This window comes from Eleutherodactylus coqui, chromosome 13 (genome assembly GCF_035609145.1).
Source record: "Eleutherodactylus coqui strain aEleCoq1 chromosome 13, aEleCoq1.hap1, whole genome shotgun sequence".
Lineage (NCBI taxonomy): Eukaryota > Metazoa > Chordata > Amphibia > Anura > Eleutherodactylidae > Eleutherodactylus > Eleutherodactylus coqui.
In genome coordinates, this window is record NC_089849.1 from 87,210,276 (window position 1) to 87,468,573 (window position 258,298).

The window sequence follows — 258,298 nt, forward strand, 5'->3', positions numbered from 1 at the left end:
GCTATGTGAAGTAATGTCAACGGGCACAATCAGCAGTGATAAAAGGCCAACACTTCCGGGATAAACATAGGGGTAAAATATCTGTAATTTTAATAGAGCCATAGTATACATATCAGTAGTTCAATTCACGGTCTTCCAACCATTTGCTTCATGTCTGCTTACCTCTTTATGGGCACCTTTAATCATTAACATGTTTATATGCATTTTAACTGAAGGCAGTAATATTCTATTTTACCTGACTTTTGTTTCGATGTATTTTAGTATTTGGTGATGCTTTTGTCAGGTTTATGCGGGAAGTCCCTTACTCATTGGGATGTCTTGCGAGTGGTTGATTGTGGATCCAAGCAGTGGAGATTGGGACATTCTTCCTGATCGCTCTGCATTCCAGTTTATTGCTTGGTGTTGCACTAAACCAGAATGTTATACAACAGAACAAAAAGAAATACAAGAAACCCCAGGTCCGCCATACTGGTTATTTATTCCAAAAATAAGATACAAAATGTATAACTTTTTCATATATTTCCCCCAATCCTGCAGTCCGGATTCTGGACAAGTCTATATTGCCGACTACTAGCCAGCATTTGGTGATCTTTCATTTGCAGCACTAACCATCACTGTCTTCAGCAAGAACTTCTTGGTTCGTCTGCCCTGAATTTGGGATAACAGAGTCGAAGAATAAAGACCGAAACTGAAAAAGTAGGAAACAAAAAACCAAACAGTGAGTTTTATACCAGGGGCACTCTGTACAACATGAAGCTTAAAAGGGGTTTCCAAAGATTAAAAAAATAAAATAAATAAAATTAAAAATTACCTTCCACCACAAAACTTCCTCTGCAATTTGAAACCATTGGCACCAACGCAACGGGTCAGAAGTGCAGTGAGTGGTCACATGGCCTGTGACATCACTGGGTCTTTTGGCTCCAGTGTCATCCCATAAACAGGTCAATAAAGAGTTCCTGGCCTGTTTAGGTGACATCAGTGATGACGTTCTGCTCCAGGGTCTCACATTAGCTGTAGCAGTCACTGGGTAAACGTGCTGCAGCCATTGTAAACAGACGGGTCAGAGAATAGAAGAGCACCGGGTGCACAGAGGAGACCGCATCACTGTAACACTTACCAGGAGGATGTACAGTGAGGCCGCAGTGGACAGCTGACTTCTGTCGAGACCTTTACCCGTAAGCCGGCGCCCGTAACAGGACAGGTGAGTGTGCCCTTTTTTTCTTATATTTTAGGCCGGGCCCAGCGGGTGGACGGGGTTTGTTATAGTGACAAAACTCCTTTAATTAAATGTTAAGTTTTTGTAATTATTTTATACTATAATCAAATATTAAACTTCCTTTATGAGGCAAAATTATATTTCTGCGCTTGTACATTGCACCTTTCCTGGCAATCATGCTGTTGGTCCTGCAGCCAAGGATACAAGACTGTCTGCCATCTTGTAGAATGCGATACAAGTGCCACTATGTATTGCAGACATCTCCCTGCCCATGATGGTGTGGACGCTCCTGCCAGGGGAAGGCCAGCTGTAGGAAGGCAGTCATGGGGATTGAGCAAAGTTGGTAAACATCAGAAGACTCCATTATTAGAGTTTGTTTGGAAGAGAACTGGGAAGCTCATGGAGCCAGAAGCAGTTATAGAAGATGGCTCCCAGTCTTTGGCCAGACTGTTATATAGTGAACTAGGAGATGGGCAGGACTTAAAGGGGTTGCAAACTATTTTTTATGGGTATCCCTAGGATGAGGTCATCAATAGTGGATTGGCAAAAGTCTCTCTTCCAGGACCCCCACCAATCAGCTATTCTGTGGCAATGCACTGAGCTGATTTCAGCAGCAACATGACAGCACTGTTCCCACTACAGTGGCCAGGAATAGTATTACAGGCAAAGATCCCGCTCTCTTAAATGGAAACTTTGTAACACCAAGCCTGGCACTGCAGTAGGAACATATTTGTCTGCTTCCTGCAGAAATCAGCTCAGTGCAGAAACACATCGCCCCAGCGAACAGCTGATCAGGTGAGATCCACGGTGACAGACCTACACTGATGCACTATTGATGACCTGTCCTGAAGATAAACCATAAGTAGTTTACAACTGGACAACCCCTCTAATTTTACCTTCTTATTTGGTGGTGTCCCAGGGATCTCCATTTCCTGTTCTTCTTCACTTTCTGAAGTTAATGCTGGTTCTTCATGTACAGGAACTGGATGACTGAATGTTGGACTACGAGGCGGTGAGGAAGCTCCTGCAAGAGTAGTTTCCATGGCGATCATGTAGTCAAGGTCATCACCCAGAAACTCATCATCATTTGGTAAGCAAGGTCTGCCAAGAAATGAAAAAAAAAAAAAAAAAGCTCATTAGAGTTTTTCTACAACAGTCTTCAAACAACGCTAGCCATTATCTCCAATGTCCACGGGCGGATTTGATTAGTGGAACCCGCGAAGGAAATCCGCAAATCAAGCTGCCCATAGGGAAGCATCAGCATCCGCAAAACAATTTAAAGAATGCGGATGTGATTTTTTTTTCTGCCCGGCGTGAAGATCGCATGCGGGGGAAGAAGTTGCAGCATGCTTCATTTTACTGCGGATTCTGTTGAAGTCAATGGAAGCCGTCCGATACGCAGCACATTTGCAGCAGTCACTGTGGACGTGCCATGGATCTGCGGGAAAGCAGGAGATTTTTAAAAAGTTGCACTGTGCATGCGTCCGGCACGTCGGCCGGCGCATCTGCTGTGTTGAAAGAAGATCCGGACGGCAGAGAGGAGACCTGCGCTGGATCTGGACAGGTAAGAAAATGTCTGTGGGCACAGCTGGATTCCACTGCTGGATTCAGCAGATGGAATCCGTGCGTGCCCGTGTGCATGAGGCCTTAAAGTAACATTGCGAAAAATATCAGGGGCTGCAGAATTCTTTTCTACCTTGACTGCATTTTTCCCAAGCTTTCCCAAACTTTTTCCCAGAAAGTTTGCAAGAGTAGTGCTAACAGACATTGTCACTGCAGATTGCTAGCGTGGGTCATGTAGTAGCCTGAAACGCTGTTTGTATCCTGAGCAGAGACTGAGGAGTTTTGCAAAACAAGTGCAAGGGAAGGAGGTGGTCCGCAGCTACCAACCAGATCATGGCTGCTCCTTTGTAAAGGGTCCCAGAAAATAGGAGCTGCTATCTTATTAGTTACCGAGGGCAGCGGCGCTCCTTTTCCCTTGCACCATCTATAAACCAGTGGATGTGGGAAAGCGCCAAATGGATGTTATACGAAGAAAAATAATACACAAATAATGACTCACCTCGCATCGAGCGGGCCCCCCCCCCCCCCCTTTATTATCAGAGGGACTCACCGCTCGGCACCTGAAGTCCAAGATTGCTCATAGATATTAGAACTTTATCCTAGGTCCTCCGTTTCGGCAGTCCTGGGCGGCGGCAGAGAGTGATCCCCAACACTTGTAAGTGAAGGGGTTAAATCCAAGTAACCAAGATTGGGTAAAAACTCTTGCGCTCCAGGAAAGTTAATGATATCCTTAATATTTAATAACCCCAAACTTGGGGATTAAAACAAACAGACGGACAATAATCTGTGGCTAACATGCAACGCGCTTCTGCGCCTAAAGCGCCCTTATCAAGGTGCAGAAACGCATTGCATGTTAGCCACAGATTATTTCAGTCTGTTTGTTCTAATCCCCAAGGTTGGGGTTATTAAATATTAAGGATATCATTACCTTCCCTGGAGCGCAAGATAGTTTTTTTTACCCAATCTTGATTACTTGCACCATCTATGTAACTATCAGTCTCTGCCAGTGAGGACAAATTGAAAAATCTGGCAAATAGTTATGCAATAATTTGTGTATCACCTGATTCTCCAACAAGATCTTATCTTAGGACTCCTGCAAGGCGATTATGAGAGTATCCAATGAATGTGTGTAACCTGGAATTCCTCTGCATTGAATTTTCTCAACACCCGGACCCCACTGATCAAAACTTTTGACATGATGCTCAGACATGTCAAATGTTTTTAAAAAGTACTGTATATCCTTATCTACAGGGTGTCTAAACCTTCAAATGACAGAATAAGCTGTTGTGTACATGAGGTCTAACACTATTTCTGACTATTAAATTACATGGATTATGCACTTTTTCCATTAAGTAGTTTTTTTCTCTGTAAGCTCAATTTCTTACTCCATTTTCCCCTGAGCGCAGGTCTCCATAAACAGAAAAGAGAGGCTCTTGCTTGTCTCTGTAGCAGTAGTTAGAGCATGGAGGACATTATACAGCAGTACTAAATGGTGTAGCTGTGCATCTAGGACTGGTACGAGATAAAACAAGGCTGCAGTTGTATCTGTGCCTCTCGCCGGCACCTGCTTCTTACTACGCTCATATTATCTATGCATCAGGAGGGGAGAGTAAGCAGCAGCAGCTATAGAGTGTAGAAAGGCACTTTGTAAAAAAAAAAAAAAAATTAAAAAAACTATATTTTCCTCATCTTCATTTGTCCTATTGTTTTTCTTCAAAGCACTGCCCACAGGGGCATGGATATGCCTTGCACTGCAGCTTAGCTATTCTCACTGGTATGGGCTGCGATGCAACCACACTTATATGGACATCATGATGCCATTTACTGCAGTAAAACAGCCACGACTGTCATTCTGATGGATAAATCAGGAGAAGCCGTCTGATTAAGATGAAGGTTATCGGGGTTATTTCTTCTAATGTTCTAGTGCAGCCTATTTTACAGATATATTACCTGTTATTCTGGGACTGGGAGGCATCATCAGCATCCGAAAGTGTAGCAAGAACAAAATGGGCTTCCAGCACAGTATCATCTACACAGAAGACAACTGGACTAAAGAGAAGAGAAACACAAGACAAAACAGTGCTGAGTAAAAGTATCTTTAGTCATTACATCATCAAGTATTAATATTTCCATTCTTATCTCTTAATACTATTACAAACAGTAGAAACAAAAAAAAAAATTTGTACATCTAGTCCGCCCTTCTATTACGTCCTTTTATTTCTCTCTTAGGGATAAGCCGATATCTATCCTCATAGCTTGAATTCACTTTAGTGATTTTCCAACCACGTCTGCTGCAAGTTTGTTCCAAGCATCTACTATCTCAGTAAATATTTCCTGATGTTGCTTCTGGTTCCCCCTGAACTAATCTCAGCTTGTGCCCCCTTGTTCTCTCCTGAACCTAATTTATACTCTTAACATATATAAGAGTTCTGATCATGTCCCCCCCTCCCCCTTCTTTCCTCCAGGCTATACAAATAAAATCCTTTAAAGGGCCACTCTTGCTAAGAGAAATGTTCCATCCCTGCCCCCTCACCTGAATACTTATCACACTATTAGGTCTCCTTTGTGTATCCCAGCCCCGGTCTGATACTTATCAGGCACCACCTTGATGGTGAACGTTTTTGGTTTAACTTTCACATTAATTCCATGATGTGTCAGTACAGCATTAGCGAGAGATTATACCATTTCTGTCTCCTGGGGGAACAGTTTAAATCATTACCTTCTATATTTACCTAAATAAGTTTCAGACCGTAAGCATACAGTCAGGAGGAGGAGCTGTGATCTCCTCTATTATTACTGTTTGAATCCTACTCTGCCTACGGCCGAGGACACAAATTTACGTGTGTGATCTCCTGTGTCCCATCCAGATCGTCTTTCTTTTTCACTGTGGATGTGTGCGGAAGCGCCAGCCAGAGCGCCGTACAGTACTTTTTTTTTTTTAACTCCTACTTTCCCGCAGCCCATCTGCTATTGAATTGCAGATGAGCAACGATCGGACGGCTTCCATTGACTTCAATGGAAGCCATCCATGTGGGATCCGCAGCAAAATGGAGCATGCTGCGATTTGTTTTCTGGACCGCAAGGTTCGCAAAACAAATCCGTATGCTTTAATGCCCCCGTATCCTTATGGGCAACGTGTTTCGATGTAATGTTTGTCACTGTTGGCTTCATGAAGGTGCCCGCTTTGAGCACCGAAACACGTTGCCCACTGTCCTTGTCACTGGAATAAAGGATTGAACGTATATCCATACTGGACTTGGAGACTACTTTACAACATAGGAGTCGACACTTCTAGGAAGGGGCTTTTTGCCAGTCATACCCCCCTCCTTCCGAGTAACTGCCGTTCTGATCTACAATTTACCCTCTTGTATCTATGCATTTGGCTACTGCCACATATCTTTGAAGCGCAGGGGAACTTTTTATTAACAGCGCCTTGTTTCAACTTTTTGGGGGGAGACTATTTTTAGAGTATCCCCTTAATTGTTTCTGCAGCTCTCCCTGGTTCCAGAGGATTCAATATGTATAGCATGTAACCAGTAGAAGAAACCCTTTGGTGCTCTCTGAACCTTTTCTATAACGTATCCTTATGGGCAGCTTGATTTACGGATCTTCCGTGCGGATTCCGCAAATCAAATCCGCCCGTGGACATGAGGCCTGAAATAGGTCTATGGCAAGACTGGACAAATCTAAGGATCCAGTTAGCCAATGCATTTGCTGCTGCACTTATTTATTTGCGTGTTTTGTATTAATGCTTATGGAACATTTTACAGTTTACCCATTAATCCAATAACTAACGATTGCAGCACACCGCAGGTATTCTTTAGCTTCCCACTACCGATAGTCAACAGAAGCAATTACTACGCACAGTATAGTGTCCAGGGACTCACCAGCCGGCTCTGTCAAAATGTACTGAGATCGGTAAGCTAGAAGACTCTGCAAAAGCCAGGAGACCCTGAAAAGCAGAAACCAGAAGTAAAGTCAAACGAGCAATGACAAACTAAAATGTAGATTCTTATACCTGCGAAATTTGGGGAAATTTATAACCTGAAAGCCATCATTGGTAACCCACCAAATCCTGGCGATGTATTAAGAAAGAAAGTGATCTCTCTTGAATGACCAGAGGTTCTGCCATCCCAAATGTATAAGATGAGGTCCACACTGGCGACCATCATGTTTGAAGTCGCAGATCCTGAAGGTCCCGACTGATGAATATTTGAGAGAAGAAGCTTTTCCAGCACCATATAACCCCATAGGTTGCTGCTGGTACTAGTCAGCACCCATTGAAGTGAATGCATGATGCGCAACACCACAGTCTGGAGACCTTCTCTTGGATTGGGTAAACCCTAATACTATATAACAGTGCTTGAGTGTAATGGGAACCATAGTTTTACCCTGAATTCACGTAGACAAAAAGTAATTTCTCGCTGATCCTGCAGCTGGTATGCCAGGAATTCTTCTCTGCTCAGGGTTAGCTCCGTCAGCATTGCTTTACTGGCATCTAGATGAAAGGATGTATCAAAAACCATAAATCAAGAATTGGTTTAAGCAATTTCAACATTTTTGAAAAGACAAAACCATCAATTTATAAAAAGGATGTAGCAGCTGTAGAGCAGGGGTGCACAACATGCGGCCCACAATGTAGCCCCCAACCATCGGGACACAAGTTTTTGTGCATGGTGGCTGTTCACATGCATGTCCCATGTTAGAGAGAAGAGTTGTGGGCAAGTACTAATAGTGCACTGCATAGACCTCACTGGGTCCCCCATACAGCAGGAAAACTGGGTCTCTTAATCTCAGTCCAGTTTGGCACTCCAGAAAATAGGTGTTAGGCTCTTTACAAATAGCGGGTTTTTTGTGTTTGTTTTTTTTACGATCCAGCGCTGGTTCCCATCTTTTATGCAGAGGGAAAAAAATAATACATAGGGATGGGACGACAGGCTTCAGAGGACACCACAGTCCTCCGTTTCACATGGTTTCCACCCTTGTCAGTTATATTCTGTCCCAAGAGCAAAGCTTTTCTATCCAGCAAAAATATAAAATTTAAAAAAAAACCTGACAGGGGTGGAAACCATGTGAATCAGAGCAAAAGAGGTTTCCATCTGACCTAATGAAGTCTATGGTTGCCTCCGAATGCAGTTATCTGGATGGAGCAGTACTGATCACTCAGATGTGGCAGTCTATGCAAGGTTCTGAAGGCTGGATCCACAAAACTAACTACAAGTGAGAGTCACATGGATGTATGGATTCCTCCTCTCTAGAGTGCTGATTAGGGGAGACAGGGACATCAGCTCCCCCAATAGGTGGAGTCCAGGAAGTGGACCTTGCACCAGACATTTACGATATATGTTTGATATGCTATACATGCCTAGAATGTAAATACCCCTTTATGTACTGCAGCCCTCATGTCAGACATGTTTTTGTTACCCAGTTCCTCCTCCACATAATTCCTGAGTGTGACTTTTCCGCAGGGACTCGCCTTTAGCGTTACCTCCGCCAGTGTCAGTGGGAAGTGCACCACGGCATCTGAAAGCAGCCTAAGGAGATAGAATTACAATACTGTGTTAATTGCAAGAAGAATAACTTCTTTAAAATGACTCGTTAATGGCAATCTGTCACCATCTTTCTGCAGCCCTACATGAGGCACGCTGACTGCAGCGATACGTCTGCCGCATTGGTCTCTGAAATGGTTCAGGAGAAACTTGCATTTATTAGTAGCAGCCCCACTGAACTAGTCCTGGATATTCATGAGCTGCAGCTAGCCACACCCACCCTGCCCTCCAGCCAATGAGTGACTGCTGTCCCTCTATGCACAGAAATAGGCATATTACAGTGTATACAGTATACAGGCATATATAATGTATATAATGGGTATACAGCTGTCAGTCAGTGGCCAGAGGATGGATAGTTTTGGCTAGCTGCAGCTCCTGAATATGAAGGACAGCTTCCTGTAGGCATACATGTATGGGTTACTACTGATAAAACGCAAGTTTCTCCCAAACTACTGCACAGATCCACACAGCAGACAAAGCACTGCTCTTATGTTGTGCTCTTCTCAGCTGCAAAAAGATGGTGACAGATTACCTTTAAGAGGGCTGTCAGATTCTTTAAAAAGTCTGCTTTTCCAGTAACAGTGCCATTCTTGTCCATAGGCAGAGTCTGGTATTACAGCATTCAGGTGAATGGAGCCAAATTACAATACCAGACAGCCCTTGGACTACAATGGTGCCATTTCTGGGGGGGGGGGGGGGGGAGACCTTTTATCAATCTCCTACAACCCTATTCTAGTCCTTACTTTTGGAAAGCACATTACTGAAGTGTACAGTTCAGTTACTTCTATCTGGTCTATGATACAGAGTTCTTGCACTAGGACAGCCTTTCCCCATATGTCCCATTGGGGCCATCACCCATTATGAGCCAGAGAGGCAGGGCACAAACAAGCAGTGGCATTTGCTCTGATGCACCTCCTCTGTCCACATATCACATGGATGACCATAAGTTGGAATGGCCGGCATGTAATACTACATTTCCCTTGTAGTGGGCACTGCAGGGGATTTCTGGGAGCTCCTGAGATTGCTCCCTTGGCCAGGATTATTTGCAGAAGGTTTTGGCTCCAAACAACCCCGTTAAATACTTCTGGCCTCAAGGTGCCTGTTAGCTACAGAAGGCATGATGCTCTTGCTACTGTGAGAGAAGGTAAGTGTCCATACCTGGCTTGTGCCTGGAGTACATTAGGACAGCTGTCTGGGTTATACACCGCTTGGAGGGACTCGCATTCCTGATACGACAAGTTATGCGTTTTTGTAACTCCTGGAAAATAAATGACAACGTTCAATAGTAGAAGTTGCTTCAAAACCCAAAAAATAAGGCATAGAATTATGCTCTGTATTCACACATGCAGGAAATTTATGAAACTGTCTAAAAGAAACTTTGTTGCCCATAGCAACCAATCACATTTGTATATCAGGCAGATATACAAATGACTAGAGTTGTGATTAGATGAATGGTTTTGTCACCTGAGGCCCTAGAAGTGGTTCCCCCTTGTCCTATAAGAGGCTCTCAGAGGCTCCTTGTGTGTAGTGACCTCTTCTTCCGCTTGTGTAGAGCTTGTTGGCCACCAGACAGCTCTACGACGCAGAGAAGAGATTTCACCCCGTTACCAGAGTCTGAGAGGGGCGCATTATTGGGATGTGAGGGGCTGGGTGGTCGTATCAACGAATTGTCCCCACCGGACCGTTCTGCCCAGACTGTTAGGAGGTGTTGGGGCCAGTGGATGTGTGAGGGCACACAAGGTGACCGGGCTCAGGACCCCCCGACAGACCACCAGTAGAAAGGAGTGTCTGACCAGACTGTTAGGAGGTGTTTGGCCCAGTGGATGTGTGAGGGCACACAGGGCAGCCAGGCTCAGAACCCCCCGACAGACCACTAGTAGAGAGGAGCGTTTGACCAGACTGTTAGGAGGTGTTTGGCCCAGTGGATGTGTGAGGGCACACAAGGTGACCGGGCTCAGGACCCCCGACAGACCACCAGTAGAGAGGAGTGTCTGACCAGACTGTTAGGAGGTGTTTGGCCCAGTGGATGTGTGAGGGCACACAGGGCAGCCAGGCTCAGAACCCCCCGACAGACCACTAGTAGAGAGGAGCGTTTGACCAGACTGTTAGAGGGTGTCGGGACCAGTGGATGTATGAGAGCATGAGTGGAACTGGGTTGTCTTCAGTGATGATTCCAGGTTTAGTTTTAGTACCGACGATGGCCGTGTTCATGTCTGGAGACCCAGAACTGAGCGCCTCAATCCTGCCTTTGTTGTGGAGCAGCACACTGTCCCCTGCTGGTGTGATGGTCTGGGGGGCCATCGCATACAGCAGTCAGTGCCCCCTAGTAGTGGTACAAGGGACAATGACAGCTCAGCAATATGTTCAGGACATCCTGCAGCTACATGTGTTCTTCTCATGGAGGCTTCTAAGAAGCATTTTCCTCTTTTGCTCTGATATTGTAATCACTTATATCAACGTTACAGTCACACAGAGGACGTTTCATCCCCTCCGACAACTCTTTCTAAGTGCTTGAATGTTTTTATTTACTTTTGTTTTACAATCAGTGCATTTACCCAAACCTATACTCCCTAGAGACTAGCTTCATTTGTTCACTCCCGAAAACCAAAGATTTGAGTGATATATTGAAATCTGGGAGCTGTACATCAGTTATATATACCCAATCAATTGGTGATGTAATGCACTGTATGACATACTGTTATATACATCAAGCTCATATGTTCAGCCCCAGCAGTCAAGACTGCCCTGGGAGCCCTTGTCATGTTGTAGACTAAAGGCCCACTTACGCTGGATGAATGTTGGGCAAACAATGCCTGACACTCGTCCTCGCATGTACTCACTCCCATGCTGTTACACAGGACCGAGTATCACTGCCTCGCTCACAGAGCAGCCAGCAGGGGTAAGGGACGGCTGGAGGAGTATTGAACAGCCGCTGTGTTAAGTGAATGGAGAGGGACAAGGGAGAGCGAGGAGAGTAATCTCCAGTCGCCCCGCTGCGAGCCAACTATACTCACTCCTGTGCAACAGCAGGTGAGTGAGTACAGGCGGAGACGAGTGTCTGGCATCCCGTGTAAATGTCCCCCTACTAACATCAGTCATGTCAAGCTCAGAGATTAGATTAGGGCACTGAGAGTATTAACTGCCATAATTGAGGTCTACTCCAATCTCCGCAGATGAGACAGAAACATTGCTATGTATAATTTGGGCCCGCTGGAACTAGCAACAACCTAGTGAGGTGTGGAAACAACCCGTCTCCATTAGGCTGGTTTCAGACGAACGTATATGTATCTGCAGGGAAGGGGGGGGAGGCTGGAAGAGCCAGGAGCAGTGCTCTGAGCTCCCGCCCCCTCTCTGCCTCCTCTCCGCCCCTCTGCACTATTTGCAATGAGGAGAGGCGGGACGGGGGCAGAGAGGGGGTGGGAGCTCAGTTCCTGCTCCTGGCTCTTTCATCCCCCCCCCTCCCTGCAGACAAGGACACCGTATATCGGCTGGGCGTGTAAACCGAGCCGATATACGGTCGTCTGAATCCACCCTTAGGCTGTGTTCCTACTTGGCACTTTTGCTTGTGGTTTGCAACTGCAATTAAAAACTGCATGCAATTATTTTTTTTAAGAAACTACATGTAGTTTTTGTTCATAAGGTTGAAAACTGCAACCAAAAACGCCATGTGTGCACGCAGCTTTAATGTACCATTACATCAGCATGTGGAGAGGGGTAAAACATCAATATGCTACAAACAACAAGTCCATATGTGTAAGCCCTGTAATATATGACCATACAATATTCCATAAATACACATACTGACCATATTTACAGAACAGCTGGATAACTAAGCAGCTGCTGGCTGTATTCAGTTTGATGGAACATCCCTCTACGGTCTTCTCCAGAGAAGGGAGGGAGCGGAAGACGCTCATCACCGACTATCAATGGGGAGAGGGAAAAAAACTAGTGGTGACAAAAAGTCTATCAGCCGCCCATAGCAACCATTCAGCTTCCAAATTTAACTGAAAAAAAAAAGGATCTGATTGGTTGCCCAAAGGCTCTGCGTCACTTTAGTCTACGAGGGCCAGTGCAGTGCTGGAGCGTCATTACCTTCATGTAGATCTTACAATGACACGTTCCTCCAGTTGTCTCGTAGGCGTAGAAGAAGAGCGGGCTGAGAGTAAAGCAGGCGTAGGCCGACCGCGAGGAGTTCACCGAGCGCAGGCAGAGCTAGAAGTACAAGAAAGTGACACTAAGATACCTACAAAATCATCAAGTGCTGTTATGGTTCCTACTTAAAGGGGGTGTGCAGAATTAGAAAACATGGCTGCTCTCTCTCCAAAACCAGCACCCCACCTGTTACCAGGCCGTGCGTTGTTGCAGCTCATTAACTTTAACGGAGCGGAGTAGTAAAATCGGGTCCAAATTATTCTGTATAAGCCCTACTAGTAAATATTAGGAAATTATAGTACCAGTGTTTCTGGTGGTGCAATGCGCCACACAGCTCTGCTACATGCACGTCACACACACAGCAGGGATCAGAAACAGCACTGGAGATGAAGGCCCTGTGATGATGTCACCGTCATGCTCCGCCCCTGATCACATGACGGTGACGTCATCCCAAGTCCTGCATCCTTGTGCAGATTATGGGCGGACTACAAACCCCCTGCGGCCTCAGTTGCTATGGAATACTATCGGATACCTAGGCAGACCGTAGCCGTGTGTGTACAGGACGTGTGATGATGTCACGGTCATGTGATCAGGGGTGGAGCATGTAACTCCCTCACTGGAAATGGACCTTTGATGATTTCACCATCATGTGATTAGGGGCGGAGTATGTAAGTCACTCACAAACCCACCTACTCACTCACAGCTCGTCATTACTAGATTAATAAAGGCATGTGTCAACCCAGGCGACCGTTTTAACACCTTCTTGATGTGCAAAGGTGCAGCTTCTAGGGATCTGTAGTATCAGGCCAGCACATGGACATTACGTGGTGTGCGTGGTTTGTGTATTCCACTGACAGCAAACAGCCCACTAATTGCCTATGAGTCTATACCCATGCATTGCTGTCACATAGACCAAGGGTTGGAGTGTGGCGGATATAATATGCAGGGTCCATAACAATCCGGCAGCCTACGGACAGGTGTCAATGTGTCGTCTAGTGTGACTCACCCTCAAGCTTCTTGGGTAGAAAACTACTAAGAATACTGTCTGCCCATGTAATTATGGATGGCCCTAGTCTGCCAGAGCTACAGTAGCTTTGGGTGGTGGGGTCTCAGAGGGAACGTCCTTGTCACCTGAGGTGACAATTCTCTTTTTAGCCAAAACAAAAAAATAATAATGGATGAACGTTATTGGTCATTCTTTTACCCCTTCATCTAAAGGTTCAAAGTAAAGTTCTTCCCCGATCCGGGACAAGGAGTGAATGGCGCGTCCGAGAGCTGGAAGACAGAAGTGACAAGTCAGGCACAATACAAGGAATCACAGTGTAGCAGAAGGTACTGATACATTGTTACAATCTGGGGGACGTTTACAAACACAACATAGAGACTGGGAACAGCGCCAGCCCTGCCCACAGGGTGCTTGAGGGGCAGCACTAGGGGGACCACCCCTTCCTGGCAGCCAGGGAGACTGCTACAGGGATGCCAACTTCATGGAGGGAGTTAGGTTTTAGATTTAACCGGGGCAAAAAGTGAAAAAGTTAACTTTCTCACCACATTCTGACATTAGAACTTTTTTTTTAAACTCCTCCATGGACAGCCGGGTGCTTTACAGGACGGACTGTAGTGTGAGTGGCGGGATGATAACCCCCCCCCCCCCAAAAAAAAAAGTACATATTTTACCAGGTTACGTTGCACGGCGCTATAGGCGCAGGGATCGGTTATTGAAAATTAGGCTTTCAAAGTGATTTCCTTCTTCCACATAATAACCTTGTTACTGCACCCTTCTGCAGCGGTCCCAAATCATTCGTTCGCCAAAAAAGTGATTATGAGGCGCTGCGCAACTGGCACATCAACCTTACGGGCGAGCATCTTCAGCAATACTTCTGGAAATGTTCATTAATTACTACATTGGATGCCACTTATGCTGGGGGCACCTATCACAGTGCAGATTTCATTTTAGCCTAGCCGTATAGGAAATGAAAGCCGAGCTGTGATTGGTTGCTGTTGGCAATAAAAGTTACGAGGGAAGTCTGAGTTTTCGATTTTTAGTTCTGCCAGTATTGGTCGCCCGTTGCTGAAGCACGCTGATGCAGAATGTCGCTCAGATCGGACCAGAAGTGTGGATGTGTGGATGACATATATAATTCAGGTACTGCACCGCGTGCGATAGAAAAAAAAAAATTATAATTCGGTATTTCAGACTTTTATGGGAGCAGCAAAGCAGATTGTATGTAGTTAGACGGCGCATTCAGCGCGGACGGCAGCGGACGGCGACCCATCACAGCTGATCGCTGCAGGGCCCACACCATAACCACCTCGGCTGCGTGAGCCAGCAGGCATTAAGGGGTTAATAAGTCATCAGGACGCTCTAATCTAGCCGTTAGAAACGCAGAACTCTATTAAAGGGTTATTTTAAAAATGGCGCAGCTGACAGCCATGACAACCCCTTTAAGGGCTCTTTCACATGGGTGTTTCCGTATTTTGGTCTGTGAATACGTCATATACTCACAGACCGCTATACGCCAACTCTCTGCCAATTGGCAGTTTTACGTGCGCACACAGGGCTCCTAGGTATTTACACACACTTCATGACAATGTGCACCAAGATGGGACACGCTGGGTTTTTGGCGGGCGGTGGGAACCGGACTGAAGGCGCATGAGAAATCCGCAGCAGTGAATGATGCCATTGACATAATTGCATACTAAGTTTTATATTTACATGTGTTAACTCTTGCGCTTTCGTGATTTGCGAGCCCCTATAGAAAGGCAGAGCACCACATCAACAGCAGCTGAGCCAACCAGCAAACTCAGCTCTGCTACGTCAGTAATCCCGCCTCACCTTTAATGTTGGCTCCGGTGACCATACACTTCACCCCGGCACTCATGTTGCCGGCAGGAAGACTCTGGACTACACGGTCGGCAGAGACTATTCGGGTACAGCCGTATTCTCACACAGTCCCGCCCGGCCTCCTCCGCGGCCGGCAGCCGCCATCTTGTCGTAGCCCTGCCCGGCGACAGACCCTTACGGCAGCGGCGGCCGCTGGGCGGTCCGTCTATTTATAGGTTCCCGGAAACAGCGCTCTGTCTTTTTAGTTCCGGGCGCAGACGCAATGGCGGCTGTTTTTGACTTAGACCTGGAGACGGAGGAGAACACTGAGGAAAACGAGCCGGTGAGGGGCGCTGGTGGGCTGCTGAGGGAGGAATGCCGCCTGCAGCCCGGTGGGCCGTTGGTGGCCGCTGCTGCTATACTTGGCGGTTGTGTGAGGGGGTCTCACGGGCGTACAGTCGGGGAGGGTCATGCTTCTCCTCGGGGAGAGCAGCTGGAGGTGTGAGGAGACTTGTGAGGCGGCCATGCTCCTCTGGGGGACTCTGCGGCTGAGTTTTATATGCCCGGTCACTGTAGAAGGCTTGTTAACAGGTGTGACGTGGACATGCAGTGCCGCTGGCTGACAGTAGGTGGCGCTGTGGAGGTGTTGTTCCACTTGCACACAGGCAGTGAATGGGGCTCATTGACTTTAGTGCAGCCCATACAAGTCTGTAGGGCTCTCGGTACGCGGAGGAATATACAGGCTGCGACTTATTTCTCGTGCGTATCTCATTCCTCTGTTTACACAGTTACCAGGGCAACCGCACAAATATAAATGATTTCGCTTTTCAGATGTGCAGGAGCGCTTCTCGCTGTTCTGGGGCTCACTTGTATACAGGGACTGCTGCCACCTAATGGTGGGTCAGTGCGCACCACCTGATACGGCAAAATGTGGCGTAGGAAACTAGTGGTATGTTGGGCGCGTTCATCCAGGGACACAGCGACCACCTAACATATGTTGTAGTAGAGACTATGGACGTCAGAGATGGGGGCGGCAGAGGGGTCTGTGAACCAGAACGGAGTTACTCATTTGAAGGTTCGGAACGTGATTTGGGTTGTTTGTGGCTTTTTGTATGATTGTTGAACCAAAGTCAGAGCCATCTATATTATATGATGCGCTATACGTTTACTATGTCACAGGGCACCGCTGCTCCTCGCCTAGCCTGGGGCACACTGCCATGCTTCCCACGTTGATCAGCAGCGGCGCCCACGCATTGCTACTGCTTATCACACAGCCTTTTACCAATGAGCAGGGGTGCTGACCATCAAGAATCAGGAGTAAGCCTGTATACCATGGACCCCGGTCACCACGGAAAACCCTGATGGCTGCATCTTGTCTTCTTGGCCATGGGGTTTGGAGACCAGTTGCCTGACGCCATAAATGCACAGGGCTGCTTTGTTAGTTTAGTCATCAGTGTTTTGTTTTTTTTTGTCCCCAGGATGACGACTCTGAGATCGTGGGATTCTGTGATCTGTAAGTATGGCCGGCCTCGTTTCACTCCCACTCTTATACTGGTACCATGGTTCTGACTGCCTAGTCCTGACTGTAGGGTTGTCTCCTAGGTCTGACTCCTCTTGTACCGAGTATGATCTTGCAGACAGCCGGATGTGCCCGGGGCAGGAGACCCTCTCACCACAGTGCTTCCACATACTACGTGTACTGGGAAGGGGCAGCTATGGGAAGGTAACTACCCCAATTCTAATGCCTGTTGTGTATTTGTATCTTGGTTACCCCCCCCCCCCCCTGTCCTATACACTAGAGAACAGTTCTACTTCAGATTGCCCTTTAATGCTGCCGATCACCCTGCAGAGTCTTAGATGCATAATGCTGACAGCTGGTCATTATATGACTTGTGTTCTGCATGTATCACCATCTTTACCCTCTGCAGGCTCTATCTGTAATTCTCAGTTCATTCTGGGAGCAGCAAATGATGACTGGCTGTTATGATGGCTTCTATATGCTTGCACATGGGGAGCAGAACCTGCTGTTTTCTCAATCCCTCTTTGATGACTTCATGGAGGACACTAAGGAAGCACTGAGCTGTGGATGTGTGATTCCAGTATGGTTTCCCAAAAAATAAGCCCTACCCCGATTTTTGGCCATTTTCGGAGAGGCTTGAAATATAACTCCTACTCCAAAAATAAGCCCTAGCTGGACTACATAAAAAAAGTTAAGACAAATACATTACCTAGCAGGTGCAGTCCAGATCCCTCCGGCTGTACTCCGTAGCTCCACTGTACGTCTGGCACTCCTCGGCCACCGACAGATCACTTCCTGGTCGCTGAGAGCAGCGTTTGTGGAACCAATCAAAGCCATCGTTTCCTGGAGGCTGAAATAATAAATCCCGCGACCAGGAAATGATATTTTTTGGGCGGCTGAGGAGTGCAGAATGTGCAGCGGAGTAAGGGCGAGCACCCACATGCGTTTTTTTACCTGCGTTTTGCGTTTTTCCTGCACAGGCATAGAGATAACATGTGTTCCTGTCCACTGGCGTTTTTTTTGCGTTGCGTTTGCGTTTTTAACATAGGAACTGTCAGTTGCATATGTGTCCTTATTTTTCTCCTAATGCACCCATGAATGTCCATGGAAATTAACGGAAAAATTGCGGAAAACACCGCGGAAAAATCGCGGGAAACGCGGCGAAAACGCTGCGTTTTTTTCCCGCGGAAAACGCAATCGCCAGTGGGTGCTCGCCCTTACAGAACCCCGGAGACCAGTGGGAGGGACTCGGATCGCAGCTACTAGGTAAGTAAAATAAGACCTAGTGCCTCTTTTGGGGCAAAAATTAATATTAAGACACGGTCTTATTTTCGGGGAAACGCAGTAGTTGTAAATCACTCGCCCAGTTAGCTGCTGCAGACACATTTGTGTGTGTTTCTCCCTCCTACTCTCCCCTCCCCTCTGCTCTCCATATACTTCTATGTGCAACATGAGTCATCACCCTCTTTCACTTCCTGTTCTCCATGTTACTATTTCTGTTTCTAGAAACCGACTTTACTTGACAACAGGCAGTGGACAGCGAATTAGGAGGAAGGGAGACCCTAGTTACCAGAGGGATTGTTATCAGCAAATAAAACACAATTTTAGGTAAATTAAAGTAAATAGCAGTTTTGCTAGTTATTAGATCACATAAACACAAGCTGTTTGACCAGTCAGCGACCATTTAAGCCCTAAATGGAGTTTCCTAGGGAAAAACATTGATTGTCTACTCTTAGGGTAAACTGTCAATGTGTGATCAGGAAGTTGAGGAGTCGGGGGAGACCCCATAGTATGAAGGCACATTACTCTAGTGAGTGTTGGGGACCCTTCATTGCTTATCCAGGTACACATTTTTCGGACGCACCCCAGGTTTAACAACAAAATGTAGAAAAAAACCATTTCACACAAATTAAGATTTTCTTGGTGGTCTGAGGAAGTGGAGGGGTCAATACCAGTACCATTGGTGGTCTAGGGTAGCGCCGCCTTTCCTGGTATTCTAGTATGGGTGAAAGGGTTAATAGCTAAGCCTACTAGCTAAATTAGCGTGTCCTCATGTTTTGACCATTGAAGCCTGTTGTAGTGGCGCATTATATTTTACCATCCATTTAAGTGTCTGTGTGACGGGTCTGCTTATCCCACTTTATGCTTTACAGTATGTGTTTGGTTTTGTTTTTTTTTTTGTTAAATGAATTTTGCAAATACTTTTTCTTTAAATGGCGCTATCAATGTCCAAAAACAGCCTGCACTCACCTCTCCAGGGTCCCCACAGCTCTAGCACCACATCTCCGTTCACACTGCCGGAGTCTGTGAACAGACCAGTACAGACTGCTGCAGCCAATCAGTTCTCAGAGGTGGACCACTGAGGTCTGTGATTGGCTACAGCAGCTTATAACATTCTGTAAACAAACCGCCTGCAAACAGAGTTCTAGTGGGGAGAACAGAGATGCGGGGCTGAAGCTGCGGGGACTCTGCAACTTTTACAGTAAGAAGTCCTTCTGTTTCCCCTAAAATAAGCCCTGGCTACATAAAAAAATACCTTACCCAACAGTTGCTGTCCGCTCCGCCGCACTTCTCCTCCGACGCTCTGGCACACTTGTCTGCAGTCTTCAGTAGCCATCCATTCAATGCAATGGCTGTGATTCAAGCGCTGCAGTGATTGGTTCTCGAGTGCCACAGCTCAGCCAATCAGACAGCGCTGTCTGGAGGTGGAGTTTTTGAACCCCCTGACCAGGAAGTGGTGGCTGAAGACTTCAAACAAGTGCGGAGGAACTACGCACGAGAAGTGCGGCGGAGCGGACAGCGCCTGTTGGGTAATGTATTTTGTTTTTTCCTTTTATGGAGCCCCCTGCTTTCTGATGTTCTTCTGTTCCTCTTGAAAATGTTTACATGAATCAATTGACAATTGGGTAATACCAACTCTGTTAATAGGATGCAGCGCTGACACACTGATGACAGGCGATCGGTGGAATCCAGTTGTCAAAGAATTCAGTTATTTATATATTGTAAAGAATGGCATTCTTGAGGGTCTGCTGCCACCACTAGGGGTCCGCCGCCTGTACAGTACTGTGAGGGTGTCTGGCTGATGATGTGTCATTCTGTTTAGGTCTTTCAGGTGAAGAAGGTGACCGGCTCCAATTTGGGGAAAATTTTTGCTATGAAGGTTTTGCAAAAGGTGAGCTTCCTGGATGGGAGGGGGATTCTATGAATGTGGTAGCTGACCAGAGGGTCCTCCGGTGTTCCTAGGCTGTGGCCAAATAGGCCCCTTGTACAACAGAGTCCCATAGGTCTAGCAGAAGACCGCCTCATTTGGAAGGGACTTTGAAGCTAAACCCTTGTTCCCAGGACCAATTTCTTCTGGGAAGATCCACAAATGACCTATTAGACCTTATTGGAGATGTTCGGTGTGCCCAAATATTACAATGCAGTTCTAAGGGGACAGTCACACCTCCGCAGGAGGCCTGATGAGTGGGACACACCTTCTGGCACCTCAGTTCAGGCTTCATGGGACATCTGGATTTGGCTTCCTGACCAGTTGCTAATCCTTAGGGCTGAGGTTTCCCCTGTGCTTATATGTAGATTTATGGGGTTTCCTGTGGGCCTTGGCTTTTCATAGGCATTATGTTTTCTGGTGCATCGCCTCCTCTAGGACTAGGGGTTCTCAAGGAAGAACTGGAGCGCCTTTTGCGGGAAGTACTGTATCTCTGCCCACGTTGCGCGCATGTTGGGCAGATCCAGCATGCAGCCAGTTGGCTTTCAGTCCGCCGGTTCTGTCACTTCAAGGGCTTGCACCCCAGGAACAGTTGAGATGGCCCATGTGACTGGCCTTGTGTACAGGACTGTTCCGGCCCCCTGGCGATTTAAAGGGTTTCTGTCGTCGGCTTCATGTTGCATGAACCCAGGACAGGGAAGCCTGTTGCCCCCAGGGTGGTTTTATTCTGAAGCGCTGTGGAGTTTCATTAAAAATAACTTTTGAGGTTATGCCTCGGAGCTAAGCTTTGAGTCACGGTGGCTGGCCGAGGGGCCTATCCCCACCCGCTGCATGCAGAGTGACGACTCTCTCCTTATACACAAGCAGGAAGAGGAGCTGTCGGTCTTCATGCCACGGGCGGATAGGGGCCAGTGCCGCCCGCCTCCGGGATGCAGAGCTTGGCTCCGAGCCAAACGTCAAAGTGTATTTCTTCTGAAATGCCAGTAATAACAATGAAGGCAAGCGGGCAAAGCCACAATACGTAGAGTGCTGTAGGATGGATTCTGGCTTGGTATTCAATTCCAAATCATTGCTCTGCAGACCTGTCTAAAGGGTCCAGCATGGATTAGAAGGAATGCTGCCATCCAATAGGTGGCGCTGCAGAGGTATTGTTCCATCTTCCTTATTTGCATATTTCCCAGAGGAGCTTGGATGACCTTACAAGTCTCCTCACTTACCTTCTTGTTCTCCCTAAGGAGTGATGTTACCCCTCCTGACCCATCCATGCTTGTTGTTGCCAGATTGTACTTTCTTCATATGTTGGTGCTCCAGCATTGCTTTTCAGCTGCGATTTGCTTGACCCTGCACCACCTGTTTGTCAGAATGATTCTTGACCTCCTCCTCTGACCCCTTTCATCAACATCAACTTGTTTACGCCCACAGGATCCCCTTTGGCTTGTAGGTTTTTCTCACTCTACGCCATAGCATAAGAGAACCCCACAAGATTGGAAGTTTTTAAAATATTTGTTTCGGCTAGTCCTGGCCGAAACAAACCTACCTCGTTGGAATTTGCTCAGATTGCCTGATGTTTTTTTTTCTTACTCTAGGGCTTCTTCACATGGGCGAGAATCTTGTGTGTTGTGAGGTGTACAAAACTCGCACTAATATGAACTCCATTCTTTTGAATGGACTTATTTACATGAGCAGTTTTTTTTTTTCTTTTTGCCCCCTCACAGTGGACAGTTGCCTCATCCTTGTCCTCTGATGGGCCCAAAGAACTGATCCTAGTTCTAGATGTAAATGGCTGTTGTATGGGTACAGGTCCTAAGGAAGGTGCATCTCAAAAACTACCACACTGTTTTGCCATCTGTGCTGGAACCGCCCTTTGAAGGTTCTGTCGCAGGTTCGGCACAAGGTACCAGAAGAAAGAACGCTGCATACGGTGCTTTGTCTTCTGGTTAAAAGCCGGGCAGCTGAGTGGAAACCGAACGGACACCATTAGGGTCAGTGGGGTCTGTTCGGTTCCATCACAGGACGGACCATTTCAGCCAGGGGGTTTCCCTTTCCAGCTCCCCTGAATGGAGCAGGAAAACTGAACCCCCAATGCAGACATGAAAGCAGCCTTATTAATTTGTGATAATCTGATTTTTACCAAACTCTAAATTATTCTCAGGCAGCTGGACCGACTACTGGGGGTGGATCACTTTTCAGTCCATTATCTGCTTCACAAACTGAGGTGGGCCTTACTGTTAAAGCGCCCCCTAGATGCTGGTGGTGCACAACTTGGGTTCTGGGAAGCACTTTTCACAGAAGTGATCGTACGCTGCGCAGACTCTTCTATGGCTGGAACCAGCTCTGATTTAGCAACAGAATGGATTCCTTTTGTACTTATTGTGTTACATGGAGTCCAGCAGACACCTGATGTGTGAGTTTAGCAATATTCAACATTTTGACTACAGATGGTACAGCAGAGGTCTGTCTGGTGAGGCCACAGTAGGAAAAGTTTGAAGAGCACAAATACTTGTTTCAATGCGTTTGGCCGGACTATTTTGTATTGAGATGTAACTTGGCCTTCCTTCAGGCACGGCTGATCTGTCACGCTAAAGATACGGAGCATGCAACAGCCGAGCGGAGCGTCCTGGAAGCGGTCCGGCATCCCTTCATTGTAGACTTGGTATATGCATTTCAAACCCATGGGAAACTCTACCTGATCCTGGAGTGTCTGAGTGGTGAGTTCATTCAAAAGTCAAATCTTCTGATATGTCTTAGATGTGAAGTCTATGATCTCGAACGACCGCTGATTCCCATGGACTCGGAGCTCTGAAACATTCTATGCCATGTAGTTTAGCAACATTGTATCACTGAGTGTTCACTTGCCAGTAGCAGAACTCTTCAGATTATCCAATTTGCATTCAATCAGGTTAATATACTGTACTGGCCCTTTTAAAGGGGTATTCTGGCTTCACCATATAAAGGTTATTTTTTGTATAATGAAGCTATACAATTTTTCAATATACAGTATTCTGTTTCAATTCTTCATGCTTTTTAAGATCTCTGCTTGCAGTCATTCAATTGGAACGTCCTTTGTTTTCCCCTGTAAGTAAGCAGTCTGTTCTGGTCATGTGGTGGTCACATAGGTGTAACTGTACTGTAATGAGCCGTGTAGCGATGTTATCATCCCTAGAGCAGGACAGATCTTAGTTCTTTTCATTAGTGGTCATCAAAGTGCTAACGACCACTTGTGAGTGAGTGCGTTACATGTTCTGCTTCTGATCACATGACTGTGATGTCATCGCAGGTCCTAAAGCATAAAACATGTAGAGCCTGACAGCAGCCTTGTTGATGACAGGACCTATGAAGTAATCATCATGTGAGGCTCTGACCTCCGCCCCTGATCACGGTGACGTCATCACAGGTGCTTCACTTTATTAAAACCCTACAGAGCCGGACAGCAGCTGTGTGCTGAGAGGACCTATGGTGATGTCACTGTCATGTGATCAGTCATCGTCATATTATATTAGTAAGTGGTGCATTGCGCCACCAGAAACACTGGTACTATAATTTCCTAATAATTACTAGTAGCATCTAAGGGGTTATATGGGCAGGATCGGAGAGTTCTCCAATCCTGGCTGTTACACAGAGAATGCAGTTGCCAATCTCTCACAGGCACAACTGACGTGCCAAGAGGAGTATTTGGTAGTACCAGTACATTGACACATGGCCTATCTGAGAAGTTGTGGATCCCCGGGGTTATAATGGAAATGGTGGAGAGCTACCATTGGGAAATGGATTCCCAGGTTTTCACTCTGTAACCCCTATACAGAAATAAGGACTTATTTGTGGGGATTCCACGGGTCGCTACGCTCAAAGTAGTCTCAATTCGCAACGCCTGGTGTACATTAGATTCCATTGCACAGTACCAGAGCAGCGGATGGAAACGCAGGTCAGGACAGTCGGAGTTCACGCACAATGGTAGAAGAGGAGGTCAGAGCAGGCAGCAAACAGGTAGACAGTACTGATGGTTGTGGTGAAGAGTGCAGGGGTATCTGGTAAGAAATGTGTCTGTAACCCAGACACATGGATGCTGAGTCAGTATCTCAAAACAGATAATTGGATGGTGCGCAAGTGCACTGCCATCCTAGTAAGGTGGTACAGGTATATGCAGACCAAACGTACTGCAAGCTGGACTGGAGGTGAATCGGGCACCGCAGTGGCTGATGCAGCAAGCATTCCCAATGGACAGTAATGATCGGTCACCTCTTAATCCCTATACTAGGATCTGGACTTGGCGCAGGAAATACGTCCCTGCCCTCAAAGTAGTCTCTGTTGGCAACGACTCACTTATGGTAGATTGTAATGAACAGTTCCGAAGCTGCGGATGGGAATGTAGTCAGACAGGTGAGGTAGATGTAGTTGGTGCATATAAAGCGTCTACACACCCCTGATAATAGGCAGGGTTTTATCAAAAATTCCACAAAGATGAATCATTTCAGATTTATTTCCACCTTCAATGTGACCCGTTATCTGTACAATTACATGAAACACAAACTGAAATCTTATATTTGGGGATGTGGTTGTGTTGAGAATTAGCCAATCACATTTAACCTCCTGATAAGTAGTAGTCAGCACTCCGCTGCCATTATTTATAGGGATTCTGATTCCCCCCCCATATAAAGTTCAGCTCTTCTAAGGGGATTTTCCTGACCTTTTCTTAGTTTGTCCGTAAAGATCTTACAGCACATATAGGGGTCTGATTGATTAAATGTGGCACAACAGTGACATCACCAAGAACTGGACGGCCATCAAAAACTGCTGAAAACACCAGAAGGCAATTGGGCAGTTGCCAAGAGGCCGACAGCAACAGTAAAGGAGCTGCAGGAGTTTCCAGCAAGTACTGGTTGTGTATCGTATGTGACAACCATCTCCTGTATTCTTCATATGTCTGGGCTGTGGTGGAGGGGGGCAAGATGGAAGACTTTTTTTAACAAAGAAAAACATCCAAGCCCGGATATGTTTTACCAAAAACCTCAGTCTGCCAGACGTCTGTGAGAACAGGTTATGTCTGATGAGACCAGGGGGAGAACTTGTTGGCCAGAATTCCAATAGGTATGTTTGGTGTAAAGCCAACACTGCACATCACCATAAGACCACCGAACCGCAGTGAAGATGGTGAAGGGGGCATTATGAGGGGGGGCCTTCTGCTGCTGGAACTGGGGCTTTAGTCAAGGTGGAGGGAATTATGAATAGTTCCAAATAGTTCATTTTGGCACAAAACCTTCAGGCCTCTGCTAAAAAGCTGAAGATGAAGAGGAATTTCACTTTTCAGCATGACAAAGCATACCGCCAAATCACCAAAAGAATGGCTTCACCAGAAGATCAGAGTTTTGGAATGGCCCAGCCAGAGCCCAGACTTGAATCTCATTGAGGATCTGTGGGTGACCTGAAGGGGGCGCTACACACAAGATGCTCTTGTCTGACAGATTTGGAGCGCTTTTACAAGGAGATATGGTCAAAGATTGCCAAGTCACGATGTGCCACGCTGGTAGTCACCTACCTAAGAAGACTGAGTGCTCTTAAAGCCAAAGAGTACATGAACAAAATATTAGTTTTGTGTAGTTTAGTATGCAACCACTATATATATATATATATATATATATATATATATATATATATATATATATATATATATATATAATATTTTTATTTTTTTTCCTACCCTAAGTCATTTCAGTTTGTTTTTCCATGTAATTGTACAGATAACGGGTCACACTGAAGGGGGAAATAACTCTGAAATGATTCATCTGTTGTAACAGCAGTGTGTAGCCTTGTTATATCCACTGCAGATGAGCCTGGTCAGTAACCAAAGAGCCAAACCGGAAAACACCGTCCCAGCATGAGGGCAGTAGCAGCAAGTATGGCACCCCGCAGGGTGGCCTGCTACTGCTTGGCAGCAGAGAAAGATCCTGGCGGCTACAGCAAGGAGAACAAGGTCTGATAGGAAGAACTGACATAAGGATGTACCAACAAGTTACGCAATTTCAATTTCCTAATATGCAAATAAGGAAGATGGAATAATACCTCTGCAGCACCACCTATTGGATAGCAGCATTCCTTCTAATCAATGTCAGACCCTTAATACAGGTCTTTATAACAATGGTTGGGAATGGGAAACTAAGCCAGAAAACCATACAGACAGCTGTTTCAGGAGGTTTGCCCCTTATATATGGCTTTCTGGCTTGGTTTCCTATTCTTAGTCATTCTTATAAAGACCTGTATAAAGGGTCATACATTGATTTGAAGGATTGCTGTCATCCAATTGGTGGTGCTGCAGAGGAGGTATTGCTCCATCTTATTTGCATAAATTACCCAGAGGAGCATGCATGGCTGTATGTCTCCTCACTCACCACTCGGGTATCTTCTCACACCCTTTCTAGGGGCTCTCTTTGGGGAGAGACTATGCCCCCTCCCCGACCCACTCAACCCCTAGGTATTACCACACACTTTTGGGTGCTCTCTTTAAGGAGACACGACACCCCTCCTGACCAATTTCCTAATAGAGCACGTTTACCCGAAGCTTTGTTAATAACTTTCATGCGATATCTTTCTGCTACAGGTGGGGAACTGTTCCTGCACTTAGAACGGGAAGGCATCTTCATGGAGGATACGGCCTGGTACGTCCTCCTGCCTCTAAGCTGTACTGTAGTCGTGTGTCTCTATTTGCATTTGAGATCTATCATTTGTTTTGTTAAACAGCTTGTACTTGGCGGAAATCGCCCTCGCTCTTGGACACCTGCACTCTCTGGGGATCATATATAGGGATCTGAAACCAGAAAATGTCATGCTTGGTGCCAGTGGTAAGTCTGTGACGGTTGGACGGGTGTACTTTTCTGTTATTGCTATTATCTGTCTATATAAATGTGTGAAGACCCGTTATTTTAGCCATCCTTTATGTCTTTGTGGCTTTCTACCTTTTTCGCTCATTAGGTCACATCAAACTCACTGACTTTGGAATGTGTAAGGAGTCCATTCACGGAGATAGTGTGACGCACACCTTCTGCGGGACGGTGGAGTATATGTAAGTTCTGTTCCTGCCAGGACTGTTTTGTTTAAGTTGTGCACCCTTTATTAAATGATACATTCTGTGGGTTTTCTGCTTGTGATCACAGTGGAAACATCCTGTCAGTCACTATTAACACCTCGTTGAGCAGAGATCGCAGCTTCCAACAGTTTCCAGTGTTCAGATGGCAGTCTTTGTATTCTTGTTTGCACTCTTCCTGTGTGCTTCTTTCTCAGTAGAGGCTGGTTTAGACACAACGATTATCGTTCAAAAGATGTCTTTTAAACGACTTTTGAGCAATAATCGTTGTGTGCATTCAGCGCAATGTGATAGCGGAAACGTTGAGCGATCACCTTGCGCTATGAGCGGGGAATGCAGAAGACAAGCGGGGCCGCTTGTCTTCTGCATCCAGCTATTTTCTGCTCGGAGCGCCCAGCTGTATGAAGAATGCAGCTGGACCGCTCTGTTGTTCATACCCCGCCTTTCATCAGGGAGCGGGATACAGCTGAAACAGTAGTATCAGCTGTATCCCACTGTGAATCCCTGATAAGGCTCATCGTTGTCTTTCAGCATGCTGAAGACGACGATGAGCGAAAGCATAACGAAAACTGCACAATGTAACTGGAGTTAGACAACAATTATCGCTCAAAAGACAGGTTTGAATGATTTTTGAGTGAAAATTGTTGTTGAAATCAGCCTTAAAACTCTTGGGCCACCTTGAATGCACAGCATGTTTGAGTGACTCCACAGATTTAAATATTCACGTCTGGGAACCAGAGATGTCATTTTAAAACCTAAATTGTGTTACTTAAGCAGTCCAAAGCAGATTTTGACATGTTTTAACATTGGCTTCCGATTCAGTTATCTTCATTTTCACATCTTTACACTACTTTAGGACCTGCCATAGAGTAATGGTGTGTTCCAATTTGTAGAAAATTTTGTTATTGAAGGTTTTTTTTTTTTTTTCACATAAAAAAATAACACAAAATATCATTTGAGAAGCGGTGGTGGAGGGTGGCTTCACACCTGTGCTTGGTGTCTTTTTTAAGGGTGGATTCAGACGACCGTATATCGGCTCGGTTCTCACGCCAAGCCGATATACGGTGTCCTCATCTGCAGGGAGGGGGGGATGGAAGAGCCAGGAGCAGGAACTGATCACAAGTCATAGGTGATTTCTAGCTTGCTAAGTCATCGATGAACAAATGGTGCACGGTGGACGCGTGTTTAGACGCAGCAATTATTGCTCAAAAATGGCTTTTAAGCGAATCGTTGTCTAAATGGGCCTTTTAGGCTTTTCTTTCCCCTCCCCCTCCCTCTGAGGTCACCTATTGTTTTGCTTTGCAGTGTACTGATAAAAAAGAATCCATTCAACACCAAAGGCAGACAGAAGCTCTTCAGTTTGCTTACCTCTCTCATTGACTTTAATGCAAAACAGAAAGGTGCTTTACATTCGCTTTCCGTTTTTTGGGGAAATCAATGCCTCTATCTTGCTCAATGAGTATGTAAGGTAGATTGCCATGAAGCTACATTTCTCAGTTTTAAACTTGCTAATTGAACATTTAGTCACTAATACCAGAAAACATTCTGGCATGAAGATTCAGGAAGGGCTGCCCTTGTATAGTAAGTGGATTTGAGAAGAGCAAAGGGGTCTCTTCCAGGGAAGCCCAGATGGAAGGTGGACCTTCTGGGTCAGGGTTTCCCAACTCCAGTCCTCAGGGACCCCCAACAGGTCATGTTTTCAGGATTTCCTCAGTGTTGCACAGGTGATGTAATTATTGTCAGTGCCTCAGACATTGCCACAGGTGTTCTTACTATGGGATATCCTGAAAACATGACCTGTTGGGGGGGGCCTTAATGACTGGAGTTGGGAGACACTGTTCTGGGTGACAAGTTGACCAACGTGTCGCCTTATGAGAGCTGACGAGGGGGTTGTCTGACTACTCTGTCCTGTAAACTGAAGGCAGAAAATGTCTGGAACAATAACCGCATGAGACAACAGACTGCACATAAGGATTTAACATGAACCCTTTGTACATAATGAACGGTTTGTAGGCAGCGTGTTGGAAGCGGTTGAGCATGTATAGAACTTCTAGGCATCATTTACCAGATTCTTGCCTTTTCCATCTTCCAGGGCTCCGGAGATCTTGACTCACAAAGGATACAACCGGGCCGTGGACTGGTGGAGTCTTGGAATCCTGTTGTATGACATGCTGACTGGTGCAGTGAGTGTCCAGTGTTATCTCACATCCGTTATGTTCACTTTTTTTTTTTTTTTTTTTTAATCCAACTGCAAACTAGCGCCATAGTTCAGAAATAAGTCACCAGTGCCTGATCAGCATGGATCCGGTAGCGGTGACTATCACTTGAAGAAGTGGCACTAAGAAATAAAGTAGCATTCACTTTTGTAATGCATCATTTTCAAGTTCCCTGAATGTAACTAGAATGTAAACCATCTTCAGTCTGGTAGCCATGTATAGCCTGGGGTGAGTCTCAGGTTATTAGGCTTCCTACGGGGATGATTGCGTTGTCCTCTGTAAATTATTTCTAATGCAATACATCAAAAGATGCAAATAAAATATATTCATTTCCCAAAATACAACAGTTTTTTTGCATCCATAAATTAGCACAAAGCTCATTTGGAGATATACGTTGCTGGGGAAGAGGCAAAATGTATAGGATATTCGCTGCTGGATACAAAACAATTGTTGTAGTTGGGAACCCTTACACATATATGGTAGGTCTTGACTAGAGATGAGCGAGTAGTGCCTTAGCCGAGTATCTCCCCACTCGTCTCTAAAGATTCGGGGGCCGGCGCGTGTGACAGGTGAGTTGCGGGGGGGGGGGGGGGGGGGGGGGGGAGAGAGATCTCCCCTCCATTCCTCCCCGCCGGCCCCCGAATCTTTAGAGACGAGCGGGGAGATACTCGGCTAAGGCACTACTTGCTCGAGTAATGTGCCTTAGCGAGTATACTGGCTCATCTCTAATCTTGACTATTTAGTTACGATTCTTAAAGGAGTTTCGCCATTATTTAAAATTGCTCTACAAGCTCTGTCCTTCCTGGTTGCTGCTGACCAGGACATGTGACTGCTGCAGCCAATCACTGTCCACAGTAGTGACCTTCGCTAGCCAGGGATTGGCTGCAGCAGTCTCTTGTCCTAGTCAGCAGCAACCACTAAGGAGAGAGTGCTTGTGAAGACATTTTAACACATTGACTACCAGACTAGAAAAATACATTTCCTTGGTCAATGTTTTGTTGCGAAAATAGAATAACAAAATAATTCTTTCTAATTTGATGAAAAATGTTAGTTTTTGTTTTATGTCCATGCACTCCACATGAGATGCCTGACTCATGATATAATGATTTTGTTTCTGAAAATTGAGTCTCGTCATTCCACAAGTATTTAGTTGTGTCTAAAGTGGATCTTGTGTAGTCCTGGATGACGACCACTGAATTGTACTTCTGTAGGTGTGCAACAATGTCATGTACCACGCGGCTCATAAGGTATATGCATCATGAGGCCCTGGGCTCAAAACTAGAGGGAGTTAAACACAGCTCACATGACAGTTAATGTGTTGGCTGGTGGAAACCTCTTTTAAAGGGGTTCTGTCACTTAAAAAAAAAAGTCTATACTTGCTTATTCCCTTTCTCCCCCCCCCCCCCCCCCCCCCCCCCCAGGCAGTCTTCTTACCAGATCTTTAACTCGCTGATCTTCTCCTGGCTCCTCTGGGTCACCTTCCCTCCAGCCGGCCGGATCCTCTTCTTCCTGTCATGAAGCATCCATCGCCGGCTTTCTGCTTCCTGCAGGGCAATGTATGCTATGTCACTAGTGACGTAGCCTTCACCGCCTAGCAGGGAATGCTGAAACATCGTCAGCCTGCTTTAGCGTGCATGCACAATGTCTCGCTGCTAGTATTTCATATACTATATGAAACACTAGCATCGAGAGATCGCACATGCGTGCTAAAGCAGGCTGACTATGTTTTGTCATTCCCTGCTAGGCAGTGAATGCTATGTCACTCGTAGTGGTCGCTGCCCTGCAGGAAGTGAACTCTAGCTAATAGACACTCCAAGAAGAGGATCCAGCCGGCTGGAGGTGAGGTGACCCGGGTAACTGCACGAGCCAGGAGAAGATCGGTGAGAGTAGATCTGGTAAGAAGACTGCCTGGTGAGGAATAGGTAAGTATTGATTTTATTTTTTTTCCTTCTAATGACAAAACCCCTTTAACCCTTTCCAATCCACTGTCTGACGTCTTAAGACATTATGATTTAAGGCTGTACAGCTCTGATGTCGGAAGATGTCCGTCGGGGTTCTCTTACTGTATATTGCCAGCCTCTCTGCTGTCAGAGCCTATCCAACAGGTCACCTCATGTAGTACTGGCTTTTGCCAGCAGATGGCGCTGTTGTATAACAGCAGAAAGAGTAAGCCCCCTAGGAAAGCCAGGATACAAATTGGATTGGAAAGGGTTAAGGAGCGATGTGGATCCTTATGGCTACTACCAGTTTGCTGCTGCCTAGACTAGGACATGGATTCTAAGGGATTTCCTGGTTTTCACCCTGTAACCTCTATACAGGGATAGGACTTAGCTACAGAGTATCCCCAGAAAAGCCCCCATTAGGCAGCCGGATGCAGCAGCAAAAGCAGAACTGGATGAAGACGGGACCGAAGTGAGTAGCCTCTGGCTGAAAGCTGAAACTTCAGGCCGTTCACAAGACAGAAACTGGGAGTAACTTTGAATCCCACCCACATGTTTACATGGTGAAAAGACTAAATGCATCAAGCAGTGTAAATGATAGAGATTGTAGAAGTGCAAAATGGTACCAAAAAGTAACGTTGTGGTGTAGAGCTCCTTATTCATCGGCCGATATGTCTCTGTGTGATGTGGTACGGCTTTCACATGCTTTCTCCTTTCACCTGTGTAATTCCAGCCCCCCTTTACTGGAAACAATAGGAAGAAGATCACTGACAAGATTTTAAAGGGAAAACCATTTTTTCCTCCTTATCTTACACCGGATGCTTGTGATCTCTTGAGGAAGGTAACAGATCCAGTTCTCATTTGTTCTTGATTGTTTGCTTTTTGTAACCTTTTCTTAAGTCAATCATGATGACTTCTTTTCAGCTCCTGAAGAAAAACCCATCTCAAAGGCTTGGATCTGGACCAGCTGATGTGGCTGACATACAGGTACCATAATGTCACATTTAAATCTTCACCCCTCCTGTTGATTAAAGTCGAAGAAATTACTTCATGATTCTTGGCTGTCATTGGGGAACGCAGCTGTATAGTTCCTACCACTAGGAGGTGGACACTAAACAAAGGAACAGTTGACTACTCCTACCAGCTAGATGCCCCTCTTGCAGCCACTTGGCTAAATCCGTTTTAGTTGTCCATAGGAAGCAGATCTTCAAGATCCTGGAATTCCTTGGACTTTTGGGTGCACAGTGTGACAGAATCCCCCTATCACTCTACTGAGGGACATCAGGTTGCCACTAACTTCCCTGCTCTACCTGCCAAAGGCAAGGTTGCACAGAGCAGCCCTTGCTTCTCTGACTCATCAGCAAAGATCCTCTCACTTGGATCCCTGGGGTTCCCCTCCCTCTCACCAAAGAGAGACGAGGAAACAGTGGAGGATCAGGCTGTTTTTTGATGCCATGGCACCTGGCTCTTCACCCTCCAGGAAAGGCAAGTGTGAGGACCCTGTGTCCAGCCCCTTCTCATCCCCTTTCCTGGGTCCCCACTGGACACTCAGGCATTTCAGGTGGATCATCAATTGTCCGATGTCCAATCTGACCCAATCACGGCAGCTCACTTTTCCCTATTCTTCAACACAGTTCAGGCTAAGCTACAATTTCTGAGAGGGACGTTCACTCTTCTCCAGCAACACTCTGCAGTCATGCACTCCAGTCTCCATCTGCTAAGGAAAGCAGGTAGTGGGGCTTATGGTAGCACATTCGAGGCAGCCCTGTACTCGCAATTCCACACTCATCCACGTAAACGGACCATTCTAGCCAGCAGAACGGATCGCGCCTGTCCCTGGATGGGTCCGTGATTCTACCTTAGTTGGTCCATCCTTCTCCCCTTTGGTGGCTGATGTCACGCAACCTCTCCTAGGGAAGGTCCTTCCTACTCCTTCGCTGGAAAGTGATAACCACAGATGTCAGCCTCTTAGGCTGGGGGGTGGCATGCTCGGTACCGTAACAGTACAGGGACAATGGTTCAAATCTGAATCGTCCCTCCACATCAACATCCTGAAACTTGGAGCTATCCGCCTACCCCCGACTCATTGGTCTCAGATTCTGGCTGTCACCCAAGCCATGTCCAGACTGTTAACGAGATGGCTGTTGCGCACATAAAGCCTCGGTGGCACAGGAAGCATTATTGATGAGGCTGCTGAAGTCCTCCAGTGGGCAGAGACGCACTTCCCAGCCATCTGAGCCATTCACTCTCCGGCAGTGGAAACTTGCATGGTGAACTTCCTCAGCAGAGACCCAGTGGAATAGGCACTACAAGAAGAAGTCTTTGTGGACATATGCGCCAAATGGGGCATGTCAGATGTGCATCTGGTCAACAGTCAGCTCACCCTGTGTCTCAAGGACTCACAATCCTCAAACATTGGCAGTGGACGCCCTAGCAATTTCCGTGGAATTTGTTCTAGTTCCTGTATGCCTTTCCACCTACACCTTTGATCCCACGGTTACTCAAGAAACCCAAGATGGGGGGGCGTCCCAATGAGCCTCATAGCGTCAGACTGGCAACGTCATCCTTGGTACAGCAATCTCGTGTCCATACCAGTCGACACCCTATGGCCCCTGCCACTCAATTAGGATCTGCTGCGATAGGGCCCAGCTCTTAGCTTGCATTTGCATATGCTACATCTGACGGCGTGGCTATTGAACCCAGTCTTGATAGTGCTGGGACTCATGGACTCATTGTCCAGATTATGCTAAGGGCACTTAAACCTTCTTTCTCTCGCAACTACCATAGGGTGTAGAAGGCCTTTAGATAATGCAAAAAATATCATCTCCAACGCATTTTTTTCCTGTTCCTAGAATCCCTTCCTTCCTCCAATCAGGCATGGATATGGGCTTAAACCTTAGTGTCTTAAAGGGCCAAGTATCAGCCCTATTGGTCCTTTTCCAAAGCCCCCTAGCCTCCAAATCCGCGATGCATACTTTCCTTTCGGTATTGGCACACTCTGCCCCTCCTGACCATCTCAACCGTGCAGTGGGACCTCATTTTGATCTGATATGCATATTTCCCTTTGTCTATCTTGGAAGGTCACCTTCAATCCACCGCATCTGAGCCTGCCACCTTATCTTATAGATCTTCCTTTCTGATGCTTCATCAAGGCAAGGTATTCCTCCACCCTGTTCCATCTTTCCTTTCCAAAGGGGTCTCCTCCTTCCATCACAACGAGGACATCATGCTGCCCTCTTTCTGTCCGGAGCCTTCATACCCTACGGAACGTTGTCTGCACGAGCTTGATGTCATCCACGCACTAGCTTTCCTGCACTGAATCCTTCCGCTGTTCGGATTCTCTCTTCCTCATCCCTGATGGACCTTGTCTAGGCCTGGCGGCCTCAGAGTTCATCGTCGCCCGCTGAATCAGGTCAGCAATCATGGAGGCCTACCATGCCAAGCGCTCAACACTTCCCTTCCGGGTAAGAGCTCTTTCCACATGCGCGGTAGGTGCATCCCAAGCAGTGTCCCATAATACTTTTGCTGTCCAGGTTTGCAAGACTGACATTTTTTGGTGCATACTTTCACAAGGTTTTCCAGGGTGCGTACCTGTGCATCTTCTGAGGCTGCTCTGTTCTGAGATTCCTCCTTCACTGTATTGTATATGCAGTTGGCCTTTAGGCTTTTGTTCTCCTTCAGCGTGTGTACAAACGGATTTAGCAAAGTGGCTGCAGGAGGGGTATATAGCCGGTAGGTGGAGTCAACTTATTTGCTGCTTGTCCGCCGCCTAGTGGCAGGAGATATACAAAGGTCTTCAGCTGTGCCCCCAATGAACAACCGAGAGACTTTACAGTAAGTAACAAGAAATCTTGTCCTTTTGTGTTCCTTTTAATATGCAGAAACATCGGTTTTTCAGACACATCCACTGGGAAGATCTACTACTTTGTAAAATTGAACCACCTTACAAGCCTAACCTGGTGAGCATGCAGACTGAGTGCAGCATCTTGATCTGGAAGTTGGGTGCCTATTGAATACCACTCGGTTAAGAAATGTATATTCGTGCCTGGGTTATGGAGTTGCCCAATCATAAGGGACTTTTGAAACAAAATCATGGCTTTTACCACTACCCACTTTAAATGCATGGTAGAATGTCATAAACGTCTTTGTAGCCGCTGTCTGTGGGCCCCTTTTGAATTATTTCTGGATAAACTTTCATTCCCTATGCAAATGGAGTGGGTGGGCACCTCATTGCAAAATGGGTGAAACGTCTTTTTTGTTTGGGAAAGCTTGCAATATTGCCACTACATGTACGTCTGGCCGTATAGGACTGCTTTGTTTGGGCAGTATGGTTCCAGGAACATATGATGGGCGACTCATTTATAATTGGGTCCATTGGGGGTACAGTGTACCACCTAGTCTTTTCAGGGTCTTTTTTTTTTTTTTTTTTTTCCCAGGTCCCGCCATACTTCAGCATCATAAAGTAGAAACAAAAATAAATGGCACAAGGTTTAAATGTTGTTGCTCTCCCTTTGTTCTCCTCCTCATCTCTTCCCTAAGGCCTCATGTCCACGGGGAAAATCAGGCCCGCTACGGAATCTCCATGTAGAATCCGTAGCGGGTCCCTCCTGCCCCGCGGACATGAGCGCTGAATATAAAAATAAACTTACCCGCAGGGGTTCGTGCAGATCTTCTCTTCTTCGCGGCCGGATCTTCTTTCTTCGGCCGGCGGATGTGCTCGGCACAGCGGCAGCATGCTGGGCACATCCGCCGGGCCGAAGAAAGAAGATCCGGCCGCGAAGAAGGGAAGATCTGCACGGTCCGCTGCGGGTAAGTTTATTCTTATTTTAGGTCTCCCGCGGATCCGGACGGCTTCCATAGGCTTCAGTAGTAGCCTGCGGGAGCCGTCCCCGCGGGAGACACGAAAATGGAGCATGGTCCAGATTTTTTCATGCTCCATATTTTTTTTTTAATTCACTTTTATTGACCATCCGCAGGTATTTATCTAGCTGCGGGTGGTCAATGCATCCCTATGGGGTGCGGATCCGCGGGCAGGAGAAGAGTTAAAATCCGCTGCAGATTTTAACTCTTCTTTTCCCCGTGGACATGAGGCCTTAGGCCCAATGACCACGGGCAGATTTGAATCGCGGAATCCGCATGACTCACCCGCGCAGAAGATCCGCAACTCAAAGTGCTCATAGGGAAGCATTGGCATCTGCAGCTGAATTTAAGCATGCGGATTTGATTTGCAGACCGTTTTGTGCGTAAACCAAATCGCAGCACGCTCCATTCCAGTGCGGATTCCGTGAGGACGGGCTCAATAGAAGTCAATGTGTGCGGACGATCCGCAGTGCATCCACAAATACAATTGTGGACGCACTGCAGATTTGAAGGTTAAAATCAATTGGGGAGGTGGGGAAAAGGCTGGGAGGTCGGGTTGGAGATTTTTTTCCACATGGATGATCCACAGTACATCCACGCAGAAAAACCATTACATTCGCGATCTCCCGCAAATGGCTTTTGCAGGTCACTCGTGGACATGAGAGCTTATTCCCTCGGGTCATCTGACCTTTTACAGCCCTTTTTTTTTCCTTTGCCCCCGGAGCCGCACATCACAAATGACATAAAATCCTCCTCAGACCTGTAGTCTTACTACTTGGGATTTAATGTTCTGTTTTGCTGAAGCTCGATGTGGCATGTTCTGTTACTGAGAGGCCTAAGCTCCTAATGTACCGGGTTATTACAGAGGTCCCCCCCCCCGATGTGAGACCCCCAGAACTCCGTTTAATGACACTCCTGATTCAGAAATTTGATATCAATGGAAACAAACTCAAAGTTTTGTACAACATCAGCCATGTTTCCACCCCTCCCCCTCTTCCAGCGGTGATCAGTGGGACCCCCTTTGTCACTGGGCACACATGGAGCCTGCAATCACATTCCTGCCATACACTTTTTAATGGATCCAGACTGACTGACTGCAATGGCTTCTGGGATGCCGCAGATCATGGTGGGTGGATCTTCTCCAAATTTTGTTTGAAAATGACATTGGCCACTAATAACCTGCTGGTAGACATGAAAATCAAGGACCCAAAACGCTCACACAAAAATCTGTCTTCGTTGTCAGACATTTTGTCTATCTCCATAGCAACGGCTACAGCAGAATAAAACATTTGGGCCCTGTTTAGCGCAACTGTCTAACAGTAAGATGGTCCTTGTTGCCCATAGAAACCAATCACAGCGCAGCTTTCGTTTTACCTCAGCAGCTGAGAAGTGAACTGCGTTGATTGGTTGCCATGGGCAACAAGGACGTCTTAATGTTTTGCTAAATGAAAGTTCAAGTCTGTTTCTCTTGACATCAAATTGATGTGTCTGAGTGTCATTAAACAGAAGCTATGAGCATATCAGATTGTGGAGATCACTTGTGATCAGCCTGTGCTTGGAGGCTACTTTGGTGTTTTTGGAAAAAGTTCAATAAAAACATTAAGAAAAAAAAACCTATAGAGTGCGACGGAGAAGGTAACTGTTTTCTTGCCCTCCTGCAGCTGTCAGAGGATGATGCAAGTCACTTTGCTTCTCACTTCACAAGACAGACTCCTATAGACAGCCCTGATGCGATCATCAGCGAGAGCGCTAACCAGGCCTTCTTGGTAAGTGATGCGTTCTAAAGTAAATGGGGGCCCGACCCCAGAGAGGGTGTGAATGTGGCGCTCTGCCAAAGCCACGCTGGCCGTCGCTTGAAATTAACCCTTTGCAATCCACTGTCTGACCTCTGAAGACATTATGATTTAAGGCTGTACAGCTCCGATGTTGGAAGACGTCCATCGGGGTTCTCTTACTGTATATTGCCAACCTCCCTGCTGTCGGAGCCTATCCAACGTGTCACCTCATGCAGTACTGGCTTTAGCCAGCAGATAGCGCCATTGTATAACAGCAGAAAAAGAGTAAGCCCCCTAGGAAAACCAGGATACAAATTGGATTGGAAAGGGTTAAACAAGATTTAAAGCAGGCAAGCAGCCACAAAAAGTGATGTAATCAAGTACAATGTTATTTTGCAACTTCAGAAGACCATATCGGCATTTCAGGCAACAAAAAGCCCTTCATGAAGCTAAACGATGATTTTAATTGTTCCGAAAAACAGTAATGGAGGATCCAGAAGGGATAAACTGATGTCTATGTCCCCTGCTCATGCACACATCAGTTTACCTTTTTTTGATCCTGCATTACCCTTTTTTGCAAGCATTATCCCAAGCTTTTATCACTTAGCTCGGTGATGGCAAACCTTTCAGAGACGGAGTGCCCAAACTGCAACCCAAAACCCACTTATTTATCACAGTACCAATACATCAGGGGGCGGGGCGTACCCGCAGCTGATTTCATACTATGCAGCGATCCCTCTCACCTCCTCCCGCTGTCAGCGCTCCTCCGTTTCTGGTTCCCAGTGGCCTCACTCGAGCAGCAGCACCAAACCAGGTCGCTGGGAACTGGAAGCTGGATTTTTGACTGTTTTTTGGATGCGTAAATGCCACGTATCTTGCCATTCTGCAGGATTTCCGCAACATGTAAACATAGCCTAAGTCAACTTGAGATATGCTGCCACGTGCAGAGTAGCCCCAGTAGTAATAGTGTTCCCTATATCAGCCCCATAATGGCTTCAGTAGTAATAGTAGTCTCTATATTGGCCTTAGTAGTAATACTATTACTACGGAGATCAATATAGGGGACACTATTACTAATAGTGTCCCCTATGTCCACCCCAGTAGTAATTGTGACCCCCTTCACCCCTGAAACGCATATATTTACCTCCCCATTGTAGCCTAAGCGCCACTGCACCTCTTCTCTGCTGCTGGCAGAAGTGTGTGTGCCTGGACTTCTCACTTCTCTCCTCTTGTAGAACCAAGGAGGAGAGGTCAGGGTAAGAGGATCCCAGGTGCACAGACTGCCATCAGTGTGTGCACCCTTAACAGTGCTGCTGATGACCCAGCTCGGGAGCTGTGGCATCCCGGCTGGTAATACCTTTCATGGCGACCAGATGATGGCTCATGTGCCCGCAGAGGGCTCTTAGTGCCCCCTCTGGCACACATGCCATAGATTCGCCACCAGGGGCTTAGCTTGATGAAGGACTTTTTGTTGCCTGAAATATTACGATCATCTGGAGTTGCACAATAAAATTGTATTTGTTTACATCATATTTTTAGTAAGTTCTCGCTTATTGTCTTCTTGGCATGTGATGACACAGTTGGAAGGGGACAAATGTTCCTTTTTGTTTTAACTGTATTTTTATTGCTTTTTCTCTATACTCGTAAGGTGTAATGTAATAGAACAATTGCTCCAGTTGCATACGGAGAGGCCCAGCTCCATAATAGAACAGTCTGACTATGAAGAATGAAAATGTCCAGTTTGAGAACATGTTGGTGTAGAAATGTGGTCACGGAGACCCAATATAGAGCAAGAATAGGCAACAAAAATACAAATAAAGAAAACCTAAAAGACCGATAAGGGGCGTCAGGGGAGGGTAAGAGGGAGACGGATAGCAAACAGACTGCTATATTTGAAGGGATATAGTAGACAGACTGCAAAGGGACTTGGCAGTAGTGTTGATCAAAAATGTAATAACTGGGTAGGTGAGTAGGAAATGAGCCTGTCGAATCCAGTATGTCTTCAAGGGGGGGCCAGGTAGCTTTATAAGGACCATTGTATTTTGGAGGAAGGCCGCCAAGTATTCCATACTCCGTATGTCTCCTGCAAATGTTCCTTTTGTATAGGTGTTCTTCACTGTTTTTTCTGTTGCTGTAGGGCTTCACATACATAGCCCCATCTGTTTTGGACAGTCTTCGAGAGGTCTTCAGCTTCCAATCGTGGCATCAGTCATCCCTCCCTCAACAACAGAGGTAAGTAGTTGGCTGCGTATTGTTTTGGTGATTCAGTAGCATTTATTCTAATGAGTTCAGTGATGTCATTTGTTGACTAAGAAAGATTCCATCTTTGAAGTGAAACTCAACGCAGGTTATTATAATTAGAAAGCTACAAGCGTCTTGTCATATACCAGATCTAGTGATTCTTTTATCTTCATCCCTAAAATACAAGTTTCTATGCTGATCTGTGAACTTGAGGTCCATAAAAAGCGTTCCAACACTTTCAGGTAACTTTCAAATAAGTTGCCACGTGTGTATATGAGTAACCAACACTATTTGTGGCCATTATATGACTAGTATCCTGCATTTTCACCAGTTTTCCTCTTTGCAGGCTCCATCTTTAATTTTTAGTTTTCCCTGAGCTCGTGGGAGGAGACCAGTTCGTTCTCCCGTACTGCACATGGAAAAACCAGCAGATTCTGCCCTCTAATCCTCTAACACACAAATCTATAACAACATCATAGAGGACAGTGTACAGCATTACTGAGCAGTGTAGATGAATTTCAGTAGCTTTGACACAGTAAAACTTGCTATTGGCCGTGTGTCTGTAGCAGTGTCTGAGTTTCTGCCTCTCTCTCTGCAGCAGCCTCTATGGGGCAACATAAGACAACAACCACCTCCACGTCCTGTAATTGGGCTCTGTGTCACTATTAGTATTGAGGGATTTCATTTGATAAGAGGCAGTGGACAGCCAGTTAAAAGTAAGGGAGCTCCTAGTGGTCATCAGTTTAGAGTGATTTCACAGCACAAAAAAACTAATTTTAGGTAGATGACTAGCAAAAGTACAAATTACCGTGTTTCCCTGAAAATAAGACAGTGTCTTATATTAATTTTTGTTCAAAAAGGTTTAACTTTTTTACATGTATAGCTGCCTGGACACTATTTAAATTGCCTTTTTTAATTAACTGTCAGCAGGGCTTAGTTTTGGAGTAGGGCTTATATTTCAAGCATCCTCAAAAAGCCTAAAAAATCATTTTTCATCCTCGGAAAATCATGCAATGTCTTATTTTCAGGGTATGTCTTATTTTCAGGGAAACGGTATCTTATCACATTGGCTATCATATTAAGGCTAGGCTCAGATGGCTATCATTTGCTGCATGGTGTCCACAGAAGACATCGGTACACAATGACATTGCGTACTTGTTGTTTGCCGCCAAGCACTGTTTTGGTGTGTATGCACATGTAATTTTTATAAAGTACGGTGCCAATTTTAAGTGAAAGCCAAATATTCATTATTTCTGCGTACAAAGCGGTTGAATGTTATTTCCTTTCCGGAAGATCTAGCCACAGTTTAGACGGCAGCTTCAATCTATTGATTTACAGTTAGTAAGTTTCCCCTCGCCTCCTCGGTGTGAGCGCCTTGTCGGTGCGGTATCCTGTTTCCTGCGCTGCTGCTTGTTAACCCTTCCTTCAGCTGGCTGAATTATATGCATCCTATCGGCAGTGATTTTCTGACTATTAGGTTTTGGCCTTTTAACACATACATTATATGTTCGTCTCCGATGTTTGCCATTACGCACCCCGATGCAAGACTGCCTGTCTAAGAATGAAGTCCAGTCTACATGCGGATTTTGATGCAAAGTTGTCAGAATTGAGCCATTTTCAATTCCACATCAAAGTCCACACTGAGCCTTGCAGAATTTTTTACATGCCTTTGCGTCCTACCTACAGAATTTCCCTACACTTCAACAAAACGGATGCTTTTTTCCCAAGAAATCACTGATTGCTACAAATATACAAAACCTGCCTTACTGGCACTAGCTAAACAAGATCGGGTTTCCTCACCTAAACATAGACTAAATGGCGTGGCATTGTATGAGTCACCCTTCCTGTACCGGCTCTATGGCATTCCTGGCTGTGAGTCAGTCTGTACTAACTGCAGAATCTTATGAGCTCAGAAGCTTCACATGGGCTTAACTAAGGACCCTGTACTAGAGTCAATGAGTATGGCCGCCTGCAGACAGCCGGGTCGGACCCTGCTGCGAGAATTCTCACAGCGGGATGTGGACCCGTGCCCCTGCAGAGGCAGTCACACCCGCCACGAATTCTGCAGCAATGTTCATTCATAGACCTATGTTAAGATTCTTCCCTGCCCATGAGCGGAAATCAACTGCGACTTTTCCACTTGCGGGGCAGAATCACAGCATGCTCTATTTAGAAAATCGCGGAACATCGCACAGACGGATTCCATTGCAGTCAATGGAAGCCATCTGTCTCGTGGCACTACTGCAGTAAGCACTGCGGAAGCATCGTGGGAATCCACGTCACAGCCCAGCACAGGCGCATCATGCCTTGTAACATGCATGCACACCGGCTCGCCGCATGAGACACTTGCAGTGGATCCGGACAGGTGAGTATAGGGTCTCTGGGGGGCACTGGGTCTGATTCCGCTGTGAGATTTCCCAGTCTGAATCCGACCTGGCTGTGGGCAGGAGGGCGATGTAAGATGCAGCGGACATCACTCAAGAGGTAAGCTGTTTTCAGACTTTAAAGCAAACAAGATGTCACACCATTGCTGCTAGCACCCTGCCCACCGCATCCGCCACTATAATCATGACCTCATATACGCACAGGTTTGTTACTCGGTGTAGGAACTTCATATGGGGGCGAACAACTAATACATGAGGGCCTTTTAAAGGGGTTTTCCCGCGAAACAAAGTGGGTCTATACACTTCTGTATGGCCATATTAATGCACTTTGTAATGTACATCGTGCATTAATTATGAGCCATACAGAAGTTATTCACTTACCTGCTCCGTTGCTGGCGTCCTCGTCTCCATGCTGCCGTCTAATTTTCAGCGTCTAATCGCCCGATTAGACGCGCTTGCGCAGTCCGGTCTTCTCCGTGTTGAATGGGGCCGCTCGTGCCAGAGAGCTGCTCCTCGTAGCTCCGCCCCGTCACGTGTGCCGATTCCAGCCAATCAGGAGGCTGGAATCGGCAATGGACCGCACAGAAGACCTGCGGTCCACCGAGGGTGAAGATCCCGGCGGCCATCTTCGCAAGGTAAGTAAGAAGCCACCGGAGCGCAGGGATTCGGGTAAGTACTACCCGTTTGTTTTTTTTCAACACATGCATCGGGTTTGTCTCGCGCCGAACGGGGGGGCTATTGAAAAAAAACAAAAAAAAACGTTTCGGCGCGGGACAACCCCTTTAAGACCAAACATAACCAAAAGTTATATTTATAGAGAAATGGTGATAAAAGGTAACTGACCTCGTGCTTCTATGCCGTACATCCCGAAGACTAATGTGTCATGTCTTGTTTATTACAGCCCTGGAAGTCTTCCTTCCATTCCTCAGAATGAGATACCATCACAAGAATCCTCTCAGCCTCTCCCAATTTCATCACGAGGACGGAAATCTAAGGGGCGACAAGGTCTGTGAACCGGACTAATCTCCAATATGTGACCCGGAAATGAGTCAGCGGCTTCTTCATGGCGCCTCCTGGTGACCGCGGTAGCAGTTGGAGATTCCTCGGAGCTCTGTAAACGCACTCAGGGAAAGAACACTTTCAGTAAATAATGCTACAACGTAAAGGATCTGTCGCCTCTCCTGACATGACTGTCTTAGTAAATGCTGTCCATGAAATCTAGTTCTAGGATGCTGCAGCATTACTTCATTGAGACCATTTGCTCATAGAGACATGTCAGAAGGGCCTACCGGTCGTCTTCTAATGTGACCCCTGCCGGAAGATAAATTATTAACTGGAAGAATGAGCTCCCCTGTATAACCCACAGAGGTCCGTAACACAGTAACGTGAATGGCGTACATTCCAGAGCATTTTGGGTGATGATTGGTGCAGACAAGGGAATTTAGAGTGCTTTCACATCTGCGTTGGGGGATTCCATTTTTCTGGTCCGTTCGGGGAGCAGGAAAAGGGAATCCCCGCGGCCAAACTGTTCCATCTCTGGATGGAACCAAACAGCCTTAGACAGACCCATTGACTATAATGGGGCCTACCCGCTTTACACCCAGCTACCCGGCTTCTGGATGGAAGAAAAAGTGCTGCATGCAGCGGCTTTTTTTTTTTTTCCTTCCGGTATTTTCAGCCGCATCTTCGACGAAACCTTCAACCGGAGAATCCGACGCAGATGTGAAACCGGCCTTACTGGAACACAAGGCCGCCCCGCTGTGTGCATACCAAATAATACGGTAATCAAAGCAGATGCCATAATGGCCGTAGAAGAGAAGTTGCTTGATGTTAGCATAAGAGCAGCGGCTTTTGCTGTCCTCTTGTCTGTAGTTCTTGACTTCAGGGGGATTGGTGGGGGTTAAAAAAAAAAAAAAAAGTGCCAAAATGTCATTTGCCTCCCACTATATGGCAGTAACCCCGGTAGAAGAGTCGGCAAATGTGAATCTGCTGTTTGCTGCAAGCTATTATGGTCCCAATGCGACTTCCTGGGATATAACCGCTCTCATTCTTCGGGGGTATGATGTGATCTGTTGGGGGATAATACTCCGACAGCGAGCACCCAGTATTGGATGAGCAGACGGGCACGTTTCCCAGAACCAGATGCACGCAGTCACTCTTATACTTTCCATGTAATGGGAGTTGAATGTTGCCATACAAACTGATTCCGGTAGAGCTACTAACGTTCCCGTATTGCCGGGCTGCTGATTACCAAGTGATATATTTATTGTATGATCTATTATATTCTAGTGTTATATCACCCGGAGTCTTAGAACCTCCTAATATAAGGTACATACTAATGTATAGCTGAAGCTAACTTCACGGCCTAATATCGCGCTCGCCAACAAGCGAATAAGTAGCAATCCGCCACCACCATGGAGGATCGCAGAGTGTCTCCCATTGTTTTCAATGGGGCAGACCTCATTGCGTGCCCCTAGGGCGATGCAAGGGCATGGCCAAAGATGGGACCTGCCGCTCATCTTTATGACCCCATTCAAAAGAATGGGGTTCGTATTCATGCGAGATTTCTGCGTCATGCAACGCACAAATCTCACGCGATTATCTCGGAAGTATTAAAACTGCCTAAGAGTGTCCACATTGTGTTATTGGCACAGCTATTATTTACAGGGTGTTAAGTGGGGTCTGTAACGGGTGCCCAAGAGTTACCTCTGTCACCCATAGACTTTAATAGTGCCAATTTAATTGAGGCCTCCTGCACTCCAGCCTTGAGCACGAGGTGCAATTAAGAGACGTGGGGGCAATCTGCATAAGGCCACATATGGACTGGTGTCCGTGTCTTGTCCGATTTACATGGACACCGCACATTGACCTGTGTTGATATGTATGGTTTCTCTTACATGAAACGGCTGACAACAGGACAGGTCAGGAGATGTATCATCCATGTGTTTTAGCCTCATAGGCGTAAAACGGGGGCTTGTGCTGTCCGTGGATTGACGATGCATGGTTCAGTAGTGTGCACCTAGCCTTATAACAGCACAAGATTTTCAATAGCTTTTCATGACTTCTCCTTTAAATGGATGGTATTACATCTTATGGGTAAACAGATGACTAATAGTGACATCACTCCAAGTAACCAGTTTGGGGGCAGAATTCTTTCTCGGGACTGGAGGGGGTATATTACCTGCAGTTGAACGGCTCTGCTGTCACTACGATCTGCCGGTTCAGGGTCCGGTTTCCAGCTGTCCAAGGCGGCCAATCCAATTTTCAAACTAATGGACATTGCTCTCTGATTGGTTAGAACTGATCACATGAGCATCCTGGCCAATCAAAGAGCAGGAATAGTGGATTAGTGGTGTAACCACTACTAATGCGCTGTGGGGATTAGGTAGTCTGAAGTTTGCATCAGCCATCTTGAAAGGCCAAAAATAGGACCCAGAGCCAACAAATTGGAGGAACGGTAGGTAATAATCACCCCACCCTCTCTCTGATTTTAGGACAGTGTGTCCTTCATTTAGAGGTGCACTTTAATGCACCCATCACCCTTAAGTTGTAAGGGCATTCCCTTAACCGCTACGTCATGAAAAGCCCATACTTAGGCTGTAGGCTGTCATGTTCAGGAAAGAATGTGCCTACAATACTATGTCTCTTAGAGGGGATGTCCCGGTTTAGATAAAATAACACCCCCCCCCCCCCCTTCCCCCCAATCTGTTTCACTTTTGTACAGTAGGCAATGGGCTGTATCGTAAAGGAAAACTCCAACACTTGAATGGGAATGAGTTAAAATTAGAGATGAGTGAACCTACTCGGCCACGCCCCTTTTTCGCCCAAGCGCCGCGATTTTCGAGTACTTCCGTACTCGGGCGAAAAGATTCGGGGGGCGCCGTGGGTGAGTGGGGGGTTGCAGCGGGGAGTGGGGGGGGGGGGGGGAGAGGGCTCCCCTCTGTTCCCCAGCACCCCCCCGAATCTTTTCACCCGAGTACGAAAGTACTCGAAAATCGCGGCGCTCGATCGAGTAATTACTCGAAACGAGTATATTCGCTCATCTCTAGTTAAAATCCCTCCTACAGGTACAAACCATGGACAAATAAAAGAGAGCCTGTTACCTGGTCCCAGACGTCACCTGTTACCTCTAACCTGCTTCTACCTGCAGGGCTGTTCCTGTGGTCTCTTATTGGCCGATTCTAACATGTATTATGGAATCTGATGGCAGAATGAAACTCTACACTGAACCTGCGTAGTAACATATCTGAAGGGGTGGTATATAATGACTAAGGCCGGATTCACACGAGCGGATGCGTATTCGTGCCTTGCGCATTGGTCGTTGTGTATCTGTGTGCGCAGCTGTGTTTTTGCATGTGCAAAAAAAAAAACTTGCAGCCATTGAAATGGCTAATTAGCCTAATTAGTCTTCTTATGTTCTATTTCCTTGTGTGAATACATAGGAAGATAGAACATGCTGCGTCTTTTTTTTTTTTTTTTGAATGACGGAAGTGCAAACACAAAATACGCGCTTCTGAAGAAACCCATTGAAATGAATGGGTTCTTCTCACGGCGTACTGTGTGCCCAAATGCAGTCGTGTGAATCCGGCCTGACGCTGTTATATTCTGTGCAGCCGGCGTGATCATGTGTTCTGCAGAGAGGAAATAAAAACTAAATTTATTACACTTGTGTATTTATATCTTTGTGGTCTGTGAAAAAACATGATTTCACACAACATATTGCAGCAGCGGTTGCTAACGGTCATTGAGGGGTTGCACTGTTTGGACACGGGCTACGCAGCTGCCCTGCGGATGCCCATCAGATATGTATAGAAGGATTTATAGGGGTAGGTCACTTTATTTTTTACTGCTCTGTTAAAAGTAAACCAAAAAAACAAGCTGCTCTCACACCGTTGTTAGGGTCAGTTCAGGGTTTCCCTCTCTGCTCCATGGTTGGAGGAGAGAAACTGAAATGGGTTTTTTTTTCCCAATACTTTCAGTGGGGTTGCAAAAAAAAAAATAAAAAGTTTTCCATTTTATTTAGTTTTTTTTTTTGGACAGAAAAAAAATTACTCTGTAGATGGCGCTATTTTTCAGACAAACAAAACTACCGTAACAGAGGCAGGCTGAAGCCTTTCTGTTTGCTCTGTTTTTGGGGTTTAAAAATAAAAATAAAAAAAATAGAAAGCAGAGACTGAAACCCTGAACTGACCCTAACGCAGGTGTGACAGCCGCCTATACCGCGCTGGACAGTAAAAATGTGATGAGAACATAAACTTAGAGCTCTGCAGAGACCTTACTAAGGAGATGTTCACATGGAGCATATATGATAATGACTCTCCCCCACAGCCTTGTAGGCGGAAGATATACAGTGCATTACAGTACATGCAAAGTGGAAGAAGCCTAAATGTCATCCACACACTACAGGAACCATCTGCAGCAGGAAGTGGAAAGTCATTTCATTACACCAGCGAATGACCCCCATCAGTGCAGGAGCGGCTATATACTTCACTAGGCAAAAATCCTGAACACTAAAAGACTTCCAGATGAGATGACTACTCGTCCAGAAATAAGTAACACTATCCCCGTATGAAACTTACACATTTCGTACAGCATTTTTTTTTTTTTAAATCATAGCACTACTTAAGGGGGGGGGGGGGCTGTCAGATGGAACACGCCATCCATTCTGCAGGCATTGTGTTCTAGAGCCGGAGGGGTTGAGCAAACTGATAGTTTTACGGGGAAGGATTCAGTAGAACTTTAAATTCAAAATTAGGCAATTCACCCCAAACTCTTTATTTTATTTTTTACAAGAGAAGCCGTTATGTTGGCTGCTTTATGCATAAAGAGCCCTAACTGGTTCAATAAAGCCTTTCCCAGCTTTCCCCGATCATTAATCTCTCCACACGATACAAGTATATTGGATGTGTGCGGGGTTTGTATGGAGCAGGCCCTGGAGCCAAGGGTCTTTGACAACTACTGGTATTTGAGCTAAATCTGATGTCATCTGTTAATCTGTGGCATGGCTTAATAGGGTGCCTGCAGAAATCTAATGTACTGCAATACTGAGGTATTTCAGTATATTGTATAAGAGACCAAGTGATGGAAAGTTCAGGTCCCCAATGGGGCAAAAATAATCAAGCTAAGTTTTTTTTTTTTTTAAGGTTTTTCAATTATTGGAAGAAATAAAAGATATTAAAAGTTTGAAAACCCCCACTTTTCCTATTTTTATAAAAAGTGGTATATAACTCCAAAATGGTACCAATAGAGTTCACCCCACAAAAAAAGCAAGCCCTCACACAGCCCCACTGATGAAAAAATAAATTATGGTGGTCAGAAGATGGCAACTAAAGGCTTTTTTTTTTTTTTTTAAATAAGAGATTTTACTTTTTTTTAATACAATTAGTTTTTTGTTGTTGTATCACTGCAACTGTACTGACCCACAGCATAACATTATTTTTACTGCACCATGTACACTGTAAAAACAAAATTCCCAAAAAAAGCTGTTTTTGTTTTTTTTCATTTCACCCCATTTAGAATTTTTTTCCTGTTTTGCAATACATTATGATACTTTAAATGGCATTATTGAAAACTAAAATTTGTCCTGCAAAGAAAAAAAAAAAAAACACCCTCTTTGTGTGAGGGTGCATTCAGACAACCGTATATCGACTGTGTTTTCACGCCCAGCCGATATACGGCGTCTCTCTCTGCAGGGGGAGGAAGCTGGAAGAGCCAGGCGCAGTGCTCTGAGCTCACTCCCCCTCTCTGCCCCTCTGCACTATTTGCAATGAGAGGAAGCTGAACGGGGCGGGGCAAAGTTTCGGTAATTAGCTCCGCCCTGTCCCGTCTCTCCTCATTGAAAATAGTGCAGTGGGGTGGAGAGGAGGCAGCCTCCTCCCCCTGCAGAGAGAGATGCCGTATATCGGCTGGGCGTGAAAACCCAGCCGATATACGGTCATCTGAATGTACCCTTATGGTGACAGAAAAATATTATGATTTTTTTTTTTTGAAAGTGGGGAGAAAAAAAAAGCAAAAATGGCCTGGTCCTTTTAGGGGTTAAAAAGCAAATCTGGCTAATTACCTAGGAATATATGAAGTGAATGGGAGCTGTGCCTACAGTACCGCACATGGCCACTGCTTAATGCATGGCACTCTTTCCTGCTCCGTACAGTCACAGCTGGCCTGGCAATTTTTAAGACCTAGAAAACCCCTTTAACAGGGGTGTTCAAGCGAGAAACTTGAAAACCGTCTGCAGAGTCATTACACACAAAGCAACCATGCAACACTAATATTACATCCCAAGATTACCGGGTTTGTCTTGCTGTAACTCCTCAGTGCAGGAAGAGTGGATGTAGCTTGCCGCACATGTACTAACAGACCATAGCTCCCATCTTGCATTGATGCCTCTTATCGCCCTGTACCCTCCTGGCTGATGAAGAGCAAGTTTCCAGCCTCTTGTACATGTCATATTGTATTGCTCACTGCTAAACCTCTCATATTAGTACCCAGTGACCCCTCCTGGAACTCCTAGTGCTGAAATTGGGCATGCCCTAACAGAGAGATCCCCTAACTTTTGTACCTTGGGACCCATATTCAACTTGGGTGATGGTCTCAGTAAACTCAAATATGGAGGAGAGAAATTTTCAGGCCACAGCAACATGGAAACTTTGGGTGTGACGTGTTATGTAGCCATAGATTGCACCATGGCCATGCTACATCACTTTCTAATGTATGGGTGTGGTTGCGTTGTGACTCTTAAGTTGACCTGAAAATCACAAGAAAACCAAACCTACTGGAGATTGTTGGGTCAAAGCAACTCGCAGCATGACCACGGTCATTTACAATAAGGTGTGATGCAGCAGGCCTACACTGCATTTTTTGGCAAGGTGTGTCATGCCCAAAGTCACCATGTAGCCCTAACATGAATGTGGAAAAACAAAAAATTGTGAAATCCAAACATTTTCGTATGAAATGTGACACTGGCATTATGCAATTCAAATTGGCACTGTTTGGTGGTCAGGATCGGTCTACAATAATGCCAATTGCCAGTACATATGGTCATAACACAGGACTCCCATGGCAAGGGGCCACAAACCACATGTGGCTCCTAAGCCATTGCTGGAGGACCACTGCTCCATCAGCAGCGCTTAAGCTATAAACCTCACATTTTGGGCCACCAAATATGAATTATGATGTGGGAAACTACTGAAAATATTTAATTACAATATATTTTGAGGATTTTTACTTTGTACCACATGCTTTCCATTGGAGCCAAGTTTTGTACCTCTGCTTTGTTCATTTGAGAACCTACCAGACCTCATTGTCAAAATCGCGGGAGGTCCTACCAGGTGGACCCCCACCAATCAGCTAGTTATTCCTTATTCACAAGATAGGGGATCAAAATATCCCTTTAAGATCTTTGCCAAAATCTTAGTTTAATGTGTTGCTCCATTCCTCCCTGATTGACCAGTTGGGGTTTTTTCCATCAAGGGTAGCTGTTGTCGAGACGGGGGTTGGCAGACATTTGTGATTGATGAATCAATAAATATGTATAACTGTATACAGTGAAGATGGCCCCCTCCCTTTCCTTTGGGCGCAGAAGCTATGCTTATACAATTGGCTAAATATTTTTACAAATACAAAATTTTCACATGATGATTTTAATTTTCAATACATATTACAAGCCTTCAAATTTTTACTCTAAAATTTAGTAAAAACAAGATATTTGTAGCATTTGCACATCTTATTACAGAAGAATTACTGCAATGAAGCAGAGGAGGGAAGCATGTGTCAGTCAGTATGGTAACAGGAGAAAAACAAGAGTACCCACCCAGTGGACTATGCCAATTATTGATGGGCTCCACTTCACTTAGTTGACCTATAAGTTCCAGACTAGATGAAGCGTTCCCATTAATGAGCTGAACTTGACCGATTGGGAATCTACCAGTATCTTGGTCTACTTGTTTCGCACCTTGGCACTACAGCCTTGTTTACAGCCTACCAATATTCAAGATAAAGTCTATACACCTGTGGCGACCATGAGGTGCATGGGAAAACAGCAAGATGCTGCTCATCTCCCCACACAGAGCATGGTAGTGGTTGTGCATAAGTGGTCTTAAGCACCCGTAAAGGCAAGGTTTGGCTTTGGACATTTTAGAGGAAGGGTTTACCTTGGGGAAACTGAAAAATAAAACACTCATAGTTTTGTTGAAAATATTGTCTCAGTCCCCTGAAACCAACAGCCACATGACAAGACCACGTTAGCCTATTGTCCATAGGGCTGATGCTTCCAATGACCCTGGCACTGTATATAGAAATGGGCAGGATTTTAAAGGGGTTTTCAACCCCTAAAAGTTTATATGAAATGGTCCACCATGTTAGAAGATATATTCTAATATACTTAACCCATTTATCAGCAGCACAGGAACGGCACCAAGTATATTAGAAATATGGACCATTTGGGGAATTGGGAAACCCCTGTAATTTCACCAAATTTGATAAGTGTTTCATTTTCCATCTCCGACAAGTTTCCATTCAAAGAACTTGAAACCCCTCTAAGCCAAGGCAGATACCCATTCACCATATTTTGATATGAAATACTTGAATAAATTCACTGTAACAATGTGTATCTTTATCGGAACCCCATCAAATAAAACTTGACTCAACTTCATAATGGTACCTCAACAATTTCACTTGGTGGTGGGATGGATGTTCCGCACGACTATGGCTACTATAAGGCTGTAATATCTGGCTCTTCATCCTTTGGTTCTGCCTCATCTTCCTCATCTTCTTCATCTTGGTTGTCCTCTAGCGTGCTGTCTTCTTCTTGCTCTCCAGGACTCCATCTAGTCTTAGCATTTTGCACGATCTTCTGTGCTCTTCCCCACAGCTCTTGTGGATGGTAGACTTCACCTCCTCTAGTGCGAATCAGCTTTTTCCATGCCAGGATGAGCGCAACACAAAGGAAAATGAGCAGTAGCACTAGTAAGACAACAGTCAGTGTGCTGTCACTGGACTGGTTAGAGGATGACGCTAGTGTAACCTGCAGCAAGCTGAACCATGACCCTACTAACAGTGTGCCCTGGGTAGAGAAAAGAGAAAAGACACTAATAAATTTATTGTAATTATTAGGTTCATCAAATTAAGCCAATCCTAACATTGCTGCTGTTTCCTCCGCCCCATAAACATTCATTCAAGTTCTTAAGGACCATTTACACTCAACAATTATCACAAAATTTGCTCAAAAGCCATTGTTTGAGCGATATCGTTGTGTTAATGCTCCCATCTTTCACTTTTCAGCTGAACAATGATTTTTAGGTGAGCATAAAATCCATCATTCAGCTGGAGAGAAGATAGCACAGACCACATGCTGTGTTTGCTGTCCATGGTGCTGTAATCTCCAAGGGAGCTGCTGATTACATTGTATTCAGCTTGCAGCCAAGTGGCAGAACAAAGACTTGAATGCACAGAACAGACCACCTGCTGTTCTCTGTATACAGCTCATGGAGCACATTTACATGCAAATGAAGGTGCTAAGCTGCTAATGGACATTAGTGTCCATTAGTAGTTTATGCAAAACAATTGCTCAAAACCTATCTTTTGAATGATTATCTTTGCATGTAAATGGACCTTTACTCGAAATTGTACAGGAATAATGGAGGGCTCAGGACCCTCATTCTAGGGATCAGTGGGTGGCCATCGGTAGGGGCCCTGCAGTTATTGGACATTTATCACCTGCTCTGTGAATAAGTGCTAAATGTTCATTGTGCGTAAACTCATTTAATCCTTTCTGACATATTGTGAAATTAGCAGGCAACACTTTACACTCATGCAGTTTTGCATAAAAGCATAACATTTTAGGAAGAAAAAAAATTCTATTTTATTTAATAGAGAGTATGAGGGGCACTCTGTGTAGATTACAGGTACACTTTTTGTAAAGAAAAAATCCCGCCCCTAGAACAAGTTGTTTTGCTGCAAAAACTGGGCATGCAGTTCTATCTCAGGCAGATATACAAATGACGAGAGTTGTGGTGTGATTAGATTAATAGTCTTGCCACCTGAGGCCCTAAAACTGGTTCCCCCTTGGCCTATAAGAGGTTCTCTGAGGCCCCTTGTGTGTAGTGACCTCTTCTTCCACTTGTGTAGAGCTTGTTGACCGCTAGACGCCTCTACGACACAAAGAAGAGATTTCACCCCGTTACCAGAGTCTGAGAGGGGCGCATTATTGGGATGTGAGAAGCTGGAAGTATGGACGAATTGTGGTTACCTGGGGCGTTCTTACCAAACTAAAAGGAGGTGTTGGGACCAGTGGATGTGTGAGGGCACACAAGGTGACCAGGCTCAGGACGCCCCCGACAGACCACCAGTAGAGAGGATCGTCTGATCGTCTGACAAGCACGAGCAGCAATTGTATTGTTGTCCATTATCCAGAAACAAGTGGGACCATCATTTCAGGCTCCTGTGTTTGTCAGTACCATTTCCAGTCACTTGGCTGAAGGACATTTGGTCTCACAGCGCCCATTACATGTACGGCCTTTGACACCCACCGCTTGCAGTGATGTTGTGAACAATGAAACTGAATTGCTAAAGAGTGGAACCGGGTTTAGTTTGGGCACTGACAACAGCCGTGTTCGTGTCTGGAGACCTCGGGATGAGCGCCTCAATCCTGCCTTTGCTGTGGAGTGATACACTGCACCCTCTGCTGGTGTGATGGTCTGGGGGGCCATCGCATATGATAGTCAGTCACCTCTAGTAGTGGTGTTTGTCTACCCCAGTTTTATTGTCTTTGTGACTTTGTATGTATGGGGGTTTATTTATTGTGTTGACATTAGTGTCACCATTCTTGATGGTGTTGGCAGTTCTGTCTCCCTAACCGTTCCTCATAGGACATGATTTGCAGACCGCTCACCATCTTGGTAACTCTTCTCTGAACTTGCTCCAGTTTGTCTATGTCTTTTTTAAAGTGGGGTGCCCAGAACTGGACACAGTATTCCAGATGAGGTCTGACTAAGGAAGAGTAGAGGGGGATAATTAAAAGCACTTCTACCATCAGATAACTGAGCCTGATGATGACGGTACTAATGGGAGAAGAGACTCTTACTTACCAAAGTGTTGTACCTAAGACTATCTGTAATATGTTATTCTTGGAAAATCAAAGTGGGAAATTGTAAGTAAAAGTAACCCATGTGCCTCCGGTTTAAAACTACATCTTTGACTGTGAACTTATTTATTTAACTCGGATGATTAATCCCTCAGAAAAGGAACTGGCATCACGTGAACAGATAAGTACTGAGAGTTCCATAGCATGGCTGCTAATTTTATTCCCCTGTGTGTAGCCAGGTCTGTCCGTGTGTTTGGAGGTACCAAGAGGAGACGGTAGTACCATTGTGATCCCCCACCATCTTGAACCCCCGCTGTCTCCCCCAGCCAAAGATCTGGACCCGGCCGCTGCACAGCTCAGCGATATGTTTAGGACATCCTGCAGCCACATGTGTTCCTCTCATGGCGGCTTCCAAGAGGCATTTTCCAGCAGGATAATGCTCGGCCAGAAACAGGGCGTCACAGGAATGTCCCCACAACATTGTCATACTTACTTGGCTGCCTGGTCACCAAATTTATCACCAACTGAACATGTATGGGACCATTTGGGACACCAACTTTGACAGCCTACAAGTTTGCACAATCGAGAGGCTGTTACAGCATGAAAAGGGGGAGATATGCCACAGGATACCATACAAAACCTCTATGTCTCCATGTCTGCCCATATCACATCTGGTATCCAAACTACAGGCGGCGAAACAGGGTTTTGGCCACCAATTTCAGTAGCCTTCGGGTTTGCATGATCCAGAAGCTCAGTTACAGTGAATGTGGACTGATATACGGCAGAATACCATACAGAAGCTGTATGTCTCCATTCCCATCCATATCACATCTTCTATCCAAGCTAGAGGCAGTACAACAGGGTACTAAAGCCTCCATGCCCGCCTGTATCACATCTTGTATCAAAGCTAGAGGCGGAACAACAGGGTACTAGACCCGCCATGCCTGCCCGTATCATATCTTGTATCCAAGCTACAGGCAGTACAACAGGGTACTAGAGCCTCCATGCCCACCCGTATCACATCTTGTATCCAAGCTAGAGGCAGTACAACAGGATACTAGAGCCTCCATGCCCGCCCCTATCACATCTTGTATCCAAGCTAGAGACTGTACAACAGGGTATTAGAGCCTCCATGCCCGCCCGTATCACAAATTGTATCCAAGCTAGAGGTGGTACAACAGGGTACTAGAGCCTCCATGCCCACCTGTATCCCATCTTGTAGCCAAGCTAAAGGCAGTACAACAGGGTACCAGAGCCTCCATGCCCGCCCGTATCACATCTTGTATCCAAGCTAAAGACTGTACAACAGGGTATTAGAGCCTCCATGCCCGCCCGTATCACATCTTGTATCCAAGCTAGAGGTGGTACAACAGGGTACTAGAGCCTCCATGCCTGCCTGTATCACATCTTGTATCCAAGCTAGAGGCGGTACAACAGGGTACTAGAGCCTCCCTACAGGGGTCAGTTCCCCACAATAAATGACCCTCTTGCTCTGATATTGTAATCACACATAGAAAATTTCATCCCCTCCAACTACTTCTAGGAGAGGGATTATTGTGACAATGAGTGTATTTCAATGTGCTAGTTAGAAATAGCCATATAGGTTGGTCAGGACAGATTAGCTGTCGCCTTAAAGGGATTTTCCAGGGAAATTCTTTTGATGACCAATGAGTGGAACAGGTTACCACGGGAGGTGGGGAGTTCTCCTTCAATGGAAGTGTTCAAACAAAGGCTGGACAGACATCTGTCTGGGATGATTTAGTGATCCTGCACTGAGCAGGGGGTTGGACCCGATGACCCTGGAGGTCCCTTTCAACTCCACCATTCTATGATCAGGATAGGTCATCAATAGTTGATCAGTCAGGGTCCACCGCCTGGGACCCAACCGATCAGCTGAGTGGGTGCATGCTGTCAGCGCTGCAATAACACAGAGGTTGGCGTGGAAGCCTCCGCGCCGACCTCTGTGTAGTGGCCGGCGCTTGTAACTGCAGACACAGCTCACATTGAAAGCAATGCGCCTACAGTTACAAGCACCGGTCATTACATGGGAGGTCAGCGCAGAAGCTTCTGCTCCAAATACACAGAAGTCGGAGGAGAAGCCTCCGCACCAATCTCCTTATAATGGCTGGCAGTTTTAACTGCAGGCAGGGCTCCCATTGATTTCAACGAGAGCCATGCCTGCATTTACAAGCACCGGCCACTACATGGAGGTCGGCGGGGAGGCTTCTGCTCCAACTTTTGTGTTATTGCGGCGCTGACAGCATGCGCCCGTTCAGCTGATCAGTCGGGTCCTGAGCGACAGACCCCAGACAATCAACTATTGATAACCTATCCTGATGATATTTCATCATTAGTATTTTTTTATTTCAGCTGTACAAAGCTGTATTCACTTAGCTCCCCCTAGAGGTGGTTGCATGCTGCCAAAATATTCAACCTATTGCATTACAAATAATATAATTCTAAGTAAATTAATAAAGGGGACATTCTGAGTTTTGTTCTGGAGCCTAAGGCCGGGTTCTTGGCTGCACTGAAAAACTGTAAGATTTCCACAGGAGAGCCGCAGCTTCAAAACGCGCAGCATTTCGCAGCGGGTTTTGGAGCGGTTCGGCCGCTGGCATTCCGTTGCGGCTTTCTATTCCCATAGAGAGGATTGGGGCCGCAGCGGAAAAAAAAAAGAATTGACATTCCGCGGAACTGAATTCCGTGCTGCATGTCTGTTTCCACCCAGCTGTGCCACAACGGATTGGCCGCTCCGTGTGGATGAGATTTTTGCGAAATCTCATTCACATTTCTGGCTAATTCCGGTATTAGGAGCCGCGGGCATCCTAATTCCGTCCCGTGTGAACCCAGCCTTATAATTTCTGTGTACATCGCTGCTACAGGAGCATGATTCTTACCGAATTCCTGATTTTTCTTTCCATGACCAGGTCTTGCAATCTCTTCTTCTTGTTTTCTTCCTGTTTTAAAAGTATAAACTGACATTATCACACTGTATAGCAATACATAAGAACGTATAAAAGTCACCTGCAAATCTGTATGTAATGTAACAAACATAATCAAGGACACCCGGAGTAAAGACCCTTTTATATGGGAGGACTTGTTGAGCATAGGAGCCCAACATTTTCGCAGGGATAATCGTTCCTGTGTAAAACCATCGCTCAGTGAATGGAGGTTCAGTGGGCCGGGGATCATTCTGGGCTGCCCACCTCATTCACAGTAATCACATTTAAAGTGACCCTCCAGTCCCGGAAAATCCAAGATGGCAGCACCGCTTCTCGGACTACCTGATGCATGTGTGCATTGGTAGTACATTACTAGTGTAAAAGACTATACACTGCTCTGATAGGCCAGCGCTCTCCAATCAAAGCAGACTGTCTGTGACTCAGGTAGTCAGAAAAGTGATACAGCCATCTTGAATGGTCTCTTGCCATCTTGATTCTTTGAGAACTTTTTTTCCTATAGAGACACCTATGGAAAAACATCAAAAACCACCACGCACCTAAAGAACATAGCAAAAGAGAGAAAAAGGCCTTTAAAAAATACACAACAGTGATGGGCATTTTGACCTTCAGCAAAAAATCTGGATGCAATGGGGTTTTTTTGCCATAAGAAACACAAATGTGTCAACGCACCAAAAACCTTGGCTTTTTGCAAAAAAAACACAAACTGTGTGTGGAACCAGCCGAGGGTAGCTTTACACACTGCATTAGAGTTCTTGTACAGTTTTTTTAAGCCCAAATCATAAATAGATTCAAGAGATATGAGAGTCCTTCCTGCTGGATCCACTTCGGGCTTCGATTCAAAAAATACCATGAAAAACTGCCAGAAAAACCTCAGTGTCTGAAACAATCAAAACAGTATAAAAATGTCAAAAAAAGTGACTACTCTTTGACCAGCAAAAAAAAGAACATTGCAAAAATCATCTGCTCATTAAAGTGGCAGTGTGTAACGATCCGGGTCAGGGTTGGAGTCTCTTGTTGTAACCGGTGAGGATTGGTAGCGTGGTCAGGGAAGGCCAGAGGTCGGTACACGGGTCAGTATCCAGTCTCGCTCCTATACACTAGTGAAACTGCCTTAAGAATTCTAGATCTATATCCATACGGTTCAGCTTTATTTCATTACTATATTCCAATCTGCCCAATTTTATAGAAATAGTGTCTAAATGGTTCCTGATGAACTGTCAATATAGGCAGGGAAACCTCTTAGGAATATAGCATATGCTCAGTTTAAGCACCATTTTTAATCTAGTGATTTCAACTATATACCTGTCAACAAATATTTACAAAAGTCATGTTACTAAAATAAAATTAGTCATTTCAGCATGGTAGTGTCCAGCAGTAGTCAGCCAGCATGGTAGTGTCCAGCAGTAGTCAGCCAGCATGGTAGTGTCCAGCAGTAGTCAGCCAGCATGGTAGTGGAGTGTGCAGCAGTAGTCAGCCAGCATGGTAGTGGAGTGTGCAGCAGTAGTCAGCCAGCATGGTAGTGTCCAGCAGTAGTCAGCCAGCATGGTAGTGTCCAGCAGTAGTCAGCCAGCATAGTAGTGTCCAGCAGTAGTCAGCCAGCATGGTAGTGTGCAGCAGTAGTCAGCCAGCATGGTAGTGTCCAGCAGTAGTCAGCCAGCATGGTAGTGTCCAGCAGTAGTCAGCCAGCATGGTAGTGGAGTGTCCAGCAGTAGTCAGCCAGCATGGTAGTGTCCAGCAGTAGTCAGCCAGCATGGTAGTGTCCAGCAGTAGTCAGCCAGCATGGTAGTGGAGTGTGCAGCAGTAGTCAGCCAGCATGGTAGTGTGCAGCAGTAGTCAGCCAGCATGGTAGTGTCCAGCAGTAGTCAGCCAGCATGGTAGTGTCCAGCAGTAGTCAGCCAGCATGGTAGTGTCCAGCAGTAGTCAGCCAGCATGGTAGTGTGCAGCAGTAGTCAGCCAGCATGGTAGTGTCCAGCAGTAGTCAGCCAGCATGGTAGTGTGCAGCAGTAGTCAGCCAGCATGGTAGTGTCCAGCAGTAGTCAGCCAGCTGGTAGTGGACCATTTTCCCTGGTATCTTTGTTCCATTGGTGTAATATCTTGATGAAAACGTTCGCCATGTTCATCACTAACCATACCCCAGTTGTCTGGAAAGAAATCCAGATGGGAATGAAGGAAGTGGATCTTTAGAGACATATTGCAGCCAAGTTTCTGATACTGCATCACCATGTCTTGTACTTGTCCCTTGTAGTTTTCTGCCCTAACATTCCAGAGAAAGTTTGTAGACACCTGTGTAGACACATCACCCAGCAGCAAGTTGTTGAATCGGTCATCTTTGAAGAGCTCTTGAATCTGAGGACCCACAAAAACTCCCTCTTTAGGCCTCAGTCAGACGGGCGTTTTCTCGCCCGATTTGCGCGCGCGTGCGTCCGGCGATTTTTTTAAAACCATTGCTTTGCAATGGTATCGGACACATGAGTGCTTTTTATGTGCTCGTCCGATAAATTATAGAACAGAAATCGCAGATCGCACCTATCTGCGATCTGCGATTCCTGTTCTCTTCTCTATATGCGCTCAATGGGGCCGGTGGCAGCAGCGCCGACCCCATTGAGAACATATAGAAGACAAATCATTCTTCTCTGCCACAGCTGTAACAGCTGTGGCAGAGAAGAACGATGTTTGCCCATTGAATTCAATGGAGCCGGCAATACAGCCGGCTCCATTGAAAGCTTATATATTTAAGCCCTTCCCGACAATTCATCCCACACTCGCCTGCAGCGCATTGCTTTCAATGGAGCCAGCTGTATTGCCGGCTCCATTGAATGCAATGCGCTGGACAGCTCCGGCCCGTTTCTAATGAAACGCGGCTAGGAGCAGTTTTTTGGGCGATGTTCGGGCCCCGGTCATGCGATTTGTGGATGCGCATCCATCATGCGATTCGCAAATCGCGCGAAAAAACGCCCGTCTGACTAAGGCCTCAATCTTTGCCTCGCTGAGTAGAGAGAATTTTTCATGAAGGTATTGGAAAGCTAGTTTGATGTGAAGGGGTGGTAGCAGGATTTTGTGAGCCTCGACCAGAGCTGGGTGCTGGATATTCTTCTCTCCAACTACTACATTTTGTCTGTGAGTCCATTACATCTGCAAGTAGTGCAATTCCCTTGCTCGGCTCTCCCACTCACATAAGAAACACATGTATTTTGTATATCCAGCTGCAGTCCCATTAAAAGGGCAACTACCTTCAAATCACCACAGAGGTGCCAGCTGTACTTGTTATACTCAATGGAATTCAGTAGCTGCCATAAGTTATGGTAACGGTAAGGATGTTGTTACAGTCCTACGGGATACATTTACACGGTGAAACACGGAAAATAAACTATATGAAATATCGTCAAAACGAGGGCCGATTAATAATTTTCATGGTCCTATTCGTGTTCCGCACCCCAAGATCTTACAGATAAGGACCTTTTTAAGTCTAACAATTTCGGTGTTGACCATATATACTTGGTATGAATTGAACTAAGCATTTCAAAAACATCTCAGGAATCTAGAACTAAATCTGATACAGCATCCGAGCACTCTGGGCGTCTACCATCTTTTACCCACTGAGTGTTCGGGGCTTTCTGGCCTCGGGTCCTTGAGAGGTGCCGTTACTACATGCTCTCTTACTTGACCTTGGTAATTCACTGAGTGCAGGACCCAAGCAATCACTGAACCATTTAAACTCAGTGGCGATATAGGAGATAGTGACCAAGCTCCCCATGTCACGATTTCGCTGACCCCAATACTGAGGTCTGCATGTCTGTCCAAAGAGCCTACATTCGCATATTTTACATCCTTAATCATGGTTATTGGACTGGCTCTTTGTACATTGTTTGTCTTTTATGTCTGTGTGTTTCCTTATTTTTGGACTTACCATTGACTACAATGGAGTGCATTCAGTTCCTGCACCTGTGGACAGAGCCTTAGTAATGATTGAAAGCAACAAGCTGCTGGAATTTGGGCCAAATATTTGATCCATAGAAATCATATATATATTTCCATCTCACATTTCAGATGTTCACATGTCTCTAATTGCCATTTCTACTCAACACTACTTTAAAATATAAGTGCTCCAGAGGGTTGCATCTAGTGGACACACAGTGTATTATCGGGCCTTACTTCATAGTGTTGCCACCTTTTCTATCAAAAAATACCAACTGTATAAATAGGGGGTGTGATAATATCGGGGAGGGGCACTTTATATTATTTAATACCCCTAGGGTCATGAGCCTGTCTAGTGATTAGGGTAGTTATTACTTATTATTATTTTACTCCTTTATAAAGCATGCACGTTCCAGCATACATCATTTGATATTGGGTAAAGTGTTTCCCTGGTGGTCTAGGGACTTGAGGGATTAATCTCAACCTTCTTACTGGTATAACGTATTAAAGAAATCAATGCAAAAATCCCTGGTGATCTAAAGCAGGCTAAGGGTTAATGTCAGCATCATCTACTGGTCCAGTGTAGTGAACAGGTTAATGTAATCATCCCTGGTGGCCTAGAGCAGGAAGGGGATAATATCAGCATTTCTCATACAGGCGCTCTACTTTAAATAATTTAGTTTGTTATTTTAACCTAAAATGAAGAACGGGGAAAATGTTGGTACAAAGTGGACAGTAAAAAATGGCGATAGTTTTATGGGTTGTTCTTTTTCCAGAAGCAAGGAAGATTATTATCTACCTTATTATAGAGTTCTGCAGTTTTGGCTTTCTGGCCTACCGGCGGGCTTAGTGGAATAATACCTCTGCAGCGCCACCCACTGGATGGCAGCATTCCCTCAAATCAATGTCAAACCCTTTATACAGGTCTTAACAAAGATTTGGAATTGAAAACCAAGCTAGAATCCATACACAGACAGCTGTTTCGGGGTGTTTGCCCCTCATCAGTGTGCAGTAAGATTCTGGCTTGACTAGTAAGAGGCCTATTATGTGACTCAGGTGGGGTGACCTCTCTCCTAAATGAGAGCACCTAGAAGGTGAGTGAATGGGGGGCATTTACTTAAGTTGGTATCTCATACACCTGCCTAAAGAAAGTATGTGCTCACGTAAGTGGGATAAATGCATTAAGACGCTCAAACCTCTTAATATATTTGTCACATCTTGTGGCACCTCTGTGCGACTCCCTGGAACCTATAGAACTTGCGAGCTGGCATAGGTTTCAGCTATAATATATTAGGAAAAATACAGAGCTTATATGTTATATATAGTTATTAGAGCGCCCCCTTGTTACAGTCCTGGGTATAAATAGATGATGAGAGATCTCAGTATTGTCCCCCGATATATTTATACATAGTTATTAGAGCGCCCCCTTGTTACAGTCCTGGGTATAACTAGATGATGGGAGAGATCTCTGTATTGTCCCCTGATATATCTATATATAATTATTAGAGCGCCCCCTTGTTACAGTCCTGGGTATAAATAGATGATGGGAGAGATCTCTGTATTGTCTCCTGATATGTTTATACATAGTTATTAGAGCGGCCCCTTGTTATAGTCCTGGGTATAAATAGATGATGGGAGAGATCTCTGTATTGTCCCCTGATATATCTATATATAATTATTAGAGCGCCCCATTGTTACAGTCCTGGGTATAAATAGATGATTGGAGAGATCTCTGTATTGTCCCCTGATATATCTATACATAATTATTAGAGCGCCCTCTTGTTACAGTCCTGGGTATAAATAGATGATTGGAGAGATCTCTGTATTGTCCCCTGATATATCTATACATAGTTATTAGAGCGCCCCCTTGTTACAGTCCTGGGTATAAATAGATGATGGAAGAGTTCTCTGTATTGTCCCCTGATATATCTATACATAGTTATTAGAGCGCCCCCTTGTTACAGTCCTAGGTATAAATAAATGGTAGGAGAGATCTCTGTATTGACCCCTGATATATTATACATGGTTATTAGAGTGCCCCCTTGTTACAGTCCTGGGTATAAATAGATGATGGAAGAGATCTCTGTATTGTCCGCCGATATATTATACATAATTATTAGGTCGCCCCTCAGCCGTCTTTTTTCTAAACTAAATAATCCCCATTTTGACCACCTCTCTGGGTATTGTAGTCCACCCATTCTGTTTATTACTTTAGTTGCCTGCCTTTGTACCCACTCAAGCTTGACATGTCTACAGCGTCCCACAAGGAGACCCCAGACACCTGACATATGTGGGGAGCTGGGAGGGTTAAGTAATGGCTTGTCACGGCGACACTTACCAGAATCCTTTCCCTGAGGGACACACGCAGCCAAGGCCAGAGTATAACTGCAGGCCACCAAAGACACCCCTAGGATAGGGAATGCCAATAAACAGGAAAGTGGGGGTAGGAGTTGTCACAGGTGACGCCACTGTTCCAACACACCAGAATGATCCTCAGCGGAGAATAATTATAGACACAGACAGTCTCTGAGTGCCACGGTTCTCCAGGAACGGTTAAGGCCCGGTGTAAATTTTACTTTAGCAAACTTGAAAACAATTATTACAAGGCAGTTTCATTAAAGTCTTTACAGTGCTGGCAAGACAAAGCAATTTGAAGTCAGGGAGGAAACTCAGGATAACACCCGTCCTGTACTCTACGTTATCTGCCAGGAACCATTCCTGATAGGGAACACTCTGGAGGAGTAAAAGGGGTAGGGTCACCCCACAGACACTCTGACAGAACTTAGAAAGGGTGTACTTCTATGCAGTGATCCCGGCTCTGGACAGCCACGTCGGAAACTCGATGATTGATTAGTACCTCTGCACTGGCCTCGTCTGAAGAATTGCTTACAACTGCTCACTCTCTTATTGGAGCTCACTCCACTTACATACAGGATTTAATCATCACAGGGTATCTCTCCTTCGCTTCCATCTTCACCACAAGAAAGCTGAAGGTGTTTCCATGTGGCTCTGTGTTAGGTAGCAGGCAAGATGGAACTCCTCTGAACACAGATTGAAGACGAAGACCCTTTCCCGCTCTCAATCACTCCTATTTATACCCTCACTCATACCACATGACATCACAGACTGATACATTTGCATACAAGCTTGGATTTTATTGAAGTTAACCTCTCAAGCACCGCAGCTATGCAACACACACACTGGAAATGACAAGACAGGCTTGCACAGTGCATCCACATAAGACACACATGTATGACATTTATGGAGGGGACCAAGATGATGTACTGGGCCACTACATGTCCTTCTTGAGTCTATACAATAGATATGTAAAACTTGACAATTTAGATAATTTCTATAAATTTTAAATTGATTCGTCCAGATAGTAGTGAAGATACCGAGACAGCAGAGAGCGGACTGCACAATGTTTCTTGTGGCCATGAAATAGATGAGGCAAAGGCATTCAGGTTTGTGGGTGGAAAACTTTGCTATACATTCTGAAAACAGGAAGAGATATGCAGCCTACCGTGTAGAACTGTTTGTCTGTCAGGAAGCAGAAACGTGCAGTGTGAGGCCAAGCAGCAATCGTGGCGGCGTGGTGTAGTCAGTAGATACATACTGCATGTTACTATACACATACTAACAAGAATTTATTTAACATTTTGGATTGATACATAATAATAAATAATGTTTTATGAGTTGTGATAACTATACTTAACAAAACATTGATCGTGGGGGTACTAACTACTGAAAGTCTCGCTAATCCCAAAAACAAACAACACCCTACAACCGTAGCCTAAGAGTGAAGAGAACTCAAATCCTACATGACTGTGGTTATATGGCAGAACACCATAGTTTTGTAATGCAATTTTTGGTGACACAATTTTTTTAGCATGTTTTGCATGAAAAAACACAATGCCCAAGAATCCCATTGACATTGACTTGGATGTTCGGAAAGTGTTAGACAGTTATCATGCTACAAGTCCACTCTCTCAGTACTAGATTTGCAATTCTAGTGGTCTTCACCAAACTGCTGGGACGCTTGACACCTTAAAACATACCTGAGTTTTCAACAAGTTTTCTAAAATACACCAGGTTCTTCTTGCACACTCTTTTGCTGCTCTTTGCACCATGTTTCATGTCTATGTTTTGATTTTCAGGTGGTCTTCTTCATTTTTCTGTAGCAAGCCTAGCATTCTGCCAGTAGTTCACTGTCCTGCACTTCCTTGCCCTCACTTCCCCTGCTATATTGCTCTGTCTCTGGATCAATCAGCCGAGAGGAAGTATCTAAATGCTTGCCCCTCTCCTTTCCCAGGATGATTCAGGCATTGAGAGACATTCTGGCCAAATGGTTAGTAAACCCACTATAATTTCTGCAGAGACACAAGCTGTAACAGCAGGAGGGATGTTGCGACGATCGTTATCACAGTGTCTGCAGATCAGTCAGCCTGCAGCCTCAGAGTGCACAGGAAATGTTTCTGTGTCTTTGTTACTACAGCAGCTCTGTACCTAGCTACCAAGAGGGGATTGCAGAGAAGGTGAAAGGGAGAACCATGGTAGCAGCCCCTTTTAACATGATTTACAGTTGTAAAGCAACAATATTTTTAATGCAAGTATATTACAGAAATGATGAGACTAACAGATGGAAGAATTTTTTTTCCCTTAAATGGGGAAATTGGCTTCTACCTCATTGGGGATTTTTTACCTTCCTCTGGATCTAAAGTGATGGTTAATAGACTGACCTAGATGGACATAAGTCTTATTCCAGCCCTAAAGGGGGTTTTGCAATAAAAAAAAATGTGATACTCGCCTATTCCTCCCCTGTCAGTCTCCTTACCACATCTACTCGTGGTTGAGCTTCTGCAGTTCCCCCGGGGCCACCTCACCTCATGCCGGCTGACTTATTATGAAGGCTGCATTCCTCACATTCTCTTACCAGTGAAGGTCGCATCCCTGTGACATAGCGTTCACTGCCTAGGAAGGAATTCTGAGCTATGCCGAGACAGCTCGTATGAGCAGTCTCTGAAGTAGATCGGCACTCCCTCTGCTAGCCTGTGAACTGTGACATAACATACATTGGCTGGCAGGAAGAAGACTACTGGCAATGTACGTAACCTCACAGGAAGGAGAAGAATCTGCCAGCTGGAGGTGAAGTGACTGCAGGAGACAGGAGAAGATCAGTGAGGTGAAGATCTGGTAAGTAGACTGATGGAGGAGGAATAGGTAAGTATATAATTTTTCTTTTTTAATGACAGAACCCCTTTAAATACTATGTTACTAGTAGATGAGCAGAAGTTGTCAGAACAGTTACTACCCCTTTAAGCAACACAGGCATGTTCTGCAGACCACACAAATAGGCTATTTATAATAAGGGTACACGTTATACTCCCCCTGAAGATAATAATACTGTATGTTTCATTTCGATACACTACTTTACTGTCTTGTTGTTATTGCCTTGAACATATAATACATATATGTACACTATGCTGTTTTGATGTGCTGGCAGTGAGAATGAGCAGTTTCTCAGCTTTCAGCTAACAGAAGGTGCAGTGTCAGCATAAGTCCAAGAAGAAGCTAACACCATCGTGGGAGCATGCATGGTAACACCACAACACTGCACTACATCGCAGATAGGAAGGACTAACAGGAAATGACAAAAAGGAGTGGTTTCGGTGCTAAGAAGCTCAATACGGATGGTCCATGCGAGGAGCCTGAAAGACCTGCAATTGATGTGAATTGCTAGCCTTGAGCTTGTCCATCAGTGAAATGTTGGTGAGCTGGTGGTCAAAGTGACTTGTTCATCTGACGAGTATTGCTGAGCTGGACGTACCATAATGATATCATCTGGCAGGGCCTGGAGAGCATAACTGAGAGCAGATGATGAGCTGACCTGGGAGATCATTGCCATTTAAAATCTGCATCAAATCTGCAGCATTTCCACAAAAAGACCTGCTGCAGATTCTCAATCCTACGTGGTGATACATACCCTTAAAGCAACTGAAGAGGCTCCAAGGACATGCATACCATAGAGTCAGACCATGCGACTGCTATGGGGCCATTTGGGGAGAGGGACCCCAGCCAGACTTCACTGTCTGACGGAACTGTATTTGTTAGCAAACAAGGGGCAGGGAGTATGTCTATGAGTCATGGAAAGCACACGGTGAGAGAAATGGACAGCAGCTCATTCTGTTCTGGGTGGCAAAACCATAATAGGGGGCTCATTTAGATTTTTTTTCTATGGGGAACTGTGTTCTCTGTGTACAACACTAGATAGACTCTTCCTAAACTACTTAAACTGGGTCAAGTCCGAGATCTTTCAATGAGCCATGTACACAAATATTTTGACCTAGATGCACAGTAGATCAACATTTCCCCAGAGCTAATTAATCTGAAAACCACATCCCCTGCCATTAAGTAATAAGAGGTACAATGCTTCCGGGGGTAAGATAATGTGTAGATAAAGTTAATTCTATGCCCAAGTTCATGAAACTCAATGACACATTTAAAATCCTCTGGCGAGTTGTCGGAGGTTCCATCACAGATCTGGCTCAAAATACCAGAAGTAACAGCGCTGCATGAAGCACTTTTTCTTTCGTCCACAAGCCGGGCAGGTGAGCAGAAACTGGATGGACCCCTTATAGTCAATGGGGTCCATCTGACACTGTTCGGTTCTTTCTAGAGATTGAGCCGTTTAGCCATGAGGAATCTCTCCTTTCCTGCTCCCCAAATGGAGTAGGAAAATGTAACCCTAAGCGCAATTGTCAAACCACCCTCAGTCACACAAAAAAAGGGCAGATTCTAGGGCTCCCCCTAGTGGCAGCCTTGTGCTGCAAAATTGTATGCATTTAAGCATAGTGCTGGTTAACCCAACATATTATGGCGGCCTCTACGTCCCTCAACTCCATCAAATCCGGCATACCAAATTCAGCCAGGGCTGGGTGTAGAAATACACATACACATATGAATTTCTTGGCAAAGGCATCTGTACCTTACAAATTCGAATTTGTCTAAAGACTGCAAATCAAGCACAAAGGGTCACAAGTGGCCCCTGGGCTGCCGGTTGGGCATCACTACCTTAATATATACACTTTTTGTTCTTCTGAAGAGCGTTTCAGAGGGACATCTGCCAAACGACACATATTATTCTTCCCATTGTTTATAGGACACCAACCTACTCCGCAGCACTGGACAGAGATGGCTATCCTTCCCGTCTGTCCCCATCCCTAGTGGGACTCCCAATGTAATTATGTACATACTACAGCCAATTTCATATTAGTTTGTTTCTGGATTGTGGGAGAAAACCGGAGAATGGGAAAAGCATACAAGATCTATGCAGATGTTGTTCTTGGTTGGGTTTAAACCCAAGACCCGATCGCTAACCACAGTGCTGAGCTTTAGAGGTATATCCCCACCCAGAGTAAATGGGTTATTACATCATGATGGTGGCACGAGCACAAAAACCAAGCTTGCACCATTATCTTGGGGAGATGAATGTGATTGACAGCCAACATCAGAGAAAACTCGGAGCCTGGAAGTTCATGGATGAGGAGGCTCACAATATATATTTTTTTGGGGGGACCCAATGTTAATTCTTGTTACGGGGCCCCTTTATTTCTATGTACTTCCGTGTTCCAATACATTATGAGATAACATTTGAAGAGGTATTCCCGCTACCTAAGATTGTTTCACAAGCACTCTGTTCTTCCAGGTTGCTGCAGCCAATCACTGGCTATAGAAGATCCCTGCTGTGGTCACTGATTGGCTGCAGCAGTCACATTTCGAGGTCATCAGCAACCAGGAAGGACAGAGTGGCTGGGAAGGAATTTTAGGTAGAGGGAAAACCCCTTTAAAGTAATTAAGTGTTCCCTACAAGGACAAAAAAAGTTGAAAACAAAACATTCTTTTCTCATAAAAAATGCCTTTATGTAATAAAAGTAAGAAAACATTTGAAAAACATCTATGTATTTGGTATCATCGCAACCATAACAACCCATGGAAAACATCTGTAATATTATTTGTACTGCATGGCGAGCAGAAAAAAAATGATGATGGATTTCGCTTTTGTTATCGTATCCCCTGTCTCTACAGCAAATAATAAATGTTAAAGCCAACTTAGGGCTCCTGTCCACGGACGGGTTTGCACTAAGACGTACGGAGCGGGATTCAACAGCAAACCCAGCTCCATAGCATGCAATGTAAAAGCGCGATTTCCTGCCCACGAGTGGAAATTGCTTGCGATTTTCCGCTCGTGGAGAAGAAATCGCATCATGCTGCGATTTTGTGCAGGCTACTTACTGACGGCTTTCACTGAAGTCAATGGAAGCCGTGCGTCCCGCTGACATTCTGCAATCATCATTGCAGAATCACTGTGAGAGCCGCGTCATCACCATAGCAGCGGCGCGGCATCCTCTGTCCTGCGCATGTGTGCCAAAGCGCAGGCCGGCACATCCATAGTACAGAGAAGAAGACACCGAGCAAGTACGCAGGGGTCACCAACTGGGCACCGGGTCGAACTCCGCTGCGGGATTCTGCATGCGGGGTCCGACCCGCCCCATGGACAGGCGGCCTTATATTTAACACAGTACCAGCAAAACAGCCTGTTCCGCAAAGAACGAGCACTCAGACATTTACACCACCTGATTTCTAGGGTCCTAACATTACCCACAGCCAGGTCAGGGATGACGTACCAAAACTACAGCATTAGCTACAAATCTTATCTTTACAAGCGTTGACTATCTGCATTTGAGGCGTCAATACAACAAATACAAAGAAAACGTTACCTGAACCGATATATATGGTGCTACCAAAAAGTTACCAAGAACCTTAACCCATTAGTGATGGCCAATATACCTTTTTACTGACCTCACTAATAGGCTTTAAACCTCTTTTTAAGGTGGTGGCTTGGTTGACAACTGACACCCAGGCTCCTGCTCTAACAGTCAGGAATAGAGAACCCTCCTATCCTGAAAGTTTAACCCCTTACATGCTAGAATCAATAGCAACTGCAGCATGTAAGCAGATGATAGGAAGAAGGGGGCTCTTTCCGTCACCCATTGGTACCCTGCAATGAAATTACAAGGTACCAATGGTTTCCCATGGCAGCCAGAAGCCTGACAAAGGCCTCCATGTTTGCCATGTCACTCTGTCTATTAAACCCAACCTCCTGCAGAATCTATTAGGTACTAAATTTACTACCATTGAGGTGCTAAAATAGTTTCAAAGAAGCTTAATAAAGTTTAATATAAAAAAATCCAGTTTAAAAAAATACATGAATTTTTCTCAACCAGGAAAATTCTGAATGGATAAAATACCAAAAAATGTTTTTGAAGAGCAGCCCATAAAAGGTATTACTGCATCTTGTAGCGACCAAGACAATGAAAATAGTATCGCACGTGGTGAACACCGTAAAGATAATTTAAAAAAACTAACACCAGACTTCCTATTTTTCTTTTGTTCACCTCTCAAAAAATGTAATAGAAAGCAATCCAAAAGTCACCTGTATCCCCAAACTGCAACAATAAAAATGACAACTTTTCCCGCAACGACAACTTTGTCGGAAAAATAGAAATGTTCTGGGTCTTAGAATGTAGCTATGCGGTCAGTGGTTTTTCTTTAAAAATATATTTTTATTGAGCGATAGTAGGAAAAATAAAAACATCTATTTAAACTCTGTATCGCAGCAATCATACTGATGAGAGAAGAAACTTATGTCATTATTTCTGCCATATTGTGAAAACTGTAAGAAAAAAATGCAACAGCAGAATTTCGGAGACATTTTTCTGTTTCCCCTAAAAACAATTTATGTACCCAAGAGTGATGCCATTGTAAAATACAACTCATCCCAAAAAACCCCAAACACTCATACAGCTATATCAATGAGTTACGGCTCTAATGTAATGAGGAAAATCACTTAGTTCGTAAGACACAAAATAGGCCTCTCATTAAGGGGTAAGAATGTCATGGGTTGACAATGACTGGGTGTATATTTTGGGGCAAGCTCTGTAGCCCCTTAATGATCCCAAAAGGGCTACAATGTGCAGATCCATTAGTAGATTCTTGAACATCATCATGATGTCTCTGGTCTCCATGATCATATTGGGAACCTCAGAATGCCTCCATATGATATCTGAGACATTTTGTGGTCCCGTAGGACCCTGAAGAAGTTCTATACCAGTGATACAATCAGTGACTAGCACGAGATGATGGCGTTCCTGAACCACATGGACTGTCCTTCTCACATGTGATAGACCATAGGACCTGAAGATCTACTGCTGATCATCAAAGTGAGAAGAGAGGAGCTGACTGAGGACAATACACTGAAAGACGTGGAGGTAATAAGAGAGGAAAGAGCAGATACTGTAGATGCTAGGAGACACTTACTGGTGAGCGTTGAGTTGGGTTCCTCTTGTGTCTCCGTCTGCTCTGCTAATGACTTGTTTCTATTCACACTCCAGTTCATCTACTTCCTGTGGGTTCTTTCTTGATATCACAGGCAAGAGGCACAAGAAGCAAGTAGACGAGTAAAAGAAGTTGAAGAGAAAGACCTACAACTTCCAGATTCTGCAAGATGATTGTATTCAATATTAACACGGAATTTGGTATTGAACAAGTAAATTGGAAGGCCTTTAACCCCTTAGTGACACGGCCTATTTTGGCCATAAGCAAGCAACAGTTTTTTACTGGATTTTCAGCTCTATTTCCATGGACGGAGCTCTGAGGGGGTTTGTTTTTTGCGTGGTGAACTGCAGTTTTTATTGGTACCATTTTAGGGTATATACAGCTTTTTTTTTTTTATCACTTTTATTGCGTTTTTTTTCTGGAGGCAAAATGAACAAAATAGGCACTTTGCCTCCATATTTGAAAGGGTTTTTTTTCAGTTTTTGTGGTGCAGGATGATTGTACGATGATATGGATACGATGATACCAAATATGTGGATTTAAATGTTTTGTTTTTTTTTTAAATTCATATAGGGGTAAGTGCTCAAAAAGGGGTTTTTTTGTAATTTTTTTAACATGACTTTTATTTATTTTTTTATGTTCCTGTAGGGGACTTGAACCATAGCAGTTATGATCACTATGATAATGCATTGCAGGACTTCTGTACTGCAATGCCTTATCGCTTGCAATAGCGATCAGAGGCCATCGCAGGTTGGGACATCAGTGTTTGGCGTCCTGTTGCCATGGCAACACAACGGCCCTCAGTGGTTACATTGCGGAGGTCCGATGACGTCACAAAGACGAACACGTTTCCTCTGTGAACCCTTTACATGCCGTGATCTACATAGATTGCTGTATGTAGAAGGGTTAACAGCAAAGAATGATGTTCTCATTGATCTCCGGTGTTGCAGCAGGAGGCCGGCTGTCAGCAACAGCCTGCTCCCACTGCGGGATGGTGCAGGCTAAGCTTCTGATCCAGCGCAATGCACATGACATAAGTTTACTTCCTCGTACATTAGGTACCCCACAGCTAGGGTGTAAACTTACATTATATACCGTTAAGGGTTTAGCCCTAATGGCAATCCTGAGAGTTGTGTAGCCGTGCAGTAGGCGGTCCTATCAGTGATTGACAGCTATCTGTGTGTGATGGTCCATATAGAAATAGCTGTCATAGAATGATAGAGTTGGAAGGGACCTCCAGGGTCATCGGGTCCAACCCCCTGCTCAATGCAGGATTCACTAAATTATCCCAGACAGATATTTGCCCAGCCACTGTTTGAAGACTTCCATTGAAGGAAAACTCCCCACCTCCCGTGGCAACCTGTCACTCATTGATAGCTTACAGTCACAATGCGATGCGGGAAACAAATCGTGGCACGATCCTATCTTTGGGCACACCCTGGCATCGCATCTCCCAATTTTTTCAATAGTGTCGGCAGCAGCATCGACAGCCGCAGCGAGGATCACGGAGTGTCTCCCATTATTTTTAATGGGAGACCTCACATCTTACTGCGTGCATCTAGCACGTGGTGTGATGCTGCTACCGGCCCCATCGAAAACAAAGGGCGATGCAATGCGAGGGCACGCTCAAAAATAGGACATGCTGCAATTTTCTACCGCTACACGGGAAAAAATTGCTTATGTATATGAACCCATTCAAAAGAGTTGTGTTGCCAGTACAGCTTCCTATAAGGCCGCTTTAATACGGGCGCAAAATCGCATGATTTTCTTACGATGCGACAGCGCTACAAATCGCATGTATGTGAAGCCCGAGCTTTCCAATGGGATCCTTCACATGAGCGATGTTTTGTAGCCTGCGACATTGCTAAAAAAATCGCGGCATGCTCTATACAGTTGCAATGTGTGATGTTTTGTATCCCATGTATCCCTATGGATCTTCCTTTGTGTTGCATCGCATGAGGACGCGGTTTTCATGTGGTGCGATGCAACTTTTACAGAAATAAGTTCTACTGTTTGTCTCTAAAATAAGCCCTAGCTACATTGTAATGCAATAACAATACATCACCTAGCAGGCGCTGTCAGCTCCACCACACTTCTCCTCCGAAGCTCTGGCACATTTGTCTGTAGTCTTCAGCCAGCGCTTCTTGGTGAGGGAGTTCACAAATCCCGCCTACGCGAAGCACTGGCTCTGATTAGTTCTTGAGCTCCATGGCTCAGCCAATCACTGCAGCACTCAATGAACCAATCACAGCCATTGCGTTGAAAGGTATGTTTTCTTCACACTCGTGAGAATGAATTGTGATTTCTGCGAGCAGAGGAAAAAACCGCTGCTTGCTCCATTTTGCTGTGTGGAAGGCCTCCATTGAAGTCAATAGAATCCGTCTGACCCGCAGCCAATCTGCAATTGACATTGAAAAGCAAACATTAAAAAAAATCTGTACTGCGCATGACCGACGGCCAATGTCTGCGGTCATCAGCAATGCAGAAGAAAGAAGATATGTGGGGTGGCTGGCCACGGTAAGAGCCGGATTATGCTGCCAGCTGAAGTTGAGCCATTGCCACCTGTAGTGGGAGCCAGCCGTGACTGACAGTCGACCTTACGCTGCAACAATGGGAATCGGTGAGAACACCGATCTCCGCTGTTAACTCCTTACATACTGCAATTAATATTGATTGTGATCTTTATAGGGTTCACAGAAGGAGAGCGCTCCCTGTGTGACATCATCATCCCACAATGTAATCACAGACAGCCAATGTATCGCCATGGCAAACCGGATACCAAAAGACGGCGTCCGGCTCTGCCATGGCCTATGATTACTATTAATAGCGATAATGCATTGCACTATAGAAGTACTGCAAAGTTTTATCATAGCGGTCAAAGGATTACAGGTTCAAGTCCCCTACAGGGATATAAAAAAAATTAAAAAAATAGTAAGAAAAAAACCCTTTTATGGTGCAGTTTTGCATCTTTGGTTAAAAAATAACAACTAAAAACAACGTTTGGTATCATCACATCTGTAACAATCTCTACAATAAATCAAATTTTTATTCTGCACGACAAACGCTATAATTTTTTATTTTTATTTTTTAAATAGAGCCCAAATGCTTTTTGGTTCATTTCGCCTCACCCCCCAAAAAATGATCAAAAAAGCCATATGTACCCCAAAATGGTTCCAATTAAAACTACAGCTCGTCACACACACACAAAAAAGTCCCCATAGAGCTTTGCCCATGGAGAAATTTAGTGATGCAAAAAGAAAAAAAATCCAAAAAATGTTTTTATTGTACAAAAGAGGAAAAACATTAAAAATCATATATAATTTTAGTATTGTCATGATTGTACCCACCAGCAGAAAAAAATTATCATGTCATTTACGCTTCATGATTAACGCTGTAAAAAAAAAACAGAACAAACCTCCAAAACCATGGCAGGATTGATGTGTTTTTTCTCCCTGCCATGGTTTGGGGGGTTATAAATTATATGTACCCAAAAAATTGCACCAATAAAAACTACAGTTTGCCAGACAAAAAAAAAACGAGTGCTCTTACGGCCATGTCGAAGGAAAAATAAAAAAAGTTATGGCTTTTGAAAAGTAGCGATGAAAATCCTTCAAAAATCAATGCGTCCATATGGCCAAAATAGGTCAGGTCCTTACGGGGTTAAATACTGTTACTGTTAAGTGGATTTTGGTGGACTGTTACCTCACTTCACAGTCTCTGCTCAGTCAGTTCTTCTCCTGACCCTGCACTACATATACGCATAGTAAGATAACCTGTAGTACAATATTGTAATGTAATCATGTGAACGGGTTAGGAATATGTTCTGTACGTTATGCACAGGAAGAGCAAGGTGCTGGTCACATGACCCATCACTAATCCCTTTAAACTCTTTTACGTGGCTCAGAACAAGTTGATGTTATTAGATTACTGGTAATCCTTTGTCTGCTTTACTGGTCTGAACAACACTCTCACAGGAAGCTACTAACAGTCCATCTGAAACCATCTTATGTCTCACAGCACCGGAGCCAAGACATCTAGCACCCCAGAGAAAGACGTGGCAAAAGGCCACACTGGGGCAAGAAGCAAAAGTGGAGGAGAGGCTAGTGGCAAGAAGAAAGCAACAGGGGGTCACGAAGGAGACCAAAAGCCTGAAACTGGAGAAGGTCATGAGAAGAAAAGCCACCACCATGGCCACGATGACAGACACCATGCCAATGGTAGAGGTCACCACAAAGGCAAGAGAGTGAGCGATACCCACAGCATCACAACTAAGACATATTCTCCTTTTCTGAATTCACTTTTCAGCAAGGTAGGTGAACTGGATGTCTTCAGGTACTGTAGAGGAATTAGAGTCTGTCTGGTTTAACAGAGCGTTCAATAGGACGGCTTGTAGTCGCAGATCTGACTGCCAAGACTCCTGGGAAAATGCCTGATTTTCAGAGAAGTCCACCAAAGCAGCTTGCGTAAACTAGAGTGGGAATCACTGCTTGTTTGTAAGTGGCTTTTCATCCTGGCTCATAAAGGGTCCCTTCTATGACGTCTGTATACCTTAACAGAGCATATGGACAGGGGTAATCTGGATGACACAACCCCTAGAAACAATTTAGAATTTTTCTCCTTCACCCTATTAGATGTGTGGCACTAATTATGTCTGGGTAACAATGTAGACGGATTAATTTCTTATACATGTACCTGTTGCTAATGACTACTAATTACCAATTATGTATTGTTTTATAAAAGTGATGAAATAATTGCATATTCAAAGCCTATAATGATGCTAAAAAAAAGTAAAAAGGTACATCACAAGTAAAAAGAAATGTTTTTCTCTTACAAAACACTGTATTATGGGAAAAATAATACTGTATATAAGTGGTATTGCCACATCAGTAAAGACCCAAACTATAAGATGATAATATTATTTATCCCCTAGGTTGAATGAAATAAAAAAAATTTCGAGACAATTCCGGTATTTTTGCTTTTCCTAGTATTTCCTTAAATAAAACTAAATAAAAAATTGATCAAAATACCGTATATACCCCAAAATGGTGCCAATTAACTCTTCAACTCTTCAACCTTGTCTTTAAATTTTAACATAAAAAAAAAATATAAATTTGCTACCTTAGTAATCGTAATGATAAGAATACAATAAGCAGGTCACTTATACTGCACAGTGAATGCCATAAAAACAAAACACAAAAAACAATGATGGAATTCTAACAATAAATGTAATCCTAAATGGCATTAAAGAATACAACCTGCGCCCCCCCCCCCCCAAAAAAAAGCCCTTGTATGGTTACATTGATTCAAAAATTACAAGGCCATGGCCTTTGAAAGAAAAACCTATGACAATAATTGTTTTTTTATAAAAAACTTTTTGCTTTGATCTACAAATCATTTAACTTTAAAATTCAATAGCCCCATTAAAGGTTTTACTAATTGGGATGTACGACAAAATAAATAAAAAGGGCTTCAAGCTGCTTACTAAATCTGTCAACTCCACGAAGGCGTCAGGATTGATTGATTGATTGCTGCTTTATTAAGGCAGTAACTAGCGTTCTTCACTCCGTGTGGGTTGTTTGTTTTTTGAGTTTAAAAAAAAAAAAAGAGTAGGTAGGTTTAGGTGATAGGTCCTCTTTAAGCTCCAAACTATGGCACATACTTAAATACAGTAGGCAATGTCGTTTCGACAAACTTTACATATATCAATGCAAGTGAATATAATAAGCGTTAGAATTAAGAAAATGCCTCTTTCTCCACTTATTAGCCACTTCTTCTCCCCCTCCTGCACTGATCGTTCACTCTGAAATAATGCTAAGATCAGTCTTGAGACGGATCAGCTCACTGAGGGATCAGATTACATGCTGCTCCTATTTCCATGGACAGGGGATGAGGAGGAAGAAGCAGCTGTAGAGTGAATGAGTAAGCTGTAGATGTAGCTCTGGTTTAACCTTTTTGATTCCAGTACGATCGCAGCATCTAAAGAGTATGACAATGAGGTCTAATAGGCTTGTATAATACATGGCAATACTGAGGTTTTGTTGTGTATTCTATGAGCAGTCAAAGTTGATAATATTAAAAAAACATAATGGAACGAAAGTAAAAAGTGTAAAAAAGTTAAGTAAAAATGTAAAAAAAATTTTTTTTTAAAATCCAAACCATTCCCCCTTCGCCTTTTATTAACATATGAAAACAAAAATAAATGGAGACCACACAAAATTCTTGCGTTCGTATTAACATTAGCACATTTTTGTAATCTGCATGGTAAACGCTGTGAAAAAATACTAAACACTCTAGTCCAAATCTACTAATTTTGTGCATGCTGTGTCACAAAAAATGGAATAAAAATCAATCAAATAATCGCGTGAACCAAAAAAATAATACCAATTAATAGTATAGTGTATTGTAAGTGTATGTAGTATGTAGAGTTGGTAAAACTTAAAAAAACTATAAAAATTTGCTCCAATTCTGCTGATTCAGGGAATAATGTTATCATGTCATTTATACCACATGGTTTGCTCTCTAAAAAAAAACCAATGCTGGTATTTTTGGGTCTTTTCTCCCCTTCCCCCACAAAAAAGTTATAAAAGTTATACATTATATGTACCCAAAAACTATGTTAAAAAAATACTACTTCTCCGGCAAAAAAACAAGCCCCCACATAACCATGTGGACAGAAGAAAAAAAGTTATGCCTCTTGGAATGCGATGATGAAAAAAATGATTAGTAATAAAGGCCAAAAATAGGCCAGTTGTTAAGGGTGTATATAGAATAAAGGCAGGCCATGCAGCTGCTGTGGAACCCCTGAAGACAGAGGAAAGGCCCTATTTTGGTCGCATCCACTTAGCTACGGTAGCTACTAGGAAGCAAATACTTGTACAGGGCTCTTCTCTCCAGAAGCAATGCTTAATTAGTCATGAAGGGAGTTAGGAATTGGCCCAATGGTCAATCAATGGTCATATATATGTCACTAGTAACCTCTTTTGCCCCAGAATTAGTATTCTGTTTTCTCTGTCCATGAAGGTTTACTAAACCTCAATTAGCTTAACAATAAGACTTAAATGGTTTTTCCAGGATTTTCCAAGAGTGGAGCCACTCTATATCTCAGGCTGTGCTTGGTACTGCAGCTATGAGATGCCAAGAGGATACTATAAGGTGCGGTCAGGAAACTGTTTTCAACCAATGTGTTGTATAATATACATATCTACTATACCAAATGTTAGGATGTAATGTATGCTACTGTACACGGAGACAGGCAGTCACTAATGGTCTTCATTCTTTTTACTACATAGGAGAGGGATTTGGCCCCGGAAGAAATGGACGGTGAGTCTCCGGCTTTAAAGCTTATGATTAACTTGTTACGTAACCCCCAGAGGGTTCTATAGTGATTTTCAGTATATCCTTAATACTGTGATCCTGGATAAGCAGATCAGAGGTCAACACATTGTATTTTTGAATTACATTTTTTACAAGTTTTTAAATCTCTTTTCCCATTTTGATTTATGGAATTGGGAGCAAGAAAACATTACTTTTTTCCAAGGGATTAAATAAGCCTTGCAGGTTTAGTAAACTTAAAGGAGTTATCCAGAATTACAAAAAAGGTCTGTTTTGTTTTCTCAGAAACTGTGACACTCCTGTTCATAGGCGGTGACTTTTGCAGAAAAAACTGTGAATCCTGGACAAGTCCTTTAAACTTACTTAGGGCACTTACAATGATTCGGAAAGTCTTCAGACCCCGTTACTTTTTCCCAATTTTGTTCTGTTGTGCAAATTAAAATCACTCTGTGCTCAATACCCCAAAGCGATAAAGTAAAAACAGACTGTTAGAAATCTCTGTACATTTTTTAACTAACATTTTGCATTGACTTAAGTATTTACACTCTTTGGTATAACACTTGACACTTAGCTCTGGAGGCCTCCCATTCCTCTCGATCATCTTTAAGATGTTTCTACACCTTGATTGGAGTCACTGTCCTAACTTCAGCTGATTGGACATCATTTTAAAAAACAACTCCCCTGTTTATATAAGGTCTCAGAACTCACAATGCATATCGAAACCAAAACCAAGCCATGAGGAGGAAAGAACTGCCTGTAGAGCTCAGAGATGGGATTGTGTGAAGGCATAGATCTGGAGAAGGCTACAAAAAATGTTTGCCGCGCTGAAGGTTCCCAGGAGCCCAGCAGCCTCCATGATTCTTAAATGGAAGAGTTTGGAACAACCAGGACTCTTCCTAGAACTGGCTGACGCATCAAACTACTTAGTCAGGGGAGAAGGGCCTTGGCAAGTGAGGTGACTATGTACCCTGCGTGCAGATGGAAGAATATTCCAGAAGGTCAACCATTACTGTGGCATTCCACCAATCTGGGCTTTGTCGCAGAAAAAAGCCTCTCCTTAGTAAAAGACACATGAAAGCCACGTGGAGTTTGCCACAAAGCACCTAAAGGACTCTCAGGCTGTGAAAAACAAGATTCTCTGGTCTGATGAAACCAAGATTGAACTTTTTGGCCTGTTTTAAGCGTTATGTCTGGAGAAAACCAGCTGCTGCTCATCACCTGCCCAATACTATCCCTACAGTGAAGCCTGGTGGCAACATCATGCTGCGGGTATTTTTCAACAGTTGGGACAGGAAGACCGGTCAGGGCTGATGGAAAGCTAAATGGAGCAAAGTATAGCGATATTCTTAAGCAAAGCCTGATCCAGCGCGCAAGAGACCTTAGACTGAGCAGAAGGTTTACTTTCTAGAAAGACAATCACCCTAAGCACACAGCCAAGACTACATATATAAGTAGCTGAGGAACAACTCTGTGAATGTTCTTGAGTGGCCCAGCCAGAGCCTTGAGTTGAACCCAATCGAACATCTCTGGAGAGACCTGAAAATGGCTCCACAGACGACCCCCATCCAACCTGACAGAGAATTTGCAGAGAAGAATAGCAGAAAATCCCCTAATTCAGATGTGCAAGCCTTGTGGCATCATACCCAAAAACACTGGAGGCTGTAATCGCTCACAAAGGTGCTTCACCTAAGTACTAAGTACAGGGCGTGAATACTTATGTCAATGCAAAATGTTAGTTTCTCTTTTTTTTTAAATTTACGAAACTTTCTAATATTCTGTTATCACTTTGTCATTATGGGGTACTGAGTGCAGAATGGTGGGGAAAAGATTGACATTTCTTTTTAATTTGCACAAGGCCACAACATAGCAAAATATAAAAAAATGTGAGAGGGTCTGAAGACTTTCCGAATTTATTGTATTTTGGATGCGTTCTTCAGAATACTTTGTTTGTACCATCATTTTATTTAAATAGGGTTTTTATTCTACACATAGATTTTTAATTGTTGGTGATTTTATATTTTTACTCTAAGTATCTACACCACAAAATTGCAGTTTTCCCACTGAACTCTAGGCATATGGATGTCATGGAGAGGGAGGTCACTCGCTTGCAACCCCATCTAAGAGGCACAACAGACAGCCATTAATTAAGAGTGACTCCCAGACATTCTTTTGTATGTGTGGGATGCAGTTCCACATTTTAGTGTGAGCAGTGGGTGACTACAGTCCAGTGATTCTGACATCCCTAGTTCCAAGAGACGAGTTGTCTTTGTATTTCTTTTGTATTTAGTTCATGAATTTAATGTTAGCTCTTGTTCTCAACTAGGATGGTTTTTCTAATGTTTTCTACAGAGTTACATGCTGCCTTTTTGGAGTTTGATGCTGATCAAGATGGATACATTGGGTACAAGGAACTGGGCGAGTGTATGAGAACAATGGGATATATGCCAACCGAAATGGAATTGATTGAGATCTCCCAGCATATAAAAATGAGAAGTGAGTGATCTACTTTCCTATTTCTGCTACTTTCAGGGCAGTGAGGGTGAAATTGTAGTCAGAGGACCATAATAACCTGTCAGCTCCAGTTGTCCAAAACCTGAAAAACCCACCACGTATATCCTATGGGTCTGAGATGTTTAAATTAATGCTATGGTTATGCCTAGGCAAGACCTGTGTGGTCTCCACCCACCTTAGACCCTGCAGTAGGCATAATACAGTGCATTACTATTACCGGAGTGTTCCTTTAAATGAATTGTTCCATTTCTAAAACCTGTTTTTAAATACTGTATTATAACATTCTGAACCCCTTATTTGCAACATATATTAGTTAGCCAAACTTGGAGAGGCTACAAAGAGCAGGGGAAGCCCATCATATCCATGTATGACACGGACAGACAATTAATTCCAATGGCCACAGTGTAATGCTTCATCTCCCCTGTAGTGGCACTGCAGGATAAATGAACACATGTTGCTGGATTTCCTCATAGATTACACCTCATTGCTGGGGATCCAAATAGTGGTACAAACTGGGATCAACTTATTTTATGGGGGATTCTTCCAACAAAAGAGGATTTAAAAAGCAGACAACCTCCTGTGGATTACAAACTTCTGTCATCTTTTCCTCCCAAGTGGACCCATAGTACTCATAACTTTTACCATCTTCATGCTTCATAAAGACCATGGTGGTTTTTTGGCTGGGGATTAAGGTGAAATAGGGGAGTGAAATCCTATCTTAGCTCTCTTGCCCGCCAAATTTACATAATGGGTTAGCAGATGAAGGATAGGACCCTCGGGTCAAATACATTTGTGGAAACAACTTTTCTTTTTTGGAAAGAGCAGCATTCTTGTCCATGGACAGTATGCAGTATTGCGGCTCAGCCTCATTGACTTGAATAGGACTAATTTTGAAAAAAAAAGTTGACTCTTTTCTATTCCTGGAGAACTCCTGTAATGATGATTGACAAGTCACATGTACAGCAACCTGCAAGAGAAAACGTGGAATCCCTGATCAATTAGCAATTACTGTAGATTAAAAGCTTTAGCAGTAGGCTTACTGGAATCATCAGACTTAGCTGTTCATTGGGGACAAGTACAAATAAGTCAATCTTATTCACTGGGATAGGTCTTTGGGAAAAATAGGACATGTGGCTACATTAGTTACGAATTAGCTACAGCAATCACCTCTGATGAGGCACACCAGTGCAGACGTATATCAGGTATTTGTTGTTCAAATATAGTTTTGGGCTATTATATAGCTTTGCACACTGTTTGACAGCGATTTTCATCTATTTCCTTCTGGACGATTTACTTCAGGTTGTTTTGGTTGCTTGGATGAGGCTTGGATATGGACACAGATTCTAGACTGGACTGAGATCTGGACTTTGACTTGGACGTTCTCTTATGTTACTCTGACCTTGTGCTTGGGATCATTGTCCTTCTGAAATATTAACTTTCTGCCAAACTTTAGATTGAGTGGTCTGGTTGACTGATGTACTTTCACTCCAGTCTCAGCCATTGAACTCTGTAGCACATTCAAGTAATTGTTCCTGTGGTTTCCCTGATAAGTCATCTTGCTATGATGCTGAGTTTCGAGGGAAAGCCTTGTCTAGACAGTGCCTGGGTGTTATGATTCAGCTTCTATTTCCAACAACGGATTCAACTGTGTCCACTGGTATATCCAAACTCTCAACCCAGCTCATCTTGCTCTACACAAAAGAGATTTAGGACAGCACTCCAAGAATGTGGGTGTATTTCAATTGGGGAGATACAAAAGATTAAGACTCACCTGGTGCGGACCACCTGTCGTAAGACAGGCCTCCACACCGCTGGTCCTAGTTCTCCTTTAATGTTATGTGGCACTCGTCCACTCTGTCACCTAATCCCTGTGGTGGTCCAAGTGGGCAGGGAGAGTGCAAAGGAATAGCCCAGGGTATGTCGGTACCTCAGTTGCAAACAGAGGAAGAAATAAATAACAAAAGAACCCAGCACTCCGGCTGTATGAGAAATAGAGGATGCACTTACGTGAATGAGGAGTTCGCAGGCACCAGCAAGCCTCCTCAATTATCTAGGTTCACAAGCAATCTGGAAGTGGTGGATCATGTGCGACCACAAGTTCATGCTCATGTTCTGTTGCCCATGCACACTAGATGGCCATGGCATGCATGCCTTTCTATTGAACCAGAACCAATAATACATAAGGCTTGATTCATTTGTAATGTTAGAACTTTTGAACGGCAAACAATAATGGTACGATATGTGAACACATCTATCTAGTTTTGAATCACTCAAGTTTTTAAAAACATGTCAAGAAAAGATTTTTGGGGGGTGACCATCAGTGTGGTACATCGCATAAAAATAGTTGTAATACTTAAAGTTCAAAAATATTAAAAAATAGATAAAAAAATTAAAATATGTTGGAAGATCAGATAAAATAATTGCATAAAACATAAGAAAATATATGTACATATAAAATAAATAGAAATATAAAATATATATGAAACATTAAAGCGCACAAAGAATATTATATAAATTACAGATTTTAAATAAAAAATAAAAAATTTTCATAAATATTTTGACAAAACTAAATTGAAAAAGAATTTTAAAAAATTTAAAGTAAAAATGGTCATGGAAATTAAGTTACATATATTATTTAGGGTTGCAACAGTATGCTAAAAAGCTGTTATAAGAATGAACTTGAATTTCATCATAAAATATGGGAGTTAGGAATATATATATAAGTCTTGTAGCAAAACATGATAATGTGGAAAATTAAATCCAAGGGATCAAAAAAAGAGGGGTTTCAGGAGAGAAGCAGGAGAATTTCTTCAAAATTATTTAGACGTGCTCAAGTGCTTCATTCAGTCCCTTGGGTGACAAGGTGTCTAAGCGAAAGATCCAAAACATCTCCTTGTGTAATTTCATAAATTCTCTGTAAAGGGATCTTTTCCATTGGGGTTATAGACAACAATTGAAAAAAGCCTCCTGGTGCTCCAGCAGTAAGGATATGATAGATAACTAACTTCGTAGGGGTGCCAGGTCCGCGGCACCCCTCAATCCCAGAAGGCGTGTAGTAAATCAGATTTGGATGGTGTTTTCAAAGTTTCAGTAGGTTTATTATACAACGCGTTTCGGCCTCCTAAGAAGCCTTTATCAAGTATATAATTCTTCCATTCGGGTTAAGCGCATAAGTGGGGTGTCTCTGTTATAATGAGATAGATACTGTGGTTTAAAAAGCCATTTGTGCTGTTTGAGCGGTGTTTGTTGCCTCATGTTCTTCGGGCATTTATCATATGGTCAACTATTTTCAAACTGCATGGACATTCGAGCACATAAACAACAGAACCGGACCCACAGTTCAGAAAATATCATAGTATAGTTTTTGTTTTCATTTTGTATGAAGATCTCTTTTCTGTTGTGGAAGATGTTTAGGCAACATTTGCAGTTACGTACATTGCATCTAAAGGCACCATGACTGTATGTCCACCCCACATGGAGTTTGCAGAAGTACAATTTGGGATCTTTTGCTTGTGAGGGTGAGAAGGTGCTGATATGTTTTTGAGGGTCCTGTTTCTTCAGAATACCACTTGAAGTTGACTAGGAATATTGTCTGAGGAAAAGGGGTACCCTGTCTGATTCCCTAGTGTGTTGATATGATACTCTTTAGATGAGAATGTTGAGTATTAAAACGAGTCACAGCAGTATTTTTGAGTTGTGGTCCTTGGTTTTCTCAGACTTCTGTTGGTCCTTTGGCTGATCTCGCTGTTATAGTATTGACTTGGCCAAATTTACTAGCTGCCCTGGGTACCCCTTGTTTTTGAAGCATTTTTTAAGAATGTTTGATTGTGCTTTAAAATACGAGTCTGCGGTGCGATTTCTCCCGATTCCCCTAAATTGTCCATAGGGGATATTTAATTTCCATTGTTTTGCACGACAGCTTGTGAAATCTAAATAGCTATTTGCATCAATGGTTTTGAAATGGGTTTTGGTGTGGGTTTGGCCCCCGGATGTGTTGTAAATCTAAAAAGACCATTTGGTTGACACTAATATTGCCTAAAAACTCCAGAAGCCACGTGTTAGTGTTAAGATCTAGGATAAAACTATGAAGGTCCGTCTCTGGGCCATCCCATATGATTAGAATGTCATCAATGAACTGTTTTGTACAAAATTACACGTGGGTTACTCATTTTGTCTTCTTAAAATGCACCCATATAAAGATTTGCATAATTGAGCGCAAATTTTGTCCCCATCGTGGTCACTTTCGTCTGTAAGTAGAATCTATTATTATAGGTAAAATAGTTGTTAGTGAGGATAAAATGGATGGCATCTCAGTTAAAACTTTTTTGATGGATAGGCACTAGAGGGTCCTGGTCTAAAAAGTGTTGGATTGCCAGGATCACCTTGTCATGTGGAATATTGGTGTATAGAGATTTCAAGTCTAAGGAGGCCCATATATAAGAATCCTTCCATGAAATGTCTGGCTTAATAAGACTTAAAAGGTGTCCAGTATTCTTTAGGTAGGCCGGTAAGTATTTGACAAAATGTTGTCATTGGTAACATAACATAGTAACATAGTATGTAAGGCTGAATGAAGACAATGTCCATCTGGTTCAGCCTGTTTCAACCTCCTTGTTGATCCAGAGGAAGGCAAAAAACCCCAAGAGGCAGAAGACAATTAGCCCCATCGGGGGAAAAATTCCTTCCCAACTCCATAATGGCAGTCAGAATAATCCCTGGATCAACCTCTGATAGTTCCTACCTGACTGTGAGACCCGGGACAACAACCCGCTGGTCACCTAATCTCTATATCCTGTAATATCGTAGCGCTCTAGAAAGACATCTAGTCCCCTCTTAAACTCCTCTATGGATTTTGCTATCACCACGTCCTCAGGCAGAGGGTTCCAGTTTCACTGCTCTTACAGTAAAGAACTCCCTTCTGTGTTGGCGATGAAACCTGCTTTCTTCTGGACGTAGCGGATGCCCTCGTTACCGACGCAATCCTGGGTATAAACAGATCATGGGAGAGATCCTTGTATTGTCCCCTCATGTATTTATACATAGTTATTTGGTCGCCGCTTAGCTGTCTTATTTCCAGGGTGAATAATCCTAATTTTGATAGCCTCTCTGGGTATTCCAGTCCCCTCATTCCATTTATTAATTTAGTTGCCTTTTTTTGAACCCCCTCAAGCATTGCTACATCTTTCCTGAGCACCGGTGTCAAGAACTGTACACAGTATTCCATGTGAGGCCTGACAGGTGACTTATATACTGGTAGAATAATGTTCTCGTCCCTTGACCCTATGCCTCTTTTAATGCACCCTAAGACCTTATTAGCTTTTGTAGCAGCTGACTGGCATTGGTTGCTCCAGTTAAATTTACAATCCACTAGAACCCCCAGGTCTTTTTCCATATCACTTTTCCCTAGCTGTACACCATTTAGTGTATATTGGTGACATCCGTTTCTCCTGCCCATGTGTATAACCTTACATTTGTCAACATTCATTTGCCATTTTTCAGCCCAAACTCCCAGCTTATCTAGGTCCTTTTGTAGCTGCACATTGTCCTCCGTTGTATTAATTGTCTTATATAATTTTGTATCACCTGCAAATATTGATATTTTACTGTGCAGCCCCTCTATCAGGTCGTTGATAAATATATTGAACAGAATGGGGCCTAATACTGAGCCCTGTGGCACCCTGCTAACAACGGTGGCCCATTCAGAGTACAAACTATTTATTACTATCCTCTGCTTTCTATCTCTGAGCCAATTCTTTACCCAGCTACACACATTCTCGCCCAGACTGAGCTGTCTCATTTTATATATCAACCTATTATGCGGCACAGTATCAAATGCTTTAGAGAAATCCAGATATATAAGAGCAATAGACTCTCCCAGATCCAGCCTAGAGCTTTCTTCATCGTAGAAGCTGATCAGATTGGTCTGACATGATCAACCCCTCATGAACCCATGCTGGTGAGGAGTTATTCCATTGTTCTCCTTGAGGTCTTCTTCTATGTGTCTTTCAGAAGCCCCTCGAATATTATTCCAGTTACTGAAGTGAGACTTACCGGCCTGTAGTTTCCAGGCTCTGTTTTGGACCCCTTTTTGTATATTGGAACTACATTGGCAATACGCCAATCCAATGGTACAACCCCGGTCTTGATAGTTTCCATAAATATTAGAAATAGCGGCCTAGCTATCACATCACTTAGTTCCCGTAAAAACCTTGGGTGTATTTCATCTGGGCCCGGTAATTCGTCGATTTTAATCCTCTTTAACGGGCTCAGCACTTCCTCCTGTGTTAGGCATGCAGTATTTTGCGGGGGGTTCGTTTTATTCCCCTGCATCTCATGTGACATTTCCTTTTCATTCGTGAATACATTTGAAAAGAAACTATTTAATAGATTTGCCTTTCCCCCATTGTTTTCTATGATCTCTTCTGTATTATTTGTTAAAGGGCCAGTGCTCTCAGTGCAAATCCTTTTGCTGTTAATATAGTTGAAGAATAGTTTCGGGTTGTTTTTGCTCTCTTTGGCGATCAGTCTTTCTGCCTCCTCCTAAGCACTTTTGATCTTTCCTTTACATGTTTTGTTTTTTTCCCTGTATGATTTTAGCACTTCTTCGCTGCCTTCTTGCTTTAGTAGTTTGAACGCTTTCTTTTTTTTTCGTTTATTGCCCCCCTTACTGTCTTGTTGAACCACATTGGTTTCCTTTTATTTGAAGTCCTTTTATTTTTAAAGGGTATGAACTGCTCACATGAGGTGATTAGGATTAGAGATGAGCGAGCGTACTCGTCCGAGCTTGATGCCCGTTCGAGTATTAGGGTGTTCGAGATGCTCGTTACTCGAGACGAGCACCACGCGATGTTCGAGTTACTTTCACTTTCATCTCTGAGACATTTGCGCGCTTTTCTGGCCAATAGAAAGACAGGGAAGGCATTACAACTTCCTCCTGTGATGTTCCAGCCCTATACCACCCCCCTGCAGTGAGTGGCTGGGGAGATCAGGTGTCACCCGAGTATTAAAATCTGCCCCGCCCGCGGCTCGCCACAGATGCATTCTGACAGAGATCAGGGACAGTGCTGCTGATGCTGCTGCTGCTGCTATAGGGAGAGTGTTAGGTGTTATTTTAGGCTTGAAGAACCCCAGCGGTCCTTCTTAGGGCCACATATGACCATGTGCAGTACTGTTGAGGCTGCTTTTAGCAGTGTTGCACTTTTTTTTTTGTATATCGGGCGTGCAGAGCATTGCGTCCTCAGTCTGCAGTCATTGTACATAGTATAGGGGCAGTACTGGTGAGGCAGGGAAAGAGATATACTGTCTATATAGGCAGTGGGCTTTTTCAAACAAATTTGGGAAAAATACTATCTTTGGGCTGCCTGTGACCGTCTTGAGTGTACTGCGTCTCTGCTGGGGGTAGTAGTCCTAATTAATACGCAGCTAAGTGTTACAGCAGGCTTGCGCAAAATTCTTTCCTGGCTCTGCGTTGCCCGTTACATCATCGTCGTCATCCCGTCCAGAGGGAAACAGTATACATATATACGCTGCCTACAGTATCTGTCTGCTGTCTCAGCTCAGCCTTTAAAAAAATAGAAGCAAAATACTTAAGGCCTACTAGTGGCCTTTGGACACTTGACTGCTTCTGCGCTGTGAATTTCACTAGCTCAGTCATACGCACCTACGTATCACTACAGGCTTGCGCAAAATTCTTTCCTGGCTCTGCTGTGCATTCCGTAAGCGAAGTCAGCCTCCAACCACAGGCCAGTAAGCGGCACATTTAATTACAGCGTTCTGTTTATGCACTACGGGTAATACACCATGCTGAGGGGTAGGCCTAGAGGACGTGGATGCGGGCGAGGACGCGGAGGCCCAAGTCAGGGTGTGGGCACAGGCCGAGCTCCTGATCCAGGTGTATCGCAGCCGACTGCTGCGGGATTAGGAGAGAGGCACGTTTCTGGCGTCCCCAGATTAATCTCACAATTAATGGGTCCATGAGGTAGACCTTTATTAGAAAATGAGCAGTGTGAGCAGGTCCTGTCGTGGATGGCAGAAAGTGCATCCAGCAATCTATCAACCACCCAGAGTTCTACGCCGTCCACTGCTGCAACTCTGAATCCTCTGGCTGCTGCTCCTCCTTCCTCCCAGCCTCCTCACTCCATTACAATGACACATTCTGAGGAGCAGGCAGACTCCCAGGAACTGTTCTAGGGCCCCTGCCCAGAATGGGCAGCAATGGTTCCTCTCCCACCGGAGAAGTTTGTCGTGACCGATGCCCAACCTTTGGAAAGTTCCCGGGGTCCGGGGGATGAGGCTGGGGACTTCCGGCAATTGTCTCAAGAGCTTTCAGTGGGTGAGGAGGAGGACGACGATGAGACACAGTTGTCTATCACTCAGGTAGTAGTAATTGCAGTAAGTCCGAGGGAGGAGCGCACAGAGGATTCGGAGGAAGAGCAGCAGGACGATGAGGTGACTGACCCCACCTGGTTTGCTAAGCCTACTGAGGACAGGTCTTCAGAGGGGGAGGCAAGTGCAGCAGCAGGGCAGGTTGGAAGAGGCAGTGCGGTCGCCAGGGGTAGAGGCAGGGCCAGACCAAATAATCCACCAACTGTTTCCCAAAGCACCCCCTCGCGCCATGCCACCCTGCAGAGGCCGAGGTGCTCAAAGGTGTGGCAGTTTTTCACTGAGAGTGCAGACGACCGACGAACTGTGGTGTGCAAGGTTTGTCACGCCAAGATCATCCGTGGAGCCACCACCACCAGCCTCACCACCACCAGCATGCGCAGGCATATGATGGCCAAGCACCCCACAAGGTGGGACGAAGGCCGTTCACTGCCTCCGGTTTGCACCACTGACTCTCCCCCTGTGCCCCAACCTGCCACTGAGATCCAACCCCCCTCTCAGGACACAGGCACGACCGTCTCAGGCCTGCACCCACACCCTCACCTCCGCTGTCCTCGGCCCCATCCAGCAATGTCTCTCAGCGCACCGTCCAGCCGTCGCTAGCGCAAGTGTTTGAGCGCAAGCGCAAGTACGCAGCCACGCGCCCGCACGCTCAAGCGTTAAACGTACACATAGCCAAATTGATCAGCCTGGAGATGCTGCCGTAAAGGCTTGTGGAAACGGAGGCTTTCAAAAACATGATGGCGGCGACGGCCCCGCACTACTCGGTTCCCAGTCGCCACTACTTTTCCCGATGTGCCGTCCCAGCCCTGCACGACCACGTCTCCCGCAACATTGTACGCGCCCTCACCAACGCGGTTACTGCCAAGGTCCACTTAACAACGGACACGTGGACAAGCACAGGCGGGCAGGGCCACTATATCTCCCTGATGGCACATTGGGTGAATTTAGTGGAGGCTGGGACCGAGTCAGAGCCTAGGACCGCTCACGTCCTACCCACCCCCAGAATTGCGGGCCCCAGCTCGGTGCTGGTATCTGCGGCGGTGTATGCTTCCTCCACTAATCCACCCTCTCCCTCCTTCTCCTCCTCCTATGCAACCTCTGTCTTGCAATCAAGATGTGTCAGCAGCAGCACGTCGCCAGCAGTCGGTGTCGCGCGGCGTGGCAGCACAGCGGTGGCCAAGCGTCAGCAGGCCGTGCTGAAACTACTCAGCTTAGGAGAGAAGAGTCAGACAGCCCACGAACTGCTGCAGGGTCTGACAGAGCAGACCGACCGCTGGCTTTCGCCGCTGAGCCTCCAACCGGGCATGGTCGTGTGTGACAACGGCCATAACCTGGTGGCGGCTCTGCAGCTCGGCAGCCTCACGCACGTGCCATGCCTGGCCCACGTCTTTAATTTGGTGGTTCAGCGGTTTCTGAAAAGCTACCCACGCTCAGCGCACATTTCCGCAAGTCCAAGACGGACGCTGCCACCCTGCGCACCCTGCAACATCGGTTTAATCTGCCAGTGCACCGACTGCTGTGCGACGTGCCCACACGGTGGAACTCTACGCTCCACATGTTGGCCAGGCTCTATGAGCAGCGTAGAGCTATAGTGGAATACCAACTCCAACATGGGCGGCATAGTGGGAGTCAGCCTCCTCAATTCTTTACAGAATAGTGGGCCTGGTTGGCAGACATCTGCCAGGTCCTTGGAAACTTTGAGGAGTCTGCCCAGATGGTGAGCGGCGATGCTGCAATCATTAGCGTCACCATTCCTCTGCTATGCCTCTTGAGAAGTTCCCTGCAAAGCATAAAGGCAGACGCTTTGCGCTCGGAAACGGAGGCGGGGAAAGACAGTATGTCGCTGGATAGTCAGAGCACCCTCATGTCTATATCTCAGCGCGTTGAGGAGGAGGGGGAGGAGCATGAGGAGGAGGGGGAAGAGACAGCTTGGCCCACTGCTGAGGGTACCCATGCTGCTTGCCTGTCATCCTTTCAGCGTGTATGGCCTGAGGAGGAGTAGGAGGAGGAGGATCCTGAAAGTGATCTTCCGAGTGAGGACAGCCATGTGTTGCGTACAGGTACCCTGGCACACATGGCTGACTTCATGTTAGGATGCCTTTCCCGTGACCCTCGCGTTACACGCATTCTGGCCACTACGGATTACTGGGTGTACACACTGCTCGACCCACAGTATAAGGAGAACCTTTCCACTCTATTACCCGAAGAGGAAAGGGGTTCGAGAGTGATGCTATACCACAGGACCCTGGCGGACAAACTGATGGTAAAATTCCCATCTGACAGTGCTAGTGGCAGAAGGCGCAGTTCCGAGGGCCAGGTAGCAGGGGAGGCACGGAGATCAGGCAGCATGTACAGCACAGGCAGGGGAACACTGTCCAAGGCCTTTGACAGCTTTCCGGCTCCCCAGCAAGACTGTGTCTCCGCTCCCCAGTCAAGGCTGAGTCGGCGGGAGCACTGTAAAAGGATGGTGAGGGAGTACGTAGCCGATCGCACGACCGTCCTCCGTGACGCCTCTGCCCCCTACAACTACTGGGTGTCGAAGCTGGACACGTGGCCTGAACTCGCGCTCTATGTGCTGCGGCTAGCGTCTTGTCAGAGAGGGTGTTTAGTGCGGCTGGGGGAATCATCACAGATAAGCGTACCCGCCTGTCAACCGACAGTGCCGACAGGCTAACACTCATAAAGATGAACAAAGCCTGGATTTCCCCAGAGTTCTCTTCTCCATCAGCGGACAGCAGCGATACCTAAACAATACGTAGTCTGCACCCACGGATGGAAGCATCGTTCTCTATCACCATCAAAAACGAGGACCTTTTAGCTTCATCAATCTGTGTATTATATTCATCCTCCTCCTCCTGCTCCTCCTCCTGAAACCTCACGTAATCACGCCGAACGGGCAATTTTTCTTAGGCCCACAAGGCTCAGTCATATAACTTTTGTAAACTATGTTTATACGTTTCAATTCTCAATTCAATAAAGCGTTGAAACTTGCACCTGAACCAATTTTTATTTTAACTGGGCTGCCTACAGGCCTAGTTACAAATTAAGCCACATTAACCAAAACGATTAATGGGATTCACCCGCCCTCTTGGTTGGGCATGAGCAATTTTTCTGAGGTACATTAGTACTGTTGGTACACCAATTTTTTGGGCCCTCGCCTACAGTGTAATCCTAGTAATTTTTAGCCCACCTGCATTAAAGCTGACATTACCTCAGCTGTGCTGGGCACTGCAATGGGATATATTTATGTACCGCCGGTGGGTTCCAGGGAGCCACCCATGCTGTGGGTCCACAGGGACTTCACATTAGGGATTTGTACCTGCCAGTGTCTATGTATTAAAAACCCCGGTCAGACTGGGGCATGCAGTGTGGGCCGAAGCCCACCTGTATTAAACCTGACGTTACCTCAGCTGTGATGGGCACTGCAATGGGATATATTTATGTACTGCCGGTGGCTTCCTGGGACCCACCCATGCTTTCGGTCCACACGGAGTTGTAACTGCATGTGTCCACTTCTAAAGAACCCCAGTCTGACTGGGGCATGCAGTGTGGGCCGAAGCCCACCTGCATTAAATCTGACGTTACCTCAGCTGTGATGGGCACTACAATGGGATATATTTATGTACCGCCGGTGGCTTCCTGGGACCCACCCATGCTGTCGGTCCACACGGAGTTGTAACTCCATGTGTCCACTTCTAAAGAACCCCAGTCTGACTGGGGCATGCAGTGTGGGCCGAAGACCACCTGCATTTAATCGGACGTTACCTCAACTGTGATGGGCACTGCAATGGGATACATTTATGTACAGCCGGTGGGTTCCAGGGAGCCACCCATGCTGTGGGTGCACATGGAATTCCCATTGCGGAGTTGTACCTGCCTGTGACTATTTATAAAAAACCGCTGTCTGACTGGGGCATGCAGACACCTTGACAGAATGAATAGTGTGTGGCACATGGGTTCCCCATTGCTATGCCCACGTTTGCAGCTCCTGATGGAGGTGGCACAGGATTGGATTTCTCATTGCTTCTGTACAGCATTATGAGCTATCGCCCCGCCCCTTTTAAAGAGGGTCGCTGCCTGGCCGTGCCAACCCTCTGCAGTGTGTGCCTGCGGTTCCTCCTCATGGCAGACGCACTTATAAATAGACATGAGGGTGGTGTGGCTATGAGGCCAGCGTGTGGCATGAGGGCAGCTGAAGGCTGCGCAGGGACACTTTGGTGTGCGCTGTGGACACTGGGTCGTGCGGGGGGGTTGGGCAGCATGTAACCTAGGAGAAGTGGCAGCGGAGTGTCATGCAGGCAGTGATTGTGCTTTGTTGGAGGTAGTGTGGTGCTTAGCTAAGGTATGCATTGCTAATGAGGGTTTTTCAGAAGTAAAAATTGTTGGGGGGGGGGCCCACTCTTGCCGCTATTGTGGCTTAATAGTGGGACCTGGGAACTTGAGATGCAGCCCAACATGTAGCCCCTCGCCTGCCCTATCCGTTGCTGTGTCGTTCCCATCACTTTCTTGAATTGCCCAGATTTTCACAAATGGAAACCTTAGCGAGCATCGGCAAAATACAAAAATGCTCGAGTCGCCCATTGACTTCAATGGGGTTCGTTACTTGAAACGAACCCTCGAGCATCGCGAAAATTTTGTCTCGAGTAACGAGCACCCGAGCATTTTGGTGCTCACTCATCTCTAATTAGGATCCTTTTAAACTTTTCCCATTTGTCCTCTGTACTGATATTTTTGAGGATGTTGTCCCATTTAATGTTACCGATAGTAATTCTAAGCTAATCAAATTTTGTTTTACTAAAGTTTAGTTTATTTGTCGCTCTCTGATAAGGTTTCTTATTGAATGACAGCTGGAAGTTGATTATATTGTGGTCACTGTTCCCCAAGTGTCCCTTAACCTCTACCAGCTCATTATTCAGTCCGGTTTGTTAGTTAGTTCTAAGTCCAGAATGGCCCTCCCTCTAGTTGGCTCCCGCACAAGTTGGGTAAGGTAGTTATCTTTAATTGTTCTCAAGAACTTATCACGCTTGTTAGATTTGCAGGTTTCGTTTTCCCATATTATATCTGGATAATTAAAGTTCCCCATAATAATTACTTCATTGCGGTTTGACACCTCTTTTATCTGCCTTAATAATAAGATTTCCATTTCTTCTGTTGCTTTTGGTGGCCTATAGAAAACCGCTATCAGGATTTTGTTATTTTTTTCTCCCTGTATTTCCACCCACAGAGATTCCACGTGTTTGTCACCTGCCCCTATATCCTCCCGTAGCCTCGACATTAAGTAGGATTTAACGTACAGACATACCCTTCCCCCTTTCTGGTTTCCACTGTCCCTTCTGAAGAGATTGTAACTCTGTAAATTCACCGCCCAATCGCACTTATCATCAAGCCATGTTTCCGTTATTCCCACTATATCATAATTTTCATCAGACATTCTCGCTTCAAGCTTACCCACTTTGCCGATCAGACTTCTTGCATTCGTTGCCATACAATTTATATGGTTATTTTTGTTCCTTCATTTCATTTTGCTACTAATAGTACAACTGGCTGTTCTGTTAGTTCTAACTGTACTAACCCTACCCCATCCTTGACCCCCATTCCCATTACTTAGCCCCAGGTCGCTAACTACACTGACTACCCCCCTGTTTCTCTTTTTGCCCTCCCACCCAGTCCCCTAGTTTAAACATTCCTCCAGCCTTCTAGCCATCTTCTCCTCCAGCACAGCTGCACCCTCCCCAATAAAATGCAGCCCGTCCCTACTGAAGAGCCTGTAGCTGACAGCAAAGTCAGCGCAGTTCTCCAGAAACCCAAACCCCTCCTTCCTACACCAAATCCGGAGCCAATTGTTTACCTCCCTAAGATCCTGCTGCCTTTCTAGTGTGGCTTTAGGTGCAAGTAGTATTTCTGAGAAAACTACCCTAGAAGTCCTCACCCTAAGTGTGGATCCTAGGTCCCTGAAATCATTTTTGAGGGCCTTCCATTGACCTCTTATTTGTTCATGAGTGCCAATGTGCACCATGACTGCTGGATCCTCACCAGCCTCTCCCAGTAATCTGTCAATCTGATTCACGATGTGTCGAACTCGAGCGCCAGGAAGACAAAACACTGTTCGACCATCCCGGTCTTTATGGCAGATTGCCCTATCTGTCCCCCTTATAACTGAGTCCACCACCACTAGGACCTGTCTGGCCTGCACCTCGCTCCCTGCCCCCTTCTCACTAGAGCAGACATACCCCTGGTGGTCAGAGGGCATGTTGTGCTGCAGTGGTGCTGGCTCTGTAATGGCATCCCCCTCATTTGCCAACTTTGCAAACTTGTTGGGTTGTGCCAGTTCAGGACTAGCCTCCGTGTTTCTCTTCCCTCTACCCCTCCTTATATCTGTCACCCAGCTGGCTGCCTGCTCCCCCTGCTCTTCCGTACAACCATCCTCTCCCAGCTCTACCGCAGCGAGCGCCTGCTCAGTGAGCAGCAAACTCCTTTCCATGCTGTCAATGGTGATCTATATACTCCGATAGATTATGTGTAATCGAGCCAACCGCAGCTTTAATAGGATGCCCTGGGGGATTACTAAGGGATTTGTGGATTTAGGGTAAAAAGTAAAAATATGGGATTTCTGGAGTATTTACAGAAATAAAATCCTTTTCAGTTTAGGTTAAACAATTCGTGCTCAACACATAAGCAATAAAATTAAGCAATAACTTTTTTATGTCCAAAGTTTCATATAATAATTCTTCATTTCCCAATATCCTTTGGGCTTCCCAATCATAAAAGCCACTGTCCATAATCACCCCAGCTCCAGTTTTTCATAACTATTTCTCTATTGTTGCACAGGTTTTTTGGGGGTCGTTATCTGATTTCTGTTTAAGTTGTGAGATGATACATGTTTCTCTTTGTTAAAATTTTAAAATTATTCATGACTTTGCCATAAAACGTCTGAATGTATGGTCCTTCATGTTCTATAGGTGGCTTCAAATTTGAGACGAGGAGAGGGTTCACATCCTGCACCTCAGAGTAGGGCATAGTGGGTTTGCCCATGGGGTTGTTGGGATGTGGCAAAATGTCTGTACAAAGTGAGTTATTAAATAAAACAATTTAGGCCCACAAGAAATTCAAAAATCAGGGCCACTAGAGGGGCTAAAAGACAAACCTTTACTCAACATTTCAACTTACTTTCTGTTGAAAATGTGTTAAGATAGACTGAAGATACCATGTTTTATGGCATCCACATTGGTTATTGTTTCTGGGGCAGCTTTGATTTTACGGCGTTTCTTATCACTTTCCATGTTTGGTCTTTTCTTGGTGGTGGGTAGCATAGATTTGTAGAGCTGTGTAATTTTGGTTTGTAGTAGTGTAGGTGTTTTTGTTGCTGAGTGGTTCTTTAAGAAGGGTTTCAACGGAAGTACAGATGAAAGGGATGGTCAGGATTTTTGTCCTAAATAAGAAATGGGCTCATAGGTGGTGATTGAAGATACAGACTGAAGGGTGTCCTCCATGGTTTCAGATGAATTGTTCGGGTATTGGAAGAGGACTAGAAGTATTATGAGTAGGTGTTCCATCAGTTGGGGTGATATTGGGTGGGGGTTGGGGGAGTTAGGAGTTGTTTTTGGAATATATATTGATATTTCTCAAGACAGGTGGGACTCCGGAGTCTCTGGGGTGATATTGGGGTTGGTAGGGATGTTTCATTGGGGATTTCCAAAGATTGAGATGGAAGGTTTTGCTGGATCTATTAGTGGGGTAGGTTTATGAAGTCCACTGTTTAAAAAGGTTCTGTTTTTTCCTGTTCTTAGTAAGTGATTTACACAAATATATTGTGGTTATTTGGTGCTGGTGTGATTGGAAGATGTTGAAGGAGGGCTAACGTTACATCTGACCCTTTTATAAGCCCAAGAAAATTTTAGTTGGTTTTTGTAAACCCCCATGTTTTGCTGAATCATCTAATTCTAGATGATTGGTACGGTTTTAAACGATTGTTAAAATGTCGATGTCACAATTTGCAGAATACTCTATCAGTTTGGATAAATACGTTTTATGTTTCTCGCGTTTGTCAAGTATTAAGTTCGAGAAAGTCTGTTACCCTTCTCCTGTAAAGGAGGGATCACAGAGGAATGCTGACCAGATTGGGATCCTTAGGCTTCGCAGTGCCAAATGTTTATCTTTGTAAACATGAACACCAAAACCAAATTATGACACCATAAAAAATGTAAAAATCTGTTTAAAATAAGTTTTAATTATTTGAAAAAATAAAATGTATTTTAAAGTTTTTTAACCCATTTAGGAACAGGCACTGTAAATTTACGGCGCCTGGTCCTGGGCTTAAAGCACCGCCGTATGTAAAATTACGGCGGCGCTTCAAGCCTCCTGCCTCTGCAATCAATCAGGAACAGGTTATCAGCTGTTAGTGACAGCTGATAACCCGGAGGTATTTAACCCTTTCTGCCTTCTGCTTCCCCGTGTACACAGTGCTTAATGAGCACTGTGTACTAGAAAGTGAAATTAAGTGTGTAACTTTCACTCCGGGAGCTGGCGGGTCATGTGACCCCCAGGGCTCCCTGCTACAGCAGAGCTGGAGGGTCATACTAGGCCCTGGACAGCTCTGCCAGTGACTAACGTCATTACAGGGGTCCGATCTATCAAAGGAACGCTTTATTTACCCCTCACAGTAAATGTCGTACAGAAAAAAAATACACAATGTCAGAATCGAACTATTTACTGTTCACCCCGTCTCCAAGGAAAAAAATGGTAGAAAAAGCGATGAAAACGTTGTATGCACTCCAAAATAGTTTCAATAGAAACTACAGGACGTCCCGCAAAAAATGGAGCCCTCACACAACTATGTCGACAGAAAAAATAAGTTATGGCTGTTGGAAAATAGCGGCCGAATTTTTAAACGTAGCACAACCCCCCCCCCCCAAAAAAAATCGGTATAAACTTAGTATCATCACCATCGTAGGAACCCACAGAATAAAGTTATTTGTGTCATTTTTGCTGCAGTGTGTATGCCATAAAAACAAGATGCCCCCACCCAAAAAATGGTTGAATTTCCTTTTTTTTCCTATTGTACTCCACTTACAAATTTTTTAATGTTTTTGGGTACATTATATGATACATTAAATAGTACCATTGATAAATACAACAAGCCCTTGGATATCTACGGCGATGATAAATAAAAGTTTTATCACTTTTTGGAAAGTGGGGAGGAAAATAAAGGGCTGCATCCTTCAGGGGTTAAAATAGCACAGTAGTTTATCGGCTGGGGTCTGTCGCTCTGGACCCAGACCGATCAGCTAAGTGGGCGCAAGGATCCGCGACGACTTCCGTACTGGCCAGCGCTTTTAACTGCAGGGATGGCTCGCGGTGATATCAATGGGAGCTGTGCCTGTAGTCACAAGCGCTGGCCACTCTGACCTCTGTGTATTTGCAGCGCTGACAGCTTGCGCCCACTCAGCTGATCGGTCGGGGTACAGAGGAGTAGAGCTGAGTGAGCGTACTCGCTAAGGGCAAATACTCTAGCGAGTATTGCTTTTGTGAGTACCTGCCCGCTCGTCTCAAAAGATTCGGGTGCCGGCGGGGAGGAAATCTCTCTCTCCCCCCCCCCCCCCCCTCACTCCCGCAACTCACCGCTCACCGCCGCCCGAATCTTTTGAGACGAGCGGGCAGGTACTCGCAAAAGCAATACTCGCTCGAGTATTTGCCCTTAGCGAATAGGCTCGCTCATCTCTAGTCATCAGTAGTATTCTCCCTTGAAAACCCCTTTAAGTACTACTACATAAAAAAGACCTCCGTAATGCTACAGACATACAGATAAAAGATGACAGTTTTACTGCACGATGAAGGCCGCAAAAACATCCGCCACCCCTAAAAAAAATTGCGTAATTGCGTCTTTTTTCCAAATTTGCCCCACTTCGAAATTTTTTACAGTTTTGCCACACATTATATGATCTATTAAATGGTACATTTAATGAGGAATTATAGTTTTTGCTTTTTCGCAACACAAACGTTTATGGCGTATTAACCCTTTCCAATCCACTGACATCTGAAGACATTCTGATTGAAGGCTGTACAGCTCTGATGTCAGAAGATGTCCGGCAGGGTATTCTTACTGTATATTACTGGACGCTCTGTTGTCGGGGGCCTCTCCAGCATGTCATATACCGCAGTACTGGCTCTAGCCAGCAGACAGCGCCATTGTATAATGGCAGAAAGAGAAAGCCCCCTAGGAAACCCTAAATCCAAAATTGGATTGCAAAGGGTTAATACTGAGAGCTCATCTGTTTCCATGTCACCAATATGCGATAATCTAGATTTCCTCTCCGCAGCCCGCCGTGTATACAGGCAGATTTTGGTGCAGCCTTTCCCACGTCTTCAGGTGCATCTTGCAGAAATATTCCCCATATCTGCTGTTTTTCATCGCTCCATGTGATTGCTTACAGTGGGCGGTCGTGTGGACTTTGAAGATTTTGTGGAACTGATTGGACCGAAGATGCTGGCAGAAACAGAAAACATGGTGGGAGTTCGAGAGCTGAAGATCGCATTTAGAGAAGTGAGAACTTTATGATCTTATTACCAGCTAATTGCTTACAAATACAATGACGACCACATTATCTGCACCTACAAGAAAGGGTCCTAAACTTTATGGAACTCCAAAACAAAGGGTTCAGTTTGTGGTGATTTTCGCACAGTATGTAGAGTATGGGGGAACCGAACTCGTGTGAAACCAGGCAATTCTTGCAGCATGCACATAGGGAGTGGCAGCCGCGAACCATGCCCAAGTGCAGTGGGCCCAGTTTACAGATTGATAGTTAACGGTCACATCATTGTGCAGGTAAGTACAACCTGCGCAATCACAAAGCCATTACCAGGCAATGCCAACGGCCAGACGTTTGTGGGTAAAACTTTGGCTTTATCTGCAAAATTGTGCAGCGATTAACTAGATCGATGTGTAAACTGCATCCACTTCATGCAAGTGTGATGGTCAGCCGAAGCTCTGGGCGCACCTACCTCTTCAATGAAATATCACTGGCAGCGCCACTAATGAAAGCTTAGGGATGTACATTGCTCACATTCACTTCTCCATTCATGTTGCCACCTGGTGGCAGCTGTAGAATTTTATTGCAGCTTCTTCTGACTGCATGAAGGCGCTTGGCTTGCAGTATTAGGGATTTGGATTGCATTGGTGGGTATCGGGGGCAGCCGGTTGGCACTGTGCTAGGAGTATGGTTTACTGGGGGCGGTCGATTGGCACTGTGCTATAAGTATGGTTTATTGGGGCAGCCGATTGGCACTGTGCTACGTGTATGGTTTATTGGGGGTTACATTTCTGGCAGTATGATTTATGGGGTCACTATGTGCTGTAGTTTACTGGCGCACTTTCCTACCAGTAATCTTTACAGGGGGACTGCTGGCACAGTTTCTGGGTTCACATGAAACTATAAAAACATGACTGCTTCCATCAGAAAGACGCTCTTGTTTATTGGCTGCATCTGGTAGGTATTGATCCTCCTCAGCGCATGCTGCAATACCAGACATAACCAGTGGACAAGTGTGGCGCTGTTTCTAGGAGGAAATAGCCATGTTCTTCTGATCTCAAGCACTGTGTTTCGGTGAAGAGCTGCCGTTTTGTTCTAACACCTGATGGACCTTTTTTCTCTTCCATGTGTCTTCCAGTTTGATGTGAATGGGGATGGCCATATTAGTGGGCTAGAACTGCGAGACGCTGCGCAGAGTTTCTTAGGAGAACCGCTGAATCCGAGTGAAGTCCAGGAGATTATTCATGATGTAGACTTGAATGGCGATGGAAGAGTTGACTTTGATGGTAATTATTCTATATCCTACAGAAGGTCTTGTCATAACTGTTACACAAAGTTAGGTTTCCTTTAATCCCCTCCCTCCCACCCCCACCCCCCCCATTGAAAAGTAATGACGGAAGATGCAGCACTCGGGGTAAGTCCCTACGTAGCAAACTTGCAAATTTTGCACTGAGGAAACATCTGTAGCGAGTCTGCATTGTTTGGTGTGGATGTAGATGCAGATCTCACTTCTTCCATTCAACTGGTGAAATCTGCTGCGGCTCTGCACCGAAGGCTGAAGATGTTACCACTGTGGAAAATCCGCCATATGAGAAGATCCCCTAGCGTTTAGGCCCCAAACCCTACTGATCGATTGTAATTTACGGTTTGGATCAGTCAGGAGCGGGGTACGTTCACATATGCTGTGGCTTTGTGTGTGGAAGGTCTGCAGTGTATTACAATGCCAGCAAAGTGGAGGAGATCTAAGAGGCAAAAAAAAAATTAAAAAAAATGGGCTTGCAAGTGAATTTTAAATCCCCATCACGTCAATTTCTGCTGCGGATTTCCCCCATTTCAATGTGTAAGGTGAATTCCACAGTTAATCTACTACAGATTTACAACACGTGATGATTTTGCATGTGGAGTTCCAGCCATCTTCTCCCCTAGCAGAGCTTTCCCCTCCCCATTGAGATGCAGCCCGTCCCTACGGTAGAGCTTGTTACCAACAGTCAGCCCAGTTCTCCAGGAACCCGAACCCCTCCTGGGTCATTATGCTGTAATCACCCATCCTATAAACTTGGTTTACCACACCCACGGCAAATGCCAAAATAAAAAAAATTAAAAGCAAAAAACCAATGCCAGAATAACTGGTTTTGTTTATCCTGCCTTTCAAGGACTAAAAAGTTGTATGTACCCCAAAACGGCACCAATGAAGACATCAACTCATCTTACAAAAAGCAAGCCCTGTCGCAACTCGGGCAAAATTAAAGGAAAAAAAAAAAGTTCTGGCTTTTGGAATATTGCCGCACAAAAAACATGCTTTTTAAAAAGGTTTTTATTGTGCCATAGTAGTAAAACATAGAAGAAAAAAAAAAAAAAAAACTATATAAAAACCCCAAACAAATCGATGTCTCCGTAGTCTTGCTGACCCGCAGAATAAAGTTTTTATACCACACAGTGAACATAAAAATGAAAAACAAAATGTTACAGAATTGCTGTATTTTTTCACCCCCTCAATTTTTAAAAAAATACATAATAAATTTCCCAAAATGGTGCCATTAAAATTACAACTTGTTCAGAAAAACAAAACAAACAAGAAACACGCCCTCATACACTTATGTTGATATAAAGGATTTCCTTCAACCTCCCCCAGGGGGCACCAGATCTAGTTACAGCAGGCCATCACTAATCATCCCGGAGCCAACTGCAGCTTCCCTGCAAGAAGAGTGGTGATTGGCCAGTCCATCCAGACTGAACAAACTAAACTAGTTTGTGATAAAACTTTACAATTTGACATAAGTGATGATCAGAGCCGTGACCTGTGCAAGAAAACAGCTGCATTAATAGAAACACATCTCATTTTTGTTTTTTTTTAATAAAAAAAAAATTAAAAATAAGTCACAAGTATGACATTTAGTAAATCAGGACTCATGGCTCCTAGAATCCAAAACAGGTCCAGTAGTAGAGGGGACTTGTGTGCACCTACAGTGCCGTCTCTGGACCACGGCACGCTATTAGCGGATGAATCCATCATCTCTCTAAATGTTCCAGTTTCCATACTTTTACCACAGCTGGAGAGTTAGCTTTGAAGGGCTTGTCCGCCCAAAGAGCGCCATTTTTGCCCGTGGGCTGTGCCGGTCACAGGTGATAAATGGGAGTGGCATCATTTTTGGAAAAAGCAGCCAATTCCTTTTTCCGACTCCTGGAGGCCCCTTTTCCGGTTCGTCCGCACATAGCATGTATGTGACGAATTTTCTGTTGATCTGATTTAAAGAAATCTCATCCACATACATGCTGTGAAAAAAGTGTTGTAAACGGTCGTGGATTTTCACCCCCTTCGAATGAGCAGGGGGAAATCCACATGTAACAGGCAAACTTTACTGAGGACTTTCCGAGTCAGACAACACATGGCCGATGGAGATACCCATAATGCTCTGCACCCTGAGAATTGCTGATTTCTCCAATACTGCTGACAATGTCCGTCCTTCTTTCCTGCTTTTCAGAGTTTGTCATGATGCTGTCATCTAGATAAGATTCCCATCTGAACCTCGTGACTTCAGACCTGGACATTCTTCTTCCTGCAGCGACTGTGCGTTCTGAGTACTACTAATAAAGTGCATACAATTTTTGTAGCTAAGTCTTTCTACGTCTTTATAAACCCATTAAACAATGTAAAAATATGCATTTCATTAAATTAAAAAAAAGCTGAATTCTCAACTGTATCACAGAAATTTTGGCTACGTAGGTTAGAGATACCCTCAGGCCTTCCATGGTGGAAAGTGATGGAGAGAGGCACTGCCCTCTAGTGGTCCATTCCCATTGCCCTGGAAGTCTTTAGTGGTTTCCATAGTGTTTTTGGCATTCAGTGTGTTGAAGGTCAGAAGTTTTTGCTTGAGTCACTTGTCAAAATACGGGAGGTAGAAAAACTGGAATCCGTGTCGGCCCCTCACAGCGCAGTATATAAATATTACATGGTAGACTGCAAACAAAGGGGAAAACAACTCGTTAGTAGACGGTCCAAAAGCAGGTCATTACTTCACGGCCTTCGGTAAAATATGAGAGAGAACCCTGTCCACAGGGGCTTGCATGCAATAAAGGGGAGGAAAGGAGACCGTAGGGTAGCGGCGGTCAGAAAGTGGTGGCAGTAGGTTTATTGTAGGGTTTTCAGGTTGCTTTTGAAGGTTTCAGAAGCGGGGAGTACAGAGTCTCGGATTATGGAGAACGCACGGGGACGATTGCAAGAGGAGGAGGTCTTGAAGGATTGCAGATTACACGTAGAGAGGTATTGGGGTACTAGGTTAGGGGACAGCCTTGTAGGTCACCAATAACATCTTGAACTGGGTTCTCTGGATGGTAGGTAGCCAGTGAAGGGAGAAGCAGGGGAATAGCCGCACAGAAGAGGGAAGGGTGGATGGGAGACCACGGAGAAGGACACTGTAGTAGTCATCCAGGCACAAGATGTTGGGGGCATACACAAGTTGTGTAATATTAGGAGGCAAAAATCAGGGAGGTACCTATTAATTACGATACCTAGGTATCTATAAGAGCTCATGGGGAGGAAAGAGTCAAGGAGCATGACAATGGACTTCATCCCACTGGTCTTAAGGCCGAATACGCTTCCAAACTGTTCTATTAAGTAACATGCCACTTCCAGTGAGGGCATGGGATCAGCAAGGTCGAGTAGCACATCGTCCACATATAAGCCCACTCACTCCTCCATGTTTATGTGGGCCTATAATGTAGTGGTCACAACATAGGCACTCACCTAATGGCCCACTGACCATATACAGGAGGGAAGATAGGAGACATCTCTGATCAGTGCCCGGAAACAGGAAGGGAACTGAAAACCAACTACTAGCACATATCTGAGAGGTAGGTGCACAACATAGAGATCATACACACTTTTTCAAGCTGAGCCCAAAGTCAAAGGCCTTCAAAATTGCTCCCATATATGGCCATTTGCTTGTATGTTGGAATATAGAGGTCCAATACTATAAAAGGGCATAAAGACTATTCCACTATGCAGAGTATAACCTTTTGAAGCCTACTGGCCAGATCTTTGTGCTGTGTCGGTAGCAGGGCTATAGGCCGATGATTCGCATTGGTTTAGTTACACCCGGTCTTACACTCCAGAGCTGCACTATTTGGCTGGTGGAGTCACTGAGTAAATAGATTACATTGTTTTATCCTGTGTTTTAGCATGTAGTATACTCCAGAGCTGCAATCACGATTTAATAGGCTTCAGAGCTGGCATCTCCCAGTATTCCCTGCATACAGCTAGCCCTTATCTAAAAGCCGCCTTTACATCAGGCATCGAACAGTAATGCGATATAGGAAGACCAACGCATTATAGAGGCTCAGCTGATCTGTTGCTGGAAACCACAAGGCTGTTGAGACCCCCCTGAAACCGGCAGAATTGTGACTGCAGCTGTAATATACAGGCATCATGTACAAGAGAAGTGACATATATTTACAGAGTGACTCGTGTAAATCACAGACTATGAATTGGTGTGCAAATAGGAATGTGCACTTTAATGCAGTAGCTCCAGTTACATGGGCCGACAGTTCGTTAACAACTACATGAGCGCTGACATTACCGCTAAGCTCGTTAGCGCTGGTGAGGAGCATGTGCACAGGCAGAGTTCACCGCCGGATCGCGGGTTTCTCGCTTCATTTACACGGGACGAGAAGCCAGAGCTCCAGCAATGTTTTTAGGCTGGCTGAAAGTCATTGATAACGAACTGCAAACGAACATTATACACTACACAATTATCGCCCAAAACGCGTTAGTTTGAATGCATTCTAAGTGATAATCACCCCCTGTAAATGGCCATTAAAGTAAATGCTGCCATTCAACCATTTGTATAAGGACTACTAAAGAGCATGCCTCACCTCCTGGAATCAGCAGCAGTAGACCAGGCACAAAGAAGATGGCACTGGAGACGGCTGTGGACAAAAGGGGAAATCCTGATTGGTCAGTCATTCTGAAAGAGTTTAGGCGCACAGACCCGAAACAAGAAAATGCTGCATACCTGGCGTTGGGCTGACTTGTAGTCCCACCCCGACGAACACAAATACTGGAGAGGGGAAAAAAAGGGGTTAGCAGCCCGGCCATCTACAGGAAGACAAGGGGCAAGAAAAATAATAAGGCTCACCCAAGCCGAGAAGGAGGAGGAGAAAAGAAGAGAGAACGACCTTCTTATTCTTCTGTACAAGAGGATGCCTCGTCCAACTGAAAGAGAAACAAGACAGCAAACATGAGAGCAGCACCTTGTGAGACCGTCCAACCGAAAGAGAAACAAGACAGCAAACATGAGAGCAGCACCTTGTGAGACCGTCCAACCAAAAGAGAAACAAGACAGCAAACATGAGAGCAGCACCTTGTGAGACCGTCCAACCAGCCAACAGCCAAAGAGTAATGTACACGTGTGCCTTTAAGATACCACAACATGTGTTCTTATAGTGCGGGTATATAACGGTGCGGTACACTTATATAACTTACACCCATTACGCAGAGGATGTAAGGAACATACAGAGAAGCGCCAGCAGCCGTGAATTACATTGAAGTGCCGCTGATATTCACACAACACACGAGCCATGTTCTAATTTATATTAATGGTTAACACTACTGGCTTTGGAGAGAGAATACCTATATAAATCACGCCAGTGTGTGATTACTACTAGCGCAGTGTGCGAGGGGTGGACCAGCACCTGTAGGTCACATTCAACCAACCAGGCTTGTTTTCAGACACTTAAAGTCTGTCATTAGACAAACCCAGCAAATAGGGGAGACGGAACAATACCCTCTGCAGCGCCACCTATTGGACGGCAGCATTACTTTACATTGATTTGCAGGAATGCTGCCATCCAATAGGTGGCGCTGCAGAGGTATTGTTCCATCTCCCTTATTTGCATAAATTACTCAGAGGAATGTGCATGGCCTTATAAGGCTTCTAACTCACTTTTTTGGTGTATTCTCACACCCTTTCTGGGTGCGCTCCTTGGGGAGAGACGATGCCATCCCCGACCCACTCACCCCCTAGGTGTCTCCACACACTTTTTGGGTGCTGTCCTTAAGGAGAGAGGACACCCCTCTTGACCCTAGACAAACCTTTTACCTGTCATGCAGACACGCCAGCAGCGGATCGGCTCAGGATGACTGCTGGCAGGTGGCCGCACAGGCACACAACTACGCCATTCACTTCAATGGGTCCCGCTGAAGAGAATGAAGCGATGGTGCACATGCACAACCAGCTGCTGCCATCTGCTGCCAGGGGTGTCGGCATGAAAAGTAAAGCCTCTCGTTGTTCAGTTTCCACTGGTTTTTATTTAATTATAGAATAGGAAACCTTATAATTTTCCAATATACAACTTATATATATTGAACTTTCTGCTCCCCTACTTTTAAGGGTAGAGTCCACAGTAATGGAGGTCAGTCATTTGACCCCATCAAACATGCCATATGACCCCTGGTATTCAATGGACCCTGATCAGGCATCTAATAGGGAAATAGTAGTTTTATTGTAAGCCGACGACATACAGCATTACCTGCAGATGTGATGCTACAGTGTGAGGCCTCCCTCACACAGGCGTTGCGGTAAGCGCCGCGATTTATACCGCGACCTGTGCGTCGCTAATTGCGGTAAAAAAAACCTCTGTGTGCGGGAGGCTTTACATTGTTACCTGCAGCATCACATCGGTCAGAGTGTGTGGAGAAGCAGCTCGTATATTCTCCTCCTTGCCTCTTCTATGTGGTGTTTTGGAGGGGGATCTCCCTTCTCCAACGGCTTACATGCTGCAGGCCTCCGGGGACTGACAGCAAATGTAAGCTGTCAAACTGCTCCAAAACTGGCTGATTGTGGCATGTGTCAGCTGTTCCCAGCATGCAGCATGTTCTACTCCCCAGCCTTCTTCATACCCAACCAGCAACTGTGATGTTTATGTACGGACAAGTTAAAAAGTGGATGACGAGACCATTCTGGAACATAGTGTTCTCCACCTACTCAAGTTACCAGACGATCCATTACAGCGTCCCTCAGATTGCCCCGCTCTCCATCCTCCCAGGATCCAGCTCATCAATAAAGAAAGATCTTACGCCATTTCTTAATCCCAGCACGTGCCATTATCCCCAGACAGTGGAAAACTCCACAAACACCGACCACCCCTGAGTGGATGCAGGAACTGAATGAGATCATGTCAATGGAGGAGATGCTATCTGAGGAGTCAGACCTCCCAGACAACTTTATAGCTATGTGGAGCCCTTGGCGAGAGTTTCAAAACACCTCCGATTTTCAGGCCTTGTTAACCTAAACCTCATGCCATTAGTCATACCTCAGGGCACACCCCCACCCCCCAATTTACTCCTTTGGTATGTATCTGTGAACCCCCCCCCCCCTTCTTTTTTCTTTTCCCTTCTCTTCTCTGTTAAATTCCCTTCTACTACGCTATCAATATTAACCCTATATAGGGTTCAGTTTGGTTGTGTTAAAAGTTGTAACTAAGATATTACCTCCTTTTGGTTTGACAACATGGATGTAGAGTTATGTATTTCATGATAATAACCTTAGTAAGCCAGATCCATAGATTAGGCAATTGGTTAAATGTTTCATACAATGTATACGGTCCTGCGAGATCTACTTGCTATGATTTAGTTTATTTTGCTATATACGCAAACTTTAATAAAAACCGATTAAACATAAAAAGTGGACAACCCTTTTAATCTCAGAATAGCAGCGGGGCCCTCGGCTGTCTCATCTAATCATTAAACTGGGGCCGATGAACAGACAGGCAGCTCTTCTCCTCCTTTTACGGATACAGCAATCACCATTGATTGCGACATCTCATGTGTTTTCTCCAGTTTTGGCCACTTCCACAAAGCAGTGGCCATCAATCATAGGACTATCACTGCAGATGGTCATGTGGGAAGGGGTAAAATGACCATCCACAAACCCCATCATCATCCTTAATGCAGCCGGGGAAGAGAACTCATTACAGGGAATAGGAACAGGGCTGTGGAGTCAGTAAGCAAATCCATTTCCTCTGACTCCATAATTTTCCTCGATGCCTTCATATATGACTCATGGTGATAAAATGGTAACCTCCAGCTTTTCATGACCAATTATAAACTAATCAAGCCATTAAGATAGAGCAAAATATATTTATTGGAAAACAATTTCACAGGACACAAACATTACTGAAGTGTAAGTCTGCAGGGCACTGCGCCAAATTTGTTGCATATTTCCTATTATAAGAATTTGAGAAAGTTTTGAAGTTTTCTATAAAATATATCTTCTATGGAAATTGAATTGAACATATATTTATAGGACATTTTAAAACCACGCAACATTTTGATCACTTTCCATTCCGCTTTTTTGCAAGGCAAGATTAGCTATTTTGGACATGGGTGACAGAGGGAGCCCCCTCCGTCAGCCTTGGGAATCGAAGATTTCTTTGGTTCCCGCTATTAGAGCAAGTGCCCGGCTGTCATCCAACAGCTCAGCATGGAAGACCCGCGTACAGTCTTTTGATGGCCCTGAAGATTAAAGCCCCTTAACGGCCGCCGTCAAGACGTATAGAGTGGTCGCTAAGGGGTTAAGAAAGAAATCCCATCCCGCTAGGAACTCCCTTCTATAAACCAAAGCAGAGAGCAGCTCGGTATCAGCAGGTTCTGCTCTGGAGGACAAAGTCCATTTATTCATAATCTGGCCTTAATTTGTACAATTACATTTGCAATGGCTGCAGCAGGGAAATTCTATGTCTGGTCGCAGCGTCCCTAGTTGTCCATCTGTGCACTATTAAAGGCGTACCCTCAGGATAGGCCAGTTATAGCAGATCCATGGGGTCCACCGCTTGGGACCTCAGCTATCAGCTGTGTGCTATTGACTGGAGTGGAAGCAGGCAGCTTCAGTCCCACTGCAGTGACCCGGCTTTGTATTGCACACATCATTATCATTGAAGTGAATGGGACCTCGCTGATCTGTAGGTTGCCGGGCCGACTTTATTACAAAAAGGGTCCATTTTCATTGGACAATCCCCTTGTATTAGAAGGGCCCCTCAACATCCTAATGATGAACTAATCCGTGAAGGAATCTGACAGCAATTTCCCTGCATGGCCAACACAAAAGTGAAACATTAAACGGTTCCCATTGGGCTATGTAAGGGTGGTTTTACACGGCCGAGAAACTCGCATAAGAATTGTGCGTTGCGTACGAGTAGGAACCCCATTCTTTTAAATGGAGTCATATATATATATATAAGCTACATGCGTCGCCCCCTGTTTTCAATTGGACAGTAAAACACATTGTAGGGCGTGCGAGTTGCACGTGCGTGCGATGCGATGTTTCCCTTTAAAAACAATGGAAACACTTGCCGATCATCCAACGCGGCTGAAAGCTGCACCGGAGGATCGCTACTTTACTGAAGTGATGGGAGGCGTTTCTGCCCGAACAACTCCTCACAAGTTGTGAAAACGCACGTTGGCGAGCGCGATATGGGGTTTCTCGGCCTGCTATCTCGCTCACCCATGTGTAAGCACCCTAATATAGACACATGGGTTCCTCCAGAGACACTCTTTATTTGACCTTCATTAACTATGGCTAATAGATGGGGGCCTTCAACTGTGGACAGTCCTCTCAATTCGCATAGAATTCCCTAAGGGCATTTAGAAATGGGTTTTCCTAACCAGACAATCTGGGTAACTTTTCAAACCAGCCTGAAGAACCAATGGCATGAAAAGTTGTACAGCAATATCTGATAGGAATTTCTATGACAACGATTGTTGGTGGAGGGAGAAAACCTCAAGCAGCAGCTTTTACTAGAGCCACGCGCCAACAACAATCATACGTGCCCCTTTATGTGGCATTTACCTTCACTGATGAGGCTCCCAACAGCATTACGTTTTAGGATGGCACAAGCCAACCACAACGATAAGTGGCAGTAGCATGGAGAAGGTAAGTGGTGTGAAGTAGGGCTGGCGTTGTTCCATTGTAAGAGGGCTGACATGCCTGGTGTCATTAATGGAGTCCGGTATAAGGCAATGATTTGACTTCATACCACTTGTGATACCGCAGATCATCTGGTGGCATTACATTATTGTTTGGTATTCTACTACAAGGTACCACTTATTTAATGGCTCCTTTCCTTATATATTGGGCCACTGCTATACGTAAGGACATGTAGATGTGAGAGGCTTCTAAGTGGTTGTCTCATGGGGGAAAAAAAAAAAAAATGTATCTTTAAACAGATTGCAAGTCTGGCCTATGATGGGAACAGCTGCCCATACATTATACTTACCTTACACGGGAGGGTCAGCCAGAGGGAAAGATACCCCTTTCAGTGGTTCACCTCCCTGGTTAATAAAGCACGTCCTAGAAGGGCAGGCGGATGGAATAGAGCTATCCTCTTGGGAGAACTGCTTTCAGAGCAGATAACACTGTGTGTATGGATGACCCCGCACTTACCTGAAGCATTCGTGTGTGGACAACTGGGTGCTGTTGCTAATGGTGCTGAAGGAACACTGGGAGCTGCGAGAGGAGAGCGGCGGAAGATTCCTACAAGTAGAAGGGATAAGTGTCATTGTACAGAGGCGGCACAACTGCGCCAACCTACGAGGATGCCCTCTATAAGTCACAGGGGGCACACAAACTATCAAGGCATCATCTTCTTGGGGGTTTTCCATTCAGAGTTCTTAAGGAATGAGGATTCAGACTCCTTGGGAGCCAAATGAAGAACTCTCTTCTATTAATTCAGAAAACCTTAAAGGGGTGTTCAGGTTCCAAAACTATCAATGACCTACGGGGATAGATAATCCACAGCAGACTGGCAGAGACCTTAGCACTCCCGCCAATCGACTAATGTGAAAGGGCTACAGCTGGACAGAAGATCCAAAACACTGTCACTCCCCGTAGTGGTCCAGTGTGGTACTGCAGCTCCTCCTGTTCTTCACATCACCGATCAGAGGGGGTGCCACCAACAGTACTCGGTCAGAAACCCTCTAAGCTTGGGTTTCCACACAGCGGAATCCCGGCGGAAATCTTGCGGTTTGGCCGCAGCGAAAACCCGCAAGATTTCCGCCGGGACTGCGGGTTTTGAAGCGGCCCAGCCGCTCACTCTTCTGCTGCGGCCGACGCTCCCATAGAGGAGAGCGCGGCCGCAGCAGAGGAAGAAAAAGAATGAGCATGCTGTGGCCGGCTGATCCACGCAGCAGTGCCGGCTTCTGCCTGCTTTGCTGTGGCGGATTTGCCATCCCGTGTGGACGAGATTTCTCAGAAATCTCGTCCACATGGCTGGCTAATCCCGGGATTAGAGGCCGCAGGCGGATTTGCCGCGGCAAAATTCCGGACGGAATGTCTGCGGCAAATGCGCCCCGTGTGAACCCAGCCTTAGGGTGCATTCACATTGTGGAAATACTGCAGATGTGTTATGGAATGTCTGCAGGTTAGACTTACCGTACGGTTACAGCAGAAAATCTGCGGCCGTTTTTCCTCTCTATATGTGAACAGGATCTCTTTACTTTAACAGGAAACATTTCTGCTGCGGAAACATTTACCATTCAAGTGATTGGCATTAAAGCAAATCCTGCTCACCTGTAGAGGAAACGGCTGTGGATTTTCTGCTGTACCTGTACTGTAAGACCTCCCTCACGCAGACGCTTTCAGCACCGCACTAATCACAGTATAACCCTCCTATTGTTTTCAATAAGAGCCGCCCCGATCGCAGCGCTGATATCGGTGTCTCTTCTATTTTTGAGCGTTTAGTGCTAAAAGCCGGCATCGCTGAGGCCGAAAACGAAAGCAAAATGCGGCAAAGCGTCACGATTTAAATTGCAGCGCTTACCACAACGCATGTGTGAGGGAGGCCCAACTCTAACCCGAATTCCTGTTGTGGATCCACTGCGGAAATTCCACAATAAATTTGCATAACGTGTGAACACGCCCCGATAAAGGAGCAGATTACTTAACACTAAGATTTGATGCAATTTTGTCCCTAAAGAACTAATTTTTTTTTTTTTACAGGACAAGACTTTTTGGGGGGCAAGTGAGGAGTACACAATGTTTGGGTCAATTTATGGTACTTTTTATCAATGTAAACTAATAGCAGCAGTACAATTATGTAGCATCCCTTTTTCCAACACAGTTGTTGCTATGATTGAGGCTATAAGCACACCTGAGTATCTGAACTTTGAAAATGTCCCATGTAGCATGCATCTCCACTAGCTGCGCAAATAGCCGGAAGGCCCACCCCGCCAGTCTCCTGTTGATGGGGACGACGCAGGTGAAATCCCGTGCCTGCGATGCGAGGTCAGATATTGGCGCGGATGATCTGTGCTGTTTGTGGGCAGACCAGCAGAGGTTCTCCGCACATGCGCCAGTATCCTCAGGGGTGCTTTTAGCCGTGGTCACAGCAAAACAGTGAGGGAAAGAGTGATGCTACATAACTGTACTGCTGGTATTAGCCACACTGATAAAAGGCTGGCAGGCTCCCTTTAACTTTTCCCAGCCCCCATGAACATTGCTGCCGTCTGCAGGCATCTGTGAGGGAATACTTAAAACTATGCTCAAAACTGTGTCTTAGTAATAGGGTTACTTCGGTTGACATTTATGCATGACTGCATTTAGATAAGGCTCCGCCCACTGGACTCTTCAGCTCAGAATAAGCAGATCTATATAAATGAATAAGTTCTACTGACTCTTTCCCCATAAACTATATATGTATCCGCTCGGCTCCTCCGGCTCTATAACATCATGCCGGCAGAATGGACGGTGAGTTCCAGCTGACAGACTCCCTGTAAAGGCTTTTCACTACATGAGGAAATGTTCCATACCTTTCTACATCTTTAATTTTCACATCTTCAGTTTCTTCATCATTCTCCAAGTTCTAGGAAAAAGGTCAATATAGTTCAAACAACGCGAGAGAATTTGTGAAGTACGACACATTTCATCCTCAAAATACTTACTATTGAAATATACCGTTAATAGACTCTAGGCAACAAGCATACGGTTTGATTGAGGGCAGTAAGCTTAAAGCAGTAATCCGGTTGGAAGTAAATTTTCAAAAATTTGCGCCGCAGCCGGTTATGGGTAGAAATCGGGCAGCCCTTACCTTCTTATCTTGCCCTGAGTTTCTGATTTACTTGCAGCACTATTTTCCAAGATGGCCTCTACATCCCTGCTGATATGCAGCCTGAAACAACATCTTGCACAATTTCCTACTCTGTTTCTTTTCCTGTGCGTGTACCCGCTAAGTGCTGCCCTCGTATTGGTCAGCAATCTGGTCCCGGGAGTGGAAGGGGAAAGCTGTCCCTGTTTTTTTCCTACTAAGCAAGTCAGACCCTTAGAGCTGGAATGTCTACAGGACGTAACCAGGGCAACCGGGGAATAAACACTTCTGAAGTGCCGGAGAAGGCGATGATTTATAGAGCTGCAGGCAGAAAATCCAAAGCTGGACCACAGTGCAGACTTAAATAACTTTTGATTCATTTAACAGCAACTTTATGTAACCGGAATACCCCTTTAAGGTGGAGCGAACGTTCACCGATGCAGCCTTTAATGTATGTACTTTACCAGCGTGTTACATGGGCACAACGTCAAGGGGTTAATATATGCCTGCACTCTTGCACTTACCTGCTCCACTGGTTGCAAAGTGAACATAAACCCCACCCCAACAGTCCATACGCCCCCACATACATGCTGAACCAGGCAAGGCGTCCCAGCCCCACCGCCCTTCAGCGGGCCAAGCCCAGGAGATCTTTACAGCATACAAAGACCAGGTTTATAGGAAACTGTGGGGTACTGTATGGCTCCCTTTGGGGGCAGCGTAAGTTAGCGACAGGCACCGAGGTCAGGGGTCATCACTTATTGGGGAATTTCAGTTAGTTTTCTTGCGTCTCCCTGCACACCCGACTTCAGAAACACCCAGCTGGAGGGGTTACGAAGGGTGGGCCGGGCAAGCGATGCCTCATGAATAATCCGGACCTTGCAGAAACTGCAGCTCTGACTTATATAGAAATGGCGCAGGGCCATACCGCTGAATAAAGTAACTGACCGGATCGCGTTATTAACGTTTAGAGAAGGGCAGCCTAGGAGCTTGCTTATTTTTATGTGTGTAATATGCAGTGAATAGAACCCACGTGCGTATTATGTCATGATGTTCAACTGTGCAAAAAATAAAAATAAATACACACCAAAAAAGGACACGTCACGTATTACAATAGGCCATTGATGGCCCGATGCAAAGATGCAGTAAATACATAGAAGAATCTGCATATCTGCACAGCAAATCAACGAATCCTTTTACGTATTTTTTTGGCGTGCACACAAACGCAGTGTATTTATGCATGCTAAAATCCGCAGGCGAAGTGAGGGCTTAAAGGGATATCCTACGGCGTAAAACACTGGATACTCCCCGCCAGCGACTCCAGTCTCCGCTGTGTTGTTGTATGTATACAGGCTGTAGTCAGTAAACCTCCATCCAATGACAGCTCTTAGGGATAATCGTTGAGTGCTGTCATTGGCTGCAACCGCTTGTTTGTAAACAGCAGCCCCCGAAGTAAACGTCAGCAGGGAGGCCGGAGCCAGTGGACAAGCAGGGAGCAGCGAGTATCGGCCGTTTTCTTATTTTACACCCTTAGGCCTCATGTCCACGGGGAAAATCGGGCCCGCTACGGATTCTCCATGTAGAATCTGCAGCGGGTCCCTCCTGCCCCGCGGACATGAGCGCTGAAAATAAGAATAAATGAGAATAAACTCACCTCCCATCCGCTCCGTTTCTTCTCTGCGTCGCAGCCGGATCTTCTTTCTTCGGCCGGCGGATGAATTCGTCACGCCGGCGGCACGTCGCCGACGTGCCGCGCGCATGCGCCGGGCACATCCGCCGAGCCGAAGCAAGGGAGATGCGGCCGTGAGGAAGAGAAGACCTTCCCGGCCCGCTACGGGTGAGTAAATTCTTTTAAATTCCTATTTTAGGTCTCCCGCGGATCCGGACGGCTTCCATAGGCTTCAATAGAAGCCCGCGGGAGCCGTCCCCGCGGGAGACCCGCACGAAAATGGAGCATGGTCCAGATTTTTCATGCTCCATTTTTTTTTAAATCTCTTTTATTGACCATCCGCGGGTATTTATCTACCCGCGGGTGGTCAATGCATCCCTATGGGGTGCGGATCCGCGTGCAGGTAATCCGCTGCGGATCCTAAATCATATTTTCCCCGTGGACATGAGCCCTTAAGGCTGCCTTTTCACAATGCAGACAAGCCCATTAAACTTTAAAGGGGTTTTCCAGCGAGAACACTATTGATTACCTATCATCAGGATAGGTCATCAATAGTTGATCGCCTGGAGTCTGTCGCTTGGGACCGTGACCGATCAGCTGAGCAGGCGCAAGGTGTCAGCGCTGCAAGTATACAGAGGACGGAGTGGAAGCCTCTGTGTAGTGGCCAGCACAGGCACGGCTCCCATTGATTTCAATAAGAGCTGTGCCTGCAGTTACAAGCACCTGCCACTATACAAAGGTTGGCGTGGAGGCTTCCTCAGCTGATAGGTCATCAATGGTTGATCGGTCGATCAGGATAGGTCATCAATAGTATTTCCCTGGAAAACCCCTTTAATAAAAAGAGAGGACTAATACTTGCAGTTCTTAGAGAATTTTCTGCTACTTTAGGGGTTCAGGAACAACCGAACACACTGAACAGTTGGCCGACCCCTAAATGTTAACCAAATTCTATTGTCCAAAATATGTTTAGAGTTTCAGTCCTCGGCTCGGGGGTCAGCGGCAGCTCTTCCAAGTGCCCATACATGCCCCACCGCTCCGGACAGGTGACGGCAGATGGATTGCTGGAGGTCCATGTATTGGCCGGGGGGGCCACATACAGTCATCTACTAGCAACCATTGGACAAAATGTCACACGGGTGGCTTCTTCCCAAATAATAACAGCATCCCGTTGGTCACACAAAACTATTGTTGGTTCTTCCATTTCACTTGATGAACGTTCATTATGGTTGAAGTCGTGGGTTTTCATTAGTCTGCGTAGGGTTTCCGTAAAGCGATTGTCACAAATCTGCTCCCCCTGCCGTAAAATAACAGTCATATTCTCACCTCTCCCAAAATGCTGCTCGCTCCCACTGTTTGTTTACAGGCCGCCGGTATACAGGACATAACAGGCTGCTGCAGCCAATGACAATTGCCGAGCCCTGTCATTGGCTGCAGCGGCCTGTGATGTCACAGGGAGGGGCAAGTATCTGACTAGTTCTTGATTTATGGCAGGGGGAGCTGGGTGTTATAAAAACCAAAGATCTTGGACAATTCCTTAAAAACTCTGGAAGGAGTACATCTCTAGACATCAGAGAGGGGGAACAGAGTGGAAAGCCACTCACCAACAGCGGCTCTTGTTCTGGTGGAGACAGTCCATCCAGGTAGGTAGGCAACGCTATATACTACACTGCACCCATGGGCCGGCTTCATGGGGTTCGGGGGAGTCACCAGCCATGTGCATGTGGTTACTGACAGAAAACCTACCTTGTACTTGTGGCGGTTCTGCTGAGTCTCGTTATCCCCGCTAAAGTGCAGCGCCCCGAATCTGGGTCCGGCATCTTCCATAGACATCTCAAACGCATCATCAATGGTGAAGTTCCCCATGAAATCCTCGGACGAGCGGTTTGACCTGTAAGATGGAGGTCTGCATTAATCCCACCATGATTGTGGACAATGAGCAGCTGGCAGAGGCTTCAAGATACTTGACTACATCATCCCACCACTAGGGGGCTCATGGAGACACACCCTGGTCACAACCCCAATGAGAGCATATGGACATTGGGGAGAGGTGTCCCACGCTGGAGTGGGAGAGGAGGAGACGCACTGCATGCTGGGATTTTTCTTCCTCTATATGCAATTTGTACTCATGAGCATGGCGGAAAATTCACAAAACACACGCCTTTCAATGCGGCCGTTTACGTCTTCTTACCGCATTCCCCTCTAGTCAGCGGTACAAAGGACAGTCCAGCGGTTCCCAACCTCCAGTCCTCACAACAGGGCAGGTTCTTAGGATCTCCACAGTATTGTGAGATGGGAACCGCTGCGTTAGCCTCACAATCAGCAGCGAGGGCCGTCTCCGCTTGTGTACGGCGGTCCAGCTCAGGGTGGACGTGTTCTGTGATGTTATGTATTGAGGGATTCCCAGGGAACTCTAGGTTTGCTTTCACCCTCTATGGATGCTCGCCTGTACTGCAACCGGCGGGCCGTGCCTGTACTGCAACCGGCGGGCCGTGCCTGTACTGCAACCGGCGGGCCGTGCCTCCGTGCCTGTACTGTAACCGGCGGCCGTACCTGTACTGTAACCAGCGGCCGTACCTGTACTGTAACCGGCGGCCGTACCTGTACTGTAACCGGCGGCCGTGCCGTCGTACCTGTACTGTAACCAGCCGTCGTACCTGTACTGTAACCGGCGGCCGTACCTGTACTGTAACTGGTGGACGTGCCATCGTACCTGTACTGTAACCAGCCGTCGTACCTGTACTGTAACCGGCGGATCTGCAATGTGTGACTCCACCTATACCAGGGGGATTCCTTAGAAAGGACCGGCACCTATGTGTGATACAGAAGGATGTACTAAACTGGGTGTGCAGCACGTGGGGGGCCGCGGCCAAGTCAGGGATGGCGTATAAAAAACAAAAAACGCAGTGCGCTGTATTTTTCTTTGTATTTGCGCACTAAAGGTTCCCATAGAAGTCAACGGCGGCGCGTAAATGGGAGCGTGATGTGCAAACAAATGCGTGACGCTGCATCATACTGCTGGAAGGAGAACCCATCGGGCACCTATCAGACGGCGACGGCTGCATGCCAACAGATTACCACTGCGGAGTCCGCGGCACACGGGGCACACTGAATGATGCTCTCATGTTTCCGTCACACTTGCAGATATGAATTGCGTATCCCCCGAGTGGAGGAAAAAAGAAGATGGCAGCGCACTCTATCCTGTTTTGGACGCCATGCGGACGGCCTCCATTGAAGACGATGGCAGCTGTTCGACCCGCAGCTAACATTACGCCTGGCGACGTCGCGGGAAATACAAGTAAACTTTCTGTAGTGCGCATGACTAATGGCGAGCGTCCGTGGTAGAGAAATGACGGGTCCGCAGGTCGCCGGCCACGGTCACAGACAGACCCCGCTGTGGGATCCGGACGTTCGTGCACCGCAGTCACAGACAGAACCCGCCGCGGGATCCGGACGTTCGTGCACCGCGGTCACAGACAGAACCCACCGCGGGATCCGGATTGTTCGCTGGATCTGGGATGGTTCATGCGCCGCGGTCACAGATAGAACCCGCCACAGGATCCGGATAGTTCGCCGGCCGCGGTCAGACAGAACCCGCCGCGGGATCCGGATAGGTCGACGGCCGCGGTCACAGACAGAACCCGCCGCGGGATCCGGATTGTTCGCTGGATCTGGGATGGTTCATGCGCCGCGGTCACAGACAGAACCCGCCACAGGATCCGGATAGTTCGCCGGCCGCGGTCAGACAGAACCCGCCGCGGGATCCGGATAGGTCGCCGGCCGCGGTCACAGACAGAACCCGCCGCGGGATCCGGATTGTTCGCTGGATCTGGGATGGTTCATGCGCCGCGGTCACAGACAGAACCCGCCACAGGATCCGGATAGGTCGCCGGCCGCGGTCACAGACAGAACCCGCCGCGGGATCCGGATAGGTCGCCGGCCGCGGTCACAGACAGAACCCGCCGCGGGATCCGGATAGGTCGCCGGCCGCGGTCACAGACAGAACCCGCCGCGGGATCCGGATAGGTCGCCGGCCGCGGTCACAGACAGAACCCGCCGCGGGATCCGGATAGGTCGCCGGCCGCGGTCACAGACAGAACCCGCCGCGGGATCCGGATAGGTCGCCGGCCGCGGTCACAGACAGAACCCGCCGCGGGATCCGGATAGGTCGCCGGCCGCGGTCACAGACAGAACCCGCCGCGGGATCCGGATAGGTCGCCGGCCGCGGTCACAGACAGAACCCGCCGCGGGATCCGGATAGGTCGCCGGCCGCGGTCACAGACAGAACCCGCCGCGGGATCCGGATAGGTCGCCGGCCGCGGTCACAGACAGAACCCGCCGCGGGATCCGGATAGGTCGCCGGCCGCGGTCACAGACAGAACCCGCCGCGGGATCCGGATAGGTCGCCGGCCGCGGTCACAGACAGAACCCGCCGCGGGATCCGGATAGGTCGCCGGCCGCGGTCACAGACAGAACCCGCCGCGGGATCCGGATAGGTCGCCGGCCGCGGTCACAGACAGAACCCGCCGCGGGATCCGGATAGGTCGCCGGCCGCGGTCACAGACAGAACCCGCCGCGGGATCCGGATAGGTCGCCGGCCGCGGTCACAGACAGAACCCGCCGCGGGATCCGGATAGGTCGCCGGCCGCGGTCACAGACAGAACCCGCCGCGGGATCCGGATAGGTCGCCGGCCGCGGTCACAGACAGAACCCGCCGCGGGATCCGGATAGGTCGCCGGCCGCGGTCACAGACAGAACCCGCCGCGGGATCCGGATAGGTCGCCGGCCGCGGTCACAGACAGAACCCGCCGCGGGATCCGGATAGGTCGCCGGCCGCGGTCACAGACAGAACCCGCCGCGGGATCCGGATAGGTCGCCGGCCGCGGTCACAGACAGAACCCGCCGCGGGATCCGGATAGGTCGCCGGCCGCGGTCACAGACAGAACCCGCCGCGGGATCCGGATAGGTCGCCGGCCGCGGTCACAGACAGAACCCGCCGCGGGATCCGGATAGGTCGCCGGCCGCGGTCACAGACAGAACCCGCCGCGGGATCCGGATAGGTCGCCGGCCGCGGTCACAGACAGAACCCGCCGCGGGATCCGGATAGGTCGCCGGCCGCGGTCACAGACAGAACCCGCCGCGGGATCCGGATAGGTCGCCGGCCGCGGTCACAGACAGAACCCGCCGCGGGATCCGGATAGGTCGCCGGCCGCGGTCACAGACAGAACCCGCCGCGGGATCCGGATAGGTCGCCGGCCGCGGTCACAGACAGAACCCGCCGCGGGATCCGGATAGGTCGCCGGCCGCGGTCACAGACAGAACCCGCCGCGGGATCCGGATAGGTCGCCGGCCGCGGTCACAGACAGAACCCGCCGCGGGATCCGGATAGGTCGCCGGCCGCGGTCACAGACAGAACCCGCCGCGGGATCCGGATAGGTCGCCGGCCGCGGTCACAGACAGAACCCGCCGCGGGATCCGGATAGGTCGCCGGCCGCGGTCACAGACAGAACCCGCCGCGGGATCCGGATAGGTCGCCGGCCGCGGTCACAGACAGAACCCGCCGCGGGATCCGGATAGGTCGCCGGCCGCGGTCACAGACAGAACCCGCCGCGGGATCCGGATAGGTCGCCGGCCGCGGTCACAGACAGAACCCGCCGCGGGATCCGGATAGGTCGCCGGCCGCGGTCACAGACAGAACCCGCCGCGGGATCCGGATAGGTCGCCGGCCGCGGTCACAGACAGAACCCGCCGCGGGATCCGGATAGGTCGCCGGCCGCGGTCACAGACAGAACCCGCCGCGGGATCCGGATAGGTCGCCGGCCGCGGTCACAGACAGAACCCGCCGCGGGATCCGGATAGTTTGCCGGCCGCGGTCACAGACAGAACCCGCCGTGGGATCCGGATGGTTCGCCGGCCGCAGTCACAGGCAGAACCTGCTGTGATATCTGGATGGTTCGCCGGTCGCGGTCACAGACAGAACCCGCCGTGGGATCCGGATGGTTCGTGCGCCGCGGTCACAGACAGAACCCGCTGTGATAGTCGGATGGTTCATGCGCCGCGGTCACAGACAGAACCTGCCGCGGGATCCGGATGGTTCGTGCACCGCGATCACAGACAGAACCCGCCGCGGGATCCGGATGGTTCGCCGGCCGCGGTCACAGACAGAACCCGCTGTGATATCCGGATGGTTCGTGCGCCGCGGTCACAGACAGAACCCGCTGTGATATCCGGATGGTTCGCCGGCCGCGGTCACAGACAGAACCCGCTGTGATATCCGGATGGTTCGCCGGCCGCGGTCACAGACAGAACCCGCTGTGATATCTGGATGGTTCGTGCGCCGCGGTCACAGACAGAACACACTGTGATATTCGGATGGTTCATGCGCCGCGGTCACAGACAGAACCCGCTGTGATATCCGGATGGTTCGCCGGCCGCGGTCACAGACAGAACCCGCTGTGATATCCGGATGGTTCGCCGGCCGCGGTCACAGACAGAACCCGCTGTGATATTCGGATGGTTCGCCGGCCGCGGTCACAGACATCATTTAGAATCGTGCGTTTCTGTTTGCCACAGACATATGAACGTCGTGTGTACAGAAAGTACAGCAACATACCAGGTACAGGTGAGGGGGCGCTGTAACCCATCTGTGACCCGGCTGCCCCCTACGGTGAGACGGATGTACTACACGGGCCCCCAGGACAACCGCCGTGACTACACAACACCAGGGTGCCTCGCGAGGGCGAACAGAGGCCGCCGCCACTACACCCACCTGTCTGCCGGCCGCCTCCTCACACTGCGGGGGTCTGCCCGCTTACATTACAAGACCCCTCACAAGTTCCTTCCTCTCAGCACGCCCCGCCCTCTGTGGGTCACGTGACTGCCCCTCAGCCGGCCGGAGTGACGCACTTTAGTTGATAAAGACGCTTCCCGTGTAGCCCCGCCCAGTCATACCGCCCCCCAGCCAACAATCCTACAGCGCTCTGCATATTAACACATTCTGCCGCAGTTCTCCAGCGCGGCCGATTCACCCAATCAGCTGGCTGGAATCGGCACATGTGACTACACAGCGTGCACGCGGATTGCCTGCAGCAGCCGTGTGCACTACACAGTACAGTTAAGCAGCCGTGTACTACACACTCCACTTAAGCAGCACGGGGTTAGGTTTAGGGTTAACTAAACCTAACCCTAACCCCAACCCTAAACCTAACCCTAAACACTAACCCTAAACCTTAACCCTAAAGCTTAACCCTAACCCCAACCCTAACCCTAAACACTAACCCTAAACCTAACCGTAAACCTAACCCTAAACCCTAACCCCGTGCTGCTTAAGTGTAGTGTGTAGTACACGGCTGCTTAACTGTACTGTGTAGTGCACACGGCTGCTGCAGGCAATCCGCGTGCACGCTGTGTAGTCACATGTGCCGATTCCAGCCAGCTGATTGGGTGAATCGGCCGCGCTGGAGAACTGCGGCAGAATGTGTTAATATGCCTGCCGCCCGGCTTCTGTTTACATTACTTCAGCGCTACAAAATGGCCGCCAGCCGAGTACGCATACTCAGTAGGTGAGGCGAGCGAGGAGGCTCTGCGCATGCGCACACTTTCTCTCTGGCGTATGGACGCTCGGACGTCATAACCCGGTGAAGATGGCGGCGGGGGTAGTGGCTCTCGGGGAAGGAATAAGGAAGCGTTTAACGACTCCCGGCAGCGGCCTGCAGTCAGAGTACCGGCATGGCACGAAGGTAACTAGCAGTCTGCAAGCGGCCGGCGCGGGGAGCTGACGTAATCACGGGGGCGTGACGTCACGGCTGCTGTAGAAGGCGCAGGGATGAGCGCATAGCGCGGGGCGCCCCCGTCTGGGCTTACATGACATTACAAGCGGCTGCCTTCTCCCCCTTGTTGGGGCTGCTGTCAGTTAACCCCTCAGTGCCCTCACTAATGGCCTTACACCTGCAAGCTGACTGCGGACAGCCCGGCTCCTGCTGTCATGGGCAGAGTAACCCCTTACATGCCACAGTCAGTACCAACTGCAGCATAGAGGGGGGGATCTTCTGTCACCCATTGGCCTCCCCGCAGTGCGATTGCAGGGTACCAGCGGGTTCCCATGGCAGCCGGAAGGCTGGCCAATCCTCCGTGCCCACCATGTAGGCTGCTGTCATAGACTTACCTAGTAGAATGCAATACCTGGGTGCTGCAGTGTAGGATCCGAAGGATCGGCCAATCACGTCTTCAGGTCTGTGGGGGAATAAGAAATAGAAAACAAAACCTCAAGAAATGTTACTTTTAAAAGGAGAAAAAAAAATTGTGGAAAAACACCCCAAAAACATGCTTTATCGCCTTAAAAAACCCTTTTTCAATGAATAACATAGTCTTTAAATGTCCTCTGGTAACGCGGGTATAATTAGCGCGGTGGTAACGAGCCGCAGGCGGAGGATACGTTCATCTGGTGTGGTGAACGCGGGCAGGTAAAAACAACGGAATGGTGGGCCCTTTTGTTTGATTTCCCCGAAAAACACAATAAAAAACAATCGGCTCGTGGGCCGGGGCACAGCCGCGGGCGGGCTCGTGGGCCGGGGCACAGCCGCGGGCGGGCTCGTGGGCCGGGATACGTCCGGGCTCACAGGCCGCGGCGAGGCAGGCAGTGGGTTTTCTTTAAAAACAGGTTTTTATTGTGCAAAACTAGTAAAAAAAAAAACAAAAAAAAAACAACAACTGTCGCAGCCATCGTGCCGATCAGAGAGGGAAGTTATCAGGTTACCAAAACCCAAGAACCATGGCAGAACGTCTTGTGTCCATCCATAGCTGTACCTCAGATGGCCCCCAGAGGGCGGCCAATAACTCTACAAGCCCTCCTGCAGCGGCTGTGAGAATCGCTTGGTCCTTAAAGCAAACAATAGTCTGGTCCCTAAGGGGTTAAACACTTGCCCTCCGGGTGGTGCGGGTCTCTGCCCCTTATCAGATCTTTTGGTCCAGGAGCCACCCAGCGGTTGTGGACAGACCCCATAACAGCAGGCAATGTGAGGAAGTGAAACAACCCCCTGTTAAAGGGGTCTTGGTGTCCGTGTGTGTGTGAGTGCTGTGTGACCGCTGTTGTACTGGACCGGGTGACCATAGTTTTTATTTTACACCATTTACTGCACTATTTGAGCAAGTCCAGGACCCCCCCCCCCCCCCACACACACACTTAAAGGGATCCTCCCATCTCAGGAATCCTAACTTCATGTTTGAAATTGCAAAACAATGCATTTACCAATTAGATGTTTATGTCCAAAATGCTCCGCTCTCTGGATCCTGCAGGTATTGGTTCCTCTGGTTGTTTACCGCTCGTTGCCGGGGAAACTGACCTCCTCTATGGAAAGAAATAGCAGAGCACAACAGTAGCGGGTGAACAGTGCGCTCCTGAGAACCCGGCCAGGAGGACGTGCGCAAGCATCGGCCCCCTCTATTTCTGCCATAGAAGAGGTGGTCTGTTTCCCTGGCAACCAGAGGTAAACAACCAGAGGGCAGAGGAATAATAAACATCTGATGGGAGGGAGGGTTCACATCCGGGTCGGAGCTGGAGCGGCTGCTCTAGCTGGTTTAGTGGCTGGCGACGGGTTACATCCGGGTCGGAGCAGAAGCTGCTGCTCTAGCCGGTTTACATCGGGGTCGGAGCAGAAGCTGCTGCTCTAGCCGGTTTACATCCGGGTCGGAGCAGAAGCCGCTGCTCTAGCCGGTTTAGTGGCTGGCGCCGGGTTACATCCGGGTTGGAGCAGAAGCTGCTGCTCTAGCCGGTTTAGTGGCTGGCGACGGGTTACATCCGGGTCGGAGCAGAAGCTGCTGCTCTAGCCGGTTTACATCGGGGTCGGAGCAGAAGCCGCTGCTCTAGCCGGTTTAGTGGCTGGCGCCGGGTTACATCCGGGTTGGAGCAGAAGCTGCTGCTCTAGCCGGTTTAGTGGCTGGCGACGGGTTACATCCGGGTCGGAGCAGAAGCTGCTGCTCTAGCCGGTTTAGTGGCCAGTGCCGAGTTACATCCGGCTCGGAGCAGAAGCTGCTGCTCTAGCCGGTTTACATCGGGGTCGGAGCAGAAGCCGCTGCTCTAGCCGGTTTAGTGGCTGGCACCGGGTTACATCCGGGTTGGAGCAGAAGCTGCTGCTCTAGCCGGTTTAGTGGCTGGCGACGGATTACATCCGGGTCGGAGCAGAAGCTGCTGCTCTAGCCGGTTTACATCGGGGTCAGAGCAGAAGCCGCTGCTCTAGCCGGTTTAGTGGCCGGTGTCGGGTTACATCCGGGTCGGAGCAGAAGCTGATGCTCTAGCCGGTTTAGTGGCTGGCGACGGGTTACATCCGGGTCGGAGCAGAAGCTGCTGCTCTGGCCGGTTTAGTGGTTGGCGCTGGTAATTGCAGTCACACCTTTCATTGAAACCTACAGGACCCCAGCCTACAGTTACGAGCATCGGCCGCTATACAGCAGCTTCTGCGCCAACCCAGTTGTATCTTGGCGCTGCTTGGAAAACCCCTTTAATGCAGTGTGAACCTATCTTAAAAAATAAGTCTTGTTCACCAAAATGCTGCCAGTTCTCCTTCAGCTGGTCCCAGTAAGAACAAGTCCTCTTACTGGTCCACTGAGAAAACAAGTTCTGGTTCTCAGAATGTGGTGATGTAAAAATTACTTCTTGGTTTTAGTGAGCAAAAGTAGTGAAACGCACACAAAAAAACCTATAAAAATGAGGTATGGCCGTAATCCTAGCGACTCCTAAAAATGGATTGAAGGGATTTTCCTTGGGGAGAAGGCGGGACATGAGCGGTGAGTGTGAGTTGTCTTGTTTCCCCCAGGCCACGTTCCACTATCGTACGCTGCTGTGCGACGACAACCGCACCTTGCTGGACGACAGCTCCACCCGAGAGAAGCCCATGGAGCTCATCATAGGGAAGAAGTTCAAGCTGCCGGTCTGGGAGACCATCATCTGCAGTATGCGAGAAGGCGAAGTGGCGGAGTTCCTGTGCGACACTTCGGTACGGTCAGAAACAATAACTATAGACCTGAGGGAAGTGTGGGGGGTCCTCGTCTAACTTGTCATCTCTCCCCAATACTTTTCCAGCATGTCGTCGACTACCCTCAAGTTTCACGTAGTTTGCGCCGGATTGCGGCAGGAGAAGACCCTCGAGATGGCCAAAGACACTGCTGCGGAGGAATTGCCCAGCTGCATGACCATTCGCTCGGCTATATGGACCTCGATGTGCTGCAGAAAGACCCTCAACCCCTTATATTTGTCATCACACTCTTAAAGGTAATGTCCTTCAAGGAGCACCAGGCGGCCATATTAATTGCATCATTGTTCTTCAGCTTGTGGCCGTACATCAAGTACTAACTTTAGCCATGCCACTCGCCTGTCCCGCCCCACTGGCTCCAGAAGCTAAACTGGTTGAGCTGTTTAGCAGAGGGCAAAAAAAAAAACTAGACTAAAATCAAAAATTAGGAAAATGAAAAAAATGAAGATTTGAGTTTTCAGCTAAATCGCCCGGTCCTAGTTGGGGCTTATTCACACGGGCGAGATGCACAAAAACCCCCCTTGTGAATAAGCCATCTTTTGGTGTTCCCTCGGAACGCCTCACCTGTTGGCACTTGCATGTCGTTTGATGCGACATGTGATCATTGGAAAACCCGCTTGTGATCCTCGGATGTGCGTGAAACACGCGCCTGAGGATCGCAATTTCACAGAAGTGAGGTAAGCCGTTCTTGAATGAAAAGCTAGCGTTGGCAAGTGTGATATGGCACTCGCCCGTGTGACTGTTGGATGGGATACTTGTGCGAGAGAACCTACCGTCTCGGAGGTTGCGTGTATATTAATATGAATCAGTAGGAATTTTTCCTCCCTTGATAACTCGCTTGTCCGGATATTGCGTAGGAGTGATCTGTGCGAAGCCGTACGTAGATAAAGCTGCGTGCACGCATGTCACAGGCTGCGTATAACCGCCAGCTCTTGTACAGGGCTGTGGGGATAAGATGATCAACAACCGTGCCCCCCTGGCTTACAATCTGCATACGGCGGCTGTTTGGGTTGGTTACAAAAATAAGTTACTAAAAATATTTATCTAAAGATGACGACCCATTTATGTCCCCCGTGATGTCTTATAAGGCCCTAGGGGGTCAGTCACATTTTTTTATTTTTGACAAAGACACTTTCCCCCTGTAGCTGGGGCATCAGTAGGAGTCCCAGTTACAAGGAAAACATCCCCTGTAGTGACAGTAGTCCCTAACAGAGCTGATCAGGATCTACTAGGACCCTGCAGCTCTGCTGTAATAAGGGGGCACCCGGCAGTCACGTGATCGCTGGGTTGCGTAGTGGAAGCAATACTTCCACTTTTCAGTATATAGTGCTAATTAAATGCTATGTAGCCGGAAAAGGAAGGCATGGTTAAAAACCGCTTCTCCCTTCTCCTCCGGGTCCTCTGCTGTGTCTGACAGTTAATTGCCGGAGCAAAAGCTTTAATCCCGCTGTCCATCTGCTATTAAAGCCCAGGACAAAGTGCAGTATATTTAGTACGCTTCGTCCTTAAGGGGTTAGTAATCGTCTTAACACTACGCAACAAAAAATGTTCATAACAGAAAGTAATTGAGGCTTCTGTAAAATTAAAACCTCCCGATTCCACTGTAAAACTGAATAGTAGCCGCACGTCTTATTTTCAAGTTATTTAACCCCTTAGTGACCAAGTTTTTTTTTTTTTTTTCGTTTTAAAAAAATCGTACCTCCTTTCTTTATCCATCGCCGTCGCTGTATGGGGGCTGGTTGTTGTTTGCAGGACGAGTTGTACTTTTCACTGGTGTTATTTATTGTACCGTATAATGTACTGAAAAACTTTTACAAAGTTCTAAGTGGAGTAAAAAAACCAAAAATGAAATTCCACCATCTTTCGGTGCGTCTTGTTTCTACGGCGCACAGGCTGCAACAAAAATGACCTGATAACTTTATTCTGTGGGTCGGTACGATGACTGCGATACCAAACTTAGGAGCTTATTTTTTTCCATTAATTAAAAAAAAAAAAAATATATGTTCTGCCGCCATCTTCAGCACACTATAATTTTTTTAGTTTTCCGTCGCTGTAGTTGTGCGAGGGCTCATTTTTTTGTGGGACGCCCTGTAGTTTGCTTTTGTACTATTTAGGAATACATACGACTTTTTGATCACTTTTTATTGCATTTTTTTTCTTGTAGAGAGAATGACAAAAAAAAAAAGCATTTCTGGTGTTAATTTTTTTTTTCTGGACTACATTCACCGTGCAGGGTAAATAATGTGTTACTCTGATATATCAGACTTTTACAGACGCAGCGATGCTAAACATGTATTTTTGTTTTGATTCTTATTTAGTCTAACCAGTGAGCTGTAAAAACCCAGCTCATTCCTTACCACTTACTGGTGGATGATCTGCAGAGTGGAAACATACCCTATATGTTACATAAACCTACCCTTACAGTGTTCAGTCAGCGCGCGGTGTGTAACAGTGATTGTGAAATAGTTGCGCCATCACTTTTGTTTTTATAAAGCAAGGTTAACGGCGAGCCGACTGGATTAATTGTATATATGCATATATCCAAAAAATACAATATAACAGCAATTGGATTACATTATTCCCCATAATTGGAAAAACGTACGTGGCAGAAAAAAAAAAATGATATATTTGAATTCCGCGCTCTAAAGTTACTATGAGCCGCACATCTGCTTATGGGTTACAGTAATTGTGTTGCACAGTGTTATTATTTCCTATGGCAGGCAAAAACCCCACAGCGCAGGTAAATGCAGGTTTCATGCGAGTGTGCTGCAACGTCAGTCTTAACGATTGTGAATTTCATGTGTGTGAAAATCATGTTTTTCTCATAAATTGCGTCACAATCGTAGTTAAAAAGTGCGATATTGGTCCGATTTTCTCAGCCCTGTATCTCTCACATCCATGTGATTGCGCTCTAACACGGATAGCATCTGTTGCTTAGCGTACAGTTTGGGGCCGTATACACAAGTGCGTTTTAGCTGGTATACGGGGTAGAAAACAGAACTCTTGCGTCTGCCTCCTCGAAGCCGCTGCAGGCAGCAGTTTTAGGCGATGAGCTCCAGCAGTGTCTCTCACCTCATCACTTGTTTCACTCTTTCTTACGGTCAGTGATGGTAACTGTCTTCTCCAAGCCTGTTCGTCACAGTCCGCTGCCGCGGTCCCTTTCTATTGACCCCTCTAGCACATTGATCTTCTAGGTCGAGGATCCAGGCTCATACAGACAAGACGCATGGGCCATGTCGGATGACGAGAAGCTCGGCGCGGTGCCACTTCTCCACCAGGAAGGGAATCAGTTGTACAAGGAGGGGAACATCCCAGAAGCTGCTGCCAAATACTACGAGGCCATTGCTTGCCTGAAGTCCTTACAAATGAAGGTAAGCTACAGTGGATTGTAGAATGAAGAGTCCTGATACTTTTTACACACTTGCATCTCACCATTTAAGATCTCTGCTTGCCGTCAGTGAATGAGAACAATATTATTTACAGCCACAAATGGAAGTTTCCATCCTGCTTTCAGCTAACAAAGTGATCCAGCTGTATTCAGTCTAGGCAATCATCTGGTCACCATGGATCACATAGACTGGATACAATTCTATCCAAATTTTAGGGCCATCTGATCGATATTGTCAGGATTACCTTAGTGCTCCCCAATTGTGGGGATCTCGCAAGAATTCCAACCATATTGTAATTATCACATAGATGTTCCCCCTTAACAAAACGGTGTGCGCAGGACTTTGGAACGCAGCATTCTGAGGTTACATTCACACAGGTGCGCTATTGCGCTGGCCGACATACTTTTTTTGGTACAAAAACTTCTCACTTCTGTGAAATTGCGATCCTCGGGCGGGTGTTTCTTGCGCAGAGGATGTTTACCATTTATTTCAATATGAAACATCACACCGCACGGCCTGTGAGCGCCATGCGCTGTCTTTTAATGTCCCATTGGGAACAATGAGTGAGGCGTTATGTGCGAATGGCAAGAGGTAGAACATGTTGGGATTTTTATCCTCTCAGCATTACTGCAAGGAAAAAAAATAACACACATCGCTCATGTCAATAAGTCCATATTCATGCCTCTCGTGAGATTCTCGCCTGTGTGAACGCAGCCTCACTATAGTTCACCTTCTACAGACACGGTACCGTGCCATGATTTTCTGCTGTGGTCTTGTGATGTCACTACCCCATACAGCATATGTAGAAGTTTATTTATTGACGCCTGCATGGTAAAAAGCAAGTGAAGCGTGTCAGGATAGCGCCTCCTACAGAGATATAACAACAAAGTATATATAGGAAAGGAGTGTTAACTCACCTGGTGCGAGGTGGGGGTTCCCTTGTTGGGGGCTAGCCCACCTGCACCCCTCATCCAAGTATGCTTGTAAGAATATTACCTCGTCCACGATCCGGTCCTCTGGAGAATCAGACACTCTGAATAAAGCCACCGCAGAAAGAAAAAGATCTCCGCGCTCGTGTGGATACAAGAATAGGCTCTGTTCACAAATAGGAATGAACGTGTAGTTCAACTATTTGTGAACGGAGCCTATTCTTGTATCCACACAAGCGCGGAGATCTTCTTTCTTTGGTGCATGGTAAAAAGGTTTTCTTTATGAAGACCTGATGGATCTTGGAAACCTTCCTGCAGTCCAGCGTTGCAGAATTTTGTTAAATGGCACTAAATATATAAAGTACAGCCTGCACCTATCGGCCGTGTGCGGCCCGTGAGTTCAGGCAGGCTGAGAGTGCAGTACCGGATCGGTGGACCACATTCAGACACAGTGGATGAAATCCACAGCAGAAGAGGCACGCTGCCGCTTTTTAAATCCCCAGCATGCTGCGTCCCAGGAAAACAATGAGCGAGGCCTTCATTCTAGAGGGACGATGCTGTGAATGACTAGTGCAGTCCTATACCGGGCCGCTGTGTTAATGGATCACCCTTTGTCGTCTTAGGAGCAGCCTGGATCCCCAGATTGGATCAGTCTTGACACGCAGATCACACCGTTGCTTCTGAATTACTGTCAGTGCAAGTTGTTGGAAGGCGACTACTACCAAGTGCTGGAGCATTGCTCGTCAATACTGAACAAGTATTCAGGTATGTACTGCTGGACCCCCGCCACTTGGAAGCAAACATCATGGCATACTCAGTTACAAAATCTAGGAAAGTAAAACGGCATTGCATAATAATGGTGCAAGTCTTTCCACCGAGCCGTGTACCAGCGGACTTACATGCTCGGGCCTCTCGCTGTAGAGCAGGACAACCAGCTGCCCCCGTCAGAATCTAGTAGAGCCGAGCCGCCAAGAGCCGCACAACACCAGGCTCTAACTTTAGTTAAGAATAAAGGCTTCTGGTTCCTTAAGCACTGATATACAGTCCAAGTGAAGTGTGAGCACCTCTTCTATGGGACTTAGCCAAGCACTGTACTCTCTCAATAGACAGTGAATGGGGCGGTGGGTCATGTATGCGCTCCATTCTTGTGATCGGTGAGGGTCCCAGCAGACAGACCATTATTAATCAAACATTGATCATGTTTTCAGACAATGGGTGAGGAAAAAAAGTGTTTATGTAAAAGCCCCTTTAAAGAAAACCTCTCATGCCAACAGGGCTGGTGCGGCCTCACTGACTCAAATGATGTCTCGTTCCCCCATAAAGCCTCCTCTTAGTTTGTAGTAATATGGCAAGTGGGCTGTTCCCACTCAGTCATCAGCCAATGACAGTGAGCAGTGGGGACGCCTACTTGACACACAGAGCTCTGGAAACAAACTAAGAAAAGCCTTTACGGGGGAACAGAAAGGAGTAGAAGAAAAGGGAGACCTGGAGTAAGCAGGGCCATGACTGCAAAGCTACGCCGCCGCCTCACTGATATGACGGCTCCTCTTTACGGTGAATGGAGGTCATTCACACTAGCTTGTGTCGTCTTGGAAAGATCCGTAATGGCCTCACAGGAGGCAAACTGATGCCGTTTTATTTCTAATGCAGAGCCAGCAAAAGTATCAGGTTTTTAATAGAGTATCTAATGGAAATCAGTTTTTTTTTAATTTTTTTTTTTAGATAATATAAAAGCCTTGTTCAAGCGAGGAAGAGCCCACGCTGCAGTTTGGAACGCGTCGGAAGCAGAACAAGACTTTTCCCGGGCTGTGGAGCTGGACCCGTCCCTCGCACCCCTGGTTGCAAAAGAGTTAAAGAAGCTTGAGACCCGTTTAAATGAAAAAGATCGAGAAGACAAAGCCCGGTTTCGGGGCATATTCAAGTGACTGTCACCAGCGGCTCCATCGTAATTAGGTCAATGCTCCATCTTAAACATGTGATTTGCACAATGTGGCCTTCAAGCCATTCAATCCGCAAAACCGCATTCATGGTATAACCCACCTGTCGGGCCGAGGGGCAGACAGAACCTTGATTGTATTCCTACATACAATAACTCGTAATGCAGCAATACGGCAAAGGGCGGGGAACGGCGGCCATATCCGACCAGAGGAACGCTGCGAGTTGTCATCTTACAGTATATCGCTATACCACATTGTAATGACGGCTTATCTACCCTGAAAAACCAGCCCCTCCGATCAGACACAAGGTATTCTGTCAAGAGTAACTTTATTTCCTTATATATATAAAAAGTGGAAAGTGTTTAAGTGCGGAGTCGGAGGATAGTCACGTACGTGCGTTGCGTTCTGTTTCGGCGAGGCATTCTCTCACAAGAGCTCTTGCATGAATGATACCTGCAGCGATACAAGACTCAGATTAGTCACCGCGTCACATCGGATCCACTGGTTTTAGTTTCTACCTTGGTTTTTATGCTCACCTCTTTTTAATCTCTCCATTGCACTTTTGCTCCCAGCGTACGTCGGTCTGATCTCTCTCCCCATCTCTTCAATGACCGACAGCAGATCGCTGTAAGTCCCCTGGGAGACGGCCTGTGATACGGCAGGCTTGACCCCCTGCTAATACAAATGTTCCTTTTATATCCTTTCTACGCTCGATACTTAATGTCATCGTGTTCACACATTAATATTTTGTATTTATATCACTGCATGCAGATCTGTGTACTCAATAAATGAAATGTTACATCTACCTGCGGTGCCTACGTCACTACCATGAGGCTCTAGTCACGAGAACAGAGCCCAAGCTATTGGCTCATATACTAGACAGACTTTTTGTAATGTCAATAACTATTAACCCATTAAATAAGCTATCAGAAAAAAACTTGTACAAGTTATAGTGACATGTCAGTGCACAATACAGCCCATTAATGATGGCTGTAAAAGAGTGTACTGGTAGCCACTAAAGTGTAACTAAACTTTTCCAAAAACTTTTGACTTGTAATAAGTTTTGATCGGTGTCAGGGGTCCAGGTGCTAAAACAAAAGGGCAGAAGTGCTGAGTGTTGTGCCTCTACGCCTTTCACTGACATAGTGTAGTGACTCAAGACTTTCTTCTGTACCTGTGCAGCTCCTCAAGTTAAAAGCCAACCAGACACCAAGCTCAGTTGACTGCTTCTGCTCAATCCTTTTGGTTCTGAGCACCTGGACCGCCACTGATCAAAACTTCTAATATGATACTAAAAGCAGGTCAAAAGTTTTTGAAAGTTTAGTTACCCTTTAATGACTCCCAGTACGACCTCACAGCCATCAGTAAGGGGCCTTATTGTGTATTTAAAGAGCTGAAGAATAAGTGCTGCGCAGGTTCCATGACACACAAGAGCGAGCGGCTCTGCTGTCTGATAGTCCAGCTCTTGCCCTGTCTGGATCGTTGAATTCCCTGACAATTTAACGCTCTAATTGCAGCGGTCAAGAGTGACCATGGCATGATCTAAAAGGGGACACTTTGGTTTAATCAGGTCACAGGTGTTCCTGGTGCTAATTTAGTACTGAGGAACTCCTGTGCGATCAGTCCGGGGGAAAAGGACACTACAGGCGGCCATGAGAATTAGATGCGTATCAGCCAACCATCAGCGTACATGCCGGGCATGATTGCCATTGCTGGCAAACAAGCATCGGGCTCTTAGATCACAACATGCCTGATGCTTTTGTTCTCCCCCCGCCAGTCCTGATAGCACGCAGTGATGGTCAGCAGCCAAGTGTGCGGAGAGAGCTGCTGGCCAGACGACCGTTCGCTCAATAGGTGTAGTGTATGACCATCTTACGTCTGCTCTAAGGGCTCATCTACACAGGCGTATGCATAAAATGCTGTGTGGATCACACAGCGTTTTACCGCCATGGACCTGGCAATCGTTGTGTATTGCAGCAATAGCATCTGACACGCCATCAGGCGCAGGGCGGCTTTTTAATTCCCCGCTCCGTTCCTCTATAGACGGCGCGGAATGCGCTTCGCAGAGAGAATAGGGCTGTATGTGTATAATATGTGGTAAGAGCATGCTGCCATCTTTTTCATGCATATTTACACACAATGTAGATACACTAATGTGAATGCATCAACAGCAATCTATTCACTGCTTTGGACGCTAAAACATAACTTTATATTATTGTTAACCCCTTAGTGACAGCCCTATCGTAAAACTACGTCCTGCTGTTGCAGGACGTGTATGGAGGGAGGTAGCACCGCTATCTCCCTCCATACAGCGCAGGCATCAGCTGTTTATTACAGCTGACACCCGTGGGCAATAGCTGCGTTCAGCCGATTGCGGCTATTAACCCTTTAAATGCCGCTGTCAATTCTAACAGCGGCATTTAAATCCCCCGAACAGTATGGGCCCCCCCCCCCCCCCGCGGTGAGATCGGGGGAGCCGTGCAGGTGTCATGGCAGCTGGGGGCCTAATGAATGGCCCCAGGGCTGCCTTAGCAGACTGCCTATCAAGTCATACACACAGGGTGGCTTGAAAGACTACCTGTAAAAAAGCAGTATGACGCAATGCTATAGCATTACGTCATACTGCAGGAGCGATCAAAGCATCGCATGTTAAAGTCCCCCAGGGGGACTTCAAAGTAATGTAAAAAAAAAATCAATAAAGTTTTTTTAATTGTTTAAAAAAAAAAGTTATGAAAGTTTAAATCACCCCCCATTTGCCATATCCATTATTAAAAAAATCATAAAATAAAAATATGTATTTGATATCGCCGCGTCCGTAAAAGTCCGATCTATCAAAGTAGTGCATTATTTTTTCTGCACGGTGAACGTCGTCCGAAAAAAAAAAAAAAAGAACGCCAGAAATGCACTTTTTTAGTTACCCTGTCTCCCAGAAAAAACGCAATAAAAAGCGATCAAAAAGTTGTATGTATTCCAAATTTATGCTATCGGAATTTTCAGGACATCCCGCAAAAAATGAGCCCTTGCTCAACTACGTTGACGGAAAAATAAAAAAAAGGTATTACGCGCAAAAAATGACCGCAGAAAATAATTGAAAAAAATTAAATATCTTAAAAAAAACAAAACATAAAAGTACTACAGCAAAAAAAATACTATACAAATTTGGTATCGTAGTAATCGTACTGACCCACAGAATAAAAATATCAGGTCGTTTTTGTTGCAGTTTGTGCGCCGTAGAAACAAGACGCACCGAAAGATGGTGGAATGTCGTTTTTTTTCCATTTCTCTCCGCTAAGAATTTTTAAAAAGGTTTTCAGTACATTATATGGTACAATAAATAGTGCCATTGAAAAATACAACTCGTCCCGCAAAAAACAAGCCCTCATACAGCGACTTCGATGGATAAATAAAGGAGCTACGATTTTTTAAAAGGGAGTAGGAAAAAAACAAAAGGAAAAAAGCTCCGTCACTAAGGGGTTAATTTAAAAATTTTTTTTTTTTTTACAATGACTCACAAACCTGATGAGCTCTTAAAATCTTAAGACTACTACTCGCTTCTGTAGTGGGTGATAAAGTCAGGATCTAAGTATATGGTTGTGTTTGGCGTCACTGTACCAAAAATAATTGTTTCTTTATATATAGCTACCCCTGAGGCTACAGATCACTCCCCAAAAGATGAAGAGGAGGAAATAGTACTCGACAGTAAATCAGTCCTGGGCCGATGCGCTTCACTCAACAAGGAGCTCTTCAGGGACCCTGATATACCTCAATATATGTATTGGTGACTCTCCAAAACCAATTGCATATCAGCAATACAATAATTGGTTAAGAAAAGCTTGCATGCAGATTTAATGGTGAGGGTGGAAGAGTGGATGATACACCATATATCCAGCAAATAAGGGGATATCGTATTATCTTATTGTCACCCCCAACCTGCTAGGAGCCCTTCTGTTCACTACATTACTCCGTGTTCTCTTGGATGCTACTTTAGATGCCCATATCTCTGGAAGCAATCCCTGTCTGCCCGCAGATCAGTTACCGATGATAGTGGAAACTCTTCCACCCTCACCATTATATCTGCAAGTGAACTTTTATTAACCAATTATTGTATTGCTGATATGCAATCAGTTTTGGAAAGTCACCAATACATATATTGAGGTATATCTGGGTCCCTGAAGAGCTCCTTGTTGAGCGAAACGCGTCGGCCCAGGACCGATTTACTATCAACAGTACTATTTCCTCCTCTTCATCCTTTGGGGAGTGATCTGATTTACGCCTCCCGTAGCCGCAGGGGGGTGACTATATATAAAAAAAAAACTATTATTTTTTGATACAGTGACACCAAACAACCATATACTTAAGATGCTAAGATTTTACCAGCTCATCGGTATCAGATGTTTGTGAGTTTTTGTTAAAAAAAATAAATAAATTTAAGATTAAAGTTATTAAGTTGGTTTAGAGTCCAAAGCAGTGACTAGATTCTAGTTCTAATATTTGGGACTATTCCTGCCTCTGAAACCCATCAACAATCCGTGTACTTCTACTGACTACTCATCGTGTACCATGTGGGTGTGCATTATACTGTGAAGGCACGCTCGTGGGAATGAGCCCTAAGGGGAATTTAGTGAGACAGTCATGAGGATATCGGGACAAATGTATTACTAGGCGCAAAAAATTATCGAGGTGCATAACCGTCAGAAGCAACTGTGTGCAAAACAGAAGTAGTGCGCCAAAGTGTGTGACTAGAGATGAGCGAGTATACTCACTAAGGCACATTACCCGCTGCTCCCCGCCGGCCCCCAAATCTTTAGAGACGAGCGGGGAGATACTCGGCTAAGGCACTACTCGCTCGAGTAATGTGCCTTAGTGAGTATACTCGCTCATCTCTAATTGTGACCATTTTCTGCTAGAAAACTCAAGTCATTTAAAACGTCACCCAGGAAAGTGATTGTTATGCAATAAACCTTTGGCTTTTATACCTACTTAAGGGACTCCGACTGGCAACTCCCTAAAGAGCAATTCCACAAACTCTGCCTGGCGAGTAGGCATAAACTGCTGCTGGGGAGGGCAGTGTAGACACCGCTACACATGAAGCTCTTGTCCTCTAATCCCTGGCCCCTCCACCTGTAGCTAAACCCAAAGCCCCACGTTCTCTCACCTGAATGAAGCCCATGGAAGGGGGTCCAAAGTCACTGAAGATGGGCCGGAAAGAAGAGACTGAAATGGCTCCTGAAGGAGATGAAACCGCGGCTCCCGGCACTGCAAACCACATCAGATGAGGGGATGAGATGTTTATGGCTGCACACAGCTATCAATCCACAGTATAAGCATTGCAAGCCCACGGGGTGTACAAGTTACGGGGGGACACAAACGGTGACATGTTGGCATTCAGAGATGTAGATGGAGAAAGATTTGTGACAGAAAGGTAGAAGGATTACTACAACGGCAGCAAGAACAGACACAACAGCAGCAGCACAGCCCTTGGTGAGCGTTACACCGGGCAGAGAAAAGGGGAACTCTTGGCATTAACTGGATGTCTGCATTAATTACAATCAGGCCACATTTATTTGTAATTAACGCAGAAATCCAGAGGGTTCACTTACTTTCTCTCCCACTACTGCGGAAGTTTAGTCAATGTGCTGAATAAAAGATGGTACGTTATGTAAGTCACAGTCGGACCACATTGTATCAGTCACATACAAGACCTGTAGTACCACACAAACAGTTAGTGTCTACTGACCACTGAGTAACCGTCCACAGAGCAGCAAGAGAAATAAGTGAACCCTTTATTTCATCACCACTAAATCGGGATACACAGGGTATCACTGTCACCAAACATTTCCTGTCGCTGTAAATAAGGTTTGTAACCATTCCGCCCTGCAAATGTGTTTTCCTTCATCAGTATTTCTAGGATGCCTTGTGTATTACACAGCCTGCCTCAGGTCATTCCATCTGCATAGAGCTAAAAGGGGTTCCACAAAAACAACGTATCGCCTATCCACGGGATAAGTGGATTACAATGGTACTGATGTATTTAATGGGGTGGGCTCCAGAAGACATCCTTTCTATATGTCCTATCTGGGCACATGGATGCCACAGAGGGGGGTCTTCCACTTGGAGCCCCCCTCCAACCTGAGCTAGCTCATCACTAGGGGGTTGAAGCCAGACCCAAGAACAATAAGCTCACAGTAACGAGAGGACTTGTAGACGAGCGCAGTATGTGTAGTGCCAAGAATGGGATCACCTCCCTTCCTATGAGATCATGATTGGGTTCCTTCATGTCACCGAAGATTGAGAAGTCCATGTGGTACAATAGGATTCCCAATGGAGGGCCATCTGCTCAAGTGTTTGGCTCATCAGGGGAAAATATGTCTACGCACGTCTTAACCTCTCAAGGACGCGGCCCGTTTTTATTTGCTTTTTGGTTTCTCCTCACCACTTTCCACTTTGGTGAGGAACCAAAAAAAAAACAAAAAACACGCACTTGTACCATCTTTGGGTCTTATTTTTATGGCAAAAATGACAGAACGTTATTCGGTGGGTCGGTACGATTACAAGGATACCAAATTTATAGATTTTCACGCACTACTTCTAAAAAATAAAATATGGCAAAAAATAGAATTTTCCGCCGCCATCTGCTGACCGCTAAAACTTTATTTTTCCGCCAACCTAGTTCTACGAGGGCGCTATTATCTGTGGGGCGTCCTGTAGTTTCTATTGATATCATTTGAGTTTTTGATCATTTTTTATCCACTTTTTTTCTTGGAGTCAGGGCAACCAGAAAAAGCGTAATTCTGGAGTTCTGTCATGTTCCTATGACGTTCACTGTGCGGGTAAATAGTGCGTCACTATGAAAGTTTGGCCTTTTAAGGATGCAGCAAAAAAAAAAAAAAAGTTAAAAAAAGTCTATAAACTTATATTTTTTTTATTATAAATATGGTTTATAATAAAAAGTGTAGAAATTAGTTTAAAAACTTTTAAGTCCCCATACGGGATGTGAACTTGCAGCCATTTGATCGCTTATAGAGTATAACGCAACAATATAGTATTACCTTATATCGCAATCAAGGCAGGCCAAAAGCATTGCTTGATAGGCAGTCAGCCATGGCAGCCGAATGCCACCTCATGATCTAATCACCCAAGTGGTGGGCAGTTTGGGACCTCTAAACACGGATTGGGACATTTAAATGCCCGTCAGAACGGACAGCGATATTTAAAGGGTTCACACCTGACTGCAATATCCACAATCAGCAGCACTAATTGTGGCTATTGCAGTTGGGTGTCTGCTGTCAAAGCGCTGGCACCCGCCATGTGTGGAGTAGGGTAGGCTCCCGATCCTCCTCCATACCAACCATGTGCCTACATGGTGCAAATAAATGACGTCATCCTAGAATGGTAGAGTCCGGAAGGGACTCCCAGACTCCATACAGGATTCACTGAGTCATCGCAGAGACTCCAGCCTCCGAACACTTCCATCAAAGGAGAACTCCCCACCTCCCATGGCAACCTGTTCCACTCATTTATCCCCTCACTGTCTAATATCTAATTTGTGTCTCCTCCCTTTCAGCTTCATCCCATTGCTTCTAGTCTTTCCTTGTGCAAATGAGAATAGAGCTGATCCCTCTGCACTGTGACAGCCCTTCAGATATTTGTAGGCAGCTATTAAGTCTCCTCTCAGCCTAAACATTCCCAGATCCTTTAACCGTTCCTCATAGGACTATTTTGGCCATAGGGACGCAACGATTTTTGGGGGATTTTTATCTTCACTTCTCACAAGCCATAATTTTTCTCTCCCCCGACACGGCCGTATGAGGCTTGTTTCTGAAACTGTAGTTTTTATTGTTCCCATTGTTGGGTACATATAAGTGTTGTAAAACTTATTAGCATGAGGGCTTCTTCAGACGTCCGTATATCAGCTGGGTTATCACGCCCGGCCGATATACAGTGTCCCTCTCTATAGGGGGAGGAGGCAGGATGGGAGCAGTGCACTGAGCTCTCCTCACTGTTTGCAATCAGAGGGGCGGGGCTATGTTCTTCCTGTTCCGCCCCCTCTGATTGCAAACAGTGGTGAGGGCTCCGTGCTCTGCTCCCAGCCCGCCTCCTCCCCTGCAGAAAGGGACATCGTATATCGGCCGGGCGTGAAAACCTGCCCATATACAGACCTGTGAATAAGCCCTAGATGACACACGTTCCCTGCAGGTCGGCACGATTACATTAACACCAAAATTATATATTTTAGGTGTTTCTACTTTTGCTCAATAAAAAAAACTTTTCCCCCAAGTCCCGGAGTTATTTCTGTCCCCGCCGGCGCTCTGCTTGTTTTTAGCATGACACGTTATAGTTTTAGCGGTACTATATTTGGGGTGCAGCTATTTTGGGAGGTGAAATGAAGCATTTCAGCTGTTTTTTCCCCCCCTTTTTTTAGAGTGAAGGATAAATCGTTTCATTTATTGCACGGGACGCCTCGGATACGGCCAGAGCAGATGGGTTTTCTGGAGGAAGGGCACAAAGAGTTTTTTTATTCAACTTTTCATTTTTTAGGTCCCTCTGGGAAACCGGAGCCAGACCAGCTCTGATAATGTAGCGCAGTACTCTTGTATTGCAATGCATTATCGGTCACATTAGCGATGACAGGCCACGGCAGACCCGGATATTATTATAACCCACTGGGAGCTGATGGCATCACAGCAGGAGCGCCCCCCCTCTGTGAACCCCATACACACCCCAACCTACAGTGATCGCGGCACGTAATAGATTAACAGCAGGGATCGGGGTGCTCTCCAACCCCCACTGTTGCAAGCTTACAGCCTGTTGCATTAAGCAGCACCGTGCCAGGAGGTAAGCCTAGGGCGGCTGCACACGGCCAGATTTGGATTGCTGAATCCAGAGAGGGCTTTCGCTTCGGATTCGGCAATGCAAACACCGCCCATGAGATGCTAGCGGGACGGGGGGGGGGGGGGGGGGGTGAAATCACAGCACGCCCTATTTTGCAGTTTTCATGGATTGACTTTATTGAAAGCCGCCCGACCCGCAGCCCTTCCACAATAGTCATTGCGGGGCGGTCAGATTGGGCATCACGGCTAGGCGATGACGCGGGAAAAGCAGGGGTTTACAGAAAATATAAGTATGTACGGCGCACGCCCGACGGCTCGCCGTGCGGACCATCCGCAATACAGAGGTAGTAATGACAGGTACGCGCGGACGCCGACCGGGCACAGGGTCAGGTTCTGCTGCGGACTCCCACATGTGGCATCCGACCCGCCCGTGTGCGGACGGCCTCACCTCCCAAGGCACTACATGGTTCTCCAGGGCTCTTCTACCGATGTGCCTGTAGTACCAGCCTCGGCCACTGCAGTGGACAGCGCTAGCTGCCCCCGACATACATCAGCAGAACTGGCCGATCAGTGGGGATCCTGAGGGGTGGACATCCCCTTTAAGCCCGCTCTACACCCCTATAAAGCGGCGGGCGTGAGAGCCCACAGGCAGTGCGGCATCGGCACACGGCTGGCATCAGATGCCACACAGCACCACAACCTACACATGGCATCTCTACCGGCGAGCAGCTGGTTACCGGGGGTCACGGGGGTGCCCGGAGCGCTGTTGCTTCCTGACGGTGCCGGGGCGATGGGTTTATAAGACATGCTGCCCGGTGGCTGCTCACTGGCTATGGAGGTCCCTCCGGCTGTGTGGCGGTGCTCCCCGGTGCTGCCTCCTCGTACAGGTCCGCTCAGCCCTCCGCACGTCCGCTACTTCCCGGGTCCAGATGATAATGGCGCCGGACAGCTCTCAGCCCCCTCACCTCAACTCACCCGGCTCCAGCAACCCAGACGCATCGTGACGTCATGACGTAGCATGCCGGCCGCCCCGCCCCGTGGGAGGAGCCTCGCACGGGCGGGAACTTCTCTCCTGTGTTGTGCCGCCGCGGCTCCACGGGGATTAACCCCTTCAGGGCGCACAGGCAGTTCTGGGTTTTTTTTTTGCATTTTCGCCCTACTTTAAAAAAAAATAACTTTCCGTGGCTGCAGCAGTCGAGGGCCGGTGTGTTGTGGAGCTGGTCGTGTGTTACTACTGAAGCCACTGGGGGGTGCACTATTACTACTGGAGCCACTGGAGGGGGGCGCTATATCTACTGGAGCCACTGGAGGGGGGGGGGGGGGCGCTATATCTACTGGAGCCACTAGAGGGGGGGGGGGCACTATTACTACTGGGGGCCACTGTGGGGAGGACACTATTACTACTGGAGCCACTGGGGGGGGGGGGGGGGACACTATTACTACTGGGGGCCACTGTGGGGAGGACACTATTACTACTAGGGCCACTGGAGGGGGCACTATTACTACTGGGGGCCACTGTGGGGAGGACACTATTACTACTAGGGCCACAGGGGGGGACACTATTACTACTGGAGCCACTTGGGGGGGCACTATTACTACTGGGGGGGGCACTATTACTACTGGAGCCACTGGAGGGGGAGGGGGGGGCGCTATATCTACTGGAGCCACTGGAGGGGGCACTATTACTACTGGAGACACTGGAGGGGGCGCTATATCTACTGGAGCCACTGGAGGGGGGGGGCACTATATCTACTGGAGCCACTGGAGGGGGGGGGGTGCTATATCTACTGGAGCCACTGGAGGGGGGGGCGCTATATCTACTGGAGCCACTGGAGGGGGGGACGCTATATCTACTGGAGCCACTGGAGGGGGGGGGGGCGCTATATCTACTGGAGCCACTGGAGGGGGGTCGCTATATCTACTGGAGCCACTGGAGGGGGGGCGCTATATATACTGGAGCCACTGGAGGGGGGGGGGCACTATTACTACTGGGGGCCACTGTGGGGAGGACACTATTACTACTGGAGCCACTGGGGGGGACACTATTACTACTGGGGCCACTGGGGGGGGCACTATTACTACTGGGGGCCACTGTGGGGAGGACACTATTACTACTAGGGCCACTGGGGGGGGGGCACTATTACCACTGGGGGGGCACTATTACTGCTGGATCCACGGGGGGGCACTATTACTACTGGAGCCACTGGGGGGGCACTATTACTACTGGAGCCACTGGGGGGGACACTATTACTACTAGGGCCACTGGGGGGGGGGCACTATTACTACTGGGGCCTCTAAAGGGATCATTATTACTACTGGGGCCCAAATAAGGGACATTATTATTACTGGAGGCACTGGGAGGTGGTACAGGCACTATTACTACTGGGGCGTCTATGTGGAGGGTCACTATTACTACTGGAGCCACTATAGGGGTCATTATTACTACTGAGGCCTCTATGGGGGTGACACTATTACTACTGGGGCCATTATGGGGTTCACTTATTACTACTGTGGTCAAAGTTTTGGGACACTGTTACCACTGAAGCCCCTGGGGGTGGGGGGTCACAGTTACTACTGGAGCCACTAAGGGGGGGGGGGCACTATTACTACCGAGGCCACTATTGGGGGTGGGTGGCACTATTACTACCTGGACTACTATGTGGGTCTCTTATTACTACTGGGGTCAAAATAGGGGACACTATTACCACTGGAGCCACAGGGAGGAGCACTATTACTACTGGGGTATCTATGGGGGGTGATGGGAGTAACTGTTACTACTGGAGCCACTAAGGGGAGCCGCTATTGTTACTGAGGCCACTATAGGGTCATTACTTCTGCTGAGGCCACTATATGGGTCATTATTACTACTGAGGCAACTGTGGAGGGGGTCACTATTACTACCTGGACTACTTTGTAGGTCATCTATTACTACTGGGGCCTCTATGGGGTGACACTATTACTACTGGAGCCACTATGGAAAGCACTATTACTACTGGTGCTTCTAAAGGGATCATTGTTACTACTGGAGCCATTATGGGGGTCACCTATTACTACTGTGGCCAAAATAGGAGACACTATTACTACTGGAGCCACTGGGAGGGGCACTATTACTACTAGGGTGTCTATGGGGAGGGGGGGCACTGTTACTACTGGGGTGTCTATGGGGGTGGGTGTCACTATTATTACTGGAGCCCCTAAGGGGGTACTAATTCTACTGAGGCCACTATAGGGATCGTTATTACTACTGTGGCCACTATGGATGAGGGGTCACTATTACTACCCGGACTACTATGTGGGTCACTTATTACTACCGGGGCCTCTATAAGGGTGACACTATTACTACTGGAGCTAATATGGGGCACACTAATACTACTGGGTCCTCTAAAGGGATCATTATTACTACTGGGACCATTATAGGGGTAACATTACTACTGTGGTCAAAATAGGGGACACTATTACTACTGGGGCCTCTAAAGGGATCATTATTACTACTGGGGCCAAAATAAGGGACATTATTATTACTGGAGGCACTGGGAGGTGGTAGAGGCACTATTACTACCGGGGCGTCTATGTGGAGGGTCACTATTACTACTGGAGCCACTATAGGGGTCATTATTACTACTGAGGCCACTATGGGAGGAGGGGGGTCACTATTAGTACCCGGACTACTACGGTATGTGGGTCACTTATTACTCCTGGGGCCTCTATGGGGGTGACACTATTACTACTGGGGCCATTATGGGGTTCACTTATTACTACTGTGGTCAAAGTTTTGGGACACTGTTACCACTGAAGCCCCTGGGGGTGGGGGGTCACAGTTACTACTGGAGCCACTAAGGGGGGGGGCACTATTACTACCGAGGCCACTATTGGGGGTGGGTGGCACTATTACCACCTGGACTACTATGTGGGTCTCTTATTACTACTGGGGTCAAAATAGGGGACACTATTACCACTGGAGCCACAGGGAGGAGCACTATTACTACTGGGGTATCTATGGGGGGTGATGGGAGTAACTGTTACTACTGGAGCCACTAAGGGGAGCCGCTATTGTTACTGAGGCCACTATAGGGTCATTACTTCTGCTGAGGCCACTATATGGGTCATTATTACTACTGAGGCAACTGTGGAGGGGGTCACTATTACTACCTGGACTACTTTGTAGGTCATCTATTACTACTGGGGCCTCTATGGGGTGACACTATTACTACTGGAGCCACTATGGAAAGCACTATTACTACTGGTGCTTCTAAAGGGATCATTGTTACTACTGGAGCCATTATGGGGGTCACCTATTACTACTGTGGCCAAAATAGGAGACACTATTACTACTGGAGCCACTGGGAGGGGCACTATTACTACTAGGGTGTCTATGGGGAGGGGGGGCACTGTTACTACTGGGGTGTCTATGGGGGTGGGTGTCACTATTACTACTGGAGCCCCTAAGGGGGTACTAATTCTACTGAGGCCACTATAGGGATCGTTATTACTACTGTGGCCACTATGGATGAGGGGTCACTATTACTACCCGGAGATCATTATTACTACTTGGACCATTATGGGGGTAACATCACTACTGTGGTCAAAATAGGGGACACTATTACTACTGAAGCCACTAGAGGTGGGGGGGGGGGGCACCATTACTACTAGGACTTCTAAGGGGGGGTCTCAGTATTACTACTGGATTCACTAAGGCGGGGGGGGGCTATTACTCCTGTGGCCACTATGCAGGAGGGGGGGGGGTCACTATTACAAATGGATTACTATGTGGGTCACTTATTACTTCAGGGACTACTATGGGGAGACACTATTACTAGTAGGACCATTATAGTGGACACTATTACTACTGGGACTACTATGGGGAGACACTATTACTAGTAGGACCATTATAGTGGACACTATTACTACTGGGACTATTATGGGGAGACACTATTACTAGTAGGACCATTATAGTGGACACTATTACTACTGGGACTACTATGGGGTCACATTACTACTGAGGCCAAAATAGGGAACACTATTACTACTGAAGCCATTATGGGGGTCACTATTACTATATAGTCTTACAATTACAATAGGGCCTTTAGGGCTCATGTCCACCGTTTATTACATGTGCATTGCAAGGACGCATAATATGTGGTGAACGGAGTCAATGAAAGTCAATGGCCTTTCATTTATCTATTCACGCTTGCGTATAGTAATTGCATATGTCACGCGCGTCAGAAAAATCGCTCCACGCTCTATTTTATTGCGTATTACGCATGTAAGAGCCCTATTATCTATGGGTGCGTATAATATGCAATGCCAATGCAAGTACTAGCGTAGTAATAGCGTTTATCACGCATGTTGCTAGGAAACATGCTAATGAAAAAACAAAAAACAGGAAGAGCATAATTCCAGGCCTTTTTCCCTGCTTGCGTTTGTTTTGCGCATGTAACATACGCAGGTATACGTGTGCAAAAACACAGGCATACGCGATCATACGCAGGGAAACTTGATAGGATACGCAATTGCAACACTTCAATGTTTCCGCAGCGTTTTACATATACACCGGTGTGAACAAGCCCTGAGGCGGATGTGGCCCTCGGTGAACATGAGTTCGTACAATATACCACATTTATACGGTTCTTTTTGTTGTACTGCTTTAAAAAAATATTTTCCTGTCGCCATCTGACCGCCATAACTTAATTTTCGTTGATTGACTTGGGTTTTCTGTAGTGCGAGGCCTTGTGTTTTGCAGGGCGACTTGCAGTTACTATTAGTACCATTCTGGGGGTGCGGGATAAATAATGAGGCCCAAACTTGTATGTTTTTTTTTTACTATACTATTTTTTTATTCAAAGACATTTAATTTTTTTTCAATTATTTTCTGCTGTCATCTTGTGCGCGCAATAACTTTTTTATTTTTTCCGTCTACGTAGTTCAGTGATGGCTCATTTTTTGCGGGATGTTCTGTAGTTTCCGATAGTACTAATTCGGAATACGTACGACTTTTTGATCGCTTTTTATTGCGTTTTTTCTGGGAGACAAGGTGACTAAAAAAGTGCATTTCTGGTGTTCTCTATTGTTTTCGGACGACGTTCACCGTGCGGGGTAAATAATGTGCTACTTTGATAGATCGGAGTTTTACGGACGCGGCGATACCAAATATGTATTTTTATTTTGTTATTTAGACTTTTTAATTATAGATATGGCAAAAGGGGGGTGATTTAAACTTTTATTACTTTTTTTTTACAATTAAAAAAACTTTATTGCTCTTTTTTTAACTTTACTTTTAAGTCCCCCTGGGGGACTACAATATGCAATACTTTGATCATTTCTCCAGTATGAGAGGAAGCCTATCAAGCCACCACACGGGGATGGCTTGATAGGCAGTCTCTCAAGGTAGCCCTGGGGCCTTTCAGAAGGCCCCTGGCAGCCATGACACCTGCACGGCTCCCCCGATCTCATCGTGAACAGGCACAACATGTCAAGGATTCCCCCAGATCAGTAATATAATGATGAGTTACATTCTGTTCCCGTTGGATATATATTGGAGCTCCATGTGATATCTTTATATACGCTTGAGGAAGAATCTGCTACGAATTTGAAACGCGTAGTGGAGGCTCTGTAATCAATGAAGTAAAATTTACCGAAAAGCCATCTTCATCAACTTCTACTGGGACTTGCACCAAAATGTATTCCATCCTAGCTGGGGAATTTTACAAAGGTGGCGAAATCAAATATGTTTTTGTTTTGATTTTCTTTCATTAAAAATGCGAGTAGTTTTTTAAAAAACTTTTAACGTTCTTTGTAATTAAACTTTTATTTTACTCCCTTTTTTTAGCCCTCATAGGGAAGATGAACCAGATGACCCTGGTGGAGGTCCCTTCCAACTCTACGATTCTATGAACTGACAATCATTTGATCACTTATACTGCAGTACTTCACTATTGCAGCATATTGTATTTTAACAGGTGTTCTATTAAGTCATGCTACAGTCAGGGCTTAACAGACAAACAGCCATAGCCACCCTGGAGTTCTTCACCTTCTCATCGCAGGTGAGCCATTTGTGTGATAGAGGTATACCCCTCCCTCTTTCGAGCCATTAAAATGCTGTTGTCAGAATTGACAGTGTCACCTAAATGGTTAACAGCTGTGAATGGACTTATCACTGACCGCAGCAACTTCAGCCAGATGTCGGCTATCAAAGACAGACGACAGCTGCTGTATATGGAGTGAGGTTGGCTACCAAGCTCGCACCATACAAGCTCTGCATACCAACTGCTGCACATGTGCATCGAATGTTGCCAAGGGGTTTAATTGCATAAAAAACCTAATGTAAAGTTGTGCCTATGACCCGAAGAAGGTGCAGGTCCCGTACCGAAACGCGTTGCCCTGTACTCCCAGCGCTGCAGTATTTGTTCTATCTGGAGTTCTCAATAAATCCTGTGGATTATAACAGCCTTCTTCTGGATTAGTGGAACTCCTCACTATTATATGCCAACGTGGATTTAGGGGGTTGTATTGGTTTCCATAAGAGGCTTGTGTGGCACAGAGTGTTAAGGAAGCAGGAATGCAGTCCTAAGCTCTCATCCACGACCTGAAGGTTGCGGGTTCAATCCCTGTGTGGTTCAGGTAGCCAGCTCAAAGTTGACTCAGCCTTCCATCCTTCCGAGGTCGGTAAAATGAGTACCCAGCTTTGCTGGGGGGTAAAGATGACTGGGGAAGGCAATGGCAAACCACCATGCAAAAACAGTCTGCCTAGAAAATGTCACAATGTGATGTCACCTGAGGACAGTGCTTGCACCAGGGGACTTTACCTTTACCTATTGATTTCCATATTCCCTCCACTCACGTACTTTACTGTTTATTCTGCGCTACTTATTTATGTCTGGTCCATTACCCAGAGCGCTACCTGTTTTTTCTTCTTGTATTGCCTGGGTTCCGTACGGTTCCTGGATTGTTGGCAAGCACACTCCGTTGACAGTTGTCCTGTGGACGGGGAAGTATAACCTGCCTTATTGTATTCAGTGCCTTTCCCAGCTCCTAGGTGTACAGATGTCACTTTCTTTGGGTTCCCCTGTTTACATGAGGTGAGTGTTTGATTTGTTCCTTCTGCCACTTCCACTTGACCCCATTGGCCTTTAGAGCTTTAGCACATACTATTTTTGTAACCTCTACATTTTTCAAATCCTGTATATGCTACAGTTTGCATTGATCTCTACATATAGTCTGTTGAATGGCCGGGGTCAGAGCTAGCTAGCTCTGATCCTGTCCACTGTAGCAGGAGCCCAGCTGTTGACATGTGGCCCCAAACCTGACTCTTTTCAGAGTCCTGTGTGCACGCTCATCCAATAGGTAGTGCTGTTGAGGTAGTTTTTCTATCTTCTTATGTGTGCATTAGTGATAAGAGACATCATAAAACTGTCACATTCCTCAGCTCAGTGAACTGATTTAGTGTTTGTCTCTCTGCTCAGACTGTCTTGTGTTTTTTCATTTAATAATACATGCAGCCAATTAGGATACTTGCAGAATGATGTAAGAGGACCCTCCCCCGCTGCTTCAGACAGCATCTCTGGATGCACACATGCCTGAGAAAATCCATGTTCTGCTTCCGATGCAGATTTTCACAGCAGAGTTCACTCGCTGCAATGTAATGAATGAATTCTGTCGTGAAAATCCATAGCATTTCTGTGCATAATAGAGCATGCGGTGGATTTCAGAATCTGCAACATTACTCTGTTCCGCTGTGGATTTTTTCCCAATGCTAGTAAACAGTGTTGACTGATATTGTACCACACATAGCTGCAGAACTTTACGTGAAATCCGCAGCCGCAATTCTGCTGTAATTCCACGCTGTGTGAAGTCACGCTAACGATCGGCTCAGACGAGTCGGAAATGCTGCGAGCATTCTGGGCGGGATTTCAGAAATCCATCCACACTCTGCAGAGAAAATCCGCAACAAAAATCGGCCATGGGAATTTATGCTGCGGATGTTCACAGCAGATTTCACTCCGGTAAATGAAGAGGGGAAATCTGCGCCAAAATTTATGCCGTTTGGTGTAGATTTGCCACAGCGGATTTTCTGTAAATTTGGATTTGCTGAAAAACAGCGGCACGTGTAACACCTTTATGCTACTTTCATACGGTACATAGGGCTCCTTCGCACAGGTGCAAAATCGCTTGTGCAAACTGCTGATAATAGAACCCATTGATTTCAGTGGGTTCCCTCACACTAAGCATTTTTGTACAAATTTCTGTCCAGTGAAAAAATACGCAACATGCTCTATTTTTGTGCCCAAGGCGCCATGGGAGATGCGCAATTTTGCTGTGTTAATTGATAACACCGGGGATTTGTTAGACTCTTCAGCCGGTTCAATCACAGTGTGTCCTGCACCGATGTGAAAAGGCTGGGAAGTGCAGAAAAGTATAGAAGAATGCTTAGATATGCGAATGAAAGCACCTGATAGCGCTTCATTCACAGCGCAATCACGTCACGCTCTCACGAGCACATATATATATATATATATATATATATATATATATATATATATATATATATATATATATATATATATTTATAAAATAGCACATATTGAACTAATTGGCTTAATTGTCCTTTGCAATCAATGTTAGCCTGCTTGTGCGTGCAAAGAATACTGTAAAACCTGCACAGGCGTGCGTAAAAGCGCAATTGTGAAAATACGTAGTGCAAACGCACGCATAAATGCACTTGGCTTAAGGGTGCATTCACACAGGCGAGAAAATCGTGCGAGTTTTGTCCATTGCTAGTTGCACCAAACTTGCATGAAAATGCAACCCATTATTTGCCATGGATGTATTTACACGGGCGGCTTTTCTCTCGCAGCATGTTCTATTTTCGTGTCTTGTGCAAGCAAAGAACATGCAGACGCGCACCCTAAGGGGGCGCCATACAGCAGCATGCAAAGTGCCCACATCTCCATAGGCCTGAGAGTGGCCAGTTGTCTACTCTTCTGCTCGTTGCGCCTTCTCTCGCCTTCCGTCTGCGGTCCTGATGAACTCTTGGTGGTGGCACCATCGGGGTCTTACATCACTCTTGTGGCCCCTGAGCTTACAGCCGCCACCGAGAAGTAAATGTCTCCGGTAGTAATAAGAAGTAGACGCTCGTTACAATAATGTACATTTATTTGGTGTAGTGAAGCTCAAACACACAAGCTCTTCTATGGGAAAAACTGCGGATGTGACTCCAGCTCTTCAGCGAGACATCATACGTACAAACTCTGCAAGTAACGGAGAAAGGCCGATGAATATCACATGGAAGACCGCAAAATAACACAATAAAGCTGGATTCACACCAGCGTATGCATATTTACCTGCGCATTGGCGTGTTTTACCGTACTTTCTGTGTGCGCAAATCATGCGCATTTGCTTGCACAAAAAAAAGCACGCTACCACGATCCAATTAATTGAAACAGGCAATTAATTAGTTCAATATGTGCTATTTTCCTGCTCAAATGCACAGGAAAATACAGTGTATTTTTTTGCACAACAGAATTGCGCACGCCAAATACGTGCAAGTGAACAATCCCATTGAAATCAATGGGCTCTATTTTCTATGTATTGCGTGCACAAGTTTTCTATGCACAACTGCAAGTGCAAATAGGGTCATGTGAATAAGCCCTAAAGCCAGATTCGCACAAGTGTATTTGCGGATGTAAAATGCGCTCATGCAATACTCAAAAAATAGAAACCATTCTTTTGAATCGGATTGTTCACATGCACGTATTTGGTGTGTGCAATTTGGTTGTGCAAAAAAATATGCAGTATGCTCAATTTTCCTGTGCTATTGTGCAGGAAACGAACACATCGTGAACCCGTTAAGCTATCTGGCCATTTCAGTGTCTGAGCGCATTGGTGCATGTTTTTTTGCGCTCAATTTGCATGCGCAAACTGTACAGTAATATATGCTGATGTACACACTAATACACAACATATCTGTAAAGTAACTGCAAAGTACCTGTAAAGTACTTGTAAAGAACCTGTAAAGTATCTGTAAAGCACCTGTATAGTACCTGTAAAGTACCTGTAAAGCACCTGTAAAATATCTGTAAAGCATCTGTAAAGTACCTGTAAAGTATCTGTAAAGCACCTATAAAGTATCTGTAAAGCACCTATAAAGTATCTGTAAAGCACCTATAAAGTATCTGTAAAGCACCTATAAAGTATCTGTAAAGCACCTGTAAAATATCTGTAAAGCACTTGTGAAACACCTGTAATGTACCTGTAAAGTATCTCTAAAGTACCTGTAAAGTACCTGTAAAGTATCTGTAAAGCACCTGTAAAGTATCTGTAAAGCATCTGTGAAGTATCTGTAAAGCACCTGTAAAGTACCTGTAAAGCAGCTGTAAAGCTCCTGTAAAGTATCGGTAAAACACCTGTAAACACCTGTAAAGTATCTGTAAAGCACCTGTAAATAGAGATGAGCGAACGTACTCGGATAAGCACTACTTGTCCGAGTAATGTGCTTTATCCGAGTACCTCTCCGCTCGTCCTGAAAGATTCGGGACGCGCTGCGGAGCGGGGAGCTGCAGGGGAGAGCGGAGAGGAACGGAGGGGAGATCTTTCTCTCCTTCTCTCCCGCCCGCTCTGCCCCGCTCCCCGCTGCGACTCACCTGTCAGCAGCGGAGCGCCCCGAATCTTTCAGGACGAGCGGGGAGGTACTCGGACGAGTAGTGCTTATCCGAGTACGTTCGCTCATCTCTACCTGTAAAGTATCTGTAAAGCACCTGTAAAGTACTTCCAAAGTACCTGTAAAATATCTGTAAAGCACTTGTGAAGTACCTGTATAGTACCTGTAAAGTATCTATAAAGTAATTGTAAACCACCTACAAGGCATCGGTTACTCTTAGTGTGAAGGCAGGTAATGCATTCTGTAATTCTACTTCATATAGGGCAGATCGTACGACTGCAATGAGACCCATGGTGAGAGGCGGGCGAGTACAAAACCCCCTGGGGCTCATTTACACAAGCATATTTGCACAATGTACTGAGTAGAACCCATTGGGTTCGTTCATTTGAGTGTACTTTTTAACGCGATGTGTGATTGGGTGAAAAAATATGTGGCATGACCTATCTTAGTGAGTATTTCGCACCATAGAAGCCCATTGAAATCAATAGAGTTTGTAAATGTATGTAAAATATGCAGGAAACCTGTGTATTCGCTGCGTACTTACGCAATAAAGCAACGCGATTTTGTTTTGCCACACATAAATACTCTGCATATCCACACGAGTAAAAAGACGTAAGGCAGCAGTGTATTTCGTCCTGTGAATGCGCTGCGTATTCACAGACTGAAATACGCAAACGCCTATGTGAACGCACGCTTGCACTGCATGTTGACACAGAACCACTGCATTTTTTGCAGCTACCTCTAGGGGGAGCTCACTGTATAGATTTTCACAGCTTCCTTTTAGGGCTTATTTAGACAAGCGTGGGTGCAATTACAGAGCGTATTTGCACCTGAATGAGAGGAATCCAGGAGTTTGGGCAATGACAGAGCGCAGGAGTTTGAAAATTACCACGGGAAAATAGGTGCCGCCCGATCTTCCCCACATGATGTATTCACTATACTACAGGGAAGTTCTATCTTCTCTCGACCGTACAGTTAACAGGCAAACAAAACCAATGAAATCCCATAGAGATCAGTGGTTTAGTTTTGTCCCGTTATGCGGCTGTGATTATCACACCTATATAAGGGGCACAACCACAGTCGTGTAGGCCGGCTTCACACTGGTGATAGCCTATCTTGCGTTGCGAGAGTGAGTAAAAACGTATGAAAATGAAACCAATGATTTTCAATGGTTTTCTTCTCATTTGCGATGCCTTCACTGCACACTCGCAGCACTAAGAAAAAGCAGCGCTATCGCCCATTGTTTTCAATGGGGCCAGTACCAGCAGCGCTGGCCCCGTTGAAAGCATAGGGAGTACATCGCGCTCCCCTGACAAAACTGTGGCAGAGGTCCGCGATGCTATCCCATTGCCTTCAATGGGGCGGCAGCAATAAGTTGCAGGCAACCCCCGCAGCAATGATTTTCGGGGAAGGGCTTGAAATATAAGCTTTTCCCTGAAAATCATCCCTAGCTGTAAAGAAAAGTTTAAAAAAAAATTTAACTCACCTAGACGAGCTGCCCGGCTCTTCAGCCCGTCCCCGGCAGTCGACTTCTGTCTTCTGGAGTCCGGGGATTGAAGAATCCCTGCCTCCAGAAAGCGTTGCCTCTGATTGGCTGAGCGCTATAACCAATAAAAGGCAGCACCCAGTCATCATTGAATGACAGCTGAGCGCTGCCTGTGATTGTTTACAGCGCTCAGCCAATCACAGGCAGTGCTGAGCCATTCATCAATGCATCAGGGGTTTCACTTTGTTTTCAATGGGGCCAGCAGCAGCACATTGAAAGCAATGACAGAACATCACAATCTCCTGTGAGAGCAGCGGCAGGGAATTCCTTCATCCCCGCGGGGTGTCCCCTCATCACTGAACACTGTGTTAGCAGTGCAGGGTGTTGAGCGACAAGGGGACTCCCCGCGGGGATGAAGGAATCCCCGCTGCTGCAGCAGCAGGAGATCGTGATGTTCTCCCATTGCTTTCTATGGGGCCAGCTCTGCTGCCGACCCCATTGAAAGCAATGGGATGAGGGGATTCCCCGCAGTGATGTGAGGCTGTTTTCACATGAAAACGTCTCGCATCCAGAGTTCCACACGCATTGCGAGGGTGATATTGGGGCCTGATATCGCTCTCACCAGTGTGCAGGAGCCCTCTGAGACATATCTTATTTATTTTTTCATCGACATTGCTGTGTGAAGGGTTGTTTTGAGAGGGATAACCTGTCGTCTTTGTTCGTACCACTTAGGGGTACGTATACCATTTTGTAGGACATTGGTACCATTTGGAGTACTCATGACTTCATAATCATTTTTGATTACAATTTTTGTGTGGTAAGATGAACAAAATACCAGCAATTCTGGACTTGTTTCCTTTGAAGCATTCACCACATGGGGGCAACGACATTTTAACTTTATTCTGGAAGTTGATAAATTTATGGTGATACCATATTTACATAGCTGCTTGATACTTTTATGTTTTTCTACACCTTTAGAAAAAAAATTATTTCTTTGTGTCGCCATATTCTGAGAGCCACAACTATGAATATGTACTAAATGCCTTTAATAGGAAAACCCCTTTAACTGATCATCCTACCTTCAAAATCTACAAGGCCGTCTCCATTCACATCCACATCTCTCAGTATTTCATCAACTTCTCGGGGGCCGAGCTGCTGACCAAGGAGTTTCTTCATAGCCTCCCGCAGTTCCCGTGTGCTGATTCTGCCGTCACCGTTTGAGTCAAACTGGTTTTGATAAAAATGTGTCAAAAAATTGGGTCACAAGTGATAACAGTACAGAAAAAAATCACATTGGAAGATCACACACAGAGAATGAAAAACTCAAATGGCTACCGAAACTAATGAGGGTTTGCCTCCAGCTGGATAGTCGGAGACATTTTTTTAGGACTGCCAGACAAATTATCCCATTAACATGTTCCTGATATGGTGAAATTATAAAAATGGAGGAGGGGACTTTCTTACCATTGGCCCATAGGTAACAGATTTTCCAGTCCCTCCACCTGATATTCATGGCTTTGAGGCACAGGCAAATTGAGGGATTGGCTTTCTTATTAGTAGTTCTTACAAACTTCTGACCACCTTTAAAGGGAATCTGTCAGCTCCCATGACCCTTGACATAGACTCATAGTAGAGTTGAAAGGGACCTCCAGGGTCATCTGGTCCAACCCCCTGCTCAATGCAGGATCACTAAATCATCCCTAGTCCTCACACTATGAGCGCGTGCCTATGTAATCCATAGGATGCAGCTTTGCAAGGGGACAGCGGGGAAATAGCGAGGAAGGTAAGTATGAGTGTCGCATTCCCGGATTCAGTGATGACCACATAACTTTAGTTTACAGGGCTCACAAGAGATGACAGATTCCCTTTAAGTATTTTTCTTCTTCTCTCTTCCCTTGCCCACCTTCCCTTCCTTGTTTCTTTTTCATTCCTTAGGCATATCTCATCTCCACCCTTGTCATGAAGACAATCTAGACATATGCCCCATTAGAGCATATGAAGGTCATAGAGTAGATCTCTCGCTTGGAATGCCCTCAATAAGCCAGAACAGAGTTTCTTGGACCAATATCGTGCTCACCCATGTGAATGTAGCCTTAAAGAGAGTTTGTCAGCTCTATGTAGGGGAGCAGGGCTAAGACATAAAACTTTGACGTTTTTACTGTCAGCATGGTGGAGAAAATCAACTTTCATCCCTCGCGCTCTGCTCTGGGAAGCAGTCTGAGGACGGGGCTTCACTCGGAAGTACTCTGCCTCACTATCCATTGACTTGTTCCATGCTTCTGCAGCATCCAACCAGAAAACTGCTGCAGCTGACATTCAGAGTTCTGCAGCAACTCAATGGACAGCGAGGGAGAGTACTTCAGAGTGAAGACCCACCCTTAATACTTTTCTCTTAAAACAGCTCACCTGTGGCCAAACCATAATAAAGATCTGATACTCCACCTCTCCCTGCTCCCCGCAAGTCCTCTGCCAGTGGCTCCGGGCCACTTAACTCTGTTATTGGCTGCAGCAGCAGATTTACAGAATATCTCTGGCTGGCTGCAGCCTGTATATAGTACGTCACCAGGGGGACCCGAAACCGCTGGCGGATGACCTGCGGGGAGCAGGGAGAGGGGAGTATCAGCTTTTTAATGTTTTGGCCATGAGGAAACTGTTTTAGAGAACAGTTCCACTAGTGTTAACTATTCTAGCAAGTTTCAGTGCTGTTTTTCTAGTGAATTGTCCACCAAAGGCAGCGCTCACTCTCTGGGTGCTTTTAGACGGAACGATTATAATTATCGTTCAAACAAGCGAACGTGAATGATATCGTTCGGTCTAAATGGGAGCCAACAACTGAACGACGAACGATAATTGTTCACTTTTCGTTCGTCTTTCATTTTATCATTGGCTCGTTCACTTATCGTTCGGTTTAACCAGCGCTCGGTTGGTCCCTCTCAGTCACAGCCACTGTGAATGATTCTCGTTTGACCGAGTCAACAATGTGTCTGCTTGTCTGAACATGCCGCATGAGCGAAGGAGCTTGATCAAACGATAATTGGCTCGTCTAAAAGGACCCTAAGCTGGGCACTCTGGAAAGGAAAGAGTTAAAACTACAAGGTACCCTACTGAGGATCAAGGAGCCCCAAAACAGCCCTACGGGTATATTCACAGGTAGCAGATGAGATGCATTAAAACTGCATCAAAACCACAATTTGCATCAGTTTAGTCATGCGGAAATTGTCTATAGTGGTCGTACCGCGCACGCTGCAAAACGGCATCAAAGACGCATCTGGTAGTCCAGATGTGGTTTTATTGAAGCTTTAGCTGCAGCTGCTTCATGTGAATATACCTACCTGCCTACAGAGGTGGGAGTATGTAGGTTCGAAACTATAACGTATTCGTACAGCCTTCGTACAGTATATGACCTTGCTGCTCATTAGTCGGGAGAACCCATCCATCCTCATGCACCCGGGTTATCTTACTGGGTTCTTGTGTAATACCTCTTTAAAAGCGTCTCTCAGCTCCTTCACACCAATCATGTCGGCTGTCTCTGCGAGAAGTTTTGGTCCCATCAGCTCTACAAAGTCTTCAAAGTCCACTTTACCCCCTGCTGAGGGCAAAAGAACAAGTTAGTGCAAACAGTATTACATCAAGCCAGGGGCATCGACGTGGGCATGGGCATCTAAACTGCACAAGGTACCTCCACATTGGTCTTCCAACATGGAGCTCCAACATCCCACATCAGACGAACGTATTTTAGCTCGTTTTTGGTACACAGAAAAATCACATGCAAAACGTGGAGAATAGAAGCTATTGATTTCAATGGTTTCATTCTCATTTCTTCTTTTGCGCAAGTGGTTCTCGCGGATGCAAAAAAGTAGGTCCTGCTCTATGTTGTGCGCATCAAAGAGGCCCAGAGAGCTCTATGGGAGGTGCGTAAATGCGCACATATGTACGTATGGGCATGCACGGGTATTTGCAAACCAACATAGACTCCTATGGGGAGCTTATGTGCAAAATATAGCATATCCAATTTTTTTTGCGCAAATACGCCCATGTGCGGCCGCCCTTAGGATTCTTTCAGATGAAATTGGCCACACAATGCAGCTCAGTTGTAAGTTTTGTAACAACATGCAGGTTTTGTTGCATCTTTAACTGCGGAAAGTTATTTGCATAATATGTTTTTCCGCTGGACTCAGGGCTTATTCACATAAATACATTTGCGCATTGTATTACATGTGGAAAATTTGCATGCGCAATACGCAGTGAATAGAATCCATTCGTTTTTGTGCAAAAAAATACATATCATGCACTGAACTAATTAGCCATTTCAATGAATTGGAGAACGCCTTAGGGCGAGCACCCACTGGCGTTTTTTTACCTGCGTTTTGCGTTTTGCGTTTTTCCTGCACAGGCATAGAGATAACATGTGTTCCTGTCCACTGGCGTTTTTTTTGCGTTGCGTTTGCGTTTTTAACATAGGAACTGTCAGTTGCATATGTGTCCTTATTTTTCTCCTAATGCGCCCATGAATGTCAATGGAAATTAATGGAAAAGCCGCGAAAACGCCGCGAAAAACGCGCGGAAAAATCGCGGGAAACGCGGCGAAAACGCTGCGTTTTTTCCCGCGGAAAACGCAAACGCCAGTGGGTGGGCGCCCTTATTTGCGTGTTCAGAAAGTACAGCAAAACACACACATGAATGCGCAAATATGTAACGCCCATCAAGCAAATGCATGCGTAAATACGCTTACGCCCGTGTGAAGTCGGCCTTAATAGCAAAATTAATTGTGGAATTACACATTGTGGAATTTTCTGTATGTTAGAAATCCACAACAACAATCCCACAAGATGTCGTTAATTCTGCAGCAGTAAGACGTGCGCATTTGAGAACATACGGACTTCAGGCCCCATAGGATGATATAGGGCTGCGGATGTATCCACTTTGCTGATTCCGGTATGTGTGCCCTAAAGCCCCCTTTGAGTTCAGTGGAAGCTGTAAAAATGTGTATGATGCAAGTGCCCCCTAGTGGTGGCTGATTTTAGCCAAAATGTAGCCATTTAAATGTATGATTGTCTGAAGGTGAGCGGGGGGTTTGGAACTCTGTAAATCGGCCAAGTCTTGCAGAATTGGATTAATGAGCAATAAAACTGTAAAATGGTAAAAAATGTAAATGTTTACATATACCGTATATACCGGCGTATAAGACGACTTTTGAACCCCGAAAAATCTGCTCTGCAGTCGGGGGTCGTCTTATACGCCGGTAATACAAAAAAAAAAAAGTGTAAAAAAAAAAAATCATTACTCACCTCCCCCGGCGTTCTGTCGCGCTCCGGCAGGATGTCGCTCGCTCCTCGTCCCCGGCGCAGCATTGCTTTCTGAATGCGGGGCTTGAAATCCCCGCTTCCAGAAAGCTAATACACACGCCGTCAGCCAGTTACAGCCATTCAATGACAGCATTGAATGGCTGTGATTGGCTGAAGGCGCACGTGTGTTAGCAATCACACCCATTCAATGATGTCATTGAATAGTGTGATTGGCTGAAGCCACGTGTGTTTTAGCCAATCACAGCCATTCAATGATGTCATTGAATGGCTGTAACTGGCTGACGGCGTGTGTATTAGCTTTCTGGAAGCGGGGATTTCAAGCCCCGCATTCAGAAAGCAATGCTGCGCCGGGGACGAGGAGCGAGCGACATCCTGCCGGAGCGCGACAGAACGCCGGGGGAGGTGAGTAATGATTTTTTTTTTTCTCCACTGTATTACCGGCGTATAAGGTGAAAGTTGGGGGGTCGTCTTATACGCCCCGTCGCCTTATACGCCGGTATATACGGTAGTAAAAAAAAGGTGGGTGATGAGGTGTTGATCCCCCCAAGAGGAGCAGGCAGATCCATCCTGTCCATCCTCTCCGGGACATAATAGAATGTCCATATTATTGTTAGTCTCTAGACAGATTAGTGCCCGGCCGATTTTGTGCCTTACGGACCAAGCAATTTTCATTGTTGCATTGCAAAAGCCATAACTCACTGACATAGTCGTATGAGGGCTTGTTTTGGGGGGATGAGTTATATGATTTAATAGCACCATTCTGGGGTACATATAATGTGTTGTAGAACTTTTATTACATTTTTGGGAGGAGATGGAAAAATGCCCCAATGCTTTGCAATGGGAGAGGTCACATGTGCGATTTTTACATGCGTACAAACGCGTGTAACGAAAATTATAGGACACAACGATTCGCAGAACGCATATAACTGCGTTCTGCAATGAATGTATGTGGAACCCATAGATGCTGTCACATCCGGGGGTTTCACCTTGCGGTCAATGGGGCCGGTGGCAGCGGCGCTGACCCCATTGAGAACATATACTGAAGATCGTGATCCTCTGCCACAGCTGTCAGAACGATGGTCTCCCATTGAATTCAATGGAGCCGGCAATACAGCCCGCTCCATTAAAAGCAATGGGCTGCCGGCCAGCGCTGTAGTAATTTTCGGGGAAGGGCTTAAAATATACTCTGCTGAAGGTGGAGCCTAATAGGCTGAGCTACATGATAAACATGGAGGCTTTTGCCAGACTTCTGGCTATGATGAGAACCCATTAGTACCTTGCACACAGCGGGGTGCTGATGGGTGACAGAAGGAGTCCCCTCCCCCTGTCATCTGCTTACATGCTGCAGTTGCTATTGATTATGGCATATAAGGGGTTAAACAGCCACGATCTGAGGTTTCTCCTTTCCTGACTGTTAGAGCAGGAGCTGGGCTGTCAGTAGTCAGCCTAGCCACCACCTTAAAAAGATGTATGTGCAGGTGTAAAGCCCATTAGTGAGGTCCGTTAAAAGGAGTATTGGCCGTCAGTAAGGAGGTTTCTCAATATTCGTTAGGAAATAGACTTTTGCACTCATATTATGAACACTAACTGATTTTCTGTGAGAGTTCAATGAGCTCCATTTCAGTCGGCATGTATCCCATAGTTCTCATGCACTCGCCCAACTCCTTGTATCCAATGAAGCCATCCTTGTCACGATCAAACTCCTTAAATGCTTCTCTCAACTCTGGGGAGATAAGAAGTTGTTATTAGTACATTGGAGGGAACAGCGTTGGATCATTAATGGTGCCGAACATTGAGAAGATGTGCTTGTGTACAAGCCCATGTAATGTATCTACAGCCAATGCCGTGTTGTCCCCAGGTTCACCATGCTGAGAGTTCTGCTCTGGGAGTATAGGTCCCATTATGTCACACTCTTTGTGGGGTGATCATTTCACAGAAAGCGGTACGAGGTCCATAAAAAGACAAGTATGATGCCGTTCTCAAACTTTACATGGTTATAGCTGATGGCCTTCATTGCATTATGTATTACATTGTGAAGGTCAAATGTATGCATGGAGAGCAAGGTAAGCCTACTCAGACCTCGGTGTTGGTTTCATCCAGGGCTGCTATCAGATTTTCCATTTATAATCCCAAAAACGCCCCCCCTGGACAGAATGACCTATGCCATTACTAAAATCTGCTTAAACATAGACCAACAGGTCTCTCTATCGGCAGGTTTCTGTTCACTTTTGTCATTTGGTGTCAGAAAGAATAGCGAATTCTACCACATTATGCCGAAAATTAATGGAAACCTGCCAAAACAGAGAGCTATTGGCCACTAATGGCCAGGATAGGTTCCGTCCAGATGCTGTCCAGGGGTGCTATTGTGCGAGTTTGAATGGAAACTCTGATAGGACCCCTCAACAGACTCAATAATGTGGTATGACCAGGCCGTTAGTTGTTTGTCCGGATACAAAGAAGAGGATATAGACATATTAGAGACAGTATAAAGACTCCTACCTTCAATCTCCTCTGGTCTCAGCTCTCTGTCCTGGAATTAAAGAGGAGTGTTGATAAAGATATACTCCATATGACATAATAGAACTTTGTTGCTCTATTCTTTATTTACTTTTAGAGTTTTTCTTAAAGTGATATTCTAGCCTAAAGCTGAAAATACAGCTATTGCCCAGCCTCAATATCTCACTTACATGGTCTATACCAGTGGTGACGAACCTATGGCACGCATGCCAGAGGCGGCACGCAGAGCCCTCCCTGCTGGCACATGCCGCCGTCGGACGCTCAGCACATTAGTGAATACTGGCAAGGGCCGGCATTCACTCAGTGGCGCTGATCCCGGCGCACACTGTGACATAAGTGTGCAGCCGGGATCCTCCTACCCCCTCCCCTGATGTCTCCTACTTGGTAGAGGAGGGGGTAAAGTATATGGGTCTCGGGTGGGCAGGGGGGTGCTATTACTGCTGGGCCACTGTGGGGTGTCACTATTACTACTGGGGGCCGGTGAGGGATGTCACTATTACTACTGGGGGCGCTGAGGGATGTCACTATTACTACTGGGGGCGCTGAGGGATGTCACTATTACTACTGGGGGCGCTGAGGGATGTCACTATTACTACTGGGGGCCACTGTGGGATGTCACTATTACTACTGGGGGTGCTGAGGGATGTCACTATTACTACTGGGGCCACTGTGTGATGTCCCTATTACTACTAAATCTGCACCCGGTCTATTTTGAAACAGCCTTGTCCTTTTAAGAACAACAGAGGTAGAAGTCATAAGTCGTGATAAGCCCCGCCCCCTGATGTGTTGGCACTTTGCGATAAATAAGTCGGTTTTGGGTTACAGTTTGGGCACTTGGTCTCTATAAGGTTCACCATCACTGGTCTATACTGATCCAAGGGTGTCTTCTGGCAGTCTGTCCTGGCCACCTATCTGTACACTCAGGTCCTGGACAATGGTTCTAGCTACCATCCCGGGAACTTGTATAGATGGTGGCTCACAATGAGCACACACAGATTTGACAGTGAGCCCGGCTTAGAAACTGAACGGCCAGGCAATCGGCAGTTACCTGCCAGGAGACACCAGTGGATCATCCAAGCGGCAGGGGTGAAGTACTGTAGGAGAGACTTTGGACATGCAATGGCGGTCTTCATTTTGGGCAACATTTGCCTTTTCAGCTCGGAGTATCATTTTTATCAGGTTCTTGCAGGAAAAAAAAGTCTTGGTTTTTCCATTACCAGATTTTATTTTTAGCCAGAATACCAGTGATTCTAATGATGTCCCTAAATTGATGGAAATACGATTGAATTGATAGGCTGAACGATGTACTGCAAACTGTAGTAAATTCTGCACCAAAATCTGCAGGCTACCTGTCAATTAGGATGCAGAATTAAAAGCGGATTTGGCTGCTTCCTGCGGCGTAACTGCATCCCGTGGAAAAGGTCCCTAACAGTGCTCCCAGCAGATTGCCTCCAGACTAGGGTCACCTTACAAGTCTCCCCACTATTGTCTCACTAAAGAGGTGTGCGTCAAAGAGTAATCCCATCACAGTAATATCGATACAGAATTGTCCCCACTACTATGCTATGACCACATTAATCTCCTCTGATGGCCAAGCAAAACTACGGCCACTTCTTCTCTTGTTGTCTCTACATGACTTTCCCCAGATGCCACATGATTGGCCCATTATAGCCAATGGCTGACTGTTCGAATGCCTGAAAATAGCTGAGCAGGGTAGCACAGTACGTTCCTAGTTCCACTTGGTTCTAGCAATCAAAGAAGCTACAGTGGTCAGAGATGGGTGATATATCCTAACGATATGCATTTGTCATGAGACAAGTCCTTTAAATAAAGATTAGTGTTTTTCCTGTTCTCCACTAGGACCCATTCACACGGGCATATGCAAGTTGTGCCCGAGATTCTTGGAGAGCATATAGACATACGTGTGTGCTTCGTAATACCTGTGGGCAGAAGACATTACATTCCTAAAACATAATGTAGTGGACTTCAATTCTATAGAAACATCATGTAGCGTCATCCATGGTTTATAGGTTCACTGCAGACAAAGGCAGGGGATGGTTCAATGTGGAAGGGTGTTCTAGTCTACTCTCGACCTCTGGGGATGATGAACATCGACTCCCTCCCAGATTGATTTGCCACATACCCACTGGGATGGATGCTAAGTCCAATATTGTTTTCCTTTCTTTATCTTGCTAATACACTATATATATTGTATATCCCGTTTGTATCTTTTGATCTTACTTATCTTGCATGGGGATACGTATTTTAATATTTTGCATGTATGTCTACTTTTATCACTTTTAGAAAACTTGATCAACATTTGGCCTGTTTATACGTGAACCCATTTATTCACGCCATGGAGTGTGATATAGATGGAAAACACAGGAATAGGAAATACACCCAAGTGACTGGGCTCTGAGAACAAGACTACAGTTGTGGTACAACCACTGACCGGCTTCTGAGCATGCAGGAGTAGTGATTTTTCTCTGGGACCAAAATTTGCAGTGTTTACTATTTTTGGGTGATTCTAGTATTTCCTACAGAAGCCCAAAAGAAATTGAATCACACCCGCATGAAAATGTGAATTCTATGCAAGTGCGATGTGATTTTTCTATTTTTACTATTGAAAAACATGCAATTTCATTTCCTGCTAACTACATCGCAATTGCAGGCAAAAATCACAGGTTTGCAAGTACAATATCGGTCTGTGTGAATGCACCCTAACCAGAATACTTGTAATGGTGCAGGAGCTAATTCACATCCTCATCATGTGGGGTCAGTGGTTTCAAAGAAAACAATTCAAAGCAATATACAAGACCAATGAAAGGTGAATATCAATGCAATGATAAACTGTAGAGCCTACAGCATCAGGGTCAGCCTGGCCCAGAGGGGAACAGGTGAAACCCTAGTAGGCCCTGAGCCTGGGCGGGTTCACAGCTCTCTATACATGGTTTGCACAGGATCTGCACATGTAGCACCCACGGTTTGGGGTCCTACAGCATTACTATTGTTACTTAATGTAAATGCATGTGTAGATATTTGTAAAAGTGTGAAATTATGTGCATATCACGTTAAATGGTCAGTAATGGAATAACCTTTGGTATTCCTCCCACCTAACACTGGATGACTGTGTAGAATACACCCTAACCTGCTCTCACACCTGTCAGACACCCCTAGCTAGCCTGAAATTGGATAGAGTTTTCCCCTAGCTTTGGATTGGTTGAGGAGAAAGGTATAAAAGGGAGAGAGTGGGCGGGGTTATCCAGTCTAGTCCAGGCCTGGAGAGAGTCTAGTCCAGAGGAACCTGAGATAGAGACCGAGGGAGGAACGAGGCAAACATCCACGATAGCCAGTGTGGTGGGGAGCTTGAACATCTAAAGTGTGAGTACGAAATCAAGTTTATGGTGGAGTGTCAGTGGAGGAGAGAGAAACAGAAACAAGCAGTGTTAAGGCAGCAAGCAAGTCACCGACTAACCCTTTACAGTCCAAGTCAGCAAACTGAATCTATAGTGAATGATGCACGTGGATTCCGTGACCTAAATAATATCACCATAATGGGAATAGTGTAGCTGCTATTGGGAGAAAGAACTCTCCTAAAAAAAGTTTGAAATTGTTTTTCTAAACTCTGCTTCCTGATGTGCTTCCCATCACCTACAACAACTGCGCTGAGGTACCACACAACACTACAGCAGTGGAAAGACTACTACCCCCATTCTTTATTTAGTTCTCCACTTTTTGTGTTTATTATTTTTGTCCGGAATGGGTCCCTACCTATATACGAACTGGCGTCATGACAACTAACATCTTCCCCTACCCGACTCCGCGGGTAGCAGGCCATTACAGCTGCCTATCATTTTTTTTATTTATTAGTTTTACCACTGGCTTAGGTAGGCCCAGTAAACCACCATTTTTACCATCTGCCAGGAGGAGCCGTAGAGCCACCGTGACTACCATCTCATTTTCCCCTCGCTGCGTAACAGCTCCTAGGTCTGGGTCGCTACACACGTATTGGGTGAATGGGAGTCTACCAGTTCCTACCCGCTGCATTCTCCATACTGGGTCGCATGCAAACGCAGCCACCTTACTATTGAAGTATATGGAGAATGCAGCAACAAGGGGATCAGGTAATACGTGTATGTAGTTGTACAGGGGGCCCCCAGAATAAATTTTATTTTTGGGCCCTGGGCACCCCAGTCCGACACTGTATAGCATTGCTTTTTGTATCCCTTATAAGCACGCAGTCACAATACAATAACAGTAACCATATTCAGTAAATGAAAATGCATAAGCCTTAAGAAAACCCGCAGCACTCAGCAATAGCTGTAATCTTGGTTTACTGAAAGAGCAGTATTAGGAACACGTAGCAGCCACGTCACGTGCTCCCATGTTTTGTCAAGGCCATTGGCCAGACTTGGATTATTGCAGCCTTAAAGGAAACCTGTCACTAGGTTTTCAACCCTACAAGCTTTTCCCATCAAGCTGTAAAGTGTAACTGCCTTTCTAAACTTATAGTTATGTGTCTACAATACAGCCATATACCTAAAGGCCCATTTAGACACAATGTCTTTCGCTCAAAAATCATTTTGTCTAAATGCACTGACATCGTGCAGTTTTCGCGCATGAGTCGTTGATCACTAATTTCTGGCTTGTTATCAGCGGAGCAGGCTGTTATTACAGCAGGCTGCGCTGATAAGATTCTCTCTGCCTGTGTCCCGCTGTCAATTCACAGCAAGGACACTAGCAGTAAGTGCGGAGAATAATACAGCTGTTTGCTTTTGCAAAACAGCTGTATTGTTCTCATAGAGGCCACGACAGTGTCCCGCTCCACCTGCATAGCTCTATAGTAGCTAATTAGCTACTATGAAGTATGCAAAGATGATCGCTCAAAACTGTTACTCAAACTATTGTTTTAGCGACTTTTGAGTGATCATCTATCAGTGTAAATGGGGCTTTAGAAGTTATAAAAACTCCTGCGCCAGGTGCTAATTAGTGCTGAAGTGTCTGTTGGCATTTGCTATTACTTTCTGGATCAGCGGATGTAGATCCACTGTGCCACGTACTAGTTTGGCTTAGGACCAGATCCAGAGGAGACACCTGGGGAACCCTGGTCCTCAGCCTTTAACCTCATCAATTGGGATGTGGGCTTCGCTGCTGAATCCCCAGGCTGTTACTTTAGAAGTGGCCCCAGCAATGTGGCTTTGGCGCTACTATAGACTAAGATGCAGTACCTGAGGGTGTGAACAAGAATGTAGTCAGACAATCCGGGTCGGGGCATGCAGCACAGCTTCAGAATGAGGAAAAGCCAGAGGTTAGGATATACAGAGGCCTGTGGATGACGTTGGGGCCATCAGGGCCGAGTTACAACTGATTCAGTCAGACACTTGGGAGTCCTGCATTCTCTCAGCGGGCACTACCACCATAATTACCATACGGCACAGTAGATTTTACGATTTCTCTAGGGCATGCAGCTATATTCAGAATTGTTATCCATAAATTTAGAAAGAGGTTTACACTTGATTCAGCATGGTGGAACCACCGTATAGGGGCAAAACCCTCTGACAGGTCCCCTATTAACAACTGTGTGTCATTGCTAGGATCCTTCCAATGCAAGCTCTTTGTGCTATGTTCCATATGTGGTACTATATAAGATAGTGACCCTAGAATGTAGGGAAACTGCAAGCCAGAAGCCACATGGGCATCACCATCTTTGGAGAACAGACAACCAGTGAGTTGTGGCTGCAGGATACAATATAGCACCTAAACATGTTCCGGGGCTATCATCTACCTTCTTCAGTAGATATAGAATGGAGTGTATTATCACCTGCATAGTTGGCATATTATAAAAATTCATGCAAAACACGTTTAGCTTACTGGACAGTGTCCCTGTAATGTATAGGGAGAACATCTAGACCACACATGTCCAACCTAAGGCCTGCAGGTTGAATCTGGCCGGCCACCTCATTTTATGTGGCCCTCCAACTATGCAGCAACCTAACAGGCATTCCATTCACCCAACCTGCAGCTGCAGCCTGGCGACGACAGTGCGGAGTCTGTGACTGCTGACTTCTCCCCCTCAGCTTCTGCGTGTGCCATCCTGCATGCAGTGCAGATGCCAAGGAGAGTGGTAAGGGTCAGAGACCACCGCTACCGGAACGGAGCTGCAAGCTGGCTGAGTAAAATGCCTGTAGCGATGCTGCCCAATCACAGGCCAATAGAGCAGTCTCTATTACTACTGGGGCTACTATGAGGGTCACTTATTATTACTGAAGCCAATATAGGGGACACTATTACTACTGGAGCCACTATGGGGGTCAATTATTATTACTGAGGCCAATATAGGGGACACTATTACTACTGGAGCCACTATGGGGGTCACTGTTACTACTGGAGACACTATGGGGGCCACTGTTACTACTGAGGCCGATATAGGGGTCACTCCTATTACTGCGGACACTATTACTACTTGGGCCACTATACGGGTCACTCTTATTATTGGGGTCACTATTACTACTGGGGCCACAACCGGGGTTATTATTACTACTGTGGCCACTATGGGGGTCACTATTATTACTGGGGTTACTATTTCTAGTGTTGCTACTATGGGGGGTCACTATTACTATACAGGCTTACAATTACAATCTTGTTAGGCGACCATAAGGGCGACACCGCATCGCTGTGAGAAAATCACAGCGATATCGCATCGCTGCACTGTGCGACATCGCTGCGATTTTCTCGCAGCAATACCGCGACTTTGTAGCGCTACAAAGTCGCATGTGATGCTACAAATCGTGCGACTTTGTAGCATCACGTGCGAGGATTTTCGGGGGGGGGGGGGGGGGGCTTGAAATATAAGCCCTTCCGCGCTATCAGGGGCGCCACCGCAGCTTCTCCCCAGGTCCCGGCACTGATATTCTTCTTCATCTTCTTGCAGGGGATTGAAAAATCCCCAGCTGCTGGAAGCACTGGCTGTGATTGGCTGACACTTAGCCAATCACAGCCAGTGCTCGATGAATGGCTGGGATTGGTTATATCACTGCCATTCATCGAGCTCTTGCTGTGATTGGCTAAGTGTCAGCCAATCACAGCCAGCACTTCCAGGAAGCGGGGATTTTTGAATCCCCGGCCAAAATAGAAGAAGATCAGTGCCGAGACCTGGGGAGAAGCTGCAGCCGGGCTGACAGCTCATCTAAGGTGATGTATGTGTGGGTTTTTTTCCTGCAGTTAGGCCGCCTGCACATGGGCGGAAATCCCGCGGCGGGATTTCCCGCGGGATTTCCGCCACTGAAAGCCTGCATAGGAGTGCATTACAATACGCACTCCTATGCAGACGGCCGCGCAAAATCTCGCGCGGCAAACAAACCGCGGCATGTCCTATTTTTGTGCGTGGCTTGCAGAGCCTCGCACAGAAACGTCATTCACCCGGCCGCCAGCTCCGGTCTGCGCATGTGTCGGCTGTCCGGCAGTTGGCACATGAAAGAGCCGAGGCCGCCGGGCGCGGGTGAATACGCGCTCGTCCCTGCAGGCGTTTGGGTCGGGTCCCGCGGCGAGAATTCTCGCCGCCGGATCCGACCCGCTCGTCTGCAGGCGGCCTTAGGTCTTAGATTATAGCTTTGACAGTAGTTTTTGCTACTGTCAAAGTTGCATCGCATCGCATGAAAAACCGCGTTTTTGTGCGATGCGATGCAACAGAAAGGAAGGCTCCATAGCGAAACATGGGCTACAAAACCTCGCGTGTGCATATCGCCGGACCTGTGAGGTTCGTGTGTCATTTTGTAGCATGCTACAAAACATCGCATGTGTGAAGGAACCCATAGGAAAGCATGGGCTTCACATACATGCGATTTGTGGCATTGTAGCAATGCTACAAAATCGCGCGACTTTGTCACCCGTGTGAAGGAGGCCTAAGGCTGATGTGGCCCTCTGTGAAAATGAGTTGGACACCCCTGATCTAGATCATGAAAAACATTCATAATGTATCCACCGGGTTTGTCAAATATCTTTATATCTTAAAACTACACAAGAGTGATACTAAACTATTGTAGTGTGCAGCGCTAGATACATTCCCTACAAAGTGGAAAGGTATTACCTCTTAAAGAAATTATCTAAGAGGAATTGTGGAAGGAGAAAAAAGACCACTTCTTTACTGTGTATATAGAAGAAAATGAAATAGAAGGCAAACAATGAAATGTTATAACTAGAGATGAGCGAGCATACTCGCTAAGGACAATTACTCGATCGAGCATTGTCCTTAGCGAGTACCTGCCCGCTCGGAAGAGAAGGTTCGGCTCCCGGCGCGGGTGAGAGATGAGTTGCGGCAGTGAGCAGGGGGGAGCGGGTGGAGGGAGAGAGCCGAACCTTGTAGCCGAACCTTGTCTTCCGAGCGGGCAGGTACTCGCTAAGGGCAATGCTCGATCATATGACTTGTATGAACATTGAATTCTTCACAGGTTTTCCTTTTTGCAGGCTTGATCTCAAATTCTCAGTTTTTCCTGAGCTAATAGGTGGAGACATGCTGCTATGATGTACCCCATATACAGCACACACAGAGAACGAGAGATGCTGCTCCCCTGTATCTCTGTAGCACACCCTCAAAAGCAGCAGCAAATGAGAATATACAGCTGTACTAAGTGTAGCTGTGAATCCAGCACTGGGGTGAGATAATAATACACTAACAAGAGCCAGCAGCAGAGTTTGTTTGTGTCTGTTTCTCTCCCACTCTGCAGTTGCTTTCCCACTACATAGACTTCAATGGCCAGCATTGAACCTGATCCCTCAAGTGAGATAATTTGTATCAACTTATTTTAGAAGTGTTTCATCAGAGTGCATGATCAGTGCAGGACAGGGGTAGAAGAAAAAATGGCTGATGAGTGTAGAAAGTGGTATTTTTCTCCAAGGCCTCCTGCACACGGGCGGATTTGCATTGCGAAATCCAGAGCGGGATTTCGCCTTCAGATTCTGCAGCAAATCCAGCCCATAGCATGCAATGACAATACGAGATTCCCTGCCCACGAGCGGAAATTGACTGCGGGGAGAAATCGCAGCATGCTGCGATTTTGTGCGGGCTACGCATGGCCAGCTTCTATTGAAGTCAATGGAAGCCGTCCGTCCCGTGGCCATTCTGCAGTCATCATTGCAGAATGGTCGCGGCAGCCGCGTCATCGCCATAGAGACAGCGTGGTACCCTCTGTACTGCACATGTGCGCCAACACGTCAGCTGGCACATCAGCAGCAGAGGAGAAGATGGCGGAGAGATGCACTGGGGTCACCGGCCAGGCAGTGGGTCCAACTCCAATTCGTAATTCCGCATGCGAAACTGACCCGCCGGTGTGCAGGTGGCCTAAGGCCCTTTTACATCTGTGCCTGGATTTCCATTGAACAGGAGTAACAATAATCAGGGAAGTGCTGAATCTACCACACTCTTTCTCTGGGATTTTGGACCATAGCTACAGCGAAAGCTCATTGTAAGTCTGCAAGCTAATATTCTGCAAGCGTTTTTAGATGCACAAAATAGTTAATTCAAAGTGTTTTTGAAATATGTTGAAACCCAACCTATTATGCACATTTTTACTAGAGAACCTCTATTCAGCTATACTACTGGAAAAAGCTGTGCTAGAGAAACCCGTATTCAGTTAGATGTATAACTGAATATACAGGTCCCTTCATAACTTCCCCTGCAGTGTCACCTGTATTGCAGGCATTCCAGCTCACTTACAAGAGTCTATAAATAAATGGCTACCTTTTATTGCATTATATTTATGTGCAGATTACACCATAGTTTTACAATGCTCTTGTCATCTGTTTTACATTATGCTCCTGCCTCCTTTCTCCCTTGGTGCTGTGCAAGGAGAAGCTGTCCTATGCTACAGACAGCTTCTCTTCTTCACATTGCATCCGTTCCACCTGGTCCAGTGCATTTTGACAATGTCTCAGTGCATCAGGTTGTGAATATTACACTCAATGGACTAAGATACTGACACAGGGCATCATGTCTGGTGAGGAGTGGGTGCGAAGTGAAGAGGAGAAGCTGTCTGTGGCACAGGACAGCTTCTCTTCGCACAGCGCAGAGGGATAGATGAGGCAGGAACTTTATAGACAGGAGCATTATACAAAACAGATGACAGAAGCTTTGCAAAACTTTGGTGAGTACTTATAAAGGCAGAGCATGTGATTGCTGTGGGGTCCAAGGGGTAAGGGTAGCTGGTGCTAAACTGCTTCTCTTCTGGTTATGTTCACTTGCAGTTGCCACAGAGGCGACTCACTGCATACACATTTTTTAGTTTCATTCCATATGACATAATGGTTGTGGATTAATATTATTAAAGTGTAGAACATTTGGTGGAGCGCTCAGTGAGATTGGGGTCCATTTAGTGAGAATCAGTCAGTAAAGTAATCTGTCTAAAGGCCTTTTAATATCTAGAAATGTAACTATAACACGGGGCAACCCCTATTTCTAGAAGAGATACAATTTCTATAATAGAAAAAGGTTCTTAAAGGGGTATTCCGAGTATGGACAAATATTTTTAAATCTAATGTACATCATCAAAATGTGTCATTCTATAATAGTTTAACTATACCCGGTCGAGCTACTTTCTTCATTTTCTATCTATTTTACATGACCCTCCGCCTGAAAAATATCTCCCCATCTCTGACATCTTGTCCACATTTGCTACTTTATCCCTGGCGCATAGCCTGCAACATCATGTGAGCAATGCATGATGGGAGAACAGAGGTGAAACATTGTGCTTTATTGCTCGTGTGCAGTTCAGAGTGCCGGGCGGTCCGGTCTGTCTGCTGCAGCAGCTTTCTCTGGCACTCTGAGTGGGAGAGAAGTTGGTGCTGGTAAGTTGTAGGACCTGTGAGCTGGGGGCGGAGCTACAGCACTGGCTGGGAGGCAAGCTCTATGCATGCTGGGAGTTGTAGGTAACAGTCTGTTGTTGTGTTTACTGAGGAAGTGATGTTTGTAAACACAGGATACAGAATAAGGTCCAGAGCGGCAGATAAAAGGTTGCTGCTACTTAGCTGGACCTCCTAAATTTTAGCATTTTCAGAATTTCCATTTTGGGCCCGGAATACCCCTTTAACTATAAGAGCAGTCACAGTATAGAACTCTCTCACAGGTTGTTGGTATGGTTTATTTGCTAAAAGAGTTTCAAGGGGTTCTGACTGCTTTTCTTAAAAATATAAGTAATTCTGAACACTAGACTACTGGAGATGAGTTGCTGGCCTCTACATTGGCTACTACTTCATAGGGTGGTTTAGCTTCTCTCTGGACTAGTGTAGCATGATAGCAGGTTGCCGTAATGGATGGAAGTTCTTTGGACAGAGCAGCAGGATCTCAGCTTTGTACGTTGGAATCCGTACATACGTATCCAGTAGAATAAACCACCAAGCCCTTCTGTCTTGGGTGGCAAAACCCACCACCAAAATTGGGGACACATTACACAGTGATAGCCTTAATTAGGAAGAAACATTTCTACTGATGTGTAGAGAAGAGTTGTAGCTAGGCTCTCCTTTAGTTCGCAGAGCTAGCCATATATCAAAATACTGTGGGCAAGGCTGAGGAACGCTTACTAGCACCTTCCCTGGCAGCTGTGCCCTGTCGGACCCCCCAGTTACACTCCTGATTTGGATATATCTATAGTTCATGTTGACTTTGTATCTCCCTCACATAACAATTCTTTAACACATATCATTAATACATACGATCTGGGTGATAGCGATGCTGTGCCGCAGAAAGATGCAGGCTGTCCCAGCGAGGCTCTGCAGTGCCGCAAAGCTCTGCAGGGGCCGTGGCCAGCTGTCAGCAATCCCTGAACCCATGTCACAGGGAGAAAGAGGAGCAAGCTGCAAGTGGGAATGTTTCCCATCCTGATGAGAGAGAAAGGAAATCAGTTGCAGTGTAAAACTTACTTGAAGCACCTTTAACCCATTTGATAAGGTCCTTAAAGGGGTTGTCCCATGTCAGCACTTACTGGCTGAGATCAGAAACCCGCGGCTGGATTCCCAACCACCTCACTGGGTATTACAGAAATAGTCAAGTGCGGCAGCCTTACTCCATTTTCGTAACTCCCATTGAAGTGAATGGGTGTTGTGAAAAACGTTTAGCACATAGGCTGATAGGCTGCTTGCGTTACTCCCATCCACTTCAATGGGAATTACGGACCCAGTATAAGGCTGCCTCATTCAGCTGTTTCTGTAACGCCCGGTGAGGTGTTTGGGAATCCAGCTGTGGGTTTCTGATCTCAGCCAGGAAGTGTTGACATGGGAATACCCCTTTAAGCTGATGAAAGTTAGCTGGCCGTAAGAAAGACTGTAAGGCTCTATGCAGGGTAGTATCATTGTTTATGTTCATAACGGCCCCATAACAGCTATGATAGATCAGTTTACACATGAAAACCAATTCCAATAGACTCCGTTGGCAAATAATGTAGTCTGATCTATACTAGAAAAAGTTATACCAAAAGTACACTTTTCGTTTGGCAAGTAAAAAATAGGCTCTTCCTGCTCATTGCTACTTGAAAATGATGTTCACAATTCTCAGGCAGAAGTATACCTTATTTAGTTACCGCTGCGATCACAATTATTGATCATCCATTGCAAATTAGGCTTATTTGCCAAATTTATAAACTTTCAACTGTTTGTAAAAAAAAACAAAAAAACAATTTAAATTGCTCAATACAACTAATATATCAAGTGGTGTCTCCAAATTTAACACAAATGCCACAATTGATGACTATTGCAGTCTCGAAATTATTCAACCCCATGAACAGAATTCATAAGAGAACATATTTGCAAAGCAGGTCTTGTCTCAAGCACACCTGATGCAACTAATCAAGGGCTTCATAGATTGCATCAGATGTGCTTGAAATAAAACACATCAACTATCTCAACTGGTGAGGGCTTTGTTGACTCTGAATTTGATTGCATATTAAAAATATGGCTAAAGGCCCTTTTACACAACGATTATCGCTCAAAATTCGCTCAAAAGCCATCTTTTGAGTGATATGGTTGTGTGTAAATGTGTGCCCATCGTGCACTTACCATGCACTTTTCGTCCATCACTGACTTCAGGTCAGCATGAAATTCTCGTCCCTGATAAGAGGGACCGCATGCTGAGTTCTCCGCAGGCAGCGCTGGTAACATTCTTTAACAGCTGCTGTCCCGCTGGAGAACAATAGCAACGTATTTAGAGAACAGACCACCTGCTGTTCTGTAAATACATGCAATGAAGTACTAAAGGGCTGATTAGCCTATTAGTACCTATGCAAAATGATCGCTCAGAACTGTCAGTTTCTGATAAATTTTGAGCGATCATCTGTGTGTGTAAATGCACCTTAAGTCAAGAGAAATCCAAAAAGTTAAGAGAAGAGACCATTACCTAGTACAAACAAGAAAAAGGATAGAAATAAAAATAGGAAGATCATTGAATGTTACTACATATACAATTGGAATTAGAGTTTGCAAGCTCAAAGTTAAAGGAACATTGGCTACATGACCTGCATGTGGCAGGGAGAGGAAGCCATCACCTGCTGCCACCAGATTCCTGAGGAGGCCGGTGGTCAAAAACCCTTGAGTTACTGCAAAAGACCTGCAGTAACATTTGGTGACAGCAAGTAGTGAGGTTTCCATTTGCGCAGTAAGGAGCATACTAAATGCTGAAGGTCTTCATTACCGAACTCCAAGACGTCACCTCTACCGACCCAAAAGACAAGAACAGTCAGTGCCAATATGATCAAAACCAGATAAATAGGTCACAGAAGTTTGGGGATTCTGTTCTGTAAAGCAATGGAACAAAAGTAGAACTTTTCAGGCCTATGGATCAGTGGTAAGTCTGGAGGAGGAGGAATGAAGCAAATGCTTTAAGGAACACCCTGCCTAAAGTATGGCGGTGGCTTGCTGATGGCCTGGGGCTTCTTTGCTTCCTCTGGCACTGGAAACTTGTAGTGTCTGGAAGGCAAGACGTTATGTCTGTTGTGAGGAAGCTGAAGCTTAGACATTATTGGATCTGGCAACAGGACATCAAGAGGTAAATAAGATTCCGGAGGGGCCGTCAGTCACCTGACTTGAACCCCTGAGACAATCTTTGGTGGGATGTGAATGAGGCTGCAGCAAACAAACCGAAGGATATTATTGCCCTGGAGGCCGCTGTCCATGAGGAACGGGTGAAGACTCCTCAGGAGCTGCAGTCCGGTTATACATCACATCTGCAGCCGCTCAGAACAGCTGAAGGGTCTCTACTGAGTACTAAAGACGCCGGTCACAAAGGGGGGGGGAATAATTCTAACACTAATGTAGTCATTAATAAAAGTGCCGTTTTGTGTTGAATTTGCAGAAAGCATTTCTATTAGTTGTACTGAGTTTTTTAGGTTGTTCTTGATTGATTGTTTCTTCGCAGACAGATGACAGTTTGTAAACACTCTTTGCATGCCCGGGGCTAATGTTACATGGTAGACACATTAAACTTGTACATTTGGATCATTTCCCATTCTCCACACATTGATCGTAAGAGTGGTGTGGCCCTAGCCCCAACAGCACCCAATGGTACTACGGGACACGTGGTAAACAATTTTCTATAATCTGGCACACAATTATTAATTTCTCAAGCAAGTTAAAAATGACTAAGGCCAGGCTCACATGCCCACATGGGAACTGCGTATTACGCGGGCTCTGTAAGCCCGTGCGATACGCTGTAACTCGCAGGCAATCCATTACATTGCCTTACGTAGTCCCTCTTACATTAGCGTGTTGGAATTGCGTAATCTGTGAGCATAAAATAGAACGCAGAATGTTCTATGTTACCATGTATATATGTGAAATAGGGACCATTGTTCGCTATTGTCGCGTACATACATGCAGCCTATACGCAATTACATTATACGTGTCATCGCTAAGCGACGGCACCAGAAATATAAACTAATAAAAAACAAATCAGGTGTAGTGCGCATGACCGCTTGTGTGAGTACGCGGTCACGTACAGTACAATTTTGACGCCATACACGACCGTACACAGGGTCACAGCCAGCTTCACAGCTGAGCCCCGCTGCGTTTTACGCTTTCGGCCGTGTACGCTCAGGTTATTTTAGACTAACTGATTTGTTGTAAGGCAGGCAGACACATCATTGTCTCAATCAAATCGTTCAGAATCATTCAGTTCTTCACAATTGCTGTATTAGTGAATGAAAATGAATGAACGATTTCTGTTTGAATTGAACGATTAGTGAACGAGCCAACGATGATTTTTAGGCTGCATAAAATGAACGCGTGAAAAGCGAACAATTACCATTCGTTGTTCGGTCGATGGCTCGCATTCTGACTAAATGATTATCATTCACTTTCACTCATTTGAATGATGTTTTGAATGATAATCGTTCCGTCTAAAACCACCTTTAAACCAGTTGTCTGTTGTAAGGGTATTGTCAAATTTACCCCTAGGGCTGGGTTTACACAGGACCGAAATCCCGCGGAAATCTAGAAAAAATGACCGCATAGAAAAACCGCAGGATAAGCACAGCTTGAAAAACCCGCAGCCTTTAGCCGTGGATTTTGGAGCGGCTACGCCATTGGCATTCCACTGCAGCTTTCTTTCCCCATAGAGAGGAGAGAGGCCGCTGCGGAGACTGAGAAAGAATTGAAATGCTGCATGGCAATTTCAGCGCGGCTTGGCCGCGGTGTGGACGAGATTTTTGCAAATCACGTCCACTTTGCTGGGTAATCCTGGGATCAAAAACGCGGGCGGAATTTCTGCACGGACATTCCGCGGCAATACCACCACGTGTGAACCCAGCCTAATGGTTATTTTCCTCCAATGACATGTATGGCATACCCAAAGGATATGCTATGTCCTGAATGTCTGATAAATGGGGTGTCCATCTCCGACACTCCAACTATTGGCCATCTCTTGATCCCAGTTCTGCTGGTGGGACGCCCATAGCATTGAGACAGAAATGGAATGAAGAGGTGGCGTTTTCTGTTTACTCAATCTATAGGGGCAAGCTCATAAAGTCTATGGTAGGAAAATCCATAAAACTATGAGAAAATTCCAATACGGCTTCATAGCAGCAGGGGGAAATAGAAATTCCCTGCCTCTACTCTGTCAGCCCACCAACAGACTACAAGCTGCCTGCCAACATTGTGGACAGTCCTGTCTATGGTACCCATGCATGTCAGAGACACAATCCTATCTTCTCACTTCATTCTCTCACCAAGTTCACCAACCTCCCCCGACACACAGTCTACCGCCAAGCCCCTTTTGTGTTTTTCCCATTGCCCGTCCTCTCATACCTGGCTTGTTTTCTTCCGCTGACTTTTAGTGCAGTTCCCCATCTCTCGTCTGTAATTTCGTTGGTTTCATTCTCTGCTTTAGTTGTCACTGCACCTCAAGCCATGGATGCATATATATATATGTGTATCAATATGTAGCTGGTTGTGTCTTTGTGAAAAGGTCCCTGAGTATAATAATATATGGATGTGGATATATCAGGCTGTGTATTTCTGTCTCTGATGAGTTATGAGGAGGATAAATCTGCTGCCAGGGATTAAAGATTTCAATGAGAGAGAAAGCCATGTGAGAGGAGGGTAGGACAGAAGAGGAGAGAGCGAAATATTCAGGCGGAATTTCAGTAATGGCACAAAATCTGTAAATTGAGCAAAGCAGTAAGAAAATCTGTGTCGGGCTGAGGTTCTTTTGGCCGATCATAAGAAATAATGGAGTACCATCTCTACAGAACATACCATCATAGACTGTCAGCTCCGAATGGGATTGTCTTCTGCAGAATCTTTGGGGTACTACTGTATTAGGGGGCCATTGTTCTCTCAAAGCCCCAGCTAACTAGAGCAAAACCATCAATAAAATAAATCCCAGCACTCCTAGGAGTAGGATCAGAGTAGAAATGTTTTATAGCCAGTATAAAATAGAGAGAACTTACTTCATAGGGGGGCTCCAAATGGGAGGACCCATCCTAAAAGTGGGTATGCCATATGTAAACACATAGCTGCGTCTTACGATCTGGGCCCACGGAGATTAGGTAAAGTCAATTTATTCAGAGTCCATATAAAAAGATGGGTACAACGTGTTTCGGAGGACAGGGAGCCTCCTTTATCAAGCACATACAAGGAGGATAGTGACAAATACAGAGAACATATATATTTGCCTAACCTCCGCGGGCCTGGATCTTAAGACTCGGCTATGTGATCACAGTTTAGGATTTGTGGATTTGGGAGGGGGTCTTCTCATTTAGAGCCCCTACGAAGTATTTTATACTGGCTATAAGACATTTCTACCTCCCTTACAAAAGTGTCAAATGACCTCCTGACAGCCAAATCAAGGGGCGACTACTCCCTACTGATCCATCTCGATCTCTCCTCAGCATTTGACACTGTTGACTACAAACTCCTCCTCAGTATGCTTCGCTCCATCGGACTAAAGGACACTGCCCTCTCCTGGTTCTCCTCCTACCTTTCTGACTGCTCCTTAGCATCTCCTTTGCTGGCTCTACCTCCCCTCCTCTTCTCCTTGCTGTTGGGATCCCCCAAGGCCTGGTCCTCGGCCCCCTCCTCTTCTCCATCCACACAGCCCCTATTGGACAGACCATCAGCAGATTTGGCTTTCAGAACCATCTCTACGCTGACGACACCCAGTTATACACCTCTTCCCGTGACATCACAGCAACATTCCTCCAGAACTTCACCGACTGTCTGTCAGCTGTCTCTAACACTATATTCTCTCTCTACCGAAAACTCAACCTCTCAAAAACTGACCTACTCCTGTTTTCGTCCTCTACCAAACGACCTCATCCTGACATTTCCATCTCAGTGTGTGGCACCACCATAACTCACAGACAGCACACCCGCTGTTTTGGGGTTATATTCGACTCTGATCTCTGCTTTACCCCCGACATCCAATCTCTGGCCTAAATGCGTCACCTGCACCTCAAGAATATCACAGGAATCCGTCCTTTCTTCACAGTGGACTCGCTAAAAAGCTCACTGTTGCCCTCATGCAGTCTCGGCTCGATTATTGCAACTGGCTGCTGATTAGCCTCCCTCGCGCCAGACTTGCCCCTCTCCAATCCATCCTGAATGCGACAGACAGGCTCATCTTCCTGTCCAGCTGCTACTCAGATGCTTCTGCCCTGTGCCGGTCACTACACTGGCTGTCCGTCAAATATAGAATTGAATTCAAACTCACCACCCTCATCCACAGCACTGCGCTGCCATACATTGCTTCCCTCATCTCAATCCACCACCCAGTTTGCTCCCTCCGCTCTGCTAACGAAATCAGATTAAGCACCCCTTTAATTCGAACCTCTCATTCCCGCCTCCAAGACTTCTCCAGAGCAGCACCAGTCCTCTGGAATGTGCTACCCAAAACTATCCGGGCAATCACTGACACACTAAACTTCAGGCGTGCTCTAAAAAGGAGGGAAGCATACCAGATCTCCTTCACCAACCCTCTCTTTGCTCTGTCTGATAACATGCTCCCTGTCCTACTGACTGCAATCCCTGCTAGCCACCATCAACCGCCCCCTGCAGTCATACCAATTCAGCCACTTTACGGCTTATGTCTAACTATTGTCTATGTGTATAGTATCCCTCACTCTCCACCTCGCCATACCGTGCACACCGCCAGCCCATTTACCTTCTGTATCACCCCATTATTTATAGTATGTAAGCTCATTAGAGAAGGACCCTCACCCCTATTGTTTCCATCAATTGATTACTTCATGTAACCATTGTTTTTGTATCTCTGTTTTTTTGCATCTGTTCCCCCTGTTTTGTAATATGTATGAGCCTGACTGCCCCGATGTCTCCCAGATACTGGATTCTAAACTGGACATAATTTTGTTTCTCTAGGAGAAAAGAGGTGTGAAAATTGGAGAGATAACAATGTTATGGGCATGGCAGGCTTTGTAAAAAAGAAAAGGAGGTCATGTAGACGCAGAAGATGGCAATGTAGGGGTAGCAAAACATTGTAGTCAGAAAATGTGAAAGGAGTGATTACATACTGTAGATATAGGAAAGTAGAGAACTGGTTAGATAATAGTTACCGTAGATATGGAATACAGATATATTAGCTATCTATCTATATTTCATTTATATCATATACATATATGATATAAATGAAATATAGTTAGCTATGAAACAGATACATATGATATACAAGATAGATAGATATAAGATAAGATGGATATGAAATAGATATTAGAAAGATGAATCTGTTTGTCTATCTCATATCTATCTATCTAGCTCATATTTATCTATCTGTCTATCTATCTCATATCTCTCTATCTATCACATATCGATCTTTCTATCCATCCTTTTATCTCCTATCTATGTAATATCTATTTATCTATCTACAGTATCTATCTATCTAATATCTATCTATCTATCTATCTATCTATTTATCTATCTACAGTATCTATCTATCTCATATCTATCTAATATCTATTTATCTATCTTTGCATCAATTTATTCCATATCTATCTATCTATCTATCTATCTATCGCATATCCAATTATCTCATAGCTTTCTATGTCCTATCGATCTTTCTATCCATCCTTTTATCGCCTATCCATCCATTTATCTCATATTTATCTATCTAATATCTATTTATCTTGCTATCTATCTAACATCTATTTATCTATCTATATCATATCTATCTATCTACAATCTATTTAGCTATCTTTGCATCCATTTATCCCATATTTACCTATCCATCTATCTATCCATCAGTCTCATATTTGTCTATCTATCCATCCATTTATCTTCTATTTATCCATCTATTTATCTATCTTTCCATCCATTTAGCTCATATGTATCTATCTATCTCATATCTATTTATTCTTCCATTTATCTATATTCATCTATTTATCTCATATCTATTCATTTATCTATCTCGTATCTATTTATATATCTAATATCCATCTATCTCGTATCTTTCTATCTATAAATCTATTTTTCTATCTCATATCTATCTAAGATAAATGGATAGAAAGATAGATAGGTAGGAGATAGATAGATAGATATGAGATATATAGAATGATAGATATGAAATAGACATATAGATAGATGAGATAGATAAGAGATAGATAGGGAACAGATAAGGGAATTAAGCAGGATGCTCCCAGTGTAAATCACTACTGTATGAATGTGAAGATGGTTTTACATGAATGACAACACACAGTTGGAGAGACAGCAAAAAAACCCTCAGTGATTTCTGAGGGAATTAAAGAAATATTTCTATTTTCTAATCTACTAATCCCTGGCAATCTAATCCGATCTAAAGCACTGTGTGTGAGGGGAATTGGGGAGGGGAGAGAGTGGGCATAAAGGGATCACTGTATGGTTGTGTGGAAATAGCCATGTGCAAAGTCTGTTTTCTAGCACTGACCACCACACAGTCCAGCAGTTTAGTATTTTGTCTTCAGTTACCAGAAGTGTTATATATTACTAATGCACCACACTCAGTGCTGCATGGAAAGCCTCCATCTAACATGGTTTGCCCTAGTAGATGGTACTTGGCATAAAATACAAATGTGCTAGGCCAGTGGTTTCCCAACTACTTCACACAAGGGAACCCTAAACTAGTTCCTGCGGAACTTCACCCTCTTCTTCATATGGACAACACATCAGCACACCACAGCAGTTGATCACCCGTAGTGACGTCACCTCTGTGGCTCACAATTAGCCGCTGTGGCCAAGTAACATGTTAACAGCATAGATGATATGTGAATGTTGTCTGAAGGCCTCCTACTTGTAAGAATGATTCATTTACAATATGTTTATCAAAAAATGCCCCCTTTTGGAACCCTCAATTATATCTGATATCTGTGTAGCTTATATCTGTGTAGAAACCTGGTAGTAAGTGTTCATTTTCCCTGCAGCGCCACCACAGGTGAAATTCAGTATTACAAAGTGCCCATTCAAATCAAACAATTTTCATGCATGACAGGACAGGCCCTGCAGAGAGAGACAGTCTTTATAACCAATTTCAGACCTGACCAGATATTTACAGAGGATTCTTGATATCAACGCAGACTCCCCTAATAGAGAATATGAAATGTCCTTTCTAGACTGGACAACCCCTTGAAGCTGGACATCCCCCAGCTAGCGTAGTCAGAAACTTGGGTCTCAGAGGCAATGACAGGATGTAGTACAGCACAGAATCAGCAAAGCCAAGTATGCAGCACAGGATCAAGTCTAGACTCAGGGTTCAGGGTTTTTCAGCTAATTGGTGGGGATCCCAAGCAGTGGATCCCCGCCAATCAACTATTCATGGCCTATCCTGAGGATAAGTCATCAACAGTAAAAATCCCGGACAACCCGCTTAATCACTGCAGGAAGGTATAGATTTTAGTGGTAGCATTCTGGGGTCATAGTTCCCCGGATAGTCCCAAACCAGTGGGCAGGCTGCACATGACAGGTAATACAGTAAATGTCTTCATAGTCAAATAGATCTGGGTTGGTAACAGGTTGGCGGAATCAGAGAAAGCGAAAACATATGGTGTGCTGTTCACTTATGGCATCTACACCATAGACTACTCACTTTATTTAGCCACTTACCCCGCCTTCGAGATAGGAGTAACGTCCCCACTTTAAAACGGGTGTAATAAATTTTATGCACACTTACTAACATGAATAGTCTGGAGTCCAGAATTGAACCATGCCCATAAATCAAGCCATGTGAAAAATACAGATTTATTGAGTACATCTAAGAGTCCTTTTAAACCAGTGGTTCTCAACGTGGGCGTTATTGCCCCCTGGGAAGGGGCGGGGGGGGGGGGGGCGTTTTTACTTCTCAAGTAGGCGGTGGAACGAAAAGGATCGGCGGGGGCGTTGGAACATAAAAGGGGCGGTAGGAGGGGGCGTTTTGTGTTTGCTTTGTTGATTTTCTTCATCTAGTAACTAAATTTTTCTAAAAATCTGTAGTGATACCTCGGTGTTTGTCAATAATCCGTCGGAAAACAATCGGTGAAATCCGAAACTGACCAAAACCGAGGCAATTATTTCCATATGAATCACTTCCATGTAATGGGAGTTATGTGCAGCCTCAATCATATAATGTATGACTTTTAAAACTCCATGACTCCGCTACAGATCATTCACATTTCATAACACTGGATAGCCCACAGGACAGCCTAACCCACTGTATTCCATAATGCCGCTGATTGGCTGGAACTGCTTCAAACTTTCACTTGTGTGGGTCTCTGGGAGTTGTAGTCTTAGTGGATGCCAAGTGTCTTTTCAGAACACTGATATAAACAACTCCCAGAGACCCACACAATTGAAAGTTCCAGCCAATCAGCGGCATTATGGAATACAGCAGGTTAGGTTGTTCTTTAGGTTATCCAGTATGATTGATCTGTAGCGGAGTCATGGAGTTATGAAAGTCATACATCATGATATGATAGATTGACATAAGCAGTGCATTCTTGAAGCATACTACATAGAAATGGCTGAGAAGAAGAAATGCTGTCAATATTCAGGTACTTGAAATACGGATTCCTCCCTTCTCCTACAAACGGACAGCTTCCCTTGTGCCTCGTTTGTGAAAAGGCATTTTTGAATGAAGCTATGAAGCCTTTGAGACTGAGTGATCACCTTGCAAAATGCATTCAGACAAAGTGGTTAAGCCTATTTCATTTTTCCAATCGAGTCACAGTTTGAGAACCGCAGCACTGTAGGCAAGCTACTTGGAAAATCTGCTCTCAATGCTGACAAAGGCCTCCTTGCTACCTAGAAAGTCTCTTTATTAATAGCGCATTGTGGCAAATCACATACTATTGGGGAAACACTTGTGTTACCCACAATTAAAGAGATTGTCAGTACTATGCTGGGGTCTGATGCGTGTGCCATGGTGAAATCGATTCCTTTGATTAATGAAGTGCTTCAGCCAATCACAATCAGAGCTACCAGCAGGCCGCTGAGAACTATAGAGCCGGGGACAGCGGCAGAAGTCGCCGCTGAGCCCCGGCAGCCGTCAATGGCTTTTCAGGGAAGGGCTTCATAATCCCTTCCCTGAAAAGCCTTTCAAAATAGTGTGAAAAAAAAAATAAGGATACTCACCTGCCGGGGCTCAGCCGCGGCTTCTGCAGCTGTGCCCGGCTCTGTAGTTCTGAACTATCAGCAGCCAGGGATTTAAAATCCGTGCCTGCTGGTAGCTCTGATTGTGATTGGCTGAAAAGCCATTGAGGGGGATGCCGGCAGCAGGATTCTCTACCGCAGCTGTCATGTGTGACAGCTGCGGTTGAGGATTGAAGAATTCCTCTGCTGCAGCAGGGAATTCTTTTAACTAGCGGGGGTGAAGGAAACATCTGCCGCGTGCAGCAGATGTGTTCTTCACGCCCACAGGGGTCACGGCAGCGGCGGACAGGTAAGTTTTTTTTGGGGGTTTTTTTGCACTAAAATTTTTCTTTTTCAGGGAAGAGCTTATATGTAAAGCCCTTCCCTGAAAAAGAATGCAGGGGGCCGGCAGAGCATTGTTTTCAATGGAGCCACCAGTAGCAGCCGCGACTCTATTGAAGACAATGCATGCATTCCCAATGGTGCACACATGTCCTATCTTTGCAGGCACACGCCTGTAAAGCATGGACATGTAAACACACCACAGGGTGTAAATACCAATGTTGTAAATACAAGCGTGTTTTTGTGCGTGTGTATGCATGCACAAAAACACGCACGTGTGAATCCACCCTCAGGCCTCTTTCATATGGGCGACAGCAATTTTGCTGCAAGAAAATCACTGCAAAATTGAGTCTTTGTTCCTGCAATTTTTCAGCGATATCACAGTTTTTTTGTGAGAAAAATCTCACATCGGGTCCGCGTGCGATAAAATTGAGCAATAAAATTGTGCGCGCATTGCATCGCATAAAAGTCGCAAGTTCGTGCGATGGGATAAACAAGGAGGTTCCATAGGGAAACATAGGCTACAAAAAAATCCCACATTGCGGCAAAATAAAGCATGCCGCAATTTTTTTCTCTCGCAAGATAGCACCAGAGAAAACATTTCTACTGTGAAGGAACCCATAGCAAAGCACGGACTTCACATACATGCTGCTCCTCGCGCTATCACATTGTGGTAAAATTGCGTGATTTTATCGCCTGTGTGAAAAACTCCTTCAGGGTGGTTTCACGCGGGCGATAATATCGTGTGATTTTTGCACAGTGCAAGAGTGAGTAAAAACGCAGAATTATGAAACCAATCAGATTTAATGGTTTCCTTCACTCATGCAATATTTCTGCGTTTTGCATTCTATTATCTCCCATGCTTCCCATATGGAGTCTCCTTTTTATTGCATCGCAAAGATTTTTGTCTTATGCGATGCATTTTTAACATTAGAAAGTCCTATTGATTTTCGTGCTAAAAAATCACGCAAAAGAAACGCGGGAAAAAAATCGCAAGCGGCAGTGATGTTTTTGTGAGAAAAAGCAGGGCTGATGCTCAAAAATCGCAGGAAAAAAGGCACAAAATTGCAGCGATTTTCTCGCAGTGATATCGCGATCGCCTGTGTGAAACTAGCCTTATGGTTAAGCTATAAAGCAGTGGTGGCGAACCTATGGCACGCGTGCCAGAGGCGGCACTCAGAGCCCTCCCAGCTGGCACGCGTCGCCGTCAGCTGCTCACCACTTGTGAATGCTTGCAGGGGCCGCGGCTCCCCTGCAGGCATTCACTCAGCTGTGTAGCTAGTGGCGCTGATCCCAGCGCACACTGACATCCGTGTGCAGCCGGGATCTTCCTTCCCCCTCCCGATGTCAGTATTCTTGTATTATGCCATCACCAGGAGTTAGGGGTGGCGACATAATACATGAATTTAACATGTAGTCATGCCCCAGCTCGCTGGGGGCGTGTGTGGCCTGAGGAGAGGAAGCGTAGTCAGCTGAGACATTGCAAAAGGCTGGAGCAGCGGCAGAAGCACATACAGCATGGCAGGACCAAACTCGCTGAGGGGAACGCCAGTGGCACCAGGACACTGAGCGCCGGTGGCAACACCACACCAGATGAGTATGCATTTAATTTTGACCCCCTGAGGGGTGGGGTGGAGGGGCCCTATTGCACTGTGGGTCACCCTGAGGGGGTCACTATTACGTTGGGTGCTGCTGTGGGGTGTCGCTATTATCGCTGGGGTATGTTTACATGTGGCGGAAATGGGCAGGGCTGTTTCAAAATACAGCATGCAGATTTTGACTGCTTTTTGGATGTGGAAATGCTGCAGAATTTTCCACAGAAATTTCCGCTGAGGACGTTCTGCAGTTTTTCCGCATCCAAAAAGCAGTAAAAATCTGCACGCTGTCTATTTTGAAGCGGCTCTGTCTTTTTTAGAATGACGGAGGTAAAATCATACCTTGTGATAAGCCCCGCCCCCTGACATGTTGGCACTTTGCAGTAAATAAGTGGGTTTTGGGTTGCAGTTTGGGCACTCGGTCTCTAAAAGGTTCACCATCACTGCTATAAAGAATACTATACAGACTTGGAGCAGCTGTTTCACATTGTCTCATACCGGAGCCATACATATATTTTTGGGAAGCCCCATTGTAAACCTCGACTTCTGTCAGGCTTCGTCCACATCTGCGCAATAAATTCCATTGGTCTTTTCTGTCACAGGGGCAAGAAAACGAAGTTCATAGCTGTAACAGATCCATCATCTGACGAACACGGTAATTTAGTCTGTCAGCTGTCTGCAGTTGTATCTGCCATTTTACCAGAAAAAAACTTTTTTTTTTTCTAACTTTTTTGACGGATTTTGCGACAAAGACTTTGCCCCTTAGACGTGCGTGAGGCCATAACAGATGCATATGGAAAAAAAGAACAAACAGTGTTTCGACAGGAAAGGCAATCCAGCCTATCATAAGAACCCAGCAAGAACAAAAAGTACAAGGATAAACAGGCCGGTACTGCGTGAGATCGAAAGAAGATTCATGAGTCGACCACTAGAGGGCACCGGAGCCTGACAAACTGAAAGCAGATCCTGTAACATGCACACACCATCGGCAGCGCAAGGAGAAGACTTTTTAGTCTCATAACGGTCCCGCTGCTCAATTTTGTAGATATTAATTGAACTGGTCAGTAACGGAATTTTCACTTTTTTTTATCGAGCCGTTCAAACTCTGCACCATAGCGGGAAGATAAGCCCTACCCTAGTATTAACTACGTGTGGAATATATAGGGCAAGTCCTATCTTTTCTCACATGTATTATTAACGAGCGAGAATACTGCTAATGAAAACAAAACCATTGAAACCAATGGTCCTGCTTCGTGCCATTAGGTGGGCGTGATCATCACAGCTGCTTAACAGGACTAAATCACTTCCATGTGAAGAAACCCTTAGTTGTAAAACAGAGAAGCGCATGAGCAAATACGCTCACTTCTACGTAGCGTATTTGTGCATGAACAAGGTTCATCTGTTTTAGCCCTTAGGGTTGCTTCACATGAGCGTGTGTGCAGTATATTTGTGCATGAGCGAGGTTTGAAGAAGACTATAACCAGAAATTTCTAATAAAGTCTAATGAGGTCCAGCTATGCTCTTTTGCCTGCGTTTTGCGCAGCGCCCCACCCCCACCCCTTGTATATTTTCGAACCTGCCATAGACATCTATGGCAGTTCCACTGCGCAAAACGCGCTTATGAGAGAGAACCCATTGCAATCAATGGGTTCTATTCTCCGTGTGCAGAAGCCCTTATTTATAAGGTTTGCTCATATCTATACGCTTGCAGCCAAGTACCCGTCAATAACAGTTGGTCTCTGAGAAACCAAATCACCTTCTTTTTTTTTCATTAAAAAAGGGTTTTTCTTTGTGAAAAAAAGTCTTTAACTGGTCCGGACTCGCCCCATCATCCACTCCTATATGTCTCTATAGAGTAGTGAATTACAGAATTTATCCGTAATTTGCGAGTACTGAAGGAATTGTAGTAAGCTTATTGACCCAAATACGTGCTCGGCCTGGCCCATGGGGGAACAGGCGAACCTCCGGTGGGCCCAGAGCCAGTGTGGGTTCCCAGCTCCCATCTCCGCATGAGTTGTGCACATATTGGGTGAATGGGAGTCTACCAATTCCTGCCCGTTTGACTCAGAAAGAGGATAGGGAGAATCCAATGGCTGGATGTGCTTAAGGACAAAAATTTCCAAGAAGGTTGGGAAATATTGCAAAAAAGAATTCTCAAAGCACAATCGTTAACAATCCCTAAAAGAAGGAAGAAGGGGAAGCATTTAAAGAGACCAGGATGGATGAACACAGAACTTGCACATATGTTAAAAACAAAGAAAAATATGTTTATCAAATGGAAACAGAGGGGAATATCTAAAGAAGAAGATAATGCCGTCAGCAGAAACTGTAGGTCAAGTGTCAGAAAAGCTAAAGCTGATAATAAATTAATGCTTGCAAAAGAGGCCAAAAGCAATAATAAAGGATTTTGGGGAGTATGTCAAAAGCAAAAGAAAAGTCAAAGATGCTATTGGATGCTTACAGGATGAAAATGGTGAATTGGTTAAGAATGATGTTGAGAAGGCCAAACTTTTAAATTCCTACTTTGTATCTGTTTTCTCTCAGAAAGTAGATGGAACATCAACTGATCTTCCCTGTGCTATTGGTGGAATAAAATAATGCAGGCTATCTATAAGCTGAGAGATGGTGAGGGAACTCTTAGCTAACAAATGAGTTCAATTCCCAAGGTTCAGATGAAATACAGCCTAGGATACTAAAGGAAGCAGTAGAGGTAATTGCTGAGCCACTCGCCATAATCTTTGAAAATTCCTGGAGAACAGGAGAAGTCCCAGAAGATTGGAAAAGGCCAAATGTTGTCCTTATCTTCAAAAAAGGGAAGAAGGTGGATCCAGGAAACTACAGGCCTGTGAGCCTGACTTCTATACTGGGAAAGATCTTTGAACAAATTATTAAACAGCATGTATATAAGTACTTGGATAAGAATGGAGTAATTAACCGGAGCCAGCATGGGTTTGTAACAAACATGTCGTGTCAGACGAATCTAATTTCCTTCTATGACAGAATCACCGACTGGGTTGATCAGGGAAATGCAGTGGATATAGTATATCTTGGCTTAAGTAAAGCATTTGACAAAGTATCTTATACCATACTTATTGAAAAAATGACCAAATATGGGATTGACAAGGCAACGGTTAGGTGGATTCACAACTGGCTGAGCGATCGTACTCAAAGAGTGGTCATAAATGACTGCACATCCAAGTGGAAGAATGTATCAAGTGGGGTACCATAAGGCTCTGTACTAGGCCCAGTGTTGTTCAACATTTTTATAAATGATCTGGAGGAGGGAATTGATGGGAAACTGATCAAATTTTCCAACGACACAAAGCTAGGAGGGATAGCTAACACTAGGGAAGAGAGAATATTCAAAAAGATCTAGAAAAGATTAAACAGTGGGTGGCGACTAACAGAATGGTATTTAACAAAGAGAAATGCAAAGTCCTACATCTGCGCAAGAAAAATGAAAAAAAGCACATACAGAATGGGAGGAATTGGGCTAAGCAGCAGCACATGTGAAAAAGACGTGTTTACTAATAGATCATAGATTGAACATGAGTCAACAATGTGATGCAGCAGCCAGAAAGGCAAACACAATTCTGGGATGTATTAAGAGAAGCATAGAATCTAGATCACATGAGGTAATTATCCCCCTCTAGTCTTACTTAGTCAGACCTCATCGGGAATACTGTTTCCAGTTCTGGGCACCCCACTTTAAAAAAAGACATAGACAAACTGGAGCAAGTTCAGAGAAGAGTTACCAAGATGGTGAGCGGTCTGCAAATCATGTCCTATGAGGAACAGTTAAAGGATCTGGGAATGTTTAGCTTGCAGAAGAGAAGGCTGAGAGGAGACTTAATAGCTGTCTACAAATATCTGAAGGGCTGTCACAGTGCAGAGGGATCAGCCCTATTCTCATCTGCACAAGGAAAGACTAGAAGCAATGAGATGAAACTGAAAAGGAGGAGACACAAATTAGATATTGGACAGTGAGGGGGATCAATGAGTGGAACAGGTTACCACGGGAGGTGGTGAGTACTATTTCATTGGAAGTGTTCAAACAAAGGCTGGACAAATATCTGTCTTGTATGATTTAGTGAATCCTGCACTGAGCAGGGGGTTGGACCCGATAACCCTGGAGGTCCCTCCAAACTTTACCATTCTATTATTCTATGTTTAAGGCCGCCTGCAGACGGGCAGAAATTCCACGGCGGGATTTCCCACAGAATTTCCGCCCTTGGAAGTTGTCATAGGATTGCGTTAGCAAACGCAATCCTAGGCAGATGGCTACGGTTTGTTCGCGCGAAATCTCGCGCGGCAAATAAACCGCAGCATGTTCTATTTCTGTGCGGGGCTCGCAGAGTCCCGCACAGAAATGTCACTCACCGTCCGCCAGCTCCGGTCTGCGCATGCGCAGGCTGCCCGGAAGCCGGCACATGAAAGATCCGGAGCTGTGGGGCGCGGGTGAGTATGCGCTGCTCTCTGCAGGCACTCGGGTATGGTCCCGCGGCGAGAATTCTCGCTGCCAGATCTGACCCGGCCGTCTGCAGGCGGCCTTAGACACTTTTTTTTCGCCAAGTCTAGAAACAGGTTGTGTTTTCAAAGTAAAGAGGTGTGGCTTTGCAGTAAAGAGGGCATGGTCTTAAAGCTTATTCCATGCAGAATTTACACCAAGAAATCTCCACAGGGATTAGCTCCATTGAAATGGGCTGATTCGCGAGCAGATCCGCAGCAATAGCATGTGCAAATCTGCAGATTATGAAGCTAATCTGTTTGCACATATTCTAAATCGCACGGCGTAACTACCTTGTTTCTTTGAAAATAAGCCCTAGCCTTATTTTTGGGGAGGCTTGAAATATAAGTCCTCAGCCGCTCGTAGAACAACACTTCCTGGTAAGGGATTCATAATCCAGAAAGCGATGGCTGTGATTGGTTGTTCGACCGCTGCATTGAGTGGCTGAATTTATGAATCCCGTAACCAAGAAGTGATGTTGTATGAGGTGCTGAGGACTGCTGGAACCGTGTCAGAGATAAAGAGAGCAGTGGGAGGGACCTGGACCAAGTCTGCTAGGTAAGTATAGTAAGACCTCCCAGAAAATAAGACCTAGTGCCTCTTCTAGGGCAAAAATTGATATGATGGGGTCTTATTTTCGGGTAAACACGGTATTAGTAAATTGGCTCCTGTTTTTTCAACACTCCTTGTTGACTTCAATGTGGATTTCCAAACTGTAAGCAGAACCCCGATTTTGGCACTTATAAGGGTCTCAGCATCAAATCCCCACCAATCAGATATTTAGGGCATATACAATGGATTAAACCTTTTGATGTTGAGATTTTGCATCTCTGGTAGCCAAGACAATTTTCACACTTTTGATATGTACAAATTAAACCAAAATCAAAAATCCTAAGACTAAGGCCTAGTGCCCATGGCTGTGACGGGCTCCGCAAGTGGAATTCCGCAGCGGAGCCCTCCCAGAGTCCTTATACTTACCTCCGGATCTGCCACCCGACATCACGCATAACACTCCGGCGCGCATGCACAGTAGAGCACATGACGCGCCAGCAGTGTCCCATGACACACCCACAGTTCACATGACGCGGCCGGCGGTAGGTGGGGAAATATTTTCACTCTATCTTCCGCTGTGCTACAGCGGAAGATAGCGTTACAGACGGCTTCTGTTGACTGCAATGGAAGCCGTCCGCGCGTATGCCCGTGGCAAATAGAACATGCCGCGGGTGAGTACGGGAGAATTCACGGGGGGGAATTCCACGGTGGAATTCCGCACCATGATTATTGCACTATTAGGTGCAATAGAACCTAATAGCTGTGGGGCAGCGCTGCGGATTTCGGCCACGTAATAGGCAGTGGAAATCTGCCCGTGTGAATTAGCCTAAACCCACATACCTATATATTTTCTGAAAGTAGTCTAGCACATTTGTAGTGACCCAGAAGAGTCCTACAGAAAGGTGCCACTGTGGTGAGGTGGTTCAGGCATTCAGCTATGTCCCACAATGGGTTAAATGTAGTGCACGTTCAGTGACGGGAAAGCTGAAAAACAGGGTACAATACATCCGTGCTATTGGTTGTTGGCAGCCCTATTTCTCATTGGCCAGTCTGCCCTATAAGAAGGTTATTGAGATTGGCTTATAGACAGTAGTGTGACAGAAAGAGGGAGACTGTGAGTGGTCAGGTGACGGAGAGAAGAAAAGGTCCCGCATAACAATACCAGAAGTGCGCAGGGGACGGGGAGTTGTTCTAGGGAAAGCAAGCGGAGCAGACATACGTGCAGTGAGAGATGCGGTGAGGAGAAGCCAGGGGGAGGGAGCGGAACAAGCAGCAGAGTGTGGCAAAGTTTGCTCCAGGTGAGCCGTCATGAGGAAGGAGTCTGGAGAGGTTCTTCTTCCCGCCGGAGTCGGCAGCAAACCTGTAACCGTGAGTGGGAGCACCCAAGCGCCTTCAGCTCGGTCCAGTCCCTGGGGTGAGTGAGTCAGCACAGCATCTAGTGCCGTAATCCATTCAGTGTCACGGGAGGGGACCCCTTTAAAATATAACCTTTATTAAATACAATTTTAAAACTTTAAATATGTTTTTTTAGGACCAGTAGCAAAGGACAAACAGACATGTATCAAGTGAGGCTGATGCAAGAAAATCCAGATGCATATACACTAGCGGTAGCTATGTACTATCTTGAGCACCTACAATAAAGGTGCTGACAATACCCTACAGAACTCTCCCCTTCACCTATGTAATAATGACTACGGTGCCAGTGTGAACTTGTTTCTGGCAACGTAAAAGAGATGATCAATATATATGTCTCCACCCCTCTAAAAGGGCAAAATCGTGAGTAACCACCCTGCCGGGTAAAAAACGGCAATGTGGGAGGATATTACTCGGCAATCGTATATAGAGACTGCAGGACTCATCATAGCTGTGAGGTGTTGCAATGCTTAAATAGGGGCATTGGAGGTCTGGGAGATAACCCCCTTGGTTTAGGAATACTCAGGACTGGGTATACCGACAAAAGTGTGGGGTCAGCATACAACACGACCTAAAGCGGTTTAACCCCTAGTCTGAGAAGCCAACTCCAAATGGAGATAAGGAAACGGTTTGAGTGACGAATCGAATTCTGGGTCAAACTCAAACATGGATATTGGGTTCAGTGAGTTGGACCAGCAAGTTGGTTCGCGAGAGGTTCAGATTTTTTTTAATTAGATATTTTTTATTGAACATTTCCAACTTTTCTTTTACATATTTCAAATATATTATCAGTCATCAGTGTAATAACTGTTTCCCCTCCTCCATCCCTCCCTCCCTCCCTCGGTCTCTCTCTTAACAATTGGTCCAGTATATATGAGTAGCTTAGGTTCAGTAAGTTCCATCTCGTGTTCTGGTTATGTTATAAACAAAGAGGGTTTTAAACGATAAATGTCCATTATAGTTCCATTGTTTTCTTTTCTCTCGTCGTCCAGATACAAATGCAGATTGCTCCTGCTCGGCCCGGGTTAGATGTCATAGTTACAGATGCTGGCCCACACGGCATTCCGTATCTCTCTCCGCCCGTGCACCTCCTATCCCACTATCTGTCCTAGATTTGCTCTGGTTTGAGCCTGTATTCATCTAAGCCATATATCGTAATATTTTTGGCTATTTTTGCGTTTAACATATATGTTTTTTTCCCATGGAAGTATTTGGGCAACTTTATTTTTAAATTCACCTATTGTGGGAGGGTCTTCATCCGGCCGGTGCTGCGCAATTGTTTTTCTTGCCATATATAGCAGTCTGGCTACCGCTAGCTTTTCATTTTCATCTAATGCTAAGTCGTGGATGTAGCCCAGGGGCTTTGGGCATCGCCACATCATATGGATTAGGTCTGCCGTGTGGGTCTTACATCTTGCGCACATAGGGGAAGTTCTTATTCCTATATTATGTAGAAAGGCTGGGGTCTGGTATACTCTGTATCAAGTATATTTGAGACAGCCTGTGCGACTCACTCAGAGACAAACTAGGTATCATTTGTGGGATTTCCTCCCAGTGCGACTCCTCAATAGGGCCAATGTCCTCTTCCCATTTTGCCTTGGACCGCACCGGGTTGCGCGCATTCACTGTGTCCTGCACATGACAGTATAGTTGCGTGGTTTTCCCAGCCGTAGTGTTTGCGGTTCCGATTATATTAGCCACTATATTTGTTGCTACCGTTATTTCCGTCATGGCCACCTCCGCCCGGAAGGCGTGTCTTAACCGCAGGTATTTATAAAATTCCTTATTTGATCATAGTCTTGTCTTGATTCCTCGAAGGTTCTCATCCCCCCTCCATCTAATATTTGTGTCATTCTTATAATTCCTTTATCTTCCCATTCCTGGAAATCCTGCAATTTATAAATTTCTGGGAAACATGGATTGTTCCATATTGGAGTGTATTGTGTGCAACTAGTTATTCCCAACATAGACCTAGTTTTCCACCATGTTTTGTGAATAAGTAGTAGCGTGGGGGTATTTTGACCATTTCTACTGAACATACCTCTCTCTAGAACTTTGAATAAGTGTGACCCGGCGATACATTCCTTCAGAATCCGGAAGCAAGCATCTTGTGCTTCCTCCGATTCCTAACCCCTAAAATGTTGTAATTGGGAGGCTATGAAATATGACAGGGGGTTGGGTACTGCCAATCCGCCCTTCTCTTTACTCAGCACTTCCAGTTTAATGCAGGGGACTTTTCCCCTCCATATAAGTTCTCTAAACATTCTGTTGATTTTATTTAAAAAAGGGCTGTGTTATCCAATGTGGGGAATTATGCAGCAAGTATAGTAGCTGCGGCATCCAGATCATTTTAATAAGATTTGTCCTCCCACCACTGACAATGGAAGTTTGCGCCACACATGACGTTTTTGTTTCCACCTGGTAATGAGTGGTTCTAGATTTATCCTCCCATATTCACTGACCTTTCTAGTGATGTTAACTCCTAGATATTTAAATGTCGCGGTGCATTTCATAGTTATTTCTTTATTAATAATTTGCAGTTCGGGGACATCCACTGGCATTATTAGTGATTTAGACCAATTGATCGTCAATCCTGAGAAGGATCCGAATTCTTTAATTGTCATCTCCAAAGACCCCCCTGCATCCTCTAGAAATAGGAGTATATCATCCGCATATTAAGCATTTTTTTCCCTCCATATTTCCTCTCCGGAAACCCGCTATTCCCGGTTGAGCCCGTATTTTACACACAAGTGGTTCGATTGCCAGTGCAAACAACAGTGGTGACAGCGGGCACCCCTGTCTTGTTCCCCTGTGTAGTGGGAACATATCAGAGAACCCCCATTGATGAACACATCCGCCCCCACGTTTGTGTATAGCAGTCTGACCATACGCAGGAACCCTGGGCCGCACACCATTTTTTCTAGTACTTTCCAAAGATATAACCATTCAACAGTGTCAAAAGCCTTAGCGGCATCTAGGGAGCATATTATTCTGTTTCCCTCGTTGTCTGTTGGAATTTGTAGGTTCAAATACAGTCTGCGTATGTTCGCTGCCGTGGACCTCGCCGGTATAAACCCGTTTTGGTCCGGATGTACAAGGGTGGATACCACTCTGGAAAGTCGATTTGCCAGGGCTTTTGCTATAATTTTAACATCTGTATTTAACAGTGAGATTGGCCTGTACGAGTCTATCAGCGGGGGGTCCTTACCCGATTTTAGTAGAATTGTTATTTTTGCTTTTTTCATAGATGGCGGTAGTTCTCCCTGCTCCTCTGCCTCCCCTATAGTGTCCAAAAGACGTGGTAACAAGATATCCGTGAACTGCTTATAATATTCTATAGGAAAACCGTCCTCCCCAGGGGCCTTGTTGTTTTGCATGCTTTTCACCGCTTCCTGCAGCTCCTCCAAATCTAGTGGAACGTCAAGGAAAGCTTTCTGCTCCTCCGAGAGTTTGCGTGTTGTTATTTCTGCCAGATAGTCCTCTATCTGCTCCGCAGATTTATTCAGTCTGGAGGAGTACAGGGAGCAGTAAAAATCCTTAGCAATCTCCCTAATTGAGGGCATATCCCTAGCAATACTATCCCGCGCATCTTTAAGTTCTAGAATGTACGTAGAACTATTCTGTGCCCGGGCTATTACCGCTAGCATATGTCCCGTACGCTCCCCCTCTTCATAGTAGGGCTGTTTTTGAAACCCTTCTTTGGTGGCCGCCGTCTCCAGCGTGTATGTATTTAACGCTTCTTGGGCCTCCTTCCAGGCCTGCAGCGCTGATGTAGTGCCTTCTTTCACAAATTTGTCTTCCGATTCTTTTAGCCCCTTTTGCAGTCTCTGTCCCCTTTCTTTATGGCTATTTTTTGCCTGAGTGATTTGCTGTATGAATACTCCCCTCATGTAGGCTTTCATGGCCTCCCAGCACACCGCCATATTTGTTGATCCTTTATTTAATTCAGAGTACTCCACCAGAGTGATTTTAGGGTTTTCTTTATTTAGTATATTTAACCAGTGGGGATTTAGTTTCCGCCTCTTACTGGTATAAATGTCATTATTGCAGTGCTGTATAACTAATCGTAGCAGGGAGCGGTCCGATATGACTCTAGGTAGATATTCAATGGATAACGTGTCCCCATACAGTTTAACATTACCCACTGCTAAATCTATTCTTGATAGGGATTGATATGTAGTTGACTGACATGAATATTGCTTGTCGTTAGGGTGTGTCGTTCTCCATATATCTAGCAATGACGTTTCCTCTAATAAACGTCCTAGCGACGTCATACTATTCTCTCCCGGGGTATTTTCCACGCGTAGTCTGACCTGCAAGGAGTTAATAACAGAGTTGAAGTCTCCGATTATAAGTACTGGAGCATCCGGTGTCTCTGCCGTAATTCCCAGCACTTGATGCATTACTGAGCTGTTATATGGGAGTGGTATATATATTGAGATGAGGACACAGGTATAGTTATATACCTTGCAATTTAAGCAGACAAACCGGCCCTCCGCGTCTATCTTCTGTGTGAAGCACTTAAACGGGATGTTTCTATGTATGATTATGCTGACGTCTCTGGAGTGTCTCGTATGAGTAGAGTGAAAGCTATGTCCCATTCCCGCTACTTTAAAGGTGTCTATAGTGTCTTTAGCTAAGTGGGTTTCTTGTAGACATATAATGGCTGGGCCCTGTTCTTTAATTACTTGCAATACCACTGACCGTTTCGCCGGGTCACCCATTCCTCTCACATTCCATGAGATGACTAATTTTGGTACTTATCCCCGTTGTGTATTATATTCCTCAGAGTTACATGTTCCAGGCATCCCCCGCCAGCCCCGCCTAAGTGAGCGAGTCGCACCAGGAGGATCCGTGTCTCCTTATCATGATCACGCTGGCTGTCATATATCACACATGCATTGTCTAAGTACTGCAGAACATCACGCTTATCTGAGATCAAACTATTACAACCCATCTGTAAATATCCTGGTCCACCCTCCCGCCTTTTATAACTTTTCCCTAGTAACACCATACATTCTAGCTGTACACACAGAATAACATTCCCCCCTCCTATCTCTGAACAAAAGTTATATTGCATATTAACTTCCCTTCTATACATAACTTTTCCAGAACTATCACAATATAAGAGGACTGGGAGGACTCCCCTTCTAGTTAAGTTAGCTCCCCACTATCAATGAAACCACAACAAACTGGCTGGCGTTTAATATGTGGGTAGGCCACAGCTTTATTAAAATTTTTCTTTTAACCAAAACTTTGTAACTCGTAGTCTTCCATGCCGCTTAAAACTGCTTTGAAAATTGTAAAGTTACCGCAAAAAAAACAGGCGTAAGAAAGCCCCATGATGGGCCTGAACAGCCCTTCCATCCATCGCTGGCATCGAAAGAAATTTACTGCCACGAAGGATGCAGCATATCCCTATGCTGCACTCCGCCCCCCACATGCCAGCCACAACGCCTCCTCCACCCCGTCCTGTAATCCTGACAAAAACGTGTCGGTGCCAATGTCGCTAAGGTGTACACCGCCACCTCTAAACATCCCTATCTCTCTCTTCTCTAACTCCTAGTGCCTAATTGCTACCCCCCCCCTATCGACTGAACAAACTTCGACATTTTAAAATTCACGTTCTTTCTCGCTCTTTCTATTGCTTGCATATCCCGTGCTTCCCTCCAAAACCTTCTGGCTACGATATCCGACCAGACTAAAATAACTTCGTTAAAAAACTTTTTGAATCGACATAGGTCCTCCTTCATTAGTGTTAACAACTCTCCAACTTTTACCTTTCCTAGATCGTTGTAGCCAATTACCAAATTAATGTGGATTTGTTATTCTAGCACATTTGTGTGTGTATCATGGCTATACAACACTTCCCAACAATCAGGAAGTGTTAGAGGAGGCAGCGTCAGCTTCTTCTTCCTATCCATGCAGTACTGGAATTACTTCATAGAGCACAAATTTGAATGTTTAGAAAGTTTATATTGACTATGTGCCAATTAGGTCATTTAGAAGAACTGCACATCACATGAGATGTAAGTAACTAACACTGCTTGCTTGAATTGAATGTCTGATGACAAATAGAAAAAGTGTTTTTTCGTGAAGGACCATCAAAAGATGCAATAGCCCTCCTAGCAGGAGGAGAGGTCCAGAGCAATTTAAATGCTACAATTGCCAGTAATTGGCTCATTCTCCTTGGAGTTGTCCACAAGGCTGCCTACAAGAGACTCAAGGTGACCTCGCTAGACTACGAGAAATTGACAATATAGATGTCCCACTTATCATACCAATCTTCTTGAGGGAGGAGAGTTAATCTGCTACAACTACTCTCGCTTTACCAGGAAGTGAACCCATCAGTTTTCTGGTGGACACCAGAGCAGCCAGACTAATCTTTAGAGCATCTGATGTACCAACATGGGATGAGATTGGGAGGCAAAGTAATGGAGTTACAGGAGCCATTGCCTCAGCTCTTGGTCTTCCTAATTATGAGATCCCCTTCACTCTACAATGGCATGTACAGTTTAGAATCCAGTTTCATTATTTCCACTGAATTCAGAAGAGGGGAAAACAGAAATAGAGATTGAACATCAAATGCATGACTGCTTAGCATTAACCCTTTCAAATCCACTGTCTGACGTCTAAAGGCATTCTGATTAAAGGCTGTACAGCTCCAATGTCGGAAGACGTCCGGCAGGGTATTCTTACTGTAGATTAAAAGGCCGCTCTGTTGTCGGGGGGCCTCTCCAGCATGTCACATACCGCAGTACTAGCTCTAGTCAGCAGATGGCACCATTGTATAATGGCAGGAGGAGAAAGCCCCCTAGGAAACCCTGAAACCAAAATTGGATTGCAAAGGGTTAATGGGAAGTAAAATATTGTTGAAATCTCCATTACTAATGCACATTTTGAGTTTTTCGTAGATGGCTCCAGGTACCATCAAAATTGGCAAGCAAAAACAGGTTATGCAGTGGTAACCAACAATGAGGTAATCATACAGAAACTACTCCCTCCTGGGAAGTCTGTGCAGGAGGCTGAGCTGATGGGACTTGCTGAAGCTTGTAGACTGGCTGAATGTAAGACTGTTAAAGGGGTTGTCCCGCGACAGCAAGTGGGGTTAAACACTTCTGTAAGGCCATATTAATGCACTTTGTAATATACAGCGTGCATTAAATATTGGCCATACAGAAATTATACACTTACCCCCTCCGGTGCTGGCGTTCCCGTCTCCATGGCGACGACCAAACTTCTTCTCTGGTCGCACAAACAGTCGCGCTTGCGCACTGAAGATTCCTCTTCTGGATGGTCCGGGCTCACGAGCTGCGTTCTGGCTCCTCCCTCTTCTCCGCGTCATCGCGTAGCTCCGCCCCCGTCATGTGGTGCCGATCAGCTAATGAGGTGGCTGTAATCGTCAGTGGAGCTCAGACTGGAGAAGAACATCCACGGTGCACCATGGGAGAAGACCCGCAGTGCACCATGGGAGAAGACCAGCGGTGCACCTTGGGAAATGACGGCGGACATCTTGGAAGAAGATTTTTATAACTTCATGAAACAGCTTCATGGTGAGTAGAAACGCTCTAAAAACCGATTTACATGGGTAGTTTGTGATGCTTGCTTAACATGTGGGACTGGGGTGTGAAACATTTTTCGTTTTGGCCGCGGGACAACCCCTTTAATGTCTACACCGACACAAGGTATGCCTTTGGAGTCGCATTCAATTTTGCACCTTTATAGCACAGTACGATGATGGTTTATCTTATGTAAGTATTCCTAAAAAGACCCTCTTTAAAAGAGCAGCAGATGATATATTCAGACCAAATGGTAAACCTCATGTAGTTTCTATAAACATGGTGAATAAGGTTCTTAGCACCCTGTTCATTGTTCCTATGTTTGTGCAAATGTGGAAGAAATTAGTGCAGGCAACAGATTATTTAGATCAGATATTTGCTGTGTTAGGACCGGTAAATCAGACAAAGTGGTACAGTCTCAGATAGTCACTAACCAACATGCAATAGTACTTGATTACATTACAGTTGCCCAGGGGAAAATGCGCCAAGTAATTGGACCAACCTGTTGCCACTATTTATGTAAGGATCGGCGGTTCGCGGGTCCCTCGTGCCCTCACCGCTGGTCCTGTCACACGGGCTGCTGCTGTGCGGCGCAGGGGGGCCCCGGTCCTCATCACTTCCCCTGGCCGCTGAGCTCCTCCTCGCCGCCGGGTTGCCAGGGACGCGGTGGGTGTTGCCCCGCGTCGCGTCCTTGGTATCATAGCAACCAGGCATGCGTCTCCTGTCCTGCCTCCTGCAGGGCTGGGGGCGGGTTCCCCAGTGCTGCTGGGTGCACTCAGCTGCTGTCAGGCTCCCCGCCCCAATCAGCTGCTGGGGCGGGAGCTCTGACAGCATTTAAACCTGCTGGTGTCTGCAGACCAGTGCCAGTGTTAGTTTGGTCTTCCTGCTACACCAGGGTACCTTGTATTTCTGACTCCTGATACTAACTCTCTGCCTTTTGACCTGACGTTGCCTTTGCCTGACCCCCTTATACCGCGTACCCTCTCATTGACGGCCCGGATAGTCTGACTCTCCTTGCTCTTGTTTGTTCCAGTGTCTGCCCGTTTGTTAGTCCCAGTGTTCCCCTTCCTTAGTGAGTGTAGGGACCGTCGTCCAGTTGTCGCCCTGGGGCTTAGCCCAGGGGGGCAAGTAGGTAGGGACAGGGGTTGCGGGTATTTTCAGGGACTTCCAGTTTCCCGGACCCCGAGTCCTGACAATTTAGACCCCAAAGGTAATATTCAGGTAAAATCAAACTTACTGGTGTGAGGGATTATAAGAACCAAAGTACCTCCATCTTGTCTTTTCATATTCAGTTACAGAGGCGGCTAGTAGACTGTCAAAGTTAATGGACAATACTAACCTGATTTTAACTAACATTCACATGATGATTCAGCATAGAAGCTTAAAACGTTTAGTCTGTGATTACAAGCAATGTACATCTGGTATCGTGTGCTAGACACTGGTTCCCGTAAGACTCAAGGACCTACTCTTATGGTAAGAATGTGTGGGAAAGTCTAGATTGTCAAGAACCCACATACATTATTTTGCTAAAACGCCTTCATTTCTTTGAAATAATATATAAGACTGAAGCTTCTGAAATAAACCAGAACATTTCTAGCATACAGCCTCTTGCTGTGTGTGATTTTCTCCAAGCCGACTTGATACCCTAATTTGGCAATCGGTAACATATTGGAAGAAAACCCTTAGCTTTTCGCCGACACTGGTAATTGAGGAAATTAGGAACAAATAGTTGATAGAACATGAACAAACACAAGACTTCTGGTGGAGCGATATATTCTTCATGTTCAATCCTGCCAATTGGTTTAAATCTATTGGGGTATGGATCATGGGAATCATACAAGCCATATTTCAAATACTGCTGTTGTGTGTAGTTTGGGTAATATTGTGACAGCTCTGTTGAAAGTTCAATAAAAAACATCAGAAAAAAGATACAAAGAATAAACCATTTATGTAGTATGATCCAATGGTGAATTAAAGCAATCCAATGGTTAGGGGGCATTCTGGTGGTGGACCGGGGTCTCCATATGAGAAAGTGAACCAGGCTTGTGAACAAACCAAAGGTTTGTGAACTCCCCTTCTTGTCTGGCTTTGACCTTCTCTAAGGAACATATAGTGTTCACTTCATTATACCATTCTAGAATGGAGGGAACTGTGCTGTCTCTCCACTATCTGGGATACCACATATGTTTAAAGCATGGTCCAATGTATAGTCTATATCATGGTGATCAGCCCCACTGATAACTAACCATAGAGATTTAAGGCCCGCACCGAGATTTAGTGTGCACATATTTTTCACATGCGTAATACATGGTGCCTAACGCCCATTGATTACTATTGAGCCAATCAAACCTGCATTTTTTTCACATGCGTATTACACACCTAATGCGCACCAATATAGTCTATGGAGATTGGTGCATACCACCGTGGAAAATTGCAGCATGCTGCGATTTAAGTCCTGCGAGCGGAGGATCGCTATGATTCTCTGCTCGTGGACAGCGTGCACTGCATTACCAGCGGCTGGATTATTGCCGCGAGTAACGCAATGCCAAATCGTCCGTGGAACAGGGGCCCTAAAAAGCAGCTCTGCCCTAGTAATAATGCTGCGTTTTTACTTTCGCCTTTGTGAGAGTAGCCTTAGTTTAGCATTGCAAGATGTAGTTTCTTCTCTTCCCAGTCCATACAACACTATGGGAGTTACAGAGGCGGCTAGTAGACTGTCAAAGTCGTTCATAGATAGTGACAATTAAATTAAACAATTCAGTAGATTTCTAGTGGTGAGAACCAATGGTTTTGTTATCTACGCCACGTTGGTATCGTGGCCTAATCTTTGATCCACCCAAAGCCGTCTTTTACCTCTAAAGGACCTTTCACACAGATGGAATTATTTCGCCGGGACGTACTGCGAGACGTAGGCAGCCGCTGCAGAGTTCGGCACCAAAGTCTGCAGGTCTAACAGCAGATCTTGATAAAGAATTGCAGGCAGATTTAAGACATTTTCAATTCTGCATCAAGATCCACGGGTTCAGAATTTACTGCGTCTTGTGGTACATCTTGTGGGCTAATTCTGCCTGTGTGAAGAGTCCCTTAAAGGGATTTACAGGAATTGAATAAAATGGCCTTTTCTCCAAGAGGTGACTGTGTGATACCAGAGTGATAATGGTCAGCACATGTATGATGCAGTGCAAGAAGATAACACTTTGCGCAAGATACATGAATGTGAATTTGCTGTTAACCCTTTCCAATCCACTGTCTAACGTCTGAAGACATTATGATTTAAGGCTGTACAGCTCTGATGTTGGAAGACGTCCGTCAGGGTTCTCTTACTGTATATTGCCAGGTTCTCTGCTGTCGGAGCCTATCCAACATGTCAACTCATGCAGTACTGGCTTTAGCCAGCAGATAGTGCTGTTGTATAACGGCAGAAAAAGAGTAAGCCCCCTAGGAAAAGCAGGATACAAATTGGATTGGAAAGGGTTAAATATCTATATTTACTGTACAATGATTTTACAAATTTAGTAGAGGAAAACTGAGATTTGCTATTTTTAGTGCAGGCTTTAGAAAGGTACATAAGAAACTTGTACTATGAAAATACCGGAATTTCCGCTTTATAAGACACACTTCTCTTCCCCTCAAAATGGGGGGGGGGGAGTCGCTGCGTCTTATAAAGCAAACGTGCCAAAATTCATCACATCGGCATTTGTTCACGCGATCGCACGTGCGATCACACTAACTGCATCGCGGTTGCGCAAATAAACTTGCGATCGAGCTAACAAATGTGTGATCAGTTAGCGTTTCTCTCTCCTCCCCACTGTTGCCCATATGTGCCCCTAATTGGTGGTGAACGTCGGCAGGAACTGCTGCTGCTTCTCCGTCTCCACCAATCGGCTTCCTACCTTCCTCCTGCCATACACAAGTGCCACTGTGACACGGAGCTCCGGTATTTCAGACCTCTGCTGCTCCTTCTGCTCCGGCGCCCGGCACTATCCCCGGGTGAATTGAAAATATTTTTTCCCTATTTTCCCCCTCTTATCATCCAGTGCGTCTCATAACGCTAAAAATACGATATACTGTGATTCTCCTACCTTTAATTCTGTGTTGCCCTTCAGTCGCTCCCTTAGAGACTGTAGCACAGGGGTCTCAGAGATAGGGATCCTCTCTTCCTTCGGAGGGATCGTGTCTTCTCTTTCTGTCTGACTCTCCGATGCATCTTCTCCAGATTTGCTTTTGGACCTGGACTTCACGAGTTTCTTTCGAGAACTCTTTGTGCTTGATCTTGCAGCCCCGCTCTTACTGCTCTCATTCAGAGAACGTTGGGTTTCTCTTAAGAAGAAAAACATTATTTTGCTGTCTTCCTCCTTCTACAAGTTGTGTCTTTCTGTCCATATACTAGACATCCACAGAACCAGACTTCATACTACCCAAATGTTCTTTTGCCGTCTGAAGTATCACATTTCAGAAGTTGAAACCTCCACATTTATTATGTATGTTGCAGAGTAATTACCAAATCAACAACTGATTGTCACAGTATGAGGTCCTACATTAGTTTAATAGTCTCCTGTCACACAGCCATCCCTACCAAAATCAGCTACTGATACATTATTGAAAATGTGAATTCTAGTCCTACACTCAGTCTGTAGGGTGAAATCCCATAAACTGAGTTTTCCTTAAAGGGGTTGTCTCGCGAAATCAAGTGGGTCTATACACTTCTGTATGGCCATATTAATGCACTTTGTAATGTACATTGTGCATTAATTATGAGCCATACAGAAGTTATTCACTTACCTGTTCCGTTGCTAGCGTCCTCGTCTCCATGGTTCCGTCTAAATTCGCTGGCAGCTTGCTTTTTTAGACGCACTTGCGCAGTCCGGTCTTCTCCTTTCAGCACGAGCCGCTTCAGTGTGCTCGCCGCTACAGCTCTTCTGCGCATGCGCAGACGAGCTGTCACTGCTCGGGAGCGCGCTGGAGCGGCCATTCTGTACCATCCTCTGTTAGAGGAAGGTGCAGAGCCGCCCAGCTGTCCCGCCAAGCCCCCCAGCTGTCCCGCCGTCCTGCCGTCCTGCCGCCCAGGTAAGTGATGGGCCGGGGGGGGGGGGGGCTGCCGCTGTGATGGGGGGGCTGTCGCTTTGATGGGGGGGCTGTCGCTGCGCCGGGGGGGGGGGCTGCCGCTGTGATGGGGGGGCTGTCGCTTTGATAAGGGGGCTGTCGCTGTGCCTGGGGGGGGGGGCTGCTGCTGTGATGGGGGGGCTGTCGCTGTCTGGGGGGGCTGCCGCTGTGATGGGGGGGTTGTCGCTTTGATGGGGGGGCTGTCGCTGCGCTGGGGGGGGGCTGCACCGGGGGGGCTGCCGCTGTGATGGGGGGGCTGTCGCTTTGATGGGGGGGCTGTCGCTGTGCCGGGGGGGGGGCTGCCGCTGTGATGGGGGGGCTGTCGCTGTGCCGGGGGGGCTGCCGCTGTGATGGGGGGGCTGTCGCTTTGATGGGGGGGCTGTTGCTGCGCCGGGGGGGGCTGCCGCTGTGATGGGGGGGCTGTCGCTTTGATGGGGGGGCTGTCGCTGTGCCAGGGGGGGGGCTGCCGCTGTGATGGGGGGGCTGTCGCTTTGATGGGGGGGCTGTCGCTGTGCCGGGGGGGGGCTGCCGCTGTGATGGGGGGGCTGTCGCTGTGATGGGGGGGCTGCCGCTGTGATGGGGGGGCTGTCGCTGTGATGCGGGGGCTGCCGCTGTGCCGGGGGGGGGGCTGCGCCGGTTACCTGCTGCCTGGCGGTGGGTGACTGTGTGCCGTGGTCGGCCGCGTTCAATCCCGGGGTCCGGTCGGCGGCTGCGGGGCGTCTGGTTGTCAGGGAGACACAGCTGGTAGCGTCTCGGGAGCGCGCACGTCGGGCTACAGCAAGCGATGGGAAAAGAGCTGGCGGCAATCTTGGGAAAATTTTTATAAGTTGCTGAAACGCTGGAACTGTAAGTACAAACCAGCTAGAAAAGTCATTTACAGGGGGGCTTAGTAATGTATGCTTAATTAGGGGGACTGGGCAAAAAAAAAAATTCAGTGCTTCCTCGAGACAACCCCTTTAATTATAGAATAACCATGGTAGTTAAAAGATCGTGTATCTCTTCAATTATGAAGAGGAAACAAGCCTCAGCCTCTGACAAGTAATAGATAAGGAGCCCTAGCTGAGAAATCTTTCCTGGGTTTCAGCAAAGAATCAGCTGTCATTCGATGGTCTAAATGTTTCTGTGGGCCACAAAGTCACCGTATTCTATAGTAAAGAAACAGAAAGTCTATTAAAATAGTTATAGACCAATTATAATTCCAAAGATGGAGTGTTTAAATGTAAACACAAAAACAACATGATTAGGAGATCGGTGACACCCCGCAGAACAAATATGGACAGCACTGTGTTACGTGGGTTAAATGGCCACAGCAGCCCTTTACTGTCATTACTAATTAAGCCACATATAATAACAATACATAACAGTAAGATATTGAAATAGGTAATTCGAGGACATTAGTTTTGTTCAAAAACTTCTTCAGCCTAACAGAATGGATACTCACCCTTCCAGGCTCCCCGCTGCAGGCAGAGCAACTAAATCCGTACATGTCTGGCTAATGGCCCTACATGCTCCCGCTGGCATTTGAATGATAATCATCCCGTGTAAATGCATGCAATGACTAAACGAGAATTGTTCATTTGTTCAGTTTCTGCATGCAGAAAACTGAGCGACATGCCACTCAGTGTTAGCAGCAGTCGGTCACTTCTGAATGAGTGTCTGCTTACTGTGAATGGAGGCTGGCAGGAGGAGAATGCTCCCCGGCCCACTCTGCATCCATTCCAGCAGCACTGTGAGTGATGCCAACGATACTCGCTCCTGTGTAACAGCACCACTGGGGCGAGTATCCGCATTGCTTGCCCGACGTGGGCCATCACCGAGAGATTTAACCCCTTAATGACACGGCCTATTTTGGTGTTGAGGACCAAGCGATTTTTGGTATTTTTCCATCTCCATTTTTCAAAAGCCATAACGTTTTTATTTTTCCGTCGACGCGGCCGTATAAGGGCTTGTTTTTTGCGTGGCAAGCTGTAGTTTTTATCGGTGCCACTTTTGGGTACATAGACTATATTGTAAAACTTTTATTATTTTTTTTATGATAACAGGGAGAGAAAACTACTCAAATGTGCCGTAGATTTTTTTTTTACAGCGTTAACCATGCAGCATAAATGACACACTGAATTTTTTCTGTACGGTTACAACGATACCAAAATTCTTATATTTTTTTTTAGGTTTTTACACTTTTTTGCAATAAAAACCCTTTTTTTTGGAAATCTTTTTTTTTCTCTATAGCTGCATTCAAAGTCCTGTAACTTTTTTATTTGTTTATGTACGGAGCTCTATAAGGGCTTATTTTTTGCGAGACCAGCTGTAGTTTTTATTGGTACCATTGGGGAATGTACGGCTTTTTTGATCAATTTTATTGCATTTTTTGTCTCTGTTTTTTAGCGTTTTTTTTAACGCTTTTCGCCGTACAAAATAAAAAGCTTGTTCAACTTTTTGTACACGTCGTTACGGACGCGTGAATACCAAATATGTGGGGTTTAATTATTTTTTTTTACCTTTTTTTTATGCTAATATGAGAAAAAGCACAAAAAAAGGTTTTTTTTAACTTTTTAAAAAAATTTTCTTTTTATTTTTTTACACAATAGGAGTCCCTCTGAGGGACTTGCAGCACTGTACCTATGATCGCTGTGATAAGGCATGGCAGAGCTACTGCTCTGCCATGCCTTATCGCTTATACAGCGATCATAGGCATTGGCAACACAGGACGCCACTGTCTGGCGCCCTGTTGCCATGGCGACAGGCCGGGCTCTCGCGATAACATCATGAGAGCCGGCCGGAGACACAGAGGGAGCGCGCTACTTAGATCGCGGCAGGGAAGAGGTTAACAGCGGGGGGCTGACAGCCGGCTCCCGCTGCGGGATAGCGTGAGGTCAGTCATGATCTCGCGCTATCCCGATGACGTACCGGTACGTCATTTTGCGCAAAGTACCTGCCTTCCATGACGTACTAGTACGTCATATAGCGGGAAGGGGTTAGAGACTATCTTGCTTCAGCTACCTTTGTGGCCGTCAGTGACAGCAGCCCTCTAGCTCACCTGAACACTGCCAAATTGGGTGCCTTAGAGCAATGGTGTGTCTCCCGTCTTGCCAATTTCCACTTCACAATCAAGTTCTGCGCTGGACTGGTCTGACTGATGGGACTGCCAAATCGTCCAATCTGTCCAGGATCACCACGGAGGTCCTGGACAGCAATGTAAACTTTAGAGCAATCCTGTGTGCAGCAGCCCATAAATCACTCGGACAGACGCTGAGAAACTGGTTGTTTGCCCAAACCTGATGTTCATTCAAGTCAGCCCTGCTTTCTACCGGAGAGCACTGCAGCCACAGATCTTCAGAAATGTAAAGAATCTTCATAGAAGTACTAAAGAACACTCGAGCACAGTGTTTCAGGAATGGCAAAACTGTTAGTGGGGTTTATAAAGGATATTTTCCTGTCAGTTCATTCTATATAGCTCTTCCTTAGCTCAGGTGCTGCCCCGTCAAAGTTTGCTTATCCATGTATAAAGTATTGAACAATATATATGCAAGTTCTATATGCAATTTCTGGTACATACGAATAATGCAGACAACCATAAGCCTGAAAGTAAATGGCGTGCTTGTCATTTACCTACATAGTGTGTTAGTTTTATTTCGCTACCAAACGCTCTTAATCCAGGCACTGGCGTCACGATTACCTAATTCCATTAGTCGTCCAGAACCTGTTATATACCTTCAACGGTGCACAAGATTACAAAGAGCATGCTGCACTTATTGCCACCGTGACACGGCTCCTCAGCCACATCTTAGAAACCGCACAGAGAGTGTAGGCCTCTTCCCGCTTGTTGTACCTCCACCTGGCAGTCCCAGACTGTAAGACACGCAGGTGTGAATTAATTTGATAAGAGTACCACTGCACTAGGCCTTGTCACAAGAACATGCATACTCAACTCACGGTCTCGCTCTTTTTTGGGGGCTCACTCCTCTAGCAGCATTTCTGGTGGTGTGCGGGAAATCTCTTTTCTTCCTCCATCTTCAGCACATGAGGGCTGAAGGTGCCCCCATGCGCCTCTGTACTTTCTTAACTCCAGAAGAAGATGGACTCCCTTTCCCGCTCTCATTGCACTCACATTTATACCTTCTCTCACCCCACGTGACAGGACAGAATTGATACTTTTGCAGACAGTCAGCTCATGCATTGCAGACATTAAAGGGGTTGTCCCGCGCCGAAACGGGTTTTTTTTTTTTCAACCCCCCCCCCGTTCGGCGCGAGACAACCCCGATGCAGGGAAGTAAAGAAAGTTTACCGGAGCGCTTACCTTAATCCCCGCGCTCCATAGTAACATAGTAACATAGTAACACGGAGCTACACGGAGCCGCTCTCTGGCACGAGCGGCTCCATAGAAGACTGCTGAAGACCCGGACTGCGCAAGCGCGGCTAATTTGGCCATCGGAGGCCAAAAATTAGTCGGCACCATGGAGACGAGGACGCCAGCAACGGAGCAGGTAAGTAAAAAACTTTTTATAACTTCTGTATGGCTCATAATTAATGCACAATGTATATTACAAAGTGCATTATTATGGCCATACAGAAGTGTATAGACCCACTTGCTGCCTCGGGACAACCCCTTTAACCCATCACACGCTGCAGCTGTACAATACACAAAACAGAATGACAAGACAGTTTTGCACAGAGCATCAACATAAGACATTACATGTATGACATTATGGAGGGGGCCAAAAAAGCATGTACTGGGCCACTACACCGGGATGAAACATAGCTCTGATATCGGTGGTTTAACCCTTTAGGTGCTGCTGTCAATGCAGGTAGCAGCATCTAGAGGGTTTGGAGAGGAAAGATGCTGATTATTGCTATGGCAACCAGAGGTTAAATCATGACCTCCAGCACTTCTATATATAGAGGTCTGTGAAGTTAGTTCTTCACTGACAGTAATAGACCTTACTGTCAGTGAAGAAAATGACAGTTTGTAATAATGCACTGCACTACATATGTAGTGCAGCACATTATCTAAGCAATGTGCATCTTCAAGTCCCTTTGTGGCATGAGCAAAAGTGGTTAAGAAACAGTGATAAAAAATGTTTTATGCATAAAAAATTATTGAAAAAAAAAAGGAAAAATCGTAATTTTTTTCCAATAAAACATCTTTCTCGCTTGTGTCATTGGGGGACACAACTTGACCATGGGTATACAGCAACTGCTGATTGGAGATGGACACTAAGTAGCAAACAAGTTGGCTCCTCCCACTTCTTATATACCCCCTATCTCAGGCGGTGGCGGAGCTGTCCAGGGCCTCCGTGGTGATCCTGGACAAATTGCACCAATTAGTAGTACCGTCGGTCAGACCAGTCTCCAACAAGGAGGGCTCTCAGTGGTGGGGCCCATCATGCAGGAGACCACCTAAGAGACACTGACGCTCTCTGTCAAGGCAATCCTTGGGCTTTCCAGCTTCATCCTCGCGATCCATGCTGGACGGTTCCTCAGTGGTACCGTGTTTCCCTAAAAATAAGACCTTGTCTTATATTAATTTTTGCCCCAAAAGAAACACTAGGTTTTATTTTCAGGGGATGTCTTATTATACTTACCTAGTAGGCTTGGTCCAGGTCCCTCCCGCTGCTCTCCGGAGGTCTGAAGCGCTTCTTGCAGTCCTTGGTTGCCCACAGAAAATCACTTCCTGGTTACGGGATTCATAAATCCCATCTCCAGGAAACGATGGCTCTGACTGGTTCTCGAGCGCTGCTCAGCCAATCAATGCAGCGCTCGATGAACCAATGTGATGACTATGATTGGTTCATCAAACGCTGCACTGATTGCCTTAGCAGCGAAAGAGTCTATTATTGTGTTTGGAGGAGCTATTTATGTTGGTGTGAAAGCCATAGCATGCACCCTTTTAATTTTTCTTTGTCTCACCTCAACAGCTGAGACAGATGTACGTACTGTTTTTTTTGCACACTATTCCTCCTTTTCGGTCTCCCGTTCCTCCATGGGACCTTAATCTCATGTTGGAAGCATTGCAATCACATCCATTTGAACCATTGGAGTCAATATCCATGCGCCTTTTGACCCTCAAGGTAACCCTGTTGGTAGCTGTCAGCTCTTTACGTCGAGTTTATGAACTTGCAGCCCTGTCCGCGGAGCCTCCTTTCACTGTTCTGCACCAGGACAAGGTGGTGGTTTGCCTTTTTGTGGAAGGTAGTCTCAGACTTCCACCTTAATCAGGATATTGTGCTATCGTCTTTTTTCCTCAATGCGGTTCTTCCAGAAGAACAAGCCCTGCATAAGTTAGATCTAGTGCGGGCGCTGCGGATTTACCTGTCCAGGACGGTTACCCTGGGGCATTCTGGATCTCTTTTTGTGGCACCAGATGACCAAAGGTGAGACCCCGCCTTTTCCCATCATGACACACTCCACTCGAGCACTGGGTGCCTCGTGGACAATGCAAAATGGGTCCTCTGCTGCCATGCTTTGTAAGACGGTGACATGGTCATCGCTACACACTTTTTCAAAATTTTACCACGTGCAAACCTTTGCGTCTGCTGATGCTACTCTTGGCCGCACGATTTTGCAAATGGCTAGGGACCGTTCTCAGAGTTTTTGAGTGTTTTTTCCCACCCCAGGGGACAGCTCTAGGACGTCCCATGGTCAAGCTGTTTCCCTCAATGATACGAACGAGAAACCTAGATTTTTTTGTACTCTTCATAAAATCTCTTTCTCTTTCAATGGGGGACACAGCACCCACCCGATGAGGGTCCTGTCTACTTTGTTTTTAGTTCTTTCCCCGGACAGGGGTTTTCTCTTTGTTGTCACACAGGCACCTTTCTAAAGTGGTTTATGTGCTACCATATTATATCATGCCCTACCAGGACGCTCCTTCTGCTTGCGTATAAAATTATTAGCTGAGTGCCTGCAGGGGATATATACCAAATGGGAGGAGCCAACTTGTTTGCTACTTAGTGTCCATCTCCAATTGGCAGTTGCTGCATACCCATGGTCAAGCTGTGTCCCCAAATGAGTGAAATGAGAAAGAGATTTTATGGTGAGTACAAAAAATCTAGGTTTTACTATGGTAAAAATGTAAAAAAGAAACCCATCCCATACAGTGTACACACAAAAAAAGAGATCAAAAAGCCATATGCACCCCAGAATGTTACAAATGAAAACTATAACTCACCCTGCAAAAAACAAGCCCTCACGCAGTAATAAAAGTTCCAGCTCTGTTTGTGGAAAAGTAGTATTATCTTTAAAAAACTATATAAATTTGGTATCGCCATAAGACGCACAGAATAAGGCCGGTCTCACACGAGCGATAAAATTGCGTGAGATTTGTGTGTTGCGAGGCGCACAAATATGTACACCTTTCTTTTGAATGGGGTCATACACATGATTGATGTTTTACTGCATGGTACCGCGATGTGATGCGGGAATCAAATCGCAGCATGTTTTATCTTGCTGTGTGCTCTCCCATCACAGCACCCATTGTTTTTAATGGGGCCAGCAGCAGCATTGCCGACCCCATTGAAAGCAATGGGAGAAACTCCACGATCCTCTGCCGTGGCTGTGACAGCTGCACTGAAGGATCTCTGCATCCCTGAAGTGATGCGAAGCTGTTTTGCCATGAAATCGTCATGCATCGATTGGGAGCACGTTATGGGGCAGGATTCACGGCCCCATATCACGCTCGCCCATGTAATGTTAGCCTAAGGAAAACATCTCCTTTATAGTGCGTAGTGAATATTGTACAAAAAAAGAACTAATGCCAGAATTTTAGTTTTTGATCACTGTATCTCCCAAAAACAACATAATAAGAGGTCAGAAATTTCACCTTTAACCACAGGCGTAACTTGAAGCTCATGGGCCCCAATGCAAAACCTGTAACAGGGCCCCCAACTATAATGCTTTATTCATAGTACTGGGCTCCCTATATGGAGAGGAGAGGCCTTATGGGCCCCCTGAAGCTCCTGGGCCCGGGTGCAACCGCATCCCCTGCACCCTCTATAGTTACGCCCCTGCCTTTAACCCCAAAAGGGGTTCCAATGAACACATCAACTCGTCCCACAAAAAAACAAGTCTCCACACAGCTTACATATGCCCCCACATTAATAATTGACTAGTAAAGGGTGAGACTGGATGGAGACCCAAGAGGATGCTGCCTAGCGAGCTTAGGGAATCGGGACCTCTTAAGAGTGAAAGGAGTGGCGGCTGGCGAGCCAAAATGGGTGAAGAAAGCAGGCAGAGCAGCATGACAAGGAGTAGAGCTGTGAAAGACGGACCAAATAGTCTTGTGTCCCACGGGACACATAATTCTTCATCCCACTGGAGAGCGGAGGAGCGCTGGAACTGCTAGATAGCATTAGGTAAGAGGGCTTCACCCTGTGCCCCGCTCTCTGGTCACAGGCAGCTACAAAAAATGGAACGGAGAGAAGAGAGGAGAGGAGAAGAACTACTGCTCTGCCCCTGTTACAAGAACCCCCGCCATATTGGAAACCCAGCCCACATGCAAAGAGAGCTTTGGATGTCAGAACAGCAGCTCAGGATCTGAGGGCAATAGCCCAGAAAAGAACTACAAAGCTACATGATCTAATGCAAGAGCGCCATAAACTAATGAATGACTGTTTGGTGCATCGAGCGTTGGGTCTGATTGGCTGAGCCACTGCTCAAGAACCAATCAGAGCAAACTTTTGCTGGAGGAGGGGTTTTCAATCCCCGTTACCAACAATAGATGCTTTGTTGGGACTGACAACTGCACAGGAAGGTTGCAGGAGCACCGGAGAGCAGCGGGAGGGACCTGGACGGCGCCTGCTAGGTGAGTATTACTTTTTTTATTTTCAACCTGACAATGCTGCTGAAACCGCGTTGAAATACGCAGCGTTTCTGCAAATGCCTGCGTGAGTGAGGCCTACTACACAGCTAATAAATGCAGTAAATTCAAGGCGAACAGGGTTAAACAAGGAAGAGTAAAATTTAGGAAACCTTTCCTGAAGGAAGCAGACACCCCACATAAAATAAGGAACCCTCAAGATATTGCAGAATCCTTTAAAACGTATGTTACTTTAGAGAAGATGTCTCAACTCCCCAACCTATTGTAGATGGAATTGAGACGTTCCTATCCTCTATCCACTTACCGACTTCGGGCCAGGAACAATTGGAGTTCCTTAAGGGCTCATACCCACAGAATACTGAAGAGAAGTCCTTTATGGCACCCCCCCCCAAAGACCCCATACTCACCTCCGGGATCCGCTGTGCGAGTTCCGCGTGACGTTCCAGCGCGCATGCGCAGTACAGCGCTTGACGCGCCGGCAGTGTCATATGATGCGGCCGGCAGGGCACATATTAACGCTATACTACCGCTAGCGTATAGCGTGGCGGCCGGCTTCTATTGACTACAAGTGAAGCCGGCTGAGCGTATTCCCGTGGCAAATAGGACATGCCACTTGTTATTTCATGTTGCGGAATTCCGCAGCATGAACATTCAGGTATTAGGTTCAATAGAACCTAATAGCTGCGGTGTAACGCCGTGAATTTCCATCGTGTTAACGTGGCGGAAATCCAGCCGTAGGCATTAGCCCTAACTCACCTATTACAATACGAGAAGTTTTAAATGACAAACACAACTCTTATGGCTGGTTTACATGGGCTGATGATTGCTCTGAGGGCTCTTATCTGCAATCAGCTCCTTTGTTCTCCAGCGGGAAACAATGCTATCAGCACTAGCCATGGAGAACTGCTGATAAGGCTGAACAACGCTTTTTAGGTTGCACTAAATTTAACGATCAGCTAGCAGTGCCTGAAAAGCGCATGATGGGCGCACATTTAGACGCAACGATTATTGCTAAAACGATTGCCTTTTAACAATTTTTTTATTGATCATTGCTCCGTGTAAATGGGCCTTGAAGCTGGGGTCTGAAATATTCCACGGGACTGAAATCCAGTGGAATAACCGCACGGAAATATAGCAAGATTTTTGTGGAAGAAATGCAGCTTCAAAACCCGCGGCCCTTCGCCGTGGATTTTTGAGCGGCTTCGCCGCCTGCATTCCGCTGTGACCATCTCTCTCAATAGAGAGGAGAGAAGCCGCCGTGGAAACGGGGACAGAATTGACATGCTGCACCTTTGAATTCTGCGCGGCATGTCAATTTCAGCATGGCTTGGCCGCAACGGATCAGATTTTTGCAAATCTCGTCCACTTTGCTGGCTAATCCCGGGATAAAATGCTGCGAGCAGAATTTCTGTGCAGAAAGTCTGCACAGAAATTCTGCCCCGTGTGAACCTAGCGTGATGGCGTTTTTTTAATGCGATTGTCAATGGGACTTTCTAATGTTAAAAACACATCGAAAGTTTGTGCTTTGCGATTTTCGCCTGATGCGACAGTCATTAAAAAATCCGATTATGAAACCAACGGTTTTCTTCCCATCTGCGATGTTTTCACTGATGCAATGTTGAGAGAACAAAAAATCGCAGCGCCCTCTATCTTTCAGTGATGTGCAATTTTTTAAAAATCTCCCCTCTCTCCCTACGAAGCCTGCTTTGTATCGCATCACAATGCAACAAACATGCCTTGTACTTTTAACATTAGAAAAAAACGGGCAATTTTATCAGGTGATTGTATCGCGAGCAGCAGAGATGCGGAAAAAAAAGCATCGCTAGCGTTAACAGTCAGTTAGGTGTTAATTACATAAAACATAGAGACGGCAGTAAAATGTCCAGTCTTCATTGCCTTTGTCCCTCTTGCTTGTGAGAGCAGCGTGGATTCGTCCTGGCAACATGCTTTCCCGCGGTGAGCAGATGTCTTTGTGGCCATGGTTGATCTATGTAACATTTTTTGCATGTTCTGCGCTAACGGAGGGGGAGAGCCCCCCCAGAAAAAAGGAGGTACTGGGTGCACCCTTTAGTGTCGCAGCGATACGAAAAGGGGCAGTTCCAAGCCCTATATACTGATCTTCGCGCACACCCGGAGAACTTTGCTTCCTTCACTCGTATGTCCGTGGCTGCGTTTGATAAATTGTTGGAGCAGTTGCGATCTGGCTTGACCTTCACCAACACCAATATGAGGAAGAGTATTTCACCTGAAGAACTCCTGCTGGTCACCCTGCGGTAAGTTCCAGCTGTTTTCCATGCTGTTACCTTTTTTAACTCTATATATCCGTAGACTATTGTACATTTTTCCGAAAGTGTCCAAACATATGCGTAGCTTTCTATTATTCTTGTTCCTCTTGTTTTACATTAAATGCTTTTCCTCTAGGCAAAGTCTAATGAGTGTGTGATCCTTTGTTCTGTGTCTTGCTTTTCCGTTCGTTCTTTCTGAATGCGTATTGTAGCTGTTTGTTCCCAAATTCACTTTTCCCTAAAGTAGTTTTCCCTTAGAGAATGAATAATTCTCTGTCTTTTCCCTGCATTTTTCCCCTTTATAGCTTCTCCCTTTTGACAGTTTTGAATGTGACAAAAATTTGTTTATGTTTTTTTGTCGTTTCAGATTCCTTGCCACCGGGAACTCGTTTGCATCATTGCACTTCGAGTTCCAGTTAGGGGAAAGCACCATCAGTGGAATCGTCAGGAGGACCTACTACCTCATTTGGGTGTGGCAGAGGGGGTCTGTCATGTCTCCCCTCTCCACAGAAGAATGGCTAAACATAGCTGCCGGTTTTGAAACATCAGCACAGTTCCCGAACTGCATCGGGGCCCTGGATGGTAAGCACATCCGTGTAAAGAAGCCGCCGGACTCAGCGTCGCGACATTTTAACTACAAACAGTACTGTTCAGTAGTCCTGTTGGCATTAGCCGACAGCAACTACAAATTTGTACTGGTTGATATCAGGGCCTATGGAAGTACTATGGATGCTCGCATCTTCAGGACTTCCAGAATGGGCCAGCAGCTTCTTTCCAACCAGCTGGCCCTGCCAGAGCCACGGTTGCTCCCTGGTTCTTCAGGTCCTACAGCCCCACTCGTAATTGTCGCGGATGAGGCGTTTGGCCTGTCAATCTATGTTCTGCGCCCATTTCCCCACCGAGGGTTGGACACCAGAAGGAGAGTCTTTAACTATCGACTCACGCGTGCACAATTTTTGATCAATGATGCGGGTTGGACGTTTGTGGATGATCTAATGCCAGCAACCACACTAGTTGCTGACATAGATCAGAACCAAGCAAATAGGCAGGCATCCTCGGGACTTCAGGTTACAGACCGCCTTGCGGACTACTTCCTGATGCCGCAGGGAGAAGTGCTGTGGCAGCAGGCCTCTATTCATGAAGCCTGAGTTTCATGACTTTCTAAACCTTTTTTTCACGGCTGCCAAATTTTTTTTAGTTAGTTTTTTTTTTTGCTTTTTTAGTTAAGGACTCGTAAGAGAATGAGGATCCTTGACGTGGATTGTGAGCTTACATAATATGGGTCAAATTGGCGGACTACTATGTCTGTCTGTTACCTCTGCCCAAATTATCAACCAATACCTCATTACCCTTTTTATTTTGCTCACCCATCCAATTTCCCTGTAGTCTTAATTTCTGTGGCAGCGTATATTTGGTACCACGGCTCCTTTTTTTTTTTTTAAAGCAACGCCATAACCTTTTTTTTTTAAATTTATGATTTCCTAAATCCCAACATTTAACCAGATAGTCCATTGCTAGCAGTCTGGGTACCAATGTAAGCTTTTTCAAACAATTAACATCCTTAATTGCTCTGCTTTTAGGATACTTTTAAGCAAGGCCAATTTAGACACAACGATCATCATTCAAAAGATGTATGTTGAGTGGCAATCGTTGTGTCATTTACAGAGCAAGGTGAACGCTTAACACATTGATCGATCACCTTGAGCTCTGAGCGGAGGATGGCCACGGTTGTCTTCTGCATCCAGCTGTTCTCTGCACGAAGCACCCAGCTGTTACACAGGTATGGAGTATGGGGTATGGAGAACACAAATGGACCGCTCTGCTCTTTATACCCAGCCTGGGATCAGGGAGCGGGATATAGCTGAAACAATAGTATCAGCTCTGTCCCGCTGTGAATCCCTTATAAGGCTCATCGTTGTCTTTCAGCATGCTGAAGCTCTTGAGCGATAATCGTTGTGCGCACTACACGTCAAGATGATCGCTCAAACATTGAGTGATCACCATGCGCTTCGAGCGGGGAATGCAGAAGACGAGCGGGGCCACTTGCCTTCTGCATCCAGCTGTTATCTGCTTGGAGCGCCCGGCTGGTATGCAGTTGAGCACTCCCAGAGGAGGATGCAGATGACAAGTGAGGGGCCGCTTGATCTCTGCATCCAGCTGTAGCCCGCTTGGAGTGCCCAGCTGTCATACAGCCGAGCGCTCCTAGTGGAGGTTTCGGAAGTCAAGCGTGGTGGCCATGGTTGTCTTCTGCATCCAGCTGTTCTCTTCACGGAACACCTGGCTGTTATACAGCCGAGCTCTCCGTGCGGGGTATGGAGAACACAGACAGACCGCTCTGCTCTTCATACCCAGCCTGACATGAAACAATAGTATCAGCTGTATCCCGTTGTGAATCCCTGATAAGGCTCATCGTTGTTCTTCAGCATGCTGAAAGAGAACGATCAGCGACGGCATAACGAAAACTGCACGATGTCAGTGCAGTTACACACAACGATTATGGCTCAACAGACGACTTATGAGCGAATTTTGAGCGATAACCGTTGTGTCCAAATGGGCATTAAAACATAACGATTATCGCTCAAAAGACCGCTTTTGAGTAATGGGCAGACACTCGTCTGCCCATTAGATTTCCTAAAAAGTAAAGACACAGACAAGAAAATGCAAACAAATATAAATCATTAATTATAAAAATAAAGCACTTCTAAGACATTGTGCAAAGCAGTTGTTTTCTAATCGTTATTACAATAAAACATTTCCAAGAAATAGTACAAAAAACTTTAAAAAAAAATAATTATAAGAATAAAACAATTTTAAGAAATAGTACAAAAAAACTTTTTTTTTAAGAAATAAAACAATAAAACAGTTACAAAATAGTGCGAAACTGTCGCAATAATTATAACCAATTATATAATTGTAAAACGCTTTTTAGAAAATGCTCAATTTAATTTTTTTTTTTAGTAACAAAACAGTTACTTGGAAAAGCAATCAATGCAATTACTGGTTTTGAAACTGGTTTCCTCCTTCCTCCCTCTGGGTATTACCTTGCATACCAGCTTGGTCCGACCCATGATCAGCGGTGCCCAATGATTGTGAAAAGGCATGCCCAGCATGCTGGTGTGGTGGCACTGCAGGGGTATAATGATGGCCGATGGCATTCAGCGCATCCATGTATAGACCACTAAAATGGTAGGTCCGTGCAGGTAGCAAGGGTTGTGGTGGTGGCGGTGGCTGTGAATGTGCGAAGCCAGACACTTTGCCCTGTATAAGGCAGTGTCGGTAAACATCCAACCATGCCTCAAGCTCAGAAAGGCTGTTGGGTGGTGTCGCCCTTTCAAGGATATATAATATGAGGCTCTGACTTTGCAATTGATGGTCCTCAGGCACCCTGCGCAGCAGAGTTGCCACATGTTGACCAAAACTGTCAGATGGGTCATGAGCATCGTGGTGGCGCTGCAGGGTGCTGAGGACCTCTCTTTGCATGTCAACCTGGATTTGAAGACTTGTCAGAGCATCGGTTCTGGCCCGTCTTCGCTGGGTCATTGCGGCTGCCAATGTTGCAGGAAGCTGTGACGTAGGCGCAGGAGTGGCGCTTGTAGATGCAATCTCCTCTGATAGTGGTTGGGATTCGTCCACTGCGCCTGCAGGTTCCTCCTCCGCTTCTGTTGCTTTTCCCAGATTGTCACTGGAGCTGTAGAAAAAGATTGATATATTTTTTTAATTTGGCTTATATTAGTTTGTAAAGGCCCATTTAGACACAAAGATTATTGCTCAAAAGATGAGGCTCAAGGAACTTTTCAGCGATAATCGTTGCGTTTTTTTACAGCACAAGATGATCGCTCAAGATGAGCAATCACCTTGCGCTGCCAGCGGAGGATGCAGAAGACAAGCGGGGTGTCCCCACTTATCTTCTGTATCCAGCTGTTCTCCACTCCGAGGCTGTTAAACAGCCGAGTGCTAGGAGTGGAGAATGCAGGAGACAAGCGCGGTGTCCCCGCTTGTCTTCTGCATCTAGATGTTTTCTGCACGGAGCCCCCAGCTGTTATACAGCCAAGCGCTCCGTGCCAGGTATGGAGAACAGAGCTGGACCGCAGGACATTTCATCAGGGAGCGGGATACAGCTGAAACAATAGTATCAGCTAGAGATGAGCGAGCATTGTCCTTAGTGAGTACCTGCCCGATTGGAAAAAAAGGTTCAGCTGCCGGCGGCGGGCGGGGAGCGGCGGGGGAGAGCGAGGAGGAACGGAGGGGAGATCTCTTTCTCCCTCTCTCCCCCCCTGCTCCCCCCTGCTCACCGCCACAACTCACCTCTCACCCGCGCTGGCAGCCGAACCTTTTCTCCCGAGCGGGCAGGTACTCGCTAAGGACAATGCTCGATCGAGTAATTGTCCTTAGCGAGTATGCTCGCTCATCTCTAGCTGATACTATTGTTTCAGGGATTCACAGCGGGATACAGCTGATACTATTGTTTCAGCTGTATCCCGCTCCCTGATAACGGGCTGGGTATAAAAAACAGAGCGTTCCAGCTCTGTTCTCCATACCTGGCACGGAGCGCTCAGCTGTATAACACCGGGGCGCTCCGTGTTGAAAACATCTGGATGCAGAAGACAAGCGGGAACACCCCACTTGTATTCTGCATGCTCCGCTGGGAGCGCTCGGCTGTATGACAGCCGGCGCTCGGAGTGGGGAAACAGCTGGATGCAGAAGACAAGCAGGGACACACAAGGGGGGGTTGACTTATGACACACAAGGTCTCACACAGTTGACCAAGACTTCGTAGTTTGTAAGTAGTGCCTGGAGGGGGGATTACAGGCAGGTGTTGTCTTGGTCTGCAGTATGACCTTTTGCGTCATCATTCACCCCCTTACCCATTCCTCCACACTCACTCCCTATTGGTTTCTTGGATGTTCTTGTATGTCAACCCTCCATGGTGCTATGAGTGTATGCTACTTTACTGATTAGGGGATTGAGACCAGTGGGCTGAAGTAATTGAAACACAGCCTGGATGGTTGGGTAGAGAGACAGGGCAAGACAATAAATGGGCTGTTATCAGTGCTTTCTTTATCTTAAATACCTCTGAGCTTAAATACCTTTGAATAAAATAAACTCATGTGGACCAGTCTCATTCCAACTGCATTTCTGGCATTCCTGTAACATAACTAACTCAAATCACCTATAATATTAATAGTTTTGATGTACCTGTAAGCACACCGGTGTAGTAGAGTTGTGTTTGTCAAGTTACAAGCATACTAGCGATGTGCAATTGTAATGAAAATCACCACAAAAAAAGTAGTCTGATTGCAAGTGCATCACTGACAATCAGAACACTTTACAAACACATCTCTACTATACAACTGTAGCTAACTATATCCCACTCACTATATCCTTCACATTTAACCCCTTCCCGCTGAAGGGTGTATATTTACGTCGTATTATTGTAAAGAGAGACCACAGGGCAATCTCTCTTCATGCAGTGTGGGTGTCAGCTGTTTATTACAGCTGATCGCCCCTATTAACCGTTTAAATGCCTCTGCCAATTCAAACAGTAGCATTTAAATACCACGAATGATGTTGAGGCCACCCCCACCACCTCATGGCAGCCGGCGGCCTTCGTAGCATACTGTCTATCAAACCGTTCTTGTGGGGTGGCTTGATAGACTGCCTGCAGTATAACGTAATGCTATTGCTTTACATCATACTGCAGCAGCGATCAAAGCATTGCAAGGACAAGGATTACTATTAGGAACCCATACCGATAGGTCCCTAATAGTACTTCCCTGTAAAACAAGTACTGCAAGGGGAAACTTACCCTTGTGTTCCCATAGTCGGTCCAAGGTAGAGCAATTGCTGATACCAAAGGTAGGGCCTCTTTCTTTTCCCGAAGGAGCCACTGTATGGGACAGCCGTATATTCCTTCCGGAACTGGTCCTGGGTGCTTCTCTAATGCGTCTTTAGTAGAGATGAGCGAGCACCAAAATTCTCGGGTGCTCGTTGCTCAAGTTGAACTTTCCGCAATGCTCGAGGGTTTGTTTCGAGTAACGAACCCCATTGAAGTCAATGGGCGACCCGAGCATTTTTGTATAACACCCATGCTCCGCTAAGGTTTTCATTGGTGAAAATCTGCAAAACCCAAGAAAGCGATGGAAACGACACAGAAACGGATAGGACAGGCGAGGGGCTACATGTTGGGCTGCATCTCAGGTTCCCAGGTCCCACTATTAAGCCACAATAATGGCAAGAGTGCCCCCCCCCCCCCAACAATTTTTACTTCGGACAAACCCTCATTAGTAAGCCACACCTTAGCTAAGCATCACACTACCTCCAACTAAGCACTAACACTGCCTGCAGGACACACCGCTGCCTCTTCTCCTGGGTTACGTGCTGCCCAACCGCCTCACACGACCCAGTGTCCACAGCGCACACCAAAGTGTCCCTGCGCAGCCTTCAGCTGCCCTCATGCCACACGCTAGCCTCATAGCCACAGCACCCTCATGTCATTTATAAGTGCGTCTGCCATGAGGAGGAACCGGAGGTACACACTGCAGAGGGTTGGCAGGGCCAGGCAGCGACCCTCTTTAAAAGGGGCGGGGCGATAACCCACAATGCTGTACAGAAGCAATGAGAAATCCAATCCTGTGCCACCTCCGTCAGGAGCTGCAAACGTGGGCATAGCAATGGGGAATCCATGTGCCACACAGTATTCATTCTGTCAAGGTGTCGCATAGCTGAATCCACACTGCAAGGGGAAAGCCATCTGCACTCTGCCCCCTACCCAAGTCAGTCAGTGTCTTTGTGCCAGACAGGTCAAACACCGCGATGGGAACTAAGTTTGCACCAACAGCATAGGTGGGTCCTAGGAAACCCAAGACATGAACAAAAAATAGATCTGAGCGGCCAAACATGGCAGACTTGCACCGCGCCCACGGCATAGGCCTCGGCCCACAGCTTCAGCAATCCTAGGCAGGAAGCGGACTTTCACTGCACCCAGGACATAGATCTCTGCACTAACCCTCAGCAATCGCGGGCCTACAGCGGACTGCAATGCTAGCGTAGCTGTGCACGTCTCATTAGCGCTGTATTGCTCCTGTAGTTTGTCCCACTGCAGTGCCCCGGATAGTAGGCCACATTGCATGCCCCAGTTTTTATAAGTAGACACAGGCAGGTACAACTCAGTGTGGACCGACAGCATGGGTGGGTCCCAGGAAGCCACCGGCGGTACATAAATAAATCCCATTGCATTGCCCTGCACAGCTGAGGTAACGTCAGAAAAAATACAGGTGGGCTTCGGCCCACACTGCATGCCCCAGTCTGACTGGGGTTTTTTATAAGTCGACACAGGCAGGTACCACTCCCTAATGTGAAGTCCGTGTGGACCGACAGCATGGGTGGGTCCCAGGAACCCACCGGCTGTAAATAAATGTATCCCATTGCAGTGCCCTGCACAGCAGAGGTAACGTCAGACCACAGTAACATTTCAGTTCCAGCAGTGCGGACAGACTCCAGTAACAGTTCAGTAGTAGTAACAGTATAGACACACCCCTTTAACATTTCCGTTGCAGCAGTGTAGGCTGAGCCCAGTAACATTTCATTTGCAGCAGTATTGACAGAGTGCAGTAACTTTTCAGTTGTAGTAATTCGCATTTCCCTGGCAGCAGTGAAGGGAGAGCATATTTTTTTAACATTTCAGTAGTAGCAGTATAGACAGGCCCCAGCAACATTTACGTAGAAGCAGTATGGGCAGAGCCCACTATTAGTTACATTTCTGTTATAGCAGTATAGACATGCCCCACTAACATGTCCGTTGAAGCAGTATGGGCAGAGCCCAGTATTAGTAAAATTACAGTAGTAACAGTATACACCAACCAAGGTAACATTTCAGGAGCAGAAGTATCGGCAGACCGAAGTTACATTTCTGTTGCTGAAGTATAGTCAGACCCCTGTAGCATTACTGTGGCAGAAGTATAGGTAGGCAGAACAGAGTTACATTTCTGTAGTAAAAGTGTAGGCCAACCCCAGACACAGTGGTGTAGCATGAGTGCAGGCGAAGCTCATAAAAATTACTTGAATTACATTCTAGGCGAGGGCCCGAAAAATTGGTGTACCGACAGTACAAATGTACCCCACAAAAAGTTGCCCATGCCCAACCCAGAGGGCAGGTGAAACCCATTAATCGCTTAGCGTACTGTGGCTTAATTTTTAACTAGGCCTGGAGGCAGCCCAGTCAAATTAAAAATTGGTTCAGGTGGAAGTTTCAATGCTTTAATGAGAATTGAAACAGATAAATATTATTTAGAAAAGTTATATGAGCCTTTTGGCCCATGGAAAAATTGCCCGTTCGCGGTGTATTTGATTTTTAAATTTCCTTTTTTTTCTATGCAATGCAGGCTGAGGAAATGCAGTGTGTATTGCACTATCAATCTATGGGCGTCTGACACACTGTACACTTCTGAGGCAGCTGGCGTATAACACAGAGCAGTGTAAAAAATTTGTGTTTTCTTGGCGTACACTTAGAGGCAGACAGCGCAGACGTTACACTAACTGCGGACACAAAATATTTAAATGAAGGCTGCACGCAGGCCTTGCTGTGCACTATGCAGTTTGGATGGACGTGAAGTCACACAGGCCACGCAGGCAAATGCACTGGGCCTCTGTCAGCCGTAAAAAGGATTTCCTTTTTAAATCTCCTTATTTTACTCTGCAATGCAGGCTGAGGCTAGGCAGTGTGTATTGCACTTTCAATCTATGGGCGTCTGACACACCGTACACTTCTGAGACAGCACACATGTAACACAGAGCGGTGTAAAAAAATTGTGGTTTCTTGGCGTAGACTTAGAGGCAGACAGCGCTGACGTTACACTAACTGCGGACAGAAAAATATTTACATGAAGGCTGCACGCAGGCTCTGCTGTGCAATACTGAAGTACTACAACTCCCAGCAACCACGGAGTTCAATGCACACGGTCACAGGTAGTCCTAAGAAGGACCGTTGGGGTTCTTGTAGACAGGATTCTACACTACCACTGCCCCTGCCTGACCAATACTGCCACTATACTCAAGTACAGCCTGCAGCCTGAGAACGCTATAACCTAAACGCCCGATATACATAAAAAAAAAATTGTGCAAAAGTGCTCACAGCAGCCACAACAGTAGTGCACTAGGTGAGCTGTGGCCCTAAGAAGGACCGTTGGGGTTCTTGTAGAAAGGAGTCTACACTACCACTGTCCTTGCCTGACCAATACTGCCCCTATACTCAAGTACAGACTGCAGCCTGAGAACGCTACAGCCTGCACGCCCGATATACATAAAAAAAAAAAAGTGCAAAACTGCTCACAGCAGCCACAACAGTAATGCACTAGGTGAGCTGTGGCCCTAAGAAGGACCGTTGTGGTTCTTGTAGACGCTAACACTGTCCCTATAGCAGCAGCAGCACTTTCCCTGATCTCTCTTAACGTGTGTCTGTGGCAAGCCGCGGGAGGGGCTGATTTAAATACTCGGGGGTCACTTGATCTCGCCAGCCACTCACTGCAGGGGGGTGGGATAGGGCTGGAACGTCACAGGAGGAAGTTGTAATGCCTTCCCTGTGTTTCTATTGGCCAGAAAAGGGCGCAAATTTCTCAGGGAAGGAAATGTAATGGAGTCGAGTGCCACGTGGTGCTCGTCTCAAGTAACGAGCGTCTTGAATACCCTAATACTCGAACGAGTATCAAGCTCGGACGAGTGCGCTCGCTCATCTCTAGTCTTTAGGTCAGCCACTGAAAAAAAAATTTAAAAAGGGGAATTCATTTGTACAGTTCACAAATTTTCACGTTTTTATATCCTGCATTGGCAAGAACTGCTATTTCCCTCTATACTTTACGGGTGTCTGCTGTTTCTTAACGCTGAGCCCCGCTAGCAACAGCCCCGCAAGTCTGATTGTGGCTATTAACCCAATAAATGCCACTGCCAAATCTTACAGCGGCATTTAAATATGTACAATCCTTATGCCACATTTAGAATTTGAAAAATCTAAATAATAAGGCCAAAATAAATTTTTGCTGTCGCTATGTCCGAAAATTCACGATCCATCATGCATAATTTAACCTGCACTTTTAACGTTCTCCCAAAAAAAATATATATATATAACACATAAAGGACACCGGAAATGCATTTTTGGGTCAACCAGTTTCTAATAAAAATACATAAAAAAAAAAAGTTTCTATTAGAGATGAGCGAACACCAAAATGTTCGGGTGTTCGTTATTCGGAACGAACTTCCCGTGATGCTCGAGGGTTCGTTTCGAACAACGAACCCCATTGAAGTCAATGGGCGACCAGAACATTTTTGTATTTCGCCGATGCTCGCTAAGGTTTTCATGTGTGAAAATCTGGGCAATTCAGGAAAGTGATGGGAATGACACAGTGACGGATAGGGCAGGCGAGGGGCTACGTGTTGGGCTGCATCTCAAGTTCACAGGTCCCACTATTAAGCCACAATACCGGCAAGAGTGGGCCCCCCCCCCCTCCCAACAACTTTTACTTCTGAAAAGCCCTCATTAGCATGGCATACCTTTGCTAAGCACCACACTACCTCCAACAAAGCACAATCACTGCCTGCATGACACTCCACTGACACTTCTCCTGGGTTACATGCTGCCCAACCGCCCCCCCTCCCCCCCCACAGCGCACACCAAAGTGTCCCTGGGCAGCCTTCAGCTGCCCTCATGCCACACCACGCTCATGTCTATTTAGAATTGCGTCTGCCATGACGAGGGACCGCAGGCACACACTGCAGAGGTTGGCACGGCTAGGCAGCGACCCTCTTTAAAAGTGGCGGAGCGATAGCCCACAATGCTGTACAGAAGCAATGAGAAATAGAATCCTGTGCCACCGCCATCAGGAGCTGCACACGTGGGCATAGCAATGGGGAACCTATGTGCCACACACTATTCATTCTGTCAAGGTGTCTGCATGCCCCAGTCAGACCGGGCTTTTTAATTCATAGACACAGGCAGGTACAACTCCCTATTGTGAAGTCCCTGTCGACCCACAGCATGGGTGGCTCCCTGGAACCCACCGGCGGTACACAGAAATATCCCATTGCATTGCCCAACACAGCTGAGGTAGTAATGTCGTGCTTAATGCAGGTGGGCTTCGGCCCACACTGCATGCCCCAGTCTGACCGGGGTTCTTTATAAGTGTACAGATGTAGTAAAAACTCCGTGTGCACCTACAGCATGGGTGGGTGCCAGGAAGCCACCGGCGGTACATAGAAATATCCCATTGCATTGCCCAACACAGCTGAGGTAGTAATGTTGTGCTTAACCCTTTCCAATCCAATTTGTATATGGTTTTCCTAGGGGGCTTACTCTTTTTCTGCTGTTATACAACGGCGCTATATGCTGGCTAAAGCCAGTACTGCATGAGCTGACACGTAGGATAGGCTCCGACAGCAGAGAGGCTGGCAATATACAGTAAGAGAACCCCGACGGACGTCTACCAACAACGGAGCTGTACAGCCTTAAACCCTAATGTCTTCACAGGTCACACAGTGGACTGGAAAGGGTTAATGCAGGTGGGTTTCGGCCCACACTGCATGCCCCAGTCAGACTGGGGTTCTTTACAAGTGGACACATGTAGGTTAAACTCCCTGTGGACCCACTGCCTGGGTGGGTGCCAGGAAGCCACCGGCGGTACATAGAAATATCCCATTGCATTGCCCAACACAGCTGAGGTAGTAATGTCGTGCGTAATACAGGTGGGCTTCGGCCCACACTGCATGCCCCAGTCAGACGGGTTCTTTAGAAGTGTACAGATGTATTAAAAACTCAGTGTGCACCTACAGCATGGGTGGCTCCCTGGAACCCACCGGCGGTACACAAAAATATCCCATTGCATTGCCCAACACAGCTGAGGTAGTAATGTCGTGCTTAATGCAGGTGGGCTTCGGCCCACACTGCATGCCCCAGTCAGACTGGGGTTCTTTACAAGTGGACACATGTAGGTTAAACTCCCTGTGGACCCACTGCCTGGGTGGGTGCCAGGAAGCCACCGGCGGTACATAGAAATATCCCATTGCATTGCCCAACACAGCTGAGGTAGTAATGTCGTGCGTAATACAGGTGGGCTTCGGCCCACACTGCATGCCCCAGTCAGACGGGTTCTTTAGAAGTGTACAGATGTATTAAAAACTCAGTGTGCACCTACAGCATGGGTGGCTCCCTGGAACCCACCGGCGGTACACAAAAATATCCCATTGCATTGCCCAACACAGCTGAGGTAGTAATGTCGTGCTTAATGCAGGTGGGCTTCGGCCCACACTGCATGCCCCAGTCAGACTGGGGTTCTTTACAAGTGGACACATGTAGGTTAAACTCCCTGTGGACCCACTGCCTGGGTGGGTGCCAGGAAGCCACCGGCGGTACATAGAAATATCCCATTGCATTGCCCAACACAGCTGAGGTAGTAATGTCGTGCGTAATACAGGTGGGCTTCGGCCCACACTGCATGCCCCAGTCAGACGGGTTCTTTAGAAGTGTACAGATGTATTAAAAACTCCGTGTGCACCTACAGCATGGGTGGCTCCCTGGAACCCACCGGCGGTACATAAAAATATCCCATTGCATTGCCCAACACAGCTGAGGTAACGTCAGCTGTAATGCAGGTGGCCTAAAAATTAATTTGATTACACTGTAGGCGAGGGCCCACAAAAATTGCTGTATCAGCAGTACTAATGTACATCCCAAAAATTGGCCATGGCCAGCCAAGAGGGCAGGTGAAACCCATTAATCGCTTTGGTTAATGTGGCTTAAGTGGTAACTAGGCCTGGAGGCAGCCCAGTGTAATGAAAAATTGGTTCAAGTTAAAGTTCCAATGCTTTTAAGCGCATTGAAACTTTTAAAAATTGTTCTGAAAAATTATTTGAGTGAGCCTTGTGGCCCTAAGAAAAATTGCCCGTTCAGCGTGATTACGTGAGGTTTCAGGAGGAGGAGCAGGAGGAGGAGGAGGAGGAATATTAGACACAGATTGATGAAGCAGAAATGTCCCCGTTTTGGATGGTGAGAGAGAACGTAGCTTCCATCCGCGGGTGCAGCCTACGTATTGCTTACGTATCACTGCTGTCCGCTGGTGGAGAACAGAAGTCTGGGGAAATCCAGCCTTTGTTCATCTTGATGAGTGTTAGCCTGTCGGCACTGTCGGTTGACAAGCGGCTACGCTTATCTGTGATGATTCCCCCAGCCGCACTAAACACCCTCTCCGACAACACGCTAGCCGCAGGACAAGCAAGCACCTCCAGGGCATACAGCGCTAGTTCAGGCCACGTGTCCAGCTTCGACACCCAGTAGTTGTAGGGGGCAGAGGCGTCACCAAGGATGGTCGTGCGATCCGCTACGTACTCCCTCACCATCCTTTTACAGTGCTCCCGCCGACTCAGCCGTGACTGGGGAGCGGTGACACAGTCTTGGTGAGGAGCCATAAAGCTGGCCAGGCCCTTAAAGACTGTTGCACTGCCTGGGATGTACATGCTGCTCGATCTACGCACATCCCCTGCTACCTTGCCCTCGGTACTGCGCCTTCTGCCACTAGCGCTGTCGGCTGGGAATTTTACCATCAGCTTGTCCGCCAGGGTCCTGTGGTATAGCAACACTCTCGAACCCCTTTCCTCTTCGGGAATCAGAGTGGGCAGGTTCTCCTTATACCGTGGATCGAGCAGTGTGTACACCCAGTAATCCGTAGTGGCCAGAATGCGTGCAACGCGAGGGTCACGAGAAAGGCATCCTAACATGAAGTCAGCCATGTGTGCCAGGGTACCTGTACGCAACACATGGCTGTCTTCACTAGGAAGATCACTTTCAGGATCCTCCTCCTCCTCCTCCTCCTCAGGCCATACACGCTGAAAGGATGACAGGCAATCAGCCGGTGTACCGTCAGCAGCGGCCCAAGCTGTCTCTTCCCCCTCCTCCTCATCCTCCTCATGCTCCTCCTCCTCCTCCTGTATGCGCTGAGAAATAGACAGGAGGGTGCCCTGACTATCCAGCGGCATACTGTCTTCCCCCGCCCCCGTTTCCGAGCGCAAAGCAGCTGCCTTTATGGTTTGCAGGGAATTTCTCAAGATGCATAGCAGAGGAATGGTGACGCTAATGATTGTAGCATCGCCGCTCACCACCTGGGTAGACTCCTCAAAATTACCAAGGACATGGCAGATGTCTGCCAACCAGGCCCACTCTTCTGAAAGGAATTGAGGAGGCTGACTCCCACTGCGCCGCCCATGTTGGAGTTGGTATTCGACTATAGCTCTACGTTGTTCATAGAGCCTGGCCAACATGTGGAGCGTAGAGTTCCACCGTGTGGGCACGTCGCACAGCAGTCGGTGCACTGGCAGCTTAAAGTGATGTTGCAGGGTGCGCAGGGTGGCAGCGTCCGTGTGGGACTTGCGGAAATGTGCGCAGAGCCGGCGCGCCTTTACGAGCAGGTCTGACAAGCGTGGGTAGCTTTTCAGAAACCGCTGAACCACCAAATTAAAGACGTGGGCCAGGCATGGCACGTGCGTGAGGCTGCCAAGCTGCAGAGCCGCCACCAGGTTACGCCCGTTGTCACACACGACCATGCCCGGTTGGAGGCTCAGCGGCGCAAGCCAGCGGTCGGTCTGCTCTGTCAGACCCTGCAGCAGTTCGTGGGCCGTGTGCCTCTTATCGCCTAAGCTGAGTAGTTTCAGCACGGCCTGCTGACACTTGCCCACCGCTGTGCTGCCACACCGCGCGACACCGACTGCTGGCGACATGCTGCTGCTAACACATCTTGATTGCGAGACAGAGGAGGAGGAGGAGGAGGGTGCTTTAGTGGAGGAAGCATACACCTCCGCAGATACCAGCACCGAGCTGGGGCCCGCAATTCTGGGGGTGGGTAGGACGTGAGCGGTCCCAGGCTCTGACTCTGTCCCAGCCTCCACTAAATTCACCCAATGTGCCGTCAGGGAGATGTAGTGGCCCTGCCCGCCTGTGCTTGTCCACGTGTCCGTAGTTAAGTGGACCGTGGCAGTAACCGCGTTGGTGAGGGCGCGCACAATGTTGCGGGAGACGTGGTCGTGCAGGGCTGGGACGGCACATCGGGAAAAGTAGTGGCGACTGGGAACTGAGTAGCGCGGGGCCGCCGCCTCCATGATACTTTTGAAGGACTCAGTTTCCACAACCCTATACGGCAGCATCTCAAGGCTGATGAATTTTGCTATGCGGACGGTTAACGTTTGAGCGTGCGGGTGCGTGGCGGCGTACTTGCGCTTGCGCTCGAACACTTGCGCAAGCGACGGCTGAACGGTGCGCTGAACTACACTGCTGGATGGGGCCGAGGACAGCGGAGATGAGGGTGTGGGTGCAGGCCATGAGGCGGTAGTGCCTGTGTCCTGAGAGGGGGGTTGCATCTCAGTGGCAGGTTGGGGCACAGGGGGAGAGGCAGGGGTGCAAACCGGAGGCGGTGAACGGCCTTCGTCCCACCTTGTGGGGTGCTTGGCCATCATATGTCTGCGCATGGTGGTGGTGGTGAGGCTGTTGGTGTTGGCTCCCCGGCTGAGCTTTGCGCAACAAAGGTTGCACACCACTGTTCGTCAGTCGTCAGGCGTCTCTGTGAAAAACTGCCAGACCTTAGAGCACCTCGGCCTCTGCAGGGTGGCATGGCGCGAGGGGGCGCTTTGGGAAACACTTGGTGGATTATTCGGTCTGGCCCTGCCTCTACCCCTGGCCCTGGCCACCGCACTGCCTCTTGCAACCTGCCCTGCTGATGCCCTTGACTCCCCCTCTGAAGACCTGTCCTCCTGAGTAAGCGTTGCACACCAGGTGGGGTCAGTCACCTCATCGTCCTGCTGCTCTTCCTCCGAATCCTCTGTGCGCTGCTCCCTTGGACTTACTGCCCTTACTACTACCTCACTGCAAGACAACTGTGTCTGATCGTCATCGTCCTCCTCACCCACAGAAAGTTGTTGAGACAGTTGGCGGAAGTCCCCAGCCTCTTCCCTCGGACCCCGGGAACTTTCGAATGGTTGGGCATCAGTGACGATAAACTCCTCTGGTGGGAGAGGAACCGCTGCTGCCCAATCTAAGCAGGGGCCCGAGAACAGTTCCTGGGAGTGTTCCCGCTCCTGAGCAGGTGTCATTGTAGTGGAGTGAGGAGGCTGGGAGGAAGGAGGAGCAGCAGACAGAGGATTCGGATTTGCAGCAGTGGACGGCGCAGAACTGCGTGTTGACGATAGGTTGCTCGAAGCACTTTCTGCCATCCAGGACAGGACCTGCTCACACTGCTCATTTTCTAATAACCGTCTCCCGCGTGGACCCATTAATTGGGCGATGAATGTGGGGACGCCAGAAACGTGCCTCTCTCCTAATCGCGCAGCAGTCGGCTGCGACACACCGGGATCAGGAGCTCGGCCTGTGCCCACACCCTGACTTGGCCCTCCGCGTCCTCGGCCGCGTCCACGTCCTCTAGGCCTACCGCTACCCCTCAGCATGCTGTATTACCAGTGATTTGATTTCACAGGCAGGAAATAAATTGGCGCAAGACTGCAGGCCAAATATAATTTTTTCCCTTTTTGGAAAACGAAAGGCCCCACTGCCTCTAGTGAATGAATAATCTAAGTTTAATAACTGTGCTGTGTCCCTGCTAATGTGTCACAGAACGTGAGGGTAGCAGAGTTATTATAACTCTGGCAGAGCAGGTATTTTTTTTCCCAATTAAGGAAAGCAAATGGCGAAGCCAGCAGTAAAGCGTAGCTGGGTGCGTATGATTTAGCAATGTTTTTCACGCAGCTCACACGTGTCCACCGCCCGTAAGGACGGACAGAGGCTGGACAAATAGATTTGTTTTCACTTGTTTTTCCACCAAAAGGCAGCACTGCGTATATTCAATGAACATGAGAAGTTTAATAACTGTGCTGTGTCCCTGCTAATGTGTCACAGAACGTGAGGGTAGCAGAGTTATTATAACTCTGGCAGAGCAGGTATTTTTTTTCCCAATTAAGGAAAGCAAATGGCGAAGCCAGCAGTAAAGCGTAGCTGGGTGCGTATGATTTAGCAATGTTTTTCACGCAGCTCACACGTGTCCACCGCCCGTAAGGACGGACAGAGGCTGGACAAATAGATTTGTTTTCACTTGTTTTTCCACCAAAAGGCAGCACTGCGTATATTTAATGAACATGAGAAGTTTAATAACTGTGCTGTGTCCCTGCTAATGTGTCACAGAACGTGAGGGTAGCAGAGTTATTATAACTCTGGCAGAGCAGGTATTTTTTTTCCCAATTAAGGAAAGCAAATGGCGAAGCCAGCAGTAAAGCGTAGCTGGGTGCGTATGATTTAGCAATGTTTTTCACGCAGCTCACACGTGTCCACCGCCCGTAAGGACGGACAGAGGCTGGACAAATAGATTTGTTTTCACTTGTTTTTCCACCAAAAGGCAGCACTGCGTATATTCTATGAATAATAACTGTGTTGTGGCCCTGCCTATACAATTCTTTCCCTGCAGTATCAATGGAGGGTGGAATGCTCTGCAGAGGCGATTTTGAGAAGCCCAAAAAAAATGCAGCACAGCTAACAGCAGCCTGGACAGTACTGCACACGGATAAATATGGCCCTAGAAAGGACCGTTGAGGTTCTTGAAGGCTACACTCACTCCTAACACTCTCCCTGCCTATGCAGCACTTCTGTCCCTAATGCCAGGTGCAACGCTCTGCAGAGCCGATTTTGAGAAAAAAAAAATGCCACTGCTAACAGCAGCCAACACACAGCTATCAGTGGCCCTAATAAGGACCTTTGGGGGGTCTTGAAGCCTACACTAACTACCAATTCTTTCCCTACAGCAGCTCCGATATAAACAGCACTGTCCCTCATCTAACTCACCAGGCATCTGAGGCGAGCCGCGGGAGGGGCCGACTTTTATATTAGGCGAACACCTGATCTCGCCAGCCACTCACAGCAGGGGGGTGGTATAGGGCTTAAACGTTGCAGGGGGAAGTTGTAATGCCTTCCCTGTCTTTCAATTGGCCAGAAAAGCGCGCTAACGTCTCAGGGAAGGAAGTGAAAGTAACCAGAACACCGCATGGTGTTCGTTACGAATAACGAACATCCCGAACACCCTAATATTCGCACGAATATCAAGCTCGGACGAACGCGTTCGCTCATCTCTAGTTTCTATGCATTAAAAAAATAAATAAATACAAAACGTACATGACGTCCCGCACAAAATGAGTCCTCACAGAACTAGGTCGACACAAAAAGCAAAAAGGTATTGTGCGCAGAAGATGGTGGGTAAGGGAATGGTGGAGTCACCCATGACAACTCCTATATCTGTTCTCAAGTTTATTGGGCATCCCTTTCCGAGGGGTGTCCGGAAGAGGCCCAGCGCCGCCATGGCTGAGGCTATGTGCGTTCCTCCAGGAGGGAGCAAGGTAAGTGCCGCCATGACAAGCTGCCATCTTGCCCTCCCAGCTCCTCAACGTACGCCCTGTGTCCGGGGTCAACCTACGGGACGCTGCACAAATATCTCTGCTTAATAGTGACATTAAGATCTATGCAAAAATTTTGACCTGCCTTCTGCTTCATAATGATAGGTTGGCTTTGTGATGGGTAGACAAGCTTTGGATGGAACAAGAAGGATCTGATCGCTCGTCTTTGGGGCCTTTGGACGTCTTCTCTGCTCCTGACATTGGAGCGTGGAGAAGGAGTTCAACAGAATTCACTGGTAATATGCTTTCTCAGTTCTGAAGGAATTTTGAAGAGATATGCTAAAAGTGATTCAATCTCTCCATACCTTCTGCCAAAGTTTTGAGAAATGGAACCCTGTCCAACCCTTTTAATCTATCCAGTGGCATGGGCCAAGGATGCCCCCTTTGGCCCATAATGTTTATATTAGTAATGGAACTATTCACGGGGAGTATACGTACAGATATCAACATATCAGGAATTCCGCTCCCTCTTAGATAACAGACTAGGACTATTTGCAGATGACTTGGTACTCTTGCTATCACAACTCCCTTTGATCTCTTCTCACATTTTACAAGTTGATCAATGAGTCCAGCAAAATCTCCTAGTATAGGGTAAATCATAATAAATCGCAAACTCTAGCTATCACTGTTGTCCAGAAATTATTCCAGCAAAATCTGCACTCTTTTCGTTCTGAGTACTGCTACACGTACAAACAGCAGTAAATATCCACGTGTGCAGCATTTCAATACTCGGAAGAAATTGGGGAACAAATTGTGGGGCGATTTGTCTCATATTATCCTTTGGAAAAGTGAAAATGTATGGCCAAACCTACAAAACAAAAACAAGTGGACAGGACAGCGCCTCCATCAGTGGTTGGAATGCAAATATTAGTAAATGTGTGAAATTCAAAGGGGGACTCACCTGGCGTAAACGGCTGAACCTGGACAGGTTAGCCGTTATGCCTCCGGTCTTTGTGCGCAAAAGGAGGGAAGAAGTGGTCGTTTGGTGGAGGCAACGCTCTGTCTTGGGGACATTCAGAGGAGAGCAGACACGGAGATTCCTAAGATAGAAATATCTTGGGCAGTAACAAAGAGAAGGCGATTAGAAAAAGTCTCCTGCGCTCAGGTGCAGCCTCACCTGTGTGGTGTTTCTTGTATTGGTGATTCCAATACAAGATGTGAAGGGTAAAATCCAATTTAATAGTTAAAAACACAAACCAAATCAAACCACTAACGATGACCTGTCCGTCCGTACGTGAGTAGTGAGTGGGTTTGTGAGTGACTTACATGCTCCGCTCTTGATCACATGACGCTGACATCATCACAGGTCCTGTACGCACACGGCTGCTGTCCGGCTAGGTGTTTGTTAGTATTCCATAGCAACTGAGGCCTTGAGATACTGAGATAGAAAACACCCCTAAAAAGACTGCATCCCACAAGTAATTCATAAAGGGGTATATTGAGTGTTTGACACCAACAGATCACTGTGACAAGAAGGCTCTTGAAACAACTAAAGAACTAATCACTGACAAAAGCCTTAAAACTAAAATGTAACTTTTATTGTGTCAGATTAAAAAACGAATCCTCTTACTCCAAGATAGTTTAACGTGGACGATACATACAAAAACTAGTACTGCACAAAAGGGAGGAAAGAAAATATGCAATGGTACTTTAATGGGCATACATTCTTGTCCGCCCAATTCACCATATACGTTTTTCCACTAGTGGAATTTACTCCAATAGTGTATTGTAGACCCTCAAGGGGTGATGAATGATGGTAATATTTGTGGTAACTCTGGGAAAAGGCTGGCTTAACACTAAGGTACATGCATAGGACACCAAAAAATGGTGTCAGATAAACAATATTGACAAAAGCCAGACTGATCAATGTTTATCCTCACTTATCGCTTGATGAAAGCGTCTGTCAAAAATAAACACATTCAGGCGTGTGTTAACAACCCGGATGGTTTGAGGATATACAACAGGATTGTTGAATTATGCCGTACGACCATGGGCAAAAATCCTCTGATGGAGTCAGACTCCCAGCTTAGGACTTATTTATAGTGTCACTGCTGTCAGCCAACTCTCTTAGTGAACTTAATGTCCCTTTTTATCTGATGGATTTTCTGTCACTTTCTGTCGACGCGTTTCTGCAGTGTGTTTTATACACGGTTTCATCAGGACAGATTAAAAATATGGGAGTCAGGTCTCTTTGTAGAATGCAACAGGTCCCTGATACATATGGCCTGTGCAAACACCTTAGACCAACTAAAGTTGATGAAAGTAGGAGGTCAGGAGGACTCTCGATACTATGAGAAGTAATCCCAAGTGGGATATTATTTATATATATAGTGCTGATATGCTAGCCTCACGGACGCTACTTCACACTGACAGACCTGGTAAGTATGTGTGGGCTGTCCACTTAAATAGGATTGGTACCACCCCTTTAGGGCGGAGCGGGGCCCAGATCCTTATTAGTCCAATCAGGGAATACCGGGATAGAGCTTCCTACCAGCGGTTGCGTTCCACGTAAGCGTGATGCCGTGTCGCGTGACCATGCGGCGGAGACGCGAAGTCATGTGTCTCTAACGTCAGCGCGATGCCGTGTCATGTGACAATGATGCGGGGTCGCGTAAAGATGACGCGAAATCATGGGACTATGATGCGGGGTCACATGACAATGGCAGAAGCACGTGCCAATGATATAGGTCTCCCGTGACGCGAAATCATGTGACTATGACGCGGGGTCACATGGCAATGGCGGAACACGTGACAATGACGTACAGGTCTCCTAACAATACTGCAAAGAAACGGTAAACATAAATACACGTGGCTATGACGTAGGAGTCACGTGGTAGTGCAGAGTCCACGTGGCCTTGATATAACGTCACAGGGCATTAGCGCAGGTAATAAGGACGATGGAGACCATTAGCGCGGTGTCACAAGATTATAGTATATATGTAAAGATTGTATATAAGCAAAGGAATCAGTAGGAAGCTTAGGAATATTATTAATGCCTTACAAAGAAACCGGTGAGGTATGGAAATAAGTGCCATTTGAATAGTACAGTATGAAAAATATAAGCAGAACTGCTATAGGGTCATATACCCCGTATCACATATCACATGCCACATAAAGGTTGGTAAGGCTAAATAACTGGTCATGTTGTCATAGAGACACTTACTGCCAAGGAAAAAATAGAGGCATGCCATGTTAAATATGGTTCCATACATCTCCAACCATGAGGTTGACATTTTTGATAGGCGATAGTATGTCAGCATTATGAATTTGCCGTACTGATGTCTTGGAAATATTGCTTATGACAATAGCTAAGGCAAATTACGTTTTCTTCGTGAATTAATATATATGAATGTGGATCTCACCCATCACTAAGGTGCGTATGTTTGTCATAAAAAAGACAAAATGATGTCAAAGAATGCGGAAAGCATAATTGTATGCCAAAATTCAATTAAAATTCCATTAGGTCTCTTAATCACCTGTATTGGGTATATTAATTTAATTATATCGGATCATGATGAAAAAATGAATCATTTTTTCGGTAAGAGGTATGGAAAATAAGAGCGATAGAGCTATATGGTGAACCCCGCTAGATTAGACCTGGGAATACAATATTGTGTTGTTAAATGTTTTAAATGAATGGAACAAAAGATAGAGTCTCATTTAACCCTTTAGGTACACAACAATCCAAGCGGTGGATCCAAGCCGCTTCCTTTTGTAATAGTCGTAGATTGAGGTCTCCCCTTCTGCCATTGGATCTTATGATTTCGATGCCTCTAAAGTGAACAGCTTCCGGATTTTGTGGGTGTATTTCTCTCATATGTGTTGACAAAGTTGTCGGTTCCTTCCGATTTATGTTCCCAAGGTGGGCCAGAATGCGTCTACGTAACTGTTGGGTGGTCTTACCCACATAGTCCTTGGGACAAGGGCATGTTGCAAGATAGATTACATAGGTGGATTTACAGTTTATGTAATCCCGGTTCCCTGGCCATGGCGGAGAGCAGCAGCAGACCTTAAGGGCTCCTGGTACCGGGGGCGCCGACAGCCTGCAGAGCGACCACAAACTGCAGAAAAGAAACCGGAATGGGCAGCAGCAAAAAGGGCAGACCCCAGCGGCGTCTAACTGCTCACTCCCGTTCCCCGGCGGGCCGAGAATTGGAAGCTTTCATGCTGGGAAAGCAGCGGAGAGGACACCAAGATGGTGCCGGCGGCAAAGCAGAGGACGAGCCGCAGGAGCGCCGCGAGCTAAAGCAGCGGCCAACAAGGGGGGATCTCCCCCTCAGTCCTCCACAGCGCCCGGGTGGCCTCACAGCAGCGTGAGAGACGCCGAGACAGACCAGGGGACCGGCGATAGCTCTCCCGGCAGCGGCACTGATCCCCACATGTGGCAAACGGCGGCCATCTTGAAGGGAACCAGGACGGATCCCGAGCCTCAACACGGCACCGAAGGTATGGTGGGGAAGACAGGGGGGGGGAGGCGACTGCTAACCCTGGAGCCTGAGGGAATAGGAAAGCCCTGAGAGGAGGCCAGGAAGACCACCACCCCAAGGCAACAGCCCCTACAGGCTCATGAGGCTGCACAAAATTGCTGCCATACCCCGCAGTAGTCCCCCATGCAAGGTACTGCCACTACAGCACAACAGTCCCCTCCGATATATGAGGCCACACAGGAGGGCAGACGTACCCCTCAGCGACACCTCATGCTGTCTCCCACTGCCACATCACAGCAGCTGTCAACGGTGCATATGGCCGCACAAAATGGCGGCTTCACCCCACAGCGCCCCCCCCCCCCCCCCCCCCTCAAGAGACTGACTGTAACATCTTAGTCATAGAGACTGCAGATAGAGGCAAGACCCTCGGCATAATGGGGGATCTAGGGCTCGATCAGAGACTATTTGCTGCTGAGGGAGGTAGCAGTAAAGTGGCTCTACAACCCCAAGCAGAACTACAAAACAATACAGGCCCTGGAAGGGAAGCCTCACCAGCCCCCCAAGATAATGGGACTACAACTGTGAATTGCACTATAGCACCCAGAAAAGGAGCCACAGCTGCTGACACAAATGCAGATCTAAGCGGCGGTTGCAACATGCCCACTTTACATAGAACAAACCCGTTCACAACGGGAAAGTTAAACGCGGCATCGCCACAGGATGCAACATGTGTCATAAGCAACCCACGTGCCAACAATTCAATCCATCCCCACTAGAGAGGATATGGAAGCATACATTTCGTGACTAGAATCAGCATACAAAACAGAAATATGCGCCGTCTGCCAAGATGTTCACCATCTGGGAGAAAGAGTCTCAGCAGCCGAGGGCGAAGTAGCTACCCTTACCGACAAAGTGGAAAACCATGACGACGCTTTAGCCACGATGTCTTACCAACTACACTTACTTATGGACTCCCTCGACGACGTCGGAAATAGAGGTCACAGGAATAACATCCGCATTAGAGGTCTCCCCGAGGAGATCGAGCCCACTAACCTTGAAAGGACTGTGCGCCTCATCTTCAACAATCTACGGGGTGCCCCGCCAGACGCCCCACTAGAATTGGACAGATGCCATAGAGCCCTAGGTCCCTGACCCACAGAGCCGGACAGACCATGCGATGTGGTATGCAGGGTGCACAAGTTCCAATTGAAAGAAGCCATAATGAAGGGGCGCGTGAAAAGCGAGACATACAGTTCGAAAGAACCTGACTCCAGATCTTACCGGACTTATCCAAGTTCACACTGGCCAAAATAAGGGCCCTGCGCCCACTGCTGGAAGAGCTACGACATTACCTATAGTTGGGGGTTCCCCTTTCGTCTCCAAGTCCGACACAGAGGGGGACTGAGAGAGCTGAGACACCCAGAAGGAATACCAGCTTTCTGTGAGGCATTAAATATCCCGATTCCTGACATCTTGGGTTGGCCAACTCTCCCGTCACTACCCAGGAACGAACAATTCCAACAGCCACACAGGAGGAGGAGAAGACGCCGTGAAACACGTGATCAAGAACGCTCACCACCGGACCCTCCACGTGGCTGATCCTACCTCAAAGAACCTACGCAAATAAGATCAAACAGTTAAAAAATTTAACTAACGGTTTCTTTTACTGATGCATATTGAATAATGTCGCGCCGTGTGGCAGGCTGGAGGCGCTTCCCGGTACGGTCTCTTTGCCGTTGGAGAGTGCGTCTCAGATTGGGGGACCCTAGATTGACTTTCTGTCGTCACAAGGGCGGTATCTACTTTTTTTCCCCCACAGTTGTTGCATTATATTGTTTATTGACTTTTTTGCAATATTTTGGGGGCGCAGGTGCCTCCTCCACTCGTGGGAGGGGACAGGTGCGGCCCAACAGTCCAGTAGATCATTCACCCCAAAGGGAACTACCAACTCTAAATTATAAGGAGATTCATCTCCCAACATCTTAATCTTTGCTGTATACCTAAATTTCGTGTCTTCACCCCTCACCCCTCCTCTTTTCTTATCCCTTCCCAGTGTTCCCCTCACCTATCTCTCTTATCTCTCCCCCCCTCTCCCCACTGCCCACCTACACTACTCTCCCTAAGCAATACTTGAGGGCAAAGAGCCCCTAAGCCAGGTGGATACATGAACGGTTCCGGCTCCTGGGTACATTGCTCGACTCCATTGCCTCGCCCCAGGGTACATCACACGCCACTTGCAACAATGACTAAAGTAAATTTTTGCTCTCTAAATGTTAGGGGGTTCAACGTAGCGCAAAAAAGAAATCCAATCTTATACCAAGCGCACAAATTAAAATCACATGTTCTATTTTTACAGGAAACGCACTTCCATGCTGGACATGTTCCTGCAATGAGAGACAGACGCTTCGTAGCATGGTACCACAGCACGAACCCGGCTACCAAAGTGAGGGGAGTCTCCATAGCAATACATAGAGCAGTCCCCCTTGAAATTCTGGACTCAGACCTGGACCCAGAGGGACGCTTCGCCTTCCTGAAAGCCCGCATGTGGGGTAAGCTATTTACATTAGCGACATGGTACCTTCCCAATCGGAGTCCTGCCCAGGTGGGGAGAGTCATACTGAACAGACTGGCCAACTTTGCAAAGGGGATGGTGATATTAGGGGGTGACTTCAATTTCCCCATGGATCCCGAACGTGACTGCTCCTCGGGACGGGCCTCGGTCTCGACCCCTCAGCTGCGCAGATTCCACAAGACACTTAGGCAGCTTCAACTGGTAGACGTTTGGAGGCTGACGCACCTCACGGAGCGAGACTACTCGTACTTCTCCCTGGCTCACCAATCCCATAGTCGAATCGACGTCATAGTCATAAGCCAACACGCGCTGACATGGAACTCAGAGGCCCCTATCGGGTCAGCAATCTGGTTGGACCATGCTCCAGTCCTGCTTTCCCTAACAGTCCCTGGCGCCATGGATAGACCATGGTCTTGGAGATTAAATGATAATCTCCTAAAAGATCCACTATATTGCGAAGACATAAACAAAACTATCGAGAACTTCCTTGCTGATCACACCGCGGACACGACATCAAAGCCAGTACAGTGGGAGGCACTCAAATGCATGCTAAGGGGGGTCGTTATAAAACACGGGAGGCGTCTAAAGCGGGAAAAGGCAGGAAAGCGATTTCTCTGCTAGATAAAATAGCGATCCTAGAAAAGGAATTTCGTCGCTCCAGAAGTCCTGCCACCCAAAACGAACTACTGAACATAACAGAGGAGCTGAGGTTTCTACTAGATCAGAAATACCTACGATTGAGAGAGAAGCTGAAACGTTAATCCTACGAGCACACAAACAAATGCGGCCGCTCCCTGGCGCGTTTCCTCTGCAACCAATCGAACTCCACACATGTACCATACATAGCGGACAATAGAGGTCAAAAGAAACACAACCCCAGGGAAATCACAGAAGCCTTCAGGTCTTACTATCAAGACCTATATAATAATATACAAGGGCAGTTGGTAGACATGACACCCATGGGGAGGAAGACCAAAATAGAAGCCCACATGCAAAAAACGGCCCTACCAGGCATACCAGAGGAGACAAAGGAAACCCTGGAGGCGGAATTTACGGCAGAGGAAATTAGCGACGCCATCAAATCCTCTCCGTCCGGAAAGGAACCAGGCCCAGACGGGTTTACTCCCTGCTTCTTTAACCCTTTCCAATCCAATTTGTATCCTAGTTTTCCTAGGGGGCTCACTCTTTTTCTGCCATTATTATACAACACCGCTATCTGCTGGCTAAAGTACTGCATGAGGTGACACGTTGGATAGGCTCCGACAGCAGAGAGGCTGGCAATATACAGTAAGAGAACCCCGACGGACGTCTTCCAACATCGGAGCTGTACAGCCCTAAATCATAATGTCTTTAGATGTCAGACAGTGGATTGGAAAGGGTTAAGCAGTTTAGGGAAATTCTTACCCCAGTGCTGCTTGAGACATTCAACGGGGTTTCCCCTACAACTCCCTTCCCTCCCCAATCACTCACGGCACACATCACAGTGCTCCCCAAACCAGATAAAGACATTGGAGCGTGCTCCAGCTACCGCCCTTTGTTCCCCCTCTTATACGCCATCGTAATGGAACACCTGGCGGTGGCGCTCCGGGACAACCCAGACGTATGCGGTCTACAGGTTGGAAACCAGATCTGTAAGACGGCTCTCTATGCAGGTGACCTTCTCTTATACGTATCACAGCCGCGCACATCCTTTCCAGCAATCCTGCAAGAATTCGCCCAATATGGTCACTTAAGTAACTTCAAGGTCAACCTACATAAATCTGAAGCAATGAACATTTCGCTCCCCCACAATGAAGTAGCACACCTAGCAGATCAGTTTAACTTTAAATGGCGTTCAACCTCCATCCAATACCTAGGGGTCTAAATAGCGGCGGATACCTCGGCATTATATAATCTGAACTATATCCCCCTACTAGACAAGGTAACAAAAGATCTAAAGGGATATGCCACTAAGCAACTAAGCTGGTTCGGGCGGATAAGTGTACTGAAAATGGATGTGACACCAAAGTTTCTGTACCTGTTCCAGACCCTGCCGATTAAACTTCCAGCTCAATACCTCAAACAGTTGCATCAAGTGCTCCGCAGATTTGTGTGGGGTACGAGATGCAGCTGTATAAGCTTACAAGACTATGTCGCGCCCTAAGTCTAGAGGAGGTGTTGGACTTCCTGATCTCAAAGTCTCATATTGAAATTTTGCTGTGCAGCCCCTCTATCAGGTCATTGATAAATATGTTGAACAGAGTGGGGCCTAATACTGAAGCCTGTGGCACCCCGCTAGTGACTGTGGCCCAATCGGAGTACGAACCATTTATTACCACCCTCTGCTTCCTATCATTGAGTCAATTTTTAACCCACTTACACACGTTTTCGCCCAGTCCGAGCTGTCTCATTTTGTATATTAGCCTATTATGTGGCACAGGGTCAAACGCTTTAGAGAAGTCCAGATATACGAGATCAATAGATTTTCCCAGGTCCAGCTTAGAGCTTACTTCATCGTAGAAACTGATCAGATTTGTCTGACATGAGCGACCATTCATGAATCCATGCTGGTGAGGAGTTATTCCGTCGTTCTCCTTGAGGTGCTCATCGATGGTGTCTCTCAGAATCCCCTCGAAAATTTTTCCCATTACTGAAGTGAGACTTACCGGCCTGTAGTTACCAGGCTCACTTTTGGTCCCCTTTTTATAAATTGGAACCACGTTGGCAATGCACCAATCCAATGGTACAACACCGGTCTTGATAGTGTCTAGAAATATTAGGTATACCGGCCTAGCTAACTCATCACTTAGTTCCCTTAGTATCCTTGGGTGTATTCCATGTGGGCCTGGTGATTTATCGATTTTAATCTTCTTTAACCTGTTCCGCACTTCCTCCTGCGTTAGGTATAACATATTGTGCGAGGGGTTTATTTTATTCCCCTGTATCTTGTGTGGCATTTCCTTTTCATTTGTGAATATGCTTGAAAAGAAACTATTTAATAGATTTGCCTTCCCTCCATCATCTTCAATGATTTCCCCTGCATTATTTGTTAAAGGGCCAGTGCTCTCCCTGCAAATCCTTTTGCTGTTAATATAGTTGAAAAATAGTTTTTGCTCTCTTTGGCGATCAGTCTTTCCGCCTCCTCCTTGGCTCAACCGCTCACACGCTGCCACTCACCTGCTGCCTCCTGCAAAGACCACTCACGTGCAGTCGTTCACTCGCTGCCGCCTCTGCGCAACCGCTCACACACTGACACTCACGGGCAACCGCTCACACACTGACTCGCACGCAACCGCTCACACGCTGTCCCCTCTGCGCAACCGCTCACACGCTGCCCCCTCTGTGCAACCGCTCACACGCTGACGCCTGCACGCAACCGCTCATACGCTGTGAAGTAGCGTCCGTGAGGCTAGCATATCAGCACTATATATAAAAATAATATCCCACTTGGGATTACTTCTCATAGTATCGAGATTCCTCCTGACCTCCTACTTTCATCAACTTTAGTTGGTCTAAGGTGTTTGCACAGGCCGTATGTATCAGGGCCCTGTTGCATTCTACAAAGAGACCTGAATCCCATATTTTTAATCTGTCCTGATGAAACCGTGTATAAAACACACTGCAGAAACGCGTCGACAGAAAGTGACAGAAAATCCATCAGATTAAAAGTGACATTAAGTTCACTAAGAGAGTTGGTTGACAGCAGTGACACTATGAATAAGTCCTAAACTGGGAGTCTGACTCCATCAGAGGATTTTTGCCCGTGGTCGTACGGCATAATTCAACAATCCTGTTGTATATCCTCAGACCATCCGGGTTGTTAACACACGCCTGAATGTGTTTATTTTTGACAGACGCTTTCATCAAGCGATAAGTGAGGATAAACATTGATCAATCTGGCTTTTGTCAATATTGTTTATCTGACACCATTTTTTGGTGTCCTATGCATGTACCTTAGTGTTAAGCCAGCCTTTTTCAAGAGTTACCACAAATATTACCATCATTCATCACCCCTTGAGGGTCTACAATACACTATTGGAGTAAATTCCACTAGTGGAAAAACGTATATGGTGAATTGGGCAGACAAAAATGTATGCCCATTAAAGTGCCATTGCATATTTTCTTTCCTCCCTTTTGTACAGTACTAGTTTTTGTATGTATCGTCCACGTTAAACTATCTCGGAGTAAGAGGATTCGTTTTTTAATCGGACACAATAAAAGTTACATTTTAGGTTTAAGGCCTTTGTCAGTGATTAGTTTGACCCCAACAGGTGTTATTGAATTGGGCTTTGAAAATGAAAAGGGGGTGTTGTAGTTTGGCAGTAATCTGCACAAAGATGCAGGACCTGGGAGGATGTCACCGTTATGTGATCACGGGTGGAGCATGTAACTCCCTCACTGGAGATGAAGGACCTTTGATGACATCACCATCATGTGATCAGGGGTGGAGCATGTAACTCCCTTACTGGAGATGAAGGACCTTTGGTGGCATCACCATCATGTGATGAGGGGCGGAACATGTAAATCATTCACTTGGGATGAGCGTCAGTTATGTGATCAGGGACGGAGAATGACAGTGACGTCATCACAGGTCCTTCATCTCCAGTTCTGTGCTGCTTCTGGTTCCTGTTGTATGGAATGAACAATGTATGTAGCAGTGCTGTGTGTGTGCCGTGCATGTAGCAGAGCTGTGTGGAGCATTGCGCTAGCAGAAACACTGGTACTATAATTTCCTAATAATTATTATTAGTTGTAGGTAGGGTGCAATGCATTTAGGAGTGAGACTCCCTTATCAAGCACAAGTCTTGGTTCTGTCCTTCCTGTATTCGTGTGGATGTGTTGAGGCTTCACCCTTCACTTCTTGTATTGGAATCTCTCACCAAACACCATACGGGTGAGGCTGCGCAGTAGACTTTTTCTAATCACCTTTGCTAAAAAAAAAAAAGGTTTTCATTTTCAAAGCCCAATTCAATAACACCTGTTGGGGTCAAACACTCAATGTACCCCTTTATGAATTACTCCTTGGGTGCAGTCTTTTTAAGGGTGTTTTCTATCTCAGCATCTCAAGACTTCTGCAAATCTGAAGTAGTTCTTGGAAAATGGTCCAATAAAAAGGAAGCTCCTTCATTTCTGTAGGCCTGTGTTTGTGTCATGTTGCATATTAGGGCCACATGTGGGCTATTTCTAAAAACTGCAGTTTCAAGATAATAAGAGGGGCCTATAAATTTCCACTGGGAAACAGACTCTCTAACCAGAGAGTACAGCATAATTCCGGAAGTTGCATTCTAGTAGTAACTGCATGTTCAGAATATGTGGAAGTTAGTAGGCTGTCATATTACCGCACAAAAGATAGGATATTATTTTTCTTACATCTGTGGAGTTCTGAGCGGAGGCGAGCCAATGTACGGTAGACCACGGGGAAACAAGATGGATGTCACAGGTGGCTCTGCCATGCCTCCTAAAAATAGCAGGCAAAAGGGCCTGGCTGGGTTGTGCGAAGTGGCAAAAGGTTTACTACGGGTAGCAATTATCAATGGTGGTTTGTCACATGACGCCAGTACCTCTTTCCTAATAGACTCCAGTTAAAGATTAAGAAATAAATGATACGAGTCCTTGTAGCTTTGTTTGCAAACCGGAGGTACTCCGTTTACTTTAGCTTTTTGTAACCTTCAGAAACAACATGTACAGTTCATTAGAAATGCAGAGGTATTGTTTTGCCTTGACAATAACGTTGCTCCAAATTCCAGAATAACACAATACAGTTTCAACTTCAACAACTCTCTGTCTCTTTTTGCATCTAACAGTTACTCAGGAAAGAATTCCCACAGTCCTAGTTATCTGAGGGTTTTTTTTAGAAGTTATTTTACAGATGGGCCTCTTTCACTTTTCCTGACTTTACTTTTACAGGGGCTCGTACAACTCACTGTTGTGTAGATGGGTCCGACTCTTTTCTCCTCCACACTGCGTTTGATTTATGGGACGAAAACTTGTTCTTTCCCCTCCGGGCAACGCTAATCCTCTGCTGCTCTGCTGTACACCTCCCCTAATGTCCTCCGACGACTACAACCTCCTCGCTACTCCCTCTAACTCTGCCTTCATTTCCTGTCTTAACTCCCGCACTTTCTCTCCAAACTCCTCCTCACATCCCGTCTCGCCCTGCTTATTTTCCCACTCTTGAATCTCCTCCTTCCCCCTCTACCAATCAGGGATAGAATGACAAGCAGCCAATCAGCAGCAAGCTGTTTGCCGGGCAGATAGCTAAAGCCGGTGAAAAAAAGGGGAAAGACAGGGTCTTTCTCACTTACAACTGTGTGGCTACCCTGGAGGACCCACTCGGGCCACCACACATCTGATCTTGTTATTTGGCTCAGTTACAGTATTGCAGCGCAGTGTAAACAAGAAGGTAGAAAAAGCATCCATGCTGACTCAATTAAAAGCTATTGTTTGTACCATATTAGTATAATATAAAATATGATAAATTGGTGTTACAGGTCTATGTCATAAATCACTTTGCTCTGGATTTTCTTTTACTACAGCTATTAGGAAAAAAAAGTATGATGCTGCCCTTGGAAGCGCTAGAGGATTATGCAACGTTTTACCGCCATGTGAGACGGTGGTGAATCGGCTATCGCTGCTGTCATGCGCAATGTGTGACAAGTTTCTTTTTTTTATTCCCTGCTCTGTCTCTTAGCAGCGTTGCGTATTAAACACTGCATATAATGTAATGTATTGTATAGTGTTTTATACGCACCCATGGAGAACTACAGTGCTATACACGCGTAATACGCAGTAAACTAGAACATGCTGTGTTCTTTTTTACACCCATATTATAAACAATGAAAAAAACCTAGTGTGAGTGGGACATGCGAAAATCAATGTAATAGAAGTGCTGCGATGTACGGCATATTATACGTGCGTAATACGCAATTCAAATACAATGGTGTGAATGAGCCCTTACTCAGTGCAGTTCCCAAACTCCTCAGATTTTGGCATGGATGCCTGCTATCATTATAACAGGCATCACACGAATGATTTGTTTCCTCGCAGTGATGCTCCGAGGATAAAAATCGCAGCATGTTCTACATTTTGGCGTTCCCGCAGAAAGCTTTGCCCATTGTTTTCAATGAGACTTTAAAAGACCACATGGCACTCGCATTCGGTGTGATGTGCATGTGAGTGCAATGTGATGTTTTCCATTGAAGTCCATGGCAAGAGCGATATCAGGACGAGTTTCTCGACCCAATATCACGCTTGCCCGTCTGAGTGGAGCCTCAGGTAGTGTTCTCACAGTGTTCTTCACCGATTCCTTCGGGGATTACCTCACAGGTGCAGAAAACAGTATTGTGATGGAGCCCCTGGACGGAAACAAAAGGAGCCCATATGCTATTCTATACTCCAAATATAATAGAAACCATGTCAAATAGACACCAAAGGGACTCCTATGGGAATCAATGGGATCCAGCTGGCCGGTTAAGGGAGGGGGAGGGAGTTTAACATCCCTGTGGGGATGAAGGGAGTCCCCTACCGTGAAGAGAATCCCTACAGCGAGGGACTCCCCTGTATCCCCGCTAGGACTCCCTTCATCCGCGCCAGAGATTCCCTTCCTCCCAACCAGGGCCTCCCTTTATCTTCGGGCTGCATGACAGCACAGCCATTCTTCATAATGCGATTTAACGCTCAGATAGCCGCCATTTTAAAACGCAGCTATTGGAGCGCTAAAATGGCGTTCGTGTGAACGAGGCCTTACTGATACAAACACTGTTTAGTCATGAGACAATTTTGAGTTACTCCTCTTGGAATGCTTACGGGCTGCATAAATGTCCATCTGACAAAATTCTACTAACACATTACAACCCCCAAATAAATGAATATCTATCACCATACGGCCAGTCTCACATGAGCGTAAGATTACCCCATATTACGCCTCCATTGTCAGCGTGTGTGATATGCTGTAATTTGCAGGCAATTAAATACATTGCCTTGCACTGTCTTGCTCACATTTGCGTGTGAGCATCACGTAATACGCGAGCACAAAAAAGGAAGCAGCATGTTCTATTTTGCTGTGTATCACGTGTGGGAGATGATGGAGATGGTTGCCATTTTATGTGTATTATCTATTGTTCAGGCATGTAGATCTAAGGCCTGCTTCAAACGAGTGCTGTTTTAGCGTAATAGAGGTGCACAAAGAAAGCGCTTATAATAGAACCAATGGTTTCCTGTAGAACTGTTCAGATGAAGGAATTTTAGACGCGCTAAATGCTCGCACCTAACAAAGATAGAACATGCGACTGCAATGCTCGCATCTAAGGTTGGTGGTGCGTGAAGAGACAGGACCTGACCTATCTTTGGTGCGTGCTTTCCATAAACTCCTATGGGAGCTGGATAACACGCACCTCCGATCCCGTGAACAGGAAATTTCACAACTAATTAAAATAGCTTAAAATCACCTGTTCACGCGATCTTTAGTGCAGCATAGACACGATCTATTGACGTGCCTATATTGTGCACCCACAGCGCTCGAGTGAAACAGGCCTATGATGGAGGACCTCTTGTAACCTTCCCCCCATATGAAATGAGAGAGAAATGTATAAACAGGTTAAACTGGTCTATTATCTTCACATGAGACCAGCAGAAGCTTCAAAGAAGAAAGATACAAGGATTGGCATTCCAATAATTGAATTAGCAAACTCCAACAGGCGTGAACTGACAAGCAGCAAAATGCCCACGAGTGAAGATTTAAGTCTGTTGATAACTGTGTTATGTGGAAAACTCTTTACTGAGCTCTGGTAATAACCTTCCCCCTTTTCTGTCTTAGACTGGGCTCACATAGGACGGATTTTCCGTGGAAATTCCGTGCGGAATTTCTGTGTGGCAAGTCCGCCCGCGGCTCCTAATTCCGGGATTAGCCAGCCATGTGGACGTTATTTTGCAAAAATCTCGTCCACATGGGGCAGCCAATCTGTCTCGGCAAAGCCGGGCAGAACCGCAGCATGTCAATTCTTTTTTTTTTCTGTTGCGGCCTCACTCCTCTCTATGGTATGCCGCCGACTGAACCGCTCCAAAAACCACGGGTTTTAAAGCTGCAGCTCTCCCGGGAAAATCTCGCAGCTTTTCGGTGCAGCCACACCATGAGATTTCCGCGGGATTTCCATCCCGTGTGAACCCAGCCTAAGGGGTTACATCATAAACATTCCCTATGAGGAGGGCCTTAAAGGTTTTGCATATCCAAGTGATTCTGACATTGTTTTTTCACCACATGCTGTACTTCATTTAGGTGGTAAAAATAGACAGATAGAATTTATGTATATTTATTAAAAGCGCAAAAAGTAGGAAAATTTTGAAAAAATTATCATTTTTTTCACATTTTCAACTACAATATCTCAAATGTGTGCAAACATACTGTACAAATTTTATATATACTTCCATCTGATTACTTTATTCTGGAAGCTCATTTGAAAAACTTTCATTTTTTTTTAACCATTTAGGAGACATACAAATTTAACATTGATTTTCAGCATTTTGAGGAACACTTTGTTTTCTTGCACCAGGCTAAGATTGCAAAGGCTCATAGGTGTCAAAATGATAGATAACCCCACAAATGACCCCATTTAAAAAACTACACCCTTTCATTTGTTCACTGAGGGGTGTCATGAGTATTTTTACCCCACAGTTTCTTTTCAGGAATTAATGCAATTTAGAGGAGAAAAAATTAAATTTCACATATTTTTTTCTATAGTCCTCATGAAAATGAGGATTTACGCCCCAAAATGGATACCCCTGTTTGTCCCGTGTTCAGAAACATACATACGTTGTGACCCTAATATTATGTCCGTATGCGCAACAGGGCCCAAACCGAAAGGAGCAGCTGGTGGCTTTCAGAACAGACATTTTGTTTGAAGGTGTTTTAGTCCCCATTGCACAGGTGTATGGCCCTTGAGTGGCCAAAACAACAGAGAACCCCCACAAATGACCACATTTTAAAAACTAGACCCCTTAACGAATTAATGTAGGGGTCTACTGCAAATACCCTTTGGATTTCAGGACACAACTAAATAAATTCCAGTCCCCATTGCCCACTAGTGCGGAAAAAAAATTGACTCCCTAAAAATAATTCCCCCCGTGCGCCCCCCTTTGTGGCGTTCCCTAAATCTTAGATAAAAGTAATAATGGAAACTGTGTGGTATGTCCGAAGACAGGGGTAATTAGGGGAGGCTGGTTGGGATGGGCACATTGGGCAATAAAACCGGGTATCCCTCCTCCTCTCATGCTTTTTTGGGGGGTTATTTCTTGACCTCAGTGACAGGGATGGGGTGTAAAAAGTGGCGCTCTGTGAGTCTTCGTAAGCTCGCTGAGGTGCGGCGGTCTCACACAGAGGGCGCTCAACAAGATGCTCCTGGAACTGTAGGAAGGCGAGCGTTCCCGGGGGCTTCTTGTAAATTATATATAACAGGTAGCGGTTTAAATAATGCCAGGTTCACACGGCTGTATGTGGAATCCCCTTGCAGAGGCCCACAGCAAATTCCAGTTGTGAGCCGGCCGTGGCGCTGCGTACGGCCACGTAATGTATACGCATAACTGCATACTCAGACAGACGGTCATGCACAGTAGACCTCTTTTTGTTTATATTTCCCACACCGTCGCTTAGCGATGACGCAGGTACCCGCAGCCCGCACACAATGTAGATGTGTATGAGCTGCGGGTATATCTGCGTCCATAGAAAATAGAACCTGCTGCGTTCTGCTTTCTGCGAGTGGATTACATAATTCCAATCCGCTAATGTGAGTGGAATTGTGTATTTGTGCATTAGATTGATCCACGTATTACCGTGAATCAAACGCATGCGGAATCCGTAATTCCTAGCCGGTCATGTAAGACCAGCCTAAAGTAGATCGCTACCTTTTTATCAAGTGATCGGGGACCGCTCAATGAGGCCACCGGTCACTGCTCCAGGCTCTCGGCTACCTTTAGTCGCTGGGAGTAAGGAGATTTAAATTTTCTGGGCCCTTCTCGGCTCCTGGGAATGTATATGGCATTTTGATGACAGGTGCATGCGCAAAATCCAGGTAAGGTCCGTGGAGGAGGACCGCGTCCGGGTTCAATTACGGAGACCTTCAGTAATAAGTTTCATCTTCTCTCACCGATCGCATCGATGAGGGGGGATGAAACTTTTAAGTGGTCGCCATTATCTATTGGATAACGGCGATCACGTGACCAGTGACCGCTCAGCGCAGTTCCCTGTGAAATCTCCATGTTATCGGCTACCTTTGCAGGTTCTGCCGCCCCACTGCGCATTGCTGTGCTTTATTAAGGAATAAAAGGGGGTGTTAATTAATGCACACAAGTGGGCCGCCCTGAACATGGTTACATAATTCAAGGTATATGAGGACATACATTTTTGGCTATAAAAGTAGTTTCTCATATTAGAACATCATTCTGGCAAAAACAAAGTGACACCTGGAAGCACAATTCGCAAGGTTATACATTCAGAGGATGAACATCCCCATATTGATCATTTTACAGAGCATCCAATATCATTTCTGAAATAACGTAGGCATCCCAGACTGTCTCCACATTTCCAAGTGAAGCATATCGTTATGATTAACTCAAAATAAAGAGGAGATCAAGGTCCACTTCTCTGCGTTCCTAAAGGGAATGGTTTAACCAGCGGTCAGATGAATCAAAGTAGCAAAACCATTCAAAATTTCATTAACAGGGGGATAGGAGGAAGTAGCTGTCAGCAGTTACCTCAGGAAGACAGGGGGAGAGGAAGAAGTAACTGTCAGCAGTTACCTCAGGAGTACAATGGGGGATAGGAGGAAGTAGCTGTCAGCAGTTACCTCAGGAGTGCAGGGGGATAGGAAGAAGTAGCTGTCAGCAGTTACCTCAGGAGTACAGGGGGATAGGAGGAAGTAGCTGTCAGCAGTTACCTCAGGGGGATAGGAAGAAGTAGCTGTTGGCAGTTACCTCAGGAGTACAGGGGATAGGAAGAAGTAAACGCAAAACAATCCAATTGCAGGAATACAGCTTATTGTGGAAAAAACTTGCTTTTTATTTTTTTTTATTTTCTTTATGGTGCTTGAATAATACAGAGAACGCGTTTCGGTTATGAAACCTTGTTCACCTCTGACTTACAAAGCCATTATGCAAACCTTAAAAAGGTTTAGTGAAAATAAGTGAATTAAAAACATATGTGCAATTAACCCATGGCAATCTGCTATTTCAATTACCAAAACCTGTCCCTCCTGCAGGAACTTGTCTTGGTTTCTACATACCGTATATACCGGCGTATAAGACGACTTTTGAACCCCGAAAAATCTGCTCTGCAGTCGGGGGTCGTCTTATGCGCCGGTAATACAAAAAAAAAAAAAGTGTAAAAAAAAAAAATTTTATTACTCACCTCCCACGGCGTTCTGTCGCGCTCCGGCAGGATGTCGCTCGCTCGGCAGGCTGTCGCTCGCTCCTCGTCCCCGCCGCAGCATAGCTTTCTGAATGCGGGGCTTGAAATCCCCGCTTCCAGAAAGCTAATACACACGCCGGCAGCCATGACAGCATTGAATGGCTGTGATTGGCTAAAGCACACGTGGCTTCAGCCAATCACACTATTCAATGACATCATTGAATGGCTGTGATTGGCTGAAGGCGCACGTGTTAGCAATCACACCCATTCAATGATGTCATTGAATAGTGTGATTGGCTGAAGCCACGTGTGCTTTAGCCAATCACAGCCATTCAATGATGTCATGGCTGCCGGCGTGTGTATTAGCTTTCTGGAAGCGGGGATTTCAAGCCCCACATTCAGAAAGCTATGCTGCGGCGGGGACGAGGAGCGAGCGACAGCCTGCCGGAGCGAGCGACATCCTGCCGGAGCGCGACAGAACGCCGTGGGAGGTGAGTAATAAAATTTTTTTTTTTTTCTCCACTGAATACCGGCGTATAAGGTGACAGTTGGGGGGTCGTCTTATACGCCCCGTCGCCTTATACGCCGGTATATACGGTATATGCATAGTATATCCAACAATACATAAACACGAACATTTATCTATAATATGCTCCACTTAATAACATGATCATGTTATTAAGTGGAGCATATTATAGATAAATGTTCGTGTTTATGTATTGTTGGATATACTATGCATATATGTAGAAACCAAGGCAAGTTCCTGCAGGAGGGACAGGTTTTGGTAATTGAAATAGCAGATTGCCATGGGTTAATTGCACATATGTTTTTAATTCACTTATTTTCACTAAACCTTTTTAAGGTTTGCATAATGGCTTTGTAAGTCAGAGGTGAACAAGGTTTCATAACCGAAACGCGTTCTCTGTATTATTCAAGCACCATAAAGAAAATAAAAAGCAAGTTTTTTCCACAATAAGCTGTATTCCTGCAATTGGATTGTTTTGCGTTTATTCAGAGCCAGAAGTAGCCGGATGGCAACAGCTTGTGAGTATACTTGCTTGCGGAACTGAGGCTTGCAGCACATGAAGATAAGGTGGGACTTTTGTTTTTTGTTTCCGATAGGAAGAAGCAGCTGTCGGCAGTTACCTCAGGAGTACAGGGGGATAGGAAGAAGTAGCTGTCAGCAGTTACCTCAGGAGTACAGGGGGATAGGAAGAAGTAGCTGTCGGCAGTTACCTCAAGGGTGCAGGGGGATAGGAAGAAGTGACTGTCAGCAGTTACCTCAGGAGCGCAGGGGGATAGGAGGAAGTAGCTGTCGGCAGTTACCTCAGGAGGATAGGAAGAAGTAGCTGTAAGCAGTTACCTCGGGAGGATAGGAAGAAGTAGCTGTCAGCAGTTACCTCGGGAGTGCAGGGGGATAGGAAGAGGTAGCTGTCGGCAGTTACCTCAGGAGTGCAGGGGGATAGGAAGAGGTAGCTGTCGGCAGTTACCTCAGGAGTACAGGGGGATAGGAGGAAGTAGCTGTCAGCAGTTACCTCAGGAGTACAGGGGGATAGGAAGAAGTAGCTGTCAGCAGTTACCTCAGGGGGATAGGAAAAAGTAGCTGTCGGCAGTTACCTTAGGAGTGCAGGGGGATAGGAAGAAGTAGCTGTCGGCGGTTACCTCAGGAGTGCAGGGGAATAGGAAGAAGTAGCTGTCGATAGTTACCTCAGGAGTACAGGGTGATAGGAAGAAGGAGCTGTCGGCGGTTACCTCAGGAGTACAGGGGGATAGGAGGAAGTAGCTGTCAG

At 46.1% G+C, this 258,298-nt stretch overlaps 7 protein-coding genes and 1 long non-coding RNA gene across 19 annotated transcripts; 3 read left to right on the forward strand and 5 right to left on the reverse strand.

Annotated features, from left to right (window-relative positions):
* Window positions 1-459: 459 nt before the first annotated feature.
* RAD9A (RAD9 checkpoint clamp component A) lies at window positions 460-15,529 on the reverse strand. The gene is made up of 11 exons (XM_066587991.1): window positions 15,317-15,529; window positions 13,685-13,755; window positions 12,421-12,540; window positions 12,134-12,248; window positions 9,487-9,586; window positions 8,204-8,313; window positions 7,171-7,277; window positions 6,667-6,731; window positions 4,730-4,828; window positions 2,113-2,317; window positions 460-688 (listed from the first exon to the last, which is right to left on the reverse strand). Exons 1-11 carry the CDS (start codon window positions 15,360-15,362, stop codon window positions 605-607), a joined length of 1,122 nt encoding a protein of 373 aa, XP_066444088.1. The 5' UTR covers window positions 15,363-15,529; the 3' UTR covers window positions 460-604.
* RPS6KB2 (ribosomal protein S6 kinase B2) lies at window positions 15,527-47,187 on the forward strand. The gene is made up of 15 exons (XM_066587990.1): window positions 15,527-15,647; window positions 16,783-16,817; window positions 16,907-17,027; window positions 19,927-19,995; window positions 22,592-22,739; window positions 26,624-26,681; window positions 26,764-26,864; window positions 26,995-27,085; window positions 29,199-29,289; window positions 31,996-32,103; window positions 32,187-32,249; window positions 35,144-35,221; window positions 37,784-37,888; window positions 40,035-40,129; window positions 43,424-47,187. Exons 1-15 carry the CDS (start codon window positions 15,588-15,590, stop codon window positions 43,533-43,535), a joined length of 1,335 nt encoding a protein of 444 aa, XP_066444087.1. The 5' UTR covers window positions 15,527-15,587; the 3' UTR covers window positions 43,536-47,187.
* Window positions 47,188-51,145: 3,958 nt separating this feature from the next.
* On the reverse strand, window positions 51,146-71,947 carry LOC136587884 (uncharacterized). The gene is made up of 3 exons (XR_010787511.1): window positions 71,857-71,947; window positions 57,499-57,558; window positions 51,146-52,582 (listed from the first exon to the last, which is right to left on the reverse strand). It is a non-coding gene; the product is annotated as an uncharacterized lncRNA (long non-coding RNA).
* Window positions 71,948-75,880: 3,933 nt separating this feature from the next.
* LOC136588568 (calcium-binding protein 2-like) lies at window positions 75,881-104,139 on the forward strand. Its single transcript, XM_066587907.1, has 6 exons — window positions 75,881-76,183; window positions 79,164-79,194; window positions 81,556-81,699; window positions 100,533-100,642; window positions 101,767-101,914; window positions 104,111-104,139. Exons 1-6 carry the CDS (start codon window positions 75,881-75,883, stop codon window positions 104,137-104,139), a joined length of 765 nt encoding a protein of 254 aa, XP_066444004.1.
* On the reverse strand, window positions 103,464-123,284 carry TMEM134 (transmembrane protein 134). 2 transcript variants are annotated; one of them, XM_066587908.1, is made up of 8 exons: window positions 123,137-123,284; window positions 118,114-118,258; window positions 114,430-114,482; window positions 112,067-112,156; window positions 106,763-106,839; window positions 106,640-106,684; window positions 106,500-106,553; window positions 103,464-104,586 (listed from the first exon to the last, which is right to left on the reverse strand). In XM_066587908.1, the coding sequence occupies exons 2-8, from the start codon at window positions 118,231-118,233 to the stop codon at window positions 104,504-104,506; spliced, it is 522 nt and encodes a 173-aa protein (XP_066444005.1). In that variant the 5' UTR covers window positions 118,234-118,258; window positions 123,137-123,284; the 3' UTR covers window positions 103,464-104,503. The 2 variants fall into 2 exon arrangements, with proteins under 2 accessions (XP_066444005.1, XP_066444006.1); XM_066587909.1 differs by lacking the exon at window positions 123,137-123,284 and adding an exon at window positions 122,981-123,110.
* Window positions 123,285-123,951: 667 nt separating this feature from the next.
* On the forward strand, window positions 123,952-134,454 carry AIP (aryl hydrocarbon receptor interacting protein). Of its 2 annotated transcripts, none has more exons than XM_066587299.1 (6): window positions 123,952-124,106; window positions 127,179-127,358; window positions 127,445-127,633; window positions 130,589-130,765; window positions 132,336-132,477; window positions 133,435-134,454. In XM_066587299.1, exons 1-6 carry the CDS (start codon window positions 124,011-124,013, stop codon window positions 133,635-133,637), a joined length of 987 nt encoding a protein of 328 aa, XP_066443396.1. In that variant the 5' UTR covers window positions 123,952-124,010; the 3' UTR covers window positions 133,638-134,454. The 2 variants fall into 2 exon arrangements, with proteins under 2 accessions (XP_066443396.1, XP_066443397.1); XM_066587300.1 differs by lacking the exon at window positions 123,952-124,106 and adding an exon at window positions 125,775-125,852.
* On the reverse strand, window positions 133,961-143,490 carry CDK2AP2 (cyclin dependent kinase 2 associated protein 2). Of its 6 annotated transcripts, none has more exons than XM_066587306.1 (4): window positions 143,446-143,490; window positions 138,805-138,905; window positions 134,186-134,321; window positions 133,961-134,102 (listed from the first exon to the last, which is right to left on the reverse strand). In XM_066587306.1, the coding sequence occupies exons 2-4, from the start codon at window positions 138,817-138,819 to the stop codon at window positions 134,035-134,037; spliced, it is 219 nt and encodes a 72-aa protein (XP_066443403.1). In that variant the 5' UTR covers window positions 138,820-138,905; window positions 143,446-143,490; the 3' UTR covers window positions 133,961-134,034. The 6 variants fall into 6 exon arrangements, with proteins under 6 accessions (XP_066443403.1, XP_066443404.1, XP_066443402.1 ...); XM_066587307.1 differs by having other exon boundaries at window positions 143,456-143,477; XM_066587305.1 differs by having other exon boundaries at window positions 143,308-143,447.
* Window positions 143,491-152,611: 9,121 nt separating this feature from the next.
* LOC136588706 (calcium-binding protein 2-like) lies at window positions 152,612-210,786 on the reverse strand. 5 transcript variants are annotated; one of them, XM_066588122.1, is made up of 8 exons: window positions 210,612-210,786; window positions 206,554-206,791; window positions 175,146-175,310; window positions 163,425-163,455; window positions 162,514-162,648; window positions 159,099-159,208; window positions 156,699-156,846; window positions 152,612-152,724 (listed from the first exon to the last, which is right to left on the reverse strand). In XM_066588122.1, the coding sequence occupies exons 3-8, from the start codon at window positions 175,260-175,262 to the stop codon at window positions 152,699-152,701; spliced, it is 567 nt and encodes a 188-aa protein (XP_066444219.1). In that variant the 5' UTR covers window positions 175,263-175,310; window positions 206,554-206,791; window positions 210,612-210,786; the 3' UTR covers window positions 152,612-152,698. The 5 variants fall into 5 exon arrangements, with proteins under 5 accessions (XP_066444219.1, XP_066444217.1, XP_066444216.1 ...); XM_066588120.1 differs by lacking the exons at window positions 206,554-206,791; window positions 210,612-210,786 and adding an exon at window positions 180,368-180,425 and having other exon boundaries at window positions 159,099-159,205; XM_066588119.1 differs by lacking the exons at window positions 206,554-206,791; window positions 210,612-210,786 and adding an exon at window positions 180,368-180,425.
* Window positions 210,787-258,298: the final 47,512 nt, after the last annotated feature.

Excerpts from the sequence above, each read along its gene's own strand:
- RAD9A (XM_066587991.1), bottom strand. The coding sequence starts at position 15,362 with ATGAGTGCCGGGGTGAAGTGTATGGTCACCGGAGCCAACATTAAAG. Across the intron at positions 9,587-12,133 it reads CCAGCTGTTCTGTAAATATG|GAGTTACAAAAACGCATAAC; the intron begins GTCAGTATGTGT and ends TTTATTTTCCAG. Across the intron at positions 2,318-4,729 it reads TCCCAGTCCCAGAATAACAG|ACCTTGCTTACCAAATGATG; the intron begins GTAATATATCTG and ends ATTTCTTGGCAG.
- RPS6KB2 (XM_066587990.1), top strand. The coding sequence starts at position 15,588 with ATGGCGGCTGTTTTTGACTTAGACCTGGAGACGGAGGAGAACACTGAG. Across the intron at positions 16,818-16,906 it reads ATCGTGGGATTCTGTGATCT|GTCTGACTCCTCTTGTACCG; the intron begins GTAAGTATGGCC and ends GTTGTCTCCTAG. Across the intron at positions 26,865-26,994 it reads TGTCATGCTTGGTGCCAGTG|GTCACATCAAACTCACTGAC; the intron begins GTAAGTCTGTGA and ends TTCGCTCATTAG.
- LOC136588568 (XM_066587907.1), top strand. The coding sequence starts at position 75,881 with ATGTCTCACAGCACCGGAGCCAAGACATCTAGCACCCCAGAGAAAGAC. Across the intron at positions 79,195-81,555 it reads GGCCCCGGAAGAAATGGACG|AGTTACATGCTGCCTTTTTG; the intron begins GTGAGTCTCCGG and ends TGTTTTCTACAG. Across the intron at positions 81,700-100,532 it reads CCAGCATATAAAAATGAGAA|TGGGCGGTCGTGTGGACTTT; the intron begins GTGAGTGATCTA and ends GATTGCTTACAG.
- TMEM134 (XM_066587908.1), bottom strand. The coding sequence starts at position 118,233 with ATGGGGAACTTCACCATTGATGATGCGTTTGAGATGTCTATGGAAGAT. Across the intron at positions 106,685-106,762 it reads CCTCCTCCTTCTCGGCTTGG|TATTTGTGTTCGTCGGGGTG; the intron begins GTGAGCCTTATT and ends TCCCCTCTCCAG. Across the intron at positions 104,587-106,499 it reads ACTGCTGCTGATTCCAGGAG|TCTACCATGTAATATTTATA; the intron begins GTGAGGCATGCT and ends CTTTGTTTGCAG.
- AIP (XM_066587299.1), top strand. The coding sequence starts at position 124,011 with ATGGCGGCGGGGGTAGTGGCTCTCGGGGAAGGAATAAGGAAGCGTTTA. Across the intron at positions 124,107-127,178 it reads AGTACCGGCATGGCACGAAG|GCCACGTTCCACTATCGTAC; the intron begins GTAACTAGCAGT and ends TGTTTCCCCCAG. Across the intron at positions 132,478-133,434 it reads AATACTGAACAAGTATTCAG|ATAATATAAAAGCCTTGTTC; the intron begins GTATGTACTGCT and ends TTTTTTTTTTAG.
- CDK2AP2 (XM_066587301.1), bottom strand. The coding sequence starts at position 143,287 with ATGTCTTATAAACCCATCGCCCCGGCACCGTCAGGAAGCAACAGCGCT. Across the intron at positions 138,906-143,184 it reads CGCCGGTAGAGATGCCATGT|TGCCGGGAGCCGCGGTTTCA; the intron begins GTAGGTTGTGGT and ends TGTGGTTTGCAG. Across the intron at positions 134,103-134,185 it reads AATGGAGAGATTAAAAAGAG|GTATCATTCATGCAAGAGCT; the intron begins GTGAGCATAAAA and ends GTATCGCTGCAG.
- LOC136588706 (XM_066588118.1), bottom strand. The coding sequence starts at position 206,808 with ATGTTTTTCTTCTTAAGAGAAACCCAACGTTCTCTGAATGAGAGCAGT. Across the intron at positions 162,649-163,424 it reads GAGACCAGAGGAGATTGAAG|AGTTGAGAGAAGCATTTAAG; the intron begins GTAGGAGTCTTT and ends TTATCTCCCCAG. Across the intron at positions 156,847-159,098 it reads TGAGAGACGCTTTTAAAGAG|TTTGACTCAAACGGTGACGG; the intron begins GTATTACACAAG and ends TATCAAAACCAG.